The 273,569-nt window shown below is 39.0% G+C and overlaps 1 protein-coding gene across 2 annotated transcripts; it reads right to left on the minus strand.

Annotated features, from left to right (window-relative positions):
• Positions 1-13,590: 13,590 nt before the first annotated feature.
• KCNB2 (potassium voltage-gated channel subfamily B member 2) lies at positions 13,591-196,151 on the minus strand. 2 transcript variants are annotated; one of them, XM_054285310.1, is made up of 4 exons: positions 196,071-196,151; positions 195,007-195,206; positions 178,143-178,827; positions 13,591-17,381 (listed from the first exon to the last, which is right to left on the minus strand). In XM_054285310.1, the coding sequence occupies exons 3-4, from the start codon at positions 178,719-178,721 to the stop codon at positions 15,219-15,221; spliced, it is 2,742 nt and encodes a 913-aa protein (XP_054141285.1). In that variant the 5' UTR covers positions 178,722-178,827; positions 195,007-195,206; positions 196,071-196,151; the 3' UTR covers positions 13,591-15,218. The 2 variants fall into 2 exon arrangements, with proteins under 2 accessions (XP_054141285.1, XP_054141284.1); XM_054285309.1 differs by lacking the exon at positions 196,071-196,151 and having other exon boundaries at positions 195,007-195,254.
• Positions 196,152-273,569: the final 77,418 nt, after the last annotated feature.

The raw sequence follows: 273,569 nt of genomic DNA on the forward strand, positions 1-273,569 counted from the left end.
CCATATTGCCTCAAGTAGAATTAAGAACCCTATCAAAAAGTACTTATCAGAGAAGCTAGGAAGGTGGAAAAAAGAAGCAATCCATTGAAAACTCCAAAGTCCCTTATCGAAGTTTTTGCATTGTTAGTCCAGTTTAGCACTTTAGCTGTCTTTTCTGCCTAAAAGGCACACTTTCAAAGCTGCTGAGCTTTTTCAGGTGTGTTGAATTACAGTCGTTTGTTGCATGACAGAGCTACTTCTTGGCTCACAAATTGTAATTCCTCCTAAGTATGACAGCACAAGTTCTTTTTTTAAAATCTTGCTAGGAGTGCTGAGCCATCACACAAATTCAACCACTAGACTTTAGAATGAGATATATTAAAATTCTCACAACCATGAAACATATATTTAGTTATAATAGAGGTTATATCATATTATATGCAGTTATTTTGGAACAAAGGGGAAGGAAATTGTTGAATTCTCTTGATATATGTGTGTATTTTAGCATCAGCTAAAATGCTGCTCTGCTGTAATTACCTTTTCATCTCAGTCAATGGCAATAGTTATGAGATATAGAATGATGGAAAAATTGAAGTAAGAGAACTCAAAGGTTCTTTTAAAATAACATTACTGAAATTATTCATCATATATAGAAGTACAGGACAGACCAGACTTCTGGTAGAATACTGAGTAAAATAACAGATTTTGGAAAATCACTTCTGCCTAGAAACTACTGGCAGTTTCAATTAGGTGAAGGATTTTATTTACAAGGATGCCAAGATTATGCATGGATAATGCCATGTAGACATTTCACAGATTTATGGGTGTTTTCCTGAGCCAATAATACAGAAGCAATTAGATGCAGTAAACTTATGAGAAGGCAAAAAGACATGGGTGAGGCTGGTCTGCAATAGAAAATAGTTATAGCTCTGAAACCGTGTTCTGTCTTGCCTTAGTCCTCTGGGCATGCATCTGCTGTGGTTTCAAACTGTTTGGACTTAACAGAAGTGGCAAGGCTGAATCAATGACACCCTTGTCACATTCACAGGCCTTGTGAGTCCTGGGGAATTCCCATGGTGAGGTCTAAATACAACATTTCTGTATTTCAATAGCTTCCTTGGGAGATCTGGAGGTCTCTACCTAAGCCTATGACCCCTTTGTGGATATTGTTTCTTCCAAGGGGACAGCTTTCCTTATGGAACTTTGATCAGTGGGAAGGGAAGAATTTTCTGATTAAATGAATAGAGAAAGTAAAAGAGAAAATTAGTCTAATTTCCTGGGACTTGATTAGGAGCAGGGTATTATCCAACATATATGTTCCCATTTTACTCTTTCTAACTTAGATTTCTTGATTCAGTATTAAAGATTTCAACTGCCTTCTTGTAAATAAGTGCATTTTATGGAATAAAATGAAAGGGTAATTTAAAAATAAATGAAAGGCTAAATTTCTCCTGTTGAGAGTACTATTGGCACTTGTAGGATATTTGTATGACTTCTGAAGCTTAAACTATAGATCTTTTTATATGCTTTAAATACTAGACATTTTAATGGCTCATTAAGCTAATATATGTATGAAAGAATAGAGGCTGCATTATTCTCAGTTAGTGTAATGCAGTTTTAGAGACAAATGTGTTACAGTATTCAATATTATGAACTCAGCAGGGTCTCCTCCCCTTTGCTGAGATTAATTCATACATGGAAAAGGAACTGATAGGTGTTTTATTCTGTCCCAGCTGAAGAACTACATGAGACTTGAGTTAAAGACAATGTAGTTGCTGCAATATCACCAGCCATGCTCATTGGCACATTCACATCACTGAATGTAAAACCATTGTGTTGCCCTAGTGTCTGGGACTCCCCCTAGAAAGGGGAAAGGTAAGTTGGAATGCTGTGTAGCACTGGCTGTGGTCCACCTTGCTTGCTACCAGAAGCATTTATTTCTCATATTTTGTCTTTACTTGATGTCTCTTGTTTCAACCAGGGACATGCTCTAACAGCCCCTATGCAAAACTCCTGATGAATTTACATGGAATTCTCCTTGGCTAGGATCATAGAATGGTGGGATTGGAAGGGACCTTAAAGAACATCTAGTTGTAACCCCCTGTTGTGTGTAGCTGCACCATCAACCAGGCCAGGTTGCTCAAGACCCCATCCAGCCTGGTCTTGAACAATTCCAGGGATAAGAAGTCCACAGCTTCTCTGGGCAACCTGTTCCAGTGCCTCACGACACTCAAAGAATTTCTTCCTTATGTCTAATCTAAACCTGCTCTCCTTTGGCTTACCACTGTTCCCTGTTGTCCCATCACTATATGCCCTTGGGAAAAGTCCCTCTCCAGGTCTCTGGTAGACACCTTTAGGTACTTGGTGTCTTCTACAAAGTCCTTTGTGCCTTCTCCTCCCCAGGCTGAAAAACCCCCAACTATCCCAGCCTTGCTTCATAGGAGAGGTGCTCCAGCCCTCTGATGCATTTAAGTAAATTGTACAAATCCATAGTGTTTATATGCTTTAATCAATTTAAATTATGTTTACAGATTATCTTTTATGTAAATGAAAATTTTCTCATAAAAACACATCCCTAAGTTACTGGCCAAATACTGGCATCTCTGGTATACTGAGTAATGACTGACATTTGGCACCATTTTCTGTGGAGTTATACCTGAGATGCACAATTGCAGCTTAGGCAACTGTATTTCTATGAAATGATCATTAGGGACCTCTCAGAAACTTTGCTGGTTTAGAAGTAATAATTTATTTATGTGTTTGTTCATTTTTCTAAATATGCCAGACAGTAGGAACTAACACCTTTGCAACTGTTCCCACTGTGAAAATAAGGTCTTGGAAACATGATTCTCTGGCTCTACTGATTAGCTGAGCATTGAATGTGTTTAGCAACCTGGAAGAAAGAGGATGAACTCGGAACAATGTTAAATACTGAAATGTTAAATGTGAAAATATTAAAGAGAGACACACTTTGCTGTATATCTATAGAAGTGTCAGAGAAGATCAATTGTAATGAATACCAGAATTTCTGAGATTCATTTGAATGGGTGAAACTAAATCTGGTGCTCTTTTCAACCCACGTTTCCACATGAAGAGGAAATAATTTACTGTTGTTTAAAAATGGGAGGTTGGTAGATTTCATCAAATTTCTAATGCTGTGTAAATATGTATTGTGTACCTCTGAACACATGCACAACAGCAAAGTAGTTTGCCTTGATCACTCATCGCAATGACTGTCAAATTAATTTGCAACATCAGTACACTCCTGGAATTACAATTTTATTCATTCTGAGCTCTGGATACATTGCTGACAGTCCCTGAGTTTTAATTCCGTAGAAGACATGACTAGAAATTCCAAGGGAAAAAAATACGCTGATTATACAGAAATCAATTTCATTGTTAACTGGGGAGAAACACTGAAGTGAAACTGTACTCACAGAAAGCAGAGGTAGTGGAATATTTATGCAGTGGCGCCTGTTTAAATCTGTTTCTTCTTTATTCATTTTATGTGGGTGAGAATGAGATTCAGACACGAAAAACAGTAGCTACTCTTTTCTGTTATATTTTTAACACTATAAAATTGATTTTCTTTCTGTGTGTACTAAGGTCTTTATTTCTTTTGATTACTGAGAATCCTATTTTGTCCTCCCCAAAAAATGTGAGTAGCTTTTGACTTAGTTTTTTAATATTTAATAGAAAAGTTGGAGCTTTTCTCCCATCTTGCAAGGTAAACATGTGAAACCTGCATGAAGTTATTAAGCAGGACTTGCTTATGTGCTTCTGATGAAAAGGGTGGTCAGGCAAGCAGGAGTGGCTGATAATAAACCAATGGTTGTATTGTTGCTGCTAAAAGACACTTCTTCTTTTGGAGATGTAACTGTTCATACTAGAACATGAAATTTTGGAGATGCTTAGTGTTCATACTAGAATGAAATTATTACAGTCTATGTATGTTTTAATTTACTGCCAGGTATATAAGCCTTGTAACAATCCCAGTGATGTGCAGGTTAACACTTCCATTCTTCTGTGTGAATGGAAAATGATGTCCTGGACATGTGAGTTGTTTTGAGTATGAATTAGAGTTGTGATCCATATGTGCTCTGTGCAGGTGTGGGTGTTTTGTGTGTGTGTGTGTGTGTGTGCGTGTGTATATATCTATATATGTACATGTGAAAGTGCTCAAGTGGTCAGCAGACTTGCCACTGGAAGATGAGTCACGGGTATAAGATGTTTCTGTTACCATCCTGCTAAAGGATTGAAAAACTGAAAACTTAGTTCCTTTCTAAGAATGGTACAATTATGCCAGCCTCTGTATATATTAAAATGAAATTATTAAATCAAAACCAGTAAGAGATTAAGAGGGGAAAAGTGGTAAATAAAGGCAGTTTTTTGAGTGGCTGAGGAAATAAGTTCTACTTTATGGATCGGTGGTTTTGATCATTAAATGCCTCAGTGTTTAATAGAAATACTTCCAGCAGTTGGAGCATTCATAGTGGCTCTTTTAACTGTGGATTGTCCAGAGTCTAACTGGACTAAAGTTCACTTAAAGCTCTTTTCCATAAGGACTCCACTAAATTGCAAAAATATCTGAAGAAGCTTTTTTAGCTTTCATAGCATGGATATGAATAATGTACTGATACTTGACAGCTGACAGCTCGCCTCTTGCTGTCTAGTAGAAACAAACTGTTGTGGGAAGATATTTTGAAGAATAATGGCAAATTGCCATTTGAAAACTGCAACATAAGAGAAGAAATAATAAAAGAAAAGATTTCTTTTGCAAAGGAAACCAATAGTTTCATGAGTAGTTTCAATACCAGTGAATGACAACAGAACTCAACCTGAATGTTTTGCTGTAGGAATACCTAAATTGTAATTTAGCAGTGATTCACAATAAATTGTCACTGTGCTGATTTCCAGTGGGGGAAAGATGATAATCTGTAGAATGCATGAGAATGAATGGTGAGAAATAACAAATCAAATTTATTTATAATATAAAAATGCTATTGAATGGCACCATTCCTTCTGATGCCATATGCATGGTGTGTCTTTACTTTCTGCAAATAAATAAGATTTTATGGTTATCATAATTCAACATCATTAAATACTTTTTAGGACTAAAAATGCTTCTGTAGCAGCCTTGAGTAAACTCGTGTTCCCTCTGGGCTTCCTGATGTTAGCTAACAAAACTGCAGATAGTTTTTCCTCATCATCTGATTAATAGTGTCTATTTTTCACTCAATGAAAATTTGCATTCAGAGAGTCAGCAGAAACATGGTTTAAGCTTTTTCAGTAAATTAAGGTTTAACATGATAACCTGAATATTTAGGTTGCTTACTTTCCTAGTATTTATATCTAGAAATGCTAGAGATTTTTTTTCCCTATCAATAGATTATGGTGGGATATTTTCTGTGCTAACCTAATGCTATCTCAGTATTTTGTCAGTATTATCTCTACTGCCCTGCTCTATTCCTGGTCTGCTGAGAATGCATCTTTCTTTAGGACCTAATCCCAGCTACATATCACACTTGCAGGTTATCATAAAATAGTTCTCCTGCTTTCTAGCTGGATTTGTGTCCAGCCATAGGTCAAATTGCATCAATAAAATAGTGGAGATTTTCTATATTTTATTTTCTTACCAGCATCGAGTCAGTTCCTTTCTTGGGCTGCTTTGGGTCTGGGATGAGATGCTGGGGTTCTTGATTTTTTTTTTTTGAAATGTGGTCCACAAGAAAAAATAGATGGAGAGGAGAAGATGGGAAAAGATGAAATGTTTAGAACAGAAATATTTTCTAAGCTCATGGTATGATTGAAGAGATGTTGAGCTAGGAACTACATTGGTGTATCTTGGTGCTTTGAATCTGCTTTTTAGAAAACGCTCCCACTTTTTTTTCTTCTATGTGATTTAGTCTCCTTTCTGCACAACAGAAATCTGAAGAGGCCCAGGTCTTGGTGCAGGATGGAACCCTGTGGAAGCTGGAATGTTCATGCAGAACTGCAGTTTTGCAAAAACACCTGGGTACCATGATTAGGCGTGTGGGCTGCTTGGTTACTGAATAATATATAACCCCCAAAATCCTTTCCTTAAAATGCAATTACTCATATGAATGCCAAGAAGAAGAGATTTGGACAAGCAGTAAGAAAGGTGTGGTTTGGTTTTTTGTAAAGGAAAAAGGAAGTTGGGAATGTGTTCAAGGTAGAATAGAAAGATGGAACAAATTTAGATTTATGTACAGTGCTGCACATTCATAGAGGGAACCCTTAGATTAAAAGCTGAGAGGGTGGAGGTTCTGCAGTACAGTGAATGGTGTATTAGGAGATATATAGCACAGCGAGGCTGTGAAAATTAAGTGTCTCTATGCTCTCATCAAAGGGATGGATTTGGACGTCCATTTTTGCTTCATTGCAGCGCTGTTCAGATGTTGTCATTAAAAATAGCCTTCTAATTTGAAGGTGAGGGCATTACAGTCCTACTTTTCTGAATGGTAGAGTAGCTCTATTATAGGTGGATTTCCAGCAAAATTTTGCCTGTAAAAAAAAAATTTGTTATTTTCATGAGTCATCTTAAAAAAGTAAAATAATTTCCACTATAATCTAATTTTTCTCTTACAGTTTTAAGGTGGACAAGAGATTGGTTTATCCACTATGCCTGAACATCAGGCTGAGGTACCTAGGTTTGACTAGCCAAAAAAGGGTGCCAAATCTTTCCATGCTTCTGCTTTCCATCCTGCAGGCAATACTGTTTACTCATCCTTGTAAAGTCATTTGAGGCGTTGTATCCAAGACAGTGTGAGTATAATTCTGAACAGAGAGGGAAGAAAAAGGCTTAGAATAACTACATTTCATTTTTTTATAAAAAAGCATGGATTCTGACTTTATTTGCATAGCCAAGTGATTTATTTCTGTACACATTGTCTGTCAGAGATTCCTGTATAATTTTGTTGAGCAATGACACCTAAAGACACTATGGATAATTGTTTTGGTTTATATGCAATGTTCAATGTAAAGTGGTTTCATGAAGAGAACTGAAATGAGACACAGATGATTCATTTACACATTTATTTACTATCCTGCTTATTCTATCAGACTGAAATGGAGAACAATGCATTTATTTTAAAGACATTTGACATAAATTAAACAGATATTTTGATGTTGAACAATTGTACAGACTACAACATGCATATTAATATGTAGATTGGTGCAGAAATACTTCGTTGATCAGCAAAATCTAGTATGACAAAAAATAATAATCACATTTCCTTTTTTATGAAGTTAAAATGCAGCTGATATGGAAACATTGATACGAATACCACTAAATGTGAGAAGTTATTACTCTAATGAAATCAAATGGTTAGTTGAAAAAATAAAGCTATTGTCAAAGTTTTATCTACAGAAAGAAACTAAATCAAAATGTTTCTAACAAATACAATAATAATGAAAAAAAGCATGTTTGATGCAATTACCATTGCAAAATGCCCTATTATTCCCCTGCCCCACCCTCAAATACAAACAATGCATGAAGCAAAAGCAGCATATTCTCCCACAAAATATCTGGGGCATTTTGTAAAGGCAGATGAATGAGATTAGACAAGACTCATCACATATGCTTTTATCTCCTAGTGACAGTACTTTTAAAGAAAGGTACGTTATTAATAGAGCAATGCATGATGAAATGTTGCTAAATCTGTAAAACTGAACAATAGTGAAGACACTGCTATTGCCCCAAGAGAACTTGAAAAAATACTGTTGTGCTTTTTTTGTTTGCAGCATTCAGAGCATTCACAGAGGAATACAAAGTAAAGTTCATTAAACTCCATAAAACTAATAATAGTCATGCTACTGTATCTATGAAACTAACACAGTAATAACATATAAACATGAATTAGTACATATTTAATTTGATATTTACAGTGATCTTAAAGCAATAGGCTATGTATTCAATGCTCAGCTTCTTTGTACACTAATCCCTCCATGTTTCAGCTTATCAGCATGGCTCCTTTGATTTTTGAAAGAGTTGTACAGTTAAAACTCTGCAGAACTCTGATAATTTAGACATATAAATCCAGAACTCTGCATCCTAGCAGAAGTACCCATGATTGTCCCCAATAGCAGTATTTTAAATTTCTTTTTTAATGTATTTAGTAATGTGTTAGAAATTGTTTCCTTTGCCTAACACTATAATATATTGCTCCATCCTTCAGTTTTATACAGGCAGAATTCCCACTGGCATTCTGCTTAAGGACTTCAAGAACAGGCATAAATGTTTTGTACTCTGAACCTTCACAGAGAGATGCTATCTGCGCAAGACTTAGAGCAAAAATATCACTACAAGACTTACGTCCTCCACCTTGAAAGGGTTAAAAGAAGTAAGATAAGGAATAGGTTTTTTGTTCCTTGCATTACTGTACAAGGTATGTCTCAGACATCAGAGCAGCAAAGCACACGACCAAAACCCTACTAGTTCCTCAATTTAAATAAATTTCAGCTGGTGATCCAAACAGGAAGATATCTAGATAATGGCAAATCAGCACAAAATATTCAAGCTGGGCTTCTGATCCTCCATCAATGCACAGCAATTTGCTTTTGTTCATACCAGTATAAAGTCAGGGTTACTGGTTAAGTAAGGGTTAAGTGAAATAAAGCTACCTGCAGTAAGCTTAATCATTCCACTGACTTAGGAGTAAGTCTAGTGCTGTCTGTACTGTCTTCATTATATGTAACACCAACTTAAGAGTAAATTCACTGTAGAAATATGCAGTATATAGAGTTTGGTCCAAACTACAAAACACAACTTTCCAAAGGTTATCGAGAATTTATTGCTTAAATGATTTTATGTGGGTTAACTTGGGGAATGCAATGGGAACAATTTAATCTTTGGCTACATATTGCTTTTTTATGCAATACCACTGATGAAAATGGCAAAATTCACTTGAATAAGTGATTTATCAAAGAGCTACATGGGCTGAAGAGAGTAGCCATGCTAGAGATCTATGTCTACATTAGCGAGTCATGCAATAGGAGGAGATTTGTTGAGGACAACAGTTTGTACTGACAGTTTACACTATTGGGGTACAAATTTTGGACTCGCTCTCATCTGGTATCAGGGCCTGAATGCTTTATCCTGCCTGCAGCATAGCTGGCGCCCTCGTGGAAGAAGTTTTCTGGTTCAACTTCACCTAAAAGCAGTCCAATTTCCATGGTGCAGGATTGCTTGGTTATGTGAATCAAAGCATGAGAAGTGAGGCTAGCTGAGAGATCCATGTCAAGAGATCTCTCCTGATTTTCTCTAAGATGCCAGTGTAAACTTAACCATAGACTTCCAGATTTAGAAGTGTACATTATTCCTGCTGATGCTAAATATGTATTTAAATAGTTATTTGAGTTAAAGAATTACCCTAATGAAATCAATTACACAGACTGCTGTTAGATTATTGGTTTATGTGAATCACAGGACTACAGTTGATGTCTAAGGTAATGACAGGTCACCATTCTGTTTAGTTGATAGGTATAACTAGGAAAATCATCTTTTTTGGATTAAATGTAAGCTAATATCATGTTTTTTAATTACTTTCAAGTAAAAAGAGCAGTAATATTTGTGTGCTACTTCCTTGTTTCACAGAGGTATTCATCAGGATCTGCATTAGGTGTTATAAAAGAAAACTAAACATCAATCAATATTAATATAGGATTAGAAAGTATCACTGCTGTTTTGGAAAAAATCTCCATATTACTAAAGGGTAATGATTCCTAAATATCATAACTCAGCATTTAAAAAATACTGTTTAAACCTGGAACAAAATAAATACAAAGACAAGTACATTACCCCACCTGCAGATGTCCCATGGTGTATGATCACTGAACAAGAAACCATCACACAATGCAAAGAAAATTTTTTCTTTCATTTTTGCCTGCCAGTTACCAAACCTTCCTTTGTTAAGGAAACTGACAGAGAACAACTGATCTGTTTTAGAAAGCATTTCAGCTGGAGTTAAAGCTGAGCACCTCTAATAAAACCAGGCTGGACAAAATACAAATATTCACACCTAGACCAATGGCTCTCTTAACAGCATTTACCAATCAAACTGCTTTTAAGAATGTTCTTGCAAGAACACTGAAAACTCCTGTGTGAAGGATGGGTACACTGTGGGGACACTGGAGAATTCAGAGCACTTTGCAACTAGAAAACAGGGAGAAGTGACACTCAGTTCTTGTACCTTGGTTAAAATGCAGCATCTGGCCATTTGCACCACACTCCCAAAACACTTTCCTGACAAACAAGACGTTCCTGTCAACTTGTTGGGTGGGCTGCCTTCTGACCACTCCCAAGAAGAAGAAAAGATTGATATTGGGGAGGAAATGGGAAGAGATCCAAAGATTAATAAAGACACCAACACGTGATATCTTATTTTTCAGGAAAGTCTTCTGAAAAATTATTAAATATCAGATATTCATGTGGCAGGCGAGTGGGTAATGGCATCACTGAACCTGTTGGTTCTAGGTTAAAATTACGATGGAGGAGTGGAATTAAATCTTTTGCTACTGGCATTTTTACCTCATTTAGTGTGAACAAGGATTCTTTTACATGTGTTTTATTACATCTCTTTTTATATAGTACACTAAAACATGCCTTGTTTACTTACAGTTTTCTGCCCTTCTTTCCCCCTTTGTTGTGTTTGTATTTCTTGCTTGATCTGTGCTGGCTACTTAGAAAAAAAAAGGCAAAAGGCATATTTGTTGAATTATTTTGCTTCTAATATATATTTTTATGATCAAAATATATATTTTCTATCCAAGTTATTAAAAATTATTTGAAACAAAAAGCCAATCAGTTAAACCCTGGACATATTTGCCAGTCTGACTATCTGCAATAGAGAGTCAAGAAAACAACTGTCGTTTTTACTGGACTGTGGTTTGGAGATAAGGTTGAAGCAGTTAATGAATAAATTGAAGGTAAACCATGAAGGAAACAGAAGCTCAGTCAACATGAAGGGGAAGAGGTCTACTTTTAAAAGAACTCATTGTTTTTCAAGGAATACAAATACATTGCCCAGTATTACCTGATAGGAAATTACTCATGGAAGCCAATTATCATTTAGATTTATGAGTGTTATAGGCAAAAATACAATTGTCTTTACACATTTTGGGTTACATAATAGTGTGCTAAAAGGCTCTTCATGTCCATTGCTCTAGTGTTAGATCAGATATCACCTCTCTAGCATCACTAATGTTTGAATTTTGAGACCAATTGTGAAGTCAGGACACAGTGCTTTAGATTGCTGCATTAGCACAGAGGCTTCTATAATCTATACAATGTAGCATTAAAAGGCCTTTTGTGTATTCTTTAAAAAAGTGTATTTTATATAAATTCGGTAGTGCAAAAACTTCCTACAACTTGCTACATTCTTTACATGACATATTTCCCCTGTAAACAGCTTTCCTGTAGGAACTTCCTTTGCAGTTTGTGCGATATATTATTCCCCCCTACCCTCTATGCCCCACCCAGATTTGGATTTATGTGATTATTACTCAAAAGCTCTTCTAATTACTCTGTGGAATTTTTTTAAATATGTGCATTTGGTTTCATCATTGAAAAGGAATTAAAACTTCGATTCACAATTCTGCAGTTAGTAAAAAATATAAAAAATAGATCAATTGCAAAGCTATCTCCCTGAACATTCTTCATTTTCCAGTGATGCAAGGAGTCAGACCCCTTTCAGGTGCACAAAGGAGTCACTTCTTCCTAAGACGCCTTAGGCTGTTTTGAAACTGCCCAGGAGGCATTAGAGACTGACTCCAGAACTCAGACACATTCTCCCCTTACTGTGGTGAATGGGTAATAAGTCTGAAATGGCTTCAAATTTGTAGAAAACCAGAAAAATATACTTGTGTAGTTTTGCATAATTTGCTGCATATCAACGCATGATGAATGAAAGGATCCCGGCCTGCACTTCTAATACCTGCTCTACTGGATAGAAAGCTAGGTCCAGTCTGCAACTGCTCAAAAAGATGTTTTAATCAGGAATTATACAAGTTTGGTATTCAGAGGTGGATCTTGTATATGCAGTCAAGACTGGAAAAACCACATTTCTAAACCTGTGCTTCTGGAAATAGTTTTCAGCATAGACAAAAGTAGATAACAAAATTATACCAAAAGCACTTCTAAAGCTTAATCATTTTGCTTCCAGTATTTCAAAAAAATAAAGCATCTGTTAATAAAGTGAATTGCATTTCTTTCAAAATAAATGTGCTTCTCTGAAAACATTTAAAATACAGCAGCAAATAAGGGCCTGATCTTTCATCAGATTTATATAATTAAAGCTCCAGTTGATTTTCAGCAAGAGAGAGAGACTATTGTTTTTCTCATTTAGATTTCAGTCAGTACCTTTTCCCACCAGACTCCCATTGGCTTCAGGGGAAAATCATTTGCACAAGAATCGAGGCCTTGACTTTACTCCTTTGAAATTTGTAGTGATTGTAATGGGCCGGAATCAGGTTTGCATGAGCTTTAGCTCAGGAGATCTTTAGGAATGAAATCTCTGTTCCTGCAGTCGGTTCCCTATGGCTGGACTCCTCCCTTTCCATCAAGTGTCATAGGTCTAAGGGGCTTTTCCAAAGTGTAAGGGTCACCTGGGAGAAAAAGCACACAGAAGAAACATGACAGACCTCAGTCTTGCCAGAACAACATTATTGTCATGAATGGGAATTTTCTGTGGATCCAGAGCATGTGACCAGGTCCCATTTGGTCTCAATCAGGACTTCAATAGTTCACTAGGATGAAAAGGCAGATCAAACAGGCCCATGTGATTTCATAAAACTGCACATAGAAAATACAAACCAACAATTCAGGCATATAAAAATTGACTGGCATTTAGTTTTAGTCACCAAAAATATCTAGAAACTAAAAAATAAATGTAGAAGAGTAATGACTATAAAATATTAAAGAACTAAGTTTGGGGACAGTGAGACACAACATGATTGAAAAGTGTTACGCAGAATACAATATAAATACATAAAACTGAATGCAGCAACAAGTTGACATGAACTGCAATTAAAGACAAAAAAATAATTTTTATTTTGAGAATTAATGACCAGACATTGTTTGAAAAAAAAAAAAGACGTATTCTCAGGTATTGAAATGACTGAAGAGACACCTCAATATTATCTTGTTACAGAAATAAGAAATCTGATGGAAATATAGAAAACTTTTTTTAAAAAAACCCATCTAAATGATTGTGCTGTGCTCATTGTTTGGCCCAGCCATCAGGATCAATATTTTGGGGCTCTTCAAACTTGACTCTTTTCTATGTGCCAGACTTGATTAAGGTCTGTGGCATTGGCCCAGCCATTTAAGCAAAGGGCCATGTTGTAATAAAAATGGTTATTCCTTTGCCCTAAATGCATTAGGTGCCTGGTTGTTACATATTCAAGTGACATAAAAAGACTCAAGGAAAAATTAACCTACTAACCTAGGATAAGTAGAAGCCTGCTGTTCCAAACCATGCATTGATTGGTCTGTTTTCCCTACCAAAAAAAAACCCACAAAAAACCACCCGAAAAACCAAAAAAAAAAAAAAAAACCAAAAAAAAACCCCCCAAACAAAACAAAGGGAACATTTTCTAGGGCATGTCTGTTTAATTGCTTACATTTGCTTATGATTAGAATTTGTGAACTGAATAAACTTTCTATCATTTAGGGAATTAAAGCACTCTAGAAGCTTTAAAAAATATTTTGTAGCATAAGAAGCTATGGATTCTAGTTAAAATAAAGATAGCTTTTTCGAGACAGTGGTTAGATGGGTACTTTGTAATGAAGGCTTTGGTTCAGCATCTTTCTTTTACAAAGCTGGAGAAATCAGAGAAATGAAAGATGCTTAGGTAGTTGTCAGTGGAATGACATATTTCTTTATTTAAGTAGAATGGAAATTCCTGTACTCCATTTCAGAACAGCTATGGAAGGATGGGTTGAGGCAAAGTTGGTGAGTCAAGTGATATCTTCTGTCAGTCCAAATGATTGAACTGAAAAAACACAAACAAACTTTGGGGTATGGAAGACCTGAGGCAAATCACATGTAGTGAAGGCTTTTCTTCTCCAGCCATATGATTTATGATAACAAAAGGTATCACTTTCCCCTACAAACTATGTCTCTTATGTCCTTACAGCTTAACAGCTTCAACAACATTGCCTTTACTGAAGTATGTGCACTGCATGGAGAACAAAAGGTAAAAGATTGAAGATCAAGTAGAAGCAAATAGTGTTAAATCAAAGGAAAACTAAGAGTTTGGGAAATATTTTTTTAATACCAAGTTATATTCTATGAGGTTGAAAACTTTTGGATATATCTGAATAGCCATTTGGCACTGTTTATTGCCACAGAAATAACTATGATTTCTAAATTTTAAAATGGAACTTTTTTTTTTCTCAGTTATGAAATGTTGGCAATTCTCTATAAAAATATCAAATGTTTCAAGTTCTGGTCATTAAATCTTTGCTTTCTCTCACAGGATCATTAATTAAACTGACAAATGCAATAACTGAAGTTCTGCAAGTAAAAAAAAAAAAAAACCCATCATGATTTATAACACAGATAAACTAAAATACTGTAGTTCTTAATTAACAGATATACTCATGAGCTTTTTAACAGAAAGCAAGATACGTGAGATGCTTTAAGTAGAAGTTGCAATTTTGCAACATAAGTCTGTACAAAACCTCCAGGCAGCACGCTGTGAAGGAAGTACCTGTGTCCCAGGAAATGCTTTTTCCATAAATCCTTGTTAACAGTAGCTTTCCCCCCAACCCCAAACTATTTACAAGTATATGCATTTTGCAAGCTCAAAGCACCTTGTTTCACATCCTTATGAATGCATGCATTGACATTTCATCCTTTCATGTGCAAATTCTAAAATTCATTGTAACTGAGGGAAAAAAGAAAGTTTAAGAGTTCAAAACCTGTCTACAATCATAAGTGAAAGGATCAAAAATGTCAGATGTTGCAGACCACTGGCTCCTAATAAAGCTCTCTTTATTGTATTCACCATTCTTGAGTAATTTTTTCCCCTGTTTTTTCAGTTTGTTACAAAAGCAGTCTTTTTCTTTTAAATTAAACAGTATTTAAACTAAACAACTCTTCATGCCATGCAAAAATAACATTTTATGCACTTTTGTTGAGGCTTTCCATGTTTTAGTTCATAGGCATTACTAACTGTGTTTTAAGAAAAGATATTTTTATTGCTTCTGTAACTAGTCACATGCTAGTTTCACGTGTAGGACAATAACCAGTTTCTCCTGGACTTGAATGAATTTCTGGAGCAAATAAATGGTTTTCCATTTTGTGACCTTCTTGATTATTGTCTGGCTTTACCTCACCCACAGCATGGTAAATGTCTTGAGTACAGTTGTGGCTCATGCTTTTGGGTGAAGAGCTGACCTGTGGCTCCCCTGGTAAATTGTTGCCATCACTGTGTTTATCCCCACAGCAATTTGTCTTGATATCCTGTTTTTTCTCGTGTTTCATACCGTGTAACTCCATAAACTCTTCTTCCTCTCCAGTGTCTATTTCAGTGAAGCTCCTCCTCTCTTTTGAAGGGAAAGTGAAAATTTTTTGTTTGGGAAAGAGAGGGGATGATTTTTTAGCGGGTCCCTGACAAAGTGCAGGTGCGTCAGCACCAAGTACGGGCCGTTCACCCTGGGGGGAATTTTCTTCTAGGAGAATGGTGCTGATGTGCTGAGGGGTGGCCTGTGTGAAATCTGCTCCTGCTGTCACTGGCAGTGGCCTTGCGGTGCTTGGCGGAGTTTGTGGAGCGCCACCTCTATTGTCTTTAAAATTAACTTTAAGGGATCTAGATTTTAATGGGTTGCTACCTTTCAGGGAGCTTTTGGGGCTTTCCATGGCAGTGTCAAAATGAAAATGACCATGTGAAACAGTTTGGGACCCACTGCCATCAGTGATACCAGCTCTGTTGATTGGATTATAGTCAAAGGTGACATCAGTTGGAGAAAATCCTCTGTCTTTTGCAAATGGTATAAACTGAGAACTTCTTGCTCTTTGGTTTTCTTCAAGGTTAACAGCATCAGCTGGAAATCTCATTTGCAAGTGAGAGCCAGGAAACAGAGAGAGTGGAGACCTCTCTGTTTCCGTGAAGTCAGTTGCACAGCTGGCAAAACTGTCGATACTGGATGTGCTTCTCATGTCCATTACGATGTCCGCAGGCCCCGTTGGCAACGGATCCCTCTGACCTATAACTTCCTCCATTTCTATTTCTTCTTCATAACTGGGTGGCTTTGCTGACTGGTCTTGGTAACCAGCATTAAGATTAGGCTGAGACTGGGTTTTGGTAATTTCATTATACAGCATCTCCAATTTTTGGGCACTGAGGTGCTGTGGGCTGGAGGATGCTGCAGCATTATTTAATTGCTCATGGGAGTCTTGTTGACTAACTTCTTGGTACTTGTTCTCATAAGATTTGTTTGAGCTTGTTTCAGACATTGTCCTTCTGGCCCATTTCCACCGGCTTGGGGACAGGTGGCTATTATCAGATGTCTCCTTTGGGCTGAGTGGTTCTCCAAGCTTTCCTGAATCTACTGCTACATCTATCATTTCCATACTGCGAGCAAAGGCATCTTTCAGATTCATGGAGACAATACTGCCGTTTCTTTTAGCTCGCTCAAGTGCTTCTCTCCTCTTAATTGCCTTCTCCTGTCTCTTCTGCTCCTTATAAAACTCTGAGAAATTGTTCACAATAATTGGTATAGGCAGGGCAATGACCAGTACTCCAGCAATACAGCAGAGTCCTCCAACTATTTTACCTAATAAGGTCTTAGGATAAATGTCACCATATCCTACCGTAGTCATAGTGATTGTTGCCCACCAGAATGACGCAGGAATACTTGTAAATTTTGTAGCATCCTCATCCTTTTCAGCAAAGAATACAAGACTTGAAAATATCATTATTCCCATGGCTAAAAATAATATCAACAAGCCCAATTCATTGTAACTCCGCCTGAGTGTAAAGCCTAAAGACTGAAGACCCGTTGAATGTCTGGCGAGCTTAAGAATCCTTAGGATCCTCATAATTCGAAATATCTGAACGACACGTCTGACGTTTTGGAACTGCAGGACGCTTTTATTCGACTCTGTGAGGAAAATGGTGACATAGTACGGCAAGATAGCCAGTAAGTCAATGACATTTAATGGGCCTTTGAAGAACTTCCATTTATTTGGTGAGGACAGAAAACGCAAAAGATACTCCATGGTAAACCAAGCAATACACACAGCTTCAACGTGTGCTAGCTGAGGGTTGTCATTTGGCTGCCCAAATTCATCCATTTCTTGAAGTTCTGGCAACGTGTTAAGAGACAAAGCAATAGTGGACAGGACGATGAACAGAATGGACACAATGGCCAAAATCTGTAAAACAAAATAAAAATGTTTTGGTTAGACTGATACAAGTGTGCTTGTCAGGGTTTGATTAAATCCTTTCAAATACACATGTCAAATGAACACAGAGTGGTGGAAGCTGTTTTCGCTGATGTATTCATTATTTTGTTTTATTGTTCTGAATTTTGCATAGAGAAAACATTAGACTCATCTTAAACATGGTCAAAAACCTGATTGTGTTACTGCCTGCAGTAAGCCAATTCATTTCAGAAAGCAGGCCATAACTGGTCTTACCATTTTTAAATTACAATAGGAGGTGATGTTTATTAGTATAAGTCACCAAGTGAAAGATATATCATCCCTGCTAATATGCAGAACATTTTTAATTTTTTGCATTAATTGTAATTATGTAAAAGTTTACATAGTGTGGAGAATTGATTGGGGAATACTATGTGTAAGATGGTAATTCAGTACTACATAATGCACACTTCTCTAGACAGGCATACATTTACCAGCTGAAAAGTCAAGAAGAAAAAATTAAGAATAAACAGGAAGCACTATTCAGGAGACTAGTCCTGCTGAATTCTCATGTCTGGACAAATTTCAGATGATACAAGAATGGAAGGTAATGGTCCTGAATTAGGTTGAGAGTTTTTAAAATTAAGATTTTAAAAACTAAGTAGTATGAAGGTGAACTGAGTTTCTCATAATTATTAAAATGTGTAAGGAGACAAAGGCTTCCAAGAAATAAAGTTTTACTTTCTGTCTAAGGAGATAGGTTTTTATAATATATTTCGTCACTCACTTTCACAGAGTCTTAGAATGACAGAACCATAGAAACATTAGTGTCAAAAAAGATCTCCAAGACCCTCAAGTCCAATGTTTGACTGAGCACCACCATGCCAACTAAACCACAGCTCTAAGTGCCACATCACTTTCTTGAATGCTTCAAGACCTACTGACTCCTTAGGCAGCCATTCAAATGCCTGATAAGCCTTTGAGTGAAGAAATTCTTCCTGATATTCAACCTGAACCTCCCCTGGCACAGCTTGAGGCCATATCCTTTCATCCTGCCACTCGTTGCCTGGGAGAACAGGCTCTCCTCCACATGGACACAGCCTCCTTTCAGGCAGTTGTAGAGTGTAATAAATTCTCTCCTGAGCCTCCTTTTATCCAGGCTGAACAACTCCAGCTCCCTCACCTGCTCACCATAACACTTGCGAGCTGCTCTGTGCTCCAGACCCTGCCAGCTGGATGCAGAACCCTTCACCACCACTCCCTGGACCCAGCATCCAGCCAGTCCTGAACCCAGTGAAGAGTGCCCCTGTCCAAGCTGTGGGCTGCCAGTTTTGGACAATGCTGTGGGAGATGGTATCAAAGGCTTTACTGGAGGTAGACAGCATCCACAGCCTTTCCCTCAGCCACTAGGCAGGTCTCCTGGTCACAGAAAAAGATCAGGCTGGTCAGACAGGACCTAAACCCATTGTGGCTGAGCCTGATCCTCTGGTTGTCCTGTTCATGGTGGGTGATTGCACTTAAGATAATCTGTCCCATAACCTTCCCCAGCATTGAGGTCAGCTGAGAGGCCTCTAGTTCCCCGGACCATTCCTCTGAACCTTCTTGTAGATGTGTGCCACATTGGCCAACCTCCAATCGTCTGTTCTTGAGCTCTACACAGTTGAAACACTCCCTAAAGTGTAGACCCCTCTGCCACACCTCTCCTTCCTCATCTGTTCCATCTGAAGGGCTTATAACCATCCATTGCCACTCTCCATTCTTGTGAGTGCTCCCCTGGTGCCAACTACACCACAGCTCTCCTGCTGCTCGATGGCTTCCAGCTCCCCAAACTGTGTTCATCCATGCATGTGCACTTCAGGTGGGCTGCTCATTTCACTCCCAGCACCAGCATGCTCCCCCCAGGCTCATCTCTAGTCAGCCTGGTCCTATTCTCTTCCCCCTTCAAACCTAGTTTAAAGCCCTCTCAATCAGTACTGCTACAATACTTTTCCCCCTTTTTTCCCCCACCTGTCTCCTGCAGGCCTGGTTCTGTAAAAATGGCCCTATGATGGAAAAAAGACACTCTGATAAAGTTCAGACATCTCTGTACCTCACAGCCTTCCACTCTGCCTGGAATAGCTGGTCATTGCCTTTTTCAGAACCAATATTATCAGAAAAATATTAATATCAAAGAACCTCATGGCTTTACCAGAAAGTTTATTTATTTACACTCTAAGGAATATAAGCAACTTTGAGACAGTGAGCAAAGTGTTAAAATGATATAAAAATTATTAAAACATTTGGAAAAAAGATATTATTTTGGTTGGAAGTCCTAATTAAATCCAGGGTTTTATTAAAAATACTAAAATAAATCATTTTCTGTTTAAAAGATCAGTTTAAGCTCATTCACAAAAGCATTTACTTTCATGTCTCAGAAATGGAACTGTTAAATCCATTTGGTGATGTTCCAAGGATGCATTAGGTCTGACAAAATTGCTGGAACACCCAAGAAGAATGAAATGAAGCTAAGAAGAATGCAAGTGTGAAGAGTGTATGCAGACAGACTGGTCACAGTGGTGATAGAGGCTCTAGAGATAGAAAGGCCACCTCACTGTAGCTTTGAGAAAAACAGCAATAAACTTGTTTAATCTATGGGTTACCAAGTGGATATTCAGTTCTTTAAGCACAAACAGAAATTGCTCATGGTGTGGTGTGTATTTGGCATAATGTTGTACTTAGGTACTATCTTTGGCCTTCTTCAGCTACTAATGGTACAGAACAGGCAGGCAGGTATCACCTTTCATATTCTAAAGTATTCAAGCATATTTATTTGAATTTTTCTCTACCAGTGCTGCTTCTGTCCTTTCTTTTGTTTAGTTTTTTTTTTCCTTTTCCCTAACTATTTTTATTGGAGACATAAGATACCTTCATTTCTTCTGCCAAATGAGTTATGGACCATCTGTCTTCATCCTTTGTACAGCCAATTCAGAACACATCCTTAGGTTAACCCATCCTATTTAGAAAGGCTATACATTCATTTAAACCTTCTGCTACCAACATCAGCAAAAGAAGCCAATCTTAGTAAAGAATGAGAGCAATAACAGTGCATATGTAGGCAGGGCTGATTTATGAAATTTGTAGCTAGGACGGAGGCAGACTAAAGACAACACTATAAGAGGGCAACAACTACCTTTCAAACTGTGGAAGTTGCCTGTATCAGATTTCTGTATTAAAGTTGGAAACTTGAATAAGGTGTGCTGGGTTACCCACTTCACCTAAATGACTGTGAAACAGCTAATGCAGGCTTGACTCCTCTAAAATACTCAGTAACATAATTATACTTTTTGAATTTATGGAACAAATGAACAAGGCACAGGTCTGAACAGTTGAGCTTCCAGTTTCTGTCAAGCTGATGGAGCCTCATTGGGGCCAGAATCAGAATGCAAATAACAGGATTAGTAAAAGCTGCATAATACCAGGACCAAATTACTTGACATGCATTGTTCTTAAAAAAAAAATAATAGTAAGAATGTATCTGCCCAACTGTCATAAAACTGATTTTAATTAGGAACCACTGGCATTTCAGTCTGTCATAAGGGATTTATTTTATGCCTAAATGTCTACCAGCATACAAAAGATCCTAGAAAAGAGGTGAGTTAGTGAATAGCACCCTCTCTTGCACTATGTGACATTGCTAAAACTCCATGCATTTTGGGTGTTTTATTGAAAACAAGCATCCATCTGTTTGTTCCAGCCATTCCTTCATGTACTGCTAACACAAGCCTGAACTCCCCCAGCTCTTTTAATATAATATGCAGTACAGCAAGCCTGGAACCTTAAGTGATTTATACATATAATCTATAAGCATGAGTCTGTTCTTAGTGAAAAAATTTACAGCAAAGTAAAGTAGTTTAGTTTCTTCTAATGTAAGAATCTCAAGCTTTTATTTGTTTGGGACTTTGTTGTGTAATTAAAGCAGTGCATCATTCCACACACAGTATGTTTTAATTATTGCAATTGATTAAATTTCACAACTCATTAGGCAAAAAAATGCCAGGGGAAAACTTGGAAGAGAAAGAGTAGCTATGAGAAAAAGAAGAAAAGAAGAACTCCCTATTCTGAGTCTACATAAAGAATACTTTGCAGATATTACTATGCTGGTAAATTCTCATAGAACAGATGCAGATTGTATTAACAGAAGCACAGAATTTATAAGAAAGACCTGTAGCAAACTGCTAGGCTGCTTATGCTGATACAGAAAAGTAAAGAAACCACCCCTGACTGAATTTTTCCCAGCAGAGTTTCCTGTTTATCATGTAATATTTTTTAAACTATGTTCTGGACTGAAATGCCTGGAAAATTTGCACACTCCAAGTCATTAATCTATGACCACAGTTCTTGACATAATATTTTTAACCTGAATTTCAGAATATACTCTGTTAAATGACATATTCTGGCAGGTTATGTCATTTAGCTATGGTACTACAAATGCATATAAAAATCCAGATCCTCTTAATCTTTAAAAACGTTTCCTTGTCAATGACATTTTTTTCTAAAAGAATGGACAGATTTTGAGTTTTTTTCCTATGGGCTGGATATGAGGCATTTGAATCTGTTGATGCAATGAATAGAAAAACATTCCCTGGGTTAATGATGCAGTCTTAACAGCCTCTGCCAGATGGTGTTATTTTACTTTTTGGGTGCAAGGAATGGTAGCAATCTCCTGAAAATTTAGTTGTTTCCCAGTATTAAATTGCCACTAAAAAATGGCTTTTTTTTCCCTGTGCACCCCCTCATTGCTTATTACTGCCAGCAGTGTGAGGAATTCTGCATAAAATGAGCATGCAACTGAGGCAGAAAATAAAGGTGAAATAGAATAGCCTTCAAATTTTGCCTTGCTATTCTGCAACAACTGATACGATACGTGAAATTATATGCTGCATGAAAAGACTTCTGCTATAACTGACAAGCCATTGTAATTTTTATGTGCAGCAGAGAAAAAGTATGCATCAGGTACACATTAAAATATAGCTGCTGAGGGGAATTTCCATTGAGCCCTACTGATCAGCCAGTACAGTATGTTTGATAAATATAGGTTTCAGTCTGCAATTCACTAAGACTGTGTTAGCAATAGTGTTTCCTCAGTCTTTTTTTTTTCCCAGGGTAGGATCTAGGGTAGGATCTAGACCATTTAATAATAGACAGCAGTATAGTCTCATACTTTTGAGATTTCTAACCTCCACAGACAATGAAAATTATCAGGCTGTCACATATTCTTCCCTTTCTGTGTTGAAATTTATGATATTGTCTTCACATAAGATACACCCTGGCAGTATCTTTAACTCTGCCTTCAGAAAATCTCAGAAAAAATTGCTGTTGTTCAGCTTTTGAAAGGCTTCTGGAGAACTGTATCGACTTTCTTGGGTATTTAGCTATATATTCTCAGAAGCATCTGTTCTTGGGAAAGAGGTGTCTAAATTTGAGCAGATAGATGTCTGGAGTTGTTCTAGGTTCTTCAGGTCAACCTGAGAGCTACCAAGTGCTATAGCCTGCAGGTCATGCTGGATCTTGCATAAAGTTTGTGGCATTCACATACTCTTTGAACAGAGAGAGACATAATTCTCTCTCCCAGGATTTTTCCTGGGTAAGGCAGTGAGAAAGCTCAGAGAGAGAAGAGAAAACAATTTTTATCTATATTTGCTGCACCTGTTGTTTGGCACATATAGAATGTGCTATGGAGATTGTTTACCAAAAGGGATTTGTTAATTGGCCACTGGTGATGGTTGTTTGGATTGATGGACCAATTAGGTCAAAGCAGCTGGGTCCTGACTGTCTGGTAAGTGTTCTGGGTTTTTCTTGAGTAGTATAGCAGAGTATAGTATTAGTATAGTATGTAATATAACATAGTATAGCTGAATAAAGCAATTGTTCCGCCTTCTGAACCACGGAGTCATTCCCTGGGGGTCGCCTTGCGTCAATAGAAGTGTCCTTAGCTTGTAGCACAGAGCTCCCAGCTCTGGCCAGACAATCCACAGACTCACAGCCACGCTGGCAGGAGCAGAAGGTCACATAATGGATGCTTTCATTTTTCTGAGGGAGTAAGCCCATGACAGTGGAAGACATTTTGGGAGGTTTGATGAGGAGTTTATAGAAATTAGTTTACTTCAGCAGCATCCTTTACTGTCAGGTGTCTTCAGATTGTGATATTGAGTTTGCAACTGAATGGACAGAAAGTCTTGCTGAGTAAGAGTGCTGTCTTGTACATCTGTCTAAATCTGTGTGCATTCTGTGCTTGACATCTGGGACTTTCCAAATGAGACGTACATTGGAGAAGAAAAGACAACACTACAAATTGAGCCGCCTTGCAACTAAGTATTACTACATGAGGAATTTTAAGCTTAGTCAGGACATCAGTCTGTAGACATTTAGGAGAAGAGGCCATTAAAATATTCTTCTGTGATGCAAAGGATGAGAAGAAGGTCATGGTACAACATCTTGCTCCCTGGTCCCTCCATGTTCTCCCTCCATTGTGTTCCTTGGTCTTCCCAGTTACAAGCATCACCTCTTGCTTCTGACCCATGCTCTATCTCATGCTGCTTTGCAGAGGGGACTGTGCTCAGCTCACACCTGTAATTCTGCATTGCCACGTATCAGTGTGCCATAGATCACATCATGAACAGTTCTGACAGACTTAAAATTATTTTCAATCTAAGGTTTCAACAGACCACTTCTGTATTTTCTAAATTTGAAAAAGTTCAACAAAAAGCAAGACATTTTGCTACAGTCCTTTACTGGCTAATGCTCTTTTTTAACATATGTCCTTGGCCATGGGACATAAAAAATGAGACAAATAGAAATGAATCCTACTTGGATTTACTCCAAACTAGAGCACAATGGAGCTATGGCAAACCTTAAGCATGCCAAATCTAAGCAATCTCATTAGTCCTGAAACACTGAGAATTATCTAAGAAGTATATGTTTGCAAATGTTCCTTGTTTTAAGCGGTGGAAAAATTAATTTCCAGTTACTAAAAATTTAATTTTTGGAACCCAAGAGAGGGGAATAATTTAACAGAACAGCATAAATTTAGTGCAGCTTGCAGCTCTGTCACTGTTGCCCTTTCAGGAGCACATCTGATTATAACTCTGGCAGCCTGTGTGATGACTGAACAGCTTCTCTCTGCTGCTCTCCATCTCCTTCCTTGATGACATTATTTAGAATTCCGACTTGTCCTTTTCCCCCTTTTCCTAGATTAGTATTAATATTAATGTTTTTAAGGACTTGATTTGACTGTACTTCATTGCTCTTTCAGGGATATTCATTAAGCCTCACATTAACTACATATATGAAGGTTGAACTCTCAGTGTTATGTTTATTCAGTGTCTAAGGGATGCAGTCTTTTCTTTTGGTCTCTTTGCACTGTGATGACTCTCACTTAAAAAGCTTGGTTTAGAAATACTCATTTAGGAGGTTTTCACTAAAGATTTCATAACTAGCTCCATAAACACTCAACATACTTTTAGATATGAGAATTATCTTCTAGTTCATCAGTAGGTGAAAAAGCTCTGTCTTCACTTTATCTTCACAGACAAGCTCCTATGAAGACAGTGAATTCAAGTGCTGCTAGATGTTTATTCATGGTTCTATGAAGTTCGGTGGTGACTTAACCTAAGGAGTGACATATGTCCAGGGATGTGCAGTCCTATCAAGCTCAACCAGACTGGGAGCCAACATGTGGGACCACCTTTGTTTCTGTAACGTGGCATCCTTCAAGTCTCTGTCTGAGGAGGTTTAAGGCAGGTAGGAGTTTGCTGCCCGCCAGTTCCAGTGTGCATGGCAGGCCAGTGATGATAACATCAGCAGGATCATAATCATGGTAATTCAAGTGGAAGGCATGATAAGAGGTAGTTAAAGCTCAGATTTTGCCACAAGTTAATTCAAACTTCTCCAAACACAGCTGTAGTCAAGCAAGGTATTTTAAAACTGGCTAAGGTAGGTCTGACTGGAGAAACTGCTTCTGCCTTGGCCAAACCTTCACTTCAGAAGTTCAGTCATAAAGCTGATATACTTACTGCTTGAGAGCACTGTACAAATTCCATTTTTTCACAAAGCCTTTCCACCACTTTGTGCTGATCTTCCCATTGCATAGATGAATATTTGCCTTAGAAGACCTAGCATCTCAGAGGGAATAAACCTGTGTAGGAAAGGATGCTTTGTTCTTTGAGATTAGCAAGCATCCTTCTGGTTTAAAGTAACAGTAATAAAATGCATCTGTCCTGCAATCTGTTGCAGGTAGATTACTGTTTATTGTATTTATGCTATTAGGATAACATTAATGGAATACACCCCTCGTGCATTCTGGGGTGAGCTAACTGCATTTACTTAATGACTTGATTATTGCTTTATGGAAGGGTGGCCTTGGGGTTTCTACCACCAAGATTTTCAGCATAAGAATTTAGTTTGGGTTTGAGAATTTGATTATGGCTGAGTATCGAGGTGGTTTTGTATAAGGCAACTCCGTGGGTAATATGGCAAATGGGAACCCTGGGAATGAACTGAGTCTCTGTGAATCTGAGCACAGGAACCACTCAAGTCTCTTAAAACACTAGGGGCACATTAGGTACGCAGTAGAAAACTAAGTGCAACACTGCAAACATTTGCAAGATGTATTTACTAAATATTGCAACCAAAAAGGGATGTTGGAGACCAGAGAAATTGCAATATGCCCAAGCAATAGGCAATGGATTGCAAATGGGACTATCAGCTTGAACTTAAGCACAGAGAAAGAAGAGAAAACAAACACAGCCCTGATGAAACCTGCTATGATTCCTTATAGGGAAAAGCTGAGGTTAATTCTGAGGGCATCTGTTGGACTGGGCAAAGATGGGGAACCTTAAGTAGTCACAGATGAAGACAGTCTTCATAGTCTGGGAAGAGACAAATGTATTTCATTTAGCATCAGTGGAGACAACCTTGAATACTGAATCAGCACAGAGCTAATAAGAATTATTTTTTTTAGCATATTAAGATCCATATCAAGTCAGTTCTAATATTTTTTGCTGTTGTTCAACAGCAAAAAGCTATTTCAGCGGGAGACATGAAATAAATTATTTCATGATAAATAGCAAACTGTCCCCTAGGAATTAATGTAGAAGAAGTGGCAGATCCAGAGTAAATGTAGGCGAATTACTTTTTTTTTTTTTCACGATGCAATTGGATAAGCCCATGAATTTGACTGTCATATATTGACAGAAATATTGAATAATTTAATGTAAGGTAGTTTACAGTGAAAACAAAAAGTTTATCTAGCTAATGCTTTCTTTGCTCTATAACAATGTGAGAGATTTAACTGCCTTATGGATGATTACAAAAAATTAACTTAAAAAGTCATCTTAGAGGCTTTATTTATATATAGATTTTTGGCCTCCTAAGTATTATTTCTAAATGGAATAATTTGCTTATGTGTGAAAGAAAAGTCACCTACATTTATCAAAAATGAATGAGATGTCTTTATTAAAGCTCCTGCCTGCCCTTGTTCAGAAGTTTTCCAAGCCTTTGACATATTTCTTCATTGAGGTTGTGTTTTGCCGTAGCTGTCTAATTTTTGGGTAGCGAAAGCTGAGTATTATTACTTAGATGAATGTACTAGACTCTCCAAAATTTGCATCGAAGTCATGACAAGAAGCTTGCAGTTTCCAATCCTTTTGCGTAGCAAACCATATGCAAGATCTGTTCTGCGTTACTTCACTGACAAAAACATTGGCTTCGTTACAGGAATTTCATTTAAAAAAAAAAAAATACCCAAACAAACAAAAACCGACAAAACCCCACAGCAACACAGATCTGCTTCCACACCCAGGCAGGGAGGTGGTCCCTAGCAGCAGCTGGGCTGTGGGAGGCCGAGGGAGCGGGGCTGGAGCGGGCGGCGGCACCGGGAGCTGTCCCCGGCCCGGTGCTGAACGCGGGGCCGCGGCAAATGCGCTGCACCCACACACATCCTAAACCCCTTTCTTCTGTCATGTTACTTACACGAAGGTATGCAATTGATGCAGTCTAAAAAGATAAGTATGGAAAAATAAAGACAGCTCTGGCATAATATTTGTTTCTTGGAAAAAAACACCGTTGAAGGAGGCAGGAGTCTCACCAGAGGTGAGATATTTGTTTTTCTGCTTGCCATTTAGTAAGTTATTACTAACACCCAGCAAATCACGCTGGAGATAAACAAGCAGGAGTAATGAAAAATCAAACCCCAATTGTTTAGCTGTAAGGAGTTTTTGCATAGGCTGTTGAATGGATTTAATGGGGGAAATCAGCACACCTGATATACAGATTTATCCTGATGCTGCCTATTTTGATATTAACATTCAACTTAAAGCAGAAGGCTGAATGTAACTGATTTTTAAAACGTGGGAACTGGAAACCAAATTACTTGGTTCTCACTTTTTCCATTTGTCATTTAGTTTTAATGGAATCTGCTTTCACTTGGGACCTCAGGTTATTAACCAGGACTGTACACTTGAGTCTAATTTGCTGAAAAACATATTAAGATTTTTTGTTTGAACTATTCTCATTGTATCATCTTTTTACCATTGAATAAGACTGTTTTTTAGTCATATAACACAATGAGTAGGTATGGTCTTCCTGAAGGCTGATATTATCTATCAGACTTATTTGAAATTATGACAGGCCCAAAATTCTTTATTCACACTTTAAAAATAATTTCTATATCTTGGCTTCATGTCAATTTCTATACACATTTCAGAACAAAGGTTCTATATAAAATATCTATATTAATCTATGGTTTTATGTAAAGGTTAGGCCAGTATTTCCCAAACTTGCAGAATAAGATAAATTTTTAGGGAAAGGAATTCAGCCTGCTGTCTTTTTTACAATACAGTAGTTAAAGGTCTGCATATCTTAGATGTCATTTCCTTATGTTAGCTGTCACTCCAGGATTACTTTTGAAACTTCATCTGTAATACTGCAGTTTCAAACCCTTATTAAGGTGTAATGTATGCTGTAACACATACACAGAGTACCAGTGCTCTTCAATAAATATGTAAATGTCCTCACATCACATTTAGGAAGGTCAAATTGTAATTGAAGACAGATCTGATTCACAAAATATATTATCCATTATTAAAATACCATTAAAAGGTACTACTCATGCTGCTGTGAGCTCAGACTAAGAGGACAGTATATGAGAAGATGCCTGTAAAATACAGGAACATTCCTGTTTAGAGCTGTAATTCAGACTCTGCTTTTAGCATAAATTCCTCAGGCAGGTGCTGGACAGAGTGTTCAAGGAATGTCTGTTTTTCCCAAACTGTGACTTGGACAGAAGAAGGGCTGACTATTCCCTGCTCTACAGAAGACTGGTTTTGTTCTGTCACAAATAAATGTCTGTTATGTTTATAGTCTATTAGAATTATGGTCAATCATTGTTACAGGGTCTGGCTTTTTCTCATGAAATCAAAGGGAGGTTTGCTGTTGCCTTTAACCAGAATGCACCAGTGGAGTTTGAATATTTTAGTCAGCTGTACTGGGAAGCAAAGGAGAGCAGTCTGACAAGGCTTTGTCTAATGTTCTGCACAGATTTTTGTATTTTTCCTATTTTCTATTTTAACCAGTAGATGTCTCTGTTTTATCATGCAGCTGTTGACAAGGACACACTGCTCCTGTTGTCACAACACATATTTAGTAAGGGAACCATTTGTTTCCAATGGAATGAATACACGTGAACGCAAAAATGCCGACTTAATGCTCTCAGCATAACCCTAACCAACCTAAGCCCCAGCAGCTTTGGTGAGAGCTCTGGTTGCCAAACAATATTGAAAATCATCTTTATGCAAATGTCCCATAGGATTTTAAGAGGGCAAAAGGGGAATTGGTGGGATTCTATGGATATTCATTTAAAAATAGGTAATAAATTTAGTACATCTTTTTTTATCCCATGGGAAGGCTCACAGAAGCAGCTTACAGAACAGTGTGGAGTGTTTGATTTCTACACAATGCCTCAGGAAATTCCATGTTGTGATAGATGAATTATCTCCTCTACTTCACAAATGTGTAAGATGATATTATTTCTGCATCTACAGGCATCAAGAGTAGCAATGTAGATTATTTGAAACTCTTGTACCTAACTGAAAGTATCATTGTAATACAATTTGATTCAGACTTCTGTATTTTCCAGATTTGAAAAAAAATCTAGGATATATAGAGTTTTTCTAAAATCTCTACAGAAGAGATCAGCAATTTAAAATTTATATTCAAATTCTATTATTTTAAATATATGAAAAATGAAGATATATTATTTCAGAACTTATAACATTTAGATTTTTAGTAATTGTCTAAGAATGGGATAGGTTTCCATCAGTTGTTTCCTGGCCTTGTTGTTGTTCTCCTAGGGCAGTTTTCCACACATTTAAAAACTTAGGAGCTATTTTTTCTTGTCTCTGTTTTCCTGGATATCTTTATATTTGAGACCCTGGATTAGGTCATCAGGGAGAAAAAATACTAGACTGGATCTACACCGAGCCCTGAACTGCATCAAAACTTTTGTTTGTGGGTTGCTCCATCTTGGTCAGTGGCTCCCTTTTAGAAATCCCTACAGAAACTGTTAGGATCTGTTGTTGGGCCACATACTTATTAAAATAAAAAAGCATATAATCTTAGAGAAGAAAAAAGTCACCTCTTTGAGGTGGCAGCTGTTCCCACATGAACAAACAGTATGCTGGGGCATTTTTCCCCAGTGATACCCATGTCAATGTTGGAAACAGAACTTCTCTAGCTGGAAGGAGCATGCTCCTTGCAGACAAATGCATATCACAGACTAGCCCTGTGTGTTCACACTTCCAGCCACTGTGGCTGTTTCTCCTGCAGTCAAGAGGAGCCAGAGGTGAGCTATTTTTTAGCCCACATTTATGCTCCAAATGCCCTGTGATGAGAGGAATAGATGGCCAGTGTGAGCCATCAGTCCCATGTCATTGGTTCCACTGGCTGGCCACTTCTGGAGCCAAGCAGAACACTGTGTAGCAGAAATATCAGGCCTTACCACGAAATGGTTTATTATTAAATACAGGTTTTACCCAAATGTCTGAGTTGACTGTAGAGAGGGACACGAATGTTGCTTGCTTTCAAAAGAAGGACCAAACTGTCAAATCTTCCTGGTTGTCAAGCCGATGGCCAGGCCACAGAAACCCCATAGGTTTCCTTGACTGCAGCTACAGCACAGTTTCTACAGCTCAATCAGGCTTAAGACCAGAAATAAACCTGGAAATAAATTTGTCAGGTATGTACAGCTATAATGCAGCTATCTGCAGCAAGCCTATGGACAATAAAATTTATCTTCAAAGAACCCTTGAACACGGAACAAATACATTATTTTCTGGATATGCTTCAGGAAGTATCTTTCATAGCTGACAATTTCATAATTTTTCTTTTAACTGTCAGCATCTGGCAATTTATGATAAAGACTTGGAACAGAGTCTTTGGGGTATTTACACACTGATTACATATATTTCTACTTCTGAAAGCCACATAAAGCCCCCACACCCACCACCAAAACCTAAAAAATGTGCTGGAAGGGGAATGTGATTCTTTCTTTTGCATGATCTTTATGATAAGGGATAGAACTGCATGAGTAATTAAAGAAGAAAAAGGTTAGTACTATTATTTAGAAGTGCTAATCAAAACAAAGTAAATATTTTTTAAAAATCCCTTACTGTGGAATATATATGACAAAACCATATGGCTTTTAGTAATTACAGTTATGGCAGTACTGGAAGAAAACACTATAATTCCAGCATCACCTGGAATAAACTGGAACCACTGTGTATAAGGAATATATGTCATATTACTATATGCTGTTATATACGTTTTCTCTGAGATGTAAACATACAGTTATTACTTTCAAAAGGATTATTAATCTTATTGATCTTGCAGATTATATCTGCTTCTGCTTTATTCTGGGTCCTTTATGTCCAATTATTTTTCTGCGAGCTGTATAATTAGAAGCACATTTTTATGGGGAAATATCTGATTTACTATATCTAGGAGCTCACTGGCAGCGAAGCATTTCACTGCTATTAATAGAAACACCACAATGACACCATGGCTGAGGTTTGTTTTTTTCAAAATGATTTATCTTAGCAGTCCTGGCAGTGCACACTCCTGTCATTGTCCCATGCTCCTTTGAAGGATAGGAAGTGGGACAGAGGTGATTTTTTGCCTTCAGTGCAATGCATTTGACATTATAACAGTTAATGTTAGCCTGAAAGGAAAGAACTGGCACTACTGCTTTACTGTCATATAAGATGGAGAAATGGATGGGGAAATTAGGGAGTCAAAACAGGAATATCTGGAGTGTTTTGCAGAATTTGGGATCTTGACTTCTGAACTGAATTTTCAGCATCTAAGAAAACAGTCTTCTTCTTTGAGGTCCTGTTTATATTACAGAATGTTATCCTTTTGAAATATTTCCATTAAGACAGAAAATGAGAACCTAGTTTGACATAAAATAGGATTTAGAAATATGGGACTATATTACAACGACTGAAGGAAATACAACATCCTCCATCAGCCCTAACATCACCATTTATGGATACATTTCTGCTCAAACAATTAGCTCCCTGCTTCATTGCCATATCCTGGTTCACTTCTAGGTTCTTTCTAGAGGCACATAATCACCTTTGTGTGAAATGAGATCAATGTCCTTGATAATATACTCCAGGAGAATAATATGGACAGAACAGTGAGGTCTAAAAGCAGGAACAAGGATGTTTAGACCAGATTTTTTCACGACCTCCACCTCTGCACAAGTGCCCCTCCTGACACTTCTGGAATGGGAGGGCCTTTTGAGTAACCTGTTTGTGTGCTTGGACTGAGCCAGAAGAGACATTTTCATCACTATCACCACCACACTTTCAAATGTACCTTTTATAGCCCCAATCTGACACTGAATCTGATTTACACAAGGAAGCACTCATATAGCAACTGTGTGGTGCTGCTGCACATATCTAATGCTTCTGTTGGGGGAAGCCTGCTATATGTAACTCAGCAAGATAAACAGTAATTTCTATGGATTTTTATCTGCAGGAGGCTTGTTTCAGAGCAGCATGATTTGGGTAAGAGATTCCCCTAAAGGCATGTGAAATTGTAAAGGAGGAACAGTTTCCAAATCTCTCTCTGTGGAAATCAGAGAGCCAAACAGTGAAATGGTGCCAGTAAAGAAAGAGAGGAACAGATGTACTTTCATTGTCTGCTCCTTCCACTTACTGTTAGTCTTTCAATACGATGGACACCATTTCTAACATCAAAACATACAAATAAAGCTGCATTGAAAATGTCAAACATCAGCAGTGTTAGTAGGGTCATGAGTTTCACACCGATTCTGGAAGCTGGGATGAAAAGAGCTTATGATTTTTATCTTTACATCAGAGAAAAATGTGTTCTGAAACACCCTGTCAAAAGGAAAAGATGCCATCCCCTCTCCATTACAAGCATTGGATTTTTACTAAAATTCATTTAGTGTCTAACTTTGTAGCTGGAAAGAAAAGCAATATTTATTTTGGAGTTGCCAATTGCTTTTGATTTTGACAAATGACTTAAATTATTTGCTTATCAGATTTACTTTAGGAATGAATTGTATATTTTTTTCCAGAGGGTGTTACAATTCCTAAAGAGTTTAATCAATTTTCCATTAGTGTGCCAGTCAGTCTTAAGCAATAATTACAAAAGCAGAAGCATCATGTTAACCTCTTGATACCAGAAGTTGGAATTAGCATATTAGCACTTAAGCAATGTAAACATTGGCCCATTGGTGACAAGGGATTAAACTGCAGCATGCTGTGTCTGCTGGGAATGCATTCACTACACCTGGCCCAGCATATTTTCTGCAGTGCACAAATACTTCTCCAGATGCACAGAACTCAATTCGAATCCTCATAACTTCAGGACCCAAATACCCATATAAAGCAGGAGTCAGGAATAAAATCCTACCCCAGTCTAATGTATCTCAAAGCAGCTCAAATGAATGAGCCTTTAGCTTTTCTTATGTTTTCTTTTCCTGCATTCTGTACAGTAATTACTGGGGGCTTTTGCAGGGAATGTACTGTGCATACTATCAGCAAACATTTTTGATCAGTAATTTATACATCAAGATATGCTTCAAAATCTTATCCCCACAGTAATCCTAGATGCAAGAACCCCACACTAAAATACTAAAAAATGGACATGGTAGAATAATAGGAACAGCAGTATAATTTTAAACAGAAATTTAGTGACTCAATGATTTTTTTTTCAGTGAGAAATCTGTCTCAAGAGTTATAATTTGTTTTTTCTTCCAGTAATATTTATCACATCACAGGAAAAGAAAAGAAAAGAAAAGAAAAGAAAAGAAAAGAAAAGAAAAGGAATCAAACATATAGGCATAGTTACTTTGTATAAGAATTTCTAGTATTTATTAAGCAAATCACAATTTTACAGGAATAAAGTTATGAAAGGAATTTGTTGTTCTGCATTATTATTGCCCTAAGCTATGATGACCTGTGAGTTATCAAAACTTCAGGTAGGTCCTGAAATTGAAAGCCAGGTGGCCTTTCTAGATATAAGCTGTTTAATTTTCAAGACAAAAGGCAAAGAGCTCCTGGGAAACACTCTGGAATATCAGGCCTATGGCCTCACATTTCTTAGCTATAAATTTCCTGTTGTATAAAACTTCAACATAAAAACTACTGTACAGTAGCTGCCAACTTTACATTGGTCTTACAAGGATCACTTAATTATGGCTGGCATTTGCTAAACTTTCAGAGATCAGTTCTCATTTAAATCACAGCATCTTGCTGGTTCTTTCTTAGCTAGGAATGCAAGATGGGGTGGGTTATTGTTGGTCATGTACAGCCACACAGGCACTCAGGGTTTGCTGGCCATAGTCTAAGGATCTGCTTTGATATTATCAATTCTTAAATGATTCTGGAAATGATACCACACTGGACCAATACTCAGCACTAACCACAGATGTGCTGCCTCTCCCAAGTGCCCATTTGTATGACATGACTTTGGGGCACTGGATAACTTGTTTTCCTTATAATTAATCATTTACTACTGTTTGCATTGCATTGCTGGAAGAATCCAGTTCCCTTTGAAGTGGGCTCTTTACAGACCATTGGCAGACTCTTATCTGCATCTGGATTAATCTTGATACTAGAATGAACACAATAAATAAAATGGAAAGATAGGAAGATAGGGACATTGTCTTTACCATTTGAAGCTTGGTATCACACATTATTTACTTTATATGTTTTTATATGAGTGTCTGCACAGGGAATGGGGGCCTTTATGAGCTCAGGACATTATGTAGCAACAAGTGCCCTTTAGGTGGATTAAAAATATGATTTATTATTTTCTATGAAAATTTAATTCTGTATATGATTTAGATATGTAAGAACTTTTTGCAACATAAGAAATACAAAAAAATCCCTTAGACTGAATGAGAATTGTGTTATCAAATTAATAATAAGTTTCATTTCCCCATAGTGAAATAAATAAAATCCCCAAAGATAAGGGCAAGATTTGAGATGAGTAAAGTGGTCTAGAGGCCTATAGTTTTTATAGCTCAATTTCTTGTAGTGGCTTATACAAATTCTGTTCACCTGCTCCCACAGCTCTAACAAATATTCCAACAAATCATTGACTTTCCCTTCTTTTCCATCCTGAAAAACACTTGTTTGCAGAAGTTCTTCCAAAAGCATGAAAACATGACAAATGTATTTATTTTATACATCTTCCACGCCAGAAAGGAGTTGAAAGGATCCCATTTGATGAAATGCCTATTAAGAAACTTGAAATGAAAAACAATTTTTTTTTTTTTCTTTTTGTTCTCCACTAGTCTGTGAAGCAGGAAGACTGACATTTTAAGTTTTTTTCACTGGACCATCCTCTCACTATATTTTGTAAGTACATTGCAATTCTTGCTTACCAGTTTATAAGCTTCCACTTCAGCAATTTAGATGAAGAAATAACCTGTATGTGCACGTAACTGTGGTTATCTATCTTAACTACATCATCTGCAAAAGCAGAAACCTTAATTACCTTAATGCAATCAGGAAAGGAACTTCTGAGTCCTTTCAATATAAATGCCCTTTTACTGGCTTTTACAGCTGATCTTCAGAATGCTGAGTTGAAACATATGGGAACAACTGATGCTGTGCTGATAGACAAGAGGTCAAATCTTTGCAGGGTCACATATGTTACTGCTGAAAGCTTAAGCAATTGCTTGCACGCAGGATTATTTATAGTGCTGAAGAGTGAACCAATAGTATTGGTATCTGATCCATACCTCATACAGGTAAACCAAACTGAATGCCAAATCAGAGAGCAGATGTAGGGGAAACTCATCTGGTTGACAGATGCCATAAAGTTTATTAAATATTAATGGCCACTTAGGCAGATTTTCTCTGCTAGTTTCTCTCTAGAGCGGTCACAAAATCCGAAATTATCTGGACTGCATTATAGTCCATGAAATACGCTACTTCAAGGTCTAAGGAAGGTGGAATCTTGAGCACTTTCATCAAGAACCTTCTTCTTTCTGTATCCCCCAGAGGTGTCAAAGTTCTTTCTCAGTTGGGGCAGGACTTGTATTGGTTTCCCTTTAGCACATTTTTAGGTTTGATTATCCTACTTTACAAACATTTCTTGGATGCAAATATGTTGCTTGGTTAGGAATACAGCAATAAAACAACAACACAATGCAACAATAAAACAACAGTACAAATAATATGTCTAGTTTATGAATAGCAGTAAAATCCCTTTGCTTGGACCAGGGATTCTTAAACTGCACAACACTTAACTGCCATGAAAGATGCATAAATAATTCCTAGGAAGCCAATAGCTTCCTTCTGAGCAGAAATGTGACTGGGAACTGCTGTAGTTGCTCCCAGCATTACCACAGAGACAGTACATGAGAAAAATAAAGTTGGGGACTTCTAGAGCCCTTTGTGTTTTGCAACAGATAAAACTGTTCAGTTCAGAACAATGAGCAGCTTCTCTCCAGGACACATGCAGGAGGTTGTGCAGCACAGAAGCAGCAACTTTACATATAATGAGCCACTTCACATAGCAGATTATGTGCTAGCCTCTCATAGCAGAGTAAAATAATTCTCCCAGTGTGAGCCTTATTTTAAAAGACACCTGCTTACAATTGAAAGGGATAATATTTTGCAGGGATAGGGAACATTTGAATCTTGAGCAAGAGACTGGAGTATTGGCTGTGACTACCTACAATTACCATTTCTACTCTCTCTTACAAAGATTCACTTCCAGATCTCCACAGCTGTTCATATATTCATGTACTGTACAGATGAGGAGGACAAAGATATCTGCTCAGACTACTTACCTCTCACAGATTTTCAGATACTTTGGGTAATCTCAAATGTACAAAGCGTATTTCTAAGACAGAACAACACTGTCTCAAGATTACAGTCTCTGAAGAAAATACACCAAATATCAGATTTACTCTTTCTCAAAACTGCCATTTACAAATCTCAAGATTTCATGAGAGCAGCAGATGGTGAAAATACATTTTTAACTCATTTATCTTCCGTGCAGTGGGATGAATTCTTTTGCTCTCCTCTTAAGTATACTCCCAATACAATTCTAGCATTTTTTCCAAAAGCCAAAATTGGTTATAAAGTTGGGGTTTTTTCCTCCATTTCATTTTGTATGCCTTTTGAAGTGACAAAGAAGAAAAGCCTCACTTGTATTTCAAATGCAACAAACACCTGTCAGCTTTCATATATATTGGACATATACACACATATGTTCACATACACACACACCTACACATATATGTAGAAGTATAAGATAAGTATGTACACTTATGCCTAGAGAGACCTCTGCTAAATATTTACAAATCTGAAAGGCAAAAGCTTAATTCAGGAGCATTTAGGGTTGCAGGCTACACTGCTGGCATAGTGCTAAATTCAATTTACTAAACCCTTTATGCAATGTTTTATTACACAAAAAATTGTAGATATGCCAAAAGTAACAAAGCGGATTGGTGTGGAAGATTTAATGAATTCGTGTCACTCTGGAAGCCTGAATCAAACATGATATTCCTGGAGCTTAATTTGGATTGCTAGGGCTTTTTAAAGTAATTAAGAGCATACAGTTAGGAGACATTTGAACTGGGCTGGAAATGCTCTATGGAAAAATACAATTTGTTGCATATCTTTTCTGCATTGTTATTTTGGGTTCCTTTCCATTTTTAGTGCATAATGCTCTGTCCAAGACTTTGACTTTCCTAATATCAGTTCTCAGTTCCCACCAATTTCTGCAAGAATTGCACCAATGGAGAGTGGCAAGAAAGGAAGCTCAAAAATAACCATAAAGTGCTTATGCACCATGGCAGAACTCCATGGGCACTGAGAATTGCAGGTAGATACTTGTGCACCAAGTGCATACAAAGTGATATTTTGGTTTATTCAATATGATGAAATACCTGGAACACCCTTCTTCACAGTTCTTTGAATTTTTTTAAATCAATTCACAGTATTTCCTGATTTGCTTCACCAATCTGATCTCATTTCAACAGTTCTCTTTGTGAGTAAGATGAAATGGAGAACATCTAACAGAGTCAGTTCAGTTCAAAATTCAGTTACACAGAAATGTTTTTAATGTAATATGGTGCTGTGATTTATATCCATTTAACAAAGCAAAGCATTAATAGACTCAAGAGAAAGAAGAAAATAATTAAAGCATTGCAGGACCCTACATTAGACCTTTTCTTCACAAAGAAAAAGAAAAATGAAAGTGTCTCTAGACTGATCTGTATATTAGAAGAGTTAACCACGTAAGATCAATATGTCAAAATTAGGAGTATCTACAGAATATTGAATGCATCCTGGAGATACTTCACCAGTAATTTAATGTTCATTATGCATTATAAATATTGATCACTAGAACAGATGGGCAAGGATTTACTGAGGAAAATTTTGAAAGAAATCAAAATGAATAAATATTTCCTCCTTGCCTTTTCTTCTGTTCTAATGGTAAAAATATTTTGTTTAGAAACCAAAATGTCAGATATCCATTAAAAATGTGAAGATTTTTATTTAGAGGGAAAAGCTTCTCTAAACAAATTTCAAGCAGTAAATTTCTGGCTCTCTCCATTGCAAACTAGGAATTGAGCCTTAAGAACCTGGACAAAATATGAGAATATTTCTGGGGGTATTGCATCACTGTCCCTTGTGGTCTGAGTCACCTGTTGGAATGGTCACATTCCAAATTCCCAATTTAACTACTGCTTTGTCTCAGGCAGGTGAATCTCAGCACAAGTGTTTAACAGATCCATCACAAGGGTGATGGGTTCCAGTGCACAGCAAAATACCCAAACCCCTGAAAACAAGGCTCACTCAGGATGTGCAGAACATCCCCTTCTGGGCTACTTGCACATGCTCAGGCACAACAGGTAGAGTGCCCATCTTTCCTCTAGCCTGATTTTAGTGGGATGACATTATGACAGCACTATTAAATGGAATGAATCAGAATTCTGATGGTCATGATATTCCCTGATACTTCATAAAATCAGTAATTTGTGTATGATTCTGTAAAGAAATTAAGATTAAATAGTAGGCACAGCATATTAACCTTCTCTTACCCTGTGTATAGTATAATATAATATAATAAAATACAATACTGACTAATATGTATGGTAATATGTCTGGGAATATTAAAGTTCACTTTTTCAACTGCAAGAGAACTCTCTGTTATTCAGAGGAGTATTCCATACTATTCATCCTCAGGCTAGAATGTACAGTGGAGTTCACTATTTGTCCAAGAGAATGTTATGATGGACAGAGTCAAAAGACTTATTAACATTCACTAATCTTCTCACATCCACCAAGAGAGCCATGCTATTCCAGAGAGGTATCAGGTTAGTTAAGCATGATTTTCCCATTTGTAAATCCATCTCTCAGTCACCTTCATGTCATTAAAATAGCTGGAAGCAGCTTCCAGGATGATTTGCTCCATGACCTTCCCAGGGATTGAGGTGTGGCTGACCAGTCTGTATTTTCTCCTTGCCCTTTTTGAAGTTATGAGTGACATTTGCTTTCTTGCAGCTCACATGAGCCTCCCCGATCACCACAACTTTTTAAAGATAACTGAGAGTGGCCTTGTGGTGGTATCACCTGGCCCCTCATCACTTGTGGGTTTATCCCATCAGATCCTACCCATTTGTGGATGCCCAGTTTGTTTAAATGTTTCTTAATCTGATTCTCTTCCACAGAGGGCAAATTCTCCTTTTTCCAGAACATCCCAGGGTTCTCAGAGATTTTGTATTGCTGATGGTTGATCTTAGCAGTAAAGACCCTCTGTGCTGTCTCAGGCTGCAGCTTTAACACTGCTAATGTGAATTGTATGATCTTTCACTACTAATGGATGTGTTGAAATAATTTTCTTTAAGTTCTAGGCTCATTTTTTACCGCCATTAGCCAGAAAAGCTTTATTTTTCCCTACCAGCAGAGATTTGCATGTAGAACTCCATTCATTGTGGTGAAGATAAGGGACTAGAAACCTCAGGATATGCAGGTTTGAAGGAATAACTCTTTGGTGAATCTAATAGCATACCACTACTTCAACGCTACTAGTCCTGAACTGACTAGACTAAAACCAGCAAGTTCTGTACATGCAACAATAACTCCTACTATTTTTCAGAACTCCCCCAATAACAGAGAAAAGGCATGGGATGGCTCATAAATAAATAATATAACCCACAGAAACAATTGCCATAATTTTTTGTTTTATTTTACTGCTGAAAAATTTCCACTCTGAAGACTAATTTTATGTTCCATAGAGAAGAACATCCTGTTACCACAAAGTACCAAAAGTCACACATTCTGACTTGTTAGATATGGCAGAAATTGAAAGTAAAAAGCCACAGCTAAATTGTCATAACTATAAATTGCACCTGAAGAGCACCATCGCTTTTTTGTGTGTGTGTTAAGTGGTAATACAGACAATAAAATCAAACACATGTTGGAATGGAACAACTCAACAAATAAGTAGGAATTGAAAGAGTTTCCTGGAACTGAGAATGGCCAGAGTGAAAATAAGAATGAAACACCATTATAATAAAAAAGAATACTTGGGAAACACTTATTGTTTTGGATTTTCTGAGAATCTTTTTTAGTTTTTTCCATGCTGTACTAGCCTGATTGCTAACAAATTTCCCCTTTTATATAATATATTCTCCCTACAATTTTCAAGTAACAACTTTTCTCGCATTGTTGTTACTTGAAAATTGTAAAGAGAATATATTATATCAGGCAAGGAAAACTTCCTTTGCCAGAAAATACCTCCCATTTGTTTAGAGCTTTCCTAAGTTTAAACAAGACAACTCCCATCGTAACACAATAAACTTTAGCATGCTCATTTTTATGTCTTATTGACATGATGGAAATAAATCACTGATAGGCAAATCTCTAAAATAGTCAGAGCTAGCTATATCTAAAAGGATACTTGGAAAGTCACAAGGAAAAAAGAAAGCAGGCATTTGCAGCAGCAGGGATCTGGGGCGCTGTGCTGACAGTGCCTGCACAGGGGGGTTCACTGAGTGCACAGGCACAGCAGGGAGCAGTGGGGTGCTTGGTTCTGCACAGTCACAGAAAGCTTTTCTCTTTCAGCCCTGCTGCCCAGAGCCTGTGGTTAATGCCAGCAGATAACAGCTCCTAATGCGGCTGGGATGAGCAGAGGATTGGCTGTGTTTGCTGAAGGGCAGAGACCAACATGAGCCAGGAACAGTTGAGGCTTAAAAGAGAAAAAATAGCAGGAAATATGCTGGGGCAGAAAGATGGCACCTCTTAGAACAATATGCTATTTTTCTTGGAGATAGAAACAGAAGACCCGTTAGGAAAACTGGGGGCTGGATTACAGTACCCTGTTTTTGAAGCAGAGTTAAAAGCTACTTGCTTACCACTAAACATCTTAATTTAGCATTCACTACATTGCATTCACTAAACATCTCAATTTAGCAACTACATGTTAGCAAAATATATAAATGACATTTCTGAACTGTCATTGGTGCAATATGATATTTCCCCATAGCATATGGAATTAGAAATGATCTTCCTTTCCATTGGCAGGAGCAAACGCTTCATTTCCTGAGCCTTTGGATATATTTACATCGTAGGACTGTCACTCTACAGCCCACACCTAAAGCGCCAAGGTCATTAATCACCTCTATGAAAGATATAAAGCTACTGGAATAGAACACTGTCACCAGACAAATTACAGTATATTTCCGACCTTGTGTCTTAAATATTTATTATTGCTGTAAGTAGATTTGTGAGGCTGCTCTTTTTCAGAATCTGAAGAAAGCTGCAATGAAGGGAAGCTTGTCACTTGTTCTATGAATAAATAGGGCACTTCAAGATCCATCAATCTGATGCCTTCCCAAAGCAATAAATTCAGCTTCAAAAGGGGAAAAAACTTCCACCCTCAGCTGTTGATTTAATTTGTCATTATTGTACGTGTATGTTTCTTTTGATGGTTTAAAAGCAAATTCTTCGTGACAAAATTTGGAAAAAACATGAAAAGATTACCTTTACAAAACATAATGTTGTGTTTCACTTTGAAATCTATGTCATTATGCTCACATCTATTTCCAGACTTTATTAGGGTGTGTGGTAGAAAAAGCCCATCAAATCAATCAGAACTTTGAAGAAAGGTTTTTCAGAGTTGTCATTTATCCTGCCTGGTTTTTGACTCTCTTTCAAACAACCAGGAGAAAACACTCTTATCCTTAGTGAGCTTCCCTTGGTTGCTTCTTTCAGAAACAGGAGGCATCTAATACTTTCACACCTCAGATATGAAATACAGCTATGTCATGAGACAATGCACTGCAGCACTGCAGAGGTCAGTCCCCACGGGAAGGAAGTGGTAATTTAACTAGAGAAAATTCAGGATTTTTTCTTAGGTTCAGTTGGTTTTTTTTGTTTGTTTTTTTTTTTTTTTTCCTCAAGGAATTGTCTGAAAGAAAGCAGAGGAAAGCATTGCATGAATCCTATGAGATGTTGTCTTCTCTGTGTGGAATGAAAAACCCTTTAAATAACCAGAAGCTCCTCATGGGCTTTATAGGTATTTAGATGGCTATTTGAAGCACATCATAGGTATCTTCCACAAGAGAGGAAGGGAAGGGAAGGGAAGGGAAGGGAAGGGAAGGGAAGGGAAGGGAAGGGAAGGGAAGGGAAGGGAAGGGAAAAGTGATATTGGGCAGTGAGTGAACTGGGTGTAATGGACAGCATATGTGTGTGTGTGTGTGTGAACCTTTGTGTGACTACCGACGAGATCAGGAGCAAAAGAAAACCAATAAATATTTGATTTTTTTTCTCATAGCCTACTGTGGTTACAAGCCAAAGTGATCAGTCATGAATGAGAATGTTTCCTCAGGCTTTTGCCTGATGATCAGGGTTGTCTGTATAATTCAATGCACATGCACAGCTCACATCCCTTCAAGGGCAACTCTCTTTTCTGCCAGAAAATCTGTGCAGAGTGGCAGGTAGAGTTTAATGCAACTTATGGTCCTGTGAAGGTCTGGAATTAAATCTTTACTGGCTACAAACATGACAGAGAAACTGAAATGACACATTACTATTCACACCAAAGAGATATTTCATACGATTTACATGTAAGTGATGGAAGTGTGTTCTATTTTAATATTCCATGCAAATCAAATGTGTCCCATGGTTTGCTATTCAAAAGCACAAGTAAATAGTGTAATATTAACAGTCCTGAAATAGAATCATAGAAAGGAAGGCATGCACAGCTAACCTAAGACACTGATTTTCACAGAGCAACTTTGCTGTTAATAGCATGTGCATTTGCTGGCTCAAACTTTTTTTTCTCCAGCTTTGCACTAAGCACACCTGCAGCAAGGAGTTACTTGCCAAACTGATAAGCTATGTTTTTCACATCTTCCAGAGTCAGAAGCATCATCCTCCAGGTATAATACAATGATAAATTCCCACCCTTCAGGTCTTTTGAGTATTCCCTTGGACAGCTCCCTCCACTGCTGAGAAGTATTCACAAGCACATCAGCCAATGCATTTCTGAATGTGTTTATGGGAAAAAGTAGTCTGTAAACTGTATATTACTGTGCACTGACACCAGTGAAACTCTTGTCCTCCTCTGCTCTGCTCTCCTGTGCTTTATCATGGCTTTAGGGTGCTATGCCTCATTACAATTTTAGTCTGTTCAGAGCAGCAGTTGACCTTTCCTTTTGTTATGGAATACTCCATGCGTATTCCTGGAGCTATCCAAATGACAAATAAAAATCACCTAATCCCTAGCTGCATCACCTAGTTCCTAGCTGGTGTGCACAGAAACTCTCCATACTACATTTTCTACCATCACTATCTCCCTAGGTACTCATTACTGTGAACAGTCAATGATCAGGCTGTAACCTGGATAAGTTTAGTGAAAGGACACATCTGAAGCAGTTCAGAGTAAACACATAAGTAATTGAATTTCCAGAGTTGTCCAATAGAAACAAGAGTCTGTACAGAAATCTTGTTTTACCTCTCTACCTCTGTTCTTTTAGGCTCTTTTTCTTGAAGTTTTAAAGTTCAGCCTCATATGCATGATCTGTTTGTTTTAGTCCCCTAGTACCTAATGCATGACATTTAATAAACTAATACCCTGCTAAAGCCTAAAAATGGTTCTCTTTTAAGGTACTGTTGAAGAAACATCAGACGGTTTGTCATCCTGTACCAGGAAAGAATGAGTAAGTGCTAAAAGTGGCTTCACATCCTTTCTATATATAGAAATCCTATTACAATTACCCTTAACTGTCCTTTGCCTTGCTGTAGTAGTTTCTTCTGTGTCCTCTGTACCTCCATAAGTAAATACAATAAGATGTCAGGGTTTGTTTGTGTATATAAAAAGAAGAGGCAATCCTGATCCACTTTTAGTGTACAGCTAATTTCCAAGCAAATGTGTGGTAAATCCTCATCTATCTTCCCCTTTGTTTCACAGTTTGTATGTGCAGTAAAAGTTCTTGATGCTGTATCTACTTCCACATTTTGAGAGCTAAACTGTTTCTCAGAGTATCTCCCATTGCCACATCTTGTGCTTGGAGTACAAAGTATTCAGAAAAGGAGTCAGGCAGCATTAATAGCTTCAGGAAGCAAATCTGTGCAGAATTCATGGCCTGCATAAGGAATGAAGGTGGGTTTTAGTGAAAGACCTGTCACAGATGGATAATGATTATAATAATCACCAGTGCATCTAATCACGTTTTTAGCAGATCTTTAAAAGGCTTCTTTGTTGACAAAGTTTTTTATTCCCTTTGCTGTCAGTGCAGAGCCTGTTTCTTTCCTTCTGAAGATTAATGGTCAGTTAACTGCTCCTGGCTGAGCAAGGCTCATTAAAGGAATATTGTCTAATCATCTACAACACTGCCTGTCTCTCCTTATTCTAAGCATATCATTTTGCAGAAACAGGATCAGAGATTAATTGAGTCAATTAGCAGCTAGATTTGCAGACAGTTTGGGAGACCTAAGATTTCCCACTTACCGTATTGATTTGTGTGCAAAATGGCATCTAATTTTCCACACTTCTAGGACTGGCAGGCATCCAGTCTGTTATTTTTCTGTCCTAATGGCTAAGAACATGCCATGTGATCTTTGCCCATAAATTGCATTTCTTTAATCTTCCTTTTAAATGCAGTCATTCTATTTAGGTATTTGGGGCATTGTTTAATATATTTTTCAAAAATTCAAGAGATGTTGGTAAAATACAGGCCCAGCCAAGCTTAAATCTAAGACACTAGCTCTAAATCAGGAGTCACAGTGCTTACCTGACAGAAAATGGGCCAACTTCTGTACTAATTGATAACCTGTAGATTTATGGTGAATCACTGCTTTTCACAGAAGAGGACAAACTAACATTAAATTCCTCAGTATGCATATATAGCTTGAAAGTTTAGGCTGCTCTCTCTTCCCACATCTGAGCTTTGTCATTCCTTATCTCAAGGCAGAGCTCATGCAGTTGATGGATAGATTCTGGCCATTGATCAGGACCCCAGAGTGGATTCAAGCATTCAGAAAAGCACTGCTGCCTTCTTCCTGGGTGTGCTTAGAAGTACATGAGAACAATTTCATAAAGCTAAATGCTGCTGCTTTACAGGTGAAAACTCTGGCAGAGTTTCTATTTAATCTTTTGTTTTCCATCCTAATTGTGCTGAAGTACTCCCCAGTCATTAGCAGAAAAGACCCTTTATGTCTTTACAAGATGCAGATAAAAGCAATTGTTTAATCTGTAATTCTGTTTGTGAAAATAAATTATGAGGATCTTTGGCTTGCAAGAGTAAATAGGTTTGTGACTATCTCTGCTGAAGAAGAGCACCCCAGCCACACCGTAATCTCCTCTTGCACCAGCAGGAAGTGTGCACTTATTCATCACTCTCAGCATTTCTACAGGCTTGTTTGACCTAAAGTTTCAGGAAAAAAATCTTTAGACACAACTTTTCCTATAAGGAGTGGAATATTGCGAAGACCAGCTTTTATGTTAATAAGAAAAGGAGTGGACATTCATGTGTTTTTATGAATGACTGTCACACATTTATTTCTGTCTAAAATAGAAATTAGTAAGATGGAAATGAAGGAAGATGAAAATGAAGGAAGGAGGAGAACAAACTTCAGTATCTGATTCAGATAGCATTTAAGTCATTGAGAAGTGGGTGACTCATTTGAATGGACTTTCACAGGAATGAAGGGACCTCATCTACAAACCTGAAACTCCTCCAAAGTCATAGAACATGATCACCTACTACACCTACTTAGTTCCTTATAGATAGCCCTCAGTTTGGAAGGTTAAGGAAGTCTTTTGGAAGCTCTGCAACTCCTTTAGTGTTTTTCAATAGAATAGGCTCTTTGTTACTCAGAAGACAATAGTAATTATTTGCTCCTCCTTCAATTACTCTTCCTTCAGCAAGGAATCAGATCCTCAGTGTCCAACATTTTCACATAGCAGTTTTTTCCTGTTCACATGTCTAAAATGAAATTGAGAGTTTTAATCTGCTTGTTTACTAAGGTTCCTCAACAGCCTTAGTATCCACCTCCTGTTTTCCATCAGCAAGTGCCACTGTTCAGCAGAGTGGAGAGCAGAGATAATTGTGTGAAAGACAAAAACCACAAGTAATGCAAGATTGCATGACCCAGCTCATAAACTAGCGCTCTCTTCACTTCCAAAGTGCAATTCAAAGCTCTGGGCCAGTTATGCATGTAAATTTTCATTCCTGGGGATTATTTAGTGAAGGTGGTGGGAAATGTGCTATTCTAAGAAACCACAGCTTTCATTTACTTAGTGGGTGCAACAGATTCTCGGCTACTTTGTGTAATCAGATTTGCTTCTTTAGCTAAATCATAGTATCCTGTTAACTAAAAAAAAAAAAATACAGGAAACCTGGTTTCTAACTAACCTGTCAGTTTTCTGCCTTTCCCTCATTGTTAGACCACATTTCCTGCTTGCTGTTTTCCTTCCAGGACTCTGATAGGAAAGCATCTTCTCAGCTGGTTTCTTGAAAGGAAATGTTTGACACTGACTCTTTTGTCTCTTGTTTTCCTCCTGTTATCAGCTGCCCTTTTGCTCCATGGCAAGTATTCTTGAAGGTGAGAAAGCACTGCTAGGGAAATGGGGAACTTTCAATGGGATCAATGAATCTGAGTCTGGTGTGGCAGAAGTTCTGGTGAAAGCTGACCCCACTGTTGCCATAGCACAGACTGCTGAGTAACCAGATATTAAAAATTGCTATTAGCCCCTGTCTTTCTCAAAAGAGAATCAGCAGTTTTATGGATATGGTATCTGAAGTCTTTCATTATACTGAAAAACAGCAAAAAAAGCAAGCCTTTCCAAATTTTACCTCTTGCAATGGAATTAAGAGTCTTACACTTAGTATGCTCTGATGTTTGTGCTGCACTTTACAGTACAATAATAATTTTTTTAATTCAGTGAATTTTATTTTATAATATTTTAGCCAAGATTAAGGGTTCTAAGGATCATGAATACTAAATTCCATTTATATAATACCAGAGTCATGGCAGACATACAATATTACAGGCAAAGAAGAGAACATTCTGTAGGTAAAAGACCTCAGTGCACAAATAAAAGGTTCTAAATAAAGTGCAGACTCCTCTTTCAGTCTCTTTAAACTACTCACACCCTCCAAAGCTGTAGCAAAGACCATAAACCTCAGGTTTGTAGCTATCTCAGGAAGTGTTGTCTTTTATTTCTAAGAGTGGATATTAGTTGTCACTTACAGCACATGGCCAAAGCCAAAAACCCTGCCTGACACTGGATTTAGATAGATATTTGCCACTGAAGTCCTACATTACTTCAAAAAAATCACAACTAAAGGAAGTACCTGGAGGGACCTAAACTCTTTTGCTACTTTCCTTTCCACTTCAATGCCTGTCCTCTGATATACAAACTCTAGGAAACAGAAAATATCTGTCCCTTGTGATCTCTTTGTTTAGGGGTCTCTTTTTAGAATCTGACAAAATGGTTTAGGGTGCTTATTATATCCCAAATTTTGTAAACAAAACCAACGTCTTAGTAACAAAATGGAATTAAAAATCCCACTGTACTTATTTGACCAGCTTAAAAGTATTCTGCTAAACACTCTGCAATGCAAATGAGAGGCAAATTAGCATATCTGACCACAGACAGTCACTCTCCGAAGAGCAGCGTGTTTAGATAGAAATGATTACCCAGTAATGAAATAGCAGCAGCAGCAGTGATGAACCTATTTCCTCAGTTCTAATTGCATAGGCTCCAAAGAGGTCTAAGCTGTGTTCCCTGAAAAGCTAATTATTCTACCAAGAACACTCTCTGCATTACAAATAAATTAATCCCCACAGGAATAACTGAGCTGAAGCAAACATGACAATGTTTCTGCCATAGGGAAAAGTATTTGCTCCAGAATTTTTAACCATTCAAACACTGGAAAAATCTCCCTTTGCCCCCTTGAAAATAAATACATTTTGATAAACTGTTCAGATTTTGCAAGGTTCTTGATCTCTCCATTTGGTTTTTCATGGCAAGGACCTTTTTAATCCCTTCTACTTTTTCCAGAAGACATTACTTCTGGTTTTCTATCTAAAGTTAGTTACTCCTTACCTTTAAATCACCTTAATAAATGCTTTAATATGGGGCTTTAATAAAAGGATTTTACAATAAAAAAGTCCTAAAACTGCAACAGAACTGAAGATATCTTCATATAACCTTAAGGTTGTAATAAAAATTACTAAAATAAAATTGATCCCATATGTAACAGTCTATTGCCTAGAAGTAAAAGAAATGATTATTGAGAGCTCAAAGGCTCCCTAAAATCAAAAGGTACAAAGGGGAAATTGGCACTTGAGTTGAAAGCCTGTGTTTAGAGACATACTGCATAACACTAAGCAAAGCTGTAAGACTGCTACTTTCCAAATGCTGCTACTTGAAAATAAGCAAACTAAGTTGTCTGCAGCTTTTCTTCCTGGGGTATTTTGTATCCTTTCTCCTCCTCATCTCTTCCAAAGATTAGCAGCAACACAGGTGGAAAGGGAGGGAAGGGTCAAAGCTTCTCAGTATCTCAAATTTCCAACTCTTGCCCTCTTTTTAGGAAGAGGATGTACCCATGTATCCAAATGGAGACGCCAACATATTCTAGCAGGGTCAGAGAGAATTGTCATGTTCAGTTCTTGCAACACCTTGAGACCCTTTCCCCTTTCTAATTTCTGTTTCTTTTATTTCTCAGCTTTGTGCATGGAAGACATCCAGCAACTCTGGATTAAAGTATGAAATTCTTAGATACTATATTCTTGTCTTTAAATGGCTGGTTTGTCTTAAGATAGGCTTAGGAAATTTCTTGAGATAAATACCCACCAACCCACCCTGCAGCTGAGAGCAAGGGAGTGAGCAAGGTGCTCTTTTGGCTTGTTAAAAAACCCAAAATATTTCCATGGAAAAGCAGAGGCATCTAAAGCAACACTGTGCTGCAAGAGTTACTCACTAAGGAGCTGCCAAAATATATTTTGACTCTGCAAGTTATAGTATGATCAGAATGGTAAATGGATTCAAATATTTAAGTTTCAACTGACAGATTGGGGAAGAGGGCTTATATTCATTGCACATGATTTTATAGTACCTAATTTTTGTACTTAGCATTGCAATGAGGATTGATAGAACTAATCCAAACCCTTCATTTAAAATGAAACAACATGAAAATGAGAGGACATATGATTTAGAAATTATGAAATTATGCACAAGATTAGAGCTTTATGTCTAGGCACAAGCACAAGAAATTATTTTTATTATTTAATTTAAATATTATATATTTATATAGTTCTTTAAATATTAATTTATTTAATTATTTAATTATTTAATTTTAATTTTTATTTAATTTTCCTCTGATACAGAGTCCTTATGGATCTGTCTGAGATATTTGACATAAGAATGACAAAGGAAACAGTTTGTTGAGAAGTTAGGGCCTTTTCATGATACTGAAATGCTGAACCTAGTTTTTAGAACAGCAATTTGACTAACATAGAACTTGAACTGAGATGAATGAGACTTCCACTTAGTTTTCTCTTTTAAAATCTGGTCCCTATTTCTTAACTGAAAACCAGCAAAAATAAAGGAAATCAGAAATGTAATTGTTTTTCAGTCCATTAGATAAAGAAATGTGTATGCCATTGACTAGGTAATAGCTTTCCCAGAACTAATGAGTTCTCAAGATTCAGTCTGGTGGTGATGCAGCAGAGGATTATGGCAAGGAAAGGAAATACAAAATGCCATGTAGAAATCAAATATTTGAGCTGAAAGCAGAGGGAATTTTTTAAAAAATGAATATGCTAGATCAATAGCACATGCAGTCTCCTGTAAAAACAAACTTTCACTGCTTAGATTTAAGATCAAAATCACTTTACTTGAAACAGTGAAAACCTGTGAGGAAAAACATACTTGATATGCTCCAGGCTTAATCCAAAAAGCTGTTTAGTTAAATCCATGCAAGTTTTTGACAGACCTAAGTGCCTTGCCTATGATTATCAGTCCACCTGCAGCTTTCAAGCCTTCATCCCTTTCTGACAGCTCTGACTATGGAAATGCCTGATGCCTCCAAAAGAAGCTACAGCACTGAAGTATGCCAGGTAAAGCAGGGTGCAGAGGCATGTTCTCCTCAGCATTGCTGCCAGCCACTGAAAATGTGTCAAGCTTGGTTGCTGTGCTTTCCATTGTCCCCTGTGCAATGCAGAACCAGGTGAAGGTCACAGCCTTCATCTTTGAGGTATCTCCTCACTGAAAAAAAAGATTTTGTTTACAAGGGTGCAGAACACAGCTGACAACACTTCTCAGGTGGAATGGAATAATATTGCTACAGCTCATCTTTACAGAGAATAGAAGTGACATTTAACAAGAATATCAGACACCTGAAACCTAAAATAGAAAGCTTGTTTCTTTTACCTTGTCTTCTTACATAAGTATTAATGATGTTTCTCAGTTAATGTATATGAATTTTCAAAACCAGACATTCAAGTACTCACTTCTATATCTGGGGAAAGGGTGGGAGAACAAACTGCCTCTCAGGCATTAGATACAGTGCTTAAGCAAGAAAATAAGGTACATGTCCAGTTCTGGGCTCCTCAGTACAAGAGAGACATGGAGCTCCCAGAGCTGGTCCAGTGGAGGGCTACAGAGATGATTAAGGGACTGGAACATCTCTCTGATGAGGGCACCCTGAGACAGTTGGGCTTGTTCAAACTTGAGAAGAAACAACCAAGAGGGTACCTCATATGTGTGTATAAATATCTGGAGGAAGAGTATCTAGAGCCTTGAGCCAGGCTCTGCTTGGTGGTGCCAAGCAACAGGACATGAGGCAATGGGCAGAAAATGATGCAAAGGAAATTCCACCTCAATGTGAGAAAGAAGTTCTTTACTGTGTGGGTGAACAGGCACTGGAACAGGTCATCCAGAGAAGTCATAGATTGTCCCTCACTGGAAGTATTCAAGAACTGTTTGGATGCAATCCTGTTCCATGTACTCTAAGACAACCCTGCTTGAGCAGGGAGGTTGGACCAGATGAACCCACTGTGGTCCCTTCCAACCTGACCCATTCTGTGATTCTGTAGCTGATTTTTGTTACAATGAAAAGTACAGCCAGAAAACAGAGGAGGTTAAGATGAAAACTCTTGGAGGAAAATAACACACAAAGTTGTTGGGATAGAGAAGGAGAAGGACAAGGAGGGAAGAAAAGGGGGGAAGAAAAGGACTGACAAAAGCATGTAAAATATCTTCCTTGTATTTCTCTGATTTCCTGCATTCTGCATTCATTAGCCCTTCTTTTAATAGACATAAGAAGCATTTGACTTTGTACAAAATGGAATGGGAGGAATAAAGAGAAGTGCCCTTGAACCATCCTAGATGCAGAAATCACATATGGCTGTCTTCTGTATTTCATTAGCAGTTACCAAGAGCAAGTAAGTAATTTTTTTGCTATCCTTGGTTGGGCAGTTCTATTAAAAATGGCTTCCTTTTGTAACACATAATCCACTTTCTGAAAGAAAGGGATGGATGGCTTTGAATAGTGAGCAATTCCATCTTAACCTTGAATTTGTTTTGTTACTAGGACGAGGCAGATTGCTAGTCTAACACTGCAAGCAAACATAAAATTGTTTCATAGAAACAAGTCCTTTCTTTTCCATGATACTTAAAAGGGGAACAGGTTTATAAGGAGATAGAAACTACCTCTCCTCTGAGCTACTGGTGAAATTTCTCCCAAAATCCTATCCAACAACATGCTCAGGAGTTGGTTCCTGCTCATCTGTGCTTTGGCCATCTTTGTGATGAGGGCAGATAAGGTGATCTTTGGCTTCACCCAGTACAGACTTAGAAACTGACTCTAAAATTACTGATAATGACAGTGAATAAGATTTATTGCAGATCATTAATTTGCTTATATATCACTGTAGAAAGGTACTCAATGTTTTTTAGGACAGGATCAGTATCTCATTGCTTGGGAAGATCTGTGGCATTACACTGTGTCTCTGAAGCCTGCATAGATGAAATTTAAAGTGATGAATATTTCCCAACAAGAATCTAAAATCTTACAGCAGCAGTTATTGAAGAGTGGATGAGGCAAGACAGAAAATTATCAGTGAAGCAATGCCAGTGGAGGAGCTTGTGATTCTTCAGAGGTTAAATCAGTCAAGTGACAGGGATCCTGTAAAATCTGTATTTCAAGTGCTTGCTTCCATCAAATTGTGATAAAAATCTGATTAGTGAAAGCTTACAGGATAGCTTTAATGAACAACATCTCTTCTGATTTTTAATTCTCAGATTTGAAATTCAAATTCAACAGTTTATAAGACAGAAAGTATTTTCTTGCTCATACTTCAATAAGTTTACATTATCCTGTCAGGATGGCCAAAATGAGAGTCTAGTTGAAGCACACATTGAATTCTGCCTAACTTCAACCAGGTCCAGCCAAACTTTTCAGTCCAACTTTCCAGAAAGTAGCAGCAGAACTGGGGATAAACAAAAGCAGTAGAAATACTTCATAGGCATCACTTACATATTAAGGTATTGGAAAAACATGGATAGCAGTTATTTGAGGAAAAAGAATAAGCTACAGATTTGCTGGAAAATAATTCATTCTGATGTAAAAATCTCTTTTTTGCCCCCCTTGCAATTTTAGCATGAACATACTTCCCACTGTAGTAGCTGGTTCTTTGATGAATGTCAGCCAAACTGAGCTGCCAGTAACCTTTCCTCAGGTAACTGAACTTATTTCAGAGCAGCGTTCATCTGGTCACATCTGCTCTTTGGATTTTTTTTTGCAGAGGACTGGTAGGGCAAAAAAGCCATGGGAACACCTGGGAGCAGCTGCACCAGGTTGCCTGGTCATGTTTTCTCCCAGTGCAGCCTGCTCTGGGGACTGTGCTGGCTCCAGCTCTGATCACTCCTGCTGAGTGTCCCCAGAAATTCCCCAAGCATCTCTGCTAACACCAGCTGCTGGGCAACCAGATAAATTCAGGCAGTCTGTCCTATTAACAGAGATTATGATTCATTTAAAAGCACAGAGGTGAAGAGCAATTAGTATTAGTGGTGTTAGTAAAGTGAAATTCTTCTAGAGAGGAAATACTAGGAGAGAGAAAAATTATTTCCTGATGTTTTTCAGCTACTGAGAATATTTCTAGATAAAAATAAATGATTCACCCTAAGCATTTTTGTCACTTGTTATTTCAAGGGAATTATCATGGCTTGGCATTAGTTCTGAGGTATAATTCACAGTGTTTAAAATAATAAATATGTAAGATCCTCTTGGTAAACAGATCCATAGAAAGGGCAGGCAGATGGAGGTCTGCATGCTGTTTTGTTATACGTCCAGCATTACTTACATTTTGTAACTACTGAAACCCTTAAGCTTTAAATCTCCACTTTCTCTTATAAAATACTGTGAGATTAGGAGGTCTGCACTAATCAAGTGCCAACAATAAAAAAACCCAAACCCATTGTGGAGCAGCCAAGTCAAAGGTGAAGGTATTGCCCAAATCCTCAATGATAGACCTTATGTATATTTTTCTCTGCTTAATGTGATTTGTAAAATACAAAAGTAAAGGTGTTTTTCTGTGCCTGGTTATCTGTTGAGAATAATGCATTAGAACAATGAGCAGAAAGAGAATAATGCATTAATTACCAGGAACAAAAAGACCTTGTTGACTTGAATGCTTCAGAGTCTGAGATTCACACTCTGATTATCTCTGATCTATTTTGAAAACAAATATTTGTTTTCTTTTTTTTTAAAGTTTCTCCATCTTAGATTTGGGGTAGACTAAGTGCCCTGGGTGTAGGTGCACAAAGAAGCAGATAATAGCAGATGAATCTCTGAGTTGAAAAGATGTCTATTCTAAGTGGAATTTCAAGTTGGGGACATACCTTGTTCATGTTTTTTTAAAAATATCACAAAATATTTATCTAAACACTTCTGTGCCTAAATGCCTTCCCCGGTTTTCTTGTTTGCCAGGTAATATGGCAACAAGACATGTGAAATATCAATTAAATAAATACAAAAAATAGAGTTTCATTTATTGAAAGACTTGATTTCTGAAATTTTCTAAGGGAATGTTTATTTGGTATGTGGAAGATGCAATTTAAAATAGTAAAAAATATACAAAGAGGTACATCTTTCCAAGCTGAAGAAAGTGTCCCTTTCAGTCAAGATTGATAATTAAAGTTTTTTACTTTAATAATTTCAAACATAAAATTGAAAAGTCTACAGTTACTAAATAAAAAAAAGTATTCAAAATATCCAAATGATTGTATTGGTATAATATTTACAGTTCTAGCTTGCTTGGCTTAGTGGCAAATCTTTATCCTCTTCTAGGAGATAAAAGAGAGTATTTCTTTGAGAAATGCTAATGGCAGTTCATTCAAATCCTGTGACCGAAGGCCTTAAGCTGAATATGTGGCACATTTTACCCTTAAAAATATTACCCCCATATTAATTGAATTTCCCAAACATCCTTTAAGGAATATCACTATTATCTTACTTCTTTATTGAAGGCAAAGCCCCTGAGTGTTTAAAATGAGGCCAATTTTGCTGCATTAAGAATAATGATTATCAGTTATATTGAGGATAACACTATGCCACTTTATATTAGCTACTTGAGAAGGAAAAATAGAATTAACAAGGTCTACACTTCTCTGAGCCTGTATCAGTATAATAAAATTTGATTAAAAATTAACTTTTTTTTGTTCAACTTATGAGCCAGAGGCTCTTTGGATGGCTGAAATTTGGAAGAAAAACTTTTAGTGTGATGTTTGTGCATTGAATGAGATGTGCTGAAGCCAAGAATTCTGTAAGTGACCCAGCTGAGTAGCAGGCTCCAACTGTGAATGAAGTTCAGGGTAGTTTATTGGCCTCTTGACTAGTAAACCTGAGATGGATTCTGCCACGTAGCAGGGCATAGCATTCAGAATGTTACAGAAGTCATCAAGGAAAAGAAGTACAGCACAGAATTGGACATTGACTGAACATTCATTTCAGTTTTGGTTAAAGCATGAGCACATTTGCATGTTCTCATGATGCATTTATCAGAACAAACAATTAGAAATGGATTCTGAACTCCTCTCATGATTTCTCCTGTCCACCCCACACATCAAAATGTTTTTGGGCTGAAAGTCAGCTGTAAGCAACAGATGCAAAGTAAAAGCTAGTTTTCTTTATAATGTGAATATCTCCATCCCCACTATACTTATTTCAGCAGAATGCCACAGGGCTAAGAGAAGATGGAGGTCACTGAGTTTTTAAACTTATCATGGATATTCCTGTTCTTTTACATTGAAATAGTTTTCACTGGAAATTTTAAAAGCCAAGAGTCATCTGAAAAGCTGATGGTTTGAAGTCAGGAGTTATCCATACAGTATAGCATACTGGAACCTGAAAGTAGAAAAGCTTATTCTCAATCCCCCATAAATCACAGAGATTTTCATAGGTACAAGCACTTTCATCTTGCCCTTGCAGTTAAGAGATCTTGTCAGTCCTGGAATTCAGAAGAGGAGGTTTTGTCTTGGCCATGAAACGTAAGGCACATGAACATTTAAAATGCAGTTCAGAAAAAGCCTCAGTAGGATTGGATTTGAAACCCATTTACATTAATTTCTGATTCAGAAATACACCTGTAAGACTGCTCTCTCATATAAAACTAAGGATTTAGATGCAAGTATGTGATGAATATACCACGTGAATGGTTACAGAAAACTTTCCAGAAAGGTCAGCTTTTTGGTCTGTCAATCTTGAAACAGTTGCTTTGAGCAGCAGGAATTATCAAACATCTCCAGATATTCAATGTAAAGATGAAGTTTTTGATGCCAGTCAAATAAATCCAAGTGTCAGCTTTCAGTGGCTTATAACCCTCACAACAGCTGGGAAAGGGGACAGTCAGAGCATGATCACTGACCAAACACAGCCAGTGTCACTCAGGATGCCCTTCTGGACCCTGACTGGCCTCCAGCTATTGCTCCACAAGGGCACAGGTCTTCCATTGCTCTAATGTCACATCTGAAAGACTCCTGCAGATGCCCTGGATATCCCACCAGGGCACCTCAAATGGTATTGGCTATCAGCATTGAGGCAACTGAATGCAGTTCTCTGTGAGAAAAGCATGAAAGCCAAAGGATCCAAAGCTGGTATCTCAGATCCATAATTATTTTAAAATTGTTATGAGAAGCTCACCAGTGTTTTCAGGATGCTTTAGCTGGCAAGTATTCAACTGGAGTATGCAAAGTTATTTTTCACATGTCTGCAATTAATTAAGCACTGGAAGTATTCAGCTAAGTGTTCCCTCAGATGAGCATTTATAGAAAAGATAACATTTTGGTGCAGTTCTTTTACTAACAGGCTGCTTGGGAAACTGCAGTGTTTTGTGAAAATTTTGGACTGACTGCTTCAAAACCTTGACAATATGTTTAGTCTGCATAAATGAGGGAAAACATATTTTGTTTTGTTCAGCATGCTCTGAACTTTCACAGTTACATAATTATCTGCTCAGATGGTCCCACAGTCTTATTTTGACTGAAGGGAAATTGGAAGTGTTGATAAAATAAACCCAGGCTGGAAGCTTGGCAGCTCTGCCATTTGTTGGAGAGAAAAAGACCGAGGTTCAGGACTTTCTTTAGCATGTGATGTTTTTCACTGCAAACCATTCCCCGACATGGTGATAGTTAGCTGCTACAAGGACATAAAAAATGGCTGGATTATGCTTTTCTGGTCTTCTCCTGAATAAAGATATTATGAGAGTGTTGAGTTGAATATTGTGGGACAAGCTGAGATGCTGGCACTTCATACCACCCAGAATCTGAATCAAAGTACTTAATCTGATTTTGAAATGAAAGAATCCAGGGTTTAGTTTCAAAACTTTAAACTCTCAGGAAGCCTCATTTTTTTTCCTTTCCAGTACCTTGTGTGTAAAACTAAGGTGTCAATGATTTCCTCTGCAAAGCATTTTGGTGACACCAATGCTATGGTATCACCACAGTCTGATGAGTAAAAAAGGAAAGGTATGATTTGAGTCATAACAAGTTGGTAAAAATAAAATTGAATGAAAATTTTCAGATTATTTCTTGTCAAATATTTTGCAAACTTAGTCCCTGACCAAAAAATGGATTTCAATGTGGGAAACTTTCTGCTGTGAATCTCTGAAAATTATTGCCATTCCTTAGTTCTGCAAAAGCTCTTAAGGTGAAAGGAAAAAGGAAACTAAGAGCTTTTCCTTGCCAGCCCTTTGCCTCCATATCAGCCAAGAAAAAGATGGTCTGAAAGTATAACTGTCCTGCACCTTTAATCATTTTCTGTGCTAGCAAAGAGTGAAATCTGCTTCTGGAGCTCCTGTAGTTAAAGCACCTTACATCCCTTGTCCCTAGGGGTAGATGTCATCATGGCACCCAAGGCAGCTGAGGTTTGCTTCATTAATTTTTCACGTATGCATCAACATGCCATGTTTTTCTGCTTAAAATTTCATTGATTGGTTCTTGACAGACAATTTTTTTCCCAAAAAAATCTGAACTGTCTCCTACTGCTGCAGCAATACTGAGGTAGGCTTTGGGCAGATCTAGAAGAGAAGGCAGACATTTTGTTTTCTCTTCTACACAACCAGTGGTGTGTCTGCTCAGTATTCATGAATATGTGCAAAGGACAACAGATTTCTTAATTTCTGGGACTGATAAAGAAGTGCTTTGCTTTTGGCTCCTTACATCTTAAGTTTCACAGCAAAACTTCCCTGCTTACTTCAGTTCTGCCGGTTTCATACATCCTTCCTTATCAGAGAGGCTGAACAAAACTGCCCAGGCCATGAGGCACTGTCAGCCTTGCCCATCCCTGCCCAGCCTCCCCAGGAGCCGCCTGCCCATGGCGGGAGCTCCTGTCAGGACTCTCTGCACTCTGCTCAGGGCACAGGGTCCCAGTTCAGCCTACTGGGGCCAGCCGCTGCCATGGGCTCAGCTGAGCCAGCTCCCCTCAGCCCGGGCCCCACAGCCCAGCATGGCCTTGTCCCAGCGCCTGGGGAGGTGCCCAGTGTCTGGAGCTGCCCTGTGCCTCCCTGCTCCTGCCTGGGGAGGCCTGTGATGAGCTGCTAGGCCCTGCCCTGCTGCTCTTGAGGTGCCCTGACAGGAACTTCTAAGCTATTATTAATGGCTGGAACTAAGGCAGAAGGAATCCATATCTTCCAATGGTATTTATTTGGGAATGCCAAGTCCTGGAAATGGTTTAGCATGCAATGGTCCCGGTGGAGAATCACTTCAATCATGTTACTGGAACACCAAGGCTACATACTGTTAATGCATACTAGGCCAGGAAATGAATGTCACTTTCTCACAAAACCCGTTGAACATCCATGGTCTCAGAAGAACCCAAAAGCTCTGGTTAAAACTATGTAATATTCCTATATAAAGAAATTAAAATTGAGGGGAATGGAGAATAGTGGAGTTGGGAGTCCTCTGGATATGAATTGAACACAACTTTCCACAGGCTGGCAGCCAGGTGTACATATGGTGTGTCTCTTGGTGGCTTTCTCTGGTATTGACTCTTCACATTTTTTGTATTTAGTTTAGGATGAGAATAGGTGTGTCCACCATGCATGGGCAGACCTACTGTATCTGCCTGGAGAAGACCCTGCCCATCAGGACTCACCAAGACACAGGCTGTGTCTTAGACTGCACAGGCAGTCTACCTTGGCATCCACCAACAGCCTTCCTGCCTTCTACAGCCCTTCCTTGGAGACTTGTTGTGCCTTCATACACCTGTGCATTTAATATTAACAGGAAGCTTTCCAGAATTCAAACTTTGAATATTTTCCAAGGAGCCAGTCTAGAACCATCATGTGTCCTTTCTGATGATTGAAACAGTTACCTTGAAGACTGGAATGAAAGAACATTTTTTATTTTCAAGAAGAGCTCTGTGCTGAGAGCACTGACAACTTCATTCTGCTTAGGAACTCCATTGGTCTTCCTGTTATCCAGACAGAAAAGAGCAATAGGGCTATACTTTCTTGCAGATATTCAGTGCTAAAACTATCCTAATTCTGGTGGACAGGGATCCCCAGGAAATGTTTCTCTCTTCCAGTGCAGCCTGCGACCTGGCCTGAGTGACTTTTTCCTTACAGATATTCTGCAGGTCTTATAGGGGATGTTTCTGGATTAAAGAAACATCTTTACCTTACATTATTTTTCCTTAGATGGGCATTTAAGGGATAAAGGCTTTAAATTTCTTGTCTAGAAGTTTTTCTGTCAGTGGGACACAAATATCAGGGCTGCAGGAACACATCAGGACAGGCTTTTGCAGGACACTCCTCACTCCTCAGAGCAGCATACAGTTAACTTTAAAAATACAATCTGTTTTCATACTGCATAATGCTCATGATTAAATGTGAATTTCTCATAGCTGTTAGAGCCTGGGGCAGTCACCAAGCCCCAGCTGATAAATGTTGCTTAAATGAAAAGACATTCTTTTGTTAGGCTCCTGGCAATTCAATAATGATGTGGACAAATCTCTGGCAGGGTAACTAGCAGGCCCTGCAAACTTTCAAGGAGTCTCTTTTCAAATGTCATGATAACAATAGGTCAAATCACTAATTTCTGAACCAGAATCACATACCACAAGGATAAAGCTCATTTCCTTAGAACTCCTACATGACACTGCAAAATTTCCATTTTGGTTTTGGAAAATGTACCAGGAACATTTGGAAAATGTACCCAGAGCTGAAGTAAGAAATAGATATGTAGGCCCTGAAAAATGGCATGACTGATGAGCCATTTTGTTTTGTGGTAATACCTCAAGGCCTCTGACAGGATGAGGTCCTGTGGTGGGAGGTGCAATGGGCATGTAGCAGTTAAACCACATCTGCTCAAAGACTTTGCAGTCAGAAAAGCAGTTGGCAGCACAAAGAACAATCTAATCCCTGTTCTACACCCTGATGAGTGAGGTGTAAGGAGTGCCTTTGGTAAGCATCAAAGGGGAATAATTTATTTCACTGCTGTGTAGGCTCCAGCATTATAATTATATTATAAATATCATGTCACGACACAGGATGTTATATAGTCAAGTTTGTTCATATATCCCATTGCTGGAGCAGGGAAAACTGTTCGTGATGAGTAAGTTAAATTTTCAGCAGTTTTAACTTTTAGCATTAATCATAATGATAATAAAGTTCATGCTAATAGATGCATTCTATAATTTAGGTATCTAAATATAGCAGTTTCCTGAGGCTCTGACAGTGTGAGGTATTAGCCTTTCCTGACTGGTGTACTGAATGGGGCTTTCTGCTGGGAGCAATGTGAATCATGGATTTAATGTATGTAAATTCTTTCATGTCGAATCTTTTCATGGGTTACAACCTGCCTGCTTAGACTCACAATCTGTATTTGATATGGCTGTGATAAGAAGTTCTGCAGTATTTTCTTATGGTGGCATACCATGAGGGGAAAGGGTTGTTACATGTTACAGGGGAAAGGCAGAAGCTGTGTGCTCCCCTTTGTAATTCAAAATAAATGAAAATGAAAAACAAGTGCAATCTCTGAAGCACTATTATTTTAAATTTATGAATCATTAGCTTTCTAGTACAATAAGAAATAAACATAATTTAATAGGCAAAGAATAACAAAGGGAACTCTAAACATGTTTAAGTGATTAAACAGCAGAGATCAGCAGGTTTCAAAATGAGAAATTGTTTTAAATATATTTCATTAAATTATTAAGTGGATTGCTTCACTTATTAGCCTAAAATTTTTGTTCCCCAGAAATTATATCTCACTTTCCAAAGAAGATGTATTAAAAGAGAAAGTGCATGCTTTTTCTGCCATGATGAAAATTGGGAAAGGACGCCCAAACCTCTGCCTTATGTAAAGGCTATTGCCCAGCCAAAAGAAAAAAAGAACAAAGAGGTTTTTTGTTACTGATACAATGTGTTGTTCTCAAAGAGGTGACAGAAATTTGTTTGCTGAATTTACAGCATGTCTCTGGAAAACAATAATCCCCTTTACTTCTTAATCTTACTGAGAAAGTCTAGAGCTAAGAAGGAAGACCTAAATTTAACCAGACTCAAGAATTTAATCAATTTTGGGTAAATTTAGCTCTCCTTCCATGTAATCTGGTGGCAGGCTGGTGAGACAGCAATCTTGTGACAGGGTATGTACTACTGAAGTAATGAATTGGTGACCACAACCTGACCTCAGATTGCTTCAGCATGAGCAAAGCTCTCCCCTGGATGCTTGTTTCAGTACCACAGGAATGAATCCAACAAATCTCACCTCCAATCTGCTGTTCATTGCTCCTAACCAAGGGTACCACAGGGCACTTCAGTCCCACTGAGGGACAGAGATGCCACAGCTTAGAGGCACCTCAGAATTCCTCAATACGTAGGGAACATTGACCACTTCCAGGGTCCTGCTAGAAGCAAACTGAGGGGCATCAGCACACAGCCTCTTTCTCCTTTCTTACATGCAGCAGGCAAAATTTCCATTCCAGTATATCCTCTTTTTTAGGGATGTGACCCAGCTTCATGGGATATTTATGGTAATAATAACAGCAGGCATTAGCAGCATTTCCTGGATGCTCTCCAGATAATAAACAACGTATGGGATTCCTGTCAGCAGGCTTCCACTCCATAGCCAGGGGGAGCCAGCTGAGATGCCCAAAAAGCACAGCTTGGTCAAATGGTGGCCCTCCATGAAGCGTTAGGACAGAGGATAGAGGAGCACAGCAAGAGCAAATGCTATGCTGGTGAACATATGGATAAACTCTAGAAAACTGTCCCTTAATTGCTGGGGAAGGACGGGCAATTAGTGCCAAGAATATGTTTATTACTGTATGTGTGTACAAGAGTGCATCCCGGTATTCTGGCTGCTCTCCAGGACTCCCAGGGTCTGTGGGTAATTATAATAGACACAGAAGTGTGACCTAACTACAGGTCCCATAAATTATCCTCTTGCATATTTTGTTTAATATTTTCTTCATGATTTTTATATATACTGCATATACAGCTAAAGAAAGTATATTTATCCTATATTTATCCTATAACAGCATTTTACTAGTAGAAAGATCAGAGAAAGAAATAATTTAAAAATCAAGATCAGGAACATTTATTTCTGTTATGATTTCTTTGCCCATATTTACCTAATGCCTATTTAACCTTTTAATTATTAGCTTTCCTGGATAAGTCTGCTATGTATAAGTTTTGTTAGTTTCCTCTAAGTAAGAAATTTTAAACAATGAGCTTCAAAAATATTTTTAATTCTGAACATAAGTGGCTCAAATTGAAATGTTATTCTAAGGTGACCAAAAACCAAATGTAAAGCTGAGCTTTTGAAAATTATTAAATATGAAAAAAGAACTACTCAAAAACCTGATCTAGACCAGAGTTTTGTGTTATTAGATAAGTTATAGCTATTTCTATTTTTTACCACCAAAATAAAAAAAAGTAAATTAAAAATTCTCCTTTCATTTAAAAAGTCTTCTTTTTTTTTTTTTTGAGAAAGAGAGAAAATAAGAAATGGTACAAAGTTTTTTCTTCCATTTTTCCTACAAATTTACCAGAAGTTACAGAGGCCAGTTTAGGCCCATTAGCATGCAAAACCTTTTTGTGTCATAACCCTTCCCCATAAAATATAGTGCTCTGTATCCTTCTGAGTAATATAATATGAACTTTGCAGGACATAATAATGCTACATCAGTCAAAGCCTCAATTACAACATAAGAACTCAGTTTGATCTAAATTGTCTAGTAACATAGCCAGTGGAATTTTGCCCGAGCTACACTGATCATAAGTTTCCTTTATAGTTCAAAATCAAACTGTTTCTTCTTCTTTTGTCACTGATGGGCTAAAGTGCTTGAAAAATAGAACAGAAATTAGTCTCTGAAGGACATCTGTGATGGGACTTGACAAATATAACTGTGGAATGAAGTCAAGATCTAGTGCAAGGTCTATAAATGTAATAGATTTCCAATTTCACATTAAAATTTGTCCATTCGCAGATGAGGGCTAGCATACCTTCAGAAACAGGGAGGTTTTGTCCACAGGCACAAAATGTGTGGGAAGGAAGTGCCTGGCAGAATCTGTTCTAGGTAAATAAGGCAAGGGGGAGAAAGTAGGAGATTTGGGACAATGACTGCCTAAGTCAGGAATGAAGCTCAAAGTACAAACATTCAGCTTGAAGTCAGCCTCTAACCACCACTTTGTGAATGGCTTGACCTTTACCATATTCATTGTCTTTGTATGTGAATCCCTGTCAAAGTCTTAGCAGCTGTGGGGATCTAAAGTAGTCAAAAGGAGCCAAATCTGAGAACAAAGAACTTGATATTCCATTAAGAATAAGCACTTCTGCACTTTGATCTAACATACAATTGATTTTGTCATTTTTCACTGCTCTAATGCTGTTTTTCACTTTTAATTTAAATTTGATTACATTTTTAATGTAATTTGCTTTAAATATTCTTAGCAATAGCAGCAAAATGAGGTATGGGAATGATGATAGCAATGTGGATTTTGAACTGATAATAACAGTCCTCTTTTATTAGTCTCAAGAGAGACTCAACAAGAGAATAGTGATCAATCCTTACCACAAGGTAGTTATGGACCTGTGCAATCTCTACTGCATCTGGTTTGAGCAAATTTTTTGATTTTGCTTCTTCCACTGTAAAAAAATAACAATTTTCATACTGTGTTTTGTTATTGTAACTCATTTTTGACTATGTCTTTAATACCACAGCACCTGAACTCCTCTGTGGCTGCCATTAGCCACTGTCAATAAGAAACTGTGATGTGTTTCAAGTCATATGGGTGATTAAGAATGGGTTCTTAGGGTCTTAGGCCCAGCAAAGAAAATCACAGGTAACTTCCTTTAGTTTGTCTTAAAAACCTGTGCAGGACCCAAGAAGTTCAGTCCATGATTGCTATCAGAACTCTATGAAATCTCCACAGATTATACAAATGAAAATTCAGCAAAACCTGCTATATCTCAAAGACAGGGATTTGTTCGAGAATTATTCTCTGGAAAAATTTTGTGTAATTGTCTTGAGAAGCTAATTCTATACTATGACAAGCAGTTTGTGGATGCAATTCATGCATTTGTTAGTACTCCTTCTAAAAACCCAGATATTCCTCATTTGCTAAGGAATCATTTTGATACCAAAGCATCAGCCTGGTGTCACAGAAAAATGCATGAGAACCCTGGCTGAATGAATTTTAGGTGGATAAACACGTCTCTGTAATGTCTCTTATACCTAGAGAGCATTCAGTGCCCATAGCCCAGCAACTGGGCTAACAAATCACTGCCCTGCAAAGCAAGAAGCAAGCCTGGAAAACCCGGGGGAGGTTGGGCAGAGTGGCAGTGTGCTGCATGAATGCTCCAGCTCTTAAAAGGAGATTCAGGCTACAAACTACAAATTTAACATCTGCTCCCTCCAAAGATCTCCTGGATTTGGACAATCTTACCCAAAACCAAGATTTCCCAGTCCAACCTTCCCTTTGGTTCTAGCAACAGTAACTTTCTTGTATTTTCTTTCAGCCAGAAAAAAATCAAAGCATCACACAATGTGCCTTGGGAGGAAGAAGTTCTGACTGCTGAGGAGGCAAACTTCAAGGAGGAAGTTTGGAAGGAGTGGCACCTCCAGCTGTTAAGCCCAGTCAGCCTTCTGCCCAGTAAATGCTCTAGATTCCTGGCAAAAAGGGAGCATCACCACCCAATTCCATGCCACTAGATAATTTTTTTGCCTCGCAGCAGTTTGTTTTGGGGTATCACAGACATGAAATCATTAGTATATTACACAAGAGAGAAATGGTGCCACTGTAGCTGTGGCAGCCCAAAGATACAAGGCACAGGGTTTGCAGTGAGAGATGGTATCTTTTGCTAGATCAATCAGCACCATGTTAAAAAAAAAGGACAAAATAGTGAGCGTAAAAATTTTGTCTTTTTTTTTTTCTGATGGCTTGATATAATCTTCTTCTCAGCCTCTAAGAACTCCTATAATTAAAAAATATTTGCTGAAGGATGACACTGTTTGTTGATATTTAATTATCATGTGATCATACAATAGTTAATTCTACGGATCATTTAGTAATGTATCATGTTACAATAACAAAAATAAGAACAAACATTTAATGAAACATTAAAAATCAAAGTGAGTGTTGACATTCATCCTGCTATTGCCCAGATTTCATCAAGTTTTCCACTGCTCTTACTAGTTCCTAAGGTTTTGCTCAATGTTTCACTGTATTATCTCAGATTGTGGCTGATGACTGAAGGATCATAAAGAAAATAAAATAAGAAAGGAGGAAAGATAATATTGTTTGGAACTGTGGTCAATTATTCATTTGGGTCAACTGTAGCCATGAATGATGTCACGTAGATCTCACTTAGAAATAATATACAAATAGAAAATATTGTTCCACCAAATGCAAAGTACTGCAAATTATGTAGATAATGAGTTTTTAATGACTAAATTCACTTTGTGCACAGTCTCAGAAATGTCCCTGTAAATGTTGTTTGCATCATGAAAAGGGCACATTAGGTAGAGTTGACCACTCTGTACTCCCTCCCTGCACTTAAAGCAAAACCATTAGAGAAGGGATTTGAAGATATTTGAAGCCTGTTGTAATTACCTCACATGAAAGAGAAGTTTCATACCAAAATCCAGTGAGAAGGGATATTTTGGTAACAATGTAAAGTCAAAGTGCTTCAAAAGACCCCAGAATTTCTTAAGCATTTTATCTTGCTTGTGAATATAAAAGGCTACAATTTTATTCCCAGTTACAACAGCAATTCCAGGGATTTAAAAACCTAAGTGGTTCATTTTGCTTGACCTTCAATTTGCTACTATAGAACTAATTATGAACATCTAGCAAATTTTTTTTTGGAAGAAACAAGTATGTACATACAGAAATTTGGTTAATAAGAGAGAAGTAAGAGAATAAAAGTAAAATTTTGAGTTGCCTCACTATGACAGTAATTTTAAGCTAGTTCAGTCAATTTTATACACATTGTGACAACCTAGGTTTGATCATATGAGATCTGTATCTGTTTCACTTGGAAATCAGAAGCATTTTATTGTGATCTTAAGGCAATTCATTACATCTTTCATGAAGAAAATGCTGAGTGCATTGTGAACACACAGTGCTTTGTACTGCTTGCATTGTGTTTTTAGAGAATGTTTGCTGATTTAGTAAATTGTAAAAATTCATCAATTTCAGCAATAGCAAGGTACTAAATACCTTTGACTAATGTACAGTGACTTCATAATTTCATGCTGATAATTACAGCAGTATCATTTGAAATGTTTTATGTAGACAAAATTAAGCCTTTTTGTTTAATTTCTAATTCATACTTATGGCATAAAGTTTTAAACAAGAGAAATTCATTTTTAAATACATATTTTTTCAGAACTTTTCAAGGCTAAAATGTCAGTTTATGGTTGTGGGTTTTTTATTCATAAATCTGTATTTCTCAATGGAAAAATCTTCTGTTTCAAAATTTCCTAATGAACTCCTGTGGTAGATATATTATATAAAAACTACATGTCAACTAGTACTCTTTTTCTATGGCAATTTTGCATGGCATGCTTATTTTACATTTCCTTGTAGATAAAAGAAAATAAGAGAAAACATTTAGCCCTAATTGCATTTTTCCCAGTAAAAGATCTAAAAGTTTACAAATGTCTTTATCTTGAGACGTTATCACATCCTGTATTGAATGGTTAAAATTCTTTAACATGTCTTGGCTTTACTGATCCTGGTTTCCAAAAGTTGCTGGTTTTCTATTTTCATTTAACCTCACTATCTAGTGATCACCTGTTTCCTTTGCTGGGATTTTTCATCACTTCTATCCCAAGAACATTTTTCCTCACAAAACACTTCACCAGTCTTCATTGCCACTTTGTCAGCAATTTGAAAATGCCCATTCAAGCAAAGAAAAGAAATCCAAGGAGTCAAAAATTTTGAATTAAAGTTTCTAAAGTAGCCTAAAATGAGCGGTAGGGTGTCCACAGTGGTCATTTAAAGACCTGAGAATCTTTATGTTAGCAAACAACTCTTTGTTGATTGCTAACATATTGATAAATAGTTTGCTAACTGTGCTCTCACCTCACTCCATCCCTGTGGCCACAGATGATTGCTTACTCATAAACCTTTTGAACCCAATTAGCCACCACAGTAATTATCAGCAGTCCCCACAAACCCCACTAACTTTGTAACAATACACCAGAGCCATTTATGAGACTTTGTAATGATGAGCAATACCCACAGCGTTTTCACCCTGCACTTGAAATGTTTCTTTCCAAATGCAGACAATTTGAGCCACAAAAGCAATTTTGCACACAAAAAAGCCAGTATCAACTAACTTGGACAGAGAGCTGGAGCTGCAGCAAAAATGTCATGTCTGTTCCCCTGAGAGACTTGGAAATCATCACATTCCTGCAACAGCAAACTTAAACGTTCATTTAATTTATGCTGGCTGTTATGAAGTCCAGTTGGTTGAGAAATTACAGCTTTGTATTGATTTTCTACTCCTTTTAAAAGGCTCTACCAGAAGTATTAGTGTTATGCCATCTTCAAATTAATGACATGCTAGTTTTTATAGCCTATGTCTGTCACTAACATAAAAAAAAATAAGACCACAGAAATAGCAAGTCTGTTTTCTTCTGTACAAGGAAAAAGACTGTAGTCAATATTTTGACTGGGCCTGTGAAGAACAACACAAATAAGATTATACAAAAAAAGAGCTCCTGCTTGACAAGAAGGTGTTTTTGTAAAATGATATACAATGGGTCAAATCCATTAGGAGGAAAAGGAAGTCCCAAGTATTGGCTGGGGCAAAGACTGAACAGCATTCATAAATCAGCTGATGCCTAAAACTGTTATTCATTATGCTCTATTTATCAGCTTGTAAAGGCTCCTATTTTAATTTATAATAACACTCCTCCTCACTTATCACCCTTCTGCCACTTTTCATTACATTAGAAAATTCAGTTTTGTATAACTTGTTCTCCCATAGAGAAGCAGAAATTTATTTTCCTCCCCATCTTTTGATTACAATATGCATTTTTGCCTAGATTCTCCTGACTTTTATTAGCGCAATAATTTCCTGGACAGCTCTCTGCCACCTCAAATCTGTGCCCATGAACACCATGCTGCATCTTGATTTGTCTTCTTGATAGCAGAATATTGAATTCAATTCCAAATATAAAAATGCTGTCCTGTTTGATTCATCAAGTGGAATAAAGCCCTCTTGCTGAGAAAGCCATTTGAGTGAGGGTTAACTGTGACCTGTGCTCCTCCACAGTCCTTGGAACATCTGGCCATATGGGCTGTAAGCAGATTAACCCAGTGCTTTGCACTCTCCTCCTTTAAACAGCTTAAAGGTTGCTGTTTAAATAGCACGGCATGCAATTTTTTAAAAAAAGATCAGCAAATATTCAAAAAAACTGGGACCAGATGAATAAACCTTCTCTATGGGAAATTTTCAGAGGACCTGAAGAAGCAAATTATTTGTAAATTGCTTCATTCTGTTTCAGTCTTACGGTTTAACTTGATACATCTAAATTTAATCTTTCCCAAAGTTGTCAAATCCTATCTAGCTTACATGATTGATCCAGACATACAACTTCCACTACTCCTGCTCCTGACAATTGTAATAGACAGTTTTAAAGTCTGGGTAAGAGAGACCTGTAGTAACACCAGCTTGTCTGGATGAAGCCTCCATGCGTCGGTGAAGCGTCCCTCCTAGGGTGCTGGTGGCAATGTACTTTTAGCTTCAGCTGTAGCTCCAAAAAGCTGGAAAGTTCACCCTCCCAGCACTGACCACCCAGCTGGTGCCTGCTAGTGCCCAGAGCTATGCAAGCATCTCGCTTGACACGTCCTCTGTGGTGCAAGCAGAGGCAAGGCTCTGGCTGCCCTCCCCATGCCGGCTGATGCTTTTGGCCGCGGGAGCAATTGCAGATGGACTGCACTGATGAACCAGAGGTCATATGGAGGACACTAATGCAGAGGCTTTCTTTCTACCTGGGTGTTGAGTTTTTTTGGTTTCCCAACAGCAAAATAAAGTGCTGATGCTAAAACAACTAATACGTTAATTCTGTTTTCTTAAAATTTATGTTTTCTTGGAGTTTTTTCCCTCACTGAAAATGCAAACCTCCTCACAGGTGGAATTTTGTTTATATTTGAAAACAGGAAAATCCATTTCATTTATTTTAAATTAAAAGGTTTCACATAGGAATAGCTGTTTTAAAAAGAAGTCAGATTGAGGACAAGTTCCAAGCCATGTGAAGTTAGTACTTTTTATCCCCATCTCTGTTTCTAGGATTTTCTTTGGTAAAAGCAGAAGCTAAACTCCAGAACCCCAAATGTTTGCTTTGTTTGAAATTGCCCTCTCAGGTTTTGTAAAACATCTAAATTCCTATTTGTCTCCTGATTTCCAAGCACTTTATCTCTCAGTTCTTGTACTTTGTAGTTACTGCAATAGAGATTTAGTTCTGATCACTGTGCTTTAGGGAGTAGCATGACCAATCCTGGCCAGTATTGTTTTCCAATGTGAGTTTGAAGAAGTGTCTTCTTCACCGGTGCAGGTGGTCACAGTGGCTCTGCAGACAAGCTGAAGTCTTATTATCTTCATTTTACGTAGCTACTAATTTTGAAGTTGTCCATCATGATTAGTTCTGGGACTAAATCCTGTCAATTACCAACCATGGTGATTTCAAGGTTGTCTCGCTAACTTTAAAGAGAGGAACTGAGGAAATATTGATGATATCCTCTGAAACAATATTAGAAAACAGTTTCTGAAGTTGGAATTCTTATTAATATGCAGAGCAGCACACTGTCTATTACTCTGCATTCCTAGTTAATGGAAAAGTTATTAGCAGACAGCACTAAGTTAAGAAAAGGAATGATATTTTGATTGAGTTATTGAACTGGCTCTATTAAAGAAAACTTCATTGCTGAGCTGACAATCCCCCTCCTCATCCTGTTGTGCATCTTCTAGGAGGGGACCTGAATGAGAGCAGAGTGCCAAGGCTGAGGACAGCCTGCACTGGAGACAGACTGCAGGAGCATTACCACAGTGCACAAAACATTAAGGCAGTGTTTTAAGGGCTAGATCTCACCTCTTGGTTAAATTGTACGTATTGTGTACACCAAAAGGCACTCCTGAAACAGGAAAATAGCAGCAATTCTCAAATTTTGGGCTGATGATGCCACTGACAATACTCCACCAGCCAGTTCAGGTCAGATGAGTGTGTGATGCATGATCTTTGTGGATAATTAACAGCAGACTTTTTTAAACACCAAAGGCCCAAGCAACTCTTTCTTTCAAATAAAACATATGCAGCACTGACACAGGAATTCTTTATTCCTAGACCATGGTAGAATATAATTTTTCAGTCCTTTAGAAATTTTTGATTTTCGATTTTTCCCATTCCATCTGGGTTGAAACGAAGGCCTTTCCAGTGAAAGCCCAAATCTCAGAAGATCATAAATTAGGATCTTTGTGTAAAATGGAAGATAATCCACATGAGCCTTCTTCAACTCCCAATTTCTGCCAGAGATTTCTATTTTACCAGCTCAGCTGGGATTCTTGACTACTAGATTACAGACTTGGTATCTCTTGCTGTGCCCTAGTAACTACTCAATTATTTAAATATGGAATAGCTCCAACAGATGCTGTAGCAAGAAACACATTCTCTAACAGCACAGCCAAGGCATTCGTCTAGGACACTGGAAACCAAGGGTCAAGTCCTCGTACCAGACAGGTTTAAAATCTTTATACAAAGAATTAAATTTATGCTAGACACACAACACCACTGGGTCAGGGGAACATAAGTTCAGGGCTAGATTCATTCCTAGGATAGAGTTAACTCCACCACTGGTTATTGGGAAAGAAATTTAACTGTTGAATTTTGGCAGAAATAAGCTCTTACATCTTATAAAATGGCATCCTAAGAAGGAATAGATATCCTCCCTAATCAATGATGCAAAAGTCTAATTAACAGTGCTACTGACACTGATATTTGGTACGAAAACAAGATATTTTGTGGAAGTGCAGAGGTTTTATTAAAATAATAAGGCATTAAAGCAAATTTCAGAGTTCATGGTGGTGGTTCACATTCTCAGCAACTCAAAAAGCATTTTTGCAGTGCAAGCAATAGACAAAACTGCCTTGGAACTAGATGTTGAACCAAATATTCCTGTTGGGGAAGAGACTCTTGAAATTATGGAAGTTCAATGAAGATCCATGCAGGTCAATGGAACTTTGTGACTTCACACCTATTAGAAAATCAGCACACAATCCCTTGGCAATCGAACCAAACCTGTAGAAACTTAGCTATAGTCTCTGGGGGAAAGGCATTTGCCTTCAGCTCATGGTGAAACTGCTGCTCCAAGGCTCCTAGGAGGGCTGGTGGTGTAACTCTCCTAACTCAGGGGGGCTTTCATCATGCTGATGTTAGAGCTGCAGGCCATAAGTCTGGTATGGCTCTCAGGCTGTGCAGGAGCAGCAGCACCACTGAATGAGGCTGGACCAGCCTTCATGAGCTGGGGACCACCAGTACAGCCACTGCCCACCCCAGTACAAGGGGCTGCAACTGCCTGGCGGCACTGAAACCTGTATGAGCTCAGAAGAGCAGGGAGATGGACAGCACAGAATCATCCCATATGAAAAGCCCTGATTTACAACAATTGGATGCCATTTCTTCTTTCTGCAACTCCGTGATTTCATGGTATGAATGATTCTCTGACTACTGCTAAGATAATGCCTTTGTTCAAACTGATACCCTGCAATAATTTATATAAACACTGTTAATTACATATTTGCACTGTATATCAATTTTGTCTGTGCCCAATGATTTCTTTCACAAAACAGAGAAATAAAACTTAACACAGTTTTCAAATACATCACCAGCTGCCTGTCTGATTTCTTAGAAGTGAACAAAAACAGTGTAGGTGACAGTCAAGACAGGCAAACTCAGTCACTCCCAAATCATATTTACCTTCCAACACTGCCTTTTCCTTTCTGATTCATCTATAATGAATATCCTCCTCTCTTCATTAGATCCAGTTACTGTTTCTTTGTCTACAGTAACATAATCCACATGGTTTAAAAACACAGCTCCCTATCTCTTTTCCTTTCCCTTTACCATTAGTATAATTGGGATGAAGCTTTGCCCATGAGACCTACAGATAGAGTTTGCAGTAATAAGGTATTGGAGGAGTTCAAAAGAGAGAGACCTTGCAGGCAGGAGGAAACACTGCAGCAGCTGTTCAGATGAGCAAGCCTGGGTTTTGTGAGGCTCTGAGCGCCTGCTGCTGCCGCGTTACACATGAAGAAATAAATGTGATGCCCAAAGGCAGAGTACGTGCATTTGCCAAGGTAGGATGCCTTCCCCCACCTGGGTGCTTTCAGGCACAGCTAGAACAGGGCCAGCTCTAGAAAGCCACATGGCAGCAGCTCCTCAGCCACTGCTGCTGCTGCCACTGGTTTTTGGGAGAGGACGACAGGACTCGGTGAGCCCCCTCCTCATGGCTTTCAGAGATTGCACTGCAAGATATCCACATATAACAAGAAAGACAGGAGAAGATTTGTAAAAGAGGGAAATTGTAAGATTTCTATACTCTTCTAAATAAATCTCTTACCCTGCACAGTGACTTATCTTTCCGGGATTATTTTCACAGCCATGGATTTCCCTTACTTCTTCACTAAGTGAATATCCAAAGCGAGACTTTAGTACTAAGACATATGGAAATCAAACAAATCAAGATCCATATAAGCTGATGTCCTCTGGTTGACCTGTCATGTGTGGAAAGCAATGACAATCTTAATCCTCAGATTTTGGATTGTATCCAGTCTATAAAAACATGTGAACCGAGAGGAGAGGATTGGGAGGCCGGCTGAGCTGCAACGGGCAGTAGATGTGGATACTGCTCAGCAGTGCCCTCGAAGAGCTAAAACCCCACAAGTCTGTGGGGTGCCTCCCTCTCCACTGCTGCTTCTGTCCAGTTTGGCTTGTGAGAGAGAAAGCCTTGAAACAAAAAGCAACTCTCTGCTGTGAGATCAGTAGCTGTTAAAGCCCATCAAACCAGTAAAGGGAATCTCAGGTCTCATCTCTGATGCTGGGTGTTAGAGTTGGCAAAATAGCACTACAGCACGTGTTCTGGTGTTTGTTTCTGCCAGCTGTGCTCTATTTTGTATTTTGGAGGAAAAGGATTGAGCTCTTTATGAACTCAAGGAGTTTATTTCAGTTCCTTTTCCTTTATAGAACAGAATCCAATATGAACAGTAAGCATAATTTGAAAACCTTTTAAGAGGAATATATTACAGTACAGTAATGAAGTGGTCCCTTCTCAGCATATTACTGCCTGCTATTTGACAGCATTTTATAAAGCAGCAGCTTTCCCTGTTCCATTGCAATGTGCATGCCTGTATCCTGCCTGTTACAAAGAGAGGGCTGGCTCAATCTGTTTGACCACTGTCTCTGTCAGAATGTCAAAATGCTGCAGTGAGCATCAGAGGAACATGCCAAAGATTAGACAAAGAAATCCTGTGTAAACCAGCAGAACATAAGTGCTCAGGGCCCTGTGAGGGGGTTTGCTCTTTGAGCTGCCCAGCTTGCCAGTGGGTTTCTTCCAGCCCATGCACCTCCAGGCACAGAAACCAGGACCAGGGGCCAAATGCAACCCAAACCAGAGCTGGCAGCCAAAGATGCTGAGGAATGCACTGGTCCAGAGTCCAGAAAGGCAAGAGGCAAGGCCTGTCTGTCCTGTCCCCTGGAGGAGCCAGGGCAAGGACCAAGGAGCAGAAATGACTGTACTAGAGGAAGGGTGAGGGACAAGGCTCAGCAGCAAGAGGAGTACACAGCTAGTGCCAAGAGACAGGAGAGCCAAGGTTATTGAATCCTCTACTAATGAGCAGGGCACACATTTAGTAGCTGGATTTAGCAGACCATTCCAGTGGAAGAGCTGGGCTGTGGAGCTCTGAGCTTGGGCAGAACCTGTTACCTAAGCCAGAGCCCATGCTGCAGTAGCAGAGAGAGGATGACATAATGAGTGAGGAGGAATACAGCTTGAGCAACACAGCACTTCCCTGCTAAACCTACCCTTGCTTATGGAGAGCTGGAACCTGCACCTTTTGTCAATAAAGGGATGAGAGTTGTGAGCCACCTCCAGCTCCTGCATGCCTCACTCCACAGCCCTGCAGCACAGGGGGCACAACCCATCATACTATGGAAAAAACAGATCTTCAATGAGGCCATGCTGCCATCACTTTTCAGAAAAACACACTGGTGTGTGGACCAGCAGCACACAAACATATTAGGTCCACTCTTTTAAAAAAACCTCACTTGAACTCATATGCATTTTTTGCCTTTTGGTACTTTACAAAGCTCTCAAATTCCTTTGAACCCTCATTCCAGCTCTTTTAAGTAATAAACTCTCACAAGGCAGGCACAAGAAGGAAAATATTCCTTCATTAAAGAAATCCTACATAAAACACTACCCTTAGAATAGGTTTTAGGTAAGAAATGAATGTAGCTGAAAATGGCAGAAATGTAGAAGCTCTAATGTAGGATTTTTCACATTTCATGGAAACACAAGTACAAAACAGCACATTTGTTATTCATTACATGAATCTCCATAAAACTCCAGTCTTATAAAAAGTAATGTCAGGAAAAATCTGATTAAATGATGCTGTTCGCCCTCAGGGAAAACCTACTTAAATTAGAAGAAATTGTGTTAAAGCCTGAATTTCCTGCTCCATTTCACCTTATTTACCATTCCAATAAATTTATGCTAGGCTAAAAAATTGCAAAAACTACTGAATGTCGGGTGAACACAAAAAAATATATGCATTTAATATGCTCACCTATTTAGACTTAATGCTTTTCAGTTGTCTACTTTCAAGGCTAAAGTATTTTCTTTGGGCTTAGTTTTGTCATCTTGACATTTTTAATAATCTGAATATTTAGCTACATTAGTCTCTAGCATAAATGGAGCTTCCTGCTTTAGTTTTGCTCAAGAATAACCCTTGAAGTGGATAGTCAATGCTATTTTGAAATTACATTCAAGTATTCTTAGGTATTAAGTGTGAAATTTGACTCCAGATTAATAAAAATCTTTGTTTAACCTTTGCAATAATTGCATCAGTATTCATTTAACTTTGATTTAGGAAGACAGTTGTATGTGAGTGATTAGATGATTACTGAGAATATATCTGAGGATTATCAAATAACAATAGATATTTTGTCTTTTCCTGTCTTTGAGTTTGTGTCTATTATGCAGCTGTGAATTCTAGTAATTCTTCTTACTCTTCAAGTTGCTACTCTGTCAAAATAGAGCCAGCTTTAAAAACATTAGCTAAATTCATACCTTAGACCACTGACACACACATAGAGGTATTAAGAAATAAAGCTTAATACTTGTCTCCATAAAATAGAGATGTTCACTTCATGTGTCGCATATGCTGGACTGCAGGAGAATATGTGTATGAAGTGTGTGACATCTGCTATGGCTAACAGATATTAATAAGCTTGCACATGTGTTCTCCTTCAATTTACTGGGCTCATGGCAAAACTCTGAAGGCTGCTGCAGAGGCAGATTTCATTGACTGCCTCATTTTCTACAAGCTGGAGCCAGCTCAGGGAAAACCAAGGTTGTCTTCTGGCAGGTGAGGCGACAGTCATCACTGCAATTGAGCAGAGTTTAGTTTCCTCTTAAACTCCTACATAGGTTGTCCCTCCCAAATTCATGCTCCCCTCCACTTTAAACTTTGTTCATGTTTTACTGGTGAAATTTTTGGTTGCTTTCTAGACTCATGAATCAGCTGTAGGGAGGGACAAGGACATGCAATACTTGCTGATGCAAGACCTGTTTTGCAGCTTTAATTATATCAAAATCTCAAGAATATGCACTTCTGGGCAGTGATCTTCATTATTAGAATGATTTTTAGATTCAATGAGTTTTTGATAGATTTCAGTTTCTTGTCCACCTTTCTGAACACCAGGGAGGGGCCATTTTTTAAAAAAGAACATTTTTAAAAAAGGCTTAGGCATTGTTCAAACACTTTTCAGTGTAAAAACTTAGAAAAAGAAAAATTACATATCCAACTTTTTCTGTGCGCTGAATGATAAAAGTAAGAATTCACTATGAAAAAAAAAATCAAATAATTCTTTGCTTTTAACTAATCAGAATTTAACTTTCATCCTGTACATAGAACACAGAGTTTAGCAGAATGCTGCAATGCAATGTGCAAAATATTAATCTTTGAATTTTCACTGAATTTTTTTGTTGATGTGCTGAATTGTGGTAAGAACTTTGTCACTCTGGATGCTGAGTGCTGGACTTCAACCTAAAGGAAAACTTAAGGTCTAAAAATGGACAATTTTGGTTGAAAAAACACCAAAATTAAGTGTCAAAAAAAGGTAACATTTGGAATAAAGCTTAAAAATAATAAACAAGGTAGAAAGGAAAATGAGAACAAGCAGGATACCACAGATATCATAACCAAGTCCAAGATAACTGATAAATAAAAAAGACAGGTACAAGAAAGTGATGATTGGCACAGACCCATTTCTATGTAGATGGTGTATAACACACAGACAGGGCTGTTTAGCTCATTTTTTTCTGTTTTCACAAGAAAAATGTTTTTACGAGCATGATGAAATACTTTCTAGCACTTTCAAGAAGGATATCAAACAGCATGTACAGGAGATAAATACTTTTCAGGCTGTAACCCTGAAAAACTCACATAGAAGATCCTATTTCTTCTGGAACTCAGTCAAGCTTTTGAGTAGAAGCAAGCTCATCTGCCTTTGATCAAAACTTTTAATTCAGTTAGTGCTTAGGTACCTAAGATTTTACTTAAAATTCAGACTTATAGCTAGTCAATACCTTGACTCCAAATTAATGCACTGTACATGTCTCATTAGCAAATCTGGCATGACAGGAGAAGATCAGAAGATCAAAAGACTTGATACTGTGATTCCTACATCTTTGTCAGAGATGTAGTTGAAGGAATTTACTCTGAAGTAGAGTTTGTCTGTTTCTGAGATTGAAAGTCTCCACCTGTTGGGGCTCAGTGCTCCTCATGGCCACACACCTCAGAGGGAGGGAATGACATGTATTCATAAGCACTTGGAGGGGAATTTCCAATTTAGCTTCCTCCAAAAGAAATTTAAAATCCAAAACTGTGATCCTAACTAAACCAGAACACACTAAATGGAGGAGATACAGGGATTTGCTTCAAACCAGCCCAAATAGCACTACAACTGTAAGCATTCACCTAAAGCAACAGTTTCTTGCTGTGCCACCATCCATGTCTCATCTCCAACACAGTTTCTTGCTGTGCCACCATCCATGTCTCATCTCCACAGATTTTACCTAAGCCCTGTATTTAAGAGGATGATTCACAACATGACCAACATGTTAGAGAAAAAGAAATCAAGCTGCATGCCTCCCCTGTGGTTCTCCAGAGGATCACGTCTCCCTTTGGCAGTGCTGGTTCCTGATAGCATCCTCTAAGCTGGGAGGCTGAATGAAGCACTTGTGAAGGTGCCATGAGAAATGTCTTCTGCAGATGACCTACCTGAAGAGAAAAGCTATGAAAGGCTTTCTTTAAATCATTTTGAAAGGCTATAGTACTATGGCCAGTGCTGGAAAGCTTTACTGCCTGAAAAATATTGTCAGGATGTGGAAGAAGAAAAAGCAGCAATTTACGCAACTTCTTCAGGGCTAAACTGCTATCTCATATTTAGGAACTCTTGGCATCAAGTATCCTTAGTTACCCGTGGAAACTAGGCCTGTGTGAGTCAAAACCACATAGCTGAACAAAAATAAACACAACAGAAAATCTTCATTTGAGCTGTTGCAGATAATAATTTTTCTCTATGCCTTCTTTAGTAAATTGAGATGAACATTTGAGAGCTGTAATATTTTTGGGGCATTTATGATAAAAATAAGAAAATAAAGAAATTCTGGACTCCTTTTATAACAAGAGTCAATTGATTTTCAAACACCAAGGAAGATGCAGCTGTGCAAACATGCGCAGTACCACCATACTCTGGAAGTCAATCTCTCCAGCAATTAGCAAGTCATTTCCCAGGCAAATCTGGCCTGACTGATTCATCACAGAAACTGGAATTCATAGATGTCTTCTCCAAAGACAGGACTCTAGCCATCAGACTGTAAGTGAAGTACAGGCAATGAGGAGCCTCTAGTCTCTCTTCTCAAAGCCACTGAATTTTGGCTGAGCTTTTTCAAATCAAGTTCAATTGATTGACATTATGGCAGAGAGAGAAAATGGTGTTGAGCCTGTAGTTCATGTGCTAATAAGGAAGGTCCACCACATTTTCAGTTGAATTTAAAAGGTTCTAATTAATTTTTTGTACAGCTCTTAACGAAAATAAGCTTTGAGTAATGGAAAAGTAAGAGTTTTATTTTTCTAGAAAATATTCTTACTTCATTGCTAATAGAGCCCATGGATGTCAACTTCCTCACTTGCATCTGCCCCTTCTCCGAGAGAATTTTTCAGATAGATGCATGCAAAATGGAAAACGTAAATTACAAATTGAACATCTGTAAGGTAATCATCTGGTGAAGGCCAGTAAGCCTTCTCAGGAAAGTACAAGAGTTCTGGTTAAATTATTATGAGCTGCAGAAATGGGCTCTTGGGTGTCTGTGTATGTGTGTATATATAAATAGACACACACATCACAATTCCAGTTTTAGCAAGGGGAATATGCACATCTTGTCTCATTACTCACATTCCATTTTCTACTTTGCCTAAAATATATTTAGTTACATCCCAGCATGGAGTATCTTTGAATTTTTGTTTGGAAGGAGTACCCGGATTTCTAAACTCTTACCTGGCTAAGCTCTTTTCAGAGGAACAGCTCTCAATCCCCTTTTACACTAGAAGTACAGTAGAAGGAACAATTTGCCAGTCTATGGGCAAAAAGCTCTTATACAAAGAAAGTTTTTGCAGGTCTGTTGAGCAGCATGAAGGCAACTCTTTGGGTCAGCACTGAAGCCTTCTTTTGTGTGTAACATTAATGGCTTGACTTGCTAGAACCTTCCATTTTAGAGGCTGTAAATTATAATTTATTTACTGTTGGTAGGATAAAGTATTAGGGTATTTTTAGACACTTCATCCTGTGCATACCATATGTAAGGAAAACAACCCTAGGTGCAACTTAGCCTACGTACTTCACATTTAGCCCCATATTTTTTTAATACAGAATGGTCTGGCATATTTTTCTTCAACTATATGCAATTTAATGTTATGGCTTGCCAAGTTATTTTAAAGAGATTTATAAAGATGGCTCATAACATCTTCAGAGGCTGAAAAACTGTTATATCTGTAGGAGGGATAGAAAGGAATCTGAAAACCGTTTTCTGGAAGGGGCTAATAGCTGAGAGCATGAAAAGAACCTAGGAACAATTTCAATGGTATTTACAAGAATGCATTTTTCATTTAGGTCTTGGAAGAGGCTCTCACATGGGTCAAATGTGTCTTGGCAATTTGTCAGTAAAATGCAATTTGAGTTTGAAGTACTCTGAACTGAAGCTTCCAGAGTCTTACTTGTGGCCTGATGAGGAAGGTTTAATTTCAGTAACTGCAGGCCTGATTCTCTATTTCCTTTCTTAAACCACTGATGTCACTAACTGGGTGAATGCACTCCCAAAGAGGTACAAAGAGCCCTTCCTGAATGCCAATAGTAGAGCAACTGTCACCAGGGCCACAGGCCTCAGGACAACTGGAGAAATTGTGTCTGGACTTTTGGCATGTCTACATACAGGAAAAGACAGAGGCAAAAGCAGAGGTTAAAGAATCACACCTTAGGCACAGCCTTTACTGTGTGACCCCTCACTGTGGCCCAGAGCATTTTACTCAGTGTCAGTTTGCTTAGTCTCCAAGGCAGCTGAATTCTGTGGCTGAATAATTTATTCCAGCAGGTCAGAGGAGTTCCCCACCAAACAGGCTGTACTAAGCAATGACCCAAAACAACTACTAATGAAGGTGGTAGGCTCACCAAAAGCATTTATACGAGAAGAGAAAGGAAAACTTTAAAAAAATCCTGCTCACAAAGATGATAAATCTCTTTACAAATCATATGACAATTGGTGGTGCATCCACTACCCCTGTTTACACACCCTTTTTGAAATAGCTGCTTCACAGTCACACAGAGGATGTTGTCCACAGCCCACCACACATCACTCTCCAGAGAATCCATATGGAAATCTTAATGTCTAAGCCCAATTTCTGGTCAAATAAAACTTCTTGAGTCCTAATGCTCAAATGCAAAAGGGATGATATTACTTCCTTTCCATGGCACTTATGGGGAACTCTTCTCAACAATGCAGCTTGCTGATGTATTTTGATGGTACTATGACTTTGCTACATAAACTCATGACTGTATTTTGCAAACATCCACGCACGATGAAGTGTCATTGCTTTTTCTCTTCAGTAGGAAAAAAGATTTAGTCTTGATTTGATTAAAGAGCATCTAAGAAACAAAGTATGGTTTCTATTCAGAGAGAACAGCATTAAGTTACTTTTATTTTTCTTCTAAGAGTGAGAAAGAACAATGACAAAAATGCAATGAAAAGACATGATATGTTTTAATTTCCATATAACAATCCCTGTCAAACTGAAAATGATTTTGCACTAACCTTGAAAAGGTTAGCTGGCTGCCTAAACCTCAGGCCCCTCAAGAAAAAACAACTGCCAGTGGAAAGGACATAAAGGTAAAAATGCTGTATTGGGTAATTCATTTACATAACACATTTAAAATGCTATTGTTTAGGATAAAGATCATCTTTGTTAAAAAAAAAAAGCAGCAAAATCCTTCTAGCTGTTACTATGCTACTATACAGACATTTGGTGAAGATTAGGACTATTACTCTAAGTCTCAGTCAAGCAGTGCTTTTAAATACGTCATTACATGGAACACTGCAATTACACAGAACAGTGACTTCCACAAAACTCATTTTAGACTCGTCAATTCTAGTAATTTATGCCTACCATCACCATAAGCAAATGGGATGAAGAACTCATTTTATGACTGCTAGCTGAAAGAAGATACAAGAGGACTGGAAGTGATTGCCTGGACCAATATTTTATTTAGTTTTTCCTCACTTACAGAATGGGTCTGCTAGAGAATCTGTAAAAACATGGAAATTGAATAACACAGTACATTGACTCCCCAAGGTTGGCAAATGTTATGTTATAAAACAATCCTATAAATATCTATATATCTCCAAGTGGTTAACCAATAAAATACCAATGGAAAGCACTAAGGATAAGTAGAGGATTTTCTGGGTTTTGTAAAAACAATAGCAGTTCTGATTGCACAATGCAAATAGGCTCTTCTTTGCAGTCCTTGATCTGGAACTCTTGTCGTGCTCTGTAGAGAATGTAATGGTTTATCCAAGCTCCCCCAGCGATCACACATAGAAAAAGAATTCCATTCCTTTGATGGAATTTAGAAAGGTCAACAGCTCAATTTCTAATCAATGATCTGCTGAAAGTCAAGTAATCTTTAAAGCTTGTTGGGCTAGTAAGATGTTTGTGTAATTCTTTACACAAGAATTAATGCGTAATGATTCAGATTGCTCATAGAATAAGGAAGGATAAAGGCAAGAAAATGATGCTTGATGATCTCATTCCATGAGTGTCATTTTTCCTGGGATTGAAATTTTTCCAGGAATAATGTAGACAATCATACTGATTTTGAACAACCTGACCCACACTGTAGAACCAGTTAGAGAAGAAGAAAAGGAAAATATTCCATTTTTTGATAAAACTCCAGAGGGAATTTTATTGATGGGATGCAGAATAGCCATTTGATTAGTATCAAATAGCTTTTTTGACAAATTCTACAATATTTTTGAAAACTCCTTGCCCTTGTATGCCCAGTTTAGCGGTCTAGCTGAAGCACTCACAAATGTATTTCCAAATATGTTGTTCAATGTGTTCCATGACATTTTAAGTAAAATATACAATGAATACATTTTCCCAGTTCTCAGATGACTCAAGTAATTAAACAAAACTGGGACTTGGCCAGGACATGGGAACTAACAAAATTACTAAAAAATGTCACGGGAATTTTTAATAACACAAAAAAAAATTATAATACAGCTTTGTCTCTCCTTTCTGGACTCATGGGGGAAGATTAATTGGGTGCAGGCAGAGAGAACATGGTCTACTGACTGAGCAGAAGTACTGTCTGGGTGTAATTACTGCCAAGCTACAATATAATTACCCTGAAGCGTGAGAGGTGGAGAGATCTCAGTGTGACATGTCAGCCAGGAGTATGGGGCAAGACAGGCAACACGAAATGTGGAGAGCAGAGATGCCTCTACACTCATTCCTGCTTCACTGGAAGTGTTTCATAAATGTAAAGATATTGAGCACTGAGAACTTAGGGAATGCTAGAATTAGTGGTTTTTATTCAGTATTTGTCCTTATTTACCCTTCCCCTTCAAGGCATAAGAATAGTTTTTAATGACTTGAGCCCATACAATTTTTTTCATAAGCCTCCTATCTCATTGAGTGAGTGCATGAAAGGGCACTTGATGTTATCTCCTTGCTCAATATATTGTGTACATTTCAGTGGAGAAACTCTTTCCCTAATGTAAGAGATATTCCTGGGCTGTTCTGTAGTACACAGAGGACCATCTGGTGATTCAAAAATTTTATTTATATATTTTCTTGACCTGTAAGGTAAGAGATGCCAGGACAATTTTACAGATGCCAGGACAATTTTACAGATGTGTTACTAACTGAAATAGAAATTGAGATTACCTACCACTTTTAAGCTCCTTTTGAGATGCCCCAGGACTGACTTTTCAGCAGAGGTAACATCGTACAGTGGTTAATATATTCTGAGAACAATTCTTTTAAGTTAAACTGTATTATTAAGTATTGGCGAATCCAGGCCAATACTTAATAATACAGTTTACTGTATTATTAAGTATTGGCCTGGATTTGCCAATACTTCCCCAAATTAGAACCATGCTGCTCTCAGGCAAGGCACAACTGTAGAGAGGAACCTACAATTAAAGGGTGTGACAAGTCTGGTTTGTGTGACTTGCTCACTAAAGCACAGAAAGGAGCAAGAACTAAGGAAAGAATCCTATTTCCTTGGACCAGAGTCACCTTAACTAGATGAGTATCCTACCTCCTCTAACAGCTCCATGCACTGCACCCCTCAGCTCCTGCAATGACAGAAGCAATGTGCAAACAGCAGTCATACTTAATCATACTTAATCATATTTAGTTCTCCATTTGAGCGAAGGGCAACACAAAGAAACACTCTCTTATGAGAGACTAAGAGATTCCCCTTCTCAAGATTGTGAACTTGCTAGGAATAGTATGACAAAAAGTACAAATTGGTTTTCATTAAAAACATAAAAATAAGATAAGTTGAACAAGGTATTCTAAGTCTTGTAATAAATATAATTCATATAGGACCTGTTTATCTTCCAGTCTGCAGCAAATGGAGAAGGGGAACAAAGTTTCACAAAGCTCTGCACTAAACAAAGGATGGTGGTTCATACACCTATTTTAACTTGTATCTTGAGTGTCCAAGCATGATTTCCAATACATGCAGGAACAAGTCTTAGGTGAATTCATCAGTTCAGAGCATCTGAACTGACATATTCACCCCAAAATTTATGATGATGTGAAGCAGTTGCAGTCTACTCCCTTTATGAAATTTCACTATTTAAAAAACAAAATATTAATTCTATCTTTCTTTTACAAACCTAGTATAGAATTTGTAAAGGAAAGATAGAATTAATAATTTGAGGGTTTTTTTTGTTCCAAATAACTTAGGGCAGTGGAAGTCTGCTGCCAGCTTGTCTCCCTGTGTCTCACAAAGCATTAACAGAACTATTTCCTGAGCCTCATACTTCCCTAGTTTTAACACCTTAAAATTAAATTACAAGCTCAAGGATCACAATCACAGCCTGGTACTGAAGCCTAGCTTCCTTCACCCTATGAAATGAATATTGCTTGAGAAGGAAATCAATACCAAGCCTTGTATAGTGAACAGGAAAGATATGAAAGCATTGCTCCTTTTCTGCTCCAGCATTGCATTCTGAAATCAAAATCAACACAACAGCTTTCCCAGCTAATGGGCTGTGCTGGTGAGCACTGCTCTGCTCCTGTACAGATCTGTGCACAAGGCACTGCAAACAAATCTCATGAGAGCAGGTGAGATTTGTCAGAGGCAACTCTTGTTCCAATTGACATTGTATTCTGGTGCTGACAGCTGAAGGCTAAAATTCTAATTGATTAATTTTCCTTTCACTATAAACATTTTCTTTTTCCTGAGAAGGTCCATTTAATCTAGAAAACTGATGGCCCTTGGCAGTACTGGTTATTCTAATGTGGTCAGTAAATATGCAAGAAGGATTTGACTTCTAATTTTTCCCTGAGTTTTCAGCTCTGTCTGGATCCTGCTCAAGGAATGAACAAAAGCACTGTGTTCCAGCAAGGCAATAACTGACGTATTTACAGAAATGAACAGTTCTGTTCTCTGATCTGTTTTTTGGTCCCTGCACAGTCAAGCAAATAACTTAAGTGGGAGTTTTCCTTGTGTAATGAATTTAGGAAGCCTTCCAAAATAGGAATAGGATGTGTGGAGAGCAGCAGTGCAATAAATAGCCATGTTTTTTTCCCCCAATTATCTCCAGAGAAAGAACAGACATTGGACTGAGGAACAAAATTCAAGTTTCAAATGAACAACAGAATGAAGATATTCTGATATACTTTATTTTTGACCTCTGAACATCCAAAAGCCAGGTACAGGCACTAGATATGGAAACTGAGAGAAAGACTACCACTATTTCCTTTGACTCTTAGAAGCATTTAAAAAACTACATAATATTAATTTAAATTATTCACAACAGGACACATTCAGCTAGATCTCTGTCCTGCAAATGGCAGGATAAAAGAGAAATTCCAGATGGGCAGCTAAACCCTTCCTGAGTTGCAACCATATTTTGTCAATATTTACCATTTCCCAGATCACTGGCTTTTTCTTGGCTTTTGTACTCTTTGTTTTGCCACTGAGAAAATACTGTGCAATGAAACTGTTCATTAATCCCTGCAAACATGTTCTGGAAGAGAATAAATAAAGAAAAATGCTGTTTACTTAGATGAACAATCATAAACAACATAAACTGGGCTTGAGGGAGAGTATAGCACAGAACTATAGTCTCCTTTATCCAAAGTAAAGGCCATTCATTGTGGGCTTTAGGATAAATTTCTAGAACTCTTGTGACTTCAGCTTGTTTTTCCCTAAGCTTTTATGGAAAGCACAAGAAACCCCAAGCTCCATTTTCAGTTGAAATATATGTTTCCTTCATCTGGAAAGGAATGGAACCTAGAATTCTGCCTGGCTGAGGCAATATGAAATGTCTGTCATGTTGATCTGCCTGATGTTTGGTTTTTGATCTGGACACTGAACAGCAAACCCCAAAAATCCATTGTTACATTGCCTTAGTGAACAAGAATTAGATCCAAATTGAGGGGATTTTTACTTTGTTTAATGACTCAGTATCCACAGTGGTGCCAGTGATTTAAGGTAAGGATCTGGTCAATGCTAACCTTGTCAAGACAATGCTTTCATGTTAATAAATGATATTATGAAGAAGAAGTAAAGAGCCAGGTAACATGGGTATTCTAATCCTAATCTAATCCTGGCCCTGGGTGAAGATGTCAGTGCCACACAGAGAATCCCTCCAGACTGGATCTGGACACTCACTTGCACACAGTCTGCAGCCAGTACCTTCCTTTCCAGATGACAAATTTCATAAGGGGTCCCACAGTGCATGACCAGCCTGTGCACAACACTAGCCCTTAATGGGAGGGGAGGGCTGCTTGAAGCAAGAATTTGATTGTTTGGAACAAAGCTTTTGGCCCAAACTGCATGACTCCATCCATTTACATCATGAAATGCTATAGTAAATCTAAAACCACATTATCTTGCGCATTGAGCAGTCTTTTATAAAGTGTATTATAAACTAGTAAATAATACATTTGGAAAAAAACCAATGCAGTGAATAGAGGAAATTTTCATTTTACACTATCCTGAGAGACATCTGAAATTTCTTTGAGATCAACACTCTGGACAAAAAATACTGATTTCAATGGGATTTATGGAAACATAACCTCATATGAGTTCTGTGTAACAGACAGCTTGAAGTGTTTGGGACCTGCATGCTTGGGGTTTATCTGCCAAAATACAAAAGGTAACAGGGAGAGTGGTAAATGCTACCAAGTAGTTTGGGAAGCAGGGATCCTTTTACTTTTCTCACTTACACACTCTTGGGCTGGCTGGGCAAAGCACTAATGTACTGTCTAGACATTTATATAGAAGCAGATTTGGTTTGCAGGAGAGTGAGCCATATAAATGACTAATTATCCTGTATCTTACATGAGCCATCTTCAACTGCCATATATTTTATTGAGATGAGCATATTAAGAGGCATAAACTCTATATGGGAAACCCTGAAATGCCCCATGTAACTTAATTTTCATAGATAAGAAATGCAAAACAGTCTTTCCAGCGTACCATGACTTTCTGCAGGAAGTAAATCCATTAGAAAATGAAAGCTTTCTAATGAAATGACAGGGTGCAATCTCATCATCTGCATGTGAGACTGGAACTCACAAATTATTGTTCCAGCTGCCACCAGGCAGCTCTCTTTATCAGATCTAACTCACTTGTCTTCTATCAAGCCATGTGAGAGACATCTTAATCATGAAGGACAGGATTTATCTTACCCAATGTCAGCTTTCTGAGGTCAGGCAAATGGAACTCAAGGCAATGCTTAGGGTCAGAGGAGTGGGGCTCCTCTGTGAGATACCTGCTGTGGGATTGGGTCCATGACTCTCCTGTCTCTTGCTGCTGTCATGAGATCAGAGACATTTGGCTTCGACTTTGGTTTCAGCCTTCTTAAGCAGGTTGGGATGAATCCTGTGTTTCTTTCTCAGAATACTAATGACAGAGGTGAACCAAGGTTTTAAAATTTGGAACTGGAGACTCATCTTTTCCCCAGATGATGGCTATGTGATGCCTTTTTTTTTTTTTTTGTTAAGTCCATTAGAGAGAGGATGTCACAGGTATTTGGACTGGTACTATCCTTAGGTTAAACTGAAGAAAATGTCCTTATGAGACATCAACCACCCAGTTAACATGACTGACTGATCTAAAGGCAGCTGAAAGCATTAGGCACTAATACAGTATGTGCCAGTTTGCTACTCCAATGGCTGGTAAGCACAAAATCTGACATGAGAACAAAACTATCAAGCTGAAAAAACCTGATTTCCCTTATTGTCTGCAGAAGGTGATCCAAACTGGATGCTTTTTGTCTACCTCATGTGTTGTAACCCATTTTTGAATGCAAATAAATTGAAGTAGCCATAATATGAAGGCCATCAGATGGTTGCCTAGATCATGTTTGGTACCTCAGAGACAGCCAAGATGAAGCGAATGGTTGAATGAGAACATGAAAATATGTTTAGTTTAAATATTAGATATGATTTTCAACAAGGACTTGATGAAATCACATTCCATCTGGCCCTCCTTAAATAGTCTCCTGCTTGAGCTTTGCTGTGCTCTTGAAAGCAAACAGGTTGAAAGCTTCTCTAAAACACAAAGATTCAGCAGCACTCAGAGATGCTGTGATTAAGAAGCCAAGCAGTGCACAGTACATAATGTTACATCACCATCCTGAACTGTTAATGCCTTATTAATACATATACAAACCATGAGTTCATGTTCTATAATACTGATTAGGCTAAATATATTGTAACCAGATTTTACTATTCCCAAATAGAAAGCTCTGTGTATTAAAAGAAAAGTAAATGCATGTATTTTACTAAACTATATGTGTGACTGACCAGCTTCAGTAAAATTACACAAATTGACCTCAATGTTAGTCAAGGCATTTTCCCAAAATGTTATTTTCTTATCTTTTCCATTTTCTTTTCCTGTAAATCAAGTTAATCCAAATATAAATAGTGTAAAATAGAATGAATAACTGCTGTGAGGTCAAAAGTGGGTCAAAAAAGGATAAAGAATTAATCTCAAGACCAAAGGCCATTGTATTTCAGATATGCAGCTCACAATGGGAAGAACCCTATAAATTTTAAATGAAATTTGGCAGGCTGACCCTGGTGTGATTGACATCTTTTTCTAGACATCACGGTCTGAATTCAGTCTGTTCCTATGCATGTCCACATGTGTGAGAAACACTACTGAAGTGACAACACAACCTACTATATGGGAATTGATGGTCATCATCCACAAGAAATGCATTCATTTAATTAATTTAATGAATTAGTTTTATTCAAATACATTGATTTTCCTTCTTTTTCTGGGCTAGATAGCAATCTTAATTCTAATATTCTAATTCATTATAATATGCCAGAAAAGTATATCCAAACATCATTTAACTATAGAAAGCTTGATGTCAGCTAGTATTCTGCAGTTCCCAGTAGCTGGGAAACCTATCTCTAATAAAGTGACAAGACATGTAACTGCTTTTACACATACCAGTACCAGGAATTCCTAACATGATTCATCTACAAAGAGTAGTTCTGAATATCTGCTGATGCAATATAATAATCTTAGAAATTTGATTAAACCTTGTTAGCGGATTTTTCACATAGTTATCACAGCCCATTATTGGCTGCTTTGCTAAATGGGATAGATCCTCCTCTCAGTTTGTTGTTGGAATTTTCTTCCATTTTTGATATTCAGCTTGTTTTGCTATTGTAATAGCAAACACAATGAAAGTACAATACTGCTGGAACACTGCTTACAGAATCAGCCCAGGGGACAAGCCACAGCAAGGCATTCTAGCCAAAGCTAATGGCTAAAGATTGATCCTAAGAAAGAAAATTAAGGAAAAACTGGTAAAAGGCTAAAAATCCAATCTGATGCTTCAGTACATGTGCAAATAGATATACTTTAATGACTTCAGTTATGGAGGAAATGAGCCTTTAGAGATAATGCTGCCTTGCCTAGCATAGCCTCTTCTCCCTCAAAAAGGCATTCACTTGACTTTCAAGACTCTGAGATTCCTTACTAGAGTTAATATCCTGTGATTTACCTCACACATCACTGTAGTGGACAAGAACTTCTACATCCTCTAATAAGCAGCAACTCTAAGTTTGTGACAAACTTCACAAGAAAAATTCAGAAACTTGCTTATTTTTCATCCTTCCTGTGTTCTTTACCATGCTCAACTAAATCATAGTTATGGCCATGTCCAGAGAAAGATATTTCTTCTGCTTGATTTTAAACTCTGGTTTAAACTTGGTTTTAGAAGCTTAGCCATCTGTCTAAATTTATTGGTAATGAATGGTGATTGACCCTGAAAAAGAAGCCTCACGTGAATGGACTTCAGCACAAGAATACCAAAACTTCATGTGACAGAAAGGCTAATTTAGAGCTGGGGCCTGATGCCATTCCTCAGCTGGACTCAATTGCCATCAGACATCTCCTTTTGGCAGCTGGGGTGTTCCTGTCCTGCTGGGAGGTCCTTCTAGCACTGAAAGAGAGGAGTGGATAAAACACAGTGTGCCACTGTTTGTCTAGAAGATGAAGACTTGGTGTTTTTGTGGCAGAACATGTCCAACAGGGGAGATGCCCACTGGACCCTTTCCAGGGACCTTTATCAGCTTCTCAGTAAAGGACTGTCAGACTGTCAGACAAAACTCTGCTCTAAACCAGCTCCAGGACTAATGCTTGCTTTACCACTTTGTAACCAGTAAAAAGTGCTCCACCAGTGTGGAGGAGGATGAGCAGGAATATTTTGGTTCACCCACTCCAACACAAGCAAATAGTCAGCCCAGTCAGTGTGGGACTGAAATTCCTCTGCCTGAGCAGTAAGAAGAAGGAACAAAGATTTTGTCAGCAATTTGATATGCTTCAGATTACTTGACTGGATACTTAGCTGATGAAAATCAACATAAACCAAACTTGATAACTTTTTGGTCAGGTATTGTCAAGGTATACTTACTTTATGGGAAGTATGCTATCCATTGTATTTTCTAATATTGAAATATCTGAAGTAAAAGGATTAAAGTATTTGTCATGTTGATATCTCAGCCTAATTAGCTGCACAGTCCTGACGGAGTTACAGAGAAATTTCTTTTTTGATCATTAGGTGCCAGACATAAGAACAAATGTCATTTCTGAAAGTGAAGATGAATATATAAACTACAAAAACCGTTCTGAGAATTTATATAGTGCCACAGAACATTTTCCCTGAATTTGTATTTAGGAATTAGGGTTTGCTGCAGTGACTGAGCCCAGGTGCACTGGCTGACGTCCACATGAGCAATTACATTCAGCTCAAATTCCTCTTTTCAGAAGAGCAATGCAGTCTCTCTCCATCCTGACACATTGTATGGTGGCAGTGCCTATTATTTCAAAGATGCACCCAGTCTCAGAGACACCTGTACTTTATTGATAGCTGAAAAAATCCTTGTATCCACAGTTCATATTCTTTTTCAGACTCTGCTCTAATTCACAGAGCAGACTTTGTATTGCAGGTCTTATGTAGAAGTGCCTACCCTGTTTTGCCAACCACTTTGAGAAGCACAGAAGAGAAAGTGAGTCACCTGGGTGACAGCTAGTCCTCCCAAACAGTAAGAAACAAGAAAGCATAAGGGGAGGGAAAATGAGCTCAAGATCATAACAGCCATCTCCTGTGTCCAGAGACATCACAACATCCCTTCCTAAGCTTGCCTGGAAAAGCAGAGAATAGCTCACATCTGCCCCAGCTATCAGTCAGTGAGATGTGCACAGAAACTTAAAATACATTATTTTTCCCAAAGACAAAAAATTTCCTCAGTCCTTTTCCATGTCTAATATTCCACCTGGAGTAAGTACTATGTAATATGCTTATTACTCAGCCTACTCCTGCACTAGACAAACCGTGTGGCCACCAATGTGTGAGAACTTGCAAGGACTGGATATGAGAAAAGTGAAAGGGTAAGACAAGAGTATGATAACAAGTATAACCTTACCATTCATAAGTGTTCTGTTTTTCAGTCTTTGATTGGTCATCCTCCCTCCCTTTTTCCTTCCTCAGCTACGGGTTTCTCAATGCTATAAATTATTTTCGTGGTTTCATTACCAAGAGGGGTTTGCTTGTAAATGCATTAAGTGTCTTAAGATATTTAGTCATAAGGTGTGGAAAAGGGCACATTTGTTTTTCATGGAAGTAGCAGCACTTTCCACTGGTATCTGATGCCATGTCATTTAAACAGTGGGCATACCTCTATTCTCTTCTTCAAATCTCTGTCTTCAACTTTTTAGTGTTTTCTTTTTTCCTTTATCTTATTTAGTATCTGAATCTGGTTCAGCATAAAAACTATATAAAGGCAGTGCCAAATTCTACTCCAATATATGGCTGGCTGCTAATAAATCATGACATACTTAGCTTTTACTTCATTAGGAGTTTACTAGAAATGCTGTTATTACCCATGATGCCATCATGGAACAACAAAAGATTTTTAGGAAAAGCATACAGGAAAAGTTGTTCTTACACAAAAAACTGTTGACAAGTATCTTTATTGTATTGTCATTTGACGTATGGGAGGGGAAAATAAATGCAATGGTGAATTTGCCAAATGGAAAAGTACCAACCTGGTTAAACGGGAAAAATTATTTTCAGACTTCTGACAAGATTTTACAATTATCAAAGAAATATAAAATTAAATTAAATAACATACAAAACCCATGCAATTTTGCTATTTTTTGCCCTTATTGTTTATTCTTCCTAATAGCCCTGTTTACTCTTTTTTGCCTCTTTTGATCTGACTTGATGGAGTCACCAACCATTCTCTGGATTTCATTGTAATCTCACACTTGGCCAAAGAACAGAGGAAATGAACAAAGCTGTTGATATGTAAATAACAGCTTTGAAGATAGAAGGACCAGATTGTTCCTAAAAAGAAAAATGCAATTGCTTTCCTTTTACCAGATTAAAAAAAAATAAATCCTGATGTATTATTCAAATGGTGACTAAAATCAAAGATTCCATTATCTCGGAAGAATAATCATTTCAGTCAAACCAGGTATTTCCAGAGAGCCAAAGAAATTGTATTAAGAGTTCAAAATGTTACATTCTAAATGTTGTTGCCAAAATTGCTTATTTCAACCCTATTTCACTTTCTATGTCTTACATTATGAGTGCCTTTTAGCAGGATGTTTTAAGAGATGGGTTGATTTTACCCTGCATAAAAGCAACTGAGGGCCAAATGCTGATGCCTCAGCTCCTGTAGGTGATGTCTGAACCACAGAGTCATAGAGCTGGAGGATATCTATGGAGGTCCTCTGGTCCAAACCCTGCTCTTCAAGCAGGGCCACCCACAGCTAGTTGCCAAGAACCATGTCCAGAAGGCTCTTGAAGATCTCAAGGATAAGGAATCCACCACCTTCTTGGGCAACCTGTGCCAGTGCTCATACAGCATCACAGTGAAAATGTGTTTCCTGGTGCTCAGAGGAAACCTCCTGTAGAGAATCGCTCCTGATCACAGAATTTATGATAAACAGGCACCAAAACTCACTGCAATCATGTCAGTCAATATTTCTGTATAACTAGAAGGAAGAAATTAGGTTCATTTACCTGGAAGTGCTATTGCAGTTTGCACTGCTAAGTCCATATTTCTGTATGAAGTGTGTTCATGGAACAATTTCACTATTCAGTGAGATACCCTAATGCCTTAGTCCAAACATGCAGTTGGTGGTATGCAGATAATGTGCAGAATATGAGTGGCATGTCTGTAAATATTATAGAATGAGCCTTAATAATTGAAAAGGGCTTGATGCAAAATAGCCTCAGAATGGAATAATTGGAACACCCAAGGAAAGCCCTTCTGAATAAACAGGATTCAGATATTTTTTTTTTTAGCTACTCAAAATAAATAAAGTGTCCTGGTTTTAAATCTTGATACTCAATAGTGAACGAGTGGAAGTGAGTGTGTCTGCTCCATCTGTTGTCTTAGAGATACATAAGGTGTCTTCATGTGTCAAAGTGTGTGTCAAAGACTCCCTCCCAGGGTTCAGAAACAGTTACATTTTTACCTTTTGGAGAAAGCCATGGGGAAATTCAGGAGACTCTCAGGTGAAATTCAGGTAGTTCACAAATTTTGTAGCGGCCTCCCCCAAACAGCCCAGTTTGCCTCTTCTTCAGGACACTTCAATGTAGACAACTTGGTCTGTTATTCATTCTGTCCACATTCTGGAAACTGGCAAAGTGATGCTGACTACTGCTTTCCAAAAGGTTACAGTTCTACATGATGATAAATGATGGGTAAGCACTACCATAAGTAAACAGCCAAGGTGTCTGATAGAGAAAAGTCCATGAGGGTAAACAGCACATAGCCTGATTAAGTTGGCCCCAATTCAGAATTAAAGGGACATAAAATTATCTGCTCTTATCTGGCATGGAGGCTTATTAACTACATTTGTTTCAAACCTGCAGATATAGAAAAGACAAGCTCTACATTACTTGATTTTTCTTGCTTAGTGACTATCAGCAATATGACACTATAGCATGGTAAGCAACAAGATAAGTTGGTCTGGGTTTTTTTTCCCCCACAATGTTCCTTTTAATAGGAAAGTAAAACATCTTTGCAGTCCCCCCGTATCAGCAGGTGAAGAAGATGAAGGTTCAGGAAGAAAAGTAGCACACTTTTTTCTGAAAAAGGTGTGGTGAATTGGATGGACTTATAAGCAAGAAAAAGAAAGACTAAGAGAGATTCCAAGAAAGGGAACACAAATGGTAGTGCAGGGGCACAGGGTAGTGTGGGAGTACCTGGCTGCCAAGTTGAGCCTGAAAAGTTAAGAGAAGAAAGTAGGAGCTCATTTCTACGCTTGGATCTGTAGATGTAGGAGTATGGGAATATCTGCAGTCTTGGAACAAAAGGAACTTTATGCAGGTAGATCCCAGCTGGGTTTGATACCCAAGGTTCACTGTTCATCAGTGGGAAGATGAGCAGAAAGATGATTAGAGAGATGGAGCACCTCTCCTGGGAGGGAAGGTTAAGAGATTTGGGATTGTTGAGATTGTTGAGCCTGAAGAGATTTTTGGTGACCTAATTGCTGCCTTCCAGTACTGGAAGAAAGGCTACAGGAAAGATGGTGACAGACTTTTTACAAGGGCATATAGTGATAGGACAAGGGGTTATGGCTTTAGACTTTAGATTAGATATTAGGTAGAAATTCTTTACTGTAAAGTGGTGAGGAACTGGAAGAGGTTGCCAAGAGAAATTGTGGATGCCCCACCCTTGGGAGTGTACAAGGCCAGGCTGGATGGGGCTTTAAGCAACCTGGTCTAGCAGGAGATGTCCCTGCCTGTAGCAAGTGGGTTGGAGCTGGATGATCTTTAAGGTCCCTTCCAACCCAAACCATTCTGTGATTCTGTCATTTACTCAGCCATCAAGGCTTTTTTCCCTCTGGCATGTCTACCACTGGCATCAAGACAGCTGTCCTTCCAGGCAGTGCAGAGATTTTAATTTCACTTTGGACTTCCTGGCTCTCTGTGTCCACCCCCTGAAGCAGCTCAGAAGGACAACTCATATCAATGCAGGGGACAAGGGCAAGGTGGAAACTACCACAAGCAAGCTCTGCAAGAGAGTGCTCAGAACAGAGCATTAGATTACACTTCTGTCTGAAGCTGCTGCAAAACTACGTGCTCAAGGCTGAATCATTCCCCTGAAATGAATTCTCCATGTGAGGCAATTCAGCAACTCTCTCGTGGGGTGTTGGGTTTTCTCATCTTGTCCTCGGGCTGCAAAAATGTCCTTGACCACTACCAAGCAGTTTAGAAAGGAGAAAAAGAAGAAAACCACTTCTCACAGAGTTCATTTGACTGAAACTGGAATTAAATCTATTCTTCCAACCTCACAACCTCCCCATTGTATCCAAGTACAGGGTAAGAATAAAGTATATTAAGTCTATGCTCTTGAGTGGAAAAAAAAAAATAAAAAAAGGGAGGTTTGAGAAATTCCAACTTGCTCCCTTACTCCTAGCATGAGTTTAAAAAGCTTAAATCTCTGGCTTCTAAACTCATCCACTCACTCCTAGGGAAAAAATATATATTTCATGGCATATGCTAGCAATAATCCTGTTTACCTCTGAGTAAACTGGAAGATTAAAGTTTCTGCCAATCTAGTGAGTGAGCAGTCAGGCTGCAGCCTTCTGTATATTACAAGGCAATCAGAGCTCACTTTTAATTAAAACACAATGTGGCAAATAATTTATGGAGACAATTATTAGACAGTCACACATCAGATTGCCCCAGAAATGGCACAAATTTAACCTGAAGAAGCAGTGGTTTATTTAAGCAGTACCTGTACAAGTTTAGGCACACTGTGCATGCCTAAAGATATCTGTGGATGCATAACACAAAAGAATCTCAGCTCTGATGTGTCCTTCCATGCTACCATGAGGTAACATTTGCTACTACTCTGAATAACATTTTACATCTATTTATTTATTCAGATTCACCCCAAAGGAAGGAAGCTGGGGTCTGGAATATCACCCATTAGCACCAACATGATGATATAATGCACAGAATATACAATCATGAAGGATTTCAAAATACTTCAAAGGTGTTCATCAAAAGCCTTTACATGTTTTTAACTGTGTATCTGCAGCAGCACATCTATGAGATTTTTATACTCAATTGGATGGATTTTCTAGTGTATCTATCATTGGTTAACCAGGTTAATTAGAAGAAAAATAATTCTAAACATTATATTTATGCCTTGAACTTGAAACTTTCACAAAAAAAAATTCTTGCAAGGACCAAAAATGGTACTTCTTATTTATTTAACCTGATTCTAATAACTGAAAAAAAACCAACAAAAAAAAAAAAACCTCAACAAAACGAAAATGGGTGAAAGCCCACTAGTGCCAGTTAGCATTTGAAGAGAGCCTTTTGTGAACCTTGCTATTAAAAAGACCGTGATAGTAGGAAGCAACTATAATTTGGCTATGAATCACAGAATCACAGAGCTATTCACAGGAAGACTCTTAGCAAAGACAAAGGCCCTGCTGTCCATTATAAACCCATGAACTGCCTTCAGATAAATGCAGCTTGTCCTTCGATGTAAAGCTGCTCGTTGCAATCCAGCCAGCAGCCTCCACTGTTCACCCTGATGAAAACGCACTGTGGAACACAGAAACTGTCTAATTCCTTACAGGGGAGACTAATTTTTTTCCAGCAACTGCTTTGTACTGAAAAATTTAAAAATCCCCAGTGAAAGCAGAAAAATACTTTATTTGTTTTCCGCACAAAATTTAACCTTTATTTGCAAATGGCAAAAACACCTTTTCCTTAAAAAAACCAAGTAATAACGGTGTTCCTTTTGTGTGTATTTAGCAGAAAGGTAAATCTCAAAGAGCTTTCCTCTATGCCACCTTTAGAAAGAATCTCTTTTTTCTGGGTTTTGTGCACCTACAGAGGCTTTGAACAAGACAAAGCAATTTCTTTGGCTGCATTTATCTTCTTCCAGACTCCTTTCAATTAATATTTGTCTAATATTTGTTAATTGCTACTAAAGATGCTCTATCAGGTAACGATTTTTTTCCAACCTACCGAGCTTGGAACTGCAGGATAGAAATTGTATCTATGGATATGCCACTGTAGAGTAGCAACAATAGCTTTGGGCTACAGCTGCTAAAAATAACTTGCTCTGTGCTGCAACTCAGGCATGAGAGATTCAGACCATTCATAAGAATTGCAATTAAAAGCATCAAATGGAATGGAAATACCCTCCTCCATCACTCTGGCAATTCCTTTTTGATGAGTCTTTGCAGTAGTGGAGTTTTCCTCTCGTTTTGTGTGTTTCCTCTTGTTTTGTGAATGCTTTACTGTTATATGAAAGGCATGGCATTTTTTTCTTTTTTTGCTGGGAACCAGTAATTTTAGAGTAGAAAAAGGGAATTGGGCATAATTTTAATTTCAGATAGACAGCAAGGAAGAAAAAAAAGACAATTTTTCAAGGACAAACAATGTTAAGACTGCTGGCAATTTTTAAAAAGCAATTAAAACAGTATTCCACATAATAAATAAAACCCCTTCATCATTTAAATAAAATGTGGCCTCCTGCACATATTTAATTAGCATATTTTCCTTCACAAAAAGTCTCTGTGGGCATGGTTGACCTACTCTTACCAAAGCACACATCCTTGAAAAGCAGTCCCACTGAAGTTGAAGAGATTGATCATGCAAATAAATCTCTCATCACCTGGGCCTCAGAATAAACACTGCACTGTGAAGTCAGAGGAAGAGCTGAAACCCTGCCTGGCAGCCTTGCTGGGAAACTGGCTGTCAGGGAACCAAGCAAAGCAACTTGTACCACACGCTGGGATGGCTCAGGGCATGGGGACAGTTCTTTTCCTCAGCTTTCTTCCTTCTCAAAAAGCAATCCTTTGTGAAAGGCACATGGTTGGTGTGACTGGAGCAGCTGCTGGCTTGCAGCAGTGTTGGCTACTGATTTTCCAAGGAGAGGTGGGCAAAGCCCTTTCCCTGTGTGCTGAGCAGCACAGCACAGCACAGTGTGAGGGCAGTTCGCCCCTGTTACCCCACTGGCAGCAGCACCCCAGGGGAGATGCCACCAGGGACTGTGCCGGGGCTGGTGGGGCACTCAGGCCCCATGTCCTGCACAGGGGCAGGCAGAGCAGAAGCCATGACCCCTGGCCAGCTGTCCAGCCACCTCTCTGCTGCCTGGGCCACAGGTCACTGCCCTGAGCTGGGAGGAAGCAGCTCAAATCAGCTCCAGCAGTGCATGATTTATTCACCCCAGTACTCAGGCTGCTCTTCACCTGTTCTACCTGTGCTTTGTCCCTTCTCCACTGTTCACAAAGGGGACAGAGCTCCTGGATGGTGGTGACAACTGTTGTTCTGCTCTTTTCTTCCTCAGGACACCCACTCTTTGGGATATGGAAGGGATCTTCTCTGCTCCATGTTAAGCAGCAGCAGCACAGACAGAGGTTCAACTGTCCCATCTATATCAATGATCTAATCAGGACTGAGAGTGCCAATAAAAAAAACAATTCGTTTTTCTTTCTTCAAGTTGGAACAAACTGAAAGACATCTCTCCCCTCCCTTAATTTTGTTCTGCCAACACAAAACAAAACAACTTCCTTATCAACATGTCTTTGGGTCAAAACGTCTCTTCAGTCTGAAACAAAGTGTTCCATCCTGTGGCAAACATCCAAAAAACAACAGGGAAAGAAGGACTGGCTGCATTTCCACCAGTGCTTCCCTCTTCCAGAATCACCTGTGATGAGGACACTTCTGGGACCTGAATTCCAAGCTCCAGACCCAGTTCTCACTGAAGGGGTTCCAATCTACACCTCTTGTGAAATGGGGCAGCCACTGTGCTATGCCATTCTCCTGCTCTTGACAGTGAATGGTTTAGCACTTATAAAAAATGTGTTTCAGAGTGGTAAATATCCAGCAAACATATATTGGGGGGTTTTTTTAAGGCACTGTTGAGACAAGAAAATTATAATTCAAATCAATACAGGCAGCAGTGAACACAGCTTTACTACAGTTTGCTTGACAATATTAATCACTGGACACTGAAAAAGCAGAAGGGACATTGACTGTCCCTCTGTCAAGGTTTGATGCCTCCTCAACAGCCTCATGTTTACAACTGAAAGTACTTGGCAAATTTGATCCAAGTCCATGTAGATTTTAAGCTGCACAAAACCACCTTTTGGCAAATCTTCTATTTGCACTACTTGTAAATTTAAATCCTGTTTTGCTATACTGTTGCACAAGAACAATGACTTATAAGGAGTCATTCAGAAAAAAAAGCTGTATATTTATTCATATTTCTGTGAAAACTGAATACGTTTTGCATGTGAAATATTTCCTGTGTTAAAGTCATTCTCACAGTGCTGTTTTCCATACTAATCAGTACCCACTATATTCAGCATATTCAGACTGATATATCAGGATGATAGTGGTTTAGTACAACTACTAAATTATTCATGTGAAAACATATGCTGCACTAACACTGCCAAAGTGTTTATAAGCAATATGTCTAGGGAAAAAAAAAAAAGAGACAAGAATTATCCACAAATTAAAAATGAGAGATCTTGCAAAATTATCATTAATACGATGTAGTAGTACGCTAATGAAAATTGCTGATACTCCAAGGTAGGAGGTAATGTCCATTAGGTAAGAATTAAAAAATCACATTGGAAAGAGTGCTGTTAAAAAACCAGGATTGGCCAAAAGGGAATATGGCAAAGCTGAGGGTTATGTTCACAAGTTGTCTATATGGTCAAATCAAACAAGGGTCAGGTAGGAGAGCCTGTGATATTTACAAGTAAGAACCAGTCAGTGGGCAGAAACAGTGACACTAAGAAATAAAAGGACACATTCAAACTTCCCCTAAGCCAGGGAAAGCACCAAAACCATAGACACATGCAGTGTCTGGCCAGTGTGCTAGGACCTCAACACAGAGCCTTTCCTGACAATCCCATCGCTGTTACAGGGCAAACAGACTCCCTTGCAGATTGCATCATGCATTCCTAAGTTCCCTGCCCAGGAACAGTTCTTAGACTGCTAACTTCCAAAGGAAAAGCACTGCTAGGGTCATCTGTTTTTCATAGCTATCATGAAGTCAGGGATAACATCTGAGGGTATTTTGTGTTATTTCTAAACTCTCCAATCCATCTTTTACAAGAACTTTTAAGGTCAGCAGAGAGCAACACGTGCAGCTAACAGATTTACTGGGCAGATTAGCTAAGTGACCTCATAAAGCGAACAAAGCATGCTGCTCTTTCAATCAGCATCTTTTTAAATCTGTTAACTAGCACTGAATTATTTGCTTTGACATGAGAGTTTGCTGCAAGTGTTTCCATGGTAATTCCTGGCCTCTCAACTGTGGGGACAATTTCAGCTAGCTCCAGCAGGCAGAATGGACTTAAGGATATCTTCCCAGATAGCCTTCAGACTACATTCTGCACAGACCCCAGCAAGAGCTGCAATACAGATAGAGATGAGGAAGAGGGTGGTCAGCACCCTCAGCAGGCTGATGAGGGATGATCTTTGGTGTAAAGGGCAAGGGGTGCAAATGTTCCTTCCCACTGATCTATCCCTAAACTGAGATTAAAGACAGGAGATGCAGGATGGTGTTTTCCCAGATTTCCCTGAGCCCTGCCTGTGGCTGCAGCACAGCTCTCATTCAGCACAGCAGCTGGCTGTGGGCTCCAGCTGTGGGCCTGCAGCCCATTCTCTGCAGGCCAGCAAAACCCCTGCTCTTGGACGGCCCTCTGCTACAGACAGCAGGAAGACGTCAGGCCACGCGAGCAAAATCCTTCCTTCTAATCACTGACTGCCAGCTAATCCTACAACAAAAATTCTCATCCACCTTTCCAAACAGCTGAACTGCATTTGCTTGTATTGCTCCTTCCAAAACCTCTAAAGTACAGCTACATACAAATAACACCTGGACATTGCTTTGTGCAACTAACGTGATTATAATTTTTACACATTTTATGCTGCAAACTGCATGTGGTCAATCTTTGACCTTTGCCAAGAGGGTTTGAATTTTTTTTCCAAATTTCTTTTGAACTCAGTTTTTCGCAACCACTTACTAGGACCTGTGACTTCTGCATTCTATTGTTTTCACATTGTTCTCAAACTTATTTTGGCACTTGAGGATTGCAGAAGGAAGAGGAAAACTGTGGCTCCAGTAAGATTACAGGCTTGTGAATTTCCCCCTTTGACTGTCTCACTGTGCACCCACAACTTCTGCTCTAAAGCAAGGGGTCATCTTTGCTCTAAGCAGATATTCTGTCAGAGCAGTTTAATTACAGGCAACAATGTAACACTCACTAAGTCCATGTTAGAAGATAGTGCGCAGATTTCCTATAATTACGAAGAATTAGAAATAATTCTTCTTATTACAAATTTGGACCACTTTGTATGCTGGGCTTCATCAAAAGTGTGGCCAGCAGGTCTAAGGAGGTAATTCTCCCTCTCTTGTGAGACCCAGCATGGAGTGCTGTGCAGAGTTCTGGTGTCCCCAACAAAGGAAGGACATGGAACCATTGCAGCAAGTCCAGGGGAGGGCCACAGAGTGGAGAATCTTCTCTATGAGGACAGGCTGAGGAATTTGGGACTGCTTGGAGTCCCAAAGAGACAGCCAAGAGAAGAGAAGGGTGTGTCAGACCACATCACAACAACTTTGCAGTATCTGAGGGGGCCTACCAGGAAGGCAGAGGGTGACTCCTCATCAGGAACTGCAGTGATATGACAAGGAGCAAAGGGTACAAAATGAAGAAGGGGAAGTTTAGGTTAGATATCATGAAGAAATTCTTTACTGTGAGAGTGGTGGAGAGATTGCCCATGGACGTTGCAGGTGCCCCAACCCTGACAGTGTTCAAAGGCAGGTTGGGTGGAGCAAGGTCCATCTTAAGCTTCATTAAAACCCCTTAAAATTCTATGAAACACATAAATAACAGGCCGATAAATATTATGCATGCAATAGCACAACAATATAAATATTGGATCTATTTTGCGAAGTATTATGCATGCTATATATAATATTATACATCAGTAAGACATCTATACACATCAAGATGTACAAACCTGTGTACATCTATATAAAAAGATTATGGAACACGCTATGAAAGCGTGTTGAAAGAAAAGAAAAATGTATGAAAGAAAATGTATGAAAGAAAAATTATTTGTTTGCTATAATAATGAAGAGAGCAAACGCCTTTTAATAACATCTATGCTGCAAAGTGGCACAGGAATAAGGATCCTCCTTAACAAGCCTTTGAATGTTAATGATATAAATTGTCTCTGCTGTACCTTCGAGTGGTTTTATAGCTGCATGTCATCATGACACACAACACCTCCAAATTTCTATCAGCGTATTTCACACTGGAGTTACTTATTTGTCCATTGGTTTTTGGTGTGTAGTACTTAGTCTTTCTTTTTTATTCTGTTACTTTGAATAGGGTGAGAGAAACTCAGAATCGAAGGCCAGGGTCAAGTCACACAAGTATTGGATGTGTGCTGCAGAGAGCATTTCCATTTCGCTGTCACAAGGCTGCTGCCAGTTAGCACAAAAGCCCATTGCCCAAGCAGGCTTTGCACAGGCAACTCCACAGCTCTCACAGGTTCCACCTGCAGCTCTGTGTGATGGGATGTTTCTGTTTGTGGGGTTGTTCACACCCTTCAGCTCTGGGCACCTTCTCACTCTGAGAAGTGACACGCAGTACGGGAAGAGTCAGGAAATGGCACCTGACCTGCCAAAAGCAAAATGTGTCCTGACACATTTACCAGCCTGAGCAGAGCCACAGTGTCACCAAACAGGAGATTCCAGTTGCTCTGAGTCTAACAAAGGAAGAGCAAAGGAAGAAATATTCCCCGCTTGGCTCCTCCCATCACCCCAGTGCTGGTCCCCAGGAACATGTGCCACTCACCCTGCCAGCCCCTGGGAAAGCCAGAGGTGTTTGGGGCTCTCAGAAAAAGGTGATGCAGGGCAGGCCAAAACTCCCCTCATACACCTGTCACTGATAAAGCCAAATCGAGGAGATTCCTAAACCTTATCTTTCTCCCGGATTCTTCATTCTGATCTCTTTAATTTAACTGGGGGTGAATGATCTGTGATTTGATTCTGACCTTCACAGAGAGTCCTGAATAATGTATTTATCTGAGATATAATCAAATATGGCAACCAACAGCACTCTCTGGTTCCCTAGCGACTTTCTTTCTCTTTTGTTGTTTGAATTTTGGTTTTGTTTCCATTCATCATGCAAATAGTTTATTTGTGTTATTTCCTTGAAATAAGGATATTTTTTCTTTTATTCATCTCCAGACATGAGCTATTACATACTAAATAAATACTGAGTATTAAGATGTTAGATGAGAAAAATCTCTTGTAGGCTTCAGTATGAGTTTTGTATAACCTACAGAATTCCTAATGTACTTGCAGATTGACTTTTATCTCTGTTTTTAGCCTTCCTATTTAATTTGACTACTTACATAAAACAAAAATGAAACTTACAATGATGTCCAGTTGAATATTTGAACCTTGCCATCATGCCAACATAGCTGTCTAAAATAAAGCTGAAGCAATAGGGGGAAATAGGAAATTAAACAGTTGAAGATGATTATACTTAGAGAAAGGATATAAAAAAAGCAGCATCATTTTTCAGGAGGTTATGCACTAAGAAGAGCTATTACAGACAAAATGAATTGTTACTGCTTGGAATGAAACAAGAATATTCCTGGTTTTGACATGTACCCGCATTTTCTACCAGGAACGTTTTTACTAGTGTCTTTAGAATACAAATAATTCTCGCTTCTCATCTGAAAAATATTTTGTTTTAGTTTTGTTTTGCTCTCCTTTGTGATTCCAAGTCAATAAAGAAATATGACAATGCATTTAATTAACTTATCATATATTTTCCATCAGTAAAAGAGACACTAGCAATAACCACACCAAATTCCAGTCATAAATCATATTGCTTTCAGTCCTTTTATCTTAGCATTTATATATTGCCTTAGATTTTGCAGAATTTTACAACAGACATATGGTTTTTCATCTACCTGCTAATTTCACATTGAGAGATTCACTATGGTGACTATAGCAGCAGTTGTGTTTAATTAGAGCATTCTTGTCAGCTGGGGAAGGTAGGACAGAAATTATTTGGTAAAGTTTCCATATAAAATGTCCCCGGTGGAGATAAGTGCAAATAACAACAAGAACCTCAATTCCCTGCTCTAATCCCCTCTTCCTAGGGTTGTTTACCACTGAGAAGGAGCTCAGTGGTAAAACAAACAGCTGGTTTTCTGGGAAAACACCAGGAATGCATCAATCTGAGGACGTGCCAAAGGAAGCAGAGGATTTGTACTTTTTTCTGCCAGCATCTGTGGGCTGCAGATGTGGTCAGCAGGCCCTTGGGAGGAGTGGCTGTGTCACAGTGTCATCTGGGGTGCAGAAAACTGTGTATCCCTGAAGGTGCTAAACCTGTGAGCTCTGGGAGTTACAAATCAAATCTAGCCCATGACTCTCTGCGTTAAGCTTTTTGTTGGTGCCTTGTATTGCATTCCAAAACCATATATTAACACTGGTTAAATTATTACTGGATCATACCCGGGACTGTATTGGAAATTCTTTCAGCTTTTACTATTCACACCTTTATGAAATCAAAGTTACTTCAACATACACACAGGTAGCCATGTGTATGTATGGAGGTTTCAACAGAAAAGTGATCTCTAAGCACCCTGTTTGTAGAGATAAAAGGGTACACGTGTGAGTATCCATGCACCAGAACACATTCATGCGTTTGTATATAACACAGTATACACAAACACGTAAATTATGCATTCAAACACAAATGAAAGACACAAATATTTCAAAAAGTTAGGATTTGCACCACATTTTGTCTTTCCCTGTTGATTATTTTTTGGGGGGGGTAGGTAAATGAGCAGTAAAGAATGGTCATGGCACTGGCTGAAAAAAAGCACACTTACTTTAAAGTTATTTTAATCTAAGAATATATAATGATGCTTTGGAGAGGTAATGCTATGAGGGGAGGGCCAACACAAATAGAATGGTTAGAATAGAATGGTTAGAATATGAACAACAGGGAAGGCTCATCAGAACATAAATGAAAACAAAAAACCTCTCCCTTTCTCAGGAAATGTAGTATCTCTGTCTGTAAGGTATGAGGCTCACTGAATCTGTGGTACTGAGAGAGACTGATATCTCCCTGAAAACTGAGAGAAAAGAGAGCACAATGGAGAAGGCTTTGATAAAAAAAATAAAAACCCTCTGTCCCCCAAAATATCATACCCCAAAACAATTTCATGTTTCAATAAATATCATATGTGTCCTATTTGTCTAAGTTTATTTGAGTTTTCATAAGAGATTTCATCCTTAGATTTTTCTGTTCAGATTCCTGAAAGTTCAGTCACCATGCTTTACAAGAAAGAACTTGTTTTAATTTCAGACATAAACACCTTATGTAAATTCTTCAAATAAGGGTAAAGAGAGCACCCTTACTTATGACAGAAGCAAGACTTAGTTATGGACTACTTCTAATATCAGATAGCAACAAAACTAATGAATGAACACAGGGTACATTTTTTGCCAAATCTGTAATTTCAGGGCTCTGTTTTGTCTTTGAACACATGATTAATCTCAGTGTAGGATTTACAAAATCCGCTTTTAGCTATAGGATATACTCAAAAAAGAGGAAGTAAAATGTGGATTGTGCTAAACTTAGCAGCTTTGGCAATTAATGCAACTTTATTCATTGATTCAGTCAAGTGAAATAGTTTGCTAGATAAGTATATGAATTGTTCTGCAATTTTGAATGCTACTACATATCCAGCCAAATGGGCTTTAGGATAAAGAACCCAGGGTGATTCATTTGTAATCCCTTTAGTTGCTTTTTTATTTGTTCTTTCAGATTGCAGAGACTAAAGAATATCATACTTACCCAAACCCTTGGATTATTTCCACGCAGAAGATTTGACCTTAATGCTCTGTGTGTGTAATAAAATCAGATGGGTTCAAATGATCCCGGTACAGTGACGCATTCTTGATACTGTCTACTTATTTTAAGTATGCAGTTCTGGTAATGTATGCCCACTTTTCCTCTCACAGCACATGATGGGGCTCAGGTTAACCTTTAATAAAGGATTATGTGATGGCAAGTCTTATACTGGAAGCATGATGAGCAGGGGGATGAGCTGGCCAAACTCCCTTTCACCACCCTCAGAGTGTCTTAGCTATGTTTTTATTTCAGCATCTGCCTCCAGATGTATTTCAATTACAATGAAGTGCGGAAGGGAACTTTGAATCCTACATTGTATATTCTTCCTCAGGGAGGAACCCAAACTTCAATATCCATTGGGAATAGTTTCCTGCCCAATGCAGTCCCCTACCTTTTGTCTGCTCACACCCCAGCCCCACTGGACTCATCTTTCTCAGGCCATCATGACCTTTAAGAGCCCTGATCAGAAGACCTCAAGAGGAGATCTTTGATGAGACCACACTGAAGAAATAAGCAGTCCCAATTGCTGCAGCATTCCTCTGACTGCTTTGGGGTGTGTGTAAGGGATGAACTGAGTACCCAGGGCTTTAAAATTAATTTCATGCAGAATGGAGGATGAGCTTCTAAAGGAGGAGAGGGAACCTGCTAGTCCAACAAATAAAACCACAAATAATGTTGAAGGAGTATAGTTTTATTCTGTATAATGCAAAGAATGAGGATGGGAATGAAAACATTTTATGAACATTTCTATGCACTGAATGGAACACCTAATATGATAATTGACAATAAAACCTGCTTTTAGCAGAAGTAATTGAAGACCCTCAAATTGGACCCTCTGTCCTAAGAAAGATAAGCATCATCTCCCCATGTCTACTACAGCGTCATATACTGAAAAAACTATTCTACATTTTAGGTTACACTTCAGAGTAAGCTATTTAAACTATTTTACAAGCATTCAGCATCTCTGCTCATATTTCACACTGAGTATGTGGGACTAGAAAATTAAATGGTTTGCTGGAAGTCCCTTGAGGTGGGCAGTGGTCCAAATCTTGTGCAAGTGCTTTATTTTGTCTCTCCCCTGATTGTGAAATTATGGTAATATTGACTATTATTACCTTCTGCTGTCCCATAACTTGATGTGCAAAGATATACTAAAAATATATGAAAATTCAGGATCACTTGTCCACAAGACTGAGTAGTGAGTACTCCTGTGTAAGAATGAAGGGAATAGCTTGCAGTACACACAGACTGACCTGGCAGATTAACAGTTACTCAAACTTACCTCCGATGCCAAAATACTCAGAAAGAGGCCAAATGCAAAATCTGCTGAAGGACACTACTAGTATCAAGTGCAAGAAAAAGACAGTCATCATGTTCTCAAAGAGTGGAATAAAATTATGCGGCAGCAAAATCAGAAATAATGGCTAACTTTGCATCAAGTCCTCCAGTCTCAATGTAACTGTGCAAGTCTGCCCTACATTTGCAGAAATATATGAACTAAAGGTCTTTAGATCCAACTTGAGTGCCTAATCCTTTTGTTTTCCCCTTCCCAATAACAAGGAGCTTGCAAGAGTAGTAATGATCTAGAACTATGAAATAGGGGACTTTGAATTCCACTGCTGAAAAATTCTGAGTCATCTCTGAACATTTTTATTCTTACTTTCATTAATTTCCTTGTATTGGGCCGGTGCTTTTTATGAACGATGTAATTATACATAGCAATCCTTCACATAACACAGTTCTCTTCTTACCACTTCTTGTGCTAACATCTATATATGTCATTAAAGTGTTAATAATTATGGATGTGGATCCCTAACTATGCATATTAAGGCCATAAGTTTTCTTTTTAGATTCCATGCTTCTGATTAGGAATAATTTCATACCAGACAAAAACTTTTTCCAAGGTTATCTGCCAAAAAGCTCCAGGCATGTCCTACAGTTGATAATTTCTCATGAAGTTCACTAGCAAACACAGTTTTAAATAGTTCAGAAGTGATCTCTTCCTCTGTTGCAGGGGTTTGGTTATTTGTTCAGGGTTTTTTTAATATTACCTAATGGTACTGGACAAGGACATAGAGGTTAACACTAGTCTCAGTAATGTCCCTCAGAAATTGTTCCAGTGTGTTTCAAAGACCTCCAAGAAAATTAGATGCAGCTCACTTTTGTACAAGTACACCCCCTGAGGAATCATCACCTCGCTGTCTTTTGATCAAGAGCAACACAGAATCACAGAATGGTTTGTTTTGGAAGGGATCTTGATGACCATCTAGCTCCAAACCCCCCTGCCACAGGCCAGGGACACTTTCCAGCAGACCAAGGTGCTGAAAGACCCATCCAATCTGGCCTTGAACACTTCCAGGGATGGGGTATCCACAACTCCTTTAGGCAACATGTTCCAGTGCCTTGCCACCCCTGCAGTAAGGAAACATAGTGATCTGGTCAATTACATGGAGACAGATTAAAATTGGGGTACAGTAGCTTGCTCGGGCTCTTTCTTGCATAGATTTCTCTAGCTGAGACTTTTCTGTAGCAATACAAGTAATTTTACAGCTTTTTTGGGTCTGGTGAAAATACTACTTAAATCATCAAAGAGGTTCATTTTTCATGCAAGTTGTATGGAAATGTGCTACACATTGTGGGAGGCTGATGGCCATGTGGTTCCCCTAACCACCTTTAGCTGATCTGTGCTGCAGAGCAGAAAGGGCTGTAGGGCCACTGGCAGGACATTCTGGCCATCAAAGCCAGCCAGCACCACCATCCTCCCCTGGCCACATTCTCCCTCCCAGGGCTTGATCCTGCATTGCTGCAGGGAGACCAGAGACAAGCAGCCACTTTTGTCATTGGGGATTTAGACCCCTCTAGGCAATGCTTGTAATATTCTTCTCTAAGAGTAGTGTTTACACAAATCTAAGCTGGATAACTGAATAAAGTATTTAGGCCATCTAATTTAATAAGTTACTAAATATTACCCAAGCCCCAAGCCCCGGAAAAGAGGCAGCTACTTCTAAACTGAGCAGAGAAAATAATTTGTTATCTGAAGAGAGGTCAGAGTCCCATGTAAGCAAAAATAAGATGGTTCCTGGATATCGTAAAATTGCTTACCAAAATAAATCAGAGCACTACTAGGAGCTTTAGAAATCTATCTCAAATCATTGAATAATCAATAAGTTCATTTATTAAATCTTCGAATTGGTGTCTCATTTAACAAATGTGAGCTGTGAAAAGGACAGAGACCTATAACTTCTGTTTTACTCACGGCTACTTTCAGGGCCCATGGATACGACCATCTGGACAAATGCAGTAACCTAGTATATACCAGTAAAATTATTTTTAACATTCTTCTTTCAATTATTCAAAGAAACAAGGTCATCTGGGATATTTCAGTATGTTAGCATTCAAACATCCTAAATCAAGTTAACCTGTTCTCTAACTTCTTTGTCTTCTCAGGATTGCACCAGAGAACAAAATGGTCCCCTGTATCTTATGAAATATTTTATAATTCAACAGTAACCATCCTTCTTAAAAATTCTCCTAAAACACCTACATCAAATTCAAGAGGTGAAATTGTCCTAGAACAGAACTTCAGGCTATAAAAATAAATCTACAATATAATTATTTTGGGGAACAACTGGCAATTAGAAAAGACCGAATTCAAGGACAGTCAGGCACTTTGTGTCTTTTCTAAAAGTCAGAGGTATGATTTACTTTTTCTGTTTGATTAGGTCATCAGAAAAATAGCATAATTAGGAATAGTAATGAAAACTTTGATGTTCAGTAGATAACTTTCAGCCAACTTTCTCTCACAAAGAGGAAACATATGTGCCTTTCAGCAACCCATAACATAAAATATATTTCAGCGCCATATGCTATCTTTCCTCTTTGGATCCTATCATAGAATCTGTAACCTCTAAAAATGTTTTGGGGCTTTTTTCACCAATTTCTTCTTTGCATCAGTCATAGTCACATTTTTTAATCATAAATTTGAATTTTGGCCATAATTTTTTTGTCAGATGTGACAGGGTCATAAAATAAATTCAAATGAGCTGTGCAAAATTAACAGATGAAATGGTGTGTTAGGTTTGTTTTCACCACCATGATCATTAAGTACAAGGCTGGCTCATTATGGGAAGACAATGTTTAATCATCCTCCAAATTCTGCAGATGGATTTACGTCTGTGCATATCCCCTTCTGTGATGCTCAATAGCCAGGCACAGTCTGTTCCCCTCATCTGCAAACAGAGCCCTGTTCAGAGGGCTGCCCTGGTTTAGCAAAGCATTCCAACAGTCTGAGTGGGTCTTGATGGTTTCAGAGGAGTTGAAGCCCATACTTAAAGCTAACAAACCTACCCTAAGACCGTGGAGATTGGCCTTGCGTAGGTGCACTGCTGCTTTTGAGAGCTGGAGTACACCACGAGCTTTGAGGACTAACAGCGAGATGGAACAATCTGGCAACTGCGCCTTGATTAGACAGTGCTGCTGCTGCAAATGAAAGAGTGGGAAGAACAAAAAAAACCTAAGAATCCCCAGAGATCTAAAAGCAAGAACAAATGTTGAATAACTATTTTCTCTACAAGATTAGAAGACATTCCAAGAAGAATTAAAAATATATATCAGCCTATGCTTACCATTTCTTTGTCACATTCCTGGCAACAACTTGAGGTTAAGTTATGCTTAAGGGAATCTTATTTTGGTCTAATTTCTCAGCGCAATTATTTCCCTCCCAAAGGGATGACACATCAGGGAGGCACTGCAGTGCTTTGAGGTTCTTTTCCTCAAACAAGACAAATGAGCAATGACACCCAGGATTTTGCCAGTGGGACTCTGTTCCAGTCTTCCCCTTCAGCTGGAGAAATCTGGAAAACCATAACCTGGCTTCTCAAAAAGGGAAGTCTCAGTGATGCTAAACCTATCACTGAAGCTACATTTCTAAGTTTCTGCTTAAGAGTATCAGATTTTAATGATGGCTTTAGAAAACAGACATGACTCCTTGGACAAAAATTGTTGGCTAGTATAATTCTTCTATTGCTATTGGAGGTATACAGAGCATGGGGTCAATTTTCTTTATTTGACTATTTTATTTGTTTTAAAAAGCTACATTTCTTTAAATAATTCAGGAAGATAATCACAATTAAGAAGTTTATTCTCACTCTTTCATTGTGTGCTTGACACTGGTGAAATCTCTTGCACAGCTATAAAGAAGGGCACGGCAGTTGCTTGGTGTCATGGCAGAAAGAGGACATCTGATATATGGCTACCATTGTCTAGCAAGAAGTAGCCAGAAAACCCAAGCTGTTGTAAGGATACAAAGCATATGACAAAAAGGCAAGGGACTCAGTTTTTGTTTCAGTCCTGAGAGGGAGTCTTCAGGACAGTGGGTTTCTCAGGGCAGTGAGGTCTAGGCAGTGGTCATACGACATTTGGGCCACGCAGCAACCAAGTGATAATTCAAATGCTTTACAGTGGCAAAGCTATTTATTGAAAGTCAAAGCTTTCTTATCAAAACATCAAGACAGACCACTCTGTACATTCATAAAGAAGAGATGATTAAAGGTGTGGCACTAACAGTGCATGATGACAGGAAAAAATAATCAAATTTGGAAATACAGTGACTAAATGTAGATGTTCTCCTGAGAACTCACACATACCTGATCCACTGAAGGATGGATCTGACTCACTGTGAAGAACAATGTGAACTGTGACTCAGTTGAAGTACTGCAAGGCCCTTTTACTGACTATTAACCAAGAAATAAAAACTGATCCATCTTCTTACCTAGAAACTAAGGTTGTTACAGAAACTGGGCTATTGCTGTAGCTCACTGGAAACCAGGACTATAGAACAAGCTGGCCCTGGTGGCAGTAAACAAAACAAATATTGGCAGGTACGGTAAAAGATTAAAACTTTTTCCTAAATGAAAAGTATAGAAAAACCATTTAACAGAGGAGATCAGATGAATTATATGCTTCTATTTGTATTATCTGAGGATATGGCAGATATGGAACATCCAAATATAAACAAATAAATCCTACACAAATGACAGTAAGATGATCCATTTGACCCTGAAACTGGTACTGTTAAGGAGACTTCTTACCCTCTAATAAACTAAGTTGCATAAACTTAGTGAGAGAGCTATGGTGCAAAGCACCTTTCTCCTCAAATTAGTGTTATAAAGTAACCAAGTTGTTCATCTTGATTTTATCTGTTTTTATTTTTTTTAATATAGGCTACCATGTATTAAAAATAGAAACTTGAATAAGATTATTTTTTAACATTTTAATATGAAGTAACATGCTTTGGTGGTATTTTCAACAAGGATAAATTTAAAATGAATTATTCAAAATTCCTCAAGTTGAGCAATCTTCTAACAGTTTGCTATCTCGTGTCTTTCCCTATATTCTTTAGAAAGGTACATTTTATGTCCCATTACTTACTACATTTAGTAAATGTTAATAATTTTATTATTATTATTATTGAGTTAATAATTTTATTATTAATTATAATTGTATTTAAATAACTCAAATTATTTAAATTCAAATTATTATTACATGTTATAATTATTACATTTAAATCAGGTTATAAAGATTAGCAGGGCCTGCACCTCTGCTTATTCTGCATTTAAGAGACTTATAGATTCATACTCTTGCTCTAAACATGAATCAGCCAATACATAAATAATGATGCATTATTATTTTATTATCATTAATAAATAATAGAAACAACAAGAAATTTTGCCTGAGTCAGAACTCCATAATTTGAATCCAAGACTGGAGTTTGTTGTCTGATGGGAAGAGAACCTTTAATGATAGGATGGTGTGGGCCAGAACATGAGAGGGACACATTACATCTTGATAAACCCCTTTTTTCCCAGGAGAGTGTTGAAACAGGAGAAGTGACTTGATGCAGGAAAGCCATAGGCCCATGTGAATATACCTGTGCTGAAGTTGCATTCTTGTGGGCATGCAGAAAAAGTGGCAGTAACGACTGCAAGTTATATGGAAATAAACCTACTCTTCCACTCCATCTCCCTTACTTCCCAGGGAGAAGACAGCCTTTAAATAGACTTGAAAGCAGGTTTTTTTCATGCTGAGAACAAATTAAAAACAGTCAGACACTAGTTAATAATGTGGGCATCTGAGAGAGAGGTCTTGTTATTCAGCTACAAATTAAAGAAGGGGACAGGCAACTTCCATCTATTTGCCAGTAAATAGCGAGAAAAATACTGGCCACACCACGAACTAGGAGCTGGAAAGAAGATTAATGTCATGTTTTCCAGCAAGATGGCTCATTTCCCCAAGCTCTAGAAAGGCTCCATTTAGAGTAACAATGATTTCTTTCCATTTGTAACAATGGTAAGAGGAGGATTCACAGCCAAGAATCCATTTCTTCCATCCTAGGGTGTGCTGAAGGAGCGCGCATTGCTTCCCGACATAGCAATCGCGGATTTGTTTTGCAAATCAAGCCCCAGGTTATCACACAGGGACAATACCCAGAGTTATTTCTGAACAACCACCATGTTCAGTCATGGGATTTGGAGGCGTACCTACTATTGTATCGAGGCAGGAGAGCGCTGCCAGCTCTGTGACTACTCCAGCTGGCAGCAACACTTCAGGGGCGGCACAGGCAGAACTCGCTGTACTTCATGCACTGAGGTGCTGCTGGGTTTTGCCTACAAACCCAAAGTGCCAGGTGCTGCTAAAGGGCTTAGAGGGTGAAGGTCAGATGAAGCTGCTCAAGTGTGTGCTGCCAAGGCCAAGTACCAGGTTATCTTAGGGGGAGTGATTCAGCGACACTAGGTATGAAAGCCAAATGCAGATCAATCCCAAAATGTTGAAAACTCACACAGAATCTCTTTATCTGGCATTTTATAAGGTTAAATTTCAGTGAACTGTCAAAACTTTAAAAAGAAGCTGCATAGCCTGGTTCTAACAGAAATCAAGCGATCACAACTGCACTGCTGTCTGGTTTATAGAAGGAAATGTCACACTTGAGTCTCATGGGTTTATTTCACAGGGATAAACAACAACTCTCTTCAGACAGCTTGTGCATTGCCTTCTTGGAGGAAATGGCAGGTCAAGTTTAAAACTGTTCTAAACATAACAGTGCAGAAAAAGGCAAAAAGTTGAGGGGAGAAAGAACATTGTTTACTTCATTTTACATTTATTTTCTGGGGCTATTACCAGTGTTACATCTACAGTGGCATCCAATGGTGTATCTCAGAAGAAATCCCCCTGTACATTGTGGCTCTGGGACTGTCATGACAACCTGTCACCAAAACACTGAGGGATCTGAAAGACAAGGTTTCCTTTCAACCAGCCTTCAAAGTTCAGCCTTCCTACGCTGTTCTGTATTGTCACCAGAGACACTGGGATCTGAATCCCTGCACTCATACAATTTGGAACAGGTATTGATAATTAATTTCTGCAAAGGGTTCCAAACACTATCACACTTATATTTAGCCTCTTCATTATAATGTTTTGATAGACCATATGATCTTTAGTCAGCTAAAATAGCCATGATTCCTCCAAGCTGGATGGATGGCCCCCATTTGCCCTGATGAACAATGCAGCAGGGCAGCTTCCTCCGCGTACCTTTTTCTGCAGCATGTGTGACTGATGCTGTCAGGCAGAGCAATGTTCCCCATGCACTTCACGTAAAATTAAAGGGCTTTTACAGAGGATTTCAGCTCACCTCCCACACTAAGCTGAAAATTCTGAAATAAGCTCAACTTCTACAAATCAAGAGGAATCCAGATAGGAAGCTCCCTAAACAGACACAATACGAATCTGAAATGGGTTGAGGAGGGCCTTTTTTTCTTTTTTAATGATAAACAACTTCTATTGTATATTGCAAATTGACTGTCACAATAACAGATTGGGCTCTTCTGCAAGAAGCTAACTAGCTAGATGTAATAGAAGTAGACTGATTATTTGTGCATATTGCATTTTGCAATTCTTTATGTTGATGAGTTTTTAGCCTGGTACTTTGAGACATTTGTCAATCTCTCTTGGAAAAACAATAGATGCTACATGTAATATCACATTATGCTAACAATCAACACTGACTACTTTTCAAGACCAATTTCCTTCTCTAAAACATGAACTGAATTTTATAAATGTGGCCATTTTTCTCTTAAAAATGCAAATTTCCTGCTGTTTTCCAAGATTATATATTCTAAGTCTTCCAATGCATAATGACAGAATTATTCAACCAGAGTCCTGTAATGACTTAACATTATTTAATTATTTCCTGTTGGACTATTTCCTGGACTTGTCTGTAGCATTGGAAAAAAATTGCTTCCATTCAGGATGTCTCTTTCATTTATTTTGATATGACTGATTTAAAAATTGCTAAATATGGGGGATTAAACATTTAGGAAGAAGATACACAGAAACAGATTTCAATCTTTTTATTTAATGAAGTAAGCCCACTGACAATAAAATAACTAATGCAGACAAAGCAGAGCTTAGAGCAGAACCTGGACTGCTGTGTTTATTGAGCTCTCTGTCTCCATTGGAGCTTCTTCAAATTTCAATTTCCAGCCTATCTATGAGGGGGTTTGGGCCTACTGAGGCTGAAAATTTATTAAAATAGATAGAGAAATTAATTTGCCACATTAAAAACTTATTTGCAATAAAGCTCCAACTACTGAAACTTCATCTATTCTGTGGATTTACCTTTCTCCTTTTCAGCCCCAATAGTGTGTAAGAGGGCTTCAGACTTTCCTGAAATCTTCAGCTCTCTGTATGTGAAATGCCTTACTCTAGATCCTTTGCCTTAGCATTTGCGCTCTCATGACTTGGGGCTTGTGTTAGGTCCAACAAATACCCAACAAAGTGCCATTTGGGAGATATCAATATAGGGAAAACACAAATAAGCAGACAGGAAATGGGAATCAGGCCCTTTTAGATACAGAATACATCTCAAGAATTGGCTTGCATCCAGTCTAACTCTTCCTTCTTCCAAACTGATCTTCCCCCTCATACAAAGCCTTTCTGTTCAGAGCTTCCATGGTTTAGTTATAAAAGGAAAAGCCCCTTCCAAAATCAGAAATGAAGTTCCTGGTCCAGCTCAGAGCTTGTTTGAACACCTGAAATACATCATATATACTTGTTTACATCTTGGTTACATGGTCTCCTTAGAGAAGCAGGAGATCATTTTGAAGCTTCTTTTAAAAGAGGACTGCCAACACCTTCCCATGTTTACTGAAATATTTGTAGGCTTTCCAGTGTGGGTGGCAGCTCAATTGTGTTAGTTAGCAAGTCTTTTACAGAACTTGGCACCACTGCTACAAACATGCAGTGGTATGGAAGAAACACCAGTTAAATGTAATTCAGAAGCACTATAAATACTGTACCACATTGTTTGTAAACAAGCATCAGCAGGTGGAAAGTATGGTCTGGAAAAGTCATTCTGGGAAATTGGTCACCAGTGAGAAGACCTGGGGAGAAATAATGTGGCTTGCTGAAGGTTTCTCATCTATGAATGAAGCCTTTTTCAGCTGGCAACATCTTTCCATTTCACCAGAACTGGTCCAGAGCTGTCATCTGTTCTCTCTTCACTTTTCTTAGCTGCTTTTATTCTCTGATTTCTTCCAGTTCCAGCCTTTCTGCCTGCTTTTTCCCACCACAAGGCCACTGTCACCATTTGCTCCCTCTGCTCTTTTTCCCTTGTCATGACTCTTGTTGGACTCCAAGCTGGACTTCATCTCACCTGGTCTCTGTTGAAAGGTAAGAGTTTGATCTGAACTAGTCATCCACACACCCTCTGTAAGCAATGGGGAGAGAGGCATTCCCAGAGCATGGGACAGCCCATCCTAAGAGAGAAATATCTACTCAAACTCTCAAATTAAAGGCAAATGCCATCTGCAGCACTTAGAGTTCAACCATGTTTAGCTCCACCACCTCCTATCCGATTGCTACAAACCAACAAAAACCAGCATTGAGGGACACTTCCCTGGGAATATCCTAGCCACTACATCTCATAAATTTCCAGGGACTCATATTTCCTTGGCAAATTTGTTCAGAATTTCTTCACAGTGATAATGGCAATGATGGGGAAAAGGATGCAGTAAAATGCAAATAAGCAATACAAATGTCTTTAGGCAACACAGAAAGGAAACATTTGATTGAATTTTAATAAGCTGCTCCTTACGTAGCTCTGCATTCATTGGTACTGCACTTTATATCTTCATCATTTCATATCTCAGTGTTAGAAGTATTTTTCTTTTGCCTTTTTGACCTCTCAAGTCTCTTCTTTTCTGGTAGACATCACAAGCTCTACTGCAAAGGAATGGTTTTCTTAACACTTTGAGTATGATTAATCTGCACTTAACAGATATTCTCTCACTCCCCCTTCTCCAAAAGATGAAGCATCATCTGCTTGAAGTCTTCCCCATCTACTTCTAGTCCTTTCACACATATGCTTCACATGTTGATGCATGTAGAGCCAATGACACCTATCACATTCAGTCTGCTTTCAAAGGACCACCTTGATCCCACATATTTCTGTTAAATCTCCACATCCTTTCATTACATAGTTCTGTGGGGGCTAAAATCTCCCACACCCTCAGTCAACGGTCTTACTGTCCAGTTTTGGGTGCCAGAAGGGAGCAAAGCAAATGATCAGCTGTTTAAAAAATTACCCATGAGGAAATATGCATTAGCTATCCTATCTGAGAGAAGGCTGAGAGCAATTTGCATCAGATTAGTGAAACAGGACTTTTACAATCAGCTCTCCACATCTACTGTGGAAATGACAAGATGTAACAGACTTAAATTTCAGCACGCAGGAAAATTGGAACAGATTGCTGGGGATGGCTGTGAAGGTGCCATGACTGAGGGTGCCCAAGGAAAGATCAGAAGCAAAGCAGGTGTATTTGATTCTGTTCCCACAGGATTAGCTAAGCACTCTCTTCTTGTCTATTCAACTTTATTACCCCATGACTCAAAGATAAACATCTGCTGCCTAATTTCATTGTGCTTCTTCAAACATGTCTATACAAACCTCATTCATCATAATCCAGGAGAAAAAAGGCCCAGTGCCTATCATAATTTGTGCTCCCTTCTTCTACCCCTTCAGGCATATTAACTCAGACCATTTGGATCACCTTTCTCTTATCACTGATTGTACTGACCACATTAATAAACACAAGTCCCCAGACTTGCACTGTACAGCACAATGGCATTCAAGAAAGACAGCCCTGAGTGGGATGGTAGATCACCTTGAAGCCAGGCACACTCTTCCCAAAGCAGGATACAGATTATGTAGAAGCAGCAAGTCACTTCCAAAGCACTCCATTCCAAACCACACCCCAAATGTACTCAGAAGCATTTGCTGTCCTGCAGGCAAACCCAATTTAGGGAAAAATAATTACAATTTTTTTTTATTTTTAGCTTTTTCTTTGAAAATGCAGTAGCAATACCAATGCTGTAGTAGTGAAGGACTCCTGTACCCGTGTCCATTTTTTCCAGCTGCTATCATCTGGTTCAATACCAGACATTATGTCTCCCTGGAACTTCTGCTTGTTGCTACTTTTTTTTGTTTTGTTTTGTTTTTCAAGCATAACCAAAATGCCGCACAAAAATGGTGTTGAGAAGATAAATATTGCAACTCACTTAAAGCTTTTTACCACTGAGAACAGGACACAGGTTTTTTTGGGACATCTTTCATATTGATATAGACAAAACAAACTCACAAATAGCGATCTTAACTGACATTTCTTACAATACTAAAAGCTCCAGGACTCTTACTTTGAATTTTTGCAACAGCTGAGGCTTTTTTGTTTGGTGAAGCTCTGACTTGTGAGATTCAGTAACTAAATAATTCCTCAATAGCTTTGACCCTCAGAGGATATGACACAACCTTCAGCATTGCAGTGGAGTCCTGTAGGCACCAAGCTGCTCATTGGTAGTGGGGAGGTGGTCAGGAGCCTCAGGCACTGACTCTTTCTCCAAGAGGAGATCTCTGCTCACAGACCCTGTATGGGGCTTATCCTGATCTTCCTTCTCATGGGACTGAGCCAAATCCATCTCGTCTCACCTAATCTTTTCCTACAGCTAATATCCAGCCTTCTGGTGTTACTAGTGTTTCTTCTATCCCATTCATCCTTTTGCAATAATGAGATGATCTGGAGGAAGGTGGCTTGGTCTGCCAACAAGCAACGCTTACTGGGATAAAATGTGGTTCATCTCCTTTTAATATTAGTCCATATTATTTACCAGATATTCCCTTAAGTTTTCCTTGTTTTCTTTTCACAGTTGTCCCTCATGTGTGATGCAGCACCTTTGAATGAGTGCAAACTAAAAATGCTAAAGTGATATTTTTACACCATAGATAAAATCCTCAGTTCAGATTCATGTGTATGGAAGCCAGACAGACGAGGAAGAGAGCTGTTCTGGCACTAATGCACCTGATACTGTTGGACTACGTGAAACAAAGTTTGTGAAAACACAGATAATACCATCCCCAGTGGGCATGAGCAACGGATTATCTCCCTTCTTCTTACCTACTTCTTTTCTGCGTCTTATGAACACATTATGCAGGTTTGTGCTCAAGCAAAGGAAGTTTTCCACTCTTTTTGCTTCTTAAAATCTTGTGTTTCAGTATGTCAATAATGTGGGCTACATGGGCATTAAAAAGGGGATATGGGCACCTGAACAAAAGATGCCATAAAGTAATTTTGGCCCTGAGCTGCAGCACATCCAGGCACAATTACACCTCTGGCCACATACGGGCACTATGAGAACCCTGCCAGGACTGGCTGCACAGCACCAATCCACTCCATGGGACTTATCCTTCTCCAGATCCACACTCCTGCAGGAGTCAGCTTGAGACATGAGGACATGCTGGTAAAGCACCAACATCAGGAGACTGAGATCAATGGAATAGGTTCGCTGCCTTATCTATTGACTACTTCATTGAAATGCTCTGGTCTGAGATGGGGATACAAACTAGAAGATAATGGCTTTGAGCTTGCTGAGATTTTGCCCAGTCTCGGAAATAAATTGATTGGATTAATGTTACCCATAGAAAAATTGTCAAAAGATGTTTCAGAGTAAATGTCAAGAAGGCAGAGGTTAAAAACCAGAACTCTGAATAGGAATTAAAAGAGTAAAGGACATTGATAGTACTGCTTAGGATGTCTGACCACTGGAAATAAAGAGCTGATGAGCAAAGCAGGATGCAAGAGAAGAGCAATGGGAATATTTGAAAAGCTTCATTATTTGAAATAGCTGATCACCAAACCTCAGCATGAAGGGAAGGCTGAGGAAAGTTATTGTTTATTTTTTTGCCAGTTAATGATAGGTGTAAGAGACTGAGAGCTTTTATATTTTATCAAGAAAATGCCTGTGTACTGATAAAATGAGTTAAGTACAACTGGAATTCAAATTCCCAGTTTGATTTTTTACCATTCTATTATCTACACGATTTTGAACAGCTAAGAGCACCTAAGAGCAGCACAAAATTTTAAAAAACCACAGAAGCCAGACAAGAGTGACATGCCCAGAGAGCATACTACCATACACCAGAGTGTTCAGTGAGGCTTCCTGGAAAGGAAATATAGTCTAGTTTTCTCACCAAATTAGAAACATTCAAATATATCTTTGTGTACACTAAACCCTAAGGGATTGAATATGGTGTGTGAAGGAGATAAATATAGTCTTCTTGATTAATCCCTACCTGAACCTCGTGTAAAGCCTCCTCACTTTTTTTTACAATTATTATATTCTTATGAGTTTAAAAATTGCTGCTGTATTGCAGAGGGGTTTTGTATAAAAATCAGAGCTTTTCAAATGTTTGCCTTAGAAGTATTTTCTAAATTTGGATTAAGTAGGTACTTTATTTCTTTCCACAGAAGGAAATGGGACCACTGATATTGATAGGGATGTCCTGAGATCAAACTGTCCAATGCCATCCTGCTGAAAGCAGGGTCACCTAACAAAAGTTGTCCTTGACCATGCCCAGCATTTAGGTGCCAGATCATCTTATTCATCTCTTATTTGGCAAGAAATACTTAACTTTGGTACAGAATATCCACAAAGAGCTTCATTTGATTAAAAAAAAAAAAAAGCAAAAAAAAAAAAGGCAAGAGGAATTGCATTCCGTTACTGTACTGGCATGAAAATACGTATATTGATCTGAGCAGAAAGCCCCAGAAGTCCTTGTGTATCACTTATTTGGATGCCATTGATTTGGCAACCAGACCTTAACAAATCAAAAGAGAGGGGGCTGCCATTTGTCACACTGGTTTCCATCTCTGAATACATATTTTCTGCACCACTTTGTCATTCCAGTTCAATTAGAGAATAGATTACAGTTAAATTAGAGAATAAATCTACCCACAATTATATGTCCAAACCCATTTCAAATTAAGGAAGGCATATAGTCTCCCCTGAAGGTCCTCACATAATTATTGTGGATTTCAATTACCAAACAATTCAAACTGTAGGGATCATTTTATAAGGGAACACTTAAAAGAATATATAGGGCTAGCTTGGACAAATGCAGACTCAGTTACTTGTCTTTCAACCAATTCCACAAGAGAAAAATATTTAATGAGCCTACTCTCATGGTTAGAATGAAGTGTGCGCTCATGAGATTTCAGGATTGAATTTCAGGATCTAATCCTACAATTTTTTTCCAAGTATTCTCAATACAACAATAAAATTACATCCTGCTACATGAGTCTTCAGGAATGTATTTCCTAGGGAAAAAATGATAGCAGCAAACAAATACTGATGACTTTGAGAATAACAACATGGAAGAGGATTTTCAAAAACTCATGACTAAAGATTATGAGTAATATTTGATGCACAGCAGAAAAAGCAAGTAAATATTTTAGTGGGGATGAAGATCCATTAAAGTGTGGGGAGCTTTGCAATGGTTTCCCTGACATAATTTTAAATTATATGGCATTTCAATTGCACTAACAATTGCCAAATTTGCTTCTGCTGTTGGTGACTTTAGAGGAAATGTAACAATGCAGTGCTAACCTAGTAAATACAACTGTAGTTTTAATGGCAGAATAAAAATGACAGTGTTGTTACAAATTGCATTAATTTCAAACCAGCACAACTCTATGAAAATGAATGAGAATTGTTAGCAATTAATTTTAGTTTATGCAATTTGAGGTTTAAGACTAAAGAACTGCTTAACATGTTTATGATGAAAAACAATATGAGCATCCATAGCATCTGATTGATGCTGTGTGAATAACTGTGTTCAGAAGCTCAAACACCAGAATTCTACAATGGACAATTTCTTCACAAATAAAACACAGGCTTCAGGTAATAAGCTTCTCTCAGTCTTCTTCTAATATGTGCTAAATAATAAATGGCAACACTTTGGCCAAAATTAGAGAAAACACAGAAGTGAAATTCTGTTCCTGACATAGCAAGGTATGTGGAAGCTCTGAAGCCTACACAATGCCTTTTGTTTGACCTCCTGTTTTTGATTGCAGAAAATTACAAGCACAAAGGAGACAGAATATGCCAACTGAGCAGGCTAAACGAGAGGTTTCTAATGCATGTACAGAAATAGCCTATATATATGGAAATAGCACCTACATACATACATACATAGAGCTTTATTCAGGCTTCCCATGCCAGTGTTGACTTCATTAATTCCTAAAAATAGCCTAGCAAAAGCTTTTTCCTTACAGGAACATAAATGGTACCAGGACTGTCTTATTATAAGCAATGGTAGACTGGTGTGCTTCTACCAGCCAAAAAGAAGCTGATGTGGCCTTCAAAATTTTCAACTCTAAAGGACATAAAATCAATAATAATTTATGAAATGGCTATCTCAAGGAAAAGAAAAACTAATAAACAGTTATTTAACTCTTAGAGCACCAGAGTCCTCCAGGCTGCCAGTAAAATAAGTGTTCTGGAAAATATTTATTGATATCTATATTTACTCTCCAAGAGGTTACCTTAAGTATTATTAAGCAAAACTTGACAGGTTGAATGATTGCAGCATTAACAAACAGGTTCTCCTTGGCAGACAGGAAGGCTTGTAATTCATGCTAAGATGACATATGCCATTTATAATTGCTTAAAAAAGACAAAGAAACCCTACTACACCGCTGCAAAGTCAAGTGTTTTATCTTCTAGACTGATATCCTACACTTTCAGCTTGAAAGATATTTACTTTTAATATATACAGAAAGTTCCAAGTCTAGAAATGACAAATATAGACCTTGGCAAGGTGACAGTGACATTTGGTGCTTGCTCTTTTGCTACCATTTGCTAAATTTTTAGGCACAAAAAACTCTCAGGATGGAAACACTCAGTAGGAAATTATGTCTTTCAACCAACCAAATGTTGTTCCAATGAGTACTGCCTTAGAATATTGGCAACATAGCCATGATCTAACAAGCTCTGACAATGCATGCAATATTATCTTGTTACCCATTTTATGCCTGTTGATGAGAAATACTCACAAAAACAATTTGGCCTCAAGCCATTCTAGAAAAATGTAAGAGAGAGATATTCATTAAAAATAAGTGCCTATAGGAAGTGGAAGAAAAGGAAAACCCTCTTTTAACATGCCCTATGTACTGATGTCCACATTGACACCAGTTTCAGAGGTCTCTGCAGCACAGGTATGAGCTCACTCACACACAAATCAGAGAAAAACCATAATTTGCTGTTTTCCCCACTCACATTGGCCACTAGGTGTGAGCCCAGCTAACACCCACAGCCTGAGCATGCTGCCTTTACATCCCTGCCCTGCTCAGTGTGCCTTGGGTGGAGAAGGATCCAAAAGAATGGTTCTGACATATCTTTTGCTATGTGTAGACCTTTCTCCAGCTGCTGTATTGCCTACTGGCAGCAATATTTATTCTGAAGGATCATAGTGGAGCACTTAGCCTGGTTCTCTGTGTGCTATAAAGATGATAAACTCATCTCTGATGAATACATGATAAACTCATGCTACTCGTCCTACAGAGTGTTTGGAGCAGACTAAAATAAATTAGTATATGATAGAAATCCATACATAATACATACTTCCATGCAGCTTTACTGAATAACTGTGTGCTAAATGTATCATTTCATTCTGGATTACTCTGTAGTAACTTGACTGAAGTTCTCTCCCCATCTTTATCTGCTCTGTTACGCAAGGCTTCTTTGCAGTTAAAAACCTTTCCATGGTTTACCCAGGAGCTCAGTGTGATAACATGCTGTGTGTCAATGTAGGAAGGTCTCCATCAGGCAAAAAGTATGGAAGTCTGTTCGTGGCAAGACTTCCTCTAGGATAAAAAGTATTGCCTGCTGGATTCTAACACTTTCAGGGACTCTTACCAAAATGGTCTTCACACCTATTTTGTTGTCTTCTTTGACAGGGGCTCTCCTGCTCCAAGAAAATTTGAAGTATGAATGAATAAGCTTGGCCTTGAGTGCCACTATGTGTTATTAAGTACTTGCCTGTGTGAAAAAGATGGGCTGTAGAGAGAACTGGTGATAGAGCTACATTCTGAAATTGCTGAGATCTCCCAGCAAAGGTTTAAGTCTGGGGTCATGTCTGATAGAGTGGTAAACAGTCACCACAAACTGTGGTAGACTGCAACTATTTTGGTTTTATTCAGTGTTTGCTTTTGATAGAAAGTGTATTAGATAACTTGCAAAAAGCAGGGGAAATCCTGCTTCCCATGACTGCAGTTTTGTTTTGGAATTACCATAAAAAGCAGCCCCAGACACACTTATTCTCCAGGCTTTTTAATTAATTATAAGATCAGAAACCTGCTGAACTTTCCAGTGGTTTCCACACAGATGTCAATTCATTTCTATCCCTACTCACTTGCCTAACAGCATTGGATGTGTGTGAGGGGGAGATCTAGAGCTGCTAGAAGCTTGTACACAGCCTGAATTCTCATAAAATAATAACAACAAATGAAAAATGCAATAAAAGACATGACATGGCTTTTACTAGCTCAATCTAATTTATAACCCAAAAGCTTCCTTTAATATAAAATGCCATCAGGTAAAGACATGGTTATAAAGCTAATAGCCAATGCAATGAAAGGAAAAAGAATCCAGAGAAAACCTCCTTGGAGTGCTCAAAAATCTTCAGAGCTCATGGCTCATCATTAGAACTTCTACAATTTCTCAGTGCCTCAATATCTCCTGTAGAAAAATTCATCAGTTATATTTTCCTTCTCTGCCTTGTTCCCTGCTTTACCTATTTCGTGCCATATTGTGCAACTTTTATTCAAATTGTGGGACTTATCACTGACTTTACAGAAAATACCTATAAACCCTTTATCAACCTAAGACAGGGTTACTTGGTTCATCAGCTGTCTGAGGTGAGGTACTGTTTATTCTTATGGGTTTCAAAAGTATTTAACAAAAAAAGACCTAATTTTCATAGGTCCATTTTCTGTGATCAAAACACCAGCAAACCTTTTGCAGGTTTTTACCCCAGGCATTCTTTTTTCGCCCAGTCTATGCATGTGACTATCACCTTCTATGGGGTATTTTTGTCAATTTAGCATAACAGATTAATATTAGGGATCAGTGCTGTGGAGATACAAATACCCAATTGACTGGATGCACTCTAACACAGACACTAAAAAACTGGAGGTAAGAGTATCTAGGCAAATTTATATGTCAGCAACATTTGTGTTTCCTGCCGAAGCACCGCGCAGCTTTGACACTGCTGCCAAAGCACCACGCTGCTGCTGGTTTAACACCAGCGGCTTGTGCGGCTCAGCGCTGCCTTCCCCGACTTCAGCAGGCACAAAGGTGCCATGGATCGCAACATTAAGGAATCTTTAGCAGCGGGGGATTAACGACAACTGTTAGCACTGGATGCTGAGCACCTCAATCACAATTTTTTTTCGCGTTCGCAGCTTTAGCATTCCAACTTCGCTGGAAGTGAAATGTAAATTTTGGAGCACATGCCAAAAGCAACACACTTTCCCTTTCTTTCACTAAGTTGTTCCAAAGCAGTGATTTTATGTACTGTTATGATCCCCTTAATCAAAGGCTGAATAAGAATTAAACAAGTCTTAGCTCCTAGCTACTGCACATGTGAACTCTAGAGTGAAAAGAAACATTTCAAAGCAGAGAGGAGTGTCATGACTCAGCGGTAAATGTCAGTCTCCCATTTTTGCTTTGGATTTCATAATGACCACTGTGAATCACAAGATCCTGCTCCCCAACTACTTCTGCTACTCTCATGTCATAAATATTCTAAGCTCATGGAAGCAGATGCTAATTTTACACAGAGGTCACATATAGTTTCCTATATAGTGCTTGTCTGCAAGGCAAAATAATCAGATTTGTTTAATAGGCAGAATTACATTTTATTGTTGTTTTTGCCTGTCACATAATCAGAGCTCAGGTATATAAAAAGTCAAAAGTTATCTGTCCAAGAAATAACTGGAATTCAGATCAGGATATAAATATGACCCTGTGTCATCAACTAAGCTTTTGGAAGCCCTCACAGATTGGGAAAGTAGCTGTGAAGTTCAGGAAACAGCATCACAAAGTGGGGTTGCAGAAAGACAAACAAAAAAAACCACTGCATTTCAAAGCCATTGACAATCCTTTTTCTTGGCAAGTTAGCTGCAGTAATCTCCAAACAGAAGTGCCTTGAATAATAAATGTGAAGAATTGGATGGTACGTGGAATATATCTATAGGGAGGGGGCAGAGATGCAATTACCAATAACTTCTCTGAGACTGTACAGGATGCACAGCGTAGGCAATTCGGGCACTTTGCCACGAATCTGGGTTAGCATTAAAGTTTTGCTAGTAAACCATGACAACCACTGTTTTTATTAGGTTCAGCAGTAGAACTGTATCCCCTTGCCACACAGCATTTCATACAAAGCACTTAAAAATGGGGGATGTTGCTGCGGCCTGAGGGTGGGGTGAAATAGCTAGAATGAAGCATGGGAGCTACAGTAAAGAAGGCTGTAACACCCTCAGAGGATTTTTAACACACCGGTCAAGTCGACTGAGGTAGCAATGCTCATTTAGCACCACTCCAAACTTGTCACATCTGCAAGGCCCACGCTGGCAACATGATATCAGCACCTCCCTTCTTATTGGGGCACAGGCACCTCAGCAGAGCAGAGTGGCCGAGTCAGCAGCTGGGGCCAGGCTGAGGGCAAAGAGATCTACACTCTTGCCAGGATGCCTGCTCACTGCAAAGGGGCTCCAGAGCTGATGGGGGTCCTCCAACTCATTTCCCAGTGCCTCATCCCCTGAAACAGGGGTGTGTGGTGTGAGGTCCCCAAGATGAGATGAGAGATGAGAATCTGACTCCATGTTCTCAGCGGGTTGATATATTAATCATATCATATCATAGAATGCTATAGTAAAATTATACTAAAGAAAGAGAAGAATACAGACAGAAGGCTTAACAAGAATGAATAATAAAAACTCATGACTGACTCCTCAGAGACAGTCAGACACTCCTCAGACACTAACACAACTGGATGGTGATTGGTCAATAAGTTAAAACAATTCACATGTTTGGATAAACAATGTCCAGATCACATTTGAGAGCAGCAAACACAGGAGCAAACTGAGGCTTCTCCTCTTCCCAGGAGAAGAAATCCTGGTGAAAGGATTTTTCAGAAAATATCATAGTGACAGGGGTGCTGAGAGGCCCTGTATTGTCAGCCAACATATGGACATCTCTACCTCAGGTTCTCCAGGTCTGCTCTCCACCAAGTCCCCAAGGGAAACTCACACAGGTTTATCCAGCCACGCTGCTGGATTCTTGAAAGCACATGAAAATTTTCCAGCCTGCCTAAATTAGGAAACCTGAACCATTTTCACTTTTACTTGTTGGGCATACATGGGGTTTTTGATTTCTGTGGTGAAAGCCAGATTCTCAGAAGCAAAAGTATTGAGAGTAAGTTGCAGAGTGAGATATTTCTCACCTAACAATGCATGAATTAGAAACTAAAGTAACCAGTCTCACATGAAATACTCAGTAAACCATATCATGATGGTAGTTTAATTAGGATAAGATTAATTAAGATCCAGTTGACTACCATACAGCAACAGAGCCTTTTCAGTTGGCATGTGCTGATTAGGACAAAATCACCAATTAAATGTCTGTTCTAATTAGAAGCTGAAAAAAGTTAGCCACTGCAAGCAAACTAATGACCCGGCAACATGCCATTTTGGGGAAAAGTAATCAAAGATAACCCAGTGATTTTTGTAAGTAATACTGAATTATCAAAAGTTTCTGCCAAGCCAAAATCAATGGCTCATCTGGGGAAAATAAAAGAAATAATTTTCTCACTCACTCTATTCCAAAAAAACTGGTAATCCTTTCAAAGTATTAAAGCCAACCTAACCTTGCAGCAGGGCATAGCTAAATACTCTCCAGCTCCGTTTCTGAATATGATAGTGCTTCCCAAGGGAAGGAGACAGACACTGTCAATCTGTACTTCTGCAGTTCCCAAGACAGAGATGTGTCAGATCTAACAGCTTGCTATCAAAAAAGCTGAATCCCAGTGCACTCTTTTCCCACCTCTTCTGCTCCTAATTGCCAGCTTCTGCTGCTTCTCTTTGCAAGGCCCAGTGCTCACTTGACCTCACTGTAAGCTGGTTCCATTCATTATTTTTGGAGGAAACTAGCAGAATGAGGCAAAAGAAAATTAACAGTTTTCTTCCATGCCAGGTAGTTGAATTGTCTCTCCATAAGGTCTGATGAGGGTTATAACAGAAAAAGCAGGATTGTATGGTAGGGTTAGGAAGTGGGTCAGAAAAATAGGGAAAATGGGATTTCCACTTTCAGCAGCAAACAGCTGTAGGACCAGATGTCACCAGGTCTCTAGGATCACATTCAGTGTCTCTGCAGCCAATAGCTCTGCTCCTGCAGCAGTTACTGGCTTCAAGTATTCCAAATGACCAGAGAACTGCTATCTACCTTTAACTGCTGGCAGAAGTTCAAGTGTCAGCAATTCCAGAGCAGAGGACCAAGAACAGGCATCTGAAACAGGTGCTGCAGACAGCTCCGCTCCCCAGTCCTGGTGGAGGGAGGGGGAATCTCTTCTAATTCAGGTGGTCATGCATGTGTGGTGTTTTAGTTTGGGAAACATGCTGTGTATGGTGCACTCTAGCCCACATGGCTCTAAGGCAGGCAAAGGCAGCTCTGGCACTGAACTCTCAGCACAACCACTTCTCATTTCAGGACTTGCTTAAAACAAGCAATTCGTAGCCAAGCTGTGCACAGTGATAGATCCTCATAAAAACAGCTCGAAGCACAGCATTTGGTGGCTTTATGGGGCCAGGGAAGACTTATGAGGCAAGTCCAGGGTCTATGCCACAAAAGCACTCAAAGGATAGACCTTCAGGGAACCTGCCATGGAGAGGAGTAAGTTGTGCCATCTAGTTGTCTGCAGGCAGTGAAGCAAATGGCACTGACACCAGTTATTTATAAAGACCCTGGCACTCTTTATCAGGATGCCAGTAACTTTCATTTATTTGTGTGCACCCACAGGCTTAGAGGTGTTCAGGGTGGGGTGGTCCTATCAGCTTCTTGCCAAATAAAATCAGCACTATAATAGCTGAGTGAACTGCATATATATGCCTATTTCAGGTGTTTCCTTTGATTACAAATAACCCATTTTATCATTTTCAGATGAGGATACAAACAGATACTGAAAAGATAACTGCACTGCTTTTTGTTTCACAGTTTAATTTGGAATGTTCAATTAAGAAGTTACTGCTTTGCTATGTAGTACAAACACTATTAAACATAAATAATCAGAGACAATACACAACTTCCATTGAACAGCATTATTCCTATTGACTAGTCCATTAAGTAACAGTATTTAGATCACAATTAATTGGCTAAGGGTAGGGGTAAAATTTTAAAGTGTCATTAAGAATATGGTTTCTAACCAGAAGGAGAATTTCAGTTGTTCATCTGGGAGCCAAACTCAAAATGAAGCAAACTACATAGTTTTTAGGGAAAGATATCCAAGTATAACTTCCCATGATGAAGACACGATATAAGTAAGGGCTACCACAGGGCAAAGTTTCCAAGAATGCCTTACATTTAACATTAAATAAGGCCAGATGCATTCTGAAATTAAAGGTCCTTTTCTTCCAGGACAGATTAATAAATTTGATATTCCATACTTGTCTTAATTGGGATGTGCATAATTAGAATAGCACCTTTTTAGGATACATCCCAGAGAACCTTTTTGGCTTAATGATAGTGAATGATCATGACAACTGTTTAGCTGGGATAGTATTAGCAAAAATTTCCCCTAATGGGATACGTGCAGATTGTGTCAGGGGGTTAAGTGGTGTTTAACTAAGTGTGAAATTCCAAGTCCATGTCCCTTAAAACAGAAATTGTTGAATAATAATTAACAGAAGAAGCTGAAATGAACAGTAATGAATAAAATCTGACACCTTGTGTTTATAGTCAGCACTAGAGTAACAGGTACACACAAACAAAATGTACTTCAGAAAAACATTTTTTTTTCTTTCCTGAACAGATTGCTATTTTTTAACTGTTTTCATTAATTGAAGTAACTGAGAGACAGTTTTGCAAAATAACTTTATCTGAGGCTAAAATGGAGCAGTTTTTTGTGGGGGTTAGCTTGCCTGCATGGGAATGCCTTTACCTGGACAAAGAGACCACATGATGAGTTGCTGATCTTTGGCTGGATGGGCGTAACATAGAAGTGCATTTACAATGAGAAAAGCTGATGAATGAATTTCATTATCTGATCATGCTCTCCAATATTGGCTTAGGATTTAAAGTTCAGTGAATGCTCATCAGTAAACCCATTAGCCAAGAACCCTCATGGTAAGAAATGAGCAAAGCTGCACTGTCAGGCGGGAGGCATTGTATTTTACACTTCAGCAACAGGCATTTTACAGAAAACTGTTTCTAAAATTAACTCAGAGGATGTTTGGTGCTACCTTGTGAGTGAGGTAATGGTTAGGCTCCACACCAGGGAGAGCACATCTTCCTCCTCTCCTCAGCCCTTGCAGCCAGGCACATGGAGGAGGAAGAACAAAGCTACCTCCAGTCTCATCCCACCTTACCACCCTCAGTTTAAGCCAGTCCTGAGGATGCCCCTAAACCAGGACATGTACTGAGTGGGGAGCAAGTTGGAAACTAAGTGTGAGTCCTTTATGGTGTTAATGAATCACGATCCTGCCTCGAGAATAGGACTCACAGGGAAACCACAACTGAGCCCTTCTTCCCAGCTAACGTAATTTTTATATGACTTGGCATCTTTCAGATTTCTTTTATGTCTGCTTCAAATCAGGACAGCTTAATGAGGGATGACAAACAGTTGATAGACGCCCTCATTAACAGAAATTTAGTACCCTATTTCTACTGCAATATGTCTTGTTTTGTTATTTTGGAAAAAGCTGGCATTTGAGATTTAAAATATTTTAAAGCTAGCTGCTGAGTTGAACACACTGAAGTTTCGCCATCAAACTGTCCAAATTAATATTAGTGGGATGTGCAAGGGGATAGTTTACAAAGTTACGGTTCAAATACTTTTCAGCTGAAGCAAGCTGTTCAGCTTAACTGTTTACGTCCAATTTAGAAGTGTTTCCATGTGATACAAGTAGTGGCATAGTATAATACAGCACCCATTTACGCAGGCGAAACCACACTTTTGGAGACTCAGTTGCATATCTGCAAGGGTTTTGTGATGGTGTGCTCCCCCACTGCCCAACCTCACCATTATTCCCCACAGCCCTGCTGCAGGGGTAACACCATGGGGTGGTTCCAGGGGTAGTTGTGCTGGACATGTGGTTGTGATGACTGCACCTGGCTCAGAGTGCTTTCAGGGGAGAAGGTAACAACACATTAGCCCATGGCTAACTGAGCAATGAGCCCACCTAACCACAGTGCTGATCAATGTCTGACTTGAGCCAAATTTGAAGGAAATTGACTTCTGCAATTGGTATGCAAAAAGGACTGTTTCAATCATCTCACTCCATAAAGAGTGGCCAGTCCAGGGAGGGCCCACTAAGCTCTCCTGCAGGGCTGCATGCCATGATCTCCCCTTGGGTATGGACAGCTCTCAAGGTTACACCTCGAGCTTGAGAGAATTCTTACCATGTCAGATATTTGGTAGGTCAATTTGAAATAACTGTGCTGAAACTTTGGAATCTTAGCTAAGTGATAGAAATGATTGATTGTGCACATCTAATCCTTTAGATATAAATCACCAACTCTGGGACTTAGTCTGGATCCAGCCTCACCTAAACTCCCCGCTGAGGACAAGTTTAGAACTCAAGGGGGTCCTTCTGAACCTCATACCTCACTGGGAAGGTTCCCCTTACAGTTCTATCTGACCCTGTCCTCTATGCAGTAAATAAACAAGTGTTTCCGTTGAATCTAATTAAACCACTGTCACATGTACTATCGAACTTTGTTAAATCATTGTTTTGTATCAAAAGAAGTATCTCTACTTCCCTTGTATGATTGAAGTGTGCCACTCCATCTATGAACAGCTTTTCACTAGTGTAACTACAATGTTCAAGGACAAACACCCTGGAATATCACAGGGACTTGTAGCAGGGGCTAAATTGTAGTTAGACATCTGTCATCAGATATTGCTTCTTCTTCTTAATTGGATGAATAAACATAACTATAGAAGATAATAAGCACTTGGACAAATTACCTTTTAAACAAACACCAACACAAATGTATGTACATTGTTTTGTTATATTATATTTTGGTGTGGATTTTTTTCCGTTCCATGAGCCTCCTCTGATGTAGAATTTCTGGTTAAAAGTAAACACAGAGATTGCTAGTGCTACTGAACAACACAAAAAGGTTTTTTTTCTTTAAGGTTTTCCTGAATGAATCTTGAAAGCAAGTTTTCTATATGCCTTCGTTCTCATCATAAGGCTACTAAATTTCAGTTATTTATTGATAGGGAATACAGGGATGTTTGCTTGGATGGGCCCAAAAATGTATAGTCTTTATTATGAAATTCATGCTCATGGATGAGTTGGCAGGCTTATATCAATGCAAATAAAATGCTGGCTACTGTGCATCATTCCTATTTTTTGTCCTTAAATGGATAAAAATAGATAGATGAGGTAAAAGTCTTTCATTTCAAATCCATCAAAGCCCAATTATTTTCTACGGATTTTTTTGCTCTACCAAAATATAATCAAATTATTCAAAATTATAAATAGCACATAAAAAATAAAATATATCAAATTACAATAATGCAGAATTGAATAAATTTTATCATTATATATCATCAATACTACACTGCTTCAAGATAAAAAAAGCAATGCAATATTGCTGCTTTTATTCTTTTGCTTTTTCTTACTTTTTGTTAAGAAAGAAGTTGTTTCCTTTATGCATTTCATTCTAGTTCAGAACTTCAGAAATGACACTTGATTTGTCTGATTGTCTTTGTACATCAGTGGAGTTATTTCTGATTTACCAAGCAGGAAACCAATATACATGCTGAAAAGGTCTATCTATGGAACTACTCCTCACACAGCAGGAGATTTGGATGTGGCCCACTCGTCACTGGGCATTACTTGTCCCTCTGAGCTCTGGACCAGAGTGGAACAGTGGATCCATGTTTGTGATAGCTCTAATTACAACGATATAGAGACGTACTGGGCAGCCGCAAAGACTAAAACTAATAGCTCTGGAGTTTGAAGTCTTAGGATAGCAGATATCACAAAAGTGGGAGTTGATCCAGAGAAGAAATACATTTACTATGCTAAAAATACAAATTATGTCTGTGGAAAGTAATATGAATAATAGAACATTATTGTGTATGAAAATAATTCGCTGTAAACAAACCTCTGAATCTGTTTTTCCAATTGTTCCTCCTCCTTGGCCTAACAGAGATAAGAAAATTTCTCGAAATTATTGTATGCAGAGCATCTTCAAGTGCATGTGAATACTCTTGTACTGATAAAGTCATACACACTTGTCCACCAAACTAAAAAAAACATCACACCAACAATCAGCTATGGCATGACTGCACATTGCCACATTACTTTTATAAGTGCAAAACTGCAGCAGTCAGTCCATCTGATTTTAAACCATATCTTACAAGAGCAAGACTTTGTAAGCCTCCTGTAGGATAATTGCAGTCGGTCACAATCAAACTATGGCTAACCCTGTGGATTATTCAGGCATACAGTCTGTTTTTCCTATGACATTTCTGTTGTAATGAGCTTCTCTAATCTAATAAACAAGATACATTGTCTCTGCTCAGACATTTCTGAGGAGTATCTTGAGCATATTCTGGATTGCGTGAGGAAAAAACCCATAAAATCACAGGGAGACAAGAACGATGGAAAGGCTTGCACATCACAGCGGTGCAAACTCCAAAGCCTGGTAATCCACAAGGGTTCTCCTGCAGGCTGGTAATCTTTGTGATGTGTTGGCTGAGTTGCTCAATCCTTGGATAAGCCAGCCCCGAGACTGCGCCTGTGGAGGCAGGAGCTGCTGGGGCGGCAGGGACGGGATTGGTCCCGCGGCCGACTCGCAAAGTCTGATTAAGCGATCTGCCACTGCTGAAGTCCTTCAGTGACCTGCCAGCTATTTCTGTGTCTAAGACATTTGTGAAACAGCCCCAGCATGTGATGCCCTCGCTGACGCATGCACACACCAACTGGGCAAGGTGGCCAGTGGCTTTTGTCTTACAGCTAGGAAAAAAGCCTACGCACACCTATTTCCTCTCGCTGGCTTCTAATCCAGGGATTGAAAATGTCATGTTAGATGCAAATGGAGCTTCATAAACAATAAAAACAATAACAGAAAAAAATTAGGAAAAAGAAGAAAAGCAAAATCAAAGAGATTTCAAACTAATTTTCAAATCCTTTGATTATTTTGAAATCTTTTCCTTCCCACAGCAAAACTTTCAGCCCATTTAAGAGAACCAAACTAGTTTCAAGCATTACACTCAAACTTTCTGCTTTTTCTCTGCTTTCTTGCATGCATTTATTGGAACCAGACTGACAAAAAGAAAAAACCTACAGAATGCCAAGATGTTGATACTCCCATGACAAAGATGTTCTAGGACAGAGAGGTCAAAAAACTCAGTTACCAACAACTTTTACTGGTACCACAACAAAAATCTGTGCTTTTATTCTCTTGCACAATGTGATTCTCTTGCAATGCAGACAATTCAATAGCCTGCACTGTTTCATTTTCTCTTTGCAGTCTTTATCTATTTTGGTTTTGGAGTGGGGTTTCTGTTAGATGCATTTAAACCAGTATAATACACCCAAAGTTAACTCTTTAATGAAGATTACCACACTTGAAAGCATTGACACAATTTTTTGCTTTGTAGATAAGGAAAATGAATGCATTTCTTAAAAGTTTTTAATTATATAACACATTATAGTGATTCACTTGGAAAAAAAAAAAAAAAAGGTACTTTGTATAGTAAGTCACTAGAACCCTCCCAGCAAAGACAAGCTGATTTTCACTATTCAAAATCTTCTTGTGCCTGGTACCTGTCTCTAAGCCTTACCCAATTCATCAATACTTAGGTTTCCCAGTTCTAGGGAATCCTTATGACAGTGACACCAGAAGCACATGTTGACCACACTATACTGATATTATGAATGGTGACCTTTCAGTTCTGGGTGCTCTGTTAGACAGTGGCTACAGCTATAAAACACCTCCGTCCAAGTAAGGTAAAAGGTAATTATTGCTCCTTGCAAATTTCTGTACATCATCACAATGGCAGAGTGACACGATAAAAACCAGTGCTACTCACAGTGTCACTCAAACACCTGATCAACACAGTAATCTGTGGCACAATCCAATCAGTTTTTCATAGCACACCATGAAAAAGTAATTAGATACACAGATTACTTTAACAACTACTTAAGTGATTTGCACTTCTATTTTTCTGCACACCAATTGAAATTGTATTCAAGACAGTGAATGATTATTTTATCTTCTGGTATCTAATGTAAGGCTCACAAACATTCCCAGTTTGAGTTTTAGGAAATTATTATTCCTAAAGGTTCCTACAATAGTTTGATATCTATTAATATCCATTTCATACCAAGTTTTTCTGCACTACTGAGGACAGGTCTGAGGGTAGATCACTCAGAAAGAATGGTCAAAAAATGAAGAGTTATTTGCCAGGCTGTAAAACTCTGAAATTGGTATGTCTAGCAAATGACTTTAAAAAATGATCAGTTTTGTGTTCTTTCTCCTACCCAATGTCACAACTTTGTATTCACTACCTGTACAAGAAAATATACATAATCTAAATTTTGTACCTAATTTCAAAAAAACTTTTTATGGACTTCACCATTTCAGAGTACTTTCAATCATTCTGTAAATAGTGGCACAGCCAAGTCAGTCTGTCTTATCTAGAAAGAAACTAGATAAGACAGTTTCTTTCTTATCTAGTGTGCCCATATTTTTCCTTGTAAATGGGTTCCAGGTCTATGAGACCACAAGCAGCTGAGGGAGCCAGAGCTGGGGAAAATTATGTTAATTCATTTCACATAATATTAGCCTTCTGAGGAGCAAGCACCTAGCTGTCTAGGCTTCTCCATAGATAGAGATAATACTTCCAAAGGGCATTTCCTCCCTATTTTTGAAAATAATGCCCTTTACAGTGGGCCTCTAACTATGAGGCAACAAATTCTTTTACAAAGTGCTCCACATAGAAGGAGACAGATAGCAGAGTTTCATGACTTCTGCTTCATTCTGCCTTTTTTTTTTTTGAAAATAACTTCCATTCCCAGGACAGTTAAGAAGCACGAACAAGTCAGTATCAGTGTTGTGCATGAAGAAAAACATTTTCTACAGGAAAAGGAAATTAAACCCCACTTTTACCATATTTTCAGTGCTCTCTAATGTAAAAAAAGCATTGCAGATTTCCTTACAGATCAGGGATCAGTGGATGTTTGAACAGAGGGCTGTCTCTGAGAGAAGATCACATACATTCTCTCAGCATTTCATTTGCCCTAATGGCAACAAGAAATTGAGAGTCCTTAAAACATGCAATGGTAAGGGCAGTCTGGTTTGTCAGGAGTGCCAGTTTTAGACAGGCCCTCCCATCTTACCCATGGAGAGCACCTGCATCTGAGGCTGAGCACTGCAGCAGACTCCTTTAAGGCACAGAGCCTGTCAACTGGGATTAAACTGGATTACACTGGTTGAAGCAAGCGTTACCTGAGAAATGACTCCTTATGCTACTTAAGATTAGACCAACTGACTGTACAGTAATAGAAGTAATTTTACAAGGAAAAATAAGTCTCTATTTAGAGGATGAAGCAGCCTTTAAAAGGATGTGGTATGCTATAATGAAAAGAAAGTCTTGTGCAGGCTTTATTATTTTATCAGGTAGATTAATAAAAGGAATGAAGGGAGCATGGCATGTGCTATTTGAATTTTAGTGAGGTGTTTTGGAGTCTCTCAAAACAAATCCTAATTTTCTAGTTAATACAAATTACCATGGATATAAATAATATTATGAGGATTGAAAACTGGCTGAAACAAGAGGTGATGATGAATGACAATGTAGTAGTGAGAATGTGTCTGCTGAGGATCACAGGTATCAGAGCAAGGCATGGTTATTGCTAAGTACCTCCATTAGGGGAAGGAAATACTTGTAGTAATGAAATTTCCACATAATGCAAAACAGAGATGAGTTGAGTAGCCAAGTGTTGATAATAAAGTAACACAAAGGGGTCTATAACAATTAGGAATATGAACAGACTGCTGGTGAATTATGACTTGCTCAGGGAAAATGCAGAGCCATTCAGGAACAGGTGCCATAGGTGGCGGCTCAGACATGATTTCACAATGCAAAATTGCAGCAACACTGTGCTTAAGGGCAGTCAGCATTCACAGCAGGGGAAAGGGAGGTGGCCTGGTGCTCCCTGTGGTGTTCCCTTATGTAACTGCCTCGCTTGGCTGTCCCAGCAAGGTGGCACTGAGCTTTGCTCGCTGTCAGAAACACTCAGTGCAGCAGAGGGGCCTTGGAAGAGAAGGGTGGAAAGCGCTGACTCACGAGCAAGGACCAGAGGAGTGAAACATGTAGCTGGCTAAAAGCAGGCTGAGTGGGGAACTCTGTAGTACTTTATAAATATATGACTCTGGAGATGAATTTTCTCAGAGTGACACTAGAAATCATGGCATGCAGCTAAGAAAGGTAATTTAGAGTAGGAGCCAGATAAAACTTCCTGACGAGGAACAACATTAGCCTTGGCAGACCCAAAGGAAGAAGAAGAAATGAAAACTCAGCCAATATATGGGAGATTGTGCAATCTGATTTTCTGGGCTTGAGGGAAAGGTGAATTCCCAACAGGAACCAAATCTAGTAGAAAGCAGAAATGCTTAATATTTTACTCTGATCCTGAAGAAGTCAAAGCGACAGTGACAGTCTTCAGTCTTATAGGGCTGTGCAGACACTGAGAGTTTGAGGATTCCCTTTTCCAGAAGGGCCACACTGGACCTGGACCTCTCCTGCAGCACAGGGAGCCCTGAGGACAGTCCTGCAGCCAAGTCATATACAGAGGAGCATCATTCCTCTGCCTTGCTCTATCTAATGATGAATTCCTAGTGTGGAGACAGTTCTACAATGCTCAAGCAAATTGAAAAGGATAAAATTCAGACACTTGCTGTTATTTCTTTATTGAAAACCTGACTGACACTTGTGACTGTTCATGCTGTCAGGAGATAAACCAGGAGCATGAAATCCCTCTGCCACTCCTTGGCCTTACAGGGGGCAGACACACAAGGTGGGGTAGCCCTCTGCTGTGGTAGATGCAAAACTAGGGGATTACACCTACCTGGATGATAAAGTGGCACTTTGCTCAGTTTGTCATGCTAATATTCCATGCTGCAGCATGGAAACTGTTCTCTAAATAGGTTTCTAATTTCTGTACAGATTAAATGCAACCAAGCTACTTTACTTGCTGACAATTTATCTAATACCTCTTAGCTGTGCAGTCACATTCACCACAATGAGTTAGACAAGGAGATATCAGGTGTCCTGTGGAAATTCAGAGAATTACTAATAAAAGAGCAGCCTGCTTGGATTAAACATACATTAGTACTGTACTTTCAGGCTGGCACCTCTAAATCCTCATTCTCCTGATGTCATTGCTACATCCTGCCCTGCCTGTCAGCATCCATCTCACGCTTGCTAAATTCCTGTGCCACATACTATCTTAGCTAAGCCAACCTAAGGAAAAAGGGCTGAGATATGTTGTAAAGGATCAGGGTTCATGTCACTGTGATGGAATGAAAGTCTAGACAGCCTTTTCAAGGAACTAGCTGAAGTGTCACCTAAAGTTCAGCAGCCAGGAACATTTCCAGCAGAAAAAACCCAGAGAAATAATGACTTGCATTACATATTCAACTGATCCATGATCTTGTATGACTGAAGTTCTTACTCTCTGGGCAGCAGTGAACCCTTCAGGATCACAGATGAGAACAGCATATGCTTTGAAATTCTCCCAGGATTTTCTTACAAGGATTTTTACAAGGTAGAATGATCTTGCCTTTAAGTTTAAGAAGTGCAAAATTAAAATAAAAGGTCTTGACTAGTTTTTTTTATAATAGGTGTATCTGTATAAATAAGAAGTAGAAATAGTTCTACTTCAAAGCCCTTACTGTGAATTTACTCAATTGCAACTGGGTTCAGAAAAAAAGTTGCAAATAATTCCGGAAATCAAATGTATGTGAGAGTTTCTATGTTATTTTGTACATGAGAAATAAGGAGAATCCCCAAGAGAAGAGTACATATCTCAATATCTCAAATATAAGTTTTTCATGTCCCTGCCATTGAAAAATATAAACAGAAGAAAACCCAAACAGTAAGACACATCTGCTTTGCTCTGTAGAATGGATGCATCCAAAGTGCTCAAAGGAGGCTGAGAGACCACTGGAACACTTAGCCAAACCCTTCCTGCCCCAGATCTTGCTGGTGGAAACCTCCACAGCTGGTGCAGAGGACAGATACAGCAGGTAGCACTAAAAGCCCAGGAGCATCTCTTATGTAAGTCACTAAAGGACTTAAATGAGGTGACAGGAAATTATACGTTTTTGTTTGATTTTTGCTTGAGTTTCTTTTTGTTGAAAGCATGAATATTGTTACTTGTTTTTCCTCTGAATACTCCTTGCTCCCCTACTTCATCTATGATGAGAAGGTTCTGTTTAGTCTGTATGTTACTTTTTGCAAGAAATTATTGACATTAACTTAATTAATGAGAAGTAGTTAGAGATGCTTCTAAGTCCCTTTTCCATGTAGGGCAAGGCAGATATAGGGAAAAAGATGCGAGGTATAATTATCTATCACTTATAAACAGCTGTCTATATTGTCTTTTAATTCTATTTTAGTCTGTTTCATCCTATTTATTCAGCATTTCAGAAAATGAGCAAAGATATTATCTTAGAAAGTATTTCTTCTTGTTTATTAGGAAAGAGTGATTATCTCAAGTAAAGATGATGCTATCAGTGATTTAAAGAAAAGTGACTATTGCTGCCCAAAGCCTGTCCCTAGAGTAATGCCCAAAAGCTATGGTGGTCTGGTGATCACAGATCACTGTTTGCTGTGAGCCTGTCTGTTTAGGGAATAATAAAATAAATATTAGAGGGTCAGACATGTGGCTAGTAGCTAGCACATGCTATGAACAGACGCTTGCTAGTAAAGACTGGTAGTTCATTCACTTTGAATTAAACTGTAAATCAAGGAACTATGAATGTGTGGGAGGAGTGGATTAAAAATTTAACAAAAAAGCTTTTGGTTTCTTAATTCCATGATCTGTCATACCTCTCCATCTGTGCAAAATTAGTGGGTGTTGCAGAAAAAAACCTGTAAGGGTGGGATGTTAAAATGGTTTACACTGAGGTTCCTGTGCAGTGTGGCTGACTTCCATGCCTCCCAAATAGCACCATTCCAGAACACCTCTGCTTTTCTACAGAATCCACCCAGACATATTTATCTCCAGTCAGACAAAAAGCAGTTTAAATAGCTGGACTGAAAATGGAAATAAAGACCTTATCATGCTTGAACAATGCCATTGACTTTAAAGGGAGTTTTTTACATAGTGAGCACTAGCTCAAACATTGACAGAAAGGAATACCACATACATTCTGCCAGTTTGCATTGAGAGAATGTTAGGCAAAACAAAATCTACCCTTGGAGAACCAACAAGAAAGAAAGATTATACAACACATGTCTGAAAGAAAAATGACAAATGATTCCAAGATTTTATTGTAATTTTACTCCAGAAACCGAGCTTGCTATTCCCAAGCTCCAGGTATTGATTCCTATGTATTTTAAAACATCATGAAAGGGAGGCTGATCCTTAGAAGTGCACTCTGACAATGACGTACAGTGCTTGGAAACTGACAAAGTTAGCTGAAACGCTAATATATTTTACAGTGAGAAGAATAGTTTTAAGTGCAAACTCCTGAAATAACATCATGTAATTCATGTATCTCCCTGAGTTGCTGGATCTGTTACTTATTTTAAACTGTCTGTATATTCAAGCACAGAGTCGCTCATTGAAAATGTGAAGTAGTTCATCCCTAACTATAGCTAGTCTCTGTGCAGGGAAAGACCACAGGCAAGCTCCTCTCAGCTTTGAACACAGCATGCTTTCATGCAAAGGGACTCTCAGCAACACAGCTGGCTAGAGCAACAAAAGCAGTACCAGCAGAGTCTGGACAGCAACAGGTTCCCATCTGCAGCTCTCCTTCTGTCATGAACAACCTCCATGTCCTGAACAGCAGACCATTTGAATGAAAAAACAGGGGAATAAAAAGCACTGGAGTATTGAAAGAGTGAAGAGCCAAACCAAACTGGCACATAAATTCTCCTTCCTACACAGAGATCAAAGTAGGGAAGATTGGTTGAAGTGTCTTCTTTCACTTCAGAGCACGTGTATATCCCTTTCAATGAACAGAGGTACTATTAATCATGATCTCCCACTCTCTCCTAGGTCAGATAATTCAAAATTCCCATCTGGCTGGTGTTTTGGAAGTTTCATTTCGGGCCTTTCATATTTCTGGTGTCTCATTATCTCTGGAGGAGTTTCTATTGGCAGCTTGTCCCTAACTGTGCGACTACTCACAACATCAAGGAGGGAGAAAAATATAATAAAAACCCACTCAGCAGAAGCAAATGATGATAACTGGAAGAAGCCTACACTGAGAATGGGAAAAGAAAGAATCATTTGAGATGTGGGCTGTGTGTGGGAAAGTCTCCTCCCTGGGAGCCTGGCTGACCTGGCTGGCCAGGAAGTGGGGAGCTGCAAGAGGATACCTCCAAGACAAATACAGGAATATGCAAACCAGAGAAACCTTTCATCAAAAGAGAAAACTAACCATAAACAGAGATGGTAATTCTATCCCTTCTCTCCCTCTTCCTTCTTCTCTACCCTCAAGGTTGAAAATGATGTCTTAACCCCACGTATACATTTGCCTACTTGTGAGCTGGATCTGAAGCCTCCTGAAGCCAGTGATTTCAAAGGGCTTTACTAGGCTCCATGAGGTCTGGATATGATGGCTTTGTTTCATAGGAAAATTCTTTCCAGCCTCATGAACTACCAGAAAAGAAAGAAGGAAGAAGCCTAGGAGCTCACTATCCTTTATTCCTGCCGCCTGACAGAGTGAGAAAACAAGAGGTCCCTTTAGTCCTGACTGCAGAGACCAAGATCTGTGGGGACAAACCTGAAATGGCTTTTACAAAACGGCACAAAAATTGTTCCAGGGTGCAAAGCAGAGAAATACAGAATGGCTGAGGCGGGAAGGAACCTCTGGGGATTAGTTGGTGCAACCCACCTACTCCAGCAGGGCCAGTTGTCCAGGAGCATGTCCTGATGGATTTTGAGTACCTCCAAGGATGGAGACTCCACAAACTCTCTGGGCAAACTGTGCCAGCTTTCAGTCACCTGCCCAGTGAAAAACTGTTTCCTGCATTTCAGTGTGTGCCCATTACCTCTGGTCCTAGAACTGTGCACAAAATCCATTCAAGAACCTTGAAGAATCCTGAGTACTGAAATTTGAGCACTGACATGCTTGTTCCTAATCTGGTTAATTTAATGATACCCTGAATTTGCACTTAACCCATTTGGTCCTACACACATCTAAGGTCCAAAAGGTAATCTATGGGGTTTTTTGGTTCCCTTAAGCAGTAAATTAGGTTCAAAATATACTTTTCTGGTCATTTTTGTACTTCAATGCAGCATTGCAGGTAGGTGCCCTCCAAAGTTTCCTTTCAGCTGCAGTTGTGTGGCAGTCAGACAGGCATAGCCAAAAAATATGATGCAATAACATTTACTATAAGAAGACTCCTAATACTTTCATACAGCATATCTCTGAGGCAATGGCTTCTCCAACTACTTCTTTGACCATGACAATAACCTTTAAAAGCAAAATTTTTGCATTTATACTTCATTCATTAATTTGTTTTCCATTATGTTAGCAGTTTTAGGCTTGCTGCATCTTGTTATTCTAATATTCTAAATAGGATCAGGCAGGAAATATTTACATTTTAATTAAAAAATATTGCAATAAACTGGAGCTTATTATTCGAAAAAAATGGGGGGAAGGAAAAGCAGGTTACTACTATTTAATTCAATGGCACTAATCAGGTTTTTTTTTTACTGTGGGCTTTCTACAAACATCTTTAGTGTGTAAAAGTATTTCTTTGTCATGCAAATCATTCTGAGCTAATATTATACAAATTTATTCTTGAAAGACTTCAATTGCTTTCCAGAACAATAATAAGCTTTAAGTGCTTTGTATCGGAAATGGTTTTTCCAAGCTTAGAAATACCTGAAAGGAGAAAAAATAGATAGAAAAAGTTCAGTTCAACAAGATCACAAAGTGAACAAAACAGGTCTAATTCTCATCACTTTCTGCCACCACGGCAGCATTAAGGATTTCTGTCTATCTGTTCCCAGGCCCCGCGGAGCTGCCTTGCCAGAGGGATGTCACATAAAACTATCTTGATGTAAATGCAAATCTTTCTCCATGTTTGTAAATTCCTAGTAAGATGTATTTAGTGAAATGGAAAGAAGAAAATGGATATCCCAGTGTGGCACTTCCAAATGCTTCTGTTCCAAAGAAGAAAATGGACACAAAATTGGTGGAAGTAGGACATGTCAGGTTGAATGACAGGAGGAGGGAATCATTTCTCAAAAAAGATGAGAAGTGATGACTTCTGGAATGGCTATGGGGTCCCTCCATGGCCCTACAGGTCTAAGAGAGTGTAACTTCTCAGTCTAGAGGAGTTTTTAGGTCAGCAGGAGCAAGAGCAGGGAGACTTGCCTTTCTCCAAGAACCAAGTTTCTCAGGTTTGTGTCAGTCTTGTGCACTGTGAAACATGAGCCACCGTGCAGACACTGGAACCTGAGCTGTAAGGTTTACAATAAACAAACAAGATCAGGACATTTAGGCTGTATTAGTCCTGTACTATCATTACATCAACATGGCAAACAAGGAAGTGAGCAATTATCTCAGCTCACCAAAGGTTGCTTCAGTCTCCTCCAGGAGATAAGGAAATGTGCAGTTAACACTGGAAAGAAAATCAAGTTTCCAAACCTCTCAAAATTCTTCTAAAATGACTAACCAGAGAAAAATTACTCAAAGAAAACTCAGTGGATATCAGATAATGACACTGTCGAGTCAGGGACAAAAAGAAGACTCCAGTCTTCAGGTGGCTGAGAAGGCAAAAGCATTTAATGAAAGCAGGGGGTCTTTTTATAATGTGACTTCTTAAGGTGATTCTTGATTGATCTCAAAGTAGAAATATCTCACATTATTGGTGACTATGAACAACACACTCTAGAGAATCATAATTATAAACAATGGTTAAAGAAAGAGAGATAATAATTGTTTTAATTCTTTTCCTCTAAGATTCCCAGGCTCAGCCTGGGAGAAATTGCCTCTGTTCTTTCTTCGACTGAACTGGAATATCCACAAGATAATATTTGTTTCAGTTCTTTCTGTGTACACTTCTCATTATTCCCACATGAAACCTGAAATTATGTCCCTCAGATCCTGTCTCAGAAGCTATACAGCGTTCCACTTCTTCTCCCAAAGACTTCTCCTTTGCTCAGGGTTACTCAGAAAAAGCCTGGAACCCATTGGGGTAAGAACTGTCCAGAAGTTAATGGCTCTAATTCCATGATCAAGCCTATTGCAGTAGCAAATGATGCCTATCTAAAGGAGCAGACAAGTCTCACTCAGAATATGGGATGCAAGACACATACCAGAACTTAAACACATCTGGTATCACCAGCATCATATTTTCTGCCCATATCTGGGTATAGAACAGACTTTTTTTTCCCCAGTTCATTTCATCAACTTGCAAGTCAATCGTAAGCCCTTCCAGAAAACACAAAATAGATTTAAAAAGAAAACAATTACATGGTTTAAAGAAAATGGATTAGCCTTCTGACTTTGTGCATTTGGGCCATGCATTTAAGTTTCTTCCCTCAAAAATGACAGCTAGAATATCACTTAAAATTACAGCAGAGGTTCTTACTTGGTATCAGCTTTTTATTGCTTGTTTCTGAGTTTCTCACATTGAATATCATAAGGTTTGCAAACACCTGGGAAGATGTGGCACCTTTGTATAGAGCACAACTTCTGCATTACCGTGAATTCCCCTTATGAGTCTCCAGATTCTTTGGTTCATTCCTTGAAAGTGCAGTACAAAGGAGCTCCCTGGATATGTGTGTGGATTACAGACGTACTCTGAAAAGTGGTGCTGTTGTGAGAAGCAGTTCAGTGCCCAGAGACAATTAGTGCTTCCATAACTGCAAAGTAGGCAGGCGAGTACAGTCTGCCACTCCAGCCTGGCACTACGCAATACAATTCACCTGTTTCAAAAGCATCACCTCAGCAAACAGTGCCAATTATTTAAAGGTAAAGTTAAAGGGATTTAAATAAAAAGCCTGGACACTTCACATAGAGCAATTGTTCAGGGTCAGGTTCAATGGAACTTTGAGCAACATGGTCTAGGGAAAGGTATTGCTGCTGATGGCATGGGGTAGTAGAACTAGATGATCTTTAAGGTCCCTTCCAACCCAAACCATTCTGTGATTCTACGATTTTATGATTCTGCGATTCTATGAAATATTATCTGAGAGCATGTTCAGGATTAAAAGCTCAAATATGAGAAACTTATGTGTAATTTATGTAATGGATGCAATTTCATATACAGTAATAATAGCTGAAGTATCGAGAAGTCAATTATACATCTCAGTGGTCATTTGTATTTGCAGCAATTATTCCAACAACATAATCATAGTAATTAGCCCGGCTATTGTCCCCTATCTAGATGGAAAGCTAGGTCCACAGCTCTTATTTTTTAAGCTACCGACATGGAAATCAGGACTTTATTTATCCATCTAGAACAACTAACTGTGTCATTCTTTTAGTGCATTTGATACTACTGTTTACACAAAGGCAAAGCAAAATGACTGACCTGAAATATTCTGGCCCCTCATGATGTATTGCAAGAATAGCCTGGAAAGTTTTTAGAAATAAAATTAAGTTCTTTATGTGCACTTAAAAACCATCAATCATATATATTTGGAGAAACACAATAGTCACCAAGAGTAAAGCTTCACTGCAGATTCAGCCATACTACTTCTTGGTGATTAGAGAAAATAAAATATAATGTCAACATAAGCTCATTGGAGATCACAGGTTTGATTCAAATTCCACCAGAGTCAAGGGGAATATTTTCCTAGGACTTGAGGAAGTTTTGGTCAGATTTTGTGGCATGCTTGCAGAGTTTCCCAGCTGAGGGTCTGAGTGGGAGATGGAGAATGGTGCTCGCCAACACAAGCCTCTGCTTCAGCATTGCACCAAGCTCAGTGTGTGGCTGCAGGAACACATGTAGCAGTCCTGTTTCCCTCATGCTGGGAAACTCATGGAATTGGAGCTGTCTGGGAAGAATCCAGGGTCAGGTATTCTGCACTATCTGGAGCCATATGTGGTGTACATGGCACAGCTGGCCCAAGTGTGCCACATGTTTGGGTAACCAAAAGGATGGACTCACATCTCAACTCTCATGTGGTTCCAGTAAACCCCAAAACTCCTGCAGGCTGAGCTTGCATTCAGAGAGAAGAGCTTCAGACAAACCTGGTAGCAAATGCAGATTCAAGCCTATGCCAATATGCATTATGAATCTGATGCATAATCTGCCTTGCTGGGCAAGCTTGAAGGGAGTACATCTCCTTCAAATTTTGGAAAAGGACAGGATCCTGCCTTTTCAGAAGAGGAGCATGAGATGAAAGTGCGAAGGACTCTGCCTTTCTTTTCCTTTACCCTCTACACACTTCTGTACTAGTTGAATTTTCTTCTTTTCCCTGATGTCTCTCATCTCCTGGGACCCTAGGAAAAGTTTATCTTAAAAACCAGAATTTAAAAGGTCATAAATATTGAGTTGTCTCTCCAGTTAAAAATACAGAAGTGTTGAACTTAACATTAAAGGGTCATCCAAAAGCAGCCATTGATTTTTAGCTAGCAGGTGGGATCTAAAACACAAATGGGATCTATCACATAAATGTGATACTGAAAGGATTTTGTTAACTTCTCTAGACTATTAAGGAAATTTAGAGACTGATGTTACTTAAAACTAGAGGAAGAAGGTTAATCTATTTTTTCTATTTTCATAATCTTCTGCCATGCTATGCAATTTTCAAACTTTTTGTCAGTTTTTGCAGAATTTCTTTACATTTCGGTAGTTTTTATTTTTTAAAGAATTTACAGAATTTCTCATTTTCACTGAATCTGAAAGATGTATTTAAAAGATGAGTGACCATTTCTAATACATTTCTACTGAAACACTGTTTAATACTATTAAAAACAACATCCAAAAGAGCTCTGACCTTTCCCATTTTTCCTTTCAAATGCTTTAGATAATTCTGATATTACTACAGCACTTAAGTCACTGTAGAGTTTCATTAATGAATGTTTTAATATGGCTAGCTGTAAAGAATTCAGTTTGTGAATACAAACAATAACATAGAAAATTCATCAATTAATTTCTTTGCCCTATGCTTTTTCTCCTCTAGTATTTGAATCTTGTGGCCCTCTGAAACTCTCCTGTTGCATATGTTGCATATATCTCTCATGGTAGGAAGGAGATTGGTCAAAAATACCAATCTGCATTTGGTCAAATATCTGGTGAGGTGGCATCAGAAGATGCTACACTTCATTAAATGCTTTCCACACAGACTGAGTCACGCCTGCATTTTCTAGCTCTATCTGTACAAGCCTGCAAGAAAGGGACTTTCCACCTTTTAAATACCAATGCTTAGAGATGGCTGGAGGAAGGCCAAAATATTCAGCCTCCATGACATGTCCAAAGACACTGTGGCTGTGAGGTAATCCCACAAAGGTCCTTTGGGCCTCTGGAATCCTTGGGAGCGAAAAAATGGGGGAAAACTCCCACTTTTGCATTGGTTCAGCTCCTGACATGCACGAAAAGCTGTCAGCCCTTTGGGCCTTGCTGCTGTGGCCTCCCAGCCTGGTGCTGCAGGTAAGGAGGGAACGCCCTTCACTCCCCTGACCTTGGCTGGCTGGAATCACCACCATGGGGCTGCCTGCTCTGCAGCTGGGTAAAATAGCCAGTGATAGCCCACTTATTTTGCAACTCTAATTGCTTCCACGCCTGCCTCAAAATACATCTAAATGAAGCTCAAATAAATCTAATGACTCCTTGTTATCATGAACCTCAAAGAAAGACAAAATGCTGAATAGCTGCATGTTGCAATTCAAAGTTTTGTTACAAATAAATTTCACAATAACACTCGAGTACAGTCCATTATTTTTATATTGCCTGTTTTAACTCTGCTTTTAAATGGTTCTCATAAATCTGCAAAAGACCATTTATACAGGTGTCTTAAAAGAGTCACGTATACTGTGAGCAGAAATTGAGAAATTTCTAAGCACATGTATGCATTTCGTTTGATTAGACTTAAAAGATATACTTGGGTTGTAGACCTTTTATAAACATATATTGGACTACTATTTTCCTAATACAAAATATTCTTCCAAGTTGAACTGCAGTCATCAGTGGCACATAAAGAGAGTAATGAACACATTTGCAAAGCAGGCTGGAAGGTGGCTGAGGGAGACAGAAAAGACTTGACAGAGCTCTAGTTTAGCAAGAGAACTGAGTTGATATTTACTGAAGAGATCCTTCAGTTATGACTAAAGGAGTACACGGCACTTAGAAATACTGAAAATTGCATTTGTTTTATGGGCATTATGCAATTACTGTCTAAAAAAATATCTTTCACTTTTACTGCATTATTTACTAGGCAGCTGTAAATTTTGAAATCTCTTTTTGTGTGTATTATATTTAAAACTTGCAAACTTTGCTGTAATATCACAGTTTGCCAGTGGCGAAGTGGGAACTTTATCCCATCTAGAAGGTCTCTGAAGTCCACTGTAAAGAAAATCCACACAGAAAGAAGCTGAATGGCAATGAGGTGCCTTCAACTAGGTACTGCAATGCCTGAAACATGTGCTTCTTGCCCCGACAGGATTACCACCAGTGCTGGGATACAGGATCCAGGCCACCCTGCTGCCATGGGGAGCTGGGCACTTCCCAAATGCCAGGCAGAGGAGAAGGCACACACAGCTGGATGGCAGCATCCAGGCTTCTCTGTGCTGGGGTGCTGCAAACAGTGGGCATTGAATTAAATCTCTGGGGTTATAACATAATGTAGATTTATTTTATAAATTACATTTATTAGCAAAACTCCCAGGGATTAATATTGGTGCAGCATCTTTGCCCACACTGAGTACCCCAGGAAGGCACCCAAAGGCTCCCTAGAGCAAACTGGAGAGCTGCTGAAAGTTTAAATACTCCCTGGGCCAGGTATTTGCTAAAGTGTCCATGTTCTAGGCATCCTAGGCAGGAAACTTCCCTTTTTTACCCCTAAAATAAATGTTCTTGGTTTGCTACATCGATCCCAAAGCCAAAATGAGTATTTCTACCTGTGTTCGTTTTGAATATGTTGTTTACCCAATACAAACATAAATTTATTTCTAGATTAAATATTCATACATTCTAAATTCATAAGTATTTTAAAATATTGAATATGGATTTATACATTAAATCTATATGTCTATATATAGATATTGATATGGATGTATATCATTTTCATACTGCCTCCCTGACAAGAAAAAAGGTATTGACTATTTTGCCAGGATTTTTCTAACCTCTGATAAAGTATGTACACCTGACAGGCTGCATGTCTCACTGCATTACAGCCTTTGAAGACTCTGCAGTGCTTTAGGCATCACACAAATATGAGGACTGTGAGCTTGGGCAAGAGCTGGCAACATGCAAGCAATGATGCTATTTTTCTCTTAGTTCAGCTAAGATTTCTTCTCAGCTGCTTGAGGGTTTTTTTATCCCCAAAGCTTCTAATGTAAAATATTTTCAAGTATAATTACTTCAGATTGTGACCTGTCATATCAAGAATTTATTTACATATGAAGGAGACAGTAAAACATCTGCTTAAGAGGAATAACCTATCACTGCTTCTCCAAAGCCAGAAGGCAATATAAATTTCTTGCTCAAGATGTACACATAGGTCACAGCTCAAAGGCTGTCAGGCTCAGAGCATGTTTTCGCATATATTTTATTCTTATATAGTACTTAGGCAGATTAAAATATTTTAAAACAGGGCAAAAGGCCAGCATTTTGCAAGCCTATCATCTTATTGCTACACTTTTGCAAAGCAGAGCTCTTTTCTGGGCTTGTTTTCGGGACTGTTGTGCATTCACAGCTGCTGGGTGGGCTGTTACTAGCTGGCAGAGTGGGATCAGCTGGATCTGCTAACTCTCCGTATCACCAGTGGGATTTGAAATGTCTCTCTCCAAAAAGGATGACAGATTTCAGTGAGAGTACACTTGTCCTCACTGGAGAAGGGATGGAGAGGAGTGGGGGAAGCCCGAGTCTGGAGGATGTGTGTGCCCGTCACCCCTCCGAGGGAAGCCACAGCCACCAGAAACACTTCCAGGCTGTCAAGGCACAGAGCCTGATGTGCTCTGCCACAACTGGGTTGTCATTATCATTACTCTTTTATGGGTGGCATCCTCTCTGGATCACCCACTGGCACTGCTTGTGTGGCTGTGCTGCAGCAGCCCCTTGCTCAGAGGGCACTGCCAGGCACTCTGCTCAGGGCAGGGGTGGCCAGTGGTGATGCTGAACCCACTGCACAGGACACAGCCTCATCTGGGAGATGCAGCAATGAGACACCATGCAGGGATATCAGGGGTGGCAATGCTGACACCACTGCACAGGGCACAGCCTCTATCTGCGGGATGCAGCAATGAGACACCACACAGGGACATCCCAGTGTGCTCCCCAGCTACAGCAGCCTGCTTGGAAAAGCAAACTTGGGCGAGATTGGCAAAGGCCTGAAACAGCTCAGCAAACCCATACCTGAGAGACTGGGGCTTTGTGTGGATAGCAGGTACCAATGAATGAAGGTAACTGCATCTAAAAATGGGCTTAGGATGGAATTTGAATCTCTAATCTACCTAGTAATACCTGGTATTTGTATCAAATAAAATCTAACACTGTGCATTTATAAAGTCTTTTCCTGAGTCAGTCTGGCTCTGAAAGATCTTTCTGAAGACAATTAAACATCATGAAAAATGCACAGCACTACCTTCCTTGGTGTCAAATCAGTCACAGAATCGTAGAACAGTTTGGGGTGGAAGAGACTTCAGAGACCATCTAATTCCAACCCCCTTGCCATGGGGAGGGACTCCTTCCACTAAACCAGGTTGCTCAAAGCCTCATCCAACCTGGCCTTGAACACAGTTGGGGGAGTTTTTACTTTGATGTCACTTAGATATTTATACAATTCCTTCAAACTCACAAAACGTCAGAGGGTCAACACACTCACAGGAACCAGAACAACATGCAGATCTCACATAGGATCTTGTGAAGAGGTGCTGCAGGCTTTTTCACGGTGCTGCTGTTCCCAATTTTAGATGCACATCTCCAGTACATGCTCTTTTTAAGCAAGTATTTCTCAAATTCCTACCGGAGGTTTGCTGTAAAGTACTTTGAACTGATTAAAAATGTCATGTAGTTGCTTTAAAATTGTATGATGTTGCCAGAGAAATGGCTGCATGATAAGACAGCAACTTCCTTCATGCAAAAGTAAAAATTATCAAGAATTACTTGTTCTGAATACAAGATAGAGAAATTTTTGAGATTATCTCCTGCATATAAAGATAGCCAGCATGGTCAGACTCTTAATGTACTTTCATGATGGGGACAGGTCACATAAGCATCCCTCTGAGGACTCCTATCACCCTCAAACATTCAACCCAATCCTTCCTCTACACTACAGGGGAAAGTCTAGAAGAGACTGGATAGACTCTGAAAATCTCTAGAAAGACTGGATAAACTCTGACTATCTACTGATCTGATAGACATGATGTCGAGACAGGAAGAAAATTAATTAGACAAGAGACAGGATACAAGATATAAATGACAAGTTATGTAAAGAATAAATTCAGCACACGTTTGCGAGGAAAAACCAAAAGGGCATGGAAACTCTTGGAAAAAGACAAAGAGAAGATGACTTGCACTGGAGCAAAGACAAGAAACTGGGCCAATGGAGGACAACACAATTTGAAGAAAGGAAGGAAAAAATGAAGCATCAGGAGATAGGATAAAAAGGAAAAGAGAAAAAAAGAGGCAAAATAGGGAAACCTATACTTTTTAGGAAAGAAATCCTTGCTACTCAGAATATGCTTCTGTGGCTCCTCAGTGAATACAACTGCTTTCTCAGTCCGTGCTAGACTTAATGTGCCATGAATGATAGATTTCAGAAGAACTTTAGAATTCAATATGTACTGTGAAATGTTCCATGCTCAGCCACTCCTGTAGAGCTGGGAAATGGCAGGAAATCATTTTGAACAACAGTGAGTGTTATTTTGAGGGAGACATAATGGCTTGTTTGGTTTGACATCCAAAAGAGATATAACTGTGACAAAGGCATTTAAATGCTAATCTGTCATTTACAGTGGGTAAACAAAAACTAATGTGCATAAAAGCTGTGGTGCTTGTGAGACAGTGCCCTAGAAGCCTGAAATACTGCTTAATTCAGAGAAGACAGGGATCTTGGCAGGCACAATTTATACCCAAAATATATGAATGTCGAGAGCAAATTTTAGGTACTCAAACCTTTCTTTCCTGGTGCTCGATTTGGATCGTACAGTTTGGGTCTCAGACAGGAGTGATTTTTCATTTGCAGTGTATTTTTCAGAGATGGAAATATGCAGGCAGGTATTTTCCAGGAGCAATCAATACCTGCACAGTCCAATCAAAATGTACCCCACATGTGTACATTCAAGAGAGACACAGAAATCCTAAATTCATCACAAGGTGGCTCTGGGTGAGTCAGGAAGAAATGTTTGCTTTATTTTTTGGGGGGTTTTTTGGGTTTTTTTTTGGTTTTTTGTTTTGTTTTGTTTTGTTTTTTTAATATTCTTTTCTTCCTGTTAAGTCTGTTTGTACGTGGAAGTCTTCAATACACACAAAGACAACTTATGAAAAGTCTCTACACTGGACAAAATGTGATCTGTGACTTATCTCAAGCAGGCAAAAGGACAGGAACAGAAAGAAACTCAGTCACCTGTTCCTCCTCCTTGTAACATGGTGTGATTTATCTCCTTACTATCTCATCACGTGGCTTTTGTCACGCAAGTCTCTTGGCTCCTGAGAGCTGCTGAGTAACCTGTACAGAAACCACACTTCCACAGAAATAGAAAAATGTGTTACTTTCTACATGATGATTGGCTGCAAAAAAAAAAAAAAAAAAAAAAAACAAAAAAACAGTGCAGTTAATAGGATATTCTGTAATGATCTGTTTGGATCTGACCTTGACATGGATGGCCAGGCACTCTGGCAGAACTGTTTCTAGTTCTGGACCTTCACTTCTTAACTTTGTTTTGTCTTTTTCCTGTACATACTCTTCTGCAATACAAGAATAAGCAATGTGTGCACTTTGCACGGAGAACTGCACTTTCCTGTGATACTGACATGTCCTGTTTGTCAAATGTACATCCCTGGAGTATACATGTGAAACTTCTGTTGAGCAGGCAATTTCCCCAAGCCCCTCAAAGGGATGGTCATTTGCTCCATGCAGTACTTGGGTGCTGGTTCATGAGATGTCATCTTCTGAACACCCCTTCTCCAGTGTTGCAAGTCCAAACTTGCTGCATGTTCTGTGACTGAAAAGGGAAGAAGGGAAGGCAATGCCTGTCCTACACAGAGCCTGTGTGAAAATGTACACTACAGACATCAGCCTGGAAATCTGAGATCATAGTTGACAAGTTTAGAACCAAATCATTCTCCCCTTATCTTGAGATGTGTATCCAAAGGAGCAAGCATAACCATTCATTTAAAAATAATCACCAAAGTCTGATGTTCTTTGCACTATTCTACTTGTGGGTTTTATGTCACTTATTAGAAAGTACTGATTGGACAAAAATTGGCAGAAACTTTGTTTTCCAAGAAAATTTTCAGCTCAGTTTCAAGTACAGAGGTTAAAGGTATTCTAGAACTGTCTTAAAAATGTTCTGTAGAATAAGGAAGCCAACACAGCATCCAATTTTATGTTTTGAGACTCTGACAATTTATTACTGTGCTTCAAAATGTTCAGTTATGCTTGTGTGGGCTTTGACATTGCTCTTTCAGCCGACAAACATAATCTCATAGTGTGTCTAAGCCTCTCCACATAGATCTTACAAGCTTTACTCTGTTGTCAATATCCTGCCTTGTGTTTCATGACCTCGGTTCAGTGAATACTTCAGGACATCCAGCACATGGCATCAGACATCTTGATGACACCAAACCTTGCACACTGCTGTTTAATGACCTCTTGTATTATTTTTGTCTGTTGACTTTCTAAACCCATCAAAGCAGATTACAGCCACTTACAGTGTTCATGTCTTCTGAGTCCTCTGCTCAGCTTAATACAGCAAGAAAATCACCTTATCTGTCAGATATTCACTGTACCCCAAAATCTCTCTAAAATACATCATAATCCTTCAGTTGGACTAAGAAAGGATCTCTTTTGAAAGATAATTGCACAATCTGTTTTAAACATCTTTTTCATTCCTATGTTCAAAAAGGAACAGGTTTTACACTTTCTTAATCTATTTTGCGAGCAGTTCACTGATGCCAATGGTGTAGGTATGAATGCAAACAGCAGGTTATGACTTTTGGTTATGAAGTTCTTCTAAAATTCCTTGAAAGTGATACAAGCTAAAAGCAAACAGAAACTGAGCCCAGGCACTACAGGTTACACATATTTATCAGCCATAATTCCTGACAGTCTTGCATTCATATACCTGGGATAAATTTTGCTCTGCTAAATATGAATGTGTCTGTCTTGCTTTAGACAGCCACTTCTTTTTTAATTGAGAAGATGATTACAGCAGAATTTCCTGATACTTGTTCTTGCGCTCCCATCCTCTGTTGTTGCCCATTCTCATGTGAAGAAAAGTTAACACAAATAAACACATATGTTAAGGTGGTAGCAAATTCAATGCTTTACCATTGCCAAGTGTCATTTCACAATATGTGATTGGGATTGATTGGGACAATGGGAAAATACAAGAAATAATTTTTTCAGCCCTTTCTGACTGGACATATCTTTGCTCTGTATGCAAAATCTATAACAACTTTTTTATACTCATGAAGAAAAACTAAGGCTAAAGAAAATAAGAACTTTTTTTAAGGAGCAGCTGATGTTCTGCTTTAGCAAAGGGGTTACAGTGAGCAGTATATTTAGTTGTTTTGTTTTCTTCTCAGTGAAAGATCACATGCTGCATTTCTGCAGGAAAATTTACTGCCACCTGACTAAAATTAGATAGTCCACACTTATGCTTTGAGTTTATGTCGTTATCCTGGGAATGGTGTGGGAGTTTAAATCTATAATCTCTGCATACTCACGGAAAGGCTGAGGACTATTCTGAATAAATGCAACAGCCCTGGAAATTCAGGCCTTAGCATTTGAATAATTTTTTTGATGAACTCTTTTAAAGCATAGGTGCTGGAAAGCAAAAGTGGAGGGGAGAGGAAGGACATGGAAGCAAGCATACCATATGGGTACTTAATGTATCTGGCAGCCTGCTGTTTTACCACTCTGGAGCCTTGTAATGGCATTAGCTGACACAGACGTGTGACTGTGCTTATCAGACGTCACTGCAGGGCTGAGGGACACGCTGTGGTGACAAGCCCCACCACTCCAGTTTACACTGCATGCTGCAGCTCCTGCTGCTCAGACCTTCAGAAGGCCAGCTAATTCACAGATAACAAAACATTCCCAGGTGTAACTACTCTAGATAATTTTTTTTTCTTGAGTTTCTGTTGAAAAATTTTGTTTCACTATGTTGGCTTTTTTTTTTTTTTTAAAGCAAGCCCAGAGCCTTTGCAGTCATTGGCAAAACTGTATTGGGGGGCAGTAGGAAGGGAGATTGGGAACGCAACAGCAGCTCCCAGAAAGTGACACCAGCTCTCAGTAAATTAGTTGGGGGGATTTGCCAGGCAATGACAATTTTTAGTTCTAATTCTCAGACCCCTCTTTTTATGGCAGCTTCACATACTGTAGGATATTACTTACTATCTCTTCTCTCTATGATAGGCTGTAAATTCAGAGAGGCAGGAAGTAAATACCTAATCCAAGCCTAGTGTCAGTGTTATTTTGCTTGGATTCCACTTCACTGCACTCAACTGCACTCTATCTTTCCAGAACTGAGCTCTTACAGTAAGCTCCTTATATAAAAACCAGTGCAAAATATTAAAATGAAATGCAAAGTATTGCCGTTTTTATCAGATGTCTATTTCCAATCAACCTGAAAAAGAAAAGAACTTTTTCACTCACCTGATATGTATGTCTATTTGTAAACCTCATATCCTATTTTTGAGACCGATCATAAGCAAAGTGGTTTGAACTGGGACACAAATCCATGTTGATGACCCTTAAACAGCCTTAAGGATAAGTCATGAGCCTAATGAAAACTGCTTGCTCTTTTCATTCACTCAAACATCTGTGCTAAATTCTTAAAAGAATATTGAAAGGATGTAAGAAAGTTTTCAGAAATTCCCAAGAGGCTGGCTCACATCTTACAAAAGCAAAAGCAATTATTTTCCCAGAAAGCATATAAACAAAAACCATTAATTTAAAAGCCAGATTACAGCAAGACTCCATTATGAAGCCAATTCTGGATTAGTAAAGCCCTACCTTCTGCTTATTCTACGTAATGTCTCCGTTTCTTTCAGTCAATATAAAGTCAGAGTGGACCAGATACACGGGTTGCTTGTTTTTTCCCATTAAACTATTAACTAAGTAGGCAAACAAATGTTGTGCATCATTTTTGTACACATCTACACGTGTGTTCATTTCTATGAGCCTGATAAAGTCTTTTCAGTAAAATTAACAAGGCAAGCCCTGCAAGACTAATTAGTTTTTCTTGCACAAAACTTTGGCAAGAAGTCAGCATTTCCTCCCATTTAGCATTTTGGATTCAAACTGGCTCCATTTCTGCCCAAGTGAAAATCTAGCTTAACTGGTTTTGGCCACAATGGGAATTTCAGTCCTCAACTAAGAGTATATTTCTGACTCAGTGATTCAGTTCCTCGACCTGTCTTTTACTGTGCATGGTCAGAACAATGCACTTCATTTCAGTGGCCAGTCCTGATTTAGTCAGAAGAGCCACGAGCCAGACAACTTGAAACATGTAGTAAATTCTGGGTTTTTCCAGATTTAGAAAAAGATGTAATTTCAGGGATTTTTCAGCTGTCAAAACAATTGCCTTTCTTCCTTCTGTCAGGTGTTCTTTGATCTCTGTCTACTATTCTGTTGTTTCCCTAAGCACAGTATTTTTCCCCCCTCAGGTTAGATGTCAGCAAGAGAAGGTTTTCAAGTTAGAGTGAAATCTTCTCTTTCATGTGCCTTACACTGTCAGTTCAATACACAACAAGTGTTAGATCCTGAGACTCCCTCTGATCCAAACCATCTCATAGCTAATAAAATAAAATTATAGCAATGGGATACAATTGAGAAAAATATAGAGCACTGTCTGCCCCTATGTTGCTCAACAGAAACAGCAATAGGAAAGTTTATGCAGACTAGCAAATTATTCTCACAGCAGAAGACATATGACTCTGAATTAAAAATGAGCACATATGCTTTTATTCCTGGAAGCGTGACATCCACAGTACTGGCAGTTTGGGACCCAGTGTAACAGATTCTTAAGCAGTTTCCACCCTTCTGGAGTACCAGATTAATTCTCCACAGATGAATATAATGTAAATATGAAACATTTGGCTCCAGCTTGAAGCAGTCAAAAGTGATTTGCTGACTATCCCACCAGTATTTCAGGATGCTCTGAACTACCTTATTACTCCTGTCAGCAAACCCTCAGGTGGCCAATGAAAAAAGTTTCTGTTTCCTTCCCTACAATGCAGCAACCATTCATGAGATACTCAGAAAAAAATAAAATGAACCCCTCAAAAGTCAATTAACCAGTTCAATTTCAGATTGTGTCACTGAAACAAAATCAGACACCTCAGGGGATGGAGAACCTCTCCGTACCCTCAGTATTTAAAGTTCTTCATCAGCTGTGACAAGGAGCTTTGAGAACAGCCATCATCAGCAACAACAGCCTGTAGGTGTGCTGCTTATGTGGTGTACTTGCAATGTAATTTTGGAGTGGTAACTGAGGAGAAGAAACTACTATTTCCATTGCCAATACATGCTTTGAGCTATAAAAATACCCTACTAGCAACATCCGGGTAGGGCAGATTCATTTCCTAAGTTGACTACAAAACAGAAAGATAAAATACTACACTCGTGATAGAAATAAAGCACTGCAAAAATGGCCAGGCTAGTCATAAGGTCACTAGTCTTACCACAGGCCATTAGTATCTATATGAAAATGAATTTTAGAATTTTGTCCCTTAGGCATAACTTATACATAATGACATTGCCACAATATCTTTGACTCTGCTTTAATTTTCTCCATGGTGTGGTAAAAACTTCTTTGATTTATTTCTATTTCTTTGCCTGTGAGGACCATTTAACAGTACTATTTTCCTGATTAGAATTCAGCATGTTTTTAGATAGTTCTTGGAAAGTGAAATTTTATCTTAAAGGCAGGTGAATTACAAAATCTATCACATCTGTATGAAATTATCAATAGAAGGAAGTTTGGATCACAACAAAGTTGCTGTATCTCATCTCTGTTTCACCAAACCAATCACTTTAGTCAAATTCTAGATTTTAAGAGATTAATTGCAGTTACATGCTTAACTGTAAGTCATCTCTTAAAATTTAGCATACTAATAATATGTATATTATATATAATACACAAGTAACATAATGTGATGAAAAGAACAAGGCATTCCTTATTAATTCTGTAGACAATGTGATAATGAATTTTTATATTCATTGTCATGGTTACAAGGAGGCCAACTATGATAGCTTCTAAGAGGTGACATATTGTTTGTATGTCACCACATTTACTGCTTTAGCAGTGCAATGCTGCAGCTCGTGAGAAGGAACTTTGTATGACTAGCTGCAAACCTTTCTTCTGATGGTAAGGACAGTTTAAAATAAAAAAAATAAAAAAAAACCACCAAAAACCAAGGCATGAATAATGCTTTTGCTGTATTCTAATACCTGGATACATTTCCGGGGGGCACAATTTGTTCACTGCTGGGTGCACACATTAGATGATCTCTATCTTCCTAGACAAACTGAACTCCCATTTCTTTCAGGCACAAACCGAAGATGTTGTTTGCAGAGAACCCTTGAAGCTCTGTGCCAAATCCAGCTCTTTCCAGTCAGCATTCTGGAAAAGCTGCAGCTTCCATCCAAACAGCAGAGAAGGTGAGAAGCTGACATTGCTGCCTCATGGGATCAGAAAACTGAGAGGTTGCTAGAGCTAATGCAGTAAATGTGCAGCAGGACAACAAAACCTGTTTTGCCTTCCCTTCCTCCTCCCTCTGGTGAAGTCAGACATGCTGCTTTTAAGCTTTTGAGAGATTTATTTGGTGATGCTGCACTGAATGATTACTTTGCAGAATTTTACCCATGCCATGCAGGTGCTCTGCCCAAGGTCCATCCTGCTGAGTGCCTGCCTGGGACTTGAATTTCTCCTACAGTCAGTGGAGAAAGACATGTTACCTATGGCAGCTCTCAATCCCACTGAGCCCTTGTTTTTCCTGACTAGGTGACAGAGCTTTAGACAAGCAGACGACTGATCCAGGCCCCTTGGTTTGGGTGCTGGAGGCAAAAGGGATGAACCCTTAGCTCTCTTGCAGCAGGACTGGGTCTGGAGAGCCAGATGAACTCCCAACTACTGATGTGAAGGAGGGCTGAATTCAATCTCAGTGCTGCAGACTTCACATTTAGCAATGTTGCATAGTAATCCAACCAAGTCAATTTTTCTAAAATGCGTGGCATATCTCAAAGTCAACACCTAAATGATTTTGACCCCTAAGCAAAACTCAATTACTGTAAAATACCTCAGTGTGAGTTTAGATGGCTCTCCTCTTCCTCTTCAATTCTTTACAATTTTTTGCAAGTGAATAAAAAACGAACCTTGGAAAAAACATTCCCTATACGTAATTCCATTTCAGCAGCAACTGAAAAACTGGAGTAAAAGGAGTTCAGCTACCAAGAACTTATGGAAGAAATATGATAAAGTGGGATACCTTGGGATTTATGTCAAAAACATGTCTGAAAGAATTGCTTGTGGTTTTTGTCTTCTCCATAAGATAAGTGCTGGAAAGTGCCGACAAGTATTATATCTGAATATATATATACACATACATACAAACACAGACATATACATACATACATATATATGTGTGTGTGTGTGTGTATACAAATACAAAAACTTATGTATAAAAGGACAGAATTCACTTATGGTTTGAAAGCTGGACTGAAAGAGAACACAGGGCAGGGCTGTCTCTTGTCTCCTGGGCTGGGGCTCTGGGGGCCCGCAGTGAGGGGCAGATCAGGATGCTGGGCAGGTCACCCACCCAACAGCTGCAGAACTGAGAGTGTGCTACTATTCTCCTTCTGGTGTTGCTGTAGGAAACCTCTCATGCCTCCTATAGCTCTTTTGTGTCGAGAAATTGTATGTAAAATCTCATTTTTGGCATTATACAATGTCTCTGGGCATTGTAAGAGTGCAGAATACCAGCGTATGAAATCACTCCCATCATGTGAACTGCTGACACTTGAAATGCTCTTTTGATTCCTCTTTTATTTGCACAAGTTGTTAGACTAAAGAGCCAGACACCATATCATTTTCTCACACACAGATCCTCTTATTTCCTATTGTTAGAGAAATAGAACTACCACATATTGTGTCAAGTGACATTTCTTAAATGCTGTAAAATAAAAGAAAAACAATTTCTTTTCTTTTTTAGATTGATACCTTGATTTTTGTTTCATTATACCAAAATCCTTAAGTCTACTGTGAAATAGATATTCCCTTACTAACCCTTCTAAAAATCTCTATACAGAGACTAAGATTTGTGCCAAAGACATTTGATTCTAAAGGACAAACAACTGAGATTATTTTTATTTAGCAGATTTCCTAATCACATACTGCCTTGGCTTCCCTCAGTATATATGAAATTCTCTAACCATATTTCATTATCTCTAGACTTCTGAAAGAGAACTTTTATTAAATCAGTGTCAAAAATCTGAAAGACAAGAATTCAGATATGAGAAATATAAACTCTCTTTACAGTATTTCAATTGTTCCCCTATTTTTACTCAAAGGTTTTATTCTATTCTAAGAACAGTACAAAAATTACAAATTTTATTGATGAAATGATTTTGAAAGTGGTGAGGTGTACCTCTAGTTACAGGGAGTGAGGGGGGAAATTACTGGACTGTCATGTTCTCTCCAGGCTTCAACTTGTTCTCTATGGCTGCCAGACTGTATCCATCTATCTGAGAAACTGCAAGGGTGGAAGCAAAGGGGTAATTGCCTTCCAAAGGAGCCTTGGTGTTCAGCTAACCCCTAATAAAATGAGCATCTGTACGACAGAAAGAGCACCACTGCACAGTGCAACAAAGAAGGTTTCCACATCAGCCTTGTCTGAAAGCAGACCTGACATAAGACACTCCCTAACACGCGCCTGCTCAATATTTGCTTTGCACAAGGACTAAGATTAAGGAAGGCTCATTTCTTTGCTATCTGTCAATGATTCACACTAGCACTCGAAAGAAAAAAAAACATTCTCTTTTATTTCTCAATGCCAACATTTTATGGCCTTGAGAAAGACTAGTAGTTAAATACTTTCAAGCCACAATAAAAGCCCAAGACAACAAAACACAAAAAATCCCAAAGCCCTGAAAATGCAGCAGACTCAAAGGATCAAAACCTGGCTTTCCTGAAGAAAAACAACATTATCTTTTGTGGCTCCAACAATGCAGAGGAGATGGTAACCATCTGTGCAGGAGCAGCGCAGCATCACCTTCTGCAGCGCTGGACACGGATTCCAGCTGCGCTTTGTCACTGGCCTCGGAACAGGGGGAGCTGCTGTCATGGGCAGAGCCAGGGAGGGACACATGTTCCATTTTTCCTGTCATTTCCCTTGGGTGCCTTTTCATAACTACATTCCTGCTAATCAGCTTCACCTCAGAGTTGGGCAGGGCAGCTAGCTTCCCTTCAGGCTGCAGAGTTTCAAGAAGCCCCTACAGTCGCACCTTGTTTGATCAGCTCTGTGGGTATGAGCAGCACAAGGACACGCAGACTCACTAAATAAACTCAAGCAAGTGAAATAGCACTGTTTACCAGAAACAGGCAAACACAAACCTCAGCTAAGGGGCCATTTGACCTTCAAGTACACAAAATGCAGTGTTCTCTCACTCAAAAAACTCCCAGCACAATGCAGTGGGGGAATGTGAAAGAGGAATATGAGCTTTCTCATAGCTGAAATTGTCCATGCTAGGGCACAGCAACAGCAACACACATCTGGAAGCACCCAATGCCAGGAAACACCCAGTGCCAGTGAGAGTACAAAAGAGAATATCTCATCAGGTCTAAACATTTTCTCTTTATTATGTGTTTTTTGCACTTGCAGTCTTTTGGTTCCGTTCACCTTTACACAATCCCTGTCCAGACCCAGATGGTGCAGCAGATAGAAGAGCTGTAGGTTTTCATTCTCTCTGTTTAGGTCTGGGATTGCGGGTTTTTCCTGATAGTGTGAGCTCTTGACTCATGAAGTATAGGAACTTTACTCCAGTGGGAAATTTACTCTGTCATTCCTACATACTTTGTACTTTTACATTACAGGATTTCTCTCCATCAAGGCTCTGAAAGACTTACTTGGCTGACATCCTCAAATAAAACTAGGCATTTCACTTCTTTTGCCTTGTTTTTTTAAACCTACATGGTTTACATAGCACTTTAATATATACTGATCTGTCTGTTTTTACATATTTGGCTTAATTAGGACTCTGCTAGCACTGGGGTTTTTACTGACATTTTTCCTATTCTTATTTAAGTGATAATTTTTTTTTACTTTCTCTCAAGTGGATGATCACCTGATTTTATGTGCTTTTTCACATGATATATTTCCCTTACTTTTTTTTGTAAAAAATTATCATGGTGTCTGCAGTTCACTATTTCATGACACAGAGCAATAACTAAATGCAATGTTAAGGGAAGACTTCATTGACGTTTACCTCCAACATCAATTCTGTTCTTCAGAATGCCCAGTTCAGACATTTTCTGAGCTGTACAAGAGTGAGAAATTGGAACCAGGTAAGGAAACAAATGAAAAAAAGTTAATTCACAGAAGTTTTACACATGTTGTCTAAGAAAATGCCAGGCACCCTGGAACCCTTTGGCAGCCCAGCTGCAGTGCTCCAGTGGCACCAGCCACTGTAACCATGTCCCTGCTGGATGCCATTTGCTGCACTCAGGTTTTCCCTCTCCTGCTCATCACCTGCTCAGCCTGTGAGGTCTCTGGGATTGCACACAGATATTCTCTATTGGCTGGTGCAGCTTGAGAGTAATGGAAATGAACTGTCACCACAAGTCACAATGAACAGGAAATAAATGCCTCCATCCAGACAGCAGCTGCAGGACAGGTCCAACAAGTTATTTACTGTTCTGAAAGCCAAAACTGTAGCCTTGAGTGAATACACAACAGCCTTAGTCCCTCCTTGTCCACTTGCAATAAACTCTGTTTCTTCTCCTTTACAATATGATGAACAAAAAATGTGGAAGACTCAGAACTCCATGGATGGAACTTCCTGGAGGAATCAAGTACCACTCAGTGTGCTGGTCCCTCCACAATGCACAGCAGCACTGAAGCTGTCAGCATGGTCCTCCTGCATGCAAGTTAATAACTTTTGCCTCCTAACCAAGGTGAATTACTATGAAAGTAGCACCAAAGGGTGATCCAATAACCCAGCTTCCAGTCCGGGCTAGAGCAGCTGGAATTAATTTAATAACTTTTGCCTTGCAACCCATTTCAGAATCTGGAGGAAGCTGCCTGTACCCATTATAAACTCTTGCTGTCTAAAGTGTACTGGAAGTGTAGGCAAATTGCAGCATCTCAGAGGAGATATTTAATATTTGCTTACCAAAGCCAAAAGACCAGGATGGAATTAAGAATCAATGACTGTGGATAAATATCTAAAGCAAAATCTGGATGCCTTTGAAGACTTTCTTACACTTTTATCTCAGCTCTTAGCATTTATTAGCATTTATTTTTGGTTTTCCACCCACAAACTCTTTTTTATTGACTGAAATTAAATATTAATTCACTTTTCAAGCTACACTGTAGAAACCTGATCAAAGGCAAATGGTTACTATAATAAGTACTAGTTAAATTCTATAAGTATAAAGTAAATTATAAATTTTCTTCTCAACTATAGCACTGAACTAAACATGTCAAAAGGCTCTGGGACCAACTGACATGTACACCATTACACAGACACACCCACAATATATTGGTTAAAATAGCTTATTTTCTATTAAAAGAAATAGAAACAAGGCAGTTGAGTCTCTTAGACTTGTAAGCTTTCAAATCACTGCCAGCATTATTAAATGAGAACATTATTTAATTACTAATGGTATGAGAGGATAAACTCTGCCTGTTCTAAGTCTAAAATATTCAAGACCAAATTTCCACAGAAATAAAACATGTTCCAGGTGAAAGATCTGGATCCAGCTTCCCACTTTGTCAGAAACTTTCTGTGGGACCTTAAAGCAGATGCAGTGAACCTCAAGTCCACAATTGTACAACAGGGCTTCCCTACTCTGTCAAAAGATTGTAAATCTCAAATCCCTTCAATATTACATGGAACTCAGTAGTAAAAAAATGACAGTAGGGACAGATGAGAACATACATCTACTTGTCTGCATTTAATTTGTAAGCAAGGCTCATTAACTTTGCTCCTCACATACAACAAAATGCTCATGCTTTCTTTAATAGATGTCTTTTCACCCCAGAGGTAAGCCTGTGGCACTAAATCTTTACTAGGATTGATTTACACAACAAAAAAGATGAGAATATTCTCAGGCACAATGTACACCCCTCCCTGGGGTGTCCTGGTTTTGGGTTGGTGTGGTGACATGCTGCTGTGACTGAGCTCAGCACCTCCCTTTGCACAGTGATTTCTGCATGCATATACCCAGCACACACAGAGAAGCTGTCAGTAAACAGGCAGGAACAGCTGTCCCCAGCTTACTTTAAAATTCTGACCTACACAGCTGGAGAAAACACTGCTTTGCTTTCACAGAAGGAATAATCTCACTCACAAGCAGGCTAGTCATCAGACCTCCTCTCTCAGGAGATGGCTGTCACTACTCTGAAGTTCCTGGCTGTGAATTAAGACATGGCAAACTGGAGACCCTTTGTACGGCCACTGCCTATGACTGAAAGGTCTGAAAACAGAAACAAAAGTTATTTGAGATAACGTGCTAAGAATTTTTAAAAAGAAAGGCGTAATAATGCAATGGATTTTAGGAATAAAAGCCCTAATAGGCATTGGGATTTCAATACATGTAGATACTTGCTGATTATATTTCTTTTATTCCCTACCCTATCCTTGGTCTTCTATTCTGGACTGCCTATTTATTTTCTTTTTTTTTGCATCCTTACCATACGAAGCAATGCCAGCTGCACAGTTGACATTAGGTCACTTATACAAGGTGCAATTTAATGATCTAAATTGCTTACTTATTCCAGCTAACATGCATCTTGCTCCTGATACACATTTCCTGCCTTTGGCACATGACAAGCCAGGCAGAGCTCTGACACCCTGCTCTGTCCCCAAGGCAGCCTGTCCCCAAAACAGGCTGCAGCCCAGCTGCCCCAGAGTGAGCCCTTGTGCAGAGCCCTCCACTTGCCCAGGGCTGTTTGCTGGTGAGGCTCCAAGCAGCACAAGCTGCACTGCAGAGCCTGAGCTCTCATCATCACCAAGCCTGGTGGCCTTGAGGGTTTCCTATGGTCAAAGGACATACACAATATTGTGCAGAAGAACCTGAGCGCACTTGCACAACTGGGACTACAGATCTTGCATGGAAGGGGAAGGAAATACTGCTTTTGCTGTTCAGACACAACCTGGCTCTGTGCTTTTTATGTACAATTTGATCTATTATCTTGCTCCCATTTTTTTTTTGAATACTGTAATTGTCCTTTGTGTTTCAAGATAGCACCTTAAGTCTAGAATCTACCTTAGCTGTGAAAACTTACCAAACAATGAATGCCAAAGTATTTGACATCATTGAATAAATTTATCAGCCTTTTTCATCCACAGAAAAATGTATCTTCTTTTTTTTTATTACACACTGGATCAGTGTTAAATCAGTGCACATCAGTCAATGGTTGGTTGCCTTTCTTCTATAAACACAGAGATCTCAGGTGACTTAGGTGAACATCTCTCTGGAGGGGAGGTTTCCTTCCAAAGATGTTTTAAAGCAATAGTTATGGTGATATTAAAAAAAAAAATTAGAAAATATGTAAAAATGTTGTGAGATTCTTTGGTTTAGACCTAAAGAAAAAAAGAAAGATTGGCTTGACTTCTGATTGACTCCTTCATGAATTTGCAATAGAGAAAAGAAAAATTTAGTTTTGGACCGATGGGAAAGGAAAAAGGGGAAATCCAATTGAAAATCTCTGTTCCTCTTTTGCATTTTACTTATGTCAACTCTAGGCAGGTTCAGTACCATTTCTGTGTCCAGAGGTGCTGTTTGTCTATGGCACAGCACTGAAGAACTGTTCCTCCATCCATCATCACATGAATGGAATAAGGAAGGATTGCCATGTGTGCTCCTGCAGCAAACTGATGTGCCACAAGGATCCATGATGGCACATGTCCAAGCTGCTCCTCCTCTCAGGAACACTCTTGAGTTCAGCCTAGTTCCCAAGGGATAATATTTCTTTTCACACAATTGGAATATGAGAAAAGGTTCAGAGGTTTTGAAGGTTTTCTTCCCATCTTCCATTTTAAAAATGGAGGGGGCAAAGGCATCACAGAGCTTTGCAGTTGTGCTCCTGCTTACAGGAACCCAGGTTCTCCTGCTGCTCCCATGCTGGCTTTCAGCTTGGCTTCACAAGGAGGAGACATCTGTGCCTGCCCTGTGCCCTTTCCAGCTGCCACCTGCCTTCCAGTAAGGCCCTGGGGGGGGGATGCCTCCATGAAAGCAAAAAAACCCTCCCAATAACCGCACTCACTTAACCACCTCTGTCACACACAGCCTCCTTCTCAGGAACATGGGTTTAGGTAAGGGCTGGGTTTTGTTACTAAACCCATTTAGAGAGGAAACTGATGCTGGAGTTAGAAATGCTGAAGTTACGTTAATCTGAATCATTACTGCTGAAATGCTTCAGACATGTTATCAGAGATTCAGTGCAATAATGGATATTTCTAAGATTAGGTTTTTCCCTTCAATTTCATACCCGCCTAAACGAAAAAATTTGTTTTCAATTAACAACAGAAATCAGACTGAGAGGGGACACCTGTGAGTCAGACATAGCAGCTCTCATCATCAAAGCATCTCATCATCATCAAAGGAAATTAATTTGCTTTCAGAAAAGAGGAGTATTTCAGAAGAGCTTATTCTTCATACCGACATTACTAACATCAGTTACACAATATTGTAATAAGACTTGTCCCACCATTCTGTGTTGACACGTACTAAGAATGCTTCCTAAAGAGCACATCTAGCCTTCATCTACTCCCTCTATAATACACTCATCAAGCAAATTATTTTTCAGTCCAAGAGCTCTCATCTCTAGCTACTCTAATTAAAAGACCTCCTCTTCAACTTACTTATTTAATCCAAAACTACACATATACGTACGTAGCAAACTGTGTTGATTCCTCCTAAATTCAACAGACTGAAGAAGCACTGAAAAGCTAAGAGGAATTATTCACCATTTCACTATTACTGGAGCACCTACAGTATTTTGAGTAAGTTTGTCATATGTAATCCATGAACACCAACCTCACTATCCGGCAGGAGAATATATCAATCTAAAATGCAGATTACAATAAATTAGTATCAAGTTCACAGAATTATTGACCTGAGTAATGTGTCCATCCTGCTTCAATTCTAAAAAAACTCTATAGAGTTCACTGAAACAGGACTGGCCTCATCCTATGTACTCTTTTCATATTACACATTTTGCCTTTTGTGCTAAATGCAGGTAGCCATAGCCTAAAGAATTTTTAAGTCAATGTTAGTGTTACAACTGAATTCAGGGGCACTAACCAAATTTTTCTGTGCTATCATCTCACAAAATGAAACTGTATGCATACATGTATAGACCACAGGCCAAGATACTTTTGGAACAGTTTTTTTCAAATAGTATTTAACTCCACAAAAGAATTTATATTAATATTTTTAAAAGATGACAGATGAAAATACAAAAGCTTTGTGAAAGTAACAGAAATGGAAATGAGTTTCCAATTTTTCTCAGAATAAGCCTGTAACACATTTATCAGTCTTCAAAAGAACAGCCTTACCTACTTTATTTTAGCGATACCCATTGTTCTCCAGAAAAACCTCCCCCAAAGTCAAACACACTGGTGGATACTTCAGTAAAACAGAACAGACAGGTCATCCAAGGATCCTTCAGTAAGCAGTCCAAAAGGAGGCTATAGTGCTTGGGAAACACTGTGTGAACGTGAGTTTGTAACAACAAAGCTTGATGTCATTTCTGTCTGTCACAGAAATCCAACTGACTGAAGGAGTAGGAAAAATTGAACCATCTCAGGAGTTAGCCAAAAATACCATCCCCAGGAATACATGAAATCACAGCAAGCTTAACTGTCCCAAAGCATGCCAGCCAGCAGCAATCCCTTGCAATGGGGCATTCTGCAAGGGGCCAGTGGTACCTGAAACTGTCACTGCCACTCGCTTGTCCCTGGGACAGCTCCGCCCTGTGCTGGAACTGTGCTCGTGTACTGGAGCTTTTAGCAATGTCTGACCCTTGTGGTTGCATCAAGAGGGACTAAATGATGGATGATTGAAGACAGTGAACTCTGGCTAACAAATGTGCCCCAGAATCCTGCAGTGAGGCTCATTGCTGCCTTGGAAAGGAAAGCTCCCCCTTTATGAGCTTTTTTGTGAAGAACAGCTCTTTTTGGACTTTCCATTCTTATCTTTTAGAGACGAGGACAGAATATCTTAGAAAACCCCAGAAGATTTTTCATTAGTTTGGTGAAGCACCAGTTTTTAGGCAGAAGCTTAGTGGAGCACAACATCATTTCCACAAGCATGAGGCATAAAAGATTCTCAGTGAGGAATGAACTTGAGCATCAGAGGTCAGGTAAGACTAAACTCAGGAGTTCACCTTTTCATTCAGATAAAAGCTTCCTCAGATTGCAGGTTTGCATCCCATGGCTCCTGTCTTTCCCTGCATTTTAGAAGAAATCCTGTATGAATATTTATTACAAGTAGCTACATGATGATCTGAAAATTCAGCAAATATGATTCAGGCAGTTTGTAGGCACTTAAATACTGAAAGAAAACTACTGCTCTGATAGCTTCAGCCATCTCATATATCTTCTTGATGTGCAATATTGTGAGCAATTTTTTTTTAATGGCTCAGCTGTCAGTGTTGTATACACTTATATATAGTGTATGTGTAAGATAAACTCCAATAAATCCAAACATTTATTTTGGAAATAAAGGCTAGTTGGTAATATTTAGAATTAATGGTTACAGTGCCAGAGTAAGCATGTTTTTCAAAGATAATTTTCCCCCTCCCATGGCTGCTCAAAAACACCAGAAGAGCTGTCTCAGGTATGGTATGTGAGTACAGGTATGGGCTCACCTATAATGCTGTAACACTCATGTGGAAAGGATACTGCATGCTTATGAAATTACTTAAAATGTAGAACTGTTTTCTGAGTCCCACCCAGTGTAAATCAAATTCACTCATCCCACCTGAAATCCTGGCCTTTTTTCATGCTTTCCCAAAAAGAGAACGACCAAGGCATATTAAGAGCAGACTGTGGAGGCTTCACATAAGGACTGTACTGGGATCCTGTTTTAATCTCAAAGTCATTTTGAAACAGCTGTGCCAGTGCCACTTGCTTGTTTTCAATATTCCCTCAAAGGACCTGGTTTTCAGTGCTATGTGTCAAATATTCACATATCTTCATCAAATAGAAAACTCATGAGTCTGCCATATGTCATGCTAAATACCATGGGTTTTTTTCTGAAATAAATAACATGCAACAGTCTGTTTGGCTTCCCAGTCACTTGGGAGCGACTTTTTGTTGTTCTGCATCTTGCAACAAAATCGGAGAGCCAAACAAAGGCCAGTTTGCAGGGGATCATATGGATTTGTTTTGCCTCTCAGCTCTGCAAAAGCCAGACAGAGCCTGTTTATCCAGACAATAAGATGCAGCCCTTTGTGTCCCATAGATTTTGCCTGGATAATGTTTCATCATTTAATTCATTACTGTATCTCCCTGACATCTGATTCCTTCCAAATATCTTACATGAGAGAAGACAATACACTGGCAGCTGCTTATAAAAACATGGAACGGAAATGCAACATTTTTAGGACATATGATCTGCCCCTGGGTGAAGGGAAAGGCACAACAGCCTGGTCTGCCCCCTCAGGCATTACCCAGCTTAAGTGACAAGTCACAGCTGAAAATCCAGCTCATGAGATGCCTCTGATTTTGTGAGGGGCATGTAATGCCCAAAGCATCACCCTCCTAACCAGAAATACTGCAGGACATATTTTAAAAGACATATACCATTGATGCTACTCTACACTCAAGAGATAGTAACAGCATAAAAACAGGAATATGATCTGTGGTAAAAGAAGCTGTTGTTGTAGTTAAATTACTCTTCTAAGTTAAATTAAGTTAATTTGCTCTCCTAAATTAGGGATGCAAGGTGCTGGGGTGAATTGGAATAAATGCTTTCTATCCATTATGGCAAAGGATAGCTGCTCTCATGCAGATGGTACCTGCTGGTAAATCACTGTAATTTCATATATCCTAAATTCTAGTAGGTTTCTCTGTGCAAGAGCTACTGTGTGATTCTGTGAATGGCGTCACAAGTGCAGGCATATTCTCTTCATTACTGTAAAACTTTGTTTTGCAAAACATTACCAGTTAGATATTACCAAATACGAAAAATTGATTTCTCCAATTTTTAAAATAATTATTCTTGCCTTTTTCTTCCTCCTTTAACAAGACTTATCATAAATCCCCTTTGCTTTTCCTTAATGTATCCATAAAACCAGAGTCAGGGAAGCCCCTTATCACAGCTACAGAAGTACAGCTCTCATCCCTTTGTTCATACAGGGAATGGGGATATTCCCTGGTGCCAGTGCTTGATGCCAGTGATGGACTGTTATAAAATGAGTCACTGCATCTTTACCCTTGGCACTGCTTCCACAATTTCAGCATCTGTTTTACTGAGAATTAAGTGCCAATAATAAGCAATGGGGTTCAAAGGACATTTCACTCATTCCAATAGCAGTTTTGGGTAAGTTTTTTAATAAGTTTGCACACCACTGATAAAATCTCAGGGCTGAAGGGAACCTGTATGTAACTGAGGTACTGAACACCTCTGAAGCAAGACAGATCAGATGGTAGCTGTATTCCCATGACACCTTAAACTGACCAAAAATGCTGAATCATGGGTTACATGATACTTCATACAAGAACTAAATAGAAGGCAAATAATCTTTTAATGACCAGCTCAGCAGTGAGCATATGTAAGTTCTTCAAACAAAATCAATTAACTACTGTCAGTCTTCTTTGTTCCTTGATATAATATCTATTGAAAAAGCAATAAATTCCCTTATCTTTCAAGACATTAAAACACTTGAGTTATTAAATATGAATGACTAGGATCCAATATAATCTCCTTGTCTTACAGTCACATTGACTGACTTTATCATTTGGCACAAGAAATAACTTCACCTTAAAAGCAAAGTGTGGTAATGAGTCTCCTTGGAAGAAACAATTGTGAAATGAAGACACCTATTTATTACCAGTGACCATTCTCTGTGCTTTACTGTAACTTATTTTCAGCAGTCAAATTTCTATGAAGTATTGGGAGTGACAATGCAAATTATATTATTCCTGGTAGTCCATTTGAATAAAAGTTTGTGACAGGATTGCTCCAAAAAATAAGTTTAAACCAGAGGTCAGACAGAAGTTCAAGCCACATACCAGCCAGAAAAGAACACTTTTCTCCAATTAATATCCTGCCCTGAGGTATATCATAACATACCAATAAGCTAAGTTTTTCTAAAGTACTTTGAGTGTATATGGTTTACCTTCAACCCAAAAGGAACCAGTAGCATACCATTAATTAGGGTTTACCCCTGAATGAACACTGTGACAATCCAATTTCTGAGGACTTGCAAAGGAAAAATGAAGTGTCCTGTATGATACTCTGCTCTGTTCTGGTCATGCATAGTGACTCTGCTAATTTCCACTCACTCCAAGACCACTTTTAAGCTGCTTTATAAGGAACAGGCATGAGAGTAAGTGTGAATTATACATAAGACTGTGGAAAGTAAGAATCAGGCCCCTAATGTAAAATAGGTGTCTTGCTTCTCTTGGCAAGTCACTGTGGCAAGCCCAACCAAAATGCACTTGTAGCTAAAAAAATATTGGTGGCCTAAATCTCCTCTTGTGCTCTCCTGCTTTTTTTTTTCCCACCCCAAAGGAATTTTTGTTCACAAAAGGGATTAGTTACTCAATACTGCACACAAAGTCTTCACAATTTCCAGTCAGGCTTGGGATAATTATACCTTCTGTAATCCACAATCCACTAGGTTAGCTGATGAATTAGTGTGCTTTTTACAAAGAAGTAATACTCATGTTACAATTTGTAACACAAACCAAAATAAAAAATCCTCTGAAAACTAACCCAAAGAAAAACAGAAATCAATAAAATAAGGGAAAATCAGCCATGCAGTGAAACAAACAGAATTAACAGAGAACACTTTCAACCCTATCAGGTTTCAGTTTAAATAAAGCAAACCCCATACTGCAGAAACACAAAGGCCAATGTTTTCCCCTTCTATGTATGTACATCAACAGGGGTTATGCAAAAATTCAAGGACAGAATGTGACTGAATAGTAATTTTTTAAATTATTTTGTACTACCTTTTATACTTGATCATTTAGTAGTCACATTGAGTTTGATGCAAATATTCATATGAGAAAAAATAACTTGCATAAGAAAGAAGTGTAGAATCAATCACAATCAATAACATCCTAGTTGTATTCAAAGGGGCAACATGGAATATAAAACACAAATTGGAAAATCTGAGTTATATTTATTGATAATGTTACTTTAAGGTAATTAAAATATTCTTGTAGATGAAAGGTGATAAGTCACTATCAGATATCTTTAGGCAGACATAGGATCTTTGTTACTCCTGGATATTCCACTTCTTTCTTGTTTCATTCACTCTATGTTTACAGTAAAACATCTTGACTAGATGCTTAAGATTTAGCCCAAAAGAGCTTCATCAGTGTTAAAAACCAGAGAAAATAATCAGGCTGTTGGAGCCACTAAGCAAGAATGAAAGGAAGAGCTCGTGCATTAACACTTTGAAAGACATACTAAATGTGTGGGTTCATTTGATTCATACTCATTCCAAAGTAAGGCTCTGATTTTGGGAGCACTGCACAAAACAATGTCCTCAGACACACCTGACATTGGCTCAGGTAGGTGCTCTCCTAAAATGCCAGTTCCACGAGGCGCAGACCATAAACACTGATGCAATCCAGCTGCACAAAGTTCACATCTGGCTGAAGTCAGTGCTCATTCTGGTATCTGTTGAGGACTTTTACACTACTGACAGGTTGGTCAGAGCTGCTGCTGCACTAAGGAGACTGTTATAGGTCCAGCAGCTGCAAATAAAAGACTAAATGATGGCTGATAGCATAAGTAAAATATTTTTTTTAAGGACAGTTTTCACAAACTACTGGTTACACAATAAGTATAAATAAATGCCTGGTCTAAAAACTCAGATGTTATTCTGGACCAAAGAATGCCAGACACATACAAAACTCTGGGGTTTTCAGATCAGGCTTTGGGACTTCTCTGGGATTTAAAATATGCAAAATTCCTGTCCTTCATAAATTCCAGCACTGCTTCTCATTCCATAGCACTGTACAAGTCTGAAATGGCTGGACTTCTGCACATCTTTATCTTAATCCTACTTAAAAAGCTTATGAATGAGAGCACTGGAAAATGGAGGCAAATCCTGTTTTCCTCAGCTGAAATGTCTACTGAATTCACAACTGTTTACTGAACTCCTGGGATGAGGACAAAGCAAGAATAGCTGTGCCTCTAATACGGTAATTAGTGACTGAGATGAGGTGCACATATGCATTTACTAAATAGAAAAAAATCAAAAAGTTAATTGTGTCTGTACTGTGCAACAGTACTTGACCTATAATATTCCTTTTTTTACTAGCTAAACATAGTTTTAATTTCTTGCCACACATTCTTCTTGCTTTCTCTTATTTATTGTGGCATATCCTGTAAAATGCATACTGCTCATTCACTGTCACCTTGCTCTGTCTCACCTTGCTGTAAGTGAAGTCAGTGGCAAACCTTCACTGACCTCGAAAGGAGCAGGATTTGTCCTGAGATGCCTAATCCAAAGCAGGACTCCCTCTTAATTCAGTAAGCTTTGGATCAGACCTAGAAGGGTTCTTAGCAGAATCAAGAAGTGGCAAGACACAGTCACATATCAAAACCACATCCGAGTATTTATCTCACATTTCTAATCTTTGATGTGAAAGGGATTAAAAAGCAAGCTGTTCCTGTCAACTGCTTGGATGCCACACAGGATTTAAATGGCTGAACAAGAACCTATAGGATATTTATGCACATCCATTTGGTTTAATTTCTTCAAAAGGCAGCTAATATTTGAATTTGAGGCTTATGGTAGTATTTCCTCACTTGCTTCCCAACTTGCTACTGTCAAAATCCCACCATCCTTTCTATTCCTACAGAGGAAATAAGATGTTTGTGCTTCTTGTCTCAGGACAAACTAGAAACTTATTTGACCAAACACAAAAATGAAAAATCTAAAAGAGATGTTATCTAAACACTTCAGACAAAATCTTGCCAGTGATCCTAACGCAGTCTGTTTCAAAATGCATTCAACTGATTCCACCATATCTTGTTTTATTTTACTAAGGTAAAATGTGTTGTGATGGGCTTTGCTCTCCTTTATGTCATTCAGCCAAGTTTCTATAGCTGTCTGAGCTGCCATGGGAATATCTGACAATGATTTTGGCTCATATATGTATTTACAGACTGAAGGTGACTAGATAGAGAAACTGACTGCATGAATTATGGTGACTTCTAACTACCAGAACCACAGAAACCACATCAAATGGCATTAACTTAGACAAGAGGCAATTGAAATAATGAAAATCATTACATGTGTACAAGTGCAATGTGAAACTCCCCGTAGCAAGAAAGAACTATAACATTGAATCAAATTAGAGCATGAAGGGAAAAGGAAATAAAAAGTTAAAAAATAATTATTTAGACATCTGGGGAAATTGAAGAAACAGCCACATCTATCTGCAAAATCTGAGGAGAAATCTGCTCGGAGTGACCAAAGGGGGATTTTCTTAAAAGCTGAGGGTCAGCCTAACTTCTTTTAGCAAATGCATGATGGGGCACTGTGTAAGTCATAAGAACAGTTTGATGAATGGCAGGCACTCATGCAAGTTTAACCATCCTATATTTCTGCATTTATTCAACATGCAAATGAATGAAAGCAAGTCACAGGCAAAGAATGCAAAAATCAGTATATTACTTTTGTTTTATTCATCTGCTTCATCTTGCTGTGTTGACTCCTACCCAGTCTTAGGAAAACACTAATTAAGCATATGTCTCAAGCCTTAGAGACAACTGCCTTGGTTTCTGTATATGGAAGAGGAAACATTTCACACACAGATCTGCCTGCTGGATGTCTCTGGGGCGCTGTCCGTGGCCAGGTGATCCCGCAGGTCGCGCGCAGCGTGTTCAGCAGCGTGGCTCAGACAGGATTTCCTCCTGCCCGCATCCAGGAGGAGAGGTCCCTCATGGAACACACTGGTGACGTTTCAAGGTGTGCAGGACTGAGAAGCTGGGCCCTGAGCCCTGCAGGCAGTGCAGGAGCTGTGTCACAGAAGAGCTACAGGAGCTGATGGATGTTATCTTGCACCAGGGGATCACGGTGCGTAACACGGCCTCCCTGAACCCTTTCTGGCAAAACTTACGCCCATCTGCTTCCCCTCTGCTCTTTCTCCTGGAGAGGAACATATGGCCCAGAATATGTATCTTGGAAGCAGAAAATGTATTCATGTAGTTTTCTAAAATATTCTGAATAAATTTATTCATGTAGTTTTCTAAAATATTCTGAATACATTCATTTTTCTCCTATAAGCTTTTATTCCACTTACGAACCTTAAATTCTGCCACAACATTTTTTTTAATAGAGTTCCTTGCTTAAAAAGTTAGGCAGCTCACAATGAAAAATGAAAATTTAAAAAAACCCCCATGTTTTGTACCTCAATAGTAAGAGTTACTATTGGAAGAAAAATTTTTGCCAGAATTCTCATATTTTTGTCCATTGAAACATCATATTTAATACTTACCTTGGTCCAAGAGCAATGCATCCAATAACAAACAACAACAGAAGAGAATAAAGCCACAGTTAAGCTTAACATGAACACCTAAACATCAAACACTTTAGAATCATTCCAACTGGAGATGAGCTTCCAAAATTTACCTCACATTAATTAGTGCTTCACACCACAAACAGAACAACTAAGTTCCTCAAGATGCAAGAAAATCTTTGTTTTAAATACCAGTACCAATATCTGTGTGTGCAGTCCCATTTCCACAACCAGGGTAAACTTTTCCGTTGTATCAGTGAAACTTCAGCCAACTTCCCTGTTTGGAGACTGCAGAACTGGACCCAGGATCCATCTGAATTCGTTCTCACTTCTGACTAAATATATATAAACTTTACACATCTATATTTGTGTGTGTACATGTATAGAACACATACTTGTTTATATACATATACCTGTATACACATAAATATGCATGCATAAAAATATACATATGCATTAATATTTTAGTATTTTTATACAAAACACTCTAATTCTTGCTTGCAAAAATGGAGTATAAGAGAAAACATGCCAAAATAAAACCATGCCAGACCAGCTGATGGTTCTTTGATAGCTTATCCAGCACAACCCACCAAACACTGACACACCACATATGCAGGGCCTGTAATGGGACAAGCAACACTGAAGTGGATGTTTGTCATAAGCAAATACTTTTCTAACAAACAAGTAGATAATGTACTCTGTCTGCATTTTCATTGAAGTGTTTCATATGGAGTCTATTAAGAATCACACAGAAGTTTCTCATCACATACAGCAAAAGCAAAGTACAGTACAGTAGTACAGTAGTTGCCTAAAAACAACTGAACTAAACAGGATTCCGTCTGCTGATTTCAGTGGGTTTAGGACAGATCTGGGTGTTTTCACTAAATGATATGTAGATTTTTAGATTCTTCTTTTCTCTAAATATTTTAACAGATGTTGTTGATTCCTACAAGTCAGATGCATGGGTCATGAAACCATTTTCTACCATCTTTGTATTAAGCCTATTGTTTATCCTACCTTTGCTGCAACAGATGAGTTGGGTTTCTCAAGCAAGTCCCAAAGCTTCTTCCTTTTCTCTGGGCAGCAGGTATTATCAAACTCTTCCCCTTCTCTCTCTCGCAATGTCTCTGCCTCTCTCCTCAGTTCCTCATTCATTTGCTCTTTCTTTTGATGGTATCTTGCCTGGCAGCAAGATTCTAAATATATTTCATCAATCCCCCAGTAATCAAGCTCCTGGCCAAAAGAGAGAGCACACATTTCTTCCATCATATGTAGTTTCCCTGTCCTGTAGAAATTCAAAATGGAAGTGAAAGCCCCTGGGTGTCGATCAAAAAAATACTCATTTTCATTCAGATTATAGTCATCACATACTTCTAGCAGAGATTCATGGGTATTGCAGTCTCTGAGCTTTCCCAATCGTGTCCTTGGAAGTCTGTCCAAAGTCCTCCACAGCACTTCATGGTTGAGTCCACCAACATTTATTTTAACTCTCCGCGAACAGGCTTTGCTCCTGATGATCTCCACTGGCTCCGGAGGCAGAGAAAGGGTGGACCTTGAAGACTTTTTGGTGATCCCTGGTGGAGCTTTCTCAGCCATTCTGAAAAAGATGAAGTTGTAACACCAGAGTCTGTAGGAAAATGAGCTTGGAGACTAGGAATATTTGGGCAGAATCCTCTTCAGACAGACACCTCCATTCCTGAATCTAAAAAAGACAAAAAATTAAAATATTGCCAGGTACAATGCATCCCCCAATATCTCTTTCTCTCTTTTTCCATACTTTCACATGCAGATGAAAATTTAATGATTGCAATTTACCCTCTTTATAGTGATACTCTTTGTGGTAATATCCAGAAGCACTGGAATAGCTGGAACAGCTAAGAGCACTATGCTTAAGCAAAGGAAAAACTCACTGGAATTCCTGTATTTGTGAAAATCAACTGCTACAATTTGTAAGAATGACTTGGTTTTTTTTAAGAATCAGTTTCTGATGCAGCTGTGTTAGCTTAATCTGATTACTTATCTTTCAATGTGTGAGGTGTTCAAGTGGAAAGATTATAGGGATATCTATAAGTAAAGACACAGGCTAGTCTACTTTTTATTGAGAAATTCAAATTTGGGAGACTGCAACGGAATAAAACAATCACAGTATATCGAAATCTCCACACCAAGCTGCTTCCCTCCTTGTTCCAATTCAAATCAATCTGTATTATTTCATGGGTAAATGTTATTTACCAAACAATTCAAATGCCATCCTGAGAAGTCGGATTTTTTTACCACCACCCAGCACTTATTTCTCTACAAATGAGTGAAAAGAATCCTAAGTCTTTGTGGCCAGCTGACCAGTAATACATGTTATACAGGCAAGGGCTGTGCATGCAGTTTTCTGGAACCTCTGCAAGGCTCTTTCCCTGCCCCACTGTTCACCTGTTACATTGCTGCAGACATGAGTGCATGACAGCAATCAGTGACCTCAGTTTCAATAACCCACAAGTGCATCCTCCCTCACTGTGCCCAGTGCTTCAGAGAACTCTGAGGTGCACCTGCTTGTCACTAAGTGCAGAACACCAGAATCAATCAGGAAGGAAACCCACCCACCAGCTCTACTGCTGCCAGCTGTCAGACACAGTGCTTAAATATTCACCTAGCAATAGTATCATGGCCCAAAGAATGCTTAGACAAGGCTTCTGTTTCAAACTCGGAAAGTCCTCAGTAATTCCCAGAATTGACATCTCCTCCTCCTGTTCTCAGCAAATCAACAATTCAACAATCTGGTTGTTTGTTTGTTTGTTTGGTTTTTTTATTTGCTTGTTTTGTTTTGCTTGAAGTGAAATAAGTCCAGCAAATAAAAGAATTTGAAGTGTACAAGAATTTGATCATCTTTGCAGAGCAAAGCATGAAAGTTGTGCTGGGAGGGATTTCTGCTTACAAATACAGCAGGAGTGAACACCTGGGAGGGGTTTGAACTGTTTGTACTGAAGTACCAGTTGGCACAAGAACAAATAGGTACAAACTCATCATAAGAAAAGGCAGAAATCTGTAAGCGAATTAGAAGGTCACACAGACCAGATCCACACCAGAGCAGTGAGGATTTAGAATAACCCTTTACTAGAAGTATCAGGAAAAACAAAGAATAATTCCAGTGTGTCCTCTGACATGCCCATGATGGTATTGACTATGTTGCTGGTATAAAATCAAAATTGCTAAACTTCATTACAGCTAAACTTTAAAAGTTCCTCCACCAATAGATAGAATGAGGTGCAGTCAACTGCAGCTCAGGTATGACTGTAATTTCCAAAAACATCGGAAAAGAGGAAAATTACTTATGAGGAAAATACTTACATCTAAAGATTTACGTCTTTGTTTTGTTTTGTGCATAATCCCAAAATTGCTAAATCATGGCAACATCCCAGAACACCACAATTTTAGTTACCAATTTCACTGTCAAGCTGAACTTCAAAACTCTAAGGATCCAAATATTTTGCATCTTCCCATCCACTGCCTCCAGCACTGCATTGTGAGGATCCCTCCTCATCTCCCAGTGCAACCCAGAGCACTTCTATGCCTAACTACATAAGGGTTTAAGCCTGTAACATTTACCTTCATTGACAAAAATGATTATCTGATAACTTCACTTTCAAAGATAAATGTCCTATCAAAAATCAAAGCCCTAACATCAGTAGGTTTGCATAATATATATCCCTTTCTTTTGTGTGTGTTTTGGTTTTTTCCCTCTTGACCTTAGGCTGATTTTTTTCTCTGGTTTTACCCTCCTCCTCATTGCCTTATATGCAGGGGGATGATGGTGAGGCTTCTGAGAAGTGAGGGACTCCAATCCTTGCAAGATCTCCTCACTTAAGCATTTCCTAGTGATCTGTGATGCATTTATCAGTCTTCTGACATACAGACAGCTACACAAAGAGTAAACAGTTATGAGAGGATATTTCTCTACACAGAAAATGTTTGCAAACTCTATTTTTAAAAAAATCTTTCTAGATTTCAATGCACAATGATATTTCTCCTTTAAAGGTTGTCTTACTTTAGAAAACAAAAGAATTTAAGAAATTCATAAAGAGGTTTTGTTATTCTTCATGAAATCAGTCAAGTCTTCAGGCATTTCCTAGAGAGGTTCACAAGTTTATTCACTATTGTATCTCAGGGATTTATTTTTCTGTTTTTAAAATGAAATGAAATGAAATGAAAATGTGTACCTTAATATTAGCAATATCAACGAAAAACACAATAAAGATCAAGCATCTCATCTGATTAATCTTAAGTTAACCATATCCTTATTTATTTTTTCTGATTGCAGAAACAAAGGATTAACAAGACTCTGCGTTGTTTTAACTTTTCTGCAGTGTAGTTACCAGGCATATTTTTTAAACAATGCAAATACTCTAGTGTCACCATGACTGGTCTAAAGCTGATAAAACATTTTTTGATTTTTCAGTAGAATTATTGGTTGCATTTTCCTACTTGAGAATATGTGGCTTTTCTAAAAAACTTTCAAAATCCTGGTGGTCATACTGAAGTCAGCAGTGAAACATCATTAAGTTTAGTGTTGAGAATGTGCTATGTACATATGCATGTACCAAGGGATGAACCACCATTCAAAAAATGAAGTATTCTGAAAAGATTAAAAAAGCACATTGTCCCAAGTGAAGAATCTTGAACCATGAGGCTGATTTTATGCCTTTTTTACAGAGCTCATCACTGAAATATGCATTGAAGAAGGAGGATGTATAACTTAAAAATAAATAAATGAATTATTTTAGTTTCCTTCATAAGTGCTTTTCTTCCCACCTTCTTTCATTCTTCATACCTTCTTTAGTTCTCTGATGATAATTTTTTTAAAATTTCTTCCTGTACAGCTTTTCCCCAAACCTTGTCTAAAAAGCCTGGTTTTAACTGTGCCTTTAACAACAACACAACCAACAGCCTCTACTTTCACAGTCATAGGGTCCCTTTACCATCTTCACAGCCCTCCTCTGGGCACTCTGCAATAGTTTTATATGATTATATTGTGGCACCCAAAACCGCCCCCAGCACTCGAGGTGAGGCTGCCCCAGTGCAGAGCAGAGCAGGACAATCCCCTCCCCTGCCCAGCTGGCCATGCTGTGCCTGATGCCCCCAGGGCAGGGTTGGCCCTCCTGGCTGACAGGGCACTGCTGGCTCAGATTCAACTTGCCAACAACCAGGACCACCGGATTCTCTTTCCACAGCATTGCTCTCCAGCCTCTCATTTCCCTGTCTGCACATCCATCCAGGGTTGTCCCATCCCAGGTGCAGAAACTGAACATTAGTCCTTGTTACACTTCATGGGGTTGGTGTTTGCTCATCTCTCCAATTTATCCAGGTCTCTCTGCAGGGCCTCCCTGCCTTCAAGGGAGTCGACAGCTCCTCCCAGTTTAGTATTCTCAGTGAATGTAATATCCCTCCCAGTCCTACATCCAGGTAATTTATGAAGACGTTGAAGAGCACAGGGCTGAGGATGGAGCCCTGCAGAACCCCATGAGTGACAGGCCCGTCCGATGTCACCCATTTACTGTAACCCTTTGTGCCTGACTCATGAGCCAGCTGCTCACCCATCCCATGATGTGTTTATCCAGCTGTGGGCTGGACATTTATCCAGAAGGATCCTGTGAGAGATGGTACCAAAAGCCTTACTGAAATCTAAAAAAGATTACACCCACTGCCTTCCCCCATCAACTAAGTGGGTCACCTTGTCGAAAAAGGAAATTGCCCTTATGTTACTATATAACATTTCTAACTTGACAAGTCACATAATCAATTTAATACAAAATCACCAGATCTTTCATTATAACAAAATTTTACAAGTGAGGTTACCTTTACAATTTATTAAATTATGTTTCTGGATTTCAGCTACTGTAACTAACTCAGAAGATTTTTTTTTTTTCATAAGAAGACTTAAAACACTTTTCATCTTGGCTCATTGCCTTATCCTTCAGGCTGTGTGCAATTCCACCACACACCTTGTCCACCATGGGCTAGTAATAAATGTAACTGTCACTTGGGAGGCAGGCAAAGCCAGCCTGGTGATAGAAGAAGCCAGCAGGTCTGAAGAGTCTAAGATCAATGTGCTAGATTTCTTCATATGCAAAAATGCTCATCAAAATCAAGGAAGATCTAGGGAAACAATTGTTGCTTTTACCAGTTTAGCTGTTACAACTGACTAAAGGCTTAAAAATTTCAGGCTGTGTTTAATGCAGGTATGTAACACTTTCCGGGAAAATTAGCTTTAGGTTTTGTAGGTGTAATGCCAGGGGAAATTCTGAGCAGACATTAGGAAAAATTGGTAGAGAAAATTGGTAGAGAAAAAGACAAATTCTACCCCCATATATAAGAGCAAATCTAGATAAACCCTGCATTCTTCCTGTGCAATAATAAAATTACTTTGTAGCAAAATACCTGTAATATTACATAAAACTCTTCAAATCAAAGTCAATTCTTTGCATTAAATAAAAATGAAAACTTCAAAGAGTACAACTCGAGAAGCTAGGGAAAACCAGAAGGAAGGTTAAGTTCCCTCCCCCGCACCACAGACATGCAGCTTTTAATGGTGTGACTCTCACATCAATCCCTTCGTCTTTACATGAACGGGCAATTATTTACCATTTCTTTTCATCTTTCTCATTCAGTATTTGGCCTCTGATGTTATTCAGCTTTTCCTGCTGCAAGGCCTGCATTACACACAAAGTGCTGAATTCCCCTCAGGGAGCTGTCCCTCTCCTACCCAAGCACTTCCAGGGTATCCCAGTCTCCCCCTCAGTAGGAGGCCATTACTACCATTGCTTTATAATGTAGAAATGAAGGTCATAGATGCCTGAGGTACCCAACAATTTTGGCTGCTCAGATTGAGATAGCTGCTTTTTACAGAGTCCCTAACATTTTCAGCCCTTTTGATGGGCATGCCTACACAACCAGATTAAACCCTCAGGCTGAGGAACCCAGTTATCTGCGCTGTCACGTTGCCGGAACATCGCCTGCCATGGCACAGTTAGGACTCTCCCAAGTCATTTGCAAGGATGGCTGGAGAGCCCACATGCTTCAAGGCCTGCTCCTAGTAAGTGGTTTGTTCCCAGCCATCTGCCTCGGAGCGCAGGGCAGTGTAACTGCACACACAGAGGTTGCTGTGCTGAGCAGTGCCAGCCCCTTCCACGGACCCCATGTGCAAGATCTCTCTTCCAAAGGGATTCACATCCCAGCCACTCTTGCATGCCTTAGTCATAAACATCTCTCCCAATCTTTGCCACACAAATTTTGCCAAAGAAGATGGAGAAGTTACAGTACATAAGCACGCTTCACTGCTGGAGCATGTCCTGCATTTAAAGCAGTGAGGAAAAAATATGCGGTACCTAAGAAGAGGTTGTATCATAAGGACCCCAGGAAAAGTGAACTATTTTGCTTTCTTCTGGCTTTTAAGGGACAAACTTCTACCATTTTTGTCAGAAGGTGTCTTTTTGTCAAAATTTGTCAAATTGTTTTCAATAAAAGATTTGATTAATTAATTTCCTTGCTTTGAAAACAAATGGAAGAGTTTTTCACAATTTGCTGGAAGTGTTTTCAACATTTTAAAACAAAATCTGGTTCTAGATGTAGTGATATTTAATTATCCTTTTAAAAGTTCAAGCAAACTCTGGATTTAAAAGAAGAGATTGAAAAATTATTAAGCATTAAAGAAATTATTAAATGGGTTATTCCATTCAAAGTATTTATTTTCAGGTCTGAAGAGTCTAAGATCAATGTGCTGGATTTCTTCATGTGCAGAAACGCTCACCGAAATCAAGAAAGATCTCAGGAAACAACTGTTGCACTTACTAGTTTAGCTATTAAAACTGACTTATGGCTTAAGAATTTCAGGCTGCGTTTAATGCAGGTATGTAACACTTTCTGGGGAAAATAGCTTTAGGTTCTGTAGGTGTAATGTCAGGGGAAATTCAGACTAGACAATAGGAAAAATTTCTTCACCCAGAGGATGGTTGGGCACTGGAACAGACTCCCCAGGGAAGGGGTCATGACTCCAAGCCTTTCAGAGTTCAAGGAGCATCTGGTCAATGTTTTTAGTCATATGGTTTAGTTTTCAGTTTTAGATAATCCTGTGAGGAGCAGGGAGTTGAACTCAAAGATCCTTATGATCCCTTCTAGCTGGAGAACTGGAGGTACTCTGTGATTTAAAAAAAACTTTAGAAAGCCTGTGCTCACCCCAGCATCTGATTCTTAAAGCCTACAAACGAGATCCAGCAAGTTAGCCAAGAAAAGATGAAAGAAGTTGGTTGTGACAAACCAATATATTTTTACTGAGTAAACACATTTTTGCTAACTTATTTGTTTGTATGATTCTTCTTTCAGTGTCTGTTTTGCTGTAATCTCTCTGCTGCCACATCTTAGCTCTCAAATGTCTGCTCTTTGTTTCAAAATATAAGGATCTTTAGTTTCTTAATGGTGTGCTGCGGGATCTTTTACTAGAATTTCCCCTTAATTTCAGTTTTTAAAAAGATAGCTGAGGTGATAGCTAAAACTCTGCATAAAAGCATCCTGCTCAAATGAGTTGTTAGTTATTTCCATTTCCCACCTCTAGAGAAGTCACATCTCATATAGTTAAGGATTGGCAAGCTGAACGCGGGAAGTGTCAGGAAACATGTCGAAGAATTCCTGAGCATCCTTTGTATGTCTCAGATTCATATCTATATGCAAGAACACATGCATGTGTGCACAGGAGAGAAATATCTGAGCCTTGATTATCCAAATTCTGGTGACAGCGCTTGGCACAAGTCCTCAGGGGCTCCAGTGGGTGACACCACTCAGAGCACCGTGGTCTGAGGGGACAAAGATGGACCTTAGCCTGTGTCCCCTGTGACACAGCTTCTCTGTGAGCAATGCCTGGCTCTTGCCAGACTACAGTCATGGGCAGAGCTGTTACTGGAGAGCTGAGTCTTTCCATGAACTAAGACAAATCCCACCTGTTGCTTTGACTGCTCTGTTAACAGCTATAGAAGGGCTGGTCTATGAAAAGTAAGGTATAAGAGTAAATCCTTGCTTTAAGAGTAAGCCCTGCAAAATCAGCTCTTGGGTCTATGGCTAACAGGTCTGAAATGATGATTATTTCTACTTCATAACAGATCTCACCGGTTATTTATTTCTGGTATGGGAAAATTTAAACTTTGGCTGCACAAAGTCTTGGAGATCTGCAGGAAAAACCTCAAAAAAGATGAGGCCTTTTATAGACCAACTTTTCAGATTGACTAAATCAGTCTGTCTGCTAACTCGCTGTTCTCACCATCTTGAGCACAGAGGTGTCTTTTAGATGGATGAGCTGAACTTCACCAAGGAGCAGCAGACTCTGAGACTCTATATATTCCCTAGGAGCCTTGGATAAGAAAACCCAGACAGAAATAGGTAAGGTGACAAAAGACAGAAAAAGAGGGAAAGTATAACTGATAAAATGTTTTTAAAGTCTTGCAGTCACACAAGCCTGGCAGTTTTGGCTTATCTGAGTTTTCTAATACCCCAGTAGCACTTGTAATCACTTACTGAGGCTCTTATGCAAGGTAAAGCCACGTGGGTGGGCTCTAGACACACTACAGGTGATGCAGACTGCTTTACAAAAAGCTACATGCTCTTGAGAGCATTCAGAGTAATTTTACCTCAAGTCTCATGGAATTTAGGGCTCAAGTGGTCTTTCTGAGTAGCACCTCTTCACAAGTCTGTATCTGAGCACTGGGATTGTAGCATCCCCTCAGCCTGCACTGGGGTCTCAAGACAGCACTGAACACGGTTTTGTAGCCCACTCAGTGCTGAATCAAGATCCCCACCAAACTTTATTTCAGATCAGCTCTGATTCTCTCTTTCCTTACCAGCAGCTCTGCTGTTGGTGCTTGTGACAAGTGTGGCTATATGATCCCTACAAACAATCCTGATGCATACCTGCTCAGTGTACAAAAACCTTTCCATTTCCATTGCAGGTTGAAACATCTCTCATTTAGGATGTTGTTGTTGGTCATGTCTGCACTTTACTGCTCATGTTTACAATTGGTTGCTAAGGGCTGTTACTGCTTTTGCCAAAGATACTGTCTTTCACTGCTTATTTAGCCTTCCCTGGAAACTTCTGAGGAGATGAGCTGTCACAGAGAAGTACAAGGCCGAATGGCAGATCATTTTCTTTAATGTCAAACAACCTGATATTACAGAAATGTGATTATGTAAGGTCCTCATGTCAGGTCTAAATCAGACTACATATTTATATCCCAACTAGCACTCTGGATCCAATGGTTTGATTGGTGCTTCCATACAATTCTTTGAGAGTCCACAGATGTTACATGTTCAGGATACACTAATAATAGCAAATACATTAATATTAATAAATTAGAGCTTTGAGTTGCAATTTATCCATCCACTACCTGATTTTCTCTTCTAATTGCATTGCAGTGCATTAAGATGATGGAGGAGATTGTCAACACATCATTTGTTCTTTCAGGAGGCACTAATGTAACCAGTTGTCCTAAAGCAATTGGTTTTAGGATTATTCTAAATATGTTAGCTTCTCTAGCCCTTCAATCTTCCACTGCTCCCTGCCAATAACAGTGCTGCCAAGTAGCTGAAAGCAGTGAAGAACTTCACAGATGTCTTTTTGTTGTGCTGAAGAAAAGCCTGCACAGTGCAGTAATAAATGATGATTCTAGGTTTCTAGGCAGGGAAATATTACACAACATATAATATTATCCTATATACATAGAGAATGATGTCTGAAGCAGAGAGGCACATCACACAGAAGAATGAGATTTTATCCCTCTTTGAATGAATTTGCACCCAAAATTTTGGAAGTTGCATTTTGGTCAGAATCCTGGTATACTGTTGAGTTTTCTAATAAAGAAAAAGCATGCAATGCCACCGTCCCAAATCTACAATTAAGAAAAGCAGAGTTGTATTCCTAAGTGACTTCGGAAATTAAAACATTTGTGTTCAATTGCTGCTTCTGTCAAAATTTCATTTTCAGCCATTTCCAACTGTTCCCTGATTCAATCAAGGTGAATGGTGGGCCTAAACCTACCTGGGCCACAGACAGGAAGAGACTTGGCCAAGTTACAGTTTGAAAGGAGCAGACTTACTCAAGAGACATTTGTCTCAGCCCATTAGGAGCCCATCTCAAACTCCTATTGTGGTCCTTTACAGAAGCCCTGAAAGCAGAACAAAGGAATTAATCAGGCCTTGATTTTTGGGAGACTCAATTTTTGACAAGTGCCTTTGTTGTTTGTTTTTCCATGGCTGGAAATGTCCCCGAGGTCACAGCATCAGCAAGTCTTTACAGAAGGCTCTTATCATTAAAAATTAAGACAAAATTCCATCTAATCTTGATCTGAAGAATCCATCCCTTCAACATCTTGACGTCTTCAACTATAGGATGCCTTGGAAAAACATCCCAAACTACTACTACAAACTGCTGTACAGAGCCTAGGGGAACCCAACATCTTCTTTTTTCTATCTGAGGAAAGCAGTCACCCAGAAAACAGAAAACTTTGCTTCCTGACCTTATCTGTGACCTTATCAGTTCTGGTTCCACAAAATGCACAAAGATACAGTTGGTCTGGGGGTCAGTAAGGGGAAGCTGTTCTTAGGAACTCCAGTTTAACACTGTAGAGAAGAAGCTACACTGACTTTTAGTCCTACCTGATACCAAGAGTATTGATATTTTTTGACCCTCAAATTGACCTGACAATAGAAAAAAAGTGAAGACTCACTATCATGCACAGCCCTATGCTACTGTTACTATAATTCTGAAATCAAGACAGGCTAAAAGGAACACTTTTATAAAAATGCCACTATAAATTAATTTATTTACTTGTATCAAGCCAAAATGTATTTTTAAAAGCCACAGCATCCTCTTAAAAAATGTGCTTCATCAGAGCCATTAGTTCAGGGTTTCTAATATTAAACACCCAAGTCCCAAGTTCAAAGAAGGGTGTGGGAACCTCTAAGGCAGGATCAACTCGATACCTCACAGTCAGGAAGAAGAAGCTCTTAACTTCCATCCAGGCCCAATGCATAAGCAGGATCAAAAGAGACACGACCCACCCACATGATATTCTAAGCCTGGAAACCTCCTCTTACAAGAGATATGTAAAATAGTCCTTCCAAAGAATTGAACAAGGTCTACTCTTTCCAAATACACCTTGAGGTGGTGGCCTTGGCTCCACCTTGATGTCATTGCCTGGTCATTAAACATTCACTGAAAGGACCACACTCATCCCTGTGACTCAAACCTGTGGTTTACATCTTCCAAGCTCCTGCTGCTATCAGTAATCCCCAGGACAGCTGCAGTGATGGAGACCATCCCCACTCCTACTGAACAAGAATGAGGCAGCCTGTGCTTGAAAGACAACGGACACGAATGAGTGTATAACTGAAGGGTGTGACCAGTCCTTTGGTGAGTGGTAATCCTGGACTACAAGAAGTGAAATGTTTATTTGCATCATGTTAATCTATGAAAGGCCTAAAAGCTCAATTTTTCTCCATCAGTACCTAAACCACAGAATTACCGAGGAACAGCAAGATATTTTTGCTTCTACCCGGGTTATCTATTAACATGTTGAAGCAGCTAAAGATTCTCATCTCTTCTTCAGTTCAAAAGGAGCAGAAGATACTGCAGAAGCACTGCTAATGCCACTTTAATGACATGCCTAAATAGGGACCAAAGTGACTATCAGTAGCCAGGCTAGTCCTGAGAATAAATTCAAGTACAAAACTTACCCAGTTAAGAGGTTTGCCCTGTGTCAGCAATAATAAGAATGAAGAAAGCATAAGAGGAAATATTCCAGAAGGCAAGACCTTCTAGACAGCACTCCTGTCAAGGTAGAGCAACTCTGTGCTGTTAATCTCAGCAACCACTGGAAAAGCACGTTCAATACTGTCATTCACAGTTGTGTGATTTCAAGGCTAATTAAGCCTATTCACTGTTTTGAGTCTGCTTAAATACATTAGTGGGATTCTTCTAGCTTCTGCAGCTTGCCAGCACTTTCTGCTCAAACTGTCTCAGAATGTCTCTGGTATATGCAAATTTACACTGAATGAATGGCTATAAATTATAGCAGGATTATTCTGCCATTTGAGATGAGATGAGGTCAACAACCTTGTAGGTAACCAAATCTTCATACCTTAAGAGGGCAAATGACACAACTGAAACCTGTATAAAAAGAAACACTGTGGCTTCATTCTGAGTTCTTGCATTTGACTGTAGTTTTTAATCTCTATGTATATGGAAAATACAGCTAATTTTCTAAAAGTTAACTATTGATGAGGCACTGTGAAATACTACTTTATGAACTGCCTTATAAATGCTCTGAGGCAAATTTATTCTGTATTTGGACTGTACTGCCATAACTGATTTCTATTTCTTAACTTGTTAGGCAATCAGGGGGAGAAGCTCATCTCCAGTGTCATCAAAGAAGATTAGGTTTGAGAGCTTTGTTCAGTTAATTATCAGCACAGCTTTGCATTCATTTCCTCGTAGCGTGGTTTTACCTGAAGGGCTGACATTTATTTCCTCACATCCTAGTACCTGGTTATGATGGCAGAGAGAACACCTCCCAATAGCAAAGTCTGATTTCCTAGTAGGAAGCACTTTCCTAGGGATAACACAAACCTAGGGGCTTATGCATCACGTGCCAGTGCTGTGGTGAGAGAGCTGCTCAGCCCCTCTGCCTTGGCTGAGGCTGCAAATGCCCTCACAAAGTTTCACAGCGCACTGTGCTCCCCTGTCAGGGGGCTGTGAGGGGCAAATTAGTCAGTTCCCATTGTTCCCTGTAAAGAGTTCAGCTGGTCTTTATCGCAGCCTGCTCCTAAATGCTCAGAGCTGCATTATGCCAGCATTACATATATTATTTATTGGCTAATAGATTGTTGTTCTGACTCTCTTGCTGGTGCCAGCAGTGATGCTACTGACTACTCTTTATAGTCATCCAGAGAAGGAACAGGGATGTACAGAATCCAGACACCTAAGTCACAGCTGATCTATCATTATGGCTAAATATAGATTTCCTGCATTAGAAACAAATAAATTTAAAACCCCACTGATTTTAGTGGCCTGAGACTTTTCTTTTATTGTTTCCCTACTGTTCATACAATAATCCAGGAAGAAGTGCGTTCAAAATAATATTCCTTGTTTTCTGATTATGCCGTTAACATCATCATACTTTGATGCTGGTGAAAAAAAAGTAGTTTAAAACACTCATCCTTTAAGAAATTCATCCATTAAGAAACTCCATCCCTCCAGACTTGGAAGAAGGAATGTATTGCACAGCAAACAAGTGAAAACTTAGGAAGATGCCAATGTGTGACTTGTGCTGAAATTTCTGCACATTCTGTAGCAAGCACTGGGACAGACAAAAGGCAAAATAGCCTTTGCTGTCCTTCCAGATTTTTATGAAGAATACAGGCAGGTTTAAGCCTGATAGATTTTAAATATCTTGACTGATGCATACTCTCCTAAGGCTTTTATGGTATATACTGGTTTGGGAAGCTTTACTGGGACTGACTTTCTACAGTAACCAAGATAAGAAACCTCCAAATTCTGTTCAATAAACACTTGAGTTGTTAAGCTTCTCTGTTCAATTTTTTAAAAGAATTTAGCCATATATATGCATTTTACTTGGACTTTATTTGAGCATGACTGAGCACTGTATATATTATAGCATGCAATATGATACCTCTAATTGCATACTAGTGAAGAAAAAAATGAAAATAATGAAATTCTTTCCATATCTTTTCCATATAGCCAGAGAAGTATAGATTAAAAACATATGAAGCTATGGGATTGCACAAAATCTACATTTGCAATAGGATTACATTTACTCTGTAATGTCCTAAGGAATTTCTTCCACATTATCCCATAGAACACTGTTGCACATCTTAAAAAATCTCTGCAATTTAATATTGGAAAATTTATTTTGGTTTGAAGTTAATATTCTTGTTACAAAGTAAACACGCATTTCTCCCTACTAAAATGTGAGTTAAAACACAATTCCAAAGATTTATTATGAAATCCAAGAAATCAAATACCCAGTTCCACTACTCCAGCAATAACCACAACAAAAAGATGCCAACTACAGATGGGAAATCAAAAATATTTTCTCTTGGGGTGCTCATATCGTATTACTAGAAACAGCAAAATACAACAAAGTAAACTACAGCCTGTTTTTTTATCATGCAACCATTATAATGTTTATTTTATATTATTGTTTAATGTTTATTTTATATTTGTTTTATATTTATGTTTATAATAAATATAGATAAATAAAATATAGTTCACATACCCCTTAGCTAAAAAAAACCCTTATTCCTAAACATGATAAAAACTTACTATTGCAATATTAGACAAACATGTATAGTCCTCTCAGAGGCAATCATTGCTTAATTCCAAGAGCTGTGAGCATTGCTGGGTCAGAAGACATTATGTAATAAAATGATGAATTAATAGAATTGACCATTGAAAACATCCAAAAATTCATTTTTAGGCTGCATGTATGTCTACTGTGATGAAGTTGAAGTGTTGTACAGCTTTAAGTGCTTCCCTGTCTGGCTGCCATCTCTTGCTGTGGGGAGCAGCAGGTCTGTACTCTGGTAAAACAGACAAACACCTCCAGGAGGGTCTGCAGTGGAATCCCACTGCACTGACATACTTCCAGTCACTGCCCCCTTCACCAGATATCTCAGCTTGCATTCCTCCTCTGAGCTGAGACCAGACAGACCTTCCCCAAGGTGCTGTTTATATCATGACAGACGGAGTAAAACACTGACTGAAATATCCATCCTTCAGGAGGTAGCTTTAAATACAGGACCATCATGGAATATACTTTACCTGCACATGTGGTTACATGAAGCTCCAGGAAGTCACATCAGATCAGGATTTTTTTTTTTCTAAAAGTGACAGTAGCAAACTCTTTGGCAAAATCCCAGCTGTTGGCAAGAAAGCTATTGCAAATCTTGACCTCTCGCCTTGCTTTGAATGGCAAGCCAGAATTTGCCAATTAACTTTCACTTAGAAGAAGAAAAAGGCTGAGTATGAATAAATATATGTGATATGGCATTGTTAAGGCAACGGGACATTTCAAAATGCTGAAGCAAATGGAGATGTTCAGGCTGAAGCATGCTGCTCTGAACAGCACCTCTCCCTCATCTCGAGCTGAAGATGTTTCACTGCCTGCACACATCTGAGTGAGGGCAACCTGCTGAGCTCCAGCAACAGCATCCAGCCGAGAAAAGAGGGAGAGAAATTTGAATGCTGTGGTTAGAGCAGCCTGCAGAAGCACTCATTGGAAAAAAAAAATAACAACAAGCCAGCTGCAAGTTCTACTAATGCTGAACTAAGTGAGAGTTTATCAGTTGTATCAGATTTATCAGCTGTTTGAACAGAATAGACAGAGGTGCTAAGAACCAGAAACAAACTATTTTTTTCTGTACTGCATCTTATCTCTCTGGGAAAGACTCCAGAGTTTTGCTAGCACATCTTGGTGATCAGAGAACAAACAAATCCCATAAGTGGCATGTACTCACTGACCCTGCTCCCCTGAAAGTTTCTACTAAAACTCCCTGGAGGATCATGTCCCAGGCTTGGTGGAATGTTCAGTTTTGCAGACCTTGCCCAGCCTCTGAGGCTCGGTGCTAGCTCTGCTCTAAGCTGGACAGACTCGCCAGCTGAGCAAACTTGAACTCTAGGTGTTTTTAATGCAAAATGTTACCAGACAGGCTTTTCCCCCTCCCAAGCCTGCCCAGTCTCCCTGCTGTTCTTCCTCTCCTAAACCAATCCTGGCACCTAGTCAGAGCTCCAGGACAGGGTCACTGAAATCCTTCACTAAGGTGTGCTTTTAATAGCAAGGTCTTGATGACTATGTATTCGCTAAGGAACATTGTCTCCACCTGATGCTATGGACACTTGCTTTCTTACACAAACATTGAAAAAGTGACAATTTTGGCAGTGTTGCTAGAGTCAGTGTTTTCTGCATTGAATTAAAATGTCCAAGAAACTGCATATATATTGCCTATTGTATCTTAATCATTATGTAACTTGAATTGAATGAAGTCCAAACCCTACTATAAATATGGACAGTACATACACAGGGTATAAACAAAGGTCTACCTTCACCCAGGCAGTGAAATTCTGACGGAAGAAACACACTGAATGGTTTGTAGAAGCCATGTAGCCAATGAACATGCCTATTCATAAAGACATTTAGATTTTTAAATCCAGGGGCCAGCATGCTCCCTACCTACAGAAAGCATATATGACAGTATATTTTAGACTACCACAATGCTACATGTATTTTCTTCTGTAGAGGGGATTTTTCAGTCCCCGGGAGGATGGGATAATTCCAACGACAGCTACCGAGAAGGCTGAGGTTTTGTATCATCAGGTTTCCACAAGCACTATCAGAGCATCGGAAACAAATGACGAGCCTTTATCGCTAGAGCTCACCCACGGCAGGAGGCAGAATACTACGAAATGTCATTCCCTCCCTCCCTTTAGCAGCTCTGAAGGAACAAAAACACAAGCCACGGTTTCCGAAGCGCTCCAGGGTGAGGGTTCTGTTAGCCAGCCTCAGACGGATCCAGGCAGCCGGGGAGAGCCCCGCGGCTCCGTCCCGCCCCGCCGATCGCGCTCCGTGCCCGGGGGCGCTCCCGGCCCGGGGCACCCCGGGGCTCCCGCGGGAGCTCCGCGCTCCCGGCCCGCCCGGGCGCTCCCGGACCGCGGGCAGCCCTCGCCTCCGCGGGCTGTCCCAGCAGCGCGGCAGCTGGCCATGGCTCGGGCTCTCCAGTGAACACAAATAAACGCAAAAGGCAGCCCTCGGCGCAAGAGGGATGCCCTCCCGCTTACCTGGCTCCGCGGGCGCCCGGGGCGCCGCCGGGGGCTGCAGGAGGGATTCCCCAGCGCTGGCAGGGGCTGCTCGGGCTTCCCCGGGCACCGCGCGGCCGCCACAGCCACGGCGAGGGATTTGTTTTGGTCGCTCCTTCCCGGGGAGGGTTTTCCTCTACATTCTCGGCTCCACATCACCGCCTCTCCCGGCACGGAGAGGGCTGGGGGTGGAAAAACCACGGCAAAGGCATCTCCCTCCTACCCCCGGAGACGAAAACCCGCCGGAGCAGCCGCGCGGCGAGCGGCTGGGGTGTCGGGCGGAGGATGGGGGGGGCCGGGGGGGGATAAGAGTGGAGCCCTCGCTGCCCTCGCCCCGCCGTAATCCCCGGCTGCATGCGAGCCGCCGGCTGCCGGCGCGGCCGCCCGTGTCTGCGGCTGTGCGCGGCGGCGGCGGCGGCGGCGGTGCGGGGCGGGGGGGCACGGCCGCTCCCGGCCGGGGCACGCGGGGCGCCCCCCGCCCCCCGCCCGCCCGGCGCGCTCCCGAGCGCCGCGCGCGCCCCCGCGCCCGCCCCGCGCTCCCCGGCACGGCGGGGGCTGCGCGCTCCCGGCACTGCCCCGGCGGGCGCGCGCCCCCCTCCCCACACCGCGCCCGGACTAAGGGGGCGCATCCCCCGCACCCTGCTCGGGTGGGGATCCGCGCTCAGAGACACCAGCCACGCACAGACACCGCGCCAGTGCCTCAGGAGGGGTGCGCACGCTCACAGACCCACAGACAGACACACAGACACACACGCACACACACTCGTGCACATGCATGTACACACACAGCCCACACTGACCCCCCAGGCAGGGGATGTACACACGCACGCACACACACAACCCACGCTAAGGGCACCCTCCAGGCAGGGGATTCCCCTCTCACACACGGCTGAATCCACGTTAACATTCCTACGTATGGGATGCACGCACCTCTCAGACCTCCCCAGACAGGGAATGTGCGGGCTTGCACACAAACACACACACACACACACACACACACACACTTCCATGTACTGTCCCCTCCCACACACACAGACACACTCCACCTTCTCCTGCTCAGTAGTGCATCCACAGCATCCCTTCCCAGTTTTCCTTTCCCAGCCAGAGGCTGGAAAGCCCAGCAGGGCACACAGCGCACAGCACACAGCACAGGACTGTACCCGGCCGCTGACCCGGCCGGCCCAGCCTTGCTATTGACATGCTGAGAGCCTGCCGAGGGCTGAAGCCCACAGCAGAAATCCAGTGCCTGGAGAGCCAGGACCCTTCACCCCTTCATGGGGCAGGGCTAATGCATTTTTGTCATCAAGTCTTGGCAAGGTTGCAGGCTGCAATCAAGACTTCAGCTACTCCTGCTGCCTCCCATAGTATTTTATAGCTCTTTATTGTTTTTCCTTGATCATTCCAGATAATGGGAGGAAGTCTCTTTCCCTCATTCATTAGTGCCCCACTATATTTCAGGTATCAGATTAGAAAGCTTTTTTCTTTTTCAAGCTCTTCTCTGTTTCTCAGGTTTCATAACAGTCCATCTGTAGCTTTGCCCTCTGCATTGTGTTGCTCAGGCTTCATCTCATCCTGTGGCTCTGAGATTCAGCCTTAACTGTTGCACATTTTGCTGCTGGGATGAAGGCTTTCCAACAAAACTTTTATCAGCTCCCTTTTTATTTTTTTTTAATTCAAAGACCTCCTAATTCTTTTGAAAGCTATCCAAGAAAGATATTGGGCAGTAAGTGCCAACATGATTTTAATTACAACCCGCCAAAAAAAATAGGTTAAACTTTGAATGCTCATTTACTGTGCTGATTTTCACCCATATTATGGGAAAATAAAATCTCACTGTCTTGAGGACATACAAATGTATGATTTTTAAAAAAGTTTGCCTACCTTCTCCCAGCCTAACTGCAGAAGTTTTCTGAATAGCAACCACAGCAGTAGTCCTAGTCAGTGCTGAGTTCAAGGCTAGATTCCTATGAAAGCTCCAGCAGAATGTACTTTGTCTGAAACCTGGATACCTGTGGCATAGGCATCCATGCTGCTCAGCCTAGTCTTACCCTTATGGTCAATCAGGGAAATTCTCTTCCACATCTTACATGTGATAAACAAAGCTCCATAGCAACCCATTCCTCTCCTCAGCTACTCCGCAGCTGAAATGTTGGTATCTCTGTATTTCATATGTTCCACCCCTTGTGTGTACATGCATCCACGTGTCTCATCATTAATTTTTGAATGCACCAATCAGTTTCAGCTGAGTAAAACTCTCAAAGGCAATTAAATTGCAAGTTTAAGAAAAAGAAGGCAGATGGATGAAGTTAAGTACCTCTTTGTGCTCAGAGCATGGCAAAGGTGACATTAGGAGTTCATGTGCTGCAACATGCCTCAAAATCTGCATGTACACGTGACATCAGTGAGAAAAGTTAACTGGAGCATCTGTCTTTTTAGCCACTGTAGTTCAGTAAAGCCCATGAGGCAGAGCTGTAGGAAACTGGACTTCATTCCTTCAGATTATCATTAAATAATAGGTTGTGAGGAGCTCCAGTTCTCCTATACAGCTTTTCATGATGCAGTGAGTGGTTTTGAAGCACACTGTGTTTTCTTGAGATTTTATTACTTGATTTTTCATTTTTGATAAAGGAAGAATGTCTTATCTCCCTCTCATACACACGCCCCCAGACACTAATACATCTTGCTTATTGGGAAAACTGACAGAAAGTGCAGTTCATAGGTGAGTTCCTGCAGTTCACTAGCTGCAGTGGTATGCATGCTGTTAGACACTGCCCCAGAATAAGCAACTGATCTGCTTTCAACAAGGAGAAGTTATTCTGGAATAAAAAACTCCTTATTTTGCTAGTATGTCCACAGTAAAAGTAATTTTATTCTGGGAAGTTATTTTTGCACATAGAGGTACATTATCCTGCCTAAACTCATGTTTACATCGCTGCATCTTTGTTATTCAATTTTCCTTTATAAAGAGATGCTAGCAGTTCTTGGTTCACTCCTTTTCTAGGCTTTGAGCATTTATGTTTGTGAACACATATCTTCTGCTCTTACCAGCATGCTTGGATATTGAAGGGAAGCCTTTGTTGGCTCTCTAGTTACCAGAAATAAATGCAAAATGTATGGCCATGCTGCTGAACAGTGTCTTTCCGATCATGTGGGAAAGATTTAGAGGAGTTCAGTCTCAGTTGGTCAGATAAGGGGAAGAAAGAAAGAGCGTGAGAGAAAGAGAAATCTCTTTTCTACCAAGATTTCTGCTGCAGGATTTTTCCCCCTCATTACAGCAATGTTCTTCAGAATACCTTTCATCCATCAAGACCATGCTTGTAAACATCCCGGGCCTCTTCCTTCTGACTTAACACCCAATTTATATAGATGAGCCTGCTAGGTCTCTGTGAGGCTAAATGCCTCCCAGCAGTGGGAGGAGAAGCTGTTTAGAGGAGGGCATGGATGGAGAAAGATGGGCAGACATGTGGAAAAGTACAACTTAATATTGCTATGACCAGGAGGATTGTTCAACCTCACACTCTAATTGTTGCAAGAAATAATTGTCTTCTCCACTGCTGAACACCTTGACCATGCCAGTAAACTCATGTGAGCCCCTCATTTGCTTGCTTTTGAAGGAAGAAGAGTGGGTTTATGTGTGTCAGGACCTTGAAGTCATGACCAGGACTGCTGGCCCTCATCCACTTTCCCTGAAGACTTCCCAATCCCTGTCTACGGTCCAGGACACCATTTCAGCTCAACACAGGGCTTTCAGTCCCTGCCTCAGAGACACCTCCCTGTGGAGAAGGGAATAATCTACTTATAGACTGGTTTAATGGCTATTCCTTCTTGTAGGAGCGGATATTACATTAAGCACCAACAACAGCAGGACTGCAGTAATCAGCATCAAAGCTGGCCTGTCTAAATGAATGGTTGATCATTTTCCTGAGTGTAATCATATCAGTTGTTGCAATGCTGAAATATGGTTTTGAAATGTATCTTAATTTCCCAGCAGTGTGTCTAACAAATGGCAAAAATAAGTTCTAGAAGAGTGAAGCCCATCCCAGTGCCCTTTGTAGCACTCAAGACTTGCAGAAAAAACAAGTCAAACAAAGGCAGCTTCTTGGCCAAGTCCAATATTCTCTTGAAATAAATCACATTAGGAATAGCATCTGGCAGTAGCATAACCCACCACAGTTCAGACCAAGTCTTGTCTGGATTAGGGACTTTCTGGTTATTGGAATAGCTTTCCATGCTTCCTATTGAGTGGTTGGGATTTGTTTTGCTTTTTTCCCCCTCTTTTAAGTTTTGGTTTCCTTTATCATATTTCTCTAACTCAGAATACTATGTTTTCTATTCTTGTTGCCACAGATTAGGCTCTGACACTCTTTTCCCCTCTTCCAGAGGGGCTTCTGGAAGTGTTTTCTGCCCTTTCACAGGCTGCAATGGGACAGCAGTCTCACTAGTGTTTGAAGGCTGCCTTGTGACACATCCAGGAGTGATATGCTGCTGCACACAGGGACAATAGTGGCAGCTTTTCCCTCTTTAGTTCCCATTAAATGCAAACTTACAGAGCTGGGTGTCTCAAAACCAGCAGCAGAGATGAGCAAGAGCATAGCCAGGAAGGACAGACCATGGGAAATATGCCGTTGTAAAACAAGCCATAACTTGGATGGGTTTGAGGGTAGTTTCTTGTTTGTTCATAAAAATTGTTCATTGTTCCTTTCTTCTCTAGGTGGATTTTTTTGGTTTTTTTGGGGTTTTTTGTTTTGGTTTTTGGGGGCTTTTTTGTTTTTTTTTTTTTTTTTTTTGCTGTTGTTGTTGTTGTTGTTGTTTTGGGGTTTTTTGGCGGGGGCAAGTTTGGGGGTAGGTTTTATGCTTGGTTTGGGTTTTGATGTTTGGGTTTTTTTAAGTTCTGGACAAATCTGCGCAAGAAAATAGTCATTTGGTATCAGGGCTACAATAGTTGTGACAAAGCATGACAAAGCATGTCACATGACAAAACACAAACAGAAACCAAGTTTGAACTAAACGAAGGCATATCATTATGATTGAAGCTGAATTACTAGACTTAGTTACAATTAGAGCTGTACAAACTGACATTTCAAATTTAGGCATTTTCTCATATGCAGAAGTCAAATAGATATGATTTGCTGGTTGGATTTTATGGCAAGCAAACAGGATGCCTGCTGAGTGGCTCCTGGAGCTCAACACTGCAACACTCAGGTTCTAGGATGTAGGGCTCTCCTTTGTATAACATAAGATAGTGATGATTTCCAAAAAGTCAAAAGTATTTTCAACCTTCTGTAGTAAGCTATTACAGCTTGCATTTTTTAAAAAAAAAATACACATTTTGTAGGGAAATTTTCATGTTTTTATTTTTTTTATTAGCATGAGCTGACTGTTAATACTGCCTGACTATTAAAATGCTATCTGGTGTTATTCACAGACCTTTAAATGGAGATCCCTTATTTTGGCCCTATGCCAGATCACAGCCTGTGAAATAATTAAGCTTTTTTCGTGAATCTCAGGGATGGTACATCCCAGATGGTCTGCTATTGCTTTCTAGAAGTCTAGAAGTAGCAGTGGTTTGGTCCAAGTTGATGCAACTGAGCAGTCTAATAAAACCCAATCCTGTCACTACGAAGAGCTGGCACTTGCTGGTTACATTATATAGGAGATGCTTATAGCCAAAGCTATATTTAGCATGAGGCTTGTTTAGGTGATCCAATATTGCCTGCTAACTTTGAACTCTGCAATGAAGAAATATGTTTCCTCAAATACCATCTCTGAGAAGATGGCTTTCGTGCCTTCCTCTACCACTGCCTCTTCCACAGTCCCTCCCTGCTATCTTCTCCCCCATCCCTTTCAAAGCAGAGGCCCACAAGTGGGGTTCTCCATTCCCAGGAGGGCTGTTATGGATGACATCCTTTGCAAGCTCCCTTGAAGCGTTGCATGACCTGCCTGGGGTTTATGTACCAGGCAGAAATTTTTCTGCCTTTCCCCAGTCTGGTGAAACGGGAGTCAGAATTTTCAGACTTTATGTTTTGGATTATTTCTGCTCTAAGTCAAAAATGATTTAATGATGGATTAATTAAAAGTCATCTGTCACAATAGTTTAGACATAAGCAGAAGGTATTTTCTGCACAGGCCAAAGCTGAAGGAAAACAGCAAGGACTGGAAGAAGAGATGTTCAGCAGCTGCTCAGAATAACCAGCTAAAGACTCTCTTTATTAGTAAGGGAGAATGCAACATGTAGGAGCAGAGGATTTTGCAATGGGAAGATGCCAATTGCAGAGAGAGGAGGATGAGATTGTGATAAGCTGTGAGAGGTTGAAGCTTCTAGTTATAAGGGCACTCTCCTGCAGCTGAGTAGAAGAGGATGGATAGTCTGAGCAGAGAGATAGGGCTAGGCATGTGGGAAGAGATCTTCCTCCATATCTTGATTTCTAACAGGGTCTTGGGGGAGCTACAGGGAGGTGAATTTTCCTGAAAGGCAGTTTGGACCTTTTCCTGAGCAGGGCAGTTCTGCAGGTACCAGGCACTGAGCTGTGCTCAGGCAGCCCAGTGCTGCCATTGGGATGGGAGCTGGGAAGTCAGCTTCCAGGAGATTGGACTGAAACTGTTGTCAGCACATCTGATAAACTTGTACTGCAGTCAAATATGACAAATTACATGTGGATAATTTGTTTAAAACTTACTGTATTCACAAGTGAAGTGTTAGGCCTTGGAGCTCTCGTTCACATCATTATTTTTCATTTTCAATATTTTCCCCAGGGATTAAATCTTAGGACTGGAATGCTGAAAACCTGTGGAAATTTCCTCTTTTAATGAAATATCTAGATATCACCAGCAAACCCTGAGCAAATAATAAGCCCATATTTCTCCAGCTCTGAATAACACATGACATAGAACAGTGCTCTGCTCCTGGCTTGCAGCTCAAAACAACCAACAAGTTAAAAAAACCCTCCAATTTCTTTAAACTATGTTTCAGGCCTTAGATAAACTTGATGATATTTTTTGGTTTGGTTTGGTTCTGCTTTCATTGTATGGGATTGTAGACAAATCTGATAGAGTAATAAATTAACCTAATTGCTTTTTTTGTTGTTTTTTTTTTTTTTTTTTTGCTTAGCATTCACCCTAAGAGTTCCCTAAAGTGTTTTCATCCTTTGTAATGTCTGGAAGAGAGCAGTGCTGTGATGTGTAAACGGAACACTGAGCCCAAGTGGAACCTCCTTGAAGACAAACAATAATGAATTTGTTGCCAGGTAGTGGTTTCAATTTGTAAACTCTTTTTGGGAAAGAGCTGTAGTTTTTCTTACAGCCATGTGGAAAACAGAGTTTTCTGCTCATGAGGACTCTTGCTTTTTCTAATGATGAATTGCAGCATCTCAGCTAAAAAAAAGTGCCAGCTTCCTGGAGAAGTTGCAGATTAATTTGGAGGTGGAGGGTGAGCCCTGCGTGGGACACACTTGCACAGTGAGTCTGTGTAAGTTTTTTCACCTTCAAACCTAAGGCGTATGAGCCCAAAAGCTTGGGGAGTGGGTGCTTTCACTGGCTTCCACTTCTGAACTGTGGCTGCTTTCACTGGCTTCCACTTCACTGCTGAAAAACTGGAGGAAATCCCTGTTTAGGTGGATGGTTCCCAGGTTTCCAGGGTCTTGCCTTAGGGAAATCTGAGCACAGACCAGGATGTGGGGATCAGCACTAGCATGGGGCACTCCAGAGAGATACAAAGCTGATTGCTTGTGGCGTGGCAAGCCAGGCTCCTGAGCAGCTTTGGTGATCTTTGATGAAGTGGTCCTTGAAGAGAATCAAGGTTTCTGGTTCCAAGGCATCTGCCAGGGAATGCAGTTGGTTTGAAGCTCAGCTCAAAAAATGATAGAAATTCACCAAACCAAAGGAAATTTAAATAAGCATCATGATACTAACACACTGGCTTTGCTAGAACATTTCAAGAGCTCTATGCTCATAACCAGCTTCAGAAATATCAACCAGTAAGTGATCAACTTTTTGAAGTAATTTCTCGAGTCATGCACATTTCCTTATTACACAGGAATGCTCTGATTCTGGCACTGGATACTGGCTCTGTGGGATTTGATTAATGCCGTGGGGTGTTATTTAAGTCAAGGAAATATGACTTTTATAAAATTACATGTCAAGTCCTCAGGTTCCCCCTAAGTATATCAAATCTCAATTGGTGGGTTAAACACCATAATCTCTTCTGAAATATTTCATTAGACATATTTTATACCTACTGTGGCCGTTTTAGAAATCTCCTGTAGTGTAGGATGAATGCAATGGCATTATGTTTAAAAAACCCATCTTGGAGGTGTAAATTTACATGTTCACATGTAAATCTAGAACACATTTCTCATTGTTTCCATTAAAAACCCAAAACAATCCACAAAAACAAGAACAAAAAAATCAACAAAACAAGAACCAAACAAAAATCTAAAAATCTTATTCTTAATTTGCATATTATGTCCTTTGCAAATCAATGGAAGAATGCAAAAGGTACTGTATAGATACAAAAATGAAACACACCGGTTTTGAGAAATGTAAACTAACATGGTGATTCAAATATGGAAGCTGATTAACACTGTGGAAGCAGAGTCATGAAACACCATATTCTTACTATAGATTAAACAGATTGGCTTTGAAGTGACTCTTGTTTTATGTTTTAGTGACCTTTATTTCTGGCTACCTTCAATTTACTTGGAAGTTATTCCCACAAGCTCCATTATTTCACACTCCTGAAATACTCCTTATCCTGCACAGATACATTCAGTATCCTCTATCCACTGTGTCCCATTCCCTAGCTGCTAGTGACATATGCTGTGGATGGTTCTGAATTCTATACACTTAAAGGTCAGTGTTTCTATTAAATTACTCAAGTAACAGAAAAGGTGTGTTGCAGCCTCAGCAGACAGACTAATGTGGATTCCTTTCCTCTTCTGTCACTGTTTTTCGTGAAAGTTTATAAGATGTTTTGAAAGAGGCTAACAGATGTAGAAGTGATGGGAAAGAGATTGTGGGGAAAAAATGGACCTGAAAGACCAAGACATAGATTTTTCCCCAGGAAGTCAGGCTGAGCTGTCAGATGCCAAGCTGAGCAGGCAGAAGTGGTCAGTGGAACCTCTTTCCCAATTTATCTGAATACTTGATTGTATCACTGCAGTGACTTTGAAGCAGGTAAGAAAACCTACCAAATTTCATTTGAAAAATGTTTCATTCATTTTGCATGGATGGGGATGACTGCAGAAGATGCAAGTAACAGGAAATTGTGCCCCATTCTTTGCAGAAGCTTGCATTGTCATTATTATTAATTTGTTTATAATTGAATTTACTTGGAAATTACATAGACAAATATCCTTGTTTAGGAATTGTTTGCCTGGTGCTTAGCTCTTGCTTTAAATGTTCATTATTGGTATTTGCTATTTGCATAGGGTTCTGGAATCATGGCAAGGCTCTGTGGGCCCCATGATATAATTTCACTCCCCCACCAGGTCATTCTTAAACCCATCAGAGACTCAGGATGGCAACATGACCCCTGCACCATAACACCTCTCTGCTGTTGTGGGCACTGGTTATGAGAGTGAGGATTAGGCTCAGTAGAGTAGCAAACATGCCACGTTATTGCTGCCAAAACTAATTATGGGGTAGAGAAACACTGTGACAAAGTTAGTTGTACATTTGCATTTGGTCTGGACTGAAGACCTGAATAAGAAAACTGTGCCAGTATTCCAGTCCTTCACAACAGAAAAGGCTCAAAGCCTATGTGTCTGTTTGAGGCAAGAGGTGACCATGGCTGGGGAGAAGGAGGATGGCTTTATTCACCCAGAGAATGTGATGTGGAGCAAGCCATGTGGGGGATATAGCTCTTTTTCTCTGCTTTCCCAACATCTTTCTTTCCTGGCTGTGTCAGCTCTCTCCTTTATTCTTAAAGTCGGGTGTTAATATCAGCTGTGTTACATAAAGAATGGCTAATCTGTTAGAACAAACTCTTGGACTTGTATTTTTGGTTTTGTGGGCAAACATGAGATTCTTACAGTAAATGGGGTTTTCTGTCTGTACTGCCAACTGGATATACATGATCTTCAGACTGATGGATGCCTGTGATCCCCCAAGCAAGAAATGGTTAGGTCATGGACTTGTGCAATTAACTCAAGGTGTTCAGAATGAGCCCCAGTGTTAATTTTCAGTGAGACATTTCTGTCACTTGATGAAACCTTTAGAGAATTGAACCTCTATACAAACTACCATCATTTAAGACATAACCATCCATTCTATAAACTGATGATGAATTGAATTTCTTTGACAGTTCTGAGATAGGAAAGCACTTTCATCTCTTTCTTCTCTCTAGTGAGATTGACTTTCTGTGAAACAAGGAATAAGCCCAAGCAGACTGACAATCAGAGCAATAGGATCTGTTTCTAATTCTTAGAGCCAAAGGTTACTTTAAAGTACACACTTGTTGAAAATTAGTGGATTAGAAAAATTTTAAAAACTACAATATTGGACTGCTGGTTGTGTGCCTGGATAAGTACACAGTCCTTTTTCCTTCTAATATCCTGGTTATTTAATATGACATGGAGCAACATTTGAACCTCTTTATAAGGGGAATGCTTCCCAGAAATTACTTTATCTTTTTCATTTATTACTATTGAAATTGTCTAATGGTTTTCACCACCTGAATATTTTAAGCAGGTTCACTCTGAGTACTGCAGGTCTGCATTATTCTATTTAGCTCCTTTTAGCAGAATGGTCCCTTAGTGAGTGAAAGGCCCTAAGGCAGAAGCTGGATGCAGTTTTAAAAGAAAATCTTGTGGTTTTCATCAGGTAGTGGAAAAAAATATCTTTAACTATGGAAAAAGCTGGAGTGTGAGCTATTAGGTACCAGTGAATTCACCCTAGAGAAGCCCTTATAAATATCCAGAAAAGACTTCTCATGAATATTAAAATTGAGTTTTCATACTAACACTCAGACACAGATTTTAGGAAATTAGGCTTCACTGATTCAAAGAATTGCTGCTTGCTGTGTTATCTCTAAGTAGAAAATGTGCTGAATGGCACTCATGCTTTTCTTTCAGAAAAAAAGCCTCCAGCTGTCTCTAGTAGAGCAGTTACACATCCAGTTTGTCTCATGTGCAGGGATTTGGCATGGGGAGCTACAAGTCATCTGGGACTTGGATGTTACAAGGACAGTGTCCAAGGTAAGGGAAGAAAGGTGCCTACAAGTGAGAACTGTATGAGCAGGACAAAGGACACATGGAGAAAAATTAATACCTTAGTAAATGAACTTACAGTTCATCATCATGATTAATGTTTCCCTAAGCTCTTGAGAGTGTCTGAATAACGATGTATTAAATCAAGAAGATTTTTTGAGTATGCTATATTGGCAGGTGTTCATTAGAAGTATCCAATTATTAAGGATGTATATATTTTCTCAAGATCTTTAAAGATTAATGGTTGCACATATACATCTCTCTCCCTACCAAAAAAAAAAAAAATACCATCCTTATACTGCAGTAGTAAATATTGGTTTAATTTGCTCAATTTTTTAGGCTTCTTGAGTTGGCCTAGACTCATTACTGGACTTCAACATATAGAAAAGTGTTATGTTTTTCTATAATTAGATAAGAAATTCTGCACAAACTGCAGATTACAGATTGCTCCTAGATTATGTGTATTATGACTCTTTTGAGCTTTCTTATTATATTATCAGTCTAATTATGTGTACCAGTGCATTATTTTAATGTGACACTGAATCAGCGCAAAAATTCGTTAGCTGGGGCCTGAGCCATTGTCTGTGCTCTGTCTGAGATTCATCATGCTGTGCCACCATCTGTGGGCAGCCTCCAGGGAGAGAAGGCTGTTGTGCTGGCTCCGAGGGCACTGTGACATGCATGAGACACACCGGAGAAGGACAGAGAACGTGCGCGTACCACGATGAGTCACAGCTGTCTGCAAGCTTTTGATAAACCACAGCAATGTTCCTATGCCTCAGCAGCTCTAGAATCTGGAAGTGTGGAAGTTTCAGCTCCTAAAATTCATGCTGGCAGTCTCCCACATGGTTGTACTAGAGTTGGGCAGTGCCTCACAACTTGGGCATAGCTGGGAAATGAGCTCAACACATTTCACTGGGTATCTACACACACAAACACTAAACTTTTGTGAATATCAGACTAGAAGAAACTGCCCAGTTGAAACACATTTTCTGGAATGTTTTTGTGATATAGGCAGCAGTTGAGATATATCACTATAAATTTCTGATATATGATACGGTTTACAATACCTAAAATATTTGAGTGTCACAGGAAGGAACTGCATCAGGCCTTTGATTTTTTTCTAAGTGTTCAGTGAATGCACCCTAAATTGCTATAGATAGTTAAAAATTCCTTTTGTGCTCACAAAAGAGATATTAGCACCACTTATGATGCTGAGACTTCTTTTAAGACCTACATTTGTTTCCTACTCTTTTACTCAGCTGAAGACTTGATAGACTGTATTAGAAAAAAGAGGTTCAGTTGCAGAGAGTTTAATTTGCAGAATGAATCTTTCTGCTCTGAAAGCAGAATAATTTTATTAATTCCACTATTAATACTGTGCTCTTACATGTGCATTTTACATGCAAATATAGGTGCAGTTTGTGAAATGGCAGGTACTGATAAAGATGTCAACTTTCAAACAGTCTGGAGTTCAAGGTTGTTAATGAATCATTTCCACCGTCATCTTTCATACCCACTTGAAAATTACAAGGAAATTAACCTCTCTTTGATGCAAAAAAAAATAGAGGTCACAAAAATAATCCTCCAAGATCACCAAAATTCAAATTTTTCCCACTGATTCTCAGTAAGAAGCATCTCCTTCTCCCATTCACAAATATGAACAAGAATCAGACATTTACGTGTGATGGGGAGCATCTTGCTTTTTTGATTGATTTGGCTTGGGGGAATGAATTGCTACTTTACCTAAGGCAGAACCTGCTGCATATGTGCCCTTCTTGTTGGTGTTCTTGTTACATTAAACTCTTGTTTCAATGCCTTGGCCATTGTTGCAGTCAGAAAGCATAGACTGAGCTTTAAGGTGTTAACCATTTTATTGCAGTTTCATGGGAACAGTTATACACATTTTCTCTCTCTCTCTCTCATTTTAAAGTCCTGAAATCAGACTGATGGCAGCCAGACGAATTTACAGAGGCTGGTGTAATTTATATCTATGCTCATGGCTCATTTCTCCTAATTGTGGGAGAAATCCCTTTGGGTTCACTTTAAAGGATTCACAATTCTGTCTCAGTCTAAGATGTAAGTAGATCAAAATGCAAATGTGCTTATTGTGTTACTCTTGTCACATCCTGAATTGGTTGGAATTATTGATACATGTGTCCAAATCAGTTTCTGTGGATCAAAAAGCCGAAAACAACAACAAAACCCAAAAACCAACCAAACAAAACAAAACATAAAAAAACCCCAACCAACCAAAAGAAAAAAACAATCAAGGAAAAAACCCTACACCATCAACAAAAGAACTACAGCATGGTATTTTGTGTAATTTCTAGGAAGGAGGCAATAAAAAAAAGAGATATGGACATTTTTCCTTTTTCCTTTGAAACCAACATGAGCTTCAAATATTTCATAGGTTATATGTATTCCTAGTTGGTGTGAATATTTGCTCCTTTCCAAAGGAAAAGGGTGATGCCCAGGGAAGCTGTGTTTTCAGATTGTAAGAGGTTATTGGGCTGTTATCCCTGTAATAAAATTCAGTACATCAAGTGAATGACTTGTTGTTTAGTGAAACATGGCACAACATCGATTGAAGGTACCCATTAAGTGGAGACATCAAATATACCCTTGTGGCACTGAGCTAGGGATCACTGTTGAAATTGCAGAACTTGCTGGTAACAGCAACTGAGCTCAAGATAAACATTGTCCTTAACTCATGCCACAGTGACATTAATGGTTCATGATATCATGCAGTGATCAAAGCCTTCTAGGAAGACATAGATGCAAAAAGACAATTTTCTTGGTGATCCATATCCACTCTTTTGTTGAAAAAATACACCAGATTTGAAATTGTAGAGATATTTGCTATAAAATAGCCAGAGAAATTCTGTGCTGTAAGCTCTTTTTTTTACTTTCCAAGCTTTGCATGCAAACCTAACCACTGATGTCTCAATATGTGAGAACCATCAGAGGGTTTTGTCAATTAAATACATCAAGAAAAGACAATAAATGCATTACTATGCATTGTCTTTCAAACTGCAAGAGCTTTTCTGAAAAAAAAAAGTGTTTTTCTACGCTTATAAAAATACACTCATAAATTCAAATTGTGATCATAGTCTTCATCTTGAAAGCTTCATTTGAATACCTTTACAGGAAGTTTTTTCTTATAGTATATATTCTTGACAGGATTGATAAAAAGCCAAAATTCCAGGGTGCAATTCCTTTGATGTGGATGCCACCAAAGTACCAACTGCCCGGTTGCTCCCTTGAGGTATTTATCAGATTGCTGATGGGCTATACTATCACCACCTTTCCTCCTCTGTAGTTTTTTCTTGTCAAGACAAGTCAGATTTGAATACAGCTTGGGATCTGAGGACTTTGCATAGACACCCTGCCTTTCTCCCCATCTGACCATCACCATCCATCCGTGGCTGTGCTTATGTCTTGGGAGTGTTTTGGCAGGCTGGCAACCCACAACAGATATCCCATCCATAACATACCTCTCTTAATATCCTCACAGTCTTCTAAACCAGATTTCTGCACACCCCAGTGTTTTGCATATTAATGGAATTTTGCCATGATTCCTGTGGTAATCATGTTTGACCCTTCTTTTGTTTAATGTGTTTGTAATGCACACTGGTGTTTGGAAGCAGAGACTGTAGAATTGTCACGTGGTAATACCAGATTTAGCCACAATGGTTTTTATATGTCTGGTTTCGCCAGTTGGGTGTAAATTTATACTGTTTTGATGCCTTCCTTGTAGCCTCCTGAAGCAATTTACTTCCCTCAGGGAATAGTACTACCATTAAATACAGCTCTGCTTTTTTAGAGAACTTTTAATCCGTTGGGGAAAAACATATTAAAAAGGGAAGAAAATATTGTCTTCTTTGTGCAGGAAAGACACTATAATACCCCTTTACATTTATTGAATTCAAACTTTTTTTAAGTAGGAAGTTTTATTTTTTCATTCAAATACTTCATGAAGAGTCTAAATTTTCTATTCATTGAAATATGTCATAGACAGAATAAGGCGTGCATTTATTGGAAAAAATAAGCTACACGCAGGATTCCATTGTTTAGATATATATCTGAAACTGTCTAGAAAATTTAACTGTCTCATACATTTATAGAAGTGCTGAGCACCCGACTTGTCTGATGGTAACATAAGCAGCACTTTGAGAATACCTTTAATTTCTAGAAATACTCCAAATCCTTGACAGTAGTCAAATAATGTCATATTTATGTTTTCAGTCTTGACACTCTTTATCCCATTTGAATATCTCATTAAGAATAAATAGTGCTATTTATTAGCATCATCTGAAGAGCAGTTTGCTGAGTAAGACCTTAGAGGTCTCAAAATACTTGATTTCCCATTGCAGACTGGAAATGCAAATGTTTGCAGAGAAATAACCAAAGCAATCTGTAGGGAAGCTCCACAGTAACACCCAGCAAATCCTGATATTACCTTGAGGGGCCCATGAACTGGAATAACAACTTTTGTTTTCCATGCAGCTGAAGAGATGTCAGCAATGAAACCACAGAATGGAAACGTCGTCGCACTGCCCCACCAGAGTCATTCCTCTGTACTGGACCCTGCACATTGCATACAAGTCATGGAATGGTATTCCCAGCTTTGGAGGAATTCATCTTGAGATTATACTTGTCTGCATTTTAACTATTTTATTTAGTGTCTCCCTGTCTCCTCTCCATGTCCACACGCACACACACATTTAATAATGTTAAAAACAAATAGCTCCATCCTATTGTTACTCAATCAAGCCATGAGTTTAAAGAACAATTTATTTACACCTGCTTCTTCTTTTCACGATTGTCACTTCCACAAGTAGTTTTCCTCTTTTAATACACACTTGCTTTAATGTACTGAAGCATTTTGAAGACCAAATATGAAAATGACCTGTACACCCAAGTAATTTCATAACCATGAGATACCACGGCAGTAGAAAAACATCATCAACCACTCTTGGCAGTTCATATATTTCTGGGCTTTATCTGGTTTGTGGTGAAGTCATTGCAAATATATCCATTAACACTAAGTAAACTGACACTCCAAAATATCATCTTGGAGTTGCAAATATTACTTTTGGAAGGAAAAATTATATATTAGTTATATAAAATGCCTCCAGTTGGCAATGGAAGAAGAAATGACAGAAGTGCTAGTGATTAACATACTAGAAGATGTCTGATTTTTTATGATATACAATAAAATCCCAGGAAAAAATTAAAAGAGACAGAACTAACATATTTGAATAGCAAACTGAAGATATAAACTATGACACATACCCAAAATGCAGAAGTGTTTTATGAAGCATTATGTTTTCTGAGTGTCTTTAATTTAATCCCAAATCTCAAAATTCAGGCTGAAACAATAGGTGTTTTAGGAGGTGGGATTCTTCATTGACTGATAATTCATACAAAAAATATGAATTTACAAGCTCTTCTTTAGTAAGCAGACTTTTGCAACATCTTTTGGCATTACTATAATCAGCTCAGCTGTAGCCCTCCTAAAGCTCAGCCAGAAAAATCATTTGTTCTTTCTTTCATTGAAAATCAGTAAGACTTTTGTACCAAAAACTACATATACATTAGAATGGATGGTAACTTTGTTTTCCCCCTCATTTCAAAGTCTTTTGACACAGAGTCAAAATGCCTTATTTTGAAAGTGTTAGCACAAAGGCATATAGAAGTTTCAGTTCAAATATGCTAGTCATACCTATACTTTCAGTCCTAGAAAAAAAGCCTGTCTTGATGGACTCCTCTTCCCATAAAGTGTCTCCAACTTTCCATCTTGCTGAACTACTCAAGTGAATTAACTTTCGCAGTGCATTATGGGGCCTGGGCTGCTTCACTTTTCAACTAAACAGGCATATGAGATCTCATAAGTATGGGTATTCATTGCATTGTTTATTTTCTGGTTTTGTCTGAAAGTCATAATTTTCCACACAAAATTGTGAAAGATGACATTCAGGAAAAAAAACCACCCACATTTTCTCTAAAATCATCGATGAGAATTTCCAGTTGAATTTAGCATTCACATCATCATGGATCCCATTTTGGTAAAGAACTTTATGTGTGCTACTTATTCTGTGGGAAGTGAATAATATTTCTTGCTAATGGAGATAATGCATCTGTAAAATATAAAAAATGCATTCCAATAACTTCAGGTTTTCACTTACTGCTGAAACCAGACTTGAATTTGACCCATTATTCTTTTTAACTGAAGAGGAGAATAATGCCTTGTGTTGTCATATGGCAATATATCAAATTGTTTCTAGCTATCAACACCAAAATCAGTTGCACCCTCAGGGATTTGGCCCTGTGCTTATTAAACAGTAATATCTTCATCAACAGATGGATTTTATACTGCTGGTATCCTGACAAGTCACTAGAATGAATCTGAAGATTCCCAGACATAACACAATCCTATTTTAACCTTGGTTATTTTTAAAAACCCAGTGTAAAAAACATGACAAGCATCGATGCTTAATGCAAATGCCTAGCAATGCGTGTTACCTGGTAACCAAATAGATGGCACGTTGGAGAGGGAAGTGGCAACAGTAAGGGAACATATGCCAAAGCAGCTCCTTGCAGATATAGAGGTGGTCACCATGGATTTTGCCACATCAAAAGAAGAGATTGTCATGACCTAGGCTGAATTCATGGAAGAAGAACTCAGGTTTTTCTTCTTACACACACCCATGGAGGCAGAGGACATGCATAGTCTGTGGCATCAGAAGTTGCTAGAAATGTCACTTTTGTCTGGAGGGACAAAATTTCCCACAAACAAAGAAGAAAATGTCCCACATTTGTCCAGTGAAACAGGATTAGAAAACTTAACTGCAACATCACAGGAGAACCAGGTCAAAGTCTAAGTTTCCTGAGTAACTAACAAGGCTCCTTCTGCTTTGTTGGCCAAAACAGAGAACTGTTTCTTAGAGAGATCAGGATTTATTTTCTTACTGTAAGTTCAAAGATTTGTTTCTTTGCTTTGGCCTTCCCTCAAAAATTCATTCTGCTGGAAATTCATCATCTCAAAAACACAAGGCATTTCTTTTGCTTGGGAGAGTCAATCTGAGAGCTCTGCCACAGAGGCTTTCACCAGAGGTCAGCATAAAAAACTACAGTAAAAGTTTGAGGTATGATCATAGTATCCAAATAGATTGTTTTCTGTGAAAAGAGGAAACCCAAACATTTTTTCTAAATAAAAGTTTTCTTTAATATTTTTTAAAAGAATTGAAAAATAGCCTAGAATTTAAGTAGAAACTAAAATTATGCAGATAGGAGCTAAAATACTGGAGCATCATGAAACTATTTCTATTTAAGGAGGTATCGGTGTATCTTTTTTATTTCCCAGTGATATACAGGACAACCACAGTTTACACTGCCTTTGAAGTGTTTGGGTTTGCAAAGCAACTTTGGAATGGCTTCCAAAAATGGCTGTTTTTCTGAAGCTATTCTTGGCTGATGCCTTATGTTGCACCACTTTATACTAATGCTGGGAGTAGAAATGTCAAATGCCAGACAGTCTGCCATACCTTTACAGATGTGGCACACAGTTCTGGGCTCACATACTTCATTCTTTAAGCTTGTAACAAGTAGCACACTCTGCACTTTTATAGAAGCTGCAGAATCCAGCCCATCCCATGTTCTCTGGTAGATTTCAAATAATCTGTGTTACTGGGGAATGTGCTGCAAATAGCCAGCTTAGCATCTGATTTCATCTACGAAATTTCAGAAAAAAAGAATGAAGTCCAACTGTTAGCAGAGAAGACACAAAATTGGATCACTAGCACAATTAATGGTAAGTAGAAAAAGTCCAGAGCCTGGAAGAAAAACCAGTGCCATTTCCCTAAGGAAATTCATTTTCACAATGGATGCTTTTCTCTCATAAGATCATGGGAGCATAGTTTGTGCTTGTTCAAAACACAGTCAGAGCATTCATTAAGATGTGTGTATCTATCTGTTCTTCAGCTACCTTTCAGATTTGTCAGTCTGTCCCATTTATTAAATATATCCCTAATAACTAATCAAGAAGCTTTTAAGAATGTTTACATGCAAAAATGAGGAATAAATTATTCAGTACCTGAAATCTGATTATACACAAATTTCTGGAAAGTACTTAACTACGTGCTTGCATCCTTCCTCAAGAACGCAGCCGGCTCAGGGCTTTTCCACCTGGCCCTGCTGTAGTGACTGAGCCACAGCCCCAACCTGGAAATGCCTTTTATGCTGTTAAGCTGCAAATTTCCAGACAGGCTCTCTGTAGGGGGAGAGAGGCTGCAGGGCTGCTATTTGCAAGAAAAAGTTTCCCCTACCCCTTCTGTGGTGCTGCTGTCCCTCCATGCTTCCTTTCCAGTCTCCCCATATTTTAGGAGCACTTCTGTCCAGGCCACCCTGCCACTGATGCTCAAGGGTCCTCTCTTGAACATGTGCTACTGGTTTCATCACCAGATTTTCTTGTATTTAGGCCTGGTTGGCACCTAAGTGATGAACTGAATGTCTTTCTGTAGTTATTTGAAAACACTTAAGCACTTGAAATCAAGTTTGAGTCTATGCCAGGCCCTATACCATGGGAAATGCTGTCTGGTCTTGGTTTTAGGAGGGAGGTCTGAACCACAGAAAAAATCTGCTATTGGCAAAGCATATGAAAACAAGCAAAAGCAAAAAAAAAAAATGGTGTTGCTTTTCAACACACACTTGGATGATCGGCACCAGTATTTTGAGCTAGACATGTTTGACTAATACTGTGATGGCAGTCCTAAAAATGCTTGCAATAATAAGGGAAGAGTATTTACGAAACCCTTTTTGTCTGGAATCTGTGGGCAGAGATCTTGACCTGGTAACTGAACTGAACTGAACTGATTTATGTGCATGCAGCACAGCAGTTTCTAAACACGTTTCCAACGTTATTTCAGGAAACTGTGACAGCTCCACCGTGGTTTATTAACTTCCTCTATAGATTGACTGATTTTAGCGTGGGGAGTGTTTTGTCATTGCATGTTAAAGAGTGGTGTTGCTGAAAATTTTGCTAATGAGGACACCAGACGTGGAACTTCCCCTGGTGCCCTTGGCTATAGGGATTTGTTTCTAGCAATGTGTCATCTTCACTTCAGTTCTCAGTTACATCGAAGGCATTACTCAAGTGACAAAAATAGAAAGATTATTGCTCATGTATGTATGCATTGGAGTTATTTGCATGAGATTGACAGGGAATGCCTGCCTGTCCTTACAAACAAGCCAAAAAAGGAAAATGCCGTATGATGTTGCAAAATGGCACGTGAATTACCTCACTTTCTCATCTCAGTCTGTCTCTCACTACAACTCATGTTATAGACACAGTGAATACTCTAAAGCTTGAAATGGATCTGCCACTTACAGCCAGAGGACTCTTTTAAGCTTGCTAGTCCATTGGAAAAATAGCTCGTTCCTTTGACTGGTGGACACTATCAATTGAAAACAGTATAAACACTGAACTTTAAAAAAAACCATAGATACACATACAGAAATATACATAAATTAATATATATGTGGGGTTAAATAATATGTTTATATACACATAAACATACATACATATATATATATAGTGATTTTGTAGGTATCTCACACATAACTTATATCTAGATACAGAAACCAAAAGGTATTCTTACAAAATAATGTGGCTGTGAAGAAAAATCACTTTCCTTCAATAGAACCAATCAAGAATTATGGAGCTGCCAGTAGGACAGTTAGAACCCCCATATGGAGGTAAAATAATTTACTTAATTTTAATGACTTAAAGTGAATAAAAAGCAAGGGAGTAAAAAAAGCAGCAGAAATCAACAAATGCATTTTTATTTTTTAATCACCTACCAGCTAAATAAAGTTGAGCTTGCCGTTATTTTATATATATACAGCCCTGCCTTCTGGAAGGCTGAATATCTTCTGTGAGAAGTTCACCAGATACAATTTTTAATGTCTAACTATAAAGGGAAAAGAATGTAACAAATGTCAAGCATTAGTTGAGTTGGGTGCATGGCGATGTGCACGTGTAGGGGTGTGTGCATATGAACTACACATAAGGATGAAAAGTAGGAATCAAAGAATCAGAATGATCTGGACAAAAGAAAGAGCAACTTGGCCAATTATTTGTTTAATGGAAGGTTGCTATTATCAAAATTTACTAACAGTTTTTGAAGTCAGAAACTAAAGGAGTTGGTTCATTACAGGCTGAATTGAGAGCTGAAGCCTCTCTCCCTCTGTGAGCTGAATTTCAGATGGGATCATGAGAAAGCCTAGCCAGTAATGAGTGTTTATGGAGGGCTTGCTGGATGTTTATGACATCCACTTTGCAGTAGTTGAGGAGAAGGCAGAAGGTGTTAGTACAAGAGTTATTTACCAACTTCTCAGGCAGTTTCAGATGTGGTTCACTTCTGAATAGCCACAACTCTTTCCATCTCACCTGTGACCTCAGCATGGAACAGAAAAAAGTCGTGAACATCTGACTGCCAATAAAACCCCTCTCGTGCCTTTCTGTTGTTGCCTTGTGAACAAATGAGACGTACAGGAGAAATAACTATCCTGGACCAGTGCTTCTGTCCCCCACTAATCATAGTTCCTAGAAGGCCATTAAGAGCAATGAAAACTAAATGTAGAGTTGTCTTCGGGTTATCTCTGTAATTGCAACTTCTCAGGCAAAGCAATTTTAAAAGCTTGGCATCTGAGATGTGAGGCCAGTGCATATGAATGCACACGATCATTTATGGAAATTTGTTGGTTGAGTATTTCCTTTCATGCCTTCTGGCACAGGAGACTTAGGCACATAGAGTTTATTTTATTCTCTCTACAGCCCACACTTGTAAATAACAACTAAAGCAGTACTGAAGGCAAAGACTTGGCAAGCTTAAAAAATGTAGTAGATGGTTACAGTGGCAGCAAGAATAGCCAGTTATAAAAGCAAACACTAAGAAAAATAAAGTGGTTTGGATGCATAAACCCCTCAGGTTGTACAGCTCAGTTTTAACAGTATTTATCAACTGAGCTGATAGATTGACTTAGGATAAATTCTAACTGCACTATGCCTGTGAGCAGATTACAGCATCCTCCACTGCCTCTCTCTCACTCTTTAGGATGGATTTACTTGTCTTAATGGCTTGGATACAGAGATGATTTCAAGTGTAGATTTGCATGGCATAAGGGAGTAACACATGATAGCAAAACAATTGAGATATAGGGACGTGAAACTGGTACTAGCAAGCAAAGGTGCAGATTGCTACATGTATTTTTCTGAAATAAACCTGAATTTCTCTTCTCTTACTTTGGTAACTTAGCCAGAAATGCTTTGGTAATGTGGTAAGACATGAGATTTGTAATTTATAACAAATCAATGGTAAAAGAACCTTGTTGCTCTCCATTTGACACTCCAATGACTGTGCAATAGCATAGGGATAGCCTGTGGACAGCATGAACATTTTCCCGGTCTGCAGTTGGCAATATGGAGTTTTGATCCTTCACCTGGGACAACCAAAAGCAGCTGTGCCCACCTTGATTCATATGCATATCTACTTCTACTGTTTCAGACTCATTTTCAGTTTGTGACAGTGTGCCCCTTGGGTCACCAGGCTTGATCAATTAGGTTAAACCAACCTGTGAAACTTGAAAATTCACAAAATGGGACAGTGGAGCACAGCTTCCCACATTGACGAACCATCTTATATTCTTACCCCCGCTAAAATCCATTTCCTTTCAATTTCCATGGCTGTCTGTGCTGGTGCTTGTTCTTATACAAGGGTCATGACTGATTTGCATTAGCATCTAAGATGAAAAGTACAGTTTAGCAATGTGAGGTTTTTTACAGATAGAAGGACTTTTCTGAAGTTTTTCTAAAGGATTTCAGAGTATAATGTTTGAGAGCCATTCCTGAGTGAGGGTTAATGATTTTTCTGGCTCAAATATATTTCTATACCCAGATCACATTTGGGAACAATGATCAGAGGAAACTATGGGAGAGTTAATTATGTCCTGTCTGTCATTCATGACATATTAAATGCTTCCACTCAACATTACGGTTTTCAGATTAGATCCAACTTCACCTACTGTGGCAATTACTGTTAATGTTTATTGCTGAGATGGGAGAGATTAAGCTTGACATTATCAAACAGCATGATATAGTTAGGTGTATTATGGGGAAGGCTTAAAGTAACACATGTATCTTAGTAATTTGTTGTTAAGGACCTTTTAAAGTTATTTATTTTTAATCAATTCTGTGGATTTTTTTTTTCCTGACTGAATTGATAGATCAATACTAATTGTAATCGAATTTCGCAAAGTTTTATCTCTAACATTTATGAATCAGCATTGTCATATAGTAAGTGTTATTTCACTATGAATATCTGATTTCTATATGAAAAAAATCTGTTTATTTCCATGTGATGTGACAGAAATAATTTTTAGCAAATATTGTTCCTAAAATAATCTTTCCTTATTTTTCTTTTATTTTTGGATAAATAATACTGGAAATTTTAGAAATGTTACAAAATACCCAGTAGCTGAAATTCCTAAACATGTTTCACTTCTGGTAGTAGTTTTATTTTTATAACAATGTCATGTATTTGTCTGAATTTTTTTTACTCTCTACAAACATAAGAAGAATCTATTTTCTTTTTAATTTTAACACATTTTCATCATGTAAAGGCATAAATCATGCAGAATTTTTGAAGCCAGGCTAAGCTCAAAAGCCACATGGTTAGCTCAGCAGTTCTGGCAACTGTTTTGCTATTGTTAGTGGTATTGTATCTTGCAAAACTATTCAAAGGCTATTGTCTTAGGATAGCCTGTTTGGAAAAATATGACTTAGAAGTTACCTACCATTAGAATCCTGGATAAATCCTTGTACAAGAGCAATTGCCTTGTGTTCAAATTCTATACTACAAGGTTCAATGCTATAGATGACAGATATGATAAATAATATTAATTCAGTGCTATAAAGTAATGGGAGCAATCTCACAGACGCTCACTGATAAATCACTTTGTTTCAGCAGCCCTGAAAAGTTAGAACTAGACAGTCAAACTTCAGCCTATTTTGGTTTTGCTGCAAAGCTGCTTTTTGGGCTGGATGAGCATTCATTGTGTGCTGCAAAATTAGACCAGAATTTCCCCTACAGTAAAATCAAAACATTGTTTTCAACAACATGTTTTTCACTATTCAAAAAGCAAAGCTGGCAAATCAGAGACAGCTGGTGAGCAGCACCAGTGGAGGGCTTAGAATAATCCCTGGGGCTCCAGAGCTCCTGTGCGTGTCCATGAGCCTCGCTGGAGTCACGGCGCAGGGGGCAGCTCCAGGCACTGGGGAGGAGGGTAAGTCTTATGCCACTGAATGGTTGCCCAGATTGTGTCAGCCTGACTTAGATGTTGGATGAGATGATTGATGTAGGTCCCTTCCAACAGAAATGGTCCATTCCATTCCATTCCATTCCATTCCATTCCATCCCATCCCATCCCATCCCATTCCATTCCATTCCATCCCATCCCATCCCATCTCATCCCATCCCATTCCATTGCATTCCATTCCATTCCATCGCATCCCATTCCATTCCATCCCATTCCATTCCCTGAGGGGCTGTAAGGAATGCTGATGTTCAGCATACACATCATGGATTAAACCAGCTCTTGGCTTCATGGTGAGACTTGGGTAAGGATCCAAACTATCCAGTTTACAGAGATTTGGGGTTTGGTTTTGATGGGTATCCCACAACCTCCTTGTAGGTTTAGCCCTCTTGAGCAGATTCCACTTTATTCCACCTGACTCCAGAAAACAATACAGAAAAAATAATGTTTAGAAACAGAGCAGTAAGGTCAGACACTCAAATTTTCGTTCTCTAGGGTGGGATCCAGCTTCACTGAAATTCATGAGAATGGGATTTAAACCAGGGTGTGATCCCTACAGCTGCTGTCTTGGGTTACCTTTCCACAGGCAGAAAATAAGCCAGCCTCTTTTAATATCCAGAAACTGTCTGTTTTACACGAATATCTATTTTAAGCATGGTATTAAAGACAAGTCTAGACAACATTAAACAAAACTAGACCTTTACACATGACACAAAGGAAAATGGGAACAGTCTCCTAAGGCTTCAACAAAGTATTAAATGTGACATATGAAAAAAATCTGCAGTAAAATGAAATTGTCCAGTGGACTGCATTATTAATACTGTAGTTAAATGTGAACAAATAAGGCAGGGAACAGAATGAATAAATAATCAATTTTAAAAGGTCATTTTAATAGTTCAGAACCTCTCTATGGGATAATTTGGAAAGGAGAAAATACTGTATTTTCAAGCTGCATTGAAATAAAATCATAGTTATGGCTACAAAAAGAATACCTTTAGGTGAAAGTATAATGCTGGAATGTTAGTTAACAGCCTAGAACCCCCTAAAACCATAGAATCAAGCACTAGCAAACTAAACATAGACCTTTTAACTTTCCTTGTTAGATCAGTTAAATTCCATACAATTTTCCAGATGACAATTAGGGGCTTCCATTCTGGAATTGTCAACATAGTTTTGGTGCTCCCCAGTCCCCGACTGCACTTGCATATTTTGTTTTATGTTTCTTGTTGCTTTTTCAGTAAGAAAAATAACTTTATGTTCACAATTCAGATTACCCTTACAAATTACTGATAACTGAAATTTGTCTGCTGTATATTTGTCAGCAGAAAATGAAAATGTAACTGAGCTGCCTTTAGAGGTTATGCCTTCAAGAAGAGTCATGGCTTTCTTTGGCTTAGGTGCGGCCTCAACCACATTCTTTAATCAACTGTCTCACTCTTAGGTAAAAACTCGTGTTAGTTACCTAAAGAAAATATTGTTTGCCATGTTCGAGGATACCAATGGACTACCTTCCAACTAGGTTTGCCTCATGGAAGTTTTACAAATATTGTAGTCTCTTTTTTTTTGCTAGTTTTCTCCCTACGTATGCCATGGTAGGTACAATTTCCTGTTCATTGCTGTCCTGACATAAACTGTGTACAGTTCTGTTGTGAAAGGCCCAAAGCTGCTACTGCTCTGCAAGAGATGTATTTCTGATTACTTTATTGACATTTCTATCAGCTTTGGTCTGAGAGGACTGCATAACTGAGTCCAACTCAATCTGGAATTGGAAAAGTTTGGATATGGAACTGGAGCCATAACTTGGCCTGGTATAAGTTGTTTTATAGATATAAAAAGGCCCCTAATGGATCTTTTTAATGGAGCCTCAAACTTCTGAACATGCACATATTCTCTCATAATTGATCTCAAATGGATGCACAATAATGAATTGTAATGCTACACTGGAAAATCCTTAAACCACTCCAGATGGCCATAAATCAGAAAAGCTGGTGTTGGCTGCTGGCACTGAACTTTGTGACAAGGCTTTAACTTTTTTAATCCAAGTACTAAATAGGAGTAAATTCACCCAGACCATTGGTGTTTTGGTAGGTTAAGAAAATCATTGCTGTCTACAAAGTACCTTTTATATTTTGGCAAGAAAATACTACAGAGCTCTAATATATTATATTATTATAATCATATCTTGAGCACTTTCAGGTTCTTTAATACCTAAAATAGTTGATGAAGATGAATGAGCTGATTAAACAAAGGGTAGCTTAATATAGCTCAGTAGTGAACATCACTAGTAGTAGAAGAGGAAATGAAGAAAAATGTATGACATTTTAATTGAATGTTAGGAATATATACATTAATTAAAAGGTTATTGTGCCTCTACGTGCCAATGTTCTTCATAATTTGTTATAGCTTTTGAATAGTCCTCTAACAAAAGGATGTTATTGCGAAACACTGTAAGAAAACACATTTTTCACTGATTTTTTGTGGTTCCCACTGAAGACGACTCATCATTCTATATAAATGGGAGGGAAAGAAACAGGCTGCAGAAAACATTGAGCTAAAGAACAGGATGTTCTATATTCTGAAGTCCCAAAGATACTGTCCTGTATTCTGGGCAGGTTAAAGAAAACGGCGAGCTTTCACTGGGCATCTGCTTTCAAGCATAATTAGGATACAACTTATTTTTCATTCCAGTCTTACTGAAAATGCTATTTGAAGTGATAATACTTCTAAAAACTAAATGTAAAAAAAAAAAAATCCAAACAAAACACAACAAAAGGTTTTCCTCTAATTTGCTGTCACAGAGGTTGGAGGCGATTTTGAATTTCTGGCTATGGGCCAGAAATAAAAGAAGAAATAAAAACCAAAAGCAGGTAATGGAGCCTGGGACAATGCACTGGGACAGGGCACAGCTATCATTACCTCAATAGGAGTGCACAGACATTGGCTCTGGTGGAGTACAGGGAGGAAGGGCTTCAGGACAGAACATCTGGATGTGGCAAACACAGCTGGCAGTCCCAGGTGGAGGGGCTGCTGTCCCTAACTTATGAGGAGCTTTCCAGGTTTTGGTGGTGGTGGAGTGAAAGCAGAGGTGTAGGAGAGGACTCTGGTCTGCAACAGTGATTGACATAGTCAATAACCTCTGACTTATGACTTCCCTTCATTGCTGTGTAGTGTGAAGAGAACAGTGCACGGCATATTGTGCACCCCATAGGTATGATTGACATGTTAACATTATCAGGAATAAAAGCAGCAGGAAAAGTAGGAATGTCCATGAAATTATACATTTTGCTAGTTAAAAATTTATAGATATCATGCCTGTTTCCACAGTCTCTCTGGTATCAAACCCATACCAGTTAATATGGAGCTATTCAAACAGATAATCCGTCTTCCACTGAAATACTATGTGAAAATGAAACAATCAAGCTAATAAGAAATGATCAAAATGTCATCCCTGAAAGAAAAATGTTTCTTATGATGATTTCCTTCTTCTACTGATTCCAATGCCTCAGTGGCAGCCGACCTAGAACAGAAGCTAGACAGAGTTAAAGAATAAAGTAGATATTTATTAAAAGGTGTCGATGGGTACACCTTGGGCAGTACAAGAGCCCAGCCAGGGCTACACCCAAGATGAACCCAAAATGGTCACAAAATGGACTACTGGCCACAGAGTCTCACACTTTTATAAGTTCTGGTCCATTTGCATATTGGAGTTAATTGTCCAGTTATAGCTTTAGCCCATGAAGTCGCATTCTTCCTGTTTTTCTCTCTCCAATCCACGTTGTTCATGCTCTTGGGCCTGAGATCTGGATCAGTTGTCTTTGGTCCCCAGCCAGAGAAGGAATTGTTTTGTCAAGCTTCTCTGTGGAGAGAGCTTACTGTCCCCTCATATGAAACCCAGACCCACACAGTAAAGCAGTTCAGAATCTGAAAAATACAAAAGCTAAAACCTGAGGCATCAATTCAGGTCTGTTTCTCTGAGTTTACAAGGTTTTTCCCAACATGAATTCCACCTTGATAAACTGTGAAAACCCTTCTATAAGTTTGGAAAATATGGTTCCACTAAATATTTCAGGTTTTCTAATTTTTTATTGAGACTTGAATGTTTTGCTACTGTGATATTTTGTTGTGATAATGTCACCATGTCATAAAAAGTCTAATTAAAAATCTTATATCTGTTGGGCTTACTCTGCCTTCCTTTTAAAACTTTTTTTTTTTTGTATTCACTGGGATAATTCCAATTTCCTTTGGTGTAAACGTGAACAGAAAAAGACCTAATGGATGGTAGTTATTCCTATTATAATTCCACTTAGTTTAGTGGCTTAGCTAAAGGGTAATTTTTTTCTTACATATAATTATATTTACTTTTTATAGAGAGGTGAATTTTGAAAAGAAATTCCAGATAACAACATTTCTTTTCATTACAGCAGACAGTAGCTGAGATTTCCCTGAAAATACCAGAATTTTTGAAATACCAGAAATAACAACAATTTTGCTTGTTCTTGCTTCAATGCATTTCAATTTTAAAACAGCTTTAGTGTTCTCAGAAGAAGACTTTTTTGTAATCTGATTTATAGTGATTCCAGTTACTTGGCTAAAAGCAAAAGGGGGAGGAAGAAAGGAAGCAGTCTAAAGGACAAAATCAGCTAGGATTCAGCTCTATTTATAAACAGAAACACCATAATATGATGCCTTCATTGGCAGTTGTCTCCATGCTGAAATGACATTATGACCAGTTACAAGATCTGAAATGAATTATAAAACAATCAAAGGAAATTAGCTTTTACTGATCCATTCAACTAGATCAATAGCTACAGCATTTTATTTCTATGGGGTGATCTATGCTGTAACTTGTTTGTGTAGAACCAGACTTTTAATGACATTACCTATCATTTTTAACAAGGATGTGCCAAGATAAATTCTGCAGCATGCTACAAAATGAATAGGAGTACTAATTAAACACTCTTGCTTGGTATTCCTGTCTTTTCATGCGCTGTGCAAAGAAAAACTCTGAACGAGGGAAATACCAATTACATGATTCCAAGAAAAGGCTGTAGCTGCAACAATGTGTATTTTTCAGATGTGACATTGTTAACACCCAGTGGATCCTTAAAAAACGCCCCACCATCCATGTGGTTATCCAGGCAACAATTCAAAAGCACATGAAAATACTTAAAAATACAGAAATATAAAAGCCTTCAGAAGCTTCCTGTGTAGTTGTCACAAAATCTTTAGAGCAACCTTCCAAAACCTAGCTAAAAACTATCAGAGTATTCTTTTCTTAGAAACTAAATGATAGTGTATACAATAAAGATTTTCTAAGCCGAGAATATAATTAGTACAGTCACAAATCTATGCACTGATCATTTTTCTATTATTGCTACAATTAAATTCTGCTTTTGAACCATTTCCAAACTGCAGATTGAACAGGGAGAATTTTCAAAGCATTTTTATCTTTTTTCTTAGAGGAATACATTGTCTTGGTATTGTCTGGTTTCTCCCTAGTGAAAAGGCAGACAGCAGTAAAAGGCAAAAAGGTAAGACTTCCACAACTCAGGGTGACACTTCCAAATTCCGTAGGTGCATATGTGTGGTTGGCATCTTTTTTTGGTGATGTCCACAGCACCAATCTATTCAGGCTATAATATCTTGCCCTCTTTCTTTACAGCCAAGATTAAAAGCACCTAAAAGCAAGAGATTTAATGTGTAGGACTCAGATGTGGGTCCAGATGGGAACTGAACCCTGCTTTAAGAGGACTGACAGAGGAAAATGGAATCCTCTTCCCTGACATTTTACAGACCTTCATTTTATCCTCCATCTCCAGGCTGAAGGGATTTAGTTTCTTTTGTCCTTCCTCACATGAAAAATATACTGTACCTCTGACCATTTTTCTACTTTTCTCCGAAGTCTAGTGTTGTTCTTGTATCTTCCTGAAGATGGGAGAACCAGCAGCAATGGCCAAATAAAAAACTCTCTTCAAGCCACAGCCATTCTGTGCACCTGATCTCACTGATACACAATTTGGCACTGTGGAAGGCTTAGACTGGACTCCCATTGCTGCAGCCCCTTCTTCAGAGCTGTCCAGCTTTTTGAGGAGCCATCATGAGGAAAGCCAGGTGTAATATATCCTATTTATCTGAAAGTAGAAGGCACGTGGTTAGTGATGATCAGGTCTTCATCTGGGAAAAAAAGAGGACAAACAAATGGGAGATGGAGAAATGGGTTTTTGCAAACTGATATGCAGTTGAACAGAATGAATGTAAAGAACATTGCATGCAATCAAAACCAGGTGATAGTGTCTCACCTCCATTTTGAACAGGTAAAAACTATTCTAGAGGAGGGAAAGTGGTGAGAAGAATATGTCTGGAATTCCAGAAGAGGAATCATAGGCCACAGGTTTTGGATTGGGCCCATTTCTTAAAAAAATCACTCAAAAAATTTGCTTTAGCTCTTAGGATAATTTTTCCTGCTTACTTTCATCCTTGAGGTTTCTCTTCAGACTTGGTGAAAGGTTGTGTGGAAGAAGAAAAGGTAGCCAAAGCAGTGACAAAGAAGATGGAGGAGACTACACAAACTTTTGGCCTAAATGCATATCTCATATCTTCTTGTGGCTGTGATACTCTGAATGTGAGAGCTGCTTGAGTTTTCCAGTGATAAGAGTGATTAAGCATGCACTGCATTAGAGATCCTCAGATTCAAAACCAATGGAGTATGTCTAAGTTCATTCCCAGAAAACAGCCAGAGAAATGCAGAGAGCTGCCCAGCTGACTGCCTCACATATTAAATATTTTGGCTTTGAAAATAGTGAAACATATCCCATTCATGAACAAGTTGCTGAATAGGTTTATGCTGCATGAAAGTCACTAACAGACCACTTTCACAGCCATGCCAGCATTTAAAGTAATTCATGGGAACTTCAGCTGATCAAATAAATTTCAGTTTTCTGACATTTATGGAAAATAATATACTTTCAGTATTTCATATTGATAGAGAAGAGCCAGGATTTCATGAAATTCTCCAGACAAATCAAGTATAGCTATAAAGTTGCTGGGCAGCTTTCCCTGTCTTTTAAAGAGGCACATCCTGAAAATTGATGCTCTACCCAAGAATGTGGTTCTGGAAGAGTCATCCCATTTTCTACATATTAAGACTTCAAGTTCCTCTGTTTCCCCTGTTTATCCAAGCATATGCAGATATTTTTTGCCCTCTTCACACCCAGCACAGCATACAAGTTTATATATTTTTCTTTATAGGATGTGGCATGATTTTCTACTAGCACCACAACATAAGCAACTCCTTGTTAGTCACGCTGCCAACCACATAATCAGAAAAGAAGCACATCAGCTTTTAGGGATGAACTAATGCTTCTGATTTCAGGCTGTTTATAGTGCAGATCCCTACACAAATCTATACCCATCCCAGACTTTTATCTCAAATTCCTTACAGTTTAGTAGCCTAATTTTAAGACTGATAGCAATCTAATGGGCAGAATAGATGTTTCCTTGTGTATTCAACATTAGCTGTCCTGCTGAGAGTTTGTGGGATGAAATGGGCAGCTGCACAAGGGATGGATGTCATGCACAAGCCATGAATATATTTCTACGTAAAATACATAAAATGGAAAGAAAATATTCAATGCCGATACCTACAGTTGTCCAAAGGCTGCATGATTTCCCTCCTTTCCTACTTCTATCTTCTGAAAGTTCCTTTTGGATATTTCATTCTGTGATCCCTTATGCCCTCTCTTCATCTATAGCTGTGTGTAAAAATAACTGATAAAAAGAGTAAGAAAAATGAAAGAATTTTCTGGATGGAACAGAAGCTAAACAAGAATGTCATGAGTAGTTTTATGTTAACCAGTATGAAGCAGGGAAAGCTACAGCTGTGACAGCTCAAAGCTGAGATAGGACCCATTTGAAAGTATTCAATAACTAAAAAACGAGGATCTGCAGAAGACATGGAGAGAGAGAGAGAGAAGAATGAGGGAACTTGCTATTAGGAGCTGTACCTATAGGTGTCCTGGAGACAGGGACCATCCGTCAACAACTTGCTGACAGGGTAGAGGAACAAGAGTTTTTTTCCATTCAACCTGTTCCACACGGAAGGCACTTTGCACTTCTCATTGCAAAAAGCGACTTATTATGTGATAGCAGGAATAATTTGGTCCCAGTCAGAAAGTATCTAAGAACTAGAACTTTACATCCCAATGCCAAAAAAAAACTGGAACCTTTGGTAGGAGACACATCTGAGGAACTGCCAGTAACTGGGGATGGGGTATGTCCCTGAGGATCATTTCTGCTTTTTTTTAGTATAAACACTTCAAATGCTGGGTACTAAACACTTCTCTCAGACAGGCACTCTTCAGGGTAGGAAAGTATTCAACTGAAATGGCCAGATATATCAAAACATGTTTTATTACCCTGTAATGAATGGTTTAGGTGAAGTGGACCAAAGAGAAGAAAAGAATTACAAAGCAAAATAGGCACTTACTGTACTATGAGCAGCTGTATGGTTTGGGAGCTTATATAAATTATAGTGTGTTGGATTTCAGACAAGGTCACCAGATTTACCCAGCACAAGACTGATGAATTCAGAAGGAAATGAGAAATATTACTGCAGCACAAAAAGAACTTCAATCCATCCTGTACAGTCCTTCCCTTTGTGTACTGCTGATTGTGTTACTAGTTTAGTCAGGGAATTTCAAAGCAGCAAGTGAGGTGCCACACTGCCATTGAAAGTGCCTCCCTTTTACAATACAAACCTTAACAACAACTAAGGTTTCATTTAAAAAAAACCCTTTTTTACTTTTTTTTTAATCTCCCTGGTTTCTGGTTGCATCATCTTGATTTGATTGTATTACAGCATTTGCTTTCAAACTTGTTTTCTTAGTCCATGAAAGGAAAGGCACTAAAATCACACAAATGGAAACTGCAGGTAGTTTTTCAAGTTTTCAATTCTTTTGTGCTTGGCCTGAACAGATATAATAAACACCTTACAAGAAGCAATGGGCTGGACAGAACTTTCTTGTTTGATTCACAAGGCATCATTTAGAGTTATGAGAAACTAAGAAAAGAGAAAGGGCTCTGATCAGTCATTTCCTTTTTTCCTTTCTTTTTTTTTTTTTTTTATAATATATATTAACAATGAAGGTACTGAGTTTCTCAGCCTGAAGAATCCAATAACTTAAATAAGATCAACAAAGTAACTAAGATAACTGAAAACTGTCCAAAACATGAAAAAAAAAAAAAAAAGGATGAGCAGTAGAGAAGTGCTTCATATAGCTCATTATGTTTCTGAGTTTTTAATGGACAGTTATAGTTCAGAGCTAGGACAATTGAAACAAATGGAATATCTTAAGCAAAGTCAAACCCACTGTTGGGTTTCTGTGTTCCCAACTAATTTATGCACATTGCTTTACAGGTGATAATAGATAGCATGAATGTTCACAAACAAAAGGCAAAGGCGCCTACTCCATTTTACAGAATACTTATGTGCAAGCTGGGATTTTTTCAGATTTTCTGAACACTTGTATGAGATTTCTGAGCTCTTTCCAAGCCTTGAGATCCAAAAGGGAATTATTTCAGTATCAGGAGTCTCCTCCAGCAGGAAAGCAGCTCAGGACATGTGTGTTGGATGATCAATAGGCCATGAACAGGAGATGCCATTCCACTGCATCTCAAAGGCAGCTCTCCCCTTTATCTTAGCCTGTGAAGCACCCTGGCCAGAGACACAGCTGCGCACAGAGCCAAAGGCAAACAGTAATTGCCATTTTTGATGCACTAGGAAGTGACAGAATGTTGCAGGGCCTGTCAGCCTTCCTTGGTGAGCCAGCAAACACTGTGGTGCTCGACAGCCCTGCTTGCAGCTTGAAGCTGAGAGCAAATCCCAAGGTGCTGCAGAGGCTGCCTGGCTCCGCTCTTGAGTGGCATCTCCAGCGATGCCAGTGGGCACTCAGCGCAGGAAACGCTCTGCGCCTCGCCACATCTTCCCCAAGGGAGCAAGGCGTGGAGCCTCATGGAAATAATGCATTTGGAGATTACTTTTACAGCAGGAATCTGTTCTGATAAAACTAAATTTTTGCTTCATGAAATATTAATTCACAGAGGGATTCCATTTTCTCTCAAAACTTTCAGTCAACATACTGCATATGCTACAAAGGTGACCTTACAGAAATATTTTGGTACTCTGTTGTAAATGACCTAACCTGCTACTTCTTGGTCACTTTAATGAAACTTAATGAGAATATCTCTTCACCTATACCTAGTCACACAAAGCTGTCTATTGGTATATATAATATAACTTATTTGGGCATGCAGAATTTACATGGAAAGAAGGGGGTTCTTGCCTTTTTATCTGCTCTGCTAAATCACAAAACCACTATTAAACTGCAAAAGGTTAATGAAGTCCAGATTTGCCTGTCAGGTTCCAAAGTGGGAAAAATGTCAATTGCTGTTACTTAAAAATGTCATTAGCACATCCATTTAATTATGTATGAGAGATGTGGTTACCACAGAGACTCTTGTGCCATGTGAGCAAAGGAACATTTTTTAGAGGTGAGGCTGGAAGTCCCTGACTTATACCCTGCCCACTCTTGCTGCCCCAGCTCTGTACATGCATGCAAACACATATATGTACATTATGGTCATTACTGGTGAGTCTGAGTAAGGAGGATATATGTGAGAAAGTAAAGGAAAAAATATGTTTGGAAAAGGGATGTTCAAAGCTTGTGGCTGGAAATGGCTGTTCCTCACAATTTTGTATCCACTCTCAGAACAGAATGTGGGAAAATATGAAATCATGGGACTAAAGAGAAAAATACCTACCTTCTTTATCCAGCTAATGTTCTTTCAGATTTATCCAGCTCAATACACATGGGTGGCCAGTACTGTTTCCATGCAAGACTGCTCATTGTGCATGACAGCATTAGGGCTGCAGCTGGCGATGGGTGTTCTGCTGGGCTTGAGTGTCTTACATTTGCCCAAAGCAGGAGGGCTACATTTCTGGCTGATGGGACATCTTGCCAGCAGACAGATTTTGATTGTAAAAGTTATCTTCCTTACCATAGGAAAAGCAATGACTTCAGATAACAAGATAAAATCACAGAACAGTGTGTTACCCTTGCTTTGGAAAGAAATCTACTTATTCAACATTTTCGAGCTTCAGAAGTCTTCAATGTTTTTTAAAGATAATCCTTTGCTAATTTTCAGGTTTTCACTATTGATCTGTTCTCCTCACTGTACCAAGAGGAATCATAGAATAGAGTTGAAAGGGACTCTAAAGTATCATCAAAATCCAGCTCCTGGCCCTGCACAGAACAGCCCCAAAGCCACATTATGTACTGAGAGCATTATCCAAATACTTACCAAACTCTGTCAGCTTGGTGCTGTGACCGCTTCCCTGGGGAGCCTGTTTTAATCCCCAAACATCTTCTGGGTGAAGAACCTTTCTTTTCCCAATATCCAACTTAATCCTCCCCTGACACAACTTCAGGGCATTCCCTTGGGTCCTGTCCCTGCTCACCACAGACAAGAGATCAGTGCCTGCCCCTCCTCTTCCCCTCATGAGGGAGTTGTAAACTGCAATGAGGCCTCCCCTCAGTGTCTCCATTTCCAGGCTAAAAAAGCCAGATGAGTGACTTCATCTGTCCTTATACAGCTTCTCCTCAAGACCTTTCACCATCTTTGTAGTAGTAATTTCTTGAAAAATTTCTAGCAAAACAAGAAATCCCTCCTGTACTTCGGCAAAATCTGCAGACTTTAAACTGTATGTAAGTTAAAATATATGTGAGAAGTCTATAGAAGTCTTTCTTGAAATGCCAGATCCAAATCTGGACTCTGACTTCTGTCCTAGCTCCAGATGGTGTTTCCCAGTATAACTCTGTTTTCAGTTGCTTTTACTTTTGTCAAACTTGAATGGAGCTGAAAACGTAAACCACCTAGCCCATGTGCCATTCAACAGTACCACAATGATGGCAGGATTTTTTGGGTTGTGACATCTGTGTAGAATCAGGTCTGCTGCTTGGTGCTGTGGTTGCTGTCAGCTCTGTGAGTCACCGGGATGCTGCGGGCGGTGCAGGGGAGCCCCCTCACTGAAGCTGACTCCTGTACTATAGTTTACACACATTCCAAATGCATTTTCTGGAACTGGCAGCAGGTGCAGCCCTGCTGCAAAGACAGCCAATCTGCAGCTCCTGTATGGTGCAGCTTGGAAACAGTCCTGATGCAACTCTGGCACCACAGCAGTGCTGCCTGGCTGTGCTGGTGCAAGGATGCTGCTCTGCTCTGAGCCTTGCCTGCAGGCACAGCACAGCACTCTGGCTGCAGGGGGGAATTAACCCCTCATCACCATCCCTCACCAGGGCATCCTTTGCCCCTGGGGTAGCTCCAGTCCAGAAGTAGCCCACAAAAGGGTGCCCCATGCCCTGTAGGGTTAGGAAAGTTGGTTAAAGCTGCTGGTTAGTGCGAGTAATGTACCCAGAGAGTTATAGTTTTCACTCAAGAAAAATCATTTTTCACTTCAGATTTTTACTTACATTGAATCACATACAGTAATTTTTTAACAGACTAAATATTGAAACAGCTCAAAAGCCAGTCTTCTTATGGAGGAGGAGGTGCTTTCTTCCAAAGGTTATTTCTTTTTACCCCACTGAAGAATGGTCACAGAAATCTGCTATTTCTCTATCTAATCTCTCTGTTTAGAAAACCTGGGTGACATTAGGGTCAGGCTATTCTTCAGTGGCAGCTGGCTTGCGTAATCACCGTGTCATACTACCTGGTTCATTTTCTGTTGGTGACTGAAAAGCCTGGAGAAGGTAATTGGAGTTGACCATCGGAACATTTTCATTGTATCTGAAGAGAGCCATTACAGCTTTGCTATTGAATATACTTGTCTCATCTCACTATGCTACAAAAAATCATATTTGCCTGGGGTTTTTTTCTGTTCCAAGTGCTAGCTTTTCCACTTTTTGATTATGTTTTTCTATGGACAAATTTAATGGAATGTGATACCACAGTGTAGAATAGTGTCATGTTGTTTTAATGGCCTCTGGCTCCCAGCTCTTCCCACCCAACATTGCGTTATCTTTTATTGGTAAATGACACACTCATGAAAAATCAGTATTTTATCCTCTGAAGCAAATTTAATGGTGTGTCTACAGAGGATTTTGTTCTCAATCAGAATAATGTAATCTTTGAGGCTCTAGATTTTCATGACTTCAAAATATTTTTGTCAAAATGGGTTTGCAGTCTGAAAAATCAGTATTGGGAGCAGATAAATGTCTTAGGCAAAGTAGGGAAGAACACCAGTTGCATGAATACCAGATTTCACTGAAAAAAGCATGGGTAATAAGTACCAGATCCTCTTTCCTCCCCCTCAGTAATAAAGCATTTTGTACTGCTAAATAGCAAATCTCACACACGTGCAAAACAAACACCATATACCTTGATTCGGTGATGAATAAAATTAATTGTATGCCATTAGTTAAAAGCACTAATTCAGGCTTTTAGTGTTCCAGGGTTTTATTTCTTGTCTTCTCTAGAAAAATTCATTTGAATGGGATTGCACATTGAGGGCAGAACTAATGACTTGCGTTATTCTCATTGTTCTGTTTGTTCTCACTTCTTGTATATTCTGAGAAATCTACATCACACACTAATGACAGCAGCTCCTTTTCAATAAGAAACAGACCTTTTGAGAATTCATAGTTAAAGCATACAAAGGAACAGTGTGTTGAGAGTTTTCTTTCCATCCTCAGTTTTGCTGTATTTATCTTCTCAAATCCTTTGTATATCAATGAAGCAGAAGTAAAAAATTACAAAAATAGGCCTTTCACTTTATCAACTTAACTGGTATATGATAACATGCATAGGTTGGGTGTGAGTCCATTTCTTTCTTTCAGTGCTCCTGTTTGGGGAAGAAAATGTTCCTTCTTTGGGTAATAACTATTTTGAGCTCTGGCACAGAACTCAGATTCTTAAGAGATCATTTATATTACAAAGGCTCACTCTGTACTTCCTCAGTGCTTAGAGGCACATTTCAGCTTCCAAACCAAAATCTTTTTATGGTTTTTTAAAACAAATCAGGGGTTTTACTTAGGGTTTTTAAAAAGAAGAAAAATCATGTGTGAAAGCCAAATTAATATACTAGTCTTTCTAAAACAGAGAGAAAGTTGTTCCATTCTTCTCTACTTTTCCAACAGTTCTCTGAAATATATTTGACCCTCACATAGTGTCTCTGTAAAAGGGATTGTATTTCTTAAAGCCAAATGGGAAAATGATTCATAACATCCTATTCAAGATGACAACTGGGCTGATGGTCTAGCTAACTACGTATCTATTTCCAAATGTACTAAATTTAAATGGATGTAATCACAGTTTTTAGTACATACGTGATATTGCATGACAGCCAGACAGATTAGATACATTCTTGCCATAGAAGAGTCCAGTGCACAAGGCAGTGTTTATTCACACAGCTCAGACCACCCCATTCAGCCTTTTTGCATAGATGCTCAGTTCACTTGTAGGCCAGAGACTGCTTTCAATAGGGCTGATGAAAAATGCACTCAAAAAATAAGGGTGCAACATGGCAAATGCCCTGCCTTGTTATGAAAGGGATTTCTATTCTGATGTCTAAAAGCAGCATTTTGGTCTTTGGTATTGATTTGGTAAATTTTCAAGTATTCTATTTGACCTTTCATAAAAAGATGTATTGCTCTGTTTGAGCTGATATGTTATCAAGGTGGAAAACTGTTTGTCCTTCTTAAATAACCAAAGGAAAGAATGAACCTCCTGTACTGCAGATAAATATAGTTCAATGAGACAGGAATAGGAGGAAGAGAATCTCTTTGGAAGTATTTTAAGACATCCTTTCTTTTCCATTATTAGTGCTTGATTCCTGCCATTTTTCTTGACTTAAATAATTAATTTCCATCCAGTTTGGTGCTTTGAGTCATGTTTATAAGCTTCAGTCTTCATGCTGTTACGTGCTTTCAGGTTTTGAGAAAGGCACTTGGCTCTGTCTGTCCCGGATGAGCTGTGTGAGAAATGTTTGCAACTGCCCCTGACAGAGCAAGCCCAGCTGCTCTGCAGCATGGGACTGCAGGTAGAGGAAGGGCAAAGTAAGAACAGAACCAGAAAAGGAGAATAAACCACCCAGAAGCTATTTCATATTATCCTGGGGAAAGGTGATTAGGGAGGAAGCTGAGATGCTACAGGAGCCCTTTCAGGAGAATCAGATCAATAGGAGTGATGGATAACTTGTCTCCAAATTATATTTAGGGAAAGAGAAATGGTAGAAATGGATTTAGCAAAAAAAAAAAACAAAAAAACAAAAAAACAAAAAAAAAAAAACCCAAAAAAAACCTTTTGGAGTAAATTTAGCCCTTCTAATTAAGCTCAACTATCGCTTCACAGGTTTGATTTTGCCCCCCATTATTCTGGTTGATAGTTTCTTACTCCTTCCATGGGCGTCAACACGACTGAATCTTTGTGTGGACCTGGATGGCCCAAGCATGTGAAATTTCAATAATTTTGTATTTGTGCGTGGAAATACAGAACCATTTTACCAACCAGGAGACAGCTACTAGTAGAAATATCCAGATGTTATGCAACAAATTTAAAACAATGAATATCTTTTCTCTTGCATTGACATACACATGTGGTCATTTCTCAGGAGTGTTTTAAGTAATGTAAAAACCTGTGTGTTCTTCTGGGAAAATCTTTCCTCCTGTTTTAATTTTCTATGCCTATTGTCTAAGTAGCTTCTACCTACTGTTCTCATGCATCCAAAAGACTCTATGTGTGCAAGCCAGGTAGCTGCTGGGGCAAACCAGCACAGGAGAGACACCAGCAGATCCCACTAGAAAAGGCTCTGTACTTCCAACTGAGCCAGGCTTAAAGAGGTGTGAGTTATGTTTCTAATTTTATTGCTTTATTGACTTCCACTTGGGAGCTGTCAGTCAGAGCCACAGTGCCTAAAAGCCAGCAGAGGCTTCATGTAGATCTGAGAACCCTCTCAAAGCATCTGCCCAAGGAGATGGAAACCTGAACCTCTGTCAGGTAAAGAAATGCACTGCTGGTATGCATGAGGCATTGTAAAACCTGTGCCTTAGAAATGTGTTACTGGTTTAACCCCAGCTTGCAACCAAGTACTATGCTGCCCCACACTCACTTCCCCCTGGTGGGATGGGGAGAGAATCATGGAATTGTGGAATCATAGGATGTTAAGGGATCAGAATGGACCTTAAAGATCACCTAGACCCAAATCCTTGCTGAGGGCAGGGACACCTCCACATAGACCAGGCTGCTCAAGATCCTACCAACCTGGCTTTGCTTTGCACACTGCCAGGGTCGGGGCATCCACACCTCCCTGGGCAACCTGTTCCAGTATCTTACCATCCTCACAGTAAAAAATTTCTTCCTAATATTCAACCAGAACTTGATAAGTAAAAGTGGACAAACTCATGGTTGATACAAAAGTGCTATATTACATGAAATAAAGTAAAAATAATAATAAAGTGAAAATAATAACAATAATAAATAAAATGAAAAAGAGGAAGGGAGAGAGGGAGAGGAGTAAAAGAGAAAGACCAGTGATGCACAATACAGTTGCTTCACCAGCTGCTGACTGGTAGCCAGCCTGTTCCTGAGCAGCAATCTGCAGCTCCCAGTCCACTCCCCAAGTTTAAACACTGAGCATGACGTCCTATGGTATGGAAAATCCCTTGGCTAGTTCAGGCTGGCTTTCCTGGCTGTACTCCCTCTCAGATTCTTGTGCACCTGCTAACTGGCAGAACCTGGGAAACTTGAAAGTCCTTGACTACTGAGCAACAACCAAAACATCAGTGCATTGCCAATATTATTCTCTTACTGAACACAAAACACAGCACTGTACAAACTACTAAAAAGAAAATGGACTCTATCCGAGCTAAAACCAGGACAGTGGGAAACACAAGTAGAGACACCTTTGTGTGAGAGATTGATGCAGCTGTAAATGTGTCACTGCTACACCATCTGCACATCACTCTTAACTGTTTTAACTGGAGAGAAGTTTGGAAATAAAACACTTCATACAAATAATAAATAAAAGGCCTCTCTCTTTTTGTTACTTCTCTCATTGCTTGGGTCCTCCAAAGTTCTGCTAATATTACATTCCAGGGGCAAAAGGGATGGGGGGTTTCCCTTCTAATACAGAAATTTTTTGTGAGGTAAATGCTCCCATTTTTTTGTAAGGATTTTGATATGTGAGGAGGTTTTCTTCCAGTGTTTATTTACTGGTAGCTTGAATCACTTATGTCTCAGTTTTGGATCATTTAATGAAATTAATTAAATTTAAAAGGTCGTCTGAATCACAAGGCTGTAATCTAGAATTTCAGATGTGCAAATTCTAAAAATGTTTTAGAAATCTGTTTGGTGGGGGTTTTTTTGGGATTTTTTTTTCAGTTGCTTGCTTTCACACTTGGCTTTGTTTTATTCAGCACAGATGTAGTGCAGGTGGATGCTTTGCAATTGTCTCTATGTGTCTATGGTATTTGGGAAGGTATCTAAACAGTGGCCAATGCAAATTCATCTTTTAAGATTACAGAGCATAAGATGCTGTTTAGCTCACAGTGCAACTGAGGAAATATTTCAAAAGGAAAAGGAAAACACTATAGGGGAAAACAAGTATTTTCCTGTAGCAGATGTGCTCCAAACCCAGTGGGTGTTACTGTAAAATATCTGGACCTCATCTGAGTATTGATACCAGGCCAAGATGAGTATTTGGGACTGTGATCTAAAGCAACATGACACTTGACACGATTTCTCAAAGACCAGTGCTTACCTATTTTCTTTGAAACCCACCAACATCCACTTTGTTCTGCTGTTGGGATGGTCCATGTGTGTTTCCAGCTCATGCACTGATAACAGAGAAAATGCATAACCTGTGCAGCAGGTGAACACAAACTTCTCTGCATCATCCACACAAATAAAACATAGCACAAACTACCTCAAGTTAGATACATCCTTGAAACATCAAGGTCAGCAGCGATTGCTTTGTGCTTCATGTAGCATCAGTGGAGAGGAACAATCATTGCAGGAGGTCACTCTGGTCTTCACATCTGAATGCTCTGCAGAAACACTTGTCTCTCTCGCTTGCCAGGCTCTCCATTGTCAGTAACTTAGCTCCTCCTTCCAAGAGATGTTGCTTAAAGCATTTGGAGGCAAACCTGATCACAAAACCTGAGGCATTGCTGTGAGTGGGAATACCAGTAAAATTTTCTGAAATTTTCATTCTATTTTCTGTGGCTGAAGCCTGATGTTGATGTTTATTTCTAAATAAGAAGAAAATATTGAAATTACTACCCATGTATTTCCAGTAGGTGTTGTTCTCTTCTCAAACAGTCCTTTCACACTGCTCTGTTTCTGAATTCATTGGAAATGATCATTTGGGGTACTTCAGTAGAGGAAAGAGAAGAATAAGGTACTAACTGTAACACATTAAAATGTAGATGTATTAGATACCTGCTTCACTCAAATGGGAATTATATATTCCTCCAATTATAGCTGTATGAAAACACACAGGCCACATCTGTTTCTATTTATATCACTTTTCTACTACAGATCATTTGATTAAGTGGTATTTTGTGTAAAAACCTGTTCTTGAACCATTAAGAGGAAGATATTAATGGCTTCTTTGGTACATTGAACTATTTGCGGTGTGTTTTTCATGGTGCCCATGCTAGGGGGAAAAGTGGCAAAGGTGCCACATCTCCATGCACCCAGCAACAGGACTGAGCACATATTCCCAGCAGGCACACATAGAGCACAAGTACACATTACACAGGTGCACATATACACAGCCACAGAGAGAATACAGCCAGAATTGTGGCTGTGCTCCACACACAAGGCTCTGCCCAGCCCTGTGTGCCAGGGAAGGGTGGCAGAGCAGTGTGTGAGAGGCGGGAACTGCAGCAAAGGTGGATGAAGGGAAAATTTCAAGGATTGGAGTGAGAGCTGTGGTGAGTCTTCAAGACTGATAGCCCATCTTCATCTATGCTGTCATCCATTTTCTTTAAATAATCAGCCACTGGCTTTTTAGCTTCCGTTTATCCAGTCATCACTCTGCCAAGAATTTCAATATATTATAAGTTTCATGCACCACATGAAGTAGAACTGATAGATTAATGAAAAAATTATTTGGGAGACTGTTGACTGAACAACAATCTGATTAGCCTATACTTGCCTTCTTATTATTCATTGCTTATATATGATCCAACAACTGAAAATGTGGTGTAGATAACTATTTTAAGAAGGAAAACTTCATGCTTTTAATCATGATTACTAACAGCAAGAAATTATTCTATCATTCAACTTTTGTTGAAGCCGAAGTAATTTGTTTTTTTAACAACAGTTTTCTGTAACAACACCTACTGCTGCAGGTGCTGAAGCTCTGCCCACATCAGAATCATTGTCTTTCCTCTCAGTTCTGGTGTATGAGAAAAAGAAATCTGCTTTCCATCACTGCCACATGAAATACGTGCAGTCATAGCTCCAGTGATAAGGCAACATCAAGTGACTTTTTAAGTGACTAATGACAAAACAGAAATGCTTTGATTAAATCCAACTTTGATTAAGCACTTGAACAGTCACTATGATCAATTTATGAATAATCCAGGGATCAAAGAGAATCATGAATATGCCTGGTCTAACCCTTCCAAGTAACAAATATGTCAGTATAAAGCAGGATCAGGAACAATTTGTGAACAGAGAAGTGTTAAATCTGTCAGTTAACTGGTCATAGTGAGTAATGTGACCAGCTCTGATAGCAGAGAAGAGACCGAGCACTTTCAAAATAGAAAAATTCTCTCTTTTTTTTTTTTCTGGCAGGTTCCAAGAGAAATCTGAGAGAGCTGCATCAAATAGCAGAGTTGAAGCAACCCCATGATGAATATACCATTAGTGCTGCAACACTGGCAGCCTAAGAAATTACTGAGCAGAGGTAGCAAGGGTTCAGCTCCAGGGCAGAGCTGCCAGGCAAGTCTTCCTGAGCAGGCCCATGATGGCTCTGACAGGTCTTGGGTCTGCCTCTGAGCCTGGGGAGCACAGCCCGAGGCTTTTGAAGCTTTCCTTGGGTTCACCTGTGCTTCACTCAGCCTTCCTCAGTGTAGTCTTTCTTACCCATGCTCTTCCTCCAACAATAGCTGTATTTCAGGAGAAATGACTAATCATGAAACTGATATGTAAGGGCTGAATTTCCTTCCATAAAACCCCCAGACATATCCATTCCATGTGGCAGTACAGGACACCCAATGCAGAGAATCATGGACAGAGCAGAGACAAAGGAGTGCAGACAAAGGCAGAAGAGTTGAGGAATTTCTAACTTCAGAGTTAATTTTCAAATGCCTCAGTGCATCTGAACTACCCACAAACAGCGCTGTCAACTTTTTTCCTTTTTTTTTTTTTTTGTAAAATACTCCATTCTTACTCCAAATGGAAACATAATAGCAACTACAGAATGAAAAATGCAGCACCAACAGCAATCACCAGATCATCCCCAAAAAAATAACAACAATCGCAGCTGAAATCCTCTGTGAAGCAACTTTTACCCCAGAAAGGGAGGAGAGCCAGAGACATCACAAAGGCCATTAGGACATAGTTTCTGTCATATGCAAGCATGCAAATAACAGCTCATGAGGTCTGAAATTGCCAGCAGGTATCTCTGGATGATATCAGACACGACTGAATGCATAATACTTCCGGATGAAAGCATATTACTGCAGAATATGTTCCAAGATAGATCCCTGGCAGGACTTTGAAATTACTTACCACTAGAAATGTTGTAAGTATTCAGTTGCTGAAACAAAAGCCTCAGCTCAGATGTCTAAAATGCTTTTGGGAAGTGCAACCCTATGAGGTTAGGAAGCAAAAGTAAATCACTGGTCAGCAGATATAAACAGGTCGCTTTGGACTGTGCCAGGACAATTTTACTGCTCCATTGCAAACCTGGGATGAGCTCTTAGTTTTTATGGTAGCTTTTGCCTTTTCAAGCTCTAGGTTCAAAGTTTGCAGTCATAGTTTTGTCAGAGCCAAAAAGCCTTCTGGATAAAATATATAGGCATAGTTCTAGCTTCCAGATATTGTGAAATTCAGTTTCTGGTTTATTACTGTAAAATTTTTTGAGTCCCTGAGCAGTTACTTAGTCACACCTTCTAACCAAGGCTAATTGCACCCTGGCAAAGTTCTTCATTAAAGGGGAGGATAAATGTTTCCTTAGCCTCCTGTTTGTCTCCACAGAAACAGCCAACCTGCTTTCCACTAGGCTCTTTACAGACTCCCACTGAGGTTTTGTCTACGACTGTATCCCCTTCTCCCAGTGAAATCTGCCCTGCACTTGGGTCATGCATTTACAATTGCATTTTGGTAACTGAGTCCTTTTCCCTCAGTGAAAATGTGTGACACTGCTCAGCGGGAAGTACTACTGATTTTTTACTACTTTTTAGCCATCCTTGCTAGAAGTAGAATGCAGGAGCTAGTAGAATTCATGTATATATTCCTTCAAGGCTTAAAAAAAAAATAGGATTGCTTTGATTTGTGTTGAAAACTCAGAGTGTGAGATGGTGTGGTTAAGAGCCTGCATTTGTTCCTTGATGTGACATCCCAGTCCCTAGAGGATGGGGGACCAGCCGGGGAGCAGTGCAGTATGGGGAGCTCCACTCCTGCAGAAAAAGCTCCTGGAATGAGGTCTGAGAATTCCCCAGAGTTACATTTCTACACCAACACTTCCACCAGATTGTGGTGGTGCTGCAGCTCCTCTGCTGCCCCTCTCATTCACATCGTTCTGGTAGCTGCAGTCCTGCCTGCAAACACAACCTGGCCTGCACAAAGGAGGAAATCAATGATCCTGGGTTATGGTGCAGTGTGGGATTGTAGTGCTTTCTGGCTTTACATCAGTAAAAGTATCATAGCCTTTGCTCATGCTTCAAAACCTGAGAGGAGTTACAACCTGCTTTTCTAGCCAGAAAACTAGAAAGTAAACAGAAAATACTTCCCAGGCTTCAGTAGCTGGTGCATGGTATCTTTTTCAGATACATTTTTTGGTATACTGGGACCTCAGCAGTTCCTCACAATTAAAACCTTGACCTGTTTGTGAGATTTCATCTCCCTTCCTTTGCTTGCTCTGGGATCTTCCATACCATTCAACTTTAAAACGGTGCCTTCTTCCTCCCTTCCTAATTAACCCCCTGCATGAGCACCAAGTGGAGCCTGAGGAACACGGGAACACAGCTATTTTTGTGTTCATAAAGACGTAGGGAAGGCAGAATTAAAACATGCTGACATATGCACATCACAGCAACTGCTTTCTCTGCATGATCCCAAGGTTTCTGATAACAATTTTTGACCTTCAAAGATTTAGGCATTTTTATCAGATTAAAAATTTTCCTCACCCAGTGAAGAATTTGCAGTAGAAAAGGTTTATTGGAGTGCCAACACATTTTCTGTGAGTTTGCCTTATGGTATGTTGCTTATGTAGTGTGTCAGGCCAGCTCTATTCAGTTATCCATGTTCACCATTAAGTGACTTTCACCTTCTATCTCTGATTGAAGACAGAAATCTTGGAAACACATTTGCTTTGTTAAATTAAAAAGTTGATTTGTGTGACATGACATTAAAAACATACCTCAAAATGAGATGCAGATACAGTAACTTTTAATAGGAGTCACAAAAACTGTCAGAAGCTCTGAAGAGGATGCCCTGCAATGTATTTCAGCCTCTGTGCCAGTTGGTCTTGCAGCTCTTTGGTGACACTGTACCACCCACAGTTTCCAATTTGAAAGATTATTTCTGCAGTTACAAACTTGTATCAAACAATGAAAAGCAATGAGAGCAAAACTTCAGAGCAAAACTCAAATGAGTCTCGATTCACCAAGAGAATCTCCTTCCTTTTAAAATTTACAGCAAATTTCACTTGATTTTTGCCTCTTCCCTTTTGCTTATATAATAACCAGGATGACAACGTGATTGCAGATAGTTTTTGACATTTGCTGATCAATCCTCATTTTGCTTCTCTGCCTCTGTTTTGCAATATTTTGGTCAGTGTAAGCAACCAACTGAATTGTGAAACAGGAGGGAGGGTTATGCAGAAGAACAGAGTCACAGAAACTTTGGCTTAGCTGTGCTCACAGTAACAAGCCTTAATACCAAATATAAATGAACATCATGAGATTAAATTACATTATCTTTTGCTGAGGTATTTTTGGAGATATTTCCTCACTGATCCTATTTTACTTACATTCTGAGGATGCTGATGTCTGAAAGTAGATAAATATCTAATCCATTTTTTTTCTAATTAATCTGCGTAAACAAGCTGGAGTCAAAGCAGCCTCTAGTTGCTCCTAACTATGCAATCCTGCCACAGTGGTCTTACTTTCAGTTCTAGCATCCACTCTGCTGCAGCTGTGTGAGAAGAGATAGATGCATTTTTGAAAAAGTGAGATGGGAAATTAGGGATTTAAAATTTTAAAAAATCCTGTTTGAATATAAAACCAAGCTTGTAGAAAACACATATTTCTGCAACAAATGAACAAAAAAAAAAAAAAGAAAAAGGTCAGAAATGCATTACATTTGGAAAGAAAATGGAAACTATTGACACGCTGATAATATTTTTGCCTTAGGAATGCTTTGAGCATAGAGTGCAATTACATACCTAGTATGTCAGTTCAGTACTGTCTTCTTCACTAATATGAATGCATCTAAATGAAATGAAAGAGCAACAGTAACAAATACAATATTTGTATTTCACAACGTCTGAGTGCTATATTTGCTATCAATGCAGCAGCTCTGAGTAAATCAAACCACGACTTAGTGTGTGGCATCTTCAATGAAAGGTAGCAACAGCCAAAATAAAAACCCATCCAAAACCCACTGGGCAGTGCATACTCATAGCAGCACGACTCCTGTGTTTTATACCTAGAATGTTCTGTCTAATTTACTAAAATGGACTGATGTTCCTTCCTAACTTGGGAGCTAGCAACATGCAAAACATCTGATAGCAACAGGGCTAGCAACATGTTTTATCTGATAAAATATAAAACAAAATATGTGAGCTAGTTTTGTAAATTACAAAATAAAAACCAAAGGACACCATGAGAAAATCCTAATTCCCCACAGATTACTTGAAAGATGGAGACATCTGTAACAGGCAGTACCTTCTTTGGTCAGAGGTTTGAAAATATGCAGTCAGAATGATATCAGCAAGAATGAAAGTGGAGATAGATTCAGATACATCTAATCTGGCTGAATTGGTTTAACAAAAATGTAGTTGATTTATTACTACTTTGCACTTTTCCTTCTGTAGCTCTCTACCCCTCATATGAGAAAACCATTGAGACTCAGCATTTTCAGAGTGCTGAGCCTCATATCATCCAATGATACACCTCATGTCAGAAAAATAACATCAGAAAAATAACATTACCTTTATGTAGGACAACCCTCCAGGCTCAAACACGCGATCAACTTAATTTGGTTTGCAGAGCTGTGGTCTGTCAGCTGAGCTCTAGACACTGACTGCAACTAAGCTCCTAACTTCCAGCAAGCTCAAGGTAGGATGTGCAAGTTCCAACCACGTTGTGGGGAAGAGAGATGTTCTGTGTTCAGTGCACAAGGAAAGTTCCTCATGTACTAACATGAGCACTTGAAAGACTGTGTGTAGTAAAAATTTCAGAACTTGTATCCGCAAGGAATATTTCCAACATTCCTGGAAATGCCTGCCAAATTCATTCAAGTCCCATAAAAGTGCTGGTAAAAAAAGGATCAGTCTGCCTGCTCTGTCTCATCAGGTGTCTAAGGTGGCTTTGCTAGGCTCTGTCAGACATTGGTGGCAGTCTTCTGTATGATGCCAACCCTCTGCTCATTGGAGCACCCATCAGGACACAGGAACTTCAGTTCTTAGACAGTCACAATGTGGACATAAAAGCTGTGGGTTTACGAAATTCTTGTTGGGTCTTGAATGTTTAGAAGTGGCAGATCCATATGGGTGAAATAGAAAGAAATTACTTTCTGGATTAGGCCTGGAGGATAATAGGGTTCTGGTCCCTTCTGCCTAAATTCTTTCTACTTTCAGTTTGGGTAGAGTCTATCAGTTTTAATGGTAATATACTCTATTATATTTTATTCTGTTCCTTAAACAGAAAGTGCATCATTTGGTATAAGTACTGCAATCACAAGCAGTTCCTCTTTTCTCAGCTGCTCCCTATGGAAGAACTTTTCCCTGTATTGTGTTTTGTTTCAAACAAGCCTTTATCTAAGTTCACTTATCTAGGACTGGAGCCTTTGTAAAAATTCACATCCCTCTTAGATAGTTACAGGATAAAGGTACTGGACAGTTACATCTATAGAAATGCTGCCACTTAAAAAATTAGCATGTTTGATATGCAGTAGTATCTACTAGACAGGCAAGTACTAACCACTGCCACTCTCTAAAGGATTGCCAAATGAATAACAAGGAGCTGAACAGGCATGTGGACAGGTCCATTCCATTGCTACAGGAGCATCAGGGGCAACCCAGAAGTTATAGCAATGTTGGCACTCCCGCTCTAATCAGGATGGAATTTTTTTTTTAAGTGGTGCCGAACAACAGCCTTAGTGGCTCTGTTCTTGAAATTAAACAGATTATCTTCATCTCACATATTTATGCATGAAAAGTTTGCTCCAGTCTTCTACTTACAATACTTCCCTAGGTAATTACTAATTCAGTGCCTACAGCTTGCAGATATCTCATTACATCAACAATAATTGCTGCTAAATCTCTTTTATTTTTATTCTGTTTTGACAGGCAGTGATTGAGTCATATTCCTTTACATTAGTTAATGAAATGCTGAAGCTAACCTATATAATAATAAGTTACTAGAGAGACTTTCAGAGGACTTTACAAGTCATGGTGGGTCTGACTTCAGGGATGACTTACGTGGTGGAAGAAGGAGCTGTAAAGGACAGCTGCCATACCGAGGAAGGTCAGTAGGGTTGGTAAAAGGCTGTGAAACCAAGTTTCAGACTGAATCATTCAGGCTGTGAAATAAACAGTAGACACTGTGCAGAAACCAGGAGCTCTCTTTGCCAAAGCACGTGGAAAAACACCATCAAGGTTGTAGCCCAAGGACAGCTTTTAACTGATACCAGCTGCAGAGGGGCAGGTGAGGGGCTGTTAAAAGGTTTCCTGCCTTTCATGGCAGAGGGGATGTCTGCAGGCTGACATATCTCTTCATATAACATGGAGGAGATGTACTGTACTGGGTGGATAGGCTGTACATCACTTACATCACCTTCAGAAACTCCTCAGACCTTTAATATGCACCACAAGCCACCTGGTCAAATAAGTGAATGTTCCACCATATTAAAGCTTTGAGAAAATAAATGTTAGGACATTTTAATAAAAAACATGCAGCAGATTAAAAAATGGGATAAAAACTATGATTCTGTTTTTAAAGACATCAGAAATGTGGTGAGCACTGCTGTCCTATGGAGAAAGGGTATACAAGTATGTCTGCATAACAGAAGATGTAGTTACCAGGGGTTACTCAGTATATGAAGCCTGCATCCCTACAGAGTAGCAAAACTGCAGTTTAAAAGGATAAGTAGTTCTTGTGCAAGAGAAATCTATTTCAAATTGAGGAAGATACCTATCTTCTTCCACTTGAGTATTATTATTTTTAGGCAACCTTGGTTGTCATTAGTCACATAAGAAATTAATCTATAAAAATTGCTAAATCTGCATTTGATATGGATTGAATCTATAAAAGGCTCAAGAAGAGATGCATTTTCTTCCCTCATGCTGCATCTATCACTCCACCAATTTGCAGATTGCTCTAATGTGATTTGGGTATAGATTTGAAATGGAGGACAAGTGGACGGTGTTTGTGTTTTATTTCAAGGAATATGGTACCTTCCTGTTTGTTTTTACGTGTCCAGAGAGGCAATAAATAAGATGGATCCTCTCATCTGTATTTTTCTGTCCATTGCTCCAGGCTGAGTGCTGCTATCAGACCTTCGTGCCACAGTCTCTTCCCTTGGCTGTCCTAGCTAATCTGGGAGACTGTGGCTGATTTAGTACCCAGGCTGTTCAAGTGCAGAGCAGACCAAATGTGAACGAGGTAACCTGTGATTCTCCTTGCCAGCTACCAAGCAGCTCCAGTCCTCCCCCTGTCACAGCTGCCACTGCTGGAAAACAAACTGAGATTCTAGAGCAGTTCTCCCATTTGTATAGAAAGCTGACATGCTGAGAAGTGTATCATTTTGCATTTTTGACACACAGCCTTGTAGGAGGTGGCTTTGAAGTAATTTTTTGACAGTTACTCTTTTTTATCAGTCTTTGTTTCTAAGTTGAAATAGTAATCAAAGAAATAAAGTAGCAAAACTAAAAGACAAAGGCTGTTATTCAAGCTTTTTCAAGTACTCATATGTTAATTTAAATGTTTTAAATTGTTTGAACAGGTAGACCTTGATATGCATGAACAAAGCTCCTTTAGTATCTGAATTGCTTTGTTGCCATCAAGTGGTTTAAGGAGGCATTTCACAGCACCCTGGATTGATAAACCAAAAGTATTGAAGTTATATCAAGTCAACCAAAATTAAGAAAAACTGATTCAAAATGCAAACAAACTTGTGTGGTAGCTCCTCTTTGGATTAACACTGAGTAATTGTGATGATAGTGAACATCTTTCACTCCAGTAACAATCATTAGAAATAACCATTATTTTAAGAGAAAAGGCTTTTTATCTATTCTAACTTTCACTTTCTTCGCCAAGCATAAGATTTGAGGGTGTTGCTTGACAAGAAGCACAACATGAGCCAGCAGTGTGCACTCCCAGCCCAGAAAGCCAATTGTGCCGTGGGCCGTGCCAAAAGCAGCATGGCCATCAGGGCAAGGGAGGGGATTCTTCACCTCTGTTTGATGCCTTGTAAAAGCTGACCTAGAGCAGAGAGTAGACACTGAGAGCTAAAGAATAAATTAGGTATTTATTAGGAGGCCTCTTTGGATCCACCTTGGGCAGCACAAGAGCCCAGACAGGGCCACTCCAGGTGAACCCAAAATGGTCACAAATAATGGACAACTGGTCACAGGGTCTCACACTTTCATAAATCTTGGTCCATTTGCATATTGGGGCTAATTGTCCAATTACAGCTCCAGCCTATGAAGTCCCATCCTTCTTGTTTTTCTCTTTTTAGTCCACGTTGTTCATGCTCTTGGGCCTGAGGTCTGGATCGGCTGTCCTTGGTCCCCTGCTAGAGAAGGAATTGTTTTGTCTAACTTCTCTGTGGAGCTTATAATCCCCTAATATGAAGCCCAGACCCACACACTAAAGCAGCACAGAATCTGAAAATATAAAAGTCAAAACTGAGGCATCAATTCCGCTGTCATGAGACTCCACCTGAAGTTCTGGGCCCAGCTCTTGAGTCCCAAACATAGAAAAGATGTGAACCTGCTGGAGCAGGTCCAGTCAAGGCCACCAAGATCATGAGAGGGCTGCAGCATGTCTCCTGTGAAAAAGGGCTGAGCTGGTGTTGCTCACTCTGCAGAAGAGAAGGCTCTGAGGAGATCTTTTAGAAGCCTCCTAGTACCTAGAGTGTACCTGAAATAAAGCCAGAGAGGGACTTTTCACAGGGATGTGTAGTGATACGACAAAGAGGAATCTCTTTCGTTATTTACACATTTTTGCCCAAATACATCACAATGACAACTTCTGAGATTTTGCTACAGATGGAACTGGGAGCAGTCAAACTTACAAGACATGAGACTTAGGGGAAAAAGTAAAGAAGTTCTTAGTATAATCCAGCTTTAGACTTTATGTAAGCACCACACAGACACAACTTAAAAGAAACTATTTATAAGTCGTCTGACAAAGGATGATGCAAAGAAAGCCAAAGGAAAGTTATGTACCTCTAATTCTAATGAAGTTATTTTCCTTGTGCTACAATAAAAGAGCCAAGGATGACTTTAAGAGGCAGTTGAAGGCTGGATAACTACTTCACATGCTAATAATTTATTTCATTTCATATTTAGCCAATTTTTTGCTCATGAGTTGAGAACAAATGTGGAAAAAAAAAAGATTCTTTGAAAATAAACTGTGTTGTTTTTAGAGTTTGTAAAAATAGCTATTTGTGAGTATTTGATATATACTGTGTGCAGTTTCTTTAAAAGAAGAGAAGTGTGTTTCTAGTTGTAGTTTATGATATCTGACAGCTTGAGTAGGTTTGATTCTTAGAATCAACATATGGAAGCCAATTCAAAAAGCCTGTTGACTTCCCGAGGACAGTTACTAATAATTGCCTGAAATGTTTTGGGGTTTTTTCCTGCAGGCAGGAAAGTCCCAAAGTCATGCTGGCAAATAAAATGAAGAGGTCCAGATGAAGGTGTAGCCCATTTACTTCTATTTAAGCAAATTTTAGAAAAACTATTCTACAGAATCATAGAATCATAAAATTAGCTGTGCTGGAAGGGACCTATCAGGATCATTGAGTCCGACCCCTGGCCCCGCACAGCTCCTTCCCCAGCAGTTCCAGCATGTGCCCAACAGTATTTTCCAAATATTCCCTGAAATTTGGTTGCTGTGCTGTGCCCACTTCTCTTGAAAGCCCATTCCAGTATCCAACTCTGGGTAAAGAACCTTTTTCTAATATGCAAACTAAACCTCCCCTGACAGAATTTACTCCCTCCTAAGTATTTTCCAATGATCACCACCCTTGGGCCCAGCCATTCAGACAGTTTTACAGTTTTCCATCCACCTCACTGTCTGCATATTCAACCCTTTACTGGGTTCTTTATGATGATGATTTTGTGAGAGACAGTGCCAAAGGTCTTCCTAAAGTCCTAGGGAGACAACATCAGATGCTGTCTCCTCCTTTACCAGGCCAGTGATTTCACTGTGCAAGTTCATTAGACTGCTGAAACATGGCTTCTCCTTTTCATTAAAGATGAAATACTTACTTTGAAACCAGGTATAACACCAGAGACTTGCTGGTTTTGTAGTTTTGTAGTATTTCTCAAGAATTAAATAAATAAGTAAATAAATAAGGAGATATTACCCAGACACAGGCCAGTTTTTCACTTCCCAGAAGAGATCATAGTCATTTATGTTAAGTAAGAAAAACCCCAAACTCTACTTCTTTCATGACAGTAACGAGTCTAGAACATGGAGCCCAATGGAAAACCAAGCCTATACTCCAGTGCTACAATCATTCTGTCAGAATTAGGCATGAATTCTCCTAGAAGCTAGCCAGTTGCATAGTTCTAGGTATTTCCACATGTATAGCTAAAATAAGAAAAAAAACTTCACCTGAAATATAAAGCATGACTGAGATTCAGTTAAAGACTGTAAAGAAATGAGTTGCCATAGGGCTGCTGCAAATTATATTGAATAATCAAAACTAATTCTGCAAGATGAGTCAGGCTTGCAATAACTTAAATGTGTTTTACAAAAAAATATGCTTCGGTGATTATTTATACCTGTAGTAAAAACCACTATTAAATATAAATATTATTACCAAATGCAGCAATGATTGGGTCATCTTTGAAGTTCTGATGCTGGTAAAACTCTCTGTGAAAGCCAAGGCATATCCTTCTGCCTAAGTTATTAAAACAGGTGGTTTTGTTTCACCCTTTTCTTAATTTTAGAATGCCTTTGTTTGGTTTTAAGACCTAATATATAAATAAAAGTTACAATTTCCAATGCATGATCTCTATCAGGAGAACAAATGCCTTTTTTGGAAGGGGAAGGCAGGTTTTTCATATTGCAAATATTCTTCCAGACAGATGCACAGTTTCTTGTGAGAGATAATCTGATGATCTCTGCTGTTTTTTCTCTTTTAAATACAGCTCAGCTGATGAGTCAGCTCTTCCACAATCTCTATTGCCATCTGTTTTGATTTAGAAATTAGTTTAAATTACAGATATGATTTTGCACTATTCTTCCTTTTTCCTGCTGTTTTTAAAGTAATGCATTTCTAGGAGGAAAGGAAGAAAGAAAAAACACCATCTGATTAGCAAATGTCAGTAATAGATATAATCATTTATTACTGTCAGAACAACTTAATTCTTCATCCTCATTTTCTTCAGTTGACCTTAGTGCAGTACTTAATTACTTTTGATTTCATAGACAGCATTTGTTGGGGTTGTTTTGTCAGCTCAGCTAGTCAATTATATAACAAATGAGAGATAATTGAATGAATTTCAAATTTCTAATAAGCTTCTGACAGGCATGTGTGTGGGTTGGCTAAGCCATGTCTGGGTTACCTGTCACTGTGAGGTCTCATGGCCATGTTTCAGTATTCTGAAAGCAGCACTCAGTGGCTGCACATCAGTGGCACACCATGTTCATGCTGGCACCCCTGCATGTTGCAGCAGCAGCAGAGGGCACAAAAGGGGTCTGTGCTGTCAGTGTTACCCGTTCTGGGAAGTTGCTCCAGTCACCAGGCTCCAGCAGAGCTTTTTCTCTCTGCAACGTGCGCTGGACAACGGGATAAAACTACGCCATGTGCCTGTGCCTGCTGTGTCAGGTTTTTTGGTATATACTTGGTAAGATCTCCCCAGTAGATTAAAAACTTGAAAGACCACTGCATGTTTTCCTGTTTCCATTCCCACTCATTTCTTTGCTGATGATTTCTATTAAAGTCATTTGTAATAAGCACATCTGTTTTGTTGAATACTTGAACACTGGAAAATCTCAGAAGTTTCTATTCTTCTAGACAAGTATATATAACCACAATGATGTTTTTATGATTTGAAATAGCTTAGAACTATAAATTCAGGAACAAGAAAAGAAGATGATGTTGCAACACTAATTTTCACGGCCATAGATCTTGTAAGAGTACCGTAAGCTTGTTTGTAGTAACCTTTATTTTGGAAATAGATGAAAGAAAAACCCAGCAGTATTAACTAAAGATTACCAAAAAGATAAAGAACATGTCCACAATGCATAAAGGAAAAAAATATTGACTAATAGTTAACAAATTCTTACATACATCACATAATTATTTATGGATGATAAACTGTTCTAAGCATTTAGCTGGCAGCAGATGAAAAAGAAGCCTGCTGTTGATTCTGGCACAGAACCCTAACATTACTCAGCAACATAGTTATGAGCATTGTAAATACAGCATATGAAAAAACCAACAAACCACTCTTTAGATGCATAAGTGATTAAAATTCTGTGTACTTACTGTATAAGGTCAGCTGTAAACACTCATTAAACTTGAGTCTTTGGCATCTCAGCTGCTTAGTCCTTGATTCGTTTTTTGGAGTCTGTCCACTTATTCACCTAATCAAACATCTTTTAAAGAGTCCTCTGATTGTGTCCTGGTAGAGATGAACTACAAGTCTCCTAATTGTCATGCCCTCTGGCTTGATATCTCCTGCCTGGATGTCAGTGATCCTGTCTAGAACATGAAATGAAGCGAATTCTCAGGTGAGCCATAGTCATGGCAACAAAGGCCATTTACATCTCATATTTGAGCATTGTTTTAAAATGGAATGTGCTTGAGATGGTTTTGAATGTAGAAAAACTATCTTAACATTGGAGATTTTTTATTTGTAAAATAAAATGATGAAGAATTTCTTTACTGTGTGGGTGACCATTCACTGGAACAGGTTGCCCAGAGAGGCTGTGGAGTCTCCCTCACTGGAGGTATTCAAGGGTTACCTGGACGCAGTCCTGTGCCAAGCTGTGGCAGAGCTCCTGTCCCATCTTTTGTAACACTAACAGCTGCCACAAAGCTTCATCTCCACCCCTCTAAAAAGAAGGCAGCAGCCTTCTTATGGAAGAGTACAAAGTGTGGCTATGTATCACCATAATTAAAGACTCACAGTAATGAACAACAGCAAGATACATTCTTCATGACATCTTTTTACTCATTAAGAAAACCCCCAACCAACAAAAAATAGTAGGAAGTTAATTTAGGGTAGTATTTTCTTTAAGATTTCTTTAATAATAATTAGAGTCCTCATTTAAATAGGATTAGCTGTAACTTTGTTAACATTCATTACAATTAAATGTTGATTTAAATGAATCTAAAATATTTGCCACCCATTGGGGTTGAGAGGTTTTAATATGAGTGTAAAGTTTGAATCCAGGATCTATGGATAGTGATTAGATTGAGAAACATGTATGAAAACTGTAGTCCAGTCAGGGAATAGGTGTATTGAGTTAATTTTAAGCCTTCTGTCACGGCACCAGATAAAAAGCAGGTTTAGCTCTGATGTAACTGGGTGGTGGAGAATGGGCTGCTATGCAGGGGTGGTTTCATGAACCATTAAATAAGTCACAGACACGACTGGCCAATAGTAAGTGAATGGGAAAAGTGACTTGGGCCTCTCTAGGCTGTTGGAGAGCCATAACTCAGGTGCAGAGATAGGGGAAATGCTGTGTCACTGTTTATTTGTCAAATATGCTGCCTCTGGCCACCGGCAATACCATGTGCTTCATGGAAAGGAAGTTTGTAATAGGAATTTTGCAATAGGAAATTTGGACTATGCTGTAACTAAAATTCCTTTCCTGTAGCAAGCTGTCATCTGTGACGGTGTTTACAGGGGTCCGAGGACGAGGGAAGAGATGAGGATCTGACTCCATGTTTCAGAAGGCTTGATTTATTATTTTATTATATACATTATATTAAAACTGTACTAAAAGAATAGAAGAAAGGATTTCATCAAAAGGCTGGCTAAGAATAGAATAGCAAAGAATGATAACAAAGGTTTGTCGCTCGGCTCTCTGTCTGAGCCAGCTGACTGTGATTTGCCATTAATTAGAAACAACCAACATGGGCCAATCACAGATCCACCTGTTGCATTCCACAGCAGCAGATAATCATTGTTTACATTTTGTTCCTGAGGCCTCTCAGCTTCTCAGGAGGAAAAATCCTAAGGAAAGGATTTTTCATAAAAGATGTCTGCGACAGTCATCATGCAATAAGACAACTCTGTGATGCTTTTGTGGTTTTATGCCCCATTGGAGATGAAATACACACACACAACTGCCCACTCAGCTACACCTCTCTTCCCCTAATCCTGATGGAATGGGGGATAAAATCAAAGTAAAACTTGTATGTTGAGGTAAGAACCTCAACCATGTAAGAACATGTTCTTACCGTATTACTGAGGTAAGAACAGTTTAATAATTAAAAATAAATTAAAATGTGATAATAATTGTAAATAATATTAATAATAATTATAATGAAAAGGGATAAAACAAATGATGCACAATGAAACTGCTCACCACCCACTGACCAATTCCAGACTTCTCTTCCCAAAACTGGATCAGTCCCTCTTTCAGATAACTCCCCCCAGTTTATATACTTGGCATGACATTCCCTTCATTTGGTCTGTTCAGATCACCCATCTCCCAACTGTGTTTCCTCCCAATCTCTTTTGTGCACCTCCTCACTGGTAGAGTGTGAAACAAGTAAAAAAACAAAAAAAAGTCCTTAGGTCAAAGACAACTTAAAAAAACCAAAACATCAGTGTACTACCAACACCGTTCTAATTCTAAATCCAAAACACAGCACTGTAACAGCTACTGAGAAGAAATATTAACTCTACCCTTGCTGAAGTCAGGAGAGATTCATATATATATTCATGTCATGCTGTGAATTATTATTCCAATATTTCAGTTAACATGTATAAATTAGTAATGGAGTAGCCTGACAGAAGACAATAATCATCATATACAACTGGATTCAGTTTTGAACTTCATGTAAAGAGCCTGTTCCCTCACACACATGAGAAAATCCAGGAGATTTCCAGCCTGTGTAAAGGACGCTGATCTCAAAGGGAGGAACATATCGAGTGCTGTCACAGCAGCTGAAAAGGCAGCTCCTTTTCTGGCTCCATTAACTCAGTTTCCCTTGATACCAAGTGATAACATAGCCTGGCTACTAATGAGGTTCCAGGCCTTCATCTCCTACTTTCCCCTCTCTTCCCCAGTTCCTGCAAAATTTGTGAAAGGCAATGTGCATCCATTTCCATTCTCAACATGTGGCCAATAGCTGTTTTCTACTTTCTGGTGTGTTGTTTTGGCACCCAGCAGAGGCATAAGGTTGGGAAGGAGTGGAGGACAAGGAAGTCCCTGCCCATCCAGAAGAGAACATAGAGTTCAAGGCTCACTGTGCTTTGCAAGCAGGACACCCATCTGGCAGTGATGGTGAGAGGAAGCTGGGGCTCTGTAGGGGGATAGAATATAAGTAAATAAAGGTAGTACAGAATCCTACCCCCTAAAGAGTTGCAGCTGAGCCAATTACTAGAGATTGGGAGCAGGCCTGATTTTAACAGGCCACACCTGTAGCCAATCAGAAGAGTGTTATAAAAGAGTAGATTGGTTGCTTGAGGGGCAACTGGGGTCAGTTGGCTGCTGTGAGGACAATGAAGAGTCAATGCCTAGAGGAGATGCCTACAAGAAACAGCAAGGAGGTACGAAACTCTAGTAATACGGAACTCTTGCAACATAATGACAACAGGCCTCTGTCCATTCTCTAAGAGCTGCTCTGTCTCCTGAAGCAGTGGATAAAGGATGGGGCCTGCCCTCACCTGAGTGGGTGGCAGGGAGGCACCCTGCTCTGAGCCCATGGGGAGATGGGGTGGATGAATTCCTGCTTCCAGAGCTCACTTGGATTGGACTCAGCCCAGCCTGGGCTTCCTCATCATGAAGCAGACCCAGAGGAGGCTGGAGGGGGCTGCCTGCAACAGGGGGTGAGCTGGGGGCTACAGGGTGGCCAGGCTGGCAGGACACCAGGGGCAAGAGCAAGGGTATGAGCCCTCTCCTTAGTGCAGGTCCCGAAATACATAGGAAAGGACTAAGAGAGGCCTTTTCTCCCTTGGGTCCTGTGGCACAGGCAACTAAAGCGCTCAGCAGAGGAAAGAGGGTATTTTAAGCACCTCAGTGTCTTCAGTGCTGCTGGGCAGGACTCCTCCATACCTCAGACTTCCTTTCTCCCTCTGCACTTGCTGAGCTTCCCCAGGGACAAGGTGATGGATGGGGGCTGGCAGGACAGTCCCCTGCCACCTTTCCTTTTCCTGCACATCTGTGCACAGCCAGCCATTATTTGCTCTGAAAAATTTGTTTTGAAAAGTGACAATAATGAGGTGACATGCTGCAGAGAGTACTTCAGAGTTGCCTGGGGAACAGCAACAGGGTTTAAGTAAAGCTCTTTTTGTTAAGTAAAGAAGTACAAGGACAGGAATGGATAATGCAGGAATAATTGAAGATTAGAGAAAAAGAAAGACAAAACCCCTGAGCTTTGACCAGGAAATATCTTTTTTCAATAATATTCTCCTACTGTGCAACTAAATTGTGAAAATACTGCCATCATCTGGATGATTAAAAATATAATCCTTATTTTTTTTACCATTGCTTGGAAAAAAGATTGAGAAAGTAATGGCAAATTTCTGCTCAAATAAAAAAAATGCCTAATCAGAACAAAGAATAAACAAATAGCTTTTGATATGGAGGACTGTGGCTCTATTTTTGATAATCTATGGTTGCAATGATGACAAACTTAGAGAGCCATTGAGGTAGCTGTATGTTGGGGGATTCTCTGTGAGGGAAGGGGCAGATAATTTCAATGAAGCATAAAGTGCTTGTCTGCCCTTAAAGCTCTTACAGGGCATGCCTAATTTTGAGAGAAATTAAAATAAAATGCATGAAGCTTTGTAGTTTTGTTCTGAATGGAATTTCTCTTGAAAAGTATGTTTTTTCAGACTCAGAACCTGATTTTTTAGATGGCATTTCTTCCACACTCCTTTTCCTATATTTCTTATGTCCACTGACAGGAAAAGTTGTAGGTATTTACCCATTTAAAAGTTCCTAGTATTAAATATTGTCACAGATTGAAATTTCATATTTACTTTGAGGCATAAGACTTGTGAAAATTAGTGATTGAAATATTTTTAGGTAATGTACGAAACTCGGTTCTGCTTATTACATCTGTACTCAGTAAAAGACAGTGGCTTAATTACATTTTAAAATATGAAAGATCCTTTCATGCTTGTACTTGAACAAGTTTGTTAAATGAACTGAACCTTTGTTGACTTCTTAAATTAACAACGGTATAAAAGACTTGAAGAAGGGAAGCCTGCTTTCTTTTTTTTTTGGTCAATTAGAGAAAAGCACAACCTTCCTACATTAAAAAATAAACAGACTTGTTAATTCCTTAACATTTGAAGTCAATCCAAATGGCACACTGCCAAGATAGATAAAATGAGAAAACTCCATATTTTATATTCATTCATACTATTCTAGGAAATATATGGCTCTCCAAGGAGGGCTGTGAAAATACCTTGTGAATACTAAGCAGACAAACTGCATAGTTTGTGAGGAAATCTTTCTGCAAAGGGGCTTGATTACCACAGCACCATGATATTGTCAGGAAGCTTCAAAGGACCAACTTTCTACAGTCTTCCTGAAACTTAGAGTTGTTGATTGAATTTCACTTGCCATGTCTGTATTCGAGTGTACAGTAGATTTCTTACATTCAGGATATCACATATACACATATATAAATTATAAGAATAAATAGGAGAGGGGGAGAAACTTAAATCTAAAGTGTTGGTGGCTCCAGCAGGATAAAACCTGAGAAACTGATTGCAATAATTAATCCTCATGTGTAGAGCCACCATTTGCTATTGCATCCTTGCTTAAGAGGAATTTCCTTACCAGTCTGTACAAGTTCAGCTGTCTGAAATAGCTGAACCTTCTTCATATGTAGAGCAATTAAGGAATAACTAGTAGCTAAAAGGTAGTAAATATAAATCAATGTAGTTTTAGAAGAGATGATTATCCAGTACGATAGAAAATTGCTCAATGGAGGTGGTGAACACAATGTATCCTTCAAGGGAGGCCAGAGGTGGTAGGGATAATGTCATCATAAACCTTTATAAGCCCAGATAAGATAACCACTATAAACTATAGGAACTTTCTTGTCCCAGAGCTAGGTGATCAAACACCCCCAAAGTTAGCAAAGCTCAGAAAACAAATATTAGGAGCTGCACTTTGTTGTGTTCATAGATGTAATACTGACAAAAGTCAGAAAATAAAGGATAAAGTTTAGAATTTTAGAAAGTCTGGAAGTTTGAATTTTAGAAAGAAATATTCAAAGCATGAGCTTGGCCTTGAAAAAAATGTTGGCTTCCTACTGCCTTTCTCAAGGACAACATTATGCCAAGTCAAGTGAAATACTGTGCTAGGGGTGTTGGAATAATGGAGTCCTGGGATGTTGTATTTCAGCTGGGCATGTGGGAGTAGCTGTGATGTGACAAGGGGGCAATGAGTTAAGGAGCTGGTAGAGTTTTGGAAAAGATCAAACATCCCTGTGCTTTTGCTAAGAAATGTAAGCAAAGATTTTGTGGCATATATCTGTGGGTGATTGGGGGGCTTTTTTTGCAATACATTTATTTTGGTAAGAAATATTTTCATTCTGAAGGATAAACTGGGGTTCTGTTTTGAGAACCAACTTTGATGTTGTTTGTGGTACTTTAGGAATTTTTGCCTGCCTCTACTTCTTTTTTCTACCTGACTATTGCTGCTCACAAACAGCCAGGCATCCCACAGGTCTGGCTGCCTACATCAGGAAAAGAGAAGTTTCACAGTCATCAGGGGTGAGGAGCACCCAGAGTGCCTCCTGAGCAGGAAGGGAACTGCTGCCCCATGCATGTGGTGAAATGGACACAAAGTATTTCTGTATCAAAACAGAAAAAAAGAATGCCCTTCAGGAAGAATCCAGGAGAGAGAATTGCATAAAGGTTTTATGTAGAAGGGAAGGTTGCACCAGTGTGCTGGTACAAAACAGCATTCTTCTTGTTTTGAGGTGTCCATCATTTCAATTCTAAGTATTTTAGAGAAAAACTTAGTTATCTGAATATTCATTCAAAACTTTTTATCATAAAAATCTGACATGAACTAGATTTCTTCTTTTCCTCTGCTGGCAGTGTTTAGGATTACTCAATTTTCACTTGAAATCTCTTAATTAAAAATATAAAATCTAATGGGATGCATTCAAATCTCTATGTTTTTACTGTAGCACACCCAGCAGTGCTCTTTTCTACAGTACAAAATATTTTACACTAAAATAAAATAACCAGTCTATATTTCCATAATTTCAATATTCCACTAAGAATGCATCAAATATGGAGCATATATAACTCTGATTACTGGCAAATAACCTTTGATTTCAGTTACCAGCTCTTCACAAAACCTCTGTGTTTGGCAAGGAAGGCACACAATTCAACAGATCAATGAGACCTGAACAGAGACATTTTGAGCTGTTTCTGTAGGTAGCATTCAGAACTACCTGGGGTCTGTCCTACACTCCTGCACTGGCCATTTAAAGCCAGAGCTGTTTGTTTGGACTGTTCCAAGTCCCTCAGTAACCTCTCAATGCAGTTCAATGCAGTACTACAAACCTTAGATGCTTTTTTTATCTTGGGAAAGTGAATGTGCATAGAGGTACCCTGAAGAGAAACACGGAGAAACTCTGAATGGGACACAGGGAAACTAAAACTTTCCATCTAAGGGATGGAAAGTTTTAGTTTCCCTGTATCCATTCATTTACCCATGACATGATGGTTGAAAAGCTGAACACCAAAACCCCACAGATTTACTGAGCGTATACCATCACTTTGAAAATAACAATAAAATTAGCAAAATAATATCCAGTGAAAATACGTGACAGAAAAGAACATAGTAGTTCATCATCAGGGAAACATCTCAAGAAAATATGCTGCTTAACTGCTGGCTGTGAACAGCCTTGCCATGAAAATGGTATTGGTGGTGGGAACTCCAGAGCTGACACGTGTCAGTCTGTCCCACAAACTGCCCTGGACTGTGTGCGAAGCCCTTGGTACCTTGAGCTGATTAGGATCCTTAAAATCCAGGATCTTCTAAATTAATTTTATTTTTAAACCCTGTAAAATATTGTTTTAAAACATTTCTTTCTACAGAAAATATTAGAATTCTCTATCTTTATTAATCACAGTTCTCTTTTTCCCTTCCTAGGCTGGAGTTGAAAGCATCCCACATCCAGTCACCTCTGTGCAGGGCATGGTGTCCTTCCCACAGCATCATGCTGGCCTTCTTGGCTCCCATCCTGCACTCCCTGCTGGCATTGGAGACTGCATCCACCCTCTTGGCTCTTTCCCATTCACCAGGATCAGAGGAATGCCTCTGCAGCAACACTCCGGATGGGAAGGAAGGAGGGGCCTCATATCAAACTAGATGATGCAAAGCTATGAAGACATCAGAGAAAACTCTGGTTTCTTTGACAGAAGGAAAAGTAACTCTCACAATACTTATTCAAGTCAGAGAGTGCTACCTCACTTCTAAGGTGAAGAGAGATACAAGTACATTGTTGTATTAATATATTGCTTGCAATTTTTTTTGATGGTCAACTAAGGTTGGAGGGGAATAAATAATATATTATAACATAAATCAATATAAGAATGATACATCTGCAGTGATCTGTTCAAACTGCCAAGTGGCATTATACAACTTGCCTCATATGTAGCTAATTCTAACTTTTTAGTAAAGTCTGAATGCTCCAAATTAAAGTTATAGGGGTTTTGTTTAAAGGGAGATAGAGGACTGGTTCCTGATTATGCTCTGCTTGCTGAAACAGGATATTTCATGTAAACTGTGGCTAACATTTTTGAGCAGATGGCAATTCCAGGGGTCAAACTGTGTTCACAAGAAAAATACTCAGAAAAAATTTTCTCCTTGTTGAAATGTTGTGTATTCACAAGGAAATTGTAAAATCACTGTTCCACCGACAGGAATAAAGTAATCCTGAATGAAGTTTTAAAACAGTCTTTAGGAAGTGTGAGTTTTGCCAAAAGTCCTGAGATAAAATTGTTCAAAGTACTGATGGCAGGAAGGATGGCTTGTGATAGGAGTGCTTGAGTCTGCAAAAGAAGGAATGCTAAAGGGAGATGGGAAAAGAGCAGAGGAGCTTTAACATCTGTGAGAAAGGAACATTTTTATGCTCCAGTTCATTAGTAACCACCTGTGAGCGGTGCCACTCCAAGAAGGAGCAGCAAAAGCAGCCCATCTCTGACAGCCTTTCTAAACATTGTACAGCCTGACTCAAATCACTTCTCCAGGCTTTTTGAGGAATTAAACCAAATGCATATTTTTATTTAATTAAAGTATACTTTCAGTGCAGAGGTGTGGTTTGACTGTTCAGTGTATTGAGCCCTGAAAATTGATAGACAAAATTCATTTTAATACAGTGAATGCATCTTTTAGTGGAGTTTAATGAAAGGATTTCTGCAAAGCCAAACAGGTTGTACATCCCTTCTTTTTAGGTTACTTAAAATATTTTTTAAGCAAAGAAAATAAAAATATTGTATTTAATGGATCTGTATGGTTTTGGCTTTCATTTGCTTGTCCCATATAGCATGTCTTGGTCTAATCTCTCAGCTCATTCCAAACAGGCTAAATCTAATTTGGAAGTTAATGCACTGCTTTAAACAAAAGGAGTCTTGAAAGTAATTAAACCTGTATAGATTGGTATTTGGGAAGTCTAATTTATTTGTAGTCTTATGTAGAGAATGTAAGTATATTGATGAGATTGTGTCCTTGAAAAAAATATTAATTTTAAAAACTTGTCAAAGCTAATACCTTTCTTTGAGTATTGTCCCACAACTTTATCAAAACTTTATTGCTTATTTCTCACCACCATTGTCTGGAATAATAAAAAAGAAAAGCAAAGTAATAGGAAAACACCATCAAGGAGCCAAAGAAATTCAATATTTGTATGTAGTCATTTCTGTCTTTGGCAAATGTATCATTTTCCTAGCATACAAATCCTACTGGTATATGAAGGAGCATGCTTTCAGCATGAGTATGAAACAGGAAAATGTCATCTATACCAAACTTCTACATAATTTGTAATTTGGGCTGTATAATAGTTTTAATAATCAGTAAACATTGTTAAATAATAATATTAGAAATACCTGCTTTTGTTTTTTTCTTTTTAGTAAGAACCAGAGGGCAAGTGTGTAAAAAGGATCCTTCTCACTGCCAAATGGAATTTCATCCAAGTCCCAGCAAGATCAATAGTGAATGCAAGTCACATTTTCCTGAACATCATTAGAAATATGTGAGATGAACTGCTGGTGGTTTCCTTTTTGTGCTGGACAGATGTGTTTACAAACTAGTAGGAAAAGGAATTTAGTTGGCAGCAAATTTAACACAAAAGTGAACACAAAATGAACAGCGAATCTGTATGGAGACATTTTAGAGCACTTTGAAAGCACTACAGGACTAAATGCAGAAAGTTGCATTTCTGAGTTTCTTCAGCTTTTGAACATGTATGAAAATTGACTCTGAATTATTTTTCAGCTTACTTTCTATGTATATTTTCCATTAATATTTTAAAGGGGTATTCAGTTAATATCTAGACAACATGTAGACAGCAGACTGATCCAAAGACAGATGCAGAAAAGGGATTGAAGCTAGGAGGTTAATTCTTCTAAAGATTGTATCAGCATTTTGCATTTTTGCCTCATTAACAATAATAAAGCCAAATTAGAGTAAGTAAAAAAATAGATGAGAAAGAAGAAAACCATAAGAAAATTTTAAAATTATTTCAAAACACTGAATGAAATGGAGCTAGGGCTGGATGCACTGCAAAAGACAGAAAAAATACAACATTTCCCCGTGGCTCATAGTCCAGACTGAGTATACTGGTAGGATATTTAAAGCTTCAAAGCCAGTATGAATGAAAGAACCTTCAGTAAGATACTTTGCTCATCGTGCCCCATCCTAACACTGCTGCATCACACCATGGGAGCTGAGAGGAAAGCAATCACATAAAAATCCTAGTAAAGTAAAAGACAACATCTCTTCAGACTTCTGTATTAAAACCAGAAGTTTTTATGACACATCTTCTTTGATTTAATGGTAATTGCCATAAAACCATAAAACACTCTTCAGTAATGAACTGAAATAGAAAATTAAATACAGATCTCCCTATCACATCTTTCCTTATTAAAGAAACTTTAATAGTCATAAAATGATTGTATTTTCATCTTTCATTGAGACCAATAGAACATAAATTCATTATATTTATGATCTTGAAAATCAGTCCTTGCTATTCCTTGATCTGTGATTCCGTGATCCTATTTTTTTCCAGAAAAAATATGTTTTGCACAAAGCAAAGATTATTTCTAAATTAGTTCGTTTTTATGTTCTGTATGCAGAGGTTCAGACACTAGTTACCTCTTTTACAGTAGAAGAAAAAAAGCCCATTGAGCTCATAACTGTCCCTTGAAATCATATTTTTGTGCCTTAAGGATATTGTTGTCTCTTGTGGTAGACGTTAAATTTCTAAGTGGTCAATAATGTTCTTTCTTTTTGTTGAATAGTAGACTAGACATTTCAATATATTTCATTTTAAAACATTTTAAAATAGAAGTTCTGTATTTCAGCAAGGATGCTGCTTTATAAGGCAATAAAAGCTTTAAGAAAGACGTTTCAAACTTCCACAATAAAAACAACTAAACCCTAATCCCAGTGTTGCCATAGAGATCTGAGGTTTTGTGTAATAGCTTAGGATGAGGGTTTCAGCTGTAATTGGAAACATCTTCCTGAGTTTCTTGACTATTGTAAACTACCTCAGGAAATCATTCCTTTTTGAGTGGGCGACGAAAACGTTTCGAAAGAAATGTAGAGCAGAGTCTACAAAATATTGTCTGTTGGCAAAATGAAAGATGGAAAATGAACCCAAGGGTTTATACGCTAGAACATGCTCCATGCTCACAAGAAGGATCCTCAAGATGCCTGTCTCAGGTGGGTGCCTGGCAGGACTTCTGCTCATGCACAAAAAGCTGTCCCATTGTCCTACTCTGTCATGCTCAGCCTTGTCTCTAACACAGCCTTTCTTAGAAAATTCAGTTTAGTAATCTATTTGCCTATTTCCTGTGGCTGACCCAGTCCAGAAGGTGAACTTTGGATATTGTCCATGTTTGCTGCCCTAGATTCCTTACAAAATTTTGTTGTCACATCCCATTTCATTTGAAGCAGTGTCTCTTTGTAATTTGTACTGTGTGTATTGTACTACTCCTTAGGAGCTTTTTTAATAGCCCACCCATGCAGGAAGTGAGAAACTTGTATTTAGCTCTTTCTTAGTGCAGAAGACATCCAAATCTGTATTTCACAGATAGATAAATGGCTAAGCAAGAGGGCAGTTAGGATTCAAGTATTCTCTGGACTCTTTGTTGAAGCCCTTCCAGAGGAAAAATGAAAATTCTTATGACCATGCAGCTGAAGCACAGTAAATACATTTTAAGATGGACAGAAGTGCAATTACACATTTAATGTTTAATGTATATTCAATTTCATTCTGAAAATTTAAGTCCAAAAATGTGTCAGTGCACTAAAGGTCTAAATGTAAAAATGTTTGTTTCTGTGCTTCAGCCCAAATTTTATGTTCTAAACCCGGGCTGGGATCTAAGATTTTAAGACCCTAGGGCCTATAGTCAAAAATTAAAGTCATAGAAAAGGAGCTCAGATGCTGAGGAAGACTCTTTAAGCTTTTATCCACCTACATTTTTCTACGTAGGATCAATATGCTATGTCCTCATAGCGTATCACTGAATTATAATGTGGTTTGTGTTTAAAGGGACTTAAAAATCCCTTAGTTCCAAGCCCCCTGCCGTGGGCAGGGACACTTTCCACTAAAACAAGTTGGTCAATGCCCATCCAGCCCAGCCTTGAGCACTTCCAGAGATGGGACATCCACAACTTCTCTGGGCAACAGGTTCCTGTGCCTCAACACCAGTTGAGGTTATGAATGTCTTCCTAACATCTAATTCAATGTATCTTCTTTCATCTTAAAGCCATTACCCTTCTTGAGTAGACCTGAACAAGTTCCTTCTTATTCTCAAAGAAGTCAGCTTGTAGGCTACAGAATGTGCTACAAATAATCCAGTTTGAAATGGTATTAATACCAGTAGCAAGTTTTCCTAACAGCCTTGCCTCCTGTCAGAAGAAATTCTTGCAACAGAGTTTAATCCCCGCATATGTTAAATGGAAAATCAGCTCTCTAACTCCAGTGGGAAGGTACCAGGAATGTAAATATTGCCGGTTTTGACTTTTACCTTGTACAACAGTGTTCCTCTCATCTTATAAAATAGAAGTTTTAATATGGATGTATGAAGCAAGATGTTGAATTCTTCAGAAAATCTCAGGTATTTTAGTGAACTTTTAAAAAGGTCCTACTGCATTCTAACCAAGTGACAGAAGGTAATTTATCCTGGAGAGTGTGACATTTTTGAGATTGAAAGAACTCAAAATTTAAGGCACTTAAAGCCAACAAACCAAAACCGACAAAATTATGAAAGAGTGAGTAGTGCAGTGGTCATAGTGTAGTGATTGATGTCAGAAAAATTTCTAAGTTTTAAGTAAGTTCTTCCTAATCCCTAAGGAAACACAAAGTATTCTTTCTACTAGAAAATGTACCTGCCCTGGGGGATTTTCCTTCATTTACTGGTCTTAAGTTTCAGCATCTCCTTAGTTTTATGCGTTTGGTACATTGTAAACCTTGCTCTGATCAAATCCTACTGTGGGTAATCCACTGGCATCAAGTTACAGAAAGGCATTCTGCTTCAGCACTTTGAAAGACTTCCATGATTAAAAACATGGATGTCATAAAAACTAGAATATTAGAAATATTGAAGTGCTTAGGTTGGAGGTAATGTGTGTTTTTATCTAGATACAACTATAGACTAAATTTGTGTTCAAATATATCTTCTCTCAGCACATTTCATAAAATTAGACTATCAGCTAATAAAGCTGGACTGCACTTTAATGGAGTTTATGGAGACAAAAGAAGGTATTGACACAAACAAAATGCCTGAGCTTTAATCTGCATTTTAGAGAAAGATTCTGTAGGACAAAAGGATAAAGTAGTAATTGCTTCAGACTCACTGGTATTCTGGTGGGCTTTCTTACCTGTGGCAGTATATCCCACTCACGCAGGTTCTCAGGGAACTGAAGGTTCACATCTGACTGCACATACCCTGGGGTCCAGTGAAACAGATTTTGTATATGCAGCTCCTCTTGACTCATAGCTTTTCTCCTTTGTAGTATTTTGTTACATCTTTCTTGCCATTTTGGTTTTTTTCCTCCACACTCCCCAGTTTAAAAGTGTTCAGTCTTCCTTTCTACAATAAGGAGGAGAGGGGAAACAAAAGCTTGGGTACTATGAACTCAGATTTACTGTGCAATGGCAGCTCCATTCCTCATGTACAAATGAACCCTGCAAGATGCATTTCTGCTTTTCTATTTTCACTGACAGTAGTATAAATTGTGTCTAAAGGTCTGACTCTTTTTTTATGGATCATTTGGATGAAAATGTTCTTCCATATGTGCACTTCACTGCCTGTACAGTTTATATGGATGCAGCTTTTGCTGCGCTGGAATGCATACATGGGTTTACAAAAAGATAAGACTGTTCAAAGGGTAAGCCTATGGATGGGAAAACATGCAAGGAGATTTAACAACTAAAAAGAAAGCTAGATTAAAGGATGGCATATTTTCACTGTGCTCCTTCCTCTACTAATGTAAGCTCTCATTTCCACACAAATGTGGCTGAAGAAGTAGATCAGTCCCCTGCAAATGGGCTATGTCAAAACAATGTAAAGTAAAAGGAGCACAGGAACATTTACTGCCTTTCTTATTCCACCATAACCCCTTAGCACATCACACCTGGCAGTAATGTAAATATTGTAGTCTCACTGCATTTAAACAGACATTTTAAGTATAAATATAAGAAGAGAGAAAATACCTGAAGAGATGTTTAGAAAAGTGACATCTTTCTCATTTAGAGGCTGATGATTAAACAACAGGTGCTTTCTCATTTGGTTTTTGGTTTGTCTTCTTTTGAGATATGTTGATATTTCCCCAGATATATTAGGTTGATAAGAAAATAGTTTATTTCTGAGCACTGGACTGAAAGCTAACACTGCAGTGAACATTCCTTTTCCTTCCATGACCCTATGGAAGTTGTTTGACCTCTCTGTCCACTCTAACAGGCAATCTGTAAAGCCAGCAGGAAGAATATCAGCTCCATGCCTCAGTATGACGTTTGAAATACTCAGTATTTGCAAATTACTTTGAACTAGAGATCAGTCAAGCATGAATACAACTCCCCATCAGGGGCAGAAGACAGTAGCCTTCCACTGCTGTAATATCTCATGGAACCTTTGTCCTGCTCCCACTCATGCTTATAACAGAGTGATTATTTTCTCTTTTCATCTGATTGATAATTTTCTCTTTTCATCTAATCACTCCTGATTTCTTTGGTTAAGAAACGTGGTCATTAACTAAATGTTTTTTGTGTATCATCTATAAGAGAATGATATATTCAGTTACTTGAAACAAGTTTTTCGAGTTCCATAAGGATTTTAGGACATTTTTCTCTGTCCAGTTTGAAACAGAGAAGAGGAAGTAATGTTTTTTGCGACAGGGTAGTTCAAGCCCAATTTTAATCTTACAAGAGAAAGAGATTTTTTAAAATTTTGCCCTCTACATTTGCTGTTTGTTATTTGTTTTTTGGGGTTTTTTTTAATAATTAGAAATTCAAAAAAAGCTGTTTACAATGGTGCAATCTGTGAATTTTGTGGAAGATGAAAATGGGATATTTTCCATTTTGAAGTGGGAGTGCTCCCCACACTTGATTATTTCCTGGATTTCAACACTGACATGACGTAGACTGAAGGAACTGAAGTATCTGAGAGGTGTTTTATTTGCTGAATGAAAACCACAGCACCAAAGAGTGCTCCCATATCCTTGCTGGTTTTGTATTTCCTGATGCAAATTATCTCTAAGTATTGACATGAAATCTCACGACCATAAGACAAGCAGTTGTGAAACTGAGGCGTATCTTTGGAGGGAATTTGTTAGAAAACCAGTGACCATAAATCCTCTGCAGGCTGCTCAAGTGCCTGAAGCTGCAATAGTACAGAGCCTTTCCCCTGTGGAGATGAAGGCCAGGGTGTGATGGTCTAGAGCTCCTCATCCCTATGGAATTAATTTCCAGGCAGTTATCTGCAAGCCAGGGCTACTGACAGGGCTGCAGAGATAGCAAAGCAGGGGAAACACTCTGGCCTGTGTTAGACACTGTGGAGTGCAGCAAAGCCAGGAAGCTTATCTGTTATCTGGGTACATCACACCCTGTAATGGCAACGTCTGCATCACCAGACATTCTGGCCAAAGAGAAGGATCCACGAGAAATCTGAACCAGACCAACCATCCAGGAAATTCTACTGTCACTCAAAAGAGCCTCTCCCAATACCAGACTGTTTTGTTTCCTCAACATCATTAATGTATTTACATATTGCTGGTGCCATGTGTTGAGTATCAACATACTGTTAGCCGAATACAAATCTTTAATTAATTTTAATTCCTTTTTTAACCTCAGTTTTTCAAAAGGCTTCATTCTGCTTTTAGTTTTGCACTTTGTTTATTCTGGGTCATAATATTCAACATCAAAGCATTATTCAGAAATTTTGTTACTTTTTGCTTTATACTAGAAATTCAAATTGAGGGGGAAAAACCCCAAAATTCTTTTTCAGAATATATGGAGAAAAAAGCAGCACTCACATGATATTTCTCATATGACCCATAAGAAATGCATGTAAGTATTTTCAGCCCAAATCATAAGAGGCCAGACAGTTTTGTGATGATGGCTAAGTTGACAGCTGGTGACCATGGAGAGCTTCAAGATTTCATAGTCACTGCCACTACAAACATTTTCAATTTCATTAATACAGTTGTTCATGACAGTTACCTAAACATGCCAGTGGATTGCACAAGTATCTGTTCATCCTGGTTTCAAATTATGTTTGGTGTTTCTCCATCCAAAGTTTACATGAGTTCAATCTCAATAATCATAGAGTCAGAGGATGAACAAGGTTGGAAGCGACCACAGAGGGTCACTGGTCCAACCTCCCTGCTCAAGCAGGGTCATCCTAGAGCACAGGGCACAGGATGGTGTCCAGATGGTTCTTCAATATCTCCAGTGATGGTGCTGGATAAGGACATTCTGTTCTAAATCATAGAACATGCACAAAAGATGAGAAGACATGGTGTCCTAGGTTGTATTCAAATTTTCAATTATGCAAGATTTAATGGCTGGGGATACTTCCAAGTTACTGCAGAGAAAATAATGAATGTTACATTTGCCCATATCAATACCTCAGAATCAACATTTAAATTGCCAAAATTACTTAGTCTACCTCATGGGAAAAATGTTGTAACATGAAACTAAATCCTTAACTACTTTGAAATGCAGAACAAAAACCTGGAATAAAAGGCACTGAGAATCTGTTTTGAATATGTGTTTCAAATGTTCTTTTCCAGACAATACACAAAAATTATTAAGAAAAGTTAATAGCTAAAGTTCTGTGGTTTATTCTTTATTATGTTGATGGAATAATGTATGAGACAACAATCTAGCTCTACCAAATATTGGAAACCTAAGTCCATTCCTAGCTCCATCTGACTTTGAAGCCAGTGTGATGCTAAGTACAAAGTGTCTTCATGGATTTGGACTTCAAATTTTATGCTGCTTTTAAGTCATGAGTTGAATTTTTCAAGGGATGCAAAAAAGTAATAAAGGTTCCTACTGATACATTGGCCAGAAAGCGAAGGTCAAAGAAAACAATAAGACAGAAAATGTGACAACCAACATGGAAGAAGCTTAAGAACTCAACCATTTTTTCACTTATTTTCACTGGTAATCTCTCTTCCTACATATTTCAAGGTGGAAGCAGGGGCAATGAAGTCCCTCCTATTTTAGGACAAGACCAGGTTCAAGACCACCTGATGAACCTATATCACACCATGGGACCCGATGAGTTGCATCCCAGAGTCCTGAGAGAATTGGTTGGTGTTACCAAGACACTCCCAAGGATATTTGAACAGGCATGGAAGTCAAACAAAGTCCTCAGTGACTGGAAAAGGGAAACAGCAAGCCTATATTTTTAAATGGTGGAAAGGATGACCCTGGAAACTACCCACTAGTGAGTCATATCCCAGTGCCTGGTAAGATCATGGAACACATCCTTCTGGACATGTGAACAAGCATGTGTGATGGGGAAGATACATCAGGTGAATAGGTCTCTTCACAGATGCTGTGGACTTTAATGAATACTTACATGGATAACATGAATTCCTTACATTAATCCCTTCTCAGGGAGGCAGTGGTAATTACTCTCAGGCCAGCATGGCACAGTTGAAAGAGTGGAGAATGAAAAAAATGCTTCCAAAATCTTCTGAAACCACTAATTTTTGGTAAAACTGGTTCTCTATTTGACAGATTTATGTACTCAAGGGAGATAGTATTCCTGATCCTAAGAGCTACCAACCAAAATCATTTTGTATCCAAGTCTCGCCATACCTTTGGAAGAAGTGTGAAGATCAGCCATCTGAGGACTTCAAACACAGACAAAAGATGTTTATAACTCCCTCAGGGTTAAAGATTTCAGGTCCAGGTGTCTTGGTGGATCTGGGCATATGCCAATGTCACAGTCAGAGAAAATATGGACAGTCTTAAAAGGCTTCATGGCTTGGATACACTAATGACTTGTGTTTGCCACCCTAGGGAGTCACTGGAAAAGCAGATGACTGAACTTCAATCCTGTCAATGGCAGGCAAGTGTCCAAACCAACAGATTCATTCTACTGCCTTGGGTGTTTTTGCTTAAAGTTCTCATGTTTAGAAGATTTTGGTTTTAATGCACTGTCCAGAACATCCATGGAAAAGTTGGATACCTTTTGCTGGTTTGGGCTGGGGAAAAGTTGGAAACACAGAACTTTCAGTTTCCTCAGCCTAAACCAGCCATGGGTAAGCAATGCCCTGTGCAAAAATGTATTGTGGTTTTAGCTTAAAAAAAACTCAAACAATTTTAGATAGAAAAAATGTTTCAGATAGAAAAAATGGTGTAGATAGAAGAAAGAGTTTTAGATAGAATAAGCTAGTAAAATCTTGCCTATTTTCCATTGCTATACTGCAAACAGTGCACAAAGTGGGTAAGAAATTTTCTGTTACTGCTGAGATCTCTAATTATTGACTTAAAAAATTATATTAAGAAGCCATTATATTTTAAAATTGTGTTTTTAGACTATAATCTGAAAATACTGCCAGTAAAAGGCCAGTAAAAATCACCAACCCACAAGGATTTACATTAGCTATATTCTCTCTTTACTCCTACTACCTGCTATATCCTACTTTAACGTGGATTGTAAGGCAGGTGAAGTGACATCTGTGGGCTTGTACAGTGCATAGGGCCAGGAAGCCAGGATTATAACATCTGGATTCTGCCTCTGAACAAAGAGCAATTGCTTGGGGAATCTGCTTGCACTATAATTGAATATTGCCTATAATGGACTGTGCTGTACTTGAATTGTCTGATTTCAGATTCCCCTGTGCTCAAGCATCTGCTCTTCAGTAGCCTAACTAAACCAATTCACAATTCAGCATAGAATTACTGCATTTTTTCTTGTTTTATTTCTCACACATTGTGCTACCATCTTCCCTAATGCACAGCAACATCACTGAGGTGAAATTTCTCAGCGCAGTCCTTTTTGTAGCCACAGGCCTTGGTTAGCTGTTGGGCTGTCAAGTCATAGCAATGTTTTAGCTGCAATTTTCTGCTGCTTTCTTTTTACAAAATTAAATACTTGCCCATCTGGATTGTATATTTGGCCTGTCTTTCTAAGATATTCTTCTGCCTTTCTGAAGAACATTAAGAATAGCCCTTTTTTCATGGAAGATTACATCACACAATTTGGAGCTGATTACTATCAGATATATACAGCTGTATAACATAGTACACATCTTGGCCCTATTTAAAAGCAACATATGTAGCTAAATGTAAATTTGTAAATGCATATATATAAATATTTTTCTTTTGATGATAAATCTTGGGACATTTTAATCTCTGGTCAAAACCCATATGTAAATACATTTTTTTAAAATACACTGGTGAATATAGTTCACATTATCTTGTGAGAATTTCAGCCACCAACTGTGACAGATCCAGCCTTGTTTCTCTTCTGAACAAGTATCAGCCACAAAATTCAAGTATTGACTCTATACTGGAAAAAAATCAAGATAAGATGGATTTAAAATGGAAACACTGAGCCCATTAGCTAGGACAAACAGTACTGAGAGAGAACTTATTAGATCCACCTAGTAGTGGACCTATTTGTAAGGAATTCTAATGGACTGGCATGCCATATTGGTCTTTCTAAGTGGATATTCCAGAACAATCAAGGTTTTATTCTCAAAACTGGACTGCATAACTGAGGTTATTTTCTTCTATTACTGCTATTACTTTCCAATTACATTGCTCTATTTCCTCTTTTTCCTTCAGTTTGTCGAATCCTGAAGCACAGTCTATAATGATTATGCTGCTTTCACTACCTAATAAGACATTCCACTGAACTGAGGTTCATCAGCTTTATTGCCCCAAAGTTGATAATTGTTTTACACCATTTCAGTGTAGGTGGCTTAAGCAGACTGATGGCTTTGTGCAATTGCATGTCAGGTTTTCTTTTCTGTCATTAGGGAAGTGCAGAAAGAAACTGTGTGTATGTACTGAACACTTCATCATCTGGGATTTGCTTCTTGTTGTATTGTTTCCAGCAGTACAATTTTTAATTTAGACTGAATCGGGAATTAAATGAAGTCAGTTTACTGTGTTTGTAAGACTACTATTAATATCCAAGCTAATATTTACAGTCCTGACACAATCCATGTAATAAAGTTTCTACTAACATTATAAACATTAAAAGGGCCCCAATGTAAATATTTAAATCACACAGATCCTCATCCAGCTTCAGATAAGGTATATGGAGGTGACAGATGCAGACAGTATTTCAAGCCTGATAGCCAGCTTCTGACAGAGGCAAGGCATGACCTAAGGCTGATGGAGAAGTTGTAGAGCCCATTTTTCCATCATCTGATAACTTAGTTATTATGAGCCAGTTGAAAGACATGCAGCATTTTCAGACTTTCAGCTTGTATCTCTGAAAATCTTTTAGACACAAACATCTTACAAATCTCTCTAAATGTTCTTATTTTTTTCAGCCGCTCTCACTTGTATTTTCATTTTTCATGGCAAGACATTCTCAGCTGGAGTGACCAATTATCTTCGTGTAGTTTTAAGGATACTTTTAACGAAAAAAATATTTTTCAAATGGCTTCTGACCTTGACTAAACAGAATGAGTCATACTAACAGATGTGGTAATGCCTGTAACCAGATGTAAACACACTGGTGTCTTGTGACTTCCTGTGCAACACCATTGACTGGCATATGGCTGTCGTCCTGTTTGTGGCTCTGTTTAAGTAATGCAATCACTATGGGCTCTCCAAACACATGTCTGGAAGTTCAATGCAGTGGGAAAAGCTGACAAGTGAAGCATTTCAGAGTGTCTAAGACAGTTACAAACCTTTTTTTAGTGGGGTATTTATGATGCTTTGAGCATCCTGGTCTAGTGGAAGGTGTCCCTCCCCATGGCAGGGGAGCTGGAACTAGGTGTTCTTTAAGGCCCCTTCCAACCCAAACCATTCTACCATTTACTCATGTGGGGATCCATGAAATGTACCAATAGGAAATAAAGCAAATTGGCTCCTGTCGTGGATAAAAAAATACCATAATAGTCTGGATTGCTGGGATACTTATAAAAACTGATGAGTATTTACAAATCAATTATTCATTGCCAAAGAGGAAGGGACAGTGTAGAAGCAGTAGCGGCCAAGAATTCGCCTTATCCTCCCCCTGACCTGCCTCCCCCTCCTTCCTGCCTTTGGCCAGCCTCACTCACCCTTGGCCTCTCAGCCTGTCTTGCCTCTCTTTCTTTTCTTCCTGTCTCCCCTGATATAAGGTTTGAAGTTTTTCTTCTCATTTTAGGAATATCTGGTATTATACATATAACCTGAAGTCCTCTGTGT

This window comes from Melozone crissalis, unplaced genomic scaffold (assembly GCF_028551555.1).
Source record: "Melozone crissalis strain CALT ecotype California unplaced genomic scaffold, PUWL_Pcris_2 ptg000042l_1, whole genome shotgun sequence".
Taxonomy (NCBI): domain Eukaryota; kingdom Metazoa; phylum Chordata; class Aves; order Passeriformes; family Passerellidae; genus Melozone; species Melozone crissalis.

Excerpts from the sequence above, each read along its gene's own strand:
- KCNB2 (XM_054285310.1), bottom strand. The coding sequence starts at position 178,721 with ATGGCTGAGAAAGCTCCACCAGGGATCACCAAAAAGTCTTCAAGGTCC. Across the intron at positions 17,382-178,142 it reads ACTCATCTGTTGCAGCAAAG|ATTTTGGCCATTGTGTCCAT; the intron begins GTAGGATAAACA and ends TTTGTTTTACAG.